The 267,383-nt window shown below is 39.1% G+C and overlaps 14 protein-coding genes across 38 annotated transcripts in view; 7 read left to right on the top strand and 7 right to left on the bottom strand.

Annotated features, from left to right (window-relative positions):
- LOC103473750 (NACHT, LRR and PYD domains-containing protein 12-like) overlaps positions 1 to 8,245 on the bottom strand; it is a 9,166-nt gene extending 921 nt beyond the window's left edge. The window contains exons 1-10 of the mRNA XM_081613876.1: positions 6,811 to 8,245; positions 5,287 to 5,409; positions 5,107 to 5,154; positions 2,797 to 4,561; positions 2,544 to 2,717; positions 1,620 to 1,787; positions 1,236 to 1,409; positions 678 to 845; positions 396 to 569; positions 4 to 123 (exon numbers count right to left, since the gene is read on the bottom strand). Of these exons, the coding sequence (XP_081470002.1) occupies positions 4 to 123; positions 396 to 569; positions 678 to 845; positions 1,236 to 1,409; positions 1,620 to 1,787; positions 2,544 to 2,717; positions 2,797 to 4,561; positions 5,107 to 5,154; positions 5,287 to 5,409; positions 6,811 to 6,865 (2,969 nt within the window). The 5' untranslated portion in view covers positions 6,866 to 8,245. The remainder of the gene's footprint in view (positions 1 to 3; positions 124 to 395; positions 570 to 677; positions 846 to 1,235; positions 1,410 to 1,619; positions 1,788 to 2,543; positions 2,718 to 2,796; positions 4,562 to 5,106; positions 5,155 to 5,286; positions 5,410 to 6,810) is intronic.
- A 39,692-nt stretch (positions 8,246 to 47,937) lies between these two features.
- cabp7b (calcium binding protein 7b) lies at positions 47,938 to 68,121 on the top strand. Its single transcript, XM_008424209.3, has 5 exons — positions 47,938 to 49,059; positions 64,179 to 64,322; positions 64,403 to 64,515; positions 64,903 to 65,050; positions 65,163 to 68,121. The coding sequence occupies exons 1-5, from the start codon at positions 48,951 to 48,953 to the stop codon at positions 65,288 to 65,290; spliced, it is 642 nt and encodes a 213-aa protein (XP_008422431.1). The 5' UTR covers positions 47,938 to 48,950; the 3' UTR covers positions 65,291 to 68,121.
- A 44-nt stretch (positions 68,122 to 68,165) lies between these two features.
- zmat5 (zinc finger, matrin-type 5) lies at positions 68,166 to 72,066 on the bottom strand. The gene is made up of 6 exons (XM_008424211.3): positions 71,884 to 72,066; positions 71,053 to 71,197; positions 70,541 to 70,603; positions 70,310 to 70,390; positions 69,883 to 69,991; positions 68,166 to 69,775 (listed from the first exon to the last, which is right to left on the bottom strand). Exons 2-6 carry the CDS (start codon positions 71,177 to 71,179, stop codon positions 69,628 to 69,630), a joined length of 528 nt encoding a protein of 175 aa, XP_008422433.1. The 5' UTR covers positions 71,180 to 71,197; positions 71,884 to 72,066; the 3' UTR covers positions 68,166 to 69,627.
- Positions 72,067 to 72,089: 23 nt separating this feature from the next.
- On the top strand, positions 72,090 to 72,759 carry uqcr10 (ubiquinol-cytochrome c reductase, complex III subunit X). The gene is made up of 2 exons (XM_008424212.2): positions 72,090 to 72,266; positions 72,428 to 72,759. The coding sequence occupies exons 1-2, from the start codon at positions 72,126 to 72,128 to the stop codon at positions 72,470 to 72,472; spliced, it is 186 nt and encodes a 61-aa protein (XP_008422434.1). The 5' UTR covers positions 72,090 to 72,125; the 3' UTR covers positions 72,473 to 72,759.
- A 1,773-nt stretch (positions 72,760 to 74,532) lies between these two features.
- Positions 74,533 to 84,660, bottom strand: gal3st1b (galactose-3-O-sulfotransferase 1b). 5 transcript variants are annotated; one of them, XM_081613424.1, is made up of 4 exons: positions 84,383 to 84,660; positions 79,308 to 79,415; positions 78,408 to 78,547; positions 74,533 to 76,229 (listed from the first exon to the last, which is right to left on the bottom strand). In XM_081613424.1, the coding sequence occupies exons 3-4, from the start codon at positions 78,524 to 78,526 to the stop codon at positions 75,089 to 75,091; spliced, it is 1,260 nt and encodes a 419-aa protein (XP_081469550.1). In that variant the 5' UTR covers positions 78,527 to 78,547; positions 79,308 to 79,415; positions 84,383 to 84,660; the 3' UTR covers positions 74,533 to 75,088. The 5 variants fall into 5 exon arrangements, with proteins under 5 accessions (XP_081469550.1, XP_081469549.1, XP_017163197.1 ...); XM_081613423.1 differs by having other exon boundaries at positions 79,266 to 79,415; positions 84,383 to 84,659; XM_017307708.2 differs by having other exon boundaries at positions 78,408 to 79,415; positions 84,383 to 84,659.
- A 143-nt stretch (positions 84,661 to 84,803) lies between these two features.
- prodha (proline dehydrogenase (oxidase) 1a) lies at positions 84,804 to 94,557 on the bottom strand. Of its 2 annotated transcripts, XM_081614084.1 has the most exons (15): positions 94,105 to 94,557; positions 93,802 to 94,010; positions 91,556 to 91,590; positions 90,687 to 90,836; positions 90,106 to 90,170; positions 89,790 to 89,906; positions 89,555 to 89,634; positions 89,393 to 89,474; positions 88,814 to 88,906; positions 88,494 to 88,640; positions 87,854 to 88,029; positions 87,668 to 87,766; positions 87,404 to 87,492; positions 86,331 to 86,544; positions 84,804 to 86,212 (listed from the first exon to the last, which is right to left on the bottom strand). In XM_081614084.1, the coding sequence occupies exons 1-14, from the start codon at positions 94,447 to 94,449 to the stop codon at positions 86,354 to 86,356; spliced, it is 1,878 nt and encodes a 625-aa protein (XP_081470210.1). In that variant the 5' UTR covers positions 94,450 to 94,557; the 3' UTR covers positions 84,804 to 86,212; positions 86,331 to 86,353. The 2 variants fall into 2 exon arrangements, with proteins under 2 accessions (XP_081470210.1, XP_008422440.2); XM_008424218.3 differs by having other exon boundaries at positions 84,804 to 86,544.
- An 828-nt stretch (positions 94,558 to 95,385) lies between these two features.
- On the top strand, positions 95,386 to 102,034 carry srsf9 (serine and arginine rich splicing factor 9). Of its 8 annotated transcripts, XM_008424220.3 has the most exons (6): positions 95,395 to 95,543; positions 97,660 to 97,839; positions 98,021 to 98,214; positions 101,009 to 101,181; positions 101,268 to 101,518; positions 101,592 to 102,034. In XM_008424220.3, the coding sequence occupies exons 2-5, from the start codon at positions 97,682 to 97,684 to the stop codon at positions 101,508 to 101,510; spliced, it is 768 nt and encodes a 255-aa protein (XP_008422442.2). In that variant the 5' UTR covers positions 95,395 to 95,543; positions 97,660 to 97,681; the 3' UTR covers positions 101,511 to 101,518; positions 101,592 to 102,034. The 8 variants fall into 8 exon arrangements, with proteins under 8 accessions (XP_081470212.1, XP_017163357.1, XP_008422443.2 ...); XM_017307868.2 differs by having other exon boundaries at positions 95,391 to 95,494; positions 97,663 to 97,839; positions 101,268 to 102,034; XM_008424221.3 differs by having other exon boundaries at positions 95,394 to 95,543; positions 97,663 to 97,839; positions 101,268 to 102,034.
- Positions 102,035 to 102,682: 648 nt separating this feature from the next.
- On the bottom strand, positions 102,683 to 118,031 carry sgsm1b (small G protein signaling modulator 1b). Of its 2 annotated transcripts, XM_008424225.3 has the most exons (25): positions 117,774 to 118,030; positions 117,614 to 117,657; positions 114,888 to 114,963; positions 114,070 to 114,232; positions 113,116 to 113,268; positions 112,759 to 112,826; positions 112,534 to 112,676; positions 112,314 to 112,445; positions 112,108 to 112,232; positions 111,957 to 112,024; positions 111,716 to 111,879; positions 110,335 to 110,464; positions 109,767 to 109,893; positions 109,619 to 109,683; positions 109,402 to 109,547; positions 109,189 to 109,317; positions 108,926 to 109,099; positions 108,730 to 108,798; positions 107,324 to 108,451; positions 107,117 to 107,241; positions 105,937 to 106,019; positions 105,739 to 105,848; positions 105,458 to 105,554; positions 105,194 to 105,361; positions 102,683 to 104,687 (listed from the first exon to the last, which is right to left on the bottom strand). In XM_008424225.3, the coding sequence occupies exons 1-25, from the start codon at positions 117,778 to 117,780 to the stop codon at positions 104,599 to 104,601; spliced, it is 3,783 nt and encodes a 1,260-aa protein (XP_008422447.1). In that variant the 5' UTR covers positions 117,781 to 118,030; the 3' UTR covers positions 102,683 to 104,598. The 2 variants fall into 2 exon arrangements, with proteins under 2 accessions (XP_008422447.1, XP_008422446.1); XM_008424224.3 differs by having other exon boundaries at positions 117,614 to 118,031.
- Positions 118,032 to 119,856: 1,825 nt separating this feature from the next.
- Positions 119,857 to 133,726, top strand: git2b (G protein-coupled receptor kinase interacting ArfGAP 2b). 3 transcript variants are annotated; one of them, XM_081614082.1, is made up of 20 exons: positions 119,857 to 120,086; positions 120,562 to 120,695; positions 121,506 to 121,618; positions 122,462 to 122,567; positions 123,012 to 123,098; positions 123,195 to 123,325; positions 124,278 to 124,372; positions 124,525 to 124,570; positions 124,852 to 124,900; positions 124,976 to 125,048; positions 125,170 to 125,267; positions 125,361 to 125,472; positions 125,825 to 125,976; positions 126,096 to 126,248; positions 128,592 to 128,801; positions 128,949 to 129,038; positions 130,278 to 130,360; positions 130,971 to 131,126; positions 132,034 to 132,097; positions 132,204 to 133,726. In XM_081614082.1, the coding sequence occupies exons 1-20, from the start codon at positions 120,035 to 120,037 to the stop codon at positions 132,411 to 132,413; spliced, it is 2,214 nt and encodes a 737-aa protein (XP_081470208.1). In that variant the 5' UTR covers positions 119,857 to 120,034; the 3' UTR covers positions 132,414 to 133,726. The 3 variants fall into 3 exon arrangements, with proteins under 3 accessions (XP_081470208.1, XP_081470207.1, XP_081470209.1); XM_081614081.1 differs by having other exon boundaries at positions 124,849 to 124,900; XM_081614083.1 differs by lacking the exon at positions 128,949 to 129,038 and having other exon boundaries at positions 119,859 to 120,086; positions 124,849 to 124,900.
- A 1,898-nt stretch (positions 133,727 to 135,624) lies between these two features.
- LOC103473762 (glycolipid transfer protein-like) lies at positions 135,625 to 140,349 on the top strand. The gene is made up of 5 exons (XM_008424232.3): positions 135,625 to 135,804; positions 136,240 to 136,298; positions 136,435 to 136,568; positions 137,822 to 137,972; positions 139,478 to 140,349. Exons 1-5 carry the CDS (start codon positions 135,702 to 135,704, stop codon positions 139,658 to 139,660), a joined length of 630 nt encoding a protein of 209 aa, XP_008422454.1. The 5' UTR covers positions 135,625 to 135,701; the 3' UTR covers positions 139,661 to 140,349.
- A 1,098-nt stretch (positions 140,350 to 141,447) lies between these two features.
- LOC103473763 (protein FAM222A-like) lies at positions 141,448 to 167,709 on the bottom strand. Of its 3 annotated transcripts, none has more exons than XM_008424234.3 (3): positions 167,344 to 167,708; positions 157,153 to 157,318; positions 141,448 to 143,848 (listed from the first exon to the last, which is right to left on the bottom strand). In XM_008424234.3, the coding sequence occupies exons 2-3, from the start codon at positions 157,280 to 157,282 to the stop codon at positions 142,497 to 142,499; spliced, it is 1,482 nt and encodes a 493-aa protein (XP_008422456.1). In that variant the 5' UTR covers positions 157,283 to 157,318; positions 167,344 to 167,708; the 3' UTR covers positions 141,448 to 142,496. The 3 variants fall into 3 exon arrangements, with proteins under 3 accessions (XP_008422456.1, XP_008422455.1, XP_008422459.1); XM_008424233.3 differs by having other exon boundaries at positions 157,153 to 157,321; positions 167,344 to 167,707; XM_008424237.3 differs by lacking the exon at positions 157,153 to 157,318 and having other exon boundaries at positions 167,344 to 167,709.
- A 3,828-nt stretch (positions 167,710 to 171,537) lies between these two features.
- On the top strand, positions 171,538 to 192,797 carry cplane1 (ciliogenesis and planar polarity effector 1). 5 transcript variants are annotated; one of them, XM_081613347.1, is made up of 50 exons: positions 171,540 to 171,707; positions 171,920 to 172,031; positions 172,127 to 172,262; positions 172,340 to 172,459; positions 172,932 to 173,164; positions 173,280 to 173,383; positions 173,470 to 173,626; positions 173,729 to 173,832; positions 173,969 to 174,151; positions 174,503 to 174,752; positions 174,850 to 175,050; positions 175,158 to 175,912; positions 176,028 to 176,218; positions 176,292 to 176,372; positions 176,461 to 176,625; positions 177,379 to 177,543; positions 177,615 to 177,846; positions 177,943 to 178,079; positions 178,175 to 178,392; positions 178,707 to 178,871; positions 179,110 to 179,251; positions 179,327 to 179,436; positions 179,518 to 179,667; positions 179,763 to 179,874; positions 180,125 to 180,428; positions 180,508 to 181,566; positions 182,178 to 182,311; positions 182,398 to 182,483; positions 182,573 to 182,622; positions 183,061 to 183,289; positions 183,379 to 183,693; positions 183,791 to 184,441; positions 184,535 to 184,698; positions 184,765 to 184,843; positions 184,930 to 184,999; positions 185,530 to 185,664; positions 185,841 to 185,909; positions 185,999 to 186,069; positions 186,146 to 186,371; positions 187,055 to 187,320; positions 187,451 to 187,550; positions 187,674 to 187,844; positions 188,085 to 188,127; positions 188,209 to 188,340; positions 188,415 to 188,456; positions 188,517 to 189,672; positions 191,078 to 191,133; positions 191,209 to 191,376; positions 191,848 to 191,981; positions 192,325 to 192,797. In XM_081613347.1, the coding sequence occupies exons 2-50, from the start codon at positions 171,951 to 171,953 to the stop codon at positions 192,495 to 192,497; spliced, it is 10,275 nt and encodes a 3,424-aa protein (XP_081469473.1). In that variant the 5' UTR covers positions 171,540 to 171,707; positions 171,920 to 171,950; the 3' UTR covers positions 192,498 to 192,797. The 5 variants fall into 5 exon arrangements, 4 of the variants coding, with proteins under 4 accessions (XP_008422460.2, XP_081469473.1, XP_081469471.1 ...); XM_081613345.1 differs by having other exon boundaries at positions 188,415 to 189,672; XM_081613346.1 differs by having other exon boundaries at positions 171,541 to 171,707; positions 187,058 to 187,320; positions 188,415 to 189,672.
- Positions 192,798 to 192,898: 101 nt separating this feature from the next.
- On the top strand, positions 192,899 to 233,499 carry wdr70 (WD repeat domain 70). Of its 3 annotated transcripts, none has more exons than XM_008424241.3 (18): positions 192,899 to 193,406; positions 193,828 to 193,881; positions 193,992 to 194,075; positions 194,322 to 194,418; positions 194,517 to 194,733; positions 195,338 to 195,397; positions 196,017 to 196,150; positions 197,107 to 197,260; positions 200,723 to 200,799; positions 209,771 to 209,945; positions 218,069 to 218,168; positions 218,578 to 218,662; positions 218,764 to 218,902; positions 227,702 to 227,802; positions 228,229 to 228,308; positions 229,535 to 229,651; positions 232,136 to 232,298; positions 232,795 to 233,499. In XM_008424241.3, the coding sequence occupies exons 1-18, from the start codon at positions 193,397 to 193,399 to the stop codon at positions 232,880 to 232,882; spliced, it is 1,935 nt and encodes a 644-aa protein (XP_008422463.1). In that variant the 5' UTR covers positions 192,899 to 193,396; the 3' UTR covers positions 232,883 to 233,499. The 3 variants fall into 3 exon arrangements, with proteins under 3 accessions (XP_008422463.1, XP_008422462.1, XP_008422461.1); XM_008424240.3 differs by having other exon boundaries at positions 194,517 to 194,736; XM_008424239.3 differs by having other exon boundaries at positions 194,517 to 194,739.
- A 4,683-nt stretch (positions 233,500 to 238,182) lies between these two features.
- On the bottom strand, positions 238,183 to 250,037 carry gdnfa (glial cell derived neurotrophic factor a). 2 transcript variants are annotated; one of them, XM_008424242.3, is made up of 3 exons: positions 248,556 to 248,940; positions 246,872 to 247,102; positions 238,183 to 241,779 (listed from the first exon to the last, which is right to left on the bottom strand). In XM_008424242.3, exons 1-3 carry the CDS (start codon positions 248,596 to 248,598, stop codon positions 241,220 to 241,222), a joined length of 834 nt encoding a protein of 277 aa, XP_008422464.2. In that variant the 5' UTR covers positions 248,599 to 248,940; the 3' UTR covers positions 238,183 to 241,219. The 2 variants fall into 2 exon arrangements, with proteins under 2 accessions (XP_008422464.2, XP_008422465.1); XM_008424243.3 differs by lacking the exon at positions 248,556 to 248,940 and adding an exon at positions 248,947 to 250,037 and having other exon boundaries at positions 238,184 to 241,779.
- Between the last annotated feature and the right edge of the window lie 17,346 nt (positions 250,038 to 267,383).

The raw sequence follows: 267,383 nt of genomic DNA, 5'->3' as shown, positions 1-267,383 counted from the left end.
AGCTTCAGGCTCTCGTCTGTGAACAGGTTGTACTTGAGGTTGAGCTCTCGGAGGGAAAAGCAACGACTGACAGCTAAAATCAGAGGCTTGCATCCAGCTGTGTTTGCAATGCAGCATGTCAGGCTGCAAGAAAAGATTGAAATCCCAACCATTTAAAAAACAACATTAATTCAGGTAACTTGATGATCTATCTAAAACGCATATGGTTGCAATAACATGAGTCGTCTTTGGTGAAATAGGTTGAGAATTACATTGTTGGCACCTTGGTGAACATATAGATCAGTATATAGCTATATTTACAATTTATAAATTACTGTTTGGGTGGAATTCTGCATTGATCTTTATCTCTGTTGTAGAGAAAAAAGTGTGAGAGGTGTGGTGCACATGATACGCACTTCAGTATCTCCAGTCGACAGCCTTGGTCTTCCAAGAACACAGAAAGTTTTTCAATTGCGTGTTCTTTCATGATGTTTCTTCCCAGATCTAGATCTCTTAAATGAGCCGGGTTTGTCTTCAGAGATGAAGCCAACACGGCACAGCCTTCATCTGTTAAGCGACAACCTTGAAGTCTGTGGGCAATAAAAGTGAATTGAGCAGATTTTAATGTCTTCAACATTTTCTAAATATTCTTCATCTAAATTTGTGTCTATATTTGTGCAGCATAAAGTCTTCCTTACCTCAGGGCTTCAAGTTTGCTGTTTGGACTCTTCAGCAGTTCAGAAAGTTTCTGCACCCCAGCATCACCTATTGTGTTGGCTCCTAGGTCCAATTCCTTCAGGTGGTCGGGTTTGAGAGCTGAGGTCAGAGCAGCTGCACCATCCGCTTGTAGGTTTGTTTTGAAAAGCCTTGGAACAAAAGTAGATGTTTGCTCACTTTTTTCAAAAACCAAAAGAGTTTACCCAGTGGAAAGATTTAACTTTACGAATTTAAGTTTCATTGATTTCCATGCACACAGTCAGTGCATCTGGTTGGCCTAAAGGCCACAAAATAAACAATCAGTCAATAAATATTGATTGTGCTTTTGAAAGGCTCAAAAATATAAATAATACAATGAGTACATTCATTTTTCTACTCTGCACCTTGTGGGCTGAAGATGAAAACTGGGAAACAATAATTGTCTTTCAATTGCATCCCTACTAAAACAGTCTTTAGATAATCATGCATTTAATTCTTTTTGGTTAAAATGTTTTTCTTTTTAGGTGTTTAAATTTAGTAGAAGTGGAGGGCTTTCTTACCACAGCCGTTGCAGCTTACTGTCAGGGTGCTGCAAGAAGTTAGAAAGCTGATTGACTGATGTTCTACTGAAGCTGTTCCTGCTCAGATCCAAGTTTTGCAGATAAGACGGATTGGAGCACAGAGCTGATGCCAGACGTGTGCATCCTTTCTCTTCAAGACCACACCCAGAGAGTCTGGAGAGAAACGATTTTATTTCACCATGATCACGTGGAAATATATACCTAATCACAAAAGTCTTATTAATTGATTTACACAAAATCTTGCAAATCATGAACTCTCATATTTCAATGATCTTGAGGATAGTTTGCACTATCCGCAAGACAAATTGTACATTTATGACCTGATCTAAGAGTAGTACTTATAAAATCTGGAAAATGTTTTACCTTAAAGTTTCCAAATGGCAATTCTTTACAACGCCATAAAGCAGCATCATTCCCTTGTCATTAAGTTTATTTTTGCTGAGGTCCAGCTCTCTCAGATGAGAAGGATTAGACATTATTCCTATGGCCAAAGACTGGCATCCTGTTGTTGTAATGCCGCACTGTTTTAATCTGCATCACAGAACAAAAGTGACATAAAAACATTAATCAAGAAAAGATCAGACTCGGGTCTGTGTTGTGTCCTGAGTTTCACAAGAGACAAATGTTTTATGTTTCAACTAGTATTAGTTTGGAAGCATTTTTGCCTCTTATTTCATTAAAGTTATGTCTTATATATGAGTAGTGGCAGCTCATTCCAAGAATAGAGCATTGGGTAAACTAGTCCTTCTGCGCACTTCAGTGATAAAGCCTGTTTTGCAAGCAAACTGTAACTAAAAAATGCAACTAAATATAAAAACGTAGCCCTGATTCCTTAGGAAAATAAGCAACCCTTTAAATCTAATGCCTTGGAGATATTTTCAGCTTTATTATCTAGATGGAGTGTTCAACAAAATGTTTATACAGTGTTTACACTGTGCACAGTCTGTTCCCTACAGATCTGACATGCAAAACACGCATCAGGAAATTTGTTTGGTAAAACTGACTGACTGACTGACTGACTGACTGCTTTTTTCCCTTTTGAGTTCCTGTTCTGGTTAGTGGGCATGAATAGCTTAATGTGGCTCTGGTGAGTGCTTGTTATGACTAGGAAAGCTCAGTTTAAATTAATTTTACTTGCCATTTCTAACTCCTTTGGTGTTGAACTCTAAAAAGACACAATAATGTCTCATGTCTATCCAAGAAACCTTGCTTGCAAAACATTGCAAATCAACAAATTCATACTCTCAATCTGTGAGTTAAAAAGGGAAGGATTTATATATATTTTACCGGAGTTTTGAAAGTTTGCAGTTGGCATCCTGCAGGCTGTCAGTGAGCAGCTGCACTCCGGAGTCGTTCAGATTATTTCCACTTAGGTCCAGCTCTTCCAGTCCTCCAGACTTCATGGTAAGGACTGATGAAACATAACTGCAGCACCTGTCAGTGAGATTACTCTCACTTAACCTGAGTTGAGCAAGAAAATTATGGTAAGCAATCTTGTGCACCAAGTAGAAAAAGGTCAACATGAGGTAGGTTTACTTACAAAGCTGTCTTTGCTACTTTAAGCACCGGTAGCAGCCGCTCTAGGACTGCTTCAGATCCGTAGTACTTTCTCAGATCGAAGACAGACAAGTCTTCATTGGAAACAAGCAGCACGAAAGCCAGAGCCGACCAATGGGCCGGTAAAATTTTGCTGACATCCCCTGAATTGTAATACTTTTGGACTTGCTCCACAAGAGATTGGTCTCCTAACTCATTTAAGCAATGGAATAGATTGATACCCTTGTTGGAATACGAGGTCTTTTGGATTTTACGGTGAATGTAATTGATTGTCTCCTCTCGGCTCTGTGGAAGTTTGTCCTTTTCTCCAAAGATTTTCTGAAGAAGCCCCTGATTTTTGTCTTGAGACAGACCCACCAGGAACCGTAAGAACAAGTCCCATCGTCCCTGATCACTGCTCAAAGCCATGTCCACAGCACTTTTGTGTAGAAAGATAATTGGACTTTCTCCTCCCTCGGACACCGGTCTCACAGTGTTTGGGCTGAGAAGATTTTTTCGCCGATCCACGAAGGTCTTGTGTACATACAGAGCTGCAAGGAACTCCTGAACGCTTAAATGTATGAAAGAGTAAACTTCCTTTTTGTGAAGACCCGATTCTTTTCTTATGATCTGTGTGCAAACGCCCGAGTAAACAGCAGCTTGTTTCAAATCGATGTCGCATTCCTTCAAATCTTCTTCACTAAAGATTATGTTGCCATTTTGTAGCTGCTCAAATGCCAGTTTTCCCAATTTCATGATCATGTCTCTGTCAGTATCGCCTCCTTGGTAATCTTTTTGATTTTTCAGCTCTGTCTGCTTGATCAGGAAATGCATATACATTTCTGTTAGAGTTTTTGGGAGCTCAGCTTGATCCTCTTTCATGAGGAGGCTTTGAAGTGCTGTGGCTGAAATCCAGCAAAACATGGGGATATGGCACATTATGTAGAGACTTCTCAAAGGTTTTGACAAAAGATGCCCCAAGACCTTCTGAGCAATAGCCTTGTCACTGATTTTCTTTTTAAAGTATTCCTCTTTTTGCTCGTTGTTAAAACCTCGCACCTCTGTCACCCTGTTGATGTGCTTTGGAGGAATCTTATTGGCTGCGGCTGGTCGAGTTGTGATCCACACCGAAGCTTTGGGCAGCAGTTGGCCTTTGAATAAGTTTGTGAGTAATATGTCTACTGTTGTTTTCTTTGCAGCATTGCGACACATCTCATTTCTGTCAAAGTTCAGGGGAAATTTGCTCTCATCCAGGCCATCAAAGATGAACAAAAGTTTAGAGCTTTTGTAATCCGAAACATCCAAACACTCGACCTCTTCGAAATAGTTACGTATTAAACCAATGAGAGAGAACTTTTCCTCAATTATTAAGTTTAGATCTCTAAATGTGAAGGGAAACACGAACGTGAAGTCCTGGTTGGCTTCTCCGTCTGCCCAGTCCCGAGTGAATTTCTGCACAGCCACTGTTTTACCAATACCTGCAATTCCCTTTGTCAAAACTCTCCGTGGTGGATCTTCTTCATTTGGTAAAGCACTGAAAATGTCATTGAGATCGATTTTTCTTTCTTCATTTGTGGGCCTTGTACACTCCAATTCAATAACCTCGTGTTCCCTGTTGACTTCACCACTGCCTCCCTCTGTGATGTAAAGCTCTGTATAGATTTTATTTAAAGAAGTTGACAGTGTTTCTTCTTCTGTTCCTTCAGACAGAGTCATTGTCCTCGACTGAAGGTAGGATTTTAGTTCATCCTGGCAATCTTGGATGTTCTCTGAAAGATTAAAGCCAAAAATCAAAGTTTAGATTCCAGATTTAAACTTCAAACATCATAAACGTACAGCTCCGGAAAAGAAAAAAAGAGACCACTGCACTGAACCCCGTCGAAAACCTCCTGGTTATTCCACCAAATATTGATTTCTGAACTCTCCCTGAGTTAAAACATTAGTGTTGTTGTTTTCTTTGCATTATCTTAGGTCTTAAGCACTGCATCTTTTTCAGTATTTTGACCATTTCCCATTTTCTGCAGATAAATGATAAGTTTTTGCTGGGAACTTTGGAGACATGTTGTCAGTAGTTCATAGAATAAAAGAACAATGCTCATTTTACTCAAACATACACCTATAAAAACTAAAATCAGAGAAGCAGATCATTTTAAGTGGCCTCTTAATTTTGTCCAACTTTATATATTGGGCTTCATTGCATTGTGAAAGGGGTCATTTTTATTGTGCTATTTCTTTTTCATCTTCTGTTTGTATCATATTTTAGTATTATACAAATAGTGCAAGCCGCAGAAATGAACAGCTCTATACATCTTACCTTTGAGTTTTGGAGCGACACCCCTGACTTGGTCTGTTGCGGCTGGAGCTGAAACAGAAATGAGCTGAAAACTTTAATTTATTTTTAATCTGGTTTGAAGAAAATTCACAATTCTACATTAGACAAATTGTAACTAAATCATAAATCAGACATGTTTTAAAATTAATTTCAAATTATTACCATGTGTGCAGTTTGTGTTGACAATAATATTGCCGTTGCTTATGTTCACATTACTAAAACTGGGTGAGGTGATGACGCTTCCATTCTGGGCGGTGAAGACGCTGTTTACCGGTGCAGCTTGATCTAAAACAGAACAGACAACTTAGTTACATTTGTCCCATGTTTTTTACGTATTTTTTAAAATGTAAATATTTTTACTTAACCTCAGAGGTGAGAAAATCTGCAACCTAATTTTAAAAATTAAAACTTAGAAGCCATAAATGAAAAAGTCTTCCTTATAGACAAAACATTACTTCACTTATTAAAAAGACATCCTGGGCCTATGTCAGCTAAATTATCTGCAAAACGGAGGACTAAATTTATACTAACTTGAAATTTATGACATAATGACATGTTGTTATGCCATAAAGCTGCTGTCTCATTGTTTTCTTTTTCTAGTGTTTTAAAAAGCACATTATGTGGCTGTAAACAGAAATAAATCAACTGGATCATGTGGAATATAACTGAATATAACTACAGCTGAAACTGAAAACTAGTTTAGCTATTATTTTTCTTATACTCAGTGGTGCCTTGACTTGGTAATTCTGATCTAAATGACTAATTTTGTTAATAATTGCCTTAGGCCACATGCGTCAAACTAAAATGTTTATGTAGTTTTTAATGTAGCCTTCTAGACTCCAAATTGCATCAATAACTCCCTCCAGTTTTTCACAAATCTACAAAATTTGCTCAAAAAAATTCACACAAAATCAGCAGTTACCCAAGTTTTTCTGATTTTACTGACATTTTTTCTCAAAAGTGACTGTTGCCTCAGCCTCTCTCTATGTCAAGTTGCAATCTGTGACTGATACAGTGAATAGTAAACACACATATTAGGGTGAATATCGTAAGAATTCCTTCCAAGTATTTCTAAATGATCACAAAATCTATGATTTTGATTGCAAAAATAACACAAAAACAATCACAAACTCCTGGATGCACTGATCCAGCGTGAAAAGATGTTCAATATTATTTAATTTTAAGAAACACCTACTGAATGCTGAAAGAGCTATTTATTGATGTTTTAGCAATTTAATGGGTTTTGATATGGCCTAAAATAAAAAGGAGTTTGACACCCCTGGCTTAGGCACTTAAAATAGTTGTTCATAGATAAATTAAATAAACTGTCATAAACTTTTGTTTTACTACCACCTTACACCCTCCCACACACACATCCACACACACAAACAAGTTCTCACTTGATTTGACTGTCTAGGGATTGGATGTGGGCTGCGGTCGAATAACAATGTTCTCATTTCTGTCTTTGCCAACTTTTATTATAATGTATCTGAAAGGCATTCTGGACTAATCTCATCCAGTCACCAGTTTTTGTTTTGATGATTTGACAGATGATTGTCTTTTTGCTCTACATATATCTGAATTTGTTCAGAACCGGAGAAAAGAATCATTTACTATGCTTGCTCTTCCTTCTCAAAGTCAAACCAAGCCTTGTAAATACAAAAGTGATTCACGCTTTGATCTTACCATGTTGTGATGTCGCCATGTCGACAGCCTGACCGGTTGCAAACTGGTTTTCCATAGTCACTATTTTAAACTCCAACAGGTAAACTAAGTGACTGGGAAACTAAGTTTATCCTCTTCCTGTACGTCCATCCCGGCATGTCTGTCTGTTGATGTTAGATAATAAAAAAGCTCTCCTCGAACCAACACTACTTCCTGTTGACTGACATAAAAATGAAACCTAAGAGTTTGCAGCTGCCAGTTACAATATGACTCACATCCCTGTGTGCTTATATCATTAACCTGCAAGTACACAGACACACAATAAATGGACTTAAAGTAATAGCAGTGAATGACTTAAAAAATGGTGCTTCAAATTCCATTTAGGTATAGTTTTCATTAACTATATAATAAAATACTACAATTGTAGAAGAGAAACGTGTGGGAGTGGTTTTGATACAATTTACAAAGAAGTGCAAGGATTAAAATAGAAGCAAAAATCCTCTCTCAGGTATATGTGTAAGTAGTTTGTGTAACTTGTGACTCTAAATGTATGTTTGAGGTATCCTTGAGGACTGACTAAAATGCTTGGATGTGATAAAAATTTGACTAACTGCGAATTTTTGTTTATGTTTCTTTTTCTGTCAGTTTCCTGTAAGAGTGAATGAGTGAATGTGTGCTTCCTGTTTTAATGTTTTTAAGACCAAATGTTAGAAACCGATCAATTAGAATCCCTTAATTTTGTAAAAGAATGTGATGTTTGACATTACTTTTAAGAGTTTGTTTTGTGTTAGGGAGAGCAATTTTATTTAGACTTTTCATGAAAAGAGAGATTTGTTACTTTGAAAGGTATAAGAGTAGTTTATTGGATGGCTTATCAGATTATTGTTATTATTATGTGTCAAACAATTCTTCTGTGTTATTCTATTGTCTTATTTCCAAGCTTAATACAAATTTAAAACTATTGTATACTATACATAGCCATCTATTCAATTAACAAGGAAACCTCTGCAGTTCTCTGGTTAACCACAAGAAGGCAGCATCAATAAGCCAATGAACATTTTTCTAACAGCTAATCATAAGAAGGGGGTATGTTTACATCGTTTATAAATGAAGAATAAATAAGTCTTGTAACCTTTACTTGTGTTGATGCAAAAGCAGACATGACAGCACTTACTCTCAGGTCTCTGTTGCCCTTCAGTGTGTCTCGGCTGCCTTATTAATCATCGCACAGAAAAATTTATCATTAAGTTCACTACAAAATGTCTTTTGTTGCTTGATTCATTTAAAGAAAAAGTCACATTCTCTAGTGACAGGAAAAGCTGTAATTGCTAATGTAAAATCTAAGGACTGTAACTACCTAAACACTCCCATGTTCTATTCCAACTATTTTATCTTGAAAGCCATTATTGGGTATTAAACTTTTATCAATGATTTGATAATCGACTGCTCACCCCCTGGTTTCTGCTGCGCTATGGCTAGTTCCTCACAACAGTTTTGACAAATATGTAGAAATATATTTTCGTAAAGTTACATACTGCAGCTTTAAGAATTATTCCTGTAAATTTTGTACATGTTTTGGCTGGAAAACAATGTGTGGTGCAGATGTCCAATGTCTGGTGCTCAAATGTCTTACTGCTGCAAATGACGCGCAGTAACTTTATTAGACTGATGAGTTTTACTTGTTGGTGTGATGCAAACCAAGGACAAAAAAATTAGAAACCTCTTGTCAAAACTGTTCCTGCATCATGACATTATAATATGAGACAGATAATCTGGAAACCCAGAGGAAAGCTCACTTTTGAAATTAAACTGACCTGTCTTTTCCTTGTGAAGGTTTTGCCACCAGTTTTAGAGTTAACTAACCAAATATGCAGCTTTTCACTTTATTTAACATTGAAATCGTGGTTTTACCCTTTTACACAAGTAACTTCATCAACTTTCAGTACTCTGGAAGGGTCGTGTTTCACCACATATCAGATTACGTAACAGATATAGCACATCAGTTACAGTCTCTTTGTCAATACAAAGTTTTTCAACTACAAAAATAAATCAGCTGAATTCTCTATATATCACTGACCTTTGGGGTTTAACAGGACGCCAGCAGCCGACGACTAAATGAAAACATTTTTATTTATGCTCTCCTTGCGGGGAGAGAACTGATGCATCAAGCGGAGTGCAATCAATCGTCAAAGACAAAAACAATACACTTTTTTTTTCATAATCAGTCTCTGCCCTTGAAATGTTCCTTCCTAAAAAATTGCCACACTTCCTGCCCTGTGTGTTTGCGTTTGTGTGCTTTGTAAGTATTACCAAGCGCACTCCATTTGACAGCCTGAAATTGATTTGAATAAAAAGGCCAGAGAAAATAAGGAGGTGTCTGTTCTATAAGGTGACAAAAAAATAAATAAAAAAAATAGGGGGGCCAGAAAAACACGGGCAAGGAGAGAGGGCAGTCTGTGCCTGCTTTGCATGCAGGGAGGGCTTCTTCGGGAGAAGGAGTTGACAGGGCGCCGCAGTGCTGCCTCCAGCTCTCAGACAACAGCTGCTCAGAATGAGGAGACGTCCTGAGGGTGCTGCGACATGTCTCCCTCTCTTTCCATCTCTCTTTTCACCTGTCTGCTTCTTCTTATTCTCAGCAAACAGATTCATGCTAGACACATGCGCTATATGTTGCCTCTGCTACTTTTTGACAAACAACTCCTTTTTTCAGGGAGGCACACGCAAAGAAATTGGCAGGCTGCTGGTGCTCGAATAAACAAACAAAAATGAGCCGGGTCCGTCTGAATTTTTATGGGATCTGTGATTTGCTCTGCTCTACTTGAAAAGGTGTTTATGAGGATTAATTATCAGCCCCTTAATTAAAATGAAAAACTCCTCTTTGGCTGAGATATTCAGCTTGACAAGCTTTTTTATGAGCAGCAAAAAGAACTCATTATCTTATTTATATTTGTCTCATTTGATTATGCACAAGCTTTTTTAAAATTTGTTGACCATTTTCCTTTTGCAAACATCTACATTTCTGTTTTCTACTCCCTCTGCAGCTGTTTATTCCCCAACCAACACAGATGTATATCTCAGAATAACAAGATTGTGGTATCTTGGCGTGGGCTATAAATCATGTCCCCTTTCAAGGCCTTTGTGAATAATTTTACATCATAGAAAAAAATAGACAAAAACAGAAACATGAAAATGTGTTGTAATAAAACACAGTATGACTTACCAAGTTGTGCACATATTCAGCCATAAAGTCCTGCACCTCTACAGGGAAGGTATGGATTTTTTTAATGCCTTCATAGAATAACTGTTCTAAAAATATAATTAAAAATCAATCGGCTGGTTGAATTGCTGTACCTCCTGAGAACACACAAAACAATTTCACATCCAAATAAAAAAATGAATAGATATTTTGCAACAATTAGGATTTTAATACCTAAAAATAAGCATTTTTGCCATTATCAACTCCCAGCCTTTGCTTGAGATAATAAAATCTACGCCATGTAAGAAAACAGCACACTGTTGTTAACTGTATAACAATTAGCAACTTTGCAGAATTAGATGGTTTCTCAGCTTGAACAACTTGCTAAAGTCTTATTTTTAAAAGACCTTATATAAACTTCTTAAAAACCAGACTTTGACTAGACCAGTCCATGTATTCTCTTACTGTTGATGAATGAATATTGGCTTTTTAACTTAAACCTTTTGTTCCACATGTCCAAGTACGTCAAAATGCTAATTTACAACACATACTCCTTCATATTCAAATCATATAAAATATTGGTTTTGATAGATAAACTGTATTTAAATTCAATACTTGATTGAAATACAGGTGGGTACTGGTTTGCTCGGGGGAAAAAAAGTGTACGCTTTTTTAATTGCAAATGCACACAAGTAGCATCTTCAGTTGTTCTCTAAATGTTTTTTTCTTTTGCACTCAGGCCCTTGAAAGAGTAGAAAGATGGATCTTTTCTATAGTTTTGCCCTTGCTTTGTCAATAAAGGGCATTCTCTGATCTCCAGACAGAAAGAAATCAATTTCAGAGAAGACAGACATGTGAAGCAAAGTTACAGTGAGTCCATGTTACACAGATAGTCTGTCTGTTGGAGAAATGGAAACATTAATGATGAGCTAAGATTATTTTTTTCATCACAGATGGAGCAGTAGCTTAACAAACTGAATTAACGAACTTAGAAGTTCAATTTCCCATTTAAAAAAAAAAGTTGTTTTTTCCTTAATGTGGAAAAACCTTCTATTCTCCTAGAATGTGTTGGGGATGCAGGGCTTTCAGTGTCTGTGTTTCCAGTTGGTCACACCTGAGGGAGCCTTTAAACACAATCTGGCATTACATTAGTTACCCAAGTCTGACTTTGGCACCTCACAATTTAAAGGAGCTTCGGTTCACTGCTAGAGGTTTTGCAGCATCACCGCAATCTTTTAACATGTAAAAAGGTGCAGCCATCCAGTAGTGAAAACTCAATGTGAGTCTTTTAAATGTTTCATATAAAGATCATTAAAAGTTGATAAGGTGAAGATTTGAAAGAAGAAAGATTAACAAATTGTTTTACATTTACAAATACAATTTAAACTTCTCCAGGTCACACAGAGATGAAACTCATTGTCTAAAATATAGTCAAGAATTTTAGTTAATTATAAAGGTGTATTATATCAGAACATAATCTGTTTCGAATGCAACTCCATAAAAAGCTAAGCACTTGCTGTTCTACTTCACTTGACTATTAATATGCAGAGTATTCACACTACCAATTTATTATATTGCTGATGTAAATGAATGTGAATTACATCAGTTTGTGCAGCTCTCCATAGATGTCAATGCCTGTTTTTAAACGGATGATGAAATATAAAAACAGCATATGCCAATGCATGTACATATATCAGATCATGAAACGTAAAGCATTGCTCATCGTCCAACAACTCTGCTGAAAAGCTTCCACCCAGGTATCCACTTATACATTATTTTGATGCCTGCCACCCTCCAAACATTACTTCAATAATACTCTCAATAGATCCCACTCTTATACTATTACATCTCTTGAACTGAGAAAAGAAAATACCTTGGGAATGGTTCGGTGAAGATGAGAGAGCATCAGGTGTGCCACATTCCAATCTTATGGGATCTGTGGGAGGTAAACCTAATCCACAGAGACTCCGGCTCACAATCCACAGTCCCTCTGGGCTTTATTACCAACATGCAGGTTCCAGACATGTCAAAACACCTCTCAGATGTGATTCATCCATGCCCTTTTCCACAAAGAAAATGTAGAAGCCATTCAACGTAGGTGCCAAGATATATTTTCACCCTGCATGCATGGATTTGTCACATGTGCCAATAATATTTAATGTAACCGTTATTCAGTATGCACAAGTATCCTGGAAAATATTTAAAACTGACAAAGATTTAATCAAATTATGCTCTTAGGAGGCTGCAGGTGTGAAATAGTTGAAAACTATAATCTGGTACAACACCTCAAATGGTAGCATTTATGTTTAAGATATACATTGTGCTTTTTTTAAATAGTCTTTACAGGACTGCCTACTGTATCCCCAGTGGAGATTAAACCTCAAAAGTTTAATAGGATCCCTTATTGCTCATTCTAAATTAGATTTCATATATTTACACTTATAATCTGGGCTCAAGGAAGGTAATTTTAAAATAGCCTGACATTCGTTCGCTTTTCTTCCCCCGTTCCTGGGAGCCTTTAGTGTGTTTTAGGTCGTTGTCCTTAAAAGTTCAAAGACCAGAGGCAGAGCTGTCCGACTCTGTGCAAAATATTTTACTCCAGGATGTCTTGGCCGTCTTGAGACTTTGTTGTGCCCTTCACAGATTCAAGGTTCCTCATTCAGAATAGGAACGTTCTTTTCTTTCTAAACGTCATTGTCGCATTGTTTGATGAGTTCAGGTCCCAAATGCAGCCAGGCTTAAAGAGCAAATCACGAAGTAGGTAAACAATTTGTAAGGAACTCAAAGGAGCACCAGATAGCAAATATTGCAACAAAGAACTAACGTGGCAACAGACGGCGCCGATTAAGAACAAAGTAAACCGAAAGAGATGCTGGGGTGTCTGTTAGCGAACAAAAAGCAGGTGGTTGATTGTTAACAGGCTGCAGCTCAGGGGAAAGATAAGGAGCTGAAGTCTACAAAACATGAGTTTCACGTTCTGAAATGAGTGAACATGTTCATGATATTGTGATTATTTTGAGCTGTATTACAATCTTCTTTCTCTGGTTTGTGTTCATTGTGCTTTAGACAACAACACCAAACCATAGAGTAGTATGTTCCTCAACTTTTAATAGACTGGTTGAAAGGCTGAAGATCAGAGGTGTGTATTAGGGTTTGGTTTGTTGATTTATTTTGACTTTTACATGTGACACGGGTTCCAATTTAAGTCAATTTACCTTTTGTAGTGAATAAAACCTGCTTCCATGGGAGTAGTTTCACTTGTTTCACAGTCATTTTTTTTGGGTAATTTCATCACTAAAGAATAATTTAATAACAATTTCTTACCAATACACAGTTGGGATAGGACAGGATTTCTGTTCACCTTTGGCACCGTGCTATTGGTCTATTCTGCAGATGAATCACCTTGATAGGTGTCATACTCTTCCTAAATGTTTCTCTGTTGAAGGGCATGTTGCCACTTATTGTTAAGCAGGGAGCTTAACTCCAGTGTGCTAAAGTAATTCTCAGAGCTTTAACCTTTGTACAGTCCTATTTGCCTGTATAATTACGTTCCACGTGCAGAGAATAAATACTTATTACCTTGTAAAGTTCACTAAGTGGCACAAAATAAGGAGCGCTTCCAGCGCAACATTGGAAAGAATAGTTTTACAAAAAGGTCATACTAGATTTCCCTTTGACCTCACATGTTATTCACCTTTATGCCATAAATGTTTATGATCTTTAAGGTGTGCATCTCCTGGTTTATTTAGAAGTAAATTCTGTGCTATTCAAACTGAAAAATCCTAAATGCAGACTGTGTGGTCTTATCAGAACAATCCAATCAAATTTCAAAAGCGCAACAAAAACATCCCGACTTCTGAGAGTTCGCTATTCCTCTCTCTGCGTGTGTACAGTACGTGATATGCATATGTTTTGATATCAAAAGCAAGGACATCTGCTGAAATCTGAAAAGAGAGAATACTGAGTACATGTGGGGCGTCACAGAGGTGGTGGATGGTATACTGCTGATGAATATGTGATGATTGGATCGAGCAGGAACCTGTGATTATAAATTAGAGCCGTCCCATCTGGACTCTGTTCCGCCCCTTCTGTCATCAGTTCAGCACTAATTCTGAGCAGACAATGTTATTTGGAGGTGCAACAAATATTTTTCCGGAGTAAAATCTTTCTGCCTTAATTAGGAGCCTCTAGATTTAACGGGACGTGTCTCATCGTCAGTGTCAACACGGCTCACCTTGCTGGTCTTTCTCTTAATTTCGTTGCATTTCAGGAGGTTTGAAAACTCATTTTAAATCAGAGAAAGGATGAGAAGCACACATGTGGATTTGTTTCTAATCTGGTCAGAAGTTTTGTTCAAGAAAGACTTGAACAGTTAAGACTGAAATGTTTCATGGGGAGAATCAAAAGTAAAATTTATTTGATTGAAAAATGATGTTTTTGATGGAAAATGAACAACGTGCGCAAAGTACACCTTCCTGAAATGACAGGTAAGAAAGGTTTCATTTGAGGTGTAATTCACTTAATTTAGTAAGTGAATTACTTACTAAATTAAATGTTAGCAATTTAGTAAGTAATTCACTATAAAAATCAGGATATTATTTGTTTAAAATCCTATAAAATATTTGAATTTTGAGCTCTTTCTGTTTAGGAGTTAACTTCAGCCAGCAGTAAGTTTGGATTCTCAAAACCAAAATCCTTCTGTCCAGTTAAGCTGAGATACTCACTTTAAAAAACAAAAAACACTTTAAACAATTCAAGATTATTGCAAACCTTTATCAGAATTTCTAAATCCTGTTTCTCCTTAAGCTTTAAACAAAACGCCTCGATTCAGCCATCTTAAAGACATTTCTTTTCACTGAGACTGACTACAGATTTGTGTTTTCCCTTCCATATTCCAGCATTTTTCCTCCCTCCTCTCCTCCTTCCCTCCCTCATTCTGTGGGTGTGACGGATCTGCTGCGGCGCCTACTCCTCACCTTCATCTGCTCATCAAGCTGTCAGCACAGGAGGATCTGTCAGATCCTTCCTCTGGTTGCTGTAAAACTTACTATGCAATTTTGCCATCTTGCTGTCTGTGATTTACTGCGGAAATCAGTTATTTACATGCACAGAATAAAAAGACATGCACTTTTTTCCCCCTCATGTCTGAAGTCAAGTCAGGTCAAACGTCTCTTGCTTTCAGTTAGTCAGAATTATCAAAATTATTATCTATTTGCCAGAAAACTCATTTTTAGAGATTTTTCTTGGTCAGCATCAGTGATAATCAAACCCAAAAGGTTTAAAGTTATACAGTTTAAAAGACAAGAAATATCCTTGATATTGACCAAATGTACAGTATGTAAATTTCTAAATTCAAAGAAAATTACAAAAAAAAAACCCTCTGAAATGTTCTTGCATCCTGGAATTTGGCAAATAGAGAAGATCATCTGTTTTAACTTTAAACAGTGAGAAAAAATAGTACTTGTATATTCGTTTTCCATTATGGATTTGTGCTTTTAAGTCCAACCTTTGGTCTCCTCCACGCACCATCAGTATCCTTTCACGAAACCCCACACAAACACACACAGGGCTCACCTGGACTCCTGGTTCCCTTCCCCAGAAGTCTGACCTCTGACCTCGCCTTAGGTCAGCCTGCAGTCCTCGTCTTCGCCTGCCTGACCTCCAACACAATTCCTGGACGATGAAATTAAACCCCAGAGAAGTACAGCTTTACTTTTCTCTAATCTGCATCTCCTGCATTTTGCTCCTACTATTAGAAACTTCAAACAACAAAAACCAACTTCCTCAAGACCTTGAAAGAAGAAATTGTAATTGTTGTGTTTGAAAACTTCATTTAGATTTTGATTTAAATAACTTCTCATTGACTGTCTGCCTTTGGGTCCAGAAAAGACCAAAAGCAGAATGGGGCTGAAGCGCCTCTGTTTCCATCACTGCAGCATACTTTAATCGCCAAAACGAAAGTTTTAGGTAATTGCTGCAGTTTTATGTGGGTTTTTTAGAGTAGAAATGGCCAATATTGATGATTTCTTTTCACTAAGTGGACCCTCTTAGAGAGCCTCAGTGATCCGATTGATTACCACTCACTAATTGCATCGATCGTAGCTTCCAGTCACCTGCAAAGTCTAGTTTTAAGAGCCTTGTTTCTTTTAGGCAATGTAGAAGAGGATTTTCTACATTGATCACGATCGCAGCTCTTTAAAACCCAAAAAGATGGGTCTTCTGTCATAACAATGATTTCCTTCGTTGTGAAGTTTCAGTTTTTACAATCTTATTTGAAGAAATATCTGAACACTGTTGAAATTTTATCTTGGCAGAATTGTGAAATGAAAAATTGAACTTAATGGATGAAAAATAAAAGCTGTGACAATAATGTTGCAAAAATATTAAGACAGAACCAAGCTAATCATAAATCATCCCTGCTATTTTTATTATATATATAATTTATTTTCTGGTGAAATAAATGTGACTCAGTGTACTGTTTGTCTTCTCCCTGCACCATTCCAGCTTGTGACACCTCCTCAAGGCAGTTTCTGGGAGCTTCAAAAGCGCTTGGCCATCAGGGGAGTTTCAGTTTGTTTCATCCTTCCTTGTCTTCCTGTTGCGCCGCTTTCCAGTCGCGCAGGGGACAGGAATTATTTCGCAGAGAGGGCGGCTTTGCAGTTTAGAGGGACGAGGGTTGATCTGGGGACGTAGTGCAAAGGAAACAAAGTGGATTTCGAATCCAGTTATGTATTTGTAAAATGTGGAGGATTTCTGACAGGCGCGTGGTCCAAGTGGTTTTCCCTCTCTGACTGTAATTCAGACTGTATGTGAGAGGCTCTGGTTAAATCCCAACCCTCTCTAATGAAACTGTACAGAACAGATGCTGCACACCTTAATGAAATTCTCAGACTAGCTTCAGTGCGGGAATTGGTTCGCCTGAAAGACACTGGCTCCTAATTGAAAGCTGAGAAGGATCCTCCATCCCTCCTGCACGGTGCTGCGGCCTCTCTGCACCACTGCGTTTTTTTTGTCCGTCTGTGACCTGCGTCTCCTCATTTTTCTTTCTATCCACTTTTCTGCGCAGCGTGAAAGGCTTGACATTCGGTACTTCGACAGGAAGGATGAGCTTCTCAGTAGCTGTGTATATTATGTTATCTGAGGCCCAGTCTCTCCCCAGGTCCCCGCTTAGCACTCAGAAAGGGTCTGTTGTGTTGAGATACTGGCCCCGACTCACGCTGCGGTCGGGGACCCAGGTGATCCGATGTAATGCTTCCCTGCTGCTCGGCAATCAAGGTCAGTGGATTGGAACAGCTGCATCACTCAATGCAAAACTATCCGGAGCAACCTCCGCAAAGCAAAGAGACGTGTGTTTGTGGAAACACACATCTGCTGCGGTTTAAACTCAGCTGCTTTTTAAACTGCAGACTGAGCTGCTGTGGGATTTTGTGTTGGTCTAAGTGATTTCCTTCCAGCGTGACCATCAGTCAGGCTCGACACGGAGTGTGTGTCACTAAAGTGATGATCGTCTCCCACGAGTTTCTTCTTGGCAAGTGTGGCGGCCATTGTTATTCTTTCTCCTATGAGCCAGGTGAGACGCATGAAGGCTGCACGGCATAATTAAAACTTAAATATGTTAAACTACTAAGAGAAAGTTAATCGTATACATTAGTTTATAGTGCTTCGCCGTTATTAGCAGGCCTAATGCAACCTTCACCCTTGCTGCCCACGTTGTGTTGCGCACTTGCTGCAAACAGAGATTTTAATTGTTTATCAGGGTCATTACTATTCAGGTGCAGGCAGTGGTAGATCCATAATGAATAAGATGGCAGAGGGGTAATCAATCACAATGTGTCGGGCAGCAACACTTGACACGTGGCATGTAAAATCTGAAAGTGAGAGAGCTACAAAGGATCCTGCTGCTTCGAAGGGTTTCGGCGTTATTAAGGAAGAAGCTCCACCAGCGCTCAGCTCTCATTTATATGGCAATACATCACAGTAACAACTTTCTGAGTTGTCTTACTTTAATAATCTTTAGAAATCCTCATCAGAGCTTTCTTGCCACTGTTTGCAATCATTTTTTGTTTTGCTCTGCAACACTGAAGATGACCACCGCGTGCCTGTCTGGTGGTTAAAGGGCAAAACGCTGCTTACACACTGGCCAAGTAGAGTGTGACAGGGCTAACAGGCCAGTCTCTGACGGCCTTTTAAAAACTCTATTTAGTGTGATGTGCATTTTGGACTAGACTGAAAAAAGGGGAAAAGCATGAAATGGAGAAAATCCCTCGATTTGAAGGTAGAAACTTTTTGCAGTGGTTGAAGAGCTTCAAAAGAGTTTTTCCTGAAAATATATGTTTTTTACTCAAAAACAAGGACATATTAAATGAACAAAAGTAAAATATTTTGACAAAATTGATGAAACAATGATAATTATCAACACATAACTGCATTATTGGTTCTGATTGGTTGACATATTTCTATTAACCTTAAAAAATAAACATATAAACTTAGGGTCATTATTTAGAGAAAAATACTAATAAACCTTTCCTAAACCTGCAATGAGCTTAGTGTTTCATCTCTCTTTGAGTAAGACAACCCTTTGACCTTCAGGTCTTCAAATTATTTACTCTTTTGAGGGATGAAAAATTAGATAAAAAGTAAAGAAATAATTTATGACACCACAATTAAAATGATCAACGGCGTTTTTTCAGGTCTTTTTGTCTGAGATCAGGCAGTGAGATGCATCAGGGAAAAAGAAAGTAAGTTTCATCTGTTTGGGTATTCTGCTACTCTGAGCACCGTAAGCCTTAACATTTTGATCCACCAATCATATTTTTAGTTTCACTCAGTAGAAATATCTTGGCTGGTCTGAGGCCTTCTAGCTGGCTCTAATGACGATCATCGGAGGAGACAGGTCAGAGTTGTCAATCATCATTGATGTTTGGTGACACTGAAACTGCCATCAGGAGGATCCAGTCACAGCGAGCTTATTATTTTACCCATTAAAAAAAACAACAACAAATAATCAAAAGATTTTAAAATGTAAAAAATAGTATGAGTCCTGGATTTTTTTTTAACCTTTTTTAGGGTTAGCGTCTGGAAACGGTGAAAGCTCATGGACAGCTAAACACTAAAAACAGAGATATATCCTCAGGTGCGTAAAGCATATACACACTGAGAAGCTCATAAAACATACAATACTCTCAAAACCCCATTGTGTTGTTTCAATGTTGTTGTCGTCATCTTCAAACTTATTATAAGAATGAATAAGCCACTAAAATGAATTCACCAAGGCATGTGCGCTCAAACATGTATCCATCATCCAAAGGGAAAATTAGACGGCAATCCCATCAGAATGACTCCAGTTCTGTTATCAGTGGTCAACAGCTTCAAAGTCAGATTATTACATTGTTATGCTTACAGCTCTGACAGCGGACAGAGAAGGACTTTTTTTGAGTCATCAGGCGTTTTCCTCCCCACTGTCATTTGGTTTATTCTTTTATTTTGTGAGCATAGCTGAGAAGATGGCCCTGTATGTGTGCAGAAGGTGAATCCATGCAGTGTGTCCAGGTTGAGTCGCAGCAGGTTGATTTATACATGGGATCGTAATCTGGCTCGGTGCTCGCTGCTGAACAAAGGAGATAGTTCTGCTGTAGCAAATTTTATGTGAATTTAGGATATCTTGTCATTTTTCCTCAAGTGAAGAATTGCTTTTCAGATACGAAGAAGCTCTCTGAAAGAAACATAATGAATTTCTTTCTTTTTTTTAATTTTTTTTTATTATCGAACATTGTTAGTGCTGGGTTGGCCAAACTAATTTTGTTTGTGCTGGATGGGGTTAGAGTCTACTGTAAGTAAAATTGTTGCAGCTATAGTGTTGGATCTTCTTGTTTTATTTGTGATCTTTACTTAGAAAATTGTAGAAAAAGACAGTTACAGCAGAAAGTAGTCAAGTATGCAGTCAAATCTTCCTGGAAAGTGGTTATGAAACTACAAACTTTTGTATTAATGCATGAAACAAAGACTAACCCCCCAAAAAGTAGCTACAGCAAATCTGAATGTGATTCCTTAATGCAATGATTATAGATAAAATAACTATTGGAAACCTAATAGAACAGCACCCTACCTGGTGTTTAAAATGTTTTCTCTTGAAAGGGAACTTTGACTTTAATTTGCAGAAATGGAAAATTAGTTTTCATGTCAAAAACTGTGAAAACTGCGGCGTATGGAAGCATCTGAAAATTTCAGATTTCTCTAGATTATTGTCTGTTTTACTCATATGGTTAAATAGCACCGCAATAATATAGAAACAACTTGAACATAAAATCCAGATGTGGTGATAGCGTTTCTGTTTTAGAGAGGCATGTCTTGAAAATATTTTGTTGCATTTGAAAACTATGTTTTGAAATAACTGATTTCCTGCAAAGCCTGTGCAGATATTTTTTGGCTCCAGAATATAAAACATGTAGTTCTTTGAGAGCTACATTTCTACATGTGCAAAACAGTTTAAAGAACCCTATTTGATGTGTATGAATTGAGTGTTACTAGACATCAGAATCCTGCCTTTTGTAACTTTCTAATCCCTCAAATACACGGTGGACCAAAATTGAAGACTTTATCAAATTGTAACCCAAATCTGATATATTCTATGCACACAAAATAAACAGGTCTGTCTTTTATCTTTGTGAACAAATGGCTTGTTTCCTACCTGTGTGGAAAGATAATTTTACCATCTTTTGTTTGGCCATTTTTAGAAAAGGTAGTCTGAGGTGACAGAGGTCGCTAATGAATGTCAGCAGAAGAAAGGAACTCGTCTGACCTGATTGACACACCAACACACCAGCAAGGTATTCTGGGATTCTGCACACACGTTTGACACACACATGATGGTTATTCAGAGCGGGACCAGTTCCGGATGATTACAAATCTAGTCTCAAAATAATCACAACCGTTCATGTAAAAGCTGTTTTGTAAGAAAATTTAGCTCAGTCAGTTTGAGATCTGTTGACAATAATCATGTGGAATGCTAGACAGAAAGTAATGTTTAAAAAAAAGTTGAATCTCTATAAAATATTTGAGAATTTGTTTATAAAAGTAATCTGCCAGAGCTGCTCTCATTCCAACTTGTTGCATATCCTTACTTCAAGTATTTCCACAAAATGCATTCACAAGTTCAAATCCTGAAAAGTGATTTGTTAAGAAATGTGGAAATCTGTTAGGAAATGTGAGAATAAAACTGTCGGCGAGTGTAATGAAGAGAGCTTCATTACTGGGTCTACTTTTACTTAAATCACTGTATAGCACTTTAAATGCACTTTTTGCACTTTATGAACAAGCACTTTATTTAGCACTGCACTTTAAGCAGAGATTTGCACATAAATAGCAATTTGCACACGAGAAGTTTTAATGGTATTTATTGAGTATTTTTAGTAATTAGCATGTAGCCTTTTGTTCTGGGCTCTGCACAGCTGCTCCTCATTGGAAAGTGAGCTGGTTGCCTGTGGAGGGAGGATAATTGTTACTCAGAGCAATGAGCTACTGGTGGGTAAAACTGAACAAATGTGTGTGCATAATCTGTGAAGTGTGGAGTGCTGATATTGAGTGACTCACCTGTCTTTTCTGTGTCCTCTCCAGGGTGTTTGGGCAAGTACTACCCCGGGGGTCCAGACACCATTTATAGGTTCTGGGAGAGGCCATTGAAAAGTGTGGGGAGATGATCATTTATGGGTTTTTGTGGTGTTTCATTTGGTGTAGGATAAAATATGAAATATTTATAAAAAGTAAATTTAAATGTTTATATTTATTAAAGTGTATTTTATTTAAATAGGTGGAGATTTGTTAAGGGAGATCCCACTGTGAAGTGGAAGTGGTTGAGTCCAACACAGCTGAGACTATTTAAGCCTTCAGTTTTCACCTGTGAAGAAAAATAATTATTGTCTGTGTATTGATGCTGTGAGGAGAATAACCCCACTGCTGTTACCACCTGACTCTGCCTCCTGAAATCTTCATCATCGTAAAATCCAACCGCAAAACGGCCGCCTTGTTACAGCGAGTCACACAAATCCATAATTTGCATAGTAGCTGCAGACTAATTGTAAACCAGTCAGCTTCTAGTTTTCTTGTCAAGGCTGAGGTGGCGGCTGATCAATCGAACTTGTTCACACGAGTGACGGACTGAAAGACGAGCCAGTGACCCCTTCGCCATTTCTTATTTATAGGGAGGTCACACTGTCAACGGAGGAAAATAGAAAATTTGATTGCCAGTTTTTTATTAAATTAACATCCGGCACCAAGCTGCAAATTGAACTGAGAGAAGAGAGCGGCAGCTATGGTAAAAATGTTCCAGGGCTTCATTTAGAATTAGATAAATTCTTTAGAGGAAATGTTTGATCGATGAAAACAGGTAGCATTACACTGATTAGATTAACAAGAAAAAAAAAAAACATTCCTATCTATCTTTGGATAAAAATGCACAGAATTAATCTTACTCTACATATCCACATGATTACCATGCAGGATCTGCAGCTCTATTAGTGGAGTCGTTCTTGGAAACCAAATCTCCCTCTGTGTTGCTTCCTGTCTGCTGTGGAGACAGCAGATTAAAATGGCAGCAGAACTGAAGGACAGGGCTGTTCATGAGAAGTGTTTTAATAGCACTGATATGTCTAAATCAGACAGCTGCTGTCTGCATATACATCTTCCCCCTCCAGGAGCTCGTCTTAATTGTCAGCATGGCATGAGAAGAATATTGCAATCATCTGCGGGCTGAACATTGAGATCCACAGAGAGTGGATCTCAATGGAAGTGGGTTTTACAATAAACATGGGGCCGTGGTGTACAGCGTGAGATGAGAAGACGTCAAAAGGAAGAGGCAAAAACGAGAAAATTAAGACAGAAAGGAAGATGAAACGACTTTTCTGAAAGTTAGGGTTTCACAAATGTTATTCATGGAATTGCATGCCCGGATTAGAAAAGGTTTTGCAGCCACATAACATTCTCATAGCCTGAAATTGCCACTTAATTCAATGACAATCCAATAAGATTGGGGCTGATTAGAGGGGGGAATGGAGCAGAACAAGACAGACTGAGGTGTATGAAGAAATGTAAGAAATTACACAAACAGGACTGAGATTTGCTTGCATGACAAATTTTTGAATCAAGCCTATTTTAAGTGTTATGTTAGATTATGTTAAAGTGACTTTCGCTCACTCCTTTGTTCTAGTCATTGTGTATTTCTTTAAATCTTTAAACCAGAGTTGTTGTTTTTTTTATATCTACCCCTTTGTTTGCCTCTCTCTAAAAATTGTAAGTGAAAATAGACTAGATTTACTGAGAACAAAGAAGACGGCGTGAAAGAAACCCACTTTGCTTCATGCTTTGTGCTCCAAGCCACTGGGCCTCTCGGGCACATAATCTCTTTCCTGAAGCAGTTTCCCCCTCAAAATAAATGAGTTATTTCCACCTACTGGACCAGACAAAGCCCCAAACTCTCTGATGTGAAGTCTGGCTTTTCGGATCTGGGTGGCTTAAACATGCAGTACTTAACCAAAGTACTTATAGACCTTAAACTTCTTCACAATGTGAAATGAAAACCACATATCGCAATGATGTGATGTACTGTTGGTTGTTGTAAGATGATCAAACACACAACCATTTAGGAGCTATATGTACTTTTGTAAGGCATTGTAAAGTTTTTGGCTAAAATCTGAAAACTAAACTTGAAGTTAAATTTATGTTTTCAGCTAATAAATGTGCAGGTGAATATATCAAAAAGCACCAGACGTTTATATATACTTGGGAGGAATTGTTGGAATATTTTCCAAACATCCAGCTTCCAATTATCCGACAAAATTGACTTTCCTTCTTAAGAGCGAACAGATCAATATCAGAGTCAGTAGGGTTACACTTGGTGTGCAAAACTCAAACATAATCAGATAATCTTTGGCTGACCACAAGTCGTGGCATTGCATCTGATCCCGGCCCTCTGCAGGGACTCGTGGCTCGTGTCCGATCGGAAACAACCCTGGTTCGGCGGCATGTTCCAGAGATAACAAATCCTCAGGAGAGGAGGGCCAACAAGCAGATGAAAGAGTTAGGAGAGACTGAACAAACACCGAGTTGTTTAAAATAAACTCTACCTCACAGTGGACCTCATTACTCATGTAGGAGAAACTACGGCTGTACGAGACGTGGATCAGATCAATCATTCATCACTTTTAGAGTGGATGTGTCTCTACGGGATCGTCACAGTGACATTCTGACAACACCAAAGGATGCGTGACACTGACCGGTGCTGTCGGCACGCATTCTTCTGCAAAGCTGCTTTAATCTCATCTCCCAAATGATTGGGATATAATAATAATAATTTAAAAAACTGAAAATATTTTAGATATAAAATAAATGGAAAATAAAAAGGTACAACAGCTATGTTTGAATCCAAATTGCGCTGCAGAGTTTCAAATACATTTATATAATAACAGGAGAAAGCGTAATGCATAAATACATAAAGGCATTAATGAAATGCCTTATCTTGCGACAGATTAAACAAAAACTGGCAATGCAATCTGCCTTTGGGACTCTTCTCGCACAAACCTGGTACATTAGGACCCTGCTTATAAAAAAAATCTGCAACATTATGCTGCCACTGTTGCTTCGGCTTCACCTGAGCGTCTGCTGGCTGGCTGGACTCACGCTGCTGGGATTTCCTTCCTTGTTTCGCTGCAGTAATTGAATGCACAGGTGTGATGCTCAGAGTGCAGGGAGTTCATTAGTAAAGTGAGAAATTATACTTGACCCATTTTTCCAGAACACCCTGAACGGTGCTGACAACTTTTTGACATTCTGACTTCTGTTTTGACATAAAAAGGAAGGGTGTTTAATTTATAGCCGGGGCGTGAGGATCCCTGGAGGACGTCTCGCATAAAATCCAGACCTTGAATATAAAATCTGTTCAAGTCGGAGGTCAGGAGAACCCAAGGCTAAATTTTAAATGCTGTCCTCTACATTGGGATTTTGTTTTATGACTAAAATCTGACGAATTAGAATCAATAATTAATTTGCAGTTTGTATGTTTACAGAATCACCTCAAGGATACATGCAGACAATATACTTGTGCAGTCAGTCACACACACTGTGAGTGACAGAGGTAAACCTTGCGAAAATAAAATATGACCACTGATGGATTCAAGCAGACAATCGCACTGAATCGTCTGGGTGGGGAATCACTTCACTGTGAGTCGGCTGTCTACTCACTGCAAGCAAACATTGAAACATGACAAGAATATGAAGAATCACACACACAAATGGCAGATTCTATTTTTATTTTTATTTTATTTTTGTGAAACACAAACATCCTATACTATTTTCATGGAATTTTCACAGGAAATCATTTCATGATATATATTTTTTTGCAGATTTTTTTAGGGAGCTTTTTTTTTTGCAGTGATAGATTGTTTACACCTTGTAAATACGGAGAAAAACTCTGCATATTAACAATATTAACAAAAACATGGCATCTGTAAGAGCAGCCAGATCACAAAATGTGTTCAGCTTTTGTGTTTGTATTTTTTTGTTTGTTTGATCCAGAACAAATAAATATTGTTTCCTTTTGACTGCACAGTGAAAAGCATAACTCAATAATGGGAGAGAAACAAATACAGAAAAGCAAAAAAACAAAACAAAACAAAAAAACAAAGGCAAAAGCACTGCAAAGATAATTAGAGTAAAAGAAGAAATGAACAAAAAAAAAACCTAATTTTTATGGGTAAGTAAATTCTGTCAAAAATTAAACGGCCGATAACTTACAATGTTGACACCAAAGCAAATAATTTCAGCTAGAAACTGAAGTTGAAACTTTTTGCAACATTCTAGATTATATCTGGAATTGTTTGGTTTTAGTTTTTCCTGGATTGTTTTGTCTGTAATTTTAATCCGAGTCATCTAAGACTGGACTTTTGCAGAACATTGGGATGTTCAGTCTTAATTTCATAGAAGCTATAAAAACAAAACAAACTTTTCTATGACATTGTTTTTGTTCTGAGCTGGTGAAATAAATAATTTTCCTGTAACATCACAGAATACGAAGTTAAACTAAAACCATTGGATGAAGAGCTACATTCATCAGTGCAGTATGTACACTCACATCCATTAAATTGACAAACTCATTTCAAAAGGTACACTTAATAGGGACAAACAATCCTAATCAGACGGATATTCTGATTTATCCATCTTGACTACGTACGGTCAAAACAGTAATTGTGATGCCGCCTCCTCTCCATTAAACAGTCTGGGAGTTCTCGCTGATCCTTAATGAATCTGGAGTCGGCAGCCAGCACAGCAGCTCTGGTCCTGAGAAGCTTATTTAGCTACGAATCAACGAGGGAGGCCGATTTTGATTCGTCCTAAATCTACATACCCGATTTACATTTCAAAAGGAAGTGATCCTTTTAATTTCCGTGAAATTGGGTGTCTATTAGAGGCTGAGTCAGACACACGCAGAACAGAAATCCAAAAACATCACACTTGGGAAATAGGCGCGCAGATTTTTGATGTGTCAACCCACTGTCGTAATTACTTTCTAAACCATCTTAAGCAGTATATTATCAATAAAAGATGTGTGGTCCTTTAAGCTACGAGAAGGAAAATTCTCATATTTTATGCTTTCAGGTCCAAAAAAAACAAACAAACTCATTACTGTCCTTATCAGCGTTTTCTTTATTCCTAATATTTGTGTTAATTAGATTTAGTTGTCGTCTTATCTGTGCCAGAATTATGTAACTCCTCATGGTGCTCCGATAGATCCTCCGATGCTTTCTGAGCAAGACAGAAGGATTTTGTGACCTAATTCTCAAAATGTGGGTCAGCTTTGCTGCTTTTTGGGTCAGTCCTGCTGTGGGCCTGGATTTTAGGAATACAGGAAATATTGCATAAATTAAAATTCAGAATGAGATTTCTTTTTCCCCCTCCGAAAAACTGCTATAAAGTTGTCAAATGTAGGTCTTTGCTTCACAATGAGTTCTCAAACATTTTATTTTCATTTTTAATGCTTAAAACTGATTGTTGTCAGCAAAGCTGCTTAAAATTCTGCACAGTTGTCTTTTGGATAATGTCCAGTAAGGACATTTAATTAAATTTTTATCCCCAGAAGACACATTGTCTGAAATATGTTTTTGCTCTCTCTCACTGAAAGACATGAACAGAACATTACTGTTCTGTCTGTGTGCCCACAATAAATTACAAAAGAGCCATGACCATTTACTTTCTTTCTTCTTAGACCCAAATCAAGCAGCCAGTTGGGATAATCGCGGCCCTACGGCTCCACAGCGGATTGACATGTTTAGCACGGATCTGCTCTCCAAATTATGACTTAGCATCTGTCCTGCAGTCATCCATTGTCACCTCTTTGCTCGAATGACTTCTGACAATGAAAAGACATGTGACAACGTTAAATGTTTTACTGTAAGCTCCAAGAATAATGGAGCTCAGCAAACTATTTTTTTTTATTTATTAGTCTTCCTTCCTCAGTTTCCCTCCTCTCCACCTGCCACAGCTGTACCACATTTCCTATGATTAATTCATTGTCATTTTCCACCTCTGCCTCCTGGATTTTCATTGTTTTCCACATTCTTCTGTAAAAATCTCTCTTCACTGCCTGCATTGGTCTTCCTGCTTTCATGTGCCACTTTTTTCCTAGCACAGATTTCTGAATTTTCATTAACATTCTCCAATTTGGATGACAGTTTTCTCTTAATTTAGGTCTTTTCTAACCACAAATCATAACAGGGGTTTGCTGGAGGTCAACACAGAGTTATGAAACTGTGTCCTCTGCCAGATTTCTCTCCTTCCAGCCACAAAGCACATATAAACCCCACCAAAACAACCCTGTCTCATTACCAGCACATCAAGAAAACGTAGAGTTGCCAACTGTAAACTTTTCCCCTCTCTGACCAGCTACATGCATTGGATTGACTTAAATAGTTATTTTCTTCCCTGCTGTAAGTAAAAGTTACCACAAATCAGCCACTGACTGGAAATATGCAAACAAAATCTGTTTAATGATCAGGAAGCTGACAAAATATGCATCAGATGCGGTGTCCAAAGTGCTCAAAAATATTTTCATACCGTTTCTGACATTTAAATTTTTTTTTTTCTTGATTGTGTTGAGTGACACCTCCCTCTTTGAATTTCTGTCGCTGTATGATGACAGTCAGTGCCATCCCACTCTTATGCAGGGTCCCTTTTTTATTTACTATTTTTCAGTGTTATTTAAGTGATGCGAGAACAAAAATAATTGTTTATAAAAAAATATGCATTTTTGCAGTGTCACATTATTAGAGGGTTACAACAAATCCCCCCCGTTTGTAATATATCTTCAAACCAGAAAAGCATACTTTTTATAATGCTCTTGTGATTTTATTTGAGGTTTTCTTTGTGACTAAACTCTACCTAAAAAAAAACATTTCCAGTGTGGTTTTACCCATTTAATAAACTTCAAGGGCAAATCCTGATCACCGAAGATGTAACGAAACAAGACTACGTGAAGCTTGATGATGCAAATTGTAGCAAACAAGCACAGGGATTCGAAGCGCTCTAATTGCCTGCCTGAGTTGTCATGACTGCTGCTTCTATTGTAGTTCAGGGTTTGCTTTCAACTCTGCAGGGGAGCTTCTCGGTTTTCTGTGATAAGCTGACCATCCTCTAAGCCCAGGCTCCTGCTTAGCCTGTAAACACACGAGTGGTAGCATACATGTTCAAGTAGCACTCAGCGACAAAAATGGTACTAGAATCTCAGGAATCGAGGCGGCGTTTTGGTCAGTTTGGATTTAAAATTTGAGAAAGGCTAATAAAGAAAGAGATGATGCTTAAGTTAGATAAGTTAAGTTAGAATATTGTGAAGATTAGGAACAGTGATCGGGATTGAGTAGGGGTGTAGTGATATGATAATTTCACGATACGATACGATATACGATATTCTGGTCACAATACGATATGTATGGACTATGGGGAAAAAGGCTTTTCTACCTTGGCTCCCGGAGTTACCCGTGGCTGTAAGCTGTTTACTACTAGCTGCTAAAGTAGTGGCTCCGCCTCACCCCGTAGTGATCGACTCCCTGCAGCTACGCAGTGCCGCTATTCCCCTGCTTGCATCTCTGAGTAGCTGCCTCTCAGACTGCCAGGATCTCATAGTTCTCTCAGTCTCTGATACTCTTTGTCTGTTGCTAATTAGAATGATTGATCAGCCATTGTTATCATGGAAATCCTCACTGTGCCGCGGATTCCGGCTGCGGGGTTTTCCTCTTCGCCTTCCTGCTCAAAACACAGCGCCGCTGCGCGCCCACTTGAGATGTTATCAACCCATGTAATATTCTTCAGTTAATCCTTTATATACAGAACAGACACCGCTAAGCTAAAAACTAATTACGAAGTGAATGCTACCAGTCGAAATTTGCATTAATTTCGCGATCTCACTGCTTTTGCAGCTGCTCCGTTCGCGCCGCTACTCCTTTCTGCTTCTCCGTTCCGTTTGTCTTTCACGGTTACTTGCGCAGCTTCGTTTCACAGCAACAAAATACAGCCCATCGTTATTTATTGAAGATTTTACATTTCCAAAAACACAGGAATCTAATGTTTCGTTTTGTACGTTTGGAAGCTCATTCCCTCTCACATAATCGGAAAAGCCGGGGAATGGCGGCGCTTTTGACATTTCTCTGACAATGAGAAAAATATGGTTTACTAATTTTAGCATAACTCCGGTTATACTTGGCCTATTAACACAATTTAAAAACTGGTGTGTAGTTTATAATGTGCAATTTAAGCTCATTTTGAAAGTAAGACTGAGGGAGGCGGAGTGTTGCGCGGTAACAAACTAGATGTTAAAAAGAGCTATAAGACTATGGACCCCTACTCGCGGATGAAAAATCTATACTTTCCGAGGGCGGAAAATATCGATATATATCGTCGAATCGATTTATTTATACAACCCTAGGATTGAGTCATATTTAAACAAAGAAAGTGGGGGTTAATGAAATACTAACACAATAATGTCTTTGTAGGGAAACCCAACAATCCTCCGCTTAATTTTCCAATTAACTCTCTGACAGGGATGTAGGATGTTGAAAGAGCAACCGAGACTGCACGAGAAGATAAAAGACGGTCAAACTCTACAATTTTGCTTTGAACTTAAGAATACGAACAGAAAGCCTTCATTCGAAAGGTCACGTGAAACTAAACATTAAACAAACCTTTATCAATCTTCCTGTGAGGTTTTGGCTCAGACGTGTTTTGGGGAACATGGCTGCCTGAGGACAGGACAGAGTCACAGGTGTTTTTGTTGATATCAATTTGAGACAAAAAAAAGAAAAAGAAAAACAGGACGGAGAGAGAAAACAAGTGAAGCAGCTGAAACCTCGCATTCAGAAAAACGCAATCGTTTAAACAAGTAAGCCAATTAACCAGGACACGGGCAAAAGAGTGTTTTTATTGGCACTAAGAATATAGCTGCTATTAGAGCTTTCCCACAAATATATAATTTTTTACAACCACATGAAAGAACATTTGTTTTACTTTTGTCTTTCAGGCGATCAGCATCTGGAGGAGATGATTGTTAAATGGGAATAAAGATCAAATAAAATATGATGAATGTTTTTGTCTGGCAAGGGGACAGAACGCCGCTGGGATAACAGCCTGAAGGATCTACGAACTGTGAAACGTAATTTAACGTTTCTATCTCATGAGGATCTCTTAAAGGGGTCATTTAAAAGCAATAAGTAAAAGTGACTCTTTTAGAGCCATTTCTGAAACAAATCTGCAGCTTTAGCTCTGGTCTTCAACCTGCAGTAGAGTGCTGCTTGTTGGTAGAAGAAATAGCTCCTTTTGCTTACAGGCTGCAAAGTTTAAGACCGTCCATTGGTTGGTTTGTTGCCATGGAAGTCAGAGGAAACATGACAACCCGAATCTGCAGGTGTATTTAGAATTATAGGCATAACTGTCTCTATTTCTTGAAATAATTTTCAAAAGAACATGAAATTGTTCCCATGCAGGGCGAAACAAACAGATTCAGAGAAAAGTTCACTCGGGCAGCGTGACTGTTGCTTTTGTGATCTCCTTTTCTCAGTGAAAATATAAATGAATAAATAAAAAACAAAGCTATATTTCAAAACATAACCCTAAGTATTCTTTTAATTTGCTAAATAGATTTTTTTCTTTACTTCGCTCTAAAATGTGCTGCCTTATGGTAAAAGGTTGAGACGACATTAAAAGAAAATAAAACTTCCTTAACATTTTGAAATTTAAACATAGAGCTATACGAACAAAATCTCTGACAATTATGCTTTATAATCTTCTAATCTAACCAGGTTAGATAAAACATTTACTGCTATACAAAAAACTGCTCTCTGGGTTTATATCCTCTTTGCTTCAATTGGCTTAATAATTATTATATTGCTTAACACATTTTCACAATCTACCAATCAGATATCTAATTTAAACTATTTAAATTCACTATTTTATTTTATTGGCATTGAATGCCAGTAAAGGTAGTTTTTTTGTGTGTAGAAAATCTTTCTTTCTCTACGTAAGGTTAAGGTTCAGAAACATTTTATGACAGCAAGTGTATCTTTTAACCATGAATTCGGGGGCTTTGCTTCAGCTCGGTTCCAGGTCAACACGCTGTGCACATAAATGAGCTCATCCATCGTATGTCTACTGGACTTTCTTCACTCCCCCTCCCACTCTCCCAAGAGAGACGGTGTTAGGAGTCAAGTTTTTGAAACCAAAGTGCAGTCAACCAAATATTTTCACTCTCTCCTGGCAGCCGGACGTGGAGGTGGACAGCGAAGGTGGGCTGCCGTGATTCTTCTCAGACAAGAGATGTGTGTAAAGGATGAGAAGCGCCTCACTCTAATTAAACGGATCCTCTTAAAAGTTTTATAAACCGAGAAACTCCCTAAAGTTTGACACAGTTATTTCGACAAAAATTACTCCGTAGGTCATTGATGAGAGACGTGTTTATGCATGCGGTTGTGTTTCTTAAAAAATATTTGAAAAGGAAAACACGCCTCACCATAAATTAAGTTTCCTTTCTTGAGACGTCCATTAGATAACTTGCTTTAAGGAAATAAGTTACAAAACTGCTTGTGTTAGAAACATTACATCATGTGATTTTAAGACGGATGATCCAATACTACTGCAAAACCAAAAAGAGATAATTTGCTTTGCTTTAAATTTTGAATTTACATAACTGTGACATTAACACGAACACTGTGTGATTACGTACGAGCTATGTAAACAGAACTGCTTTCAGTTTGACATATAAGAGGCACAGGGATGTTTAATGTCCTTGCAAATGAAAATCACATAACATGCTAAAAGTGTCTGGTTTTGCAGCGGAATCATTGCACGAACATTATTCTTAGGGATTTACTTTTACCCCTCGTTGGCATGGAAATTATTAATCAAACGTCATATTTGACAGCTGTTTAACCCAAATGGCAGCAGGACAGAGGCAGGAGCGTGAAATGATAGATTTGATAGGGTAAAAATCTCCCAAAAAAAGTAATTTAACTGTAATTTATCAGGTTCCTGAGTCCAAGAACAGCATACCACAGAAACTAAAGACACTACTTACTTACTTTGAAAGTATGATTGCTATTTGAAAACTAAATCCACAGAATGAATGGCAGCTTGAGAGGGAAGCAACAACAACGAGTTGGGTTGACTAGACTGATGACAGGACAGAAACGTAGAACAATTTCAAGTAAAATCAAACTCTTAACTAAACAGAACTAAATATGTAAAAAAAATACAGAAATAACCCAGCGTACAGAACTACAAATAAATCAATCAGTCTGTGGGATCGTGACATTCTGGACTTTTACTGATAATCCCTGAAGCATTTACCAGAACTCTGTTGAAAACTAGTTTCCTGTCATTACAGACAGATGGTGTCTCTGCCAGTAAACCTGTAATTTAAAGGAACATAACCTGCCGTGATAAGAAGAGGGCTCAAATTTCCAGCCAGAATTTCACCAGAAGCTTGTTAATGGCCTTAAGAAGTGAGGCTAACCTGAAACTTGCTATGTGCTTTTTACTCACATATTACTGGGAGTGTATTTATATATATTTAAGGCATATGTGTATTTAAAAGCCACAATTTAAACTGATATTTATACAAACGTCTTGCAGGCACTGCATATGTCCCAGGGTATCCAGCAATGTTTTGAAGATTTATGAGCAACATAGCATAACAAAACATAAGACATTAAGTTCTCTTTTCCAAGGTTATTAAAGCATCTCAGTAAACTCTGATTACTAAACGAAATCCAGGAAGACGGCAGTAATCGCAGATCCCTGGCTCTACTTAGGAAGAGAGCATCTGCTGTGTCATTAAACTCTCCTGCCAGAGGATGAAACAGACTGTCTTTCCTTCAGGTCCAACAAACATATTTATTCTATTTACAAACTTGGAGAACAGAAATGCATTTATTTATTTTTTCTGCAAAGCACAAACGTCTATGTACAAACAAACTGCTCGGTAGATTTGTTGACATCCAAAATGTGTAAATTAATATGTTCATTGCAGTAAAATCCAATAATCCAACCTTCAATTTAGATGTATTTCTTCCGTTTTAATGGCATCCCTGCTACTTTTTACTACTCTCTTTTTGCTAATCGCAGAGCGCTCAGTCTTCTATAAAATTTGACTGTGTTATCTCTTATGACTTCTTCTCTTCAGCTCTTTAGGGTTTTTCTAAAGAATAAGGTAAGGAAACTCATAGAATATTATTTAGTGTCTGGTTGAACCACTTCTGTGTTGGTTTGGTCATCACTAGCCTCATGAAAGACCAGGTTATGCCACAATCTCTGATTCTACTTAAACTCTTCTGGTAACCCAAAGAGTCTCTAACAATGTACCAAAGATGTTTAACCAAAAAACAGGCCCACAGCATCACAGATCCTCCACCATATACTTGACTGTGCAGAAATTGTACTTTTCCATACATTCTCAATTTGTTCTTAATCTCGAGCCATTGTTTCTGAAAATCCCAGCCTGAACAGCCCGTTAAAGTCCCAGCAGGTTTTAACAAACTTTACATGTTTACGCTTTGGATATTGGACAGAACAGGCGTTTTCCCAAACAGATGATTTAGGTAGCACCTAATGGTCGTTATGAAGACTTGTTGATTTCAAGATGCTGCTATTCGCTGCAGATTTTTGTTGTTGTTGCCAAGATAAATATTAGTCCTCATTTAGGTCAGTTACTAAAATAAATGGGTCCCTCTTTGGTGTAATTTTAACTCCCTTTGTACACTGACAGAAAAGAGGCTCATGGATTACAAATTATACAAGTTCCTTGAAAGTCTGATTAACCTAAAAAAAAAAAAAGTATAAATTGAAAACTGCTCCAGTTGCATTTATTTTTAAAGATATTGATAGGTGACAATAATTACTTCTTAATTTAGGTTTTCTCCTGGATGAATATTAGTACTCAAAATAAATGTTTAATTTCACTTTTTATTTTCTCAGTGGGTTATTATGCTAATGCTATAAATGGCTAATTTATTTTAAGGCTTTTGGTATGCTGGGGATGGCAACAAATTTAGGACATTATTCCAAAAAACAAGGACAGCATTAACAGGTTGGGAAACCATGGCAAATTTGAGTTTTGAAGTAATCTTTTAATTTTACGACTTGAATTTGACAGAGAATCTGTTCAAGGAGATAAAGATTAGGGTGATAGTGATGAGACCTTCCAGCTTCAAAAAGATGGAGATAATTGCCAAAAATAAAATCTCCAAAATATCTGAAAAATGCAAAACCCTGGTCAATAATTGTCAGAAGAGTTCAATTGATTTTTCCACTAAATATTGAGGAAGGTGTTTTACACAATTAAGTAAACTTCATGAATGAGAATAAATGTAAATGTAAAGATGCCAAAAGTATGAATGATTTTGGGCTTAAATACAGACTTTGAGATATTACAACATCTTATCTATTTAAAGCATGAACTCTGACATTTCATGATGATGACCGGCTGTCATTTAACTGTCTGTGCAAAAAAAACCTCTGACATGAGACCAAAGTGCAAATCCAGCTGACCTTTCACAAATTAACCATCTGTTCATTTTCTCTGAGAGTTGGTTAGTTTGGCACCACAGGTGACAATCAGCTATTTAAACTAAATAATAATAAATAAAAAAAATAATATCCAGGTTTACCATTTAGCTTGAGTTTTGGTCAAAGTGATCGGCTGTGGAGCAGGAAATAAAACATGATGCCATAATATTGCCAGCCGTCACTGTGCAGCCAAGACTGAGGGATGAGTGAAGAAAACAGCTTTATTACTCCAGAGGCAACAGAGCCACAGAACTGTAAAATTGGTCACAGAAATGGTATTGATCTGGCTTTTCAAAGGGCTGTTGTGACCAGACTCATAATGTTCCCATGTAAAGGCTCTCGCTTTCTTCTCCGTCTTTATCCCATCCTACCAGCCACAAGTGATGCTATTATGCAACGCAGAGACAGGCTGCGGCTGAGTGGCCGAGATTACACGGTGAAATGAGAAAAAGTCTGTGTGTGTTTAAAAAAAACTAACATCAAACGCGTCACTTTTTGGGGAATCTATTGGAATAGCAAGACCTACCCACTCAATGGAGATTTCTCGGCTAACATGAAAACTTTGGATAATTCATCCTGAGTCATGCAGATTTACATATACAGAAAGCTGCGTTTTCTGAGTAAAGCAGTGACCTTCCTGGAAAATTCCCTTTTCCTTACACATATCCCCACCTGGGCTGCAACGTAATGGAATGGGAGATGAGGAGGATGAGCCAGTGCGGCCAGCTTGTGCAGACAGTGACAGATTGTCTGGGGATTGCTACCTAACGGTATGCATTACTAAAACATAATTGACTTTAGTGCAAAACAACATCCCGAGGGGTTATGGTGAGGCCTCAAGGTCAGAATCTTGGGTAGAGACTGATAGGAACACTGCAACGAGATGAAAGAATAACAACAAGATCCATTAACCTTGACCCTGCATTGAGGAGCTTCTATTAAAAATTGCGTTGTTTTTTTTTTCCATCTCAGAAGAGCTACGAGTGTTGTTAAATAACAATTCAGACCAGTGCAGCACAGTTGTGGAGCTTCTTTGTCCCATTTTAATATTTTCCTGTCAAGGCTTTGACTAATGGTGGAAAAAAACAAGAAAGAAGATTAGAAAGCATAAACCTTCCTTCTTTAGCAAATGTGGTCACTGAAGCTGCTTCTGATACTCAGCTGGGCCCACCGACCGACTCAGGCACCAGTCTCAGACAAAATGACAGCATATTTAGTGTCATCACCCATCAAGCATCCGTCACTCGGCGCTGCCTCTCTGTCTGATTGATGGACACCCCCTGGTGTGCAGAGAACAACGAGACATCCAGCTATCGTGGCAGTGACTGCGGCTAATGACCCGCTGGAAGGCGTCTGAGAGTGAACAAAGAGCAAAAGTTAGCTGCATGTCCGCACCAACAACCACAATCAATGATTTTAAACACACACACACCCACGCGCACGCACACACACACACGCGGCAGCAGACTTACACACAAAAGAAGGGAGAAAATCACCCAGGTAAAATGCGCAAAGAAACAAGTAAGCATTTTAATAGGATTAATTTGCACAGAGCACAGTACTGCACGGATTTGTCTTCATGGGCATAGATTGTATTATTGATAGAATCTGTAAAAACAAAGCATTGTTCAAGCATTAAAATATTACTCACTCTGACTGTTTGCTACAAAAAGGTGCATCCAAGCATTTTATTCAAGGATTAGGCTCACACCTTCGTTCCAGGAGAAGGATTTGTGTATTTATTTTCTTTAATCCACAAAGTGGCTTGAAAAAATATTCACATAGTTTGAACTTTCTCCCATTTTGTCAACATACAACCATTAACATTGATTTTTTTAAATAAAACTTTATATGTTTGAACAAGTACACAAACATTTGTTAAAAAAGGAGAGTGCATACTTATGGTATCACTGGAGGAGTTGCAGAAATTAACTGCTCAGGTGCCACAAAGACTCTGTCTGACATTTTTCTAAATAAAGGGGGGGGGTTACTTCAAATTGGACGGTGATGCAGATGCTGAGGATGAAACTGCCAGGCAAGAGACCTAGAGGAAGACCCAAAGACGAGATTTACAGATGGAGTGAAAGACGTCATGAAGGTAGCTGGTGTGAGAGAAGAAACTGCAGTCGACTTGCTGTGGCTGCTCCTGAAAGGAAAAAGCCAATCAGTACACACGATCAGGGGAGGATTCTGAAAGTCAAATTTTAAAAAGAATCTCCAAGGAAACTATGAAACTATTTGCCCAACATGCAAATCACTAAATTACCACACCAGCCTTGCCCTGAAACGTGGTGGTGGTGCTGTGGGACTAGTTAGATCAGTGGCGCCCAAAGTGGGTCTTCGAGGGCCGGCATCCTGCATGTTTGAGTTCTCTCCCTGGTTTAGCACACCTGGATCAAATGATGTCTCGTTAGAGCAAAAAGAGGAACATTGACATGCTGATAAGGTTGTTACTACCACCAGGAAGAGAACTAAAACACGCAGGCTGCTGGCCCTCGAGGGCCGACTTTGGGCACCGCTGAGTTAGAAGAAAGAAACTAAATTCAAGACTATACTGAAGAAGAAAAAACTTTTAGAGGTCACAAAAACAACACCTTCCAGCAAGACGAGAACAGAAAACACAAAGCCTGAGCTTTCACACTCCAGATCAAAGCATAATGTGCTGTAATGTGTGTCAACACATCCTGACCAAAAACACGACTGAAAATCTGTGACTTGAAAATTGACATTCAGCTTGAGCTATTTTGCAAAGAAGAAAACCGAGAGAGTGCTGCTGCACGAAAACGTTCCCCACGCTTTCCATAAAAAGTGTGAAAGGTCAGGGGACGTGGATACTTTTACATGGCTCTGTTTCAAGTGGGTGAGATGAATGTGCTGCTCAGTGTCAGTAAAGGTTACAATCTGCTGTTGACATTTCATTGTTAGCTGCAGCGAGCTATGAAGAAAGACTTCAAATGCAACCGTTCAAGTCAAATAACTTTTCCTTCGGGCAAAATTGTTTATGGATTGAATAATCTACTGTGGATGTGCGAGACAAATACATTTTGCAGGGTTCATTCGGCGCAAATATTTTAGGTTGATTTTTACTTTGCCGCAAGCTCAGTGGATGCTGAAGGTCTTTCACCGGAGCAGAGGAAAACCTCTGATTTAACGAGTAAAAATCTTTTAACCTGTAGCTGTCTGGATAATACACTCGGGAGACTTTATTGAAATTGAGCCATGCAGCATCGGAGGTCTTTCCCAGTTCAATTCCATCACATAACATTTTAAATGAATCGCTTTTTGTTGTGGTTCCCTCTGTGAGCTGGCGTAAAAGTGAGCGAACTATCCAATCAGGGTTTTAAATCGTTCCTATCAAAATCCTGAAACTTCAATAAAGGGAGCATGATAAAAGATCAAGAGAGAGCTTTTAAATTTACCACATTTTGCCTTCAGGTACTTCAAGAGGGCTCGTTTTCCTCCAGAATTTTACCACTGAGCATTCAGGCTTCCCCCCCAGAGCTGTTTTGCACCTGTCAACCGGATTTTATGTCTGGTGGGGCGACACTGGCCATGTTTTACTGATTGGAGGATTAGAAGAGGAGTGGGGTTGAGATAGCATCGACTCTCTGTCCTCCAGACAACATGACGATAGCAGTGTTGTTTGATGTGCGAGTTGAGGCCGAGTTTAACCGATAACTAATATCTGCATGTCCCATCAAATCGCGACCTCGCAAAACGGGGATGCTTTAATTAGGAAACACCCAGAGGCAAGTACATATGCATTTTTTTTTTTTGCAATAAAATTTAATCTGCCACTGGAAAGTCAAATAGGTGCAGAAAAGCAGCTAAAAAATACACTTTTGATCTGAGATGATTGTTGAATTATTTCCCCGTTAATATTCAAAGGAATGTATTATTGCTGCATGGGATTTGCTGACCTCTTACCGACTCTTAGATTTTCAGAGTCACAACTCTGTTGAATGAATTTATTACTTTATCTTAAACAATCCCATCAAGAAGAGGGATATAATCCAAGACTAGATAGGTTCTCACTGAGCCACAGTATGCAGGATAAGTAGAGAGAATTATAGGTCTATTGAAGGGGTTTAAAGTTAAGTTTCACTTTGAGTTTTCATTTATTTTGGTTTAGAAGTTGATCAGCTTATAATAACTCCATACCTTTAAAAGGGGAGTTTGGATGTTTGTGTGTTGTGTATTCTGAGTACTCGAGTTTCCTCCTTCCTCATAAGTTCTCAGTTGATTTGAAGCAACTGAGAACTTGTGAACTGTCTCCTTATCGTTTGAGCTCTCGCTGAATTTACTTCTATAATGATGACACTCTATTAACCAGAGAATCCAGGATGTCAATGTGATTCATTCCTAGATTAGAGTGAAATGAAATTAAATCAATTTTCCATGCTTTGTGTGTATTAAGCTTTTTTAGCATCAGCTGTTAACAGCTGAATAAGCAGCTTGATGCTGAGTAATAATAAAGCAAGGCCATAATTTAATTATCATGTTCCTGTACTTTATTGATCTTGTGGCCACACTTCGCTGGCCCTCGACTGTGACAAACGCCTTTTCCCGAAAAATATATCACAAGAGAAGCTCCATAATCTGTGTCTATTGGCTGTTTTTATATCCGAAGATTCGTCGGCTTCCAGTTTTCTCGGCATCAGTTTGGAAGACGGCCAGTCACGACCTGGGACGGATGGGCTGCACCAGAGCCGACCGTCGGGTTTCTGGACACGCTTGGCACCGGTTCAGAAATCTCCAGGCTGCCTGAGGTATTCAAAAGGTTGCACCAGTTGATATCCTCATTATGTTTCAGCACACTATTTGAATAGTTGATGATGTAACAATTCACTAAGCGCTCGTCGGCACTCCGCTTCTCATTTGGCCCTCTGAAGGTGCTGGAAGAAACAAATTATATCGCTATTGGTCACGAAGTTTCTTGATGAATAATTCATCAGGATGCAGGGGGATTCTCACAATCGCTGTTAATGACAAAGCGTGCCATCTGCCACAGCAACAGGTAATTTAAAGACTCCATCATAGTGTCAAAAGCGTGAGTGTAGACATGATACAAATGACATCGCCAAGAGGCAACAGACAATGTCCAGATGTTCTCAAAGAAAAAAACAAACAACTTCTGTTATTTTCCTGCTCATCTGAGTGAAAAAAAATATAAACAAATGTATTCAAGCATTGCTTGTTTTCCTCCCAATTTAATATGTCATGCAGGAAGATGACATAATAACCTCCTGGAGGAGGATGACGCATTAAACCCACTGTTTGCATTGTCTCCTACCCGAAATGGAGCGAGGAACAGACTGACCATGCCAAGGACAAATTAGTGTCAGGGAACTTGATCGAACAAGAGCGGGTGCTGACTGTGAAACGTTGGGATAATGCATTTCGCCATCAAATATTCATGAGTCCATGCACATTACGCACCGCGCCGTACGTCGTCCGCTCGCCAATTATACCTGCAGCCCCAACGAGAAAGACACACCTAGAGGGTAGTGGGAACAACATGTAGAGTCGTAAAGCTGTCCAAAAAGGGTAGATCTGCATAAGAAAAAGTCATCTCCGTGAATGTGTCCTGAAAGCTGGGCGCTGCTAGACCATAATTAGGAGGAATTCATTGTCCTTAAAATTTACCAGAAATGAAGATGAGGAGATGTCTGCTGCTGCTGCATGGGGACATCCTGCCCTTCTAATGTTAAAGACATAAAGAAGCACGCGTCCATTTCTGCCAGCAGACTTTTATGTGAGCATTATTCTTCACTTCGCCGTATGAATAAACCTCATAATTAAATTGTCAAACACAATCAAACTGGGAAAAGTAGACTGCATAAAAGGGGTGATTAAATTAAATAGCTGCTTATGTGTATTTTGAAATGAAAAGCTGTCATAAATTCTTATTCTGAATTAAAACATGATTTGCAGTTGCACATAGCTGTTTATTCTGGGTTTTTTTCAGTTTGTAACACCATTTTCTCCTTTTTTCTTCTTTATGTGACTTCATTGGATTTGCCCGTTAAAAAAAAACAAACTTCCTCTTGACGTTTTCTCTGCTTCTTCTATGCACAGAACTTATGCGCATACAGAGCTGGTGAGTGGTTTATGTACGTCATTCACGGGAATAAACACAGATCCAAAACTGAACGCACAGGCTCAGATATATATACATACACCCACAGCATCTTCACAGTGTCACCTTGACTCCTCCAAACAGGTTTTTCATCCACTCCAGATGTCATCTGGGTACAAAAAGAGCAATACACCATGCTCTTACTCGTCTTGCAGATGTCTTACTCTGAATTTCTGTTACAGTCACCAACGCTCATCAAAGTTTTTTCACCTGTACATGATGTTTTGGAGGAGTTAACGTTGGCAGAGATATCTGACAACTCATGTAGAAAACTGCCAGTCCAGCCTCCCTCAGCATCACTCCTTGGTAAATTACTGCCTCGCAGATTTAATCTTCTTCAACCTCAAGTGTCCCTCCACTCGACTCTTCTTCATGTTCCTGTTTTTAAAACTCCATCTATTTCTATTGAAAACAAGTGATTTTATCTGCTGCCATTTTTTTTGGGGGGCGCTTCAGCCGACTGGTGTCTTTTTTAATTAAGCTCTTACTACAGATGTTTGGACATCAAACAACTTGTGTTGTCATTCGAAAACTGCGTTATTTAAAAAGACAGAATAGAAATAAGAAATAAAGCCATGCTTTTTCTGTCCAAAGCAGATAAATGTGCTTAGTGTGGATTTTTTTTTTTTAAAGTTTGTTGCTGATTTTGTGGTCTTACTTCTTGCACTCTGGGATGGTGTTCCGCTGAGTTTGAGTTTTCACAAATTTTTGAAAACTTTTAACTTAACCATGTAAGCAAATCTAAAAAAAAACAGTTAAAGCTAAGTCCCTTGGAAACCAATCTGTTTGAATAAACTCTCCTATAACCGCTGACAGAAACAGTGAAATTTCCAATTAATGCCTGTGCATGCAGATAAAATTTTACTCGGTGCTCTGCATATTTAAGCCTGTAAATATAATTGTGTATGGATTACAGAAAATCCAAAATAAATTCAAATATATCCATCCTGTTCTTACATTTAACAATCACATTTGCATGTTTTGTAATCATCATCCTGAAAGAAGAAAAGTTTTAATTTATCTTCAAGATTTCAAGAGTAATATGGCATTTATACCCGTGAGTGAGCGTAAACTTTAGGCTCAATATCAGTGACTTAATTCTCCTCTAAATCACCAGTAAGATATAAAGAGTCAAAATCGTTTTTCTTTGTCTATGCTGGGAGATCATTTTTATTACATCAAGCTGTCTTTATGATCTGATAGTTTCTGAATACAAAGGGGCATTCACCCAATTATAGCAGTTGTCAATAATCCAAACTAAATGCTCGGCTGCTTTATTTTGATGCAGGTGTTTGTAATAAGACCTTCAAAACTTCTTTCTGCATCGCTGCTTTTATAGATTGCATTTGCTGGCGTACAATGAATATTGTTTCAGCTTATTCATACCATTTAAAAAATGGTATGAATATCATTATGATGTGGGACAAACAAGATCTACTCAACACTCTGTCACAAGATGATAGAAATTCACTATGCCCTTTGAATCTTAAGCAGTTCCCTCTTCCCCCACCGCTTTCTGTTTGTGTGGTTTGGGCTCCCATTATTTGTTTGTTTGGTTTATTTTTTTATTTTTATTTTTTGCTGGATGTGGATTTGGAGCCAGCAAGCAGCCAGCCAATCCTCATCCTGAATCCCGTTCTGACACCAGCCTGTGGCTACTAGCTTTGCCCAAATCCACAGCCTCTGTGCTGCCCAGAAGCCAGCATGGCAGGATTTCCACCACAATTATTCCTTCTTCCAGCTCCTCTTGCTCTTGTCCGAAACACAAGGCTGCTCCATGCTCTTTTTTATTTATTATTATTTTAAATCAGCTCTCATTTCACCAAAGCAAAGCATTCATCGCCACACATGACTCATTTCAAACCTCTTGCTTTAGTGTATGGTCTAAAAATAAATCCAGCATCGTCAACCAGCAATATGGCTTTTGTTTTCATTCACAACTACAGCAAAAAAAAAAAAAACATAACCCTAACCCTGACAGCGAAAATCCTTCGTTGGAGTTCTCCTCCATCCTCTACTGAAAGTTTTCATCTTGACTTCCTGGAGGTCAGCCAGCTGCGGTTATCGCATCTCTCTCCTCTCGCTCTCAGATCTGAATCCTCCGTGGGCAACATAAGGCTCATCCAGGACACTTAATTTGATGAAAATAAGCTGTCAGCTGAGGTCTTCCCCACTGGTGGCAGCCCGAGGTTGAGTTGATCTTCCCCTGCATGATTCCTAGCGGATGACAAGCACAATTCCCTCTTCAACCCCGGAGGCACACATTAGGCTCCTACTTGCAACACCATGCACGTCCAGTGCAATACATATAAAATTATAACGGTAGTCTGGGAGGGGCTTTTCCTGAGATCGCACTGTTAAAAAAAAAAAAATCTTTTATATGTTTTAGAGGCCTTGATGTGCAAAAATGAATGAAAATCAAATTTAGTTGAGCTATGATGCTTTTAATCAAAGAGCTCAGCATCTTAGAAATAGGAATCTGTGAATTGTATCAACCCTCGCTTTCCTGAGCGCACAGCGCGAGGTCTGCTCAGGTGTAAAAGACAGAGACGATCCCTCCCCATTCAGCAGGGAATAGACCTGTCACTCATGGAAAAAAAAAAACCCTTGAAGAACCAACCAGCGGAACCACATGCAGCTCTCCCTGAACACAGGCGGCACGCTGCACACTTATCTGGTGTGAACCAGGGTGGAAAGATACTAATGCAGGGCCACCGTCATGCAGGATGCAGTCATTCTCTGCAGATTGTGCTCGTTGGTGTTTACACTGGATTTTCTTTTGTTTTTTTTTTACTTGGGCGAGATCTTTTGACTTATGCGAGATTTTTTGGAAGCTCAGGATATTTTGGTGACTCACAGCCTGTTCCAAAACAACACATGCAATTGTTTGCTGCTTTTGTTGCAGGGTTAAACAAACTGACTTGCTGTTAGCTTCTTTGTTTTGTTTTATTTTGGCTCAGGTATAAAAATTCCCTGTGAGGATCATTAAAGTTAAAATTCAAACTCCTTCTAGAAACCCACCAAAAATATCAGAGCTGCAAACTAATTCAAGTGTTAAATATGTATTTGAATGTTTCTTTCTCTCACTAACAGTTTTTAAGGTAAACACAGTTACTTAACTTGCTTCTTTTAGTTACCTGTTCTGAGAATATCTGAGGGACCTCAAATGACTTCAATGTGTTTCTAATAAATCAAGTCAATCTAAAAAGCACGCACATTTTTTTTACAATGCAAGTTTTTGAGCCTGGTAAATCACTTTAAGGTTTTCTCTGTAAAATTTCAGATATGTTCTGTGCAACTCAACTAAGAAACAATTCAGAAAAGAAAAAAATATAAAACAATTTTAAAAAAAAGCAGTTTTAACCTTTGCATTCAGAGATTTAAACAGGACGAAAATGATTCCTTTTTGTAAAGGAACCGGTCAGGAGAAAAGCAAAACAAAAGCCAATGCAATACACATTGCCAATACATTGTCACTACCTGGATTTAATTAAGCATTTAGGTACAAGCCTCCTATTACTACATTGGCTGCTATGTTCCAGCTAGCAACACATTTATACCCCAACTGCTGAAATGAGCTTCTTATTTCTAAACAACCACATCAGCGGTCAAGCAAAAGACGTTAAGAAGGGTCAAATCACTGCCATGCATCAAGCAGAGAAAAAAAAAACATAAGGAGGCTGCGGAAGCCATTAGTATTGACCCGAGAACACATGACTAAAAATTGGAAGAAATGTGGGGAGTAAATGATTGTGTCTGACAATTACTTTAATGTTTGGTGAAATTACACCAAAGAAAAACAACAGTAGAACTGAGAGATGTGTTCAATGGCAAAGGTAAGAACATTTCCACACTCACAATGTGAAGGGAAGTCAAGAGATTGGGTCTAAACATCTGTGTGGTCAGAAGAAAATGTCTAATGTCTGAAGTTAACGGGGGGGAGGCTGCAATTTGCAAGGAATCATAAAGATTGAATTCTGTAGTCTGAGGGGTCAGAATTACCCTCTTCCAGAGCGAAGAGGGCAACAAGGTAAATAGAGCAGCAGATGAAGCGATGGACCCATCACATCTAATGCCAACTGCAAAAGCCTGTGGAGGTAGGATGAAGATCTGGGGTTGTTGTGATCAGGTCTATCAGTAACATTAGGAGTTTAAGCTGACTGTCTAAATGAACTGAAAGACCAGGTTATTCCATCAATGGATTTTTACTTCTTCCTTGATGGGATATATTCTGAAATGACAATCTATCATCGGACGCAGCGGAGCACACATATGCGCGCGTTGTTGAAAGCCACAGTACAACAATAAGACCTGATTTGATTTAGACTTTTTCATTTGCAGTGGGGGCTGCACAGTGGCACAGTTGGTAGAGCTGTTGCCTTGCAGCAAGAAGGTTCTGGGTTCGATTCCCAGCCCCAGTCTTTCTGCATGGAGTTTGCATGTTCTCCCTGTGCATGCGTGAGTTTTCTCCGGGTACTTCGGTTTCCTCTCACAGTCCAAAAACATGACTGTCAGGTTAATTGGCCTCTCCAAATTGCCCCTAGGTGTGAGTGTGAGTGTGTGTGTGTGTGTCCTGTGTGTCTCTGTGTTGCCCTGTGACAGACTGGCGACCTGTCCAGGGTGACCCTGCCTCTCGCCCGAAACATTAGCTGGAGATAGGCACCAGCAACCCTCCTGACCGCACTGAGGGACAAGGGTGTAAGAAAATGGATGGATGGATGAATGGATTTGCAGTGGTGATAGGACTGCTTCTATATCACATGTAGCACCTCTGTTGTGTTAAATGATAGGACTGAAACTGGTTTCATACCTTGACATTTACAGCAGCTGAACATTTTTGCCGCGAGGCTAGAAGGAGACAGGAGGGGAAAAAAAACACACAGGCTTTTACAGTCTAAATCTTTGCCACACTTAATTGTTTAGTTTACATCATGTAGATTACGGTCCATAAGGGGTCAATAATAGAAAGTTTTGTTGCCTGGTGCATCTCCCCTAAAGTCTTGAGTCTCAGAGCAACAAAATACAACTCAAAAAGAACAAACTGCATAGCTGACAGAGGATGCTAAGCTGAGTCTGTTTAAGCAAGCCTAAACAGACTTAGGCTTGCTTTATTCTTCTAAGTTTTTATGCTGGTGTTTGATAGCTTTGCTTCAAACTGTTCAAACAGCCCGAATCAATGACCGAAGGCTGTTTCATTCTAAAAACAGTGAAGGCTTTGAACTGGACCCATCACAAATGATATTTTAAAATAAAATTAAAAAGAAAAAAAAAAACCCAGAGGCTATAAAATAATAGGCAAAGCTCTTAGAATGTGTGCTTCTTCACGAGATGCAGCCTGCATGAATCAAGGAGATGCTTTCAGTATGCAGGACAGAGAAAAGGCTGGGTGGTTGGTCGGTGGTGATTATGGAGGAAAAAGATGGTACAAGACAAGCAAAGCATTTCAAGCCAGCATGGGGCGGTCTGGAGATTTTCATTTAAACCCCCCCACCAAGCAAGTGACGCAAGTGGGTCGGCGAAGGAGGACAAGACTAACGAAAAGTGGGCAACAAAAGGCAGGACTGACAGCTCAATACGACTTCAACAAACAAACCACAGAATAATGGTGTGGCGACAGAAAAAGGACAAAGCGTCTGAGCAGACGTTTGTTTAGCATTAAAGACATAAACACTTACATCAAAATTTTCAGAAAATGGATTTTGAGATATGTCTGAGAGATATTTCAGCACAGCCAGGACAGAAAGCAGAAAGAGTGTATTATTTGAAAGTGGTCAAGAAGCTGTTTCAGTAAAATCTTAGTAAAAAGCAGTAAAGACAATACCTAGGAAGCATCAATGTCCTTTGTTTAAACCATGAATGTGGATTTGTGACATGGGTAAGATAAAAATGGTGTCAATGAATCACTGTTGTTAAACAACCTGCCAAACACATCATGCTTCCCCACTGCTGACGAGCTTTATGGGGACTCTGATTTCACTTTGCAGCAGGACTTGGCACCTGCTCACACCACAACACCATTAAGGATTTATTGGGTATTATCAAGAGGAAGATTAGAGACACAAGACCCAACAATGCAGAAAAGGCAGCTATAAAAGGAAACGGGGCTTCCTTAATAATTCATCAACTAAATTGAATAAAGTGTTTTTTTTAATGGAATTAAAATAAAATAACTTTCTATTGTTTTTTTTTTTCCTGAGGACTTGAATTTTGAGTTTCCATTAACTGTTAGCATGATTAACAAATCTGACAAAAATGTAGGCCTATATTCATCCCTCTGCATATGATGAAAAGTATATTCTTCATTTGATTTAGTGGAGAAACCTTTGAATGGCGTTACAGTTTGTTGAGATGCTCCTTTACCTGAAGTTCAAGCATTTTGAGTTCATGATGGGAGAGTTTTGGATAGCAAGACTAAAGGATGATCATTTAGAGCACCGAGTTTCCAATGAGCTCCCATTAACATTTTCCATTCTTGCGTGTCTGCATGCATGTTTATTTGCAACTATGCTTAATTTATGTTGTCCCTATTCAACTGGAGTTTGTGGAAACATATTAAATGAGGATTCGTGTATCTTCTCCTTTTATGACCAGTTTACTCGCTTGCAAACCGAGTAAGTTCGAGCTTCACCTGTTGCAAAACATCTGCCCGCTTGCGGTGCGCTACGCATATATTGTACCGTTTTAACCTCCGCAAATTGGAGGAGTGTGCGGAGAAAAAGCAGATAATGCCATTCTACGTGGTGACTTGAGAGGAGGAGCGGCAGTGTGAAAGAGAGCACGCTTCATTAGGACTACAAGTGGCTCGAGCAGACGGCTAGAGAGAGAGAGAGAGAGAGAGAGAGAGAGAGAGAGAGCGGAGCGCCGCCACATACAGCGTGTCTGGATCAGATGAGCGGGGGTCACACAGGATTCCCTTGAAACTGCTCTCCGCGGGGAAACAAACAGGATTAGATGACAAAGATTTCATTCCAGCCTCGTTTACTGGGGTAAAAATCAACGCTATCGCTTCCTCTGCTGCTGCTGCTGCTGCTGCTGCTCCATCTGCTTTTACAGAAGCGCACACTCTGCTGTCATCGATTCTTATTTTATTATTTTTATTTTTTTGTGCTTTTTCATTTCTCGTTTTTTGCCAAGATGCCGAAATAGGGGGGAGAAAAGTGAACTGGATTCTGCCAGGAACAGACCGAAAGAACAAGATGCGAAATAGGAACCAGTAAGACCCACGGCTGGATTCATTTTGTAGCGATTTTCATTTTCCAGTTGTATTATTGTTTGCTTAAACTCCAAGGAAAGAGAGAGAGAGAGAAAAGAACATTTAATGCATTCCGTTCTATTTTGTTGTGTTGGATTTTTAGATTACCATCTGGTGGGTCGACACAAGAACACAGACAGAGCTGAGCTCAACAGGCTGCGTGCTAAAAGTTTTACGTGCCATTTCTGTCAAACGGTCTTTGTTTCCCTGTTGGCTTTCGGAAAGCTGATGCCAGGCTATGCATTGAACCCAAAGGCCAATTCACAGTCTGCCTTTCGGATACACGCCCCGATCTTCGCCGTTATCATCCAACACAAAAACGTGCCGTGAAGGTGAACTTTACGCAGCGCGATTTTCCCCAATCGCCACCCGCTTGATATTTTCCCGAAAATATCAGGGACTGTAGCCGACGGTCTGTCAAAACTCCGGAGAGCGAGGCTCTATGAAGATCGCGACACGGTTGTTGCTTTCCCCTCGCAGAAATGCCAGTGCGCGCCGTGACCACCAGGTTCATGTACAAGGGGCTTTGCACTATCCCAGATGTCCTCTCCTACCGGACCCCTGTTCACCTGCCCGAGGACGAGGTGGAAGGTGAGCTTTGGCGCATTTTGCTTAATTGCTTAATTGATTGTTGAAGTGTTTGGTGGTTGCAACCTGTTGTTGTGAGATTCGAGAGTTGGGGGGTGCCTGAATTCATGCAGCTTTTTCAGAGCTTCTCTCGCTGTGCGCTTCTTCCTTTTAACGAAAATAAATAAATAAATAAATATATAAATAATCTCATTGTGCACAGAGTGTGGAGGATTAAAGACAGAAGAAACAGAAGGTGGCTTAAAAGAATTGTGCACATTTTCAAGGCAGGACTGAGAAATTGCATGCCTTGAGGTCAGAATCAGTTTCCCCAAGTAGCTTAGATGCACAATTAGCTCTTTAACTATCACGAAACTGGATAAATCAATAGAAGAACATTTATTCATCTTACAAGAATTGATTTGTCTGGGGGCAACATCTTAATTCCATCCTGCATGGTTGTAAGTGATCTGAGTTTAATCCAAGTGACAAACCTGGGGGACCAGAAAGAGGTCTGGTTCGTTATGCCTTTGAATAATATTAATCAGTAAATAATATAAAACAGTACAACACACCTTTTAGGGGGGGAAATGTGGGGGACTTTTGAAGTGCAACTCTGAATTCTTTGATTTTGAGTAAATAAACATAAAAAAAGACCAGCAAAGGCACACATTTCTTAAACAATCCAATAAAGTAGAAGCTGCAATTATAACCCAGGTGCATCTCTATTAGGAACGGTGGTTTTGTTTTACCAAGTGGCTCTCGGAAGGAGAAAGCAGAGAATAGGAACAAAGCCAGGCAGACTGCAATAGAGAGATTCACACGATAAGATTAGATATCACATAGTCTCTTTCCCCCCCCCCCCCATTCCTCCCCTTCCTCATCTTCTTCTTCTTCTTTTGTCTGTAGGTTGCCCACACATAACAGCATGCCCTTGCTTTGAACCTGTTTTGACATTGAAAATCCACAGTCTGCGGTGAGGACATCAATTTAATTAAATGATTGGATTTATGGACAAGTAGGAATTTAGATCAACTGTGACATGCCTTTTGTAAGGACAAGCCTTTTTCTTTTTCTTTTTGGTAATTTAGAGTCATTAAATATGCAGAACAATCAGGCAGGCCAATTAAACCTAAATTTATTTACCCAGAAAATATTCACTGAGCATGTAACGCTCAGGTAGATTAGCTTTGCGTCGCAAACAGCAATTTTCTGCTTATTACAGGGAACCTCACTTGGTGTAGCTGAGTGAAACCAGCAGGTTTCAGTTTTTTCTCCGCTGACTAACAGGTCCAGGACCCGTCTGTGGGCATGAATCTGCAAGCACCCACCTGCCCTTTATTGCCTCTCCTGCACCACCTTCACACACACACACTGCAGCAGGAGTGTCCAAATGAATGTTGTCAGCGCTGCGGTCCTGTGTTTTCCTAAGAAAAACTCCAACTTTCTTCGAGAAAGATCTAAAATAATCAGCACGTAAATACCACTTTATCCACAAAATCTGTAATTAATGCAACATAGAAGCTCGCTGATTGCTCATCTTACGTAATTACGGTCCTCTAATCATATTTAGGGTAGCTGCTCTATCTGTGGAAGGTTTTGGTCGATGTTCCCAGTCAGATTTAGCATATTTAGATTCAGCCAGTTAGTTCCACATCCCCAAACCTGATTACAGCACACTGATAGATGGCAAATAAAAACTCTCGTTAATTTAACTCTTTCAATTATGCTGCTCTGGTAATTTTTCCGTGTTAAAAATCATTGCAGTGCTTCATCTTGCTTCATCTTACACACACACATATATATATATATATATATATATATATATATATATATATATATATATATATATATATATATATATATATATATATATATACTTTTTTTTTACTTTAAATGAATAATTTATACACAGACAGTGATATGTGATTAAATCAGCAGGAATTTCTCTCGGTGACATTGTGGCAGGGACACGTGGAAAATAAAGCCCACACTGACAAACACAACACAAGGACAGAGGGACCTTGCATCCTGTGCAAAGAGAAATGTTGCACAATGGTCAGCGTATAAAACCAAGTGCCTCAGATAAACAACTTCCAAGAGATTCATTTTAGAAAAATGGAAATTATTATCGCGACAGTAGTGAGCCAGCAATAAGTCATGTACTCTGTATGCCGAGACGTGTAAAAACATTATTTTCAAACAGCAAATCCCACAAATTAATGCTGTCAGGCTGAAGCAGAAGGACACCTGAAATAAATGAGAAAAATATTCATGGGCCAGGTCTGCTGCATTTGAACAAATAAACATTAAGCTAAATTAGTACAGAAGGTTAGAGGGTAAGTTTAAGTCAAATTCACTTTATTCAAAGCACAAATTCCACTTAATGAATTGATGGAAATTAACATCATTTGACACGGTTCTTAAATATTATTATTTATCTGGTTGCTAGCATTGCTACCTTGCAGCATAAACCTCCTGACCTGCAAGAACTTTGCGTGCTCTCCTCATGTCTGTGTGGATCCAGGAACTGTGGCTGGATAGTTGATAAGCAGAACAAATACCTCTGGATTTTGTTGATAATATTATTGTTCCTTTACATTCTGTGTTCTTGTTTGTTTTCTGTTCCTTCGTTTAGTCCTCCATACGTACACTTCTTCGAATCAAATTCAAATTGATCATTTCTTTCTGTTTTTCTTTCCTCCTGCTTTGCTCCCCAGCAGTTCATTGTGGCAATTCCTCTGTTTGGTTCGTGACTGTTTAATCGGTCAGGACACCTGTTGACTTAAAATTTACTGCCCCGAATCCTTTTTGGGGGGTTTTCTATCGAGCTGTTAATTAAAGGTGTTTGGTTTCCCTCTAGGCTGCCTCCTGTGAGTCCTGTATTTGGTACACGTGTTACTCCACCTTCTGACAGCAGTGCAGGCTGGTTCACAACTTGAAAATACCACAGCTGTCACTTTTTGTGCAGCTGAATAAATGTTTGCTAACTAAAGAAGAGTCATCGGTGTCTCCCTTTTGACGCGTGGCATTTTTACTAAGCTAGAAAATAATCTTTCTAATTATATAACATTCGACTATGAGGATTTTTATGACGAGAATTACAGGGCAGCACTTGGTTGGTGTAGAGGAGCAGACAACCAGACAAGATGGAGGCTGTTCGTCCTCTCTTCTCCTTCTTTACATTTTCTTTCTAAATACAGCAAATAAAAGCCATCTGTAGGTCTTTGTCATAATCTTGGCTGGACATTTAACCTGTATTCTTATCATACTGACTCAGTTTTCAAGCAGAATAGAATAGGTTTTCAATTAGATTAAGGTTTTCAATTAGATTAATACGGTGGCCCTGAGGTGCAAACCACTTCAACAAATTCAAAAGCACAACAACATTAAGTAGTTTTGGGTGATTAAACTACAAACAACCAAAACTTTTTTTTTTAAAGTTTGATTAATTTGTGATTTTATCCAATCCACTCAAAGTTATACACTCACACTCAAACAAATGCATATACTGTGACAAGTTTATTCAAAATCTTCCTATTCTCATTGTAGATATACCAACAAGCATCATTGTAGCTGAATATTTGAGCTCAAAGATTAGCATTCACTTGAACTGCTGCTTTCCTGGCACAGAACCAGCTTTTAAGCATAGTTCATTAATTTCCTTTAGACCTGATGTCAGGGCTTTAAATTTAGCATCCTTCATCTCTGGATATCAAACCAGTTCTGGTGGTTTGGATACCGGACTGTAACCATCACACCCAAACTGCCCCTCAGTGAAAGGAAATTGGTTAAGGTGCTTCATAACAATGGAAACAGTCATATTCAATAAATTATAATACATAGGCAGATTTTAATCAGATTAAAAATATCTTGTGAAAATTGATCGCTTCTAAGACGCGTTTTGCTTAGGGATCAAGTTCCTGAAATAAATGGACTTTTCAGTAATTTATTGACTGCGTCGTAAACCCAAGAAGATGCTGGAAGAACAACGAGGCATGTTTTAAGTGTAAGCGTACTGATACCAAAAAAAACAACATTTTCCACCTTCAGGGTCGACTAATGTTTCCATCTGCCCACATGGAGAAGCAGAGACATGAGGCAAATGTTGAATTATTTAAATATAATAAGGAGAATGTTTGAAGGGTTCAAAGTGAAGTTTTTCACTCTAACATCTGTCAAACATGGAGGTGGCAGCATCATCCTGAGGGACAGTTTAACTCCCACTGATACTGGTGGAGAGTGCACAAAGCTGACAGAATATTGAAAAAGGAGAAGGATGTAGAAATTTATCTACCCTTCCTCAAATCAGAACAAAAAAGTCGAATGGCATAAAAATAACTGGAAGAAATTACTTATTAAAAAAAAGGGCCACAGCACAGAATTATTTATTATTAAAATGTTGAAATTAATAAAACATGGACGTTTTACTCTATTTAAACCACCTCCACAAAGATTGTCTCATTATTTCTGGCATCTCGAGCCCTTTGCTCTATTCAACCTGGCATTTTATATGAATACCAATCCCAGGTGTAATAAATTGACTATCACCTTGAGTGCTGCTTCCACATTTTCCAGCAGAACCGTAACAAACACGTCAGTGACAGCAGTGAGGATTAGACTAATGTAATGACCTGATGGGAGAGGATATTGTCTTCACTTGGAGAGATTTAAGGAGGCAGATGAAGTGCTTATGGCGCCTAATGGGTCTGCTGTTTCCAGGGGACACTGTCTGAGCAGATGGTTACCTGAGTGGGTCGGGTCAGCGCCGCGGCTTCAGGCCCTTTTCTCTCACCTTCTGCACTTTGTGCCCCTATCAGAAACCCTGATGGGTTTTTTTTTTTATCGTTAAGACACATGACTCTATAAACTTGATTATATTTGTATCACGTGAAAAAAATATGTTGAAAAGTTTGAAAGTCAACACCTCACAGGCAAGAATTGAGTCACAAGTTGTGTTTAAAAGCACCCAAGAACGACGTCAATGCAATACAAAATGACAACTGAGGAATGAATTAGTGATGGCAACATCTCAAACATGAACACATAAAGTGAAGAATCATTCACCTAAAAATATTTAGAAATGAGACACGCGCTGCCAGACTTAATAGACCTTACCAAGGCATTTAAAAGTGCTCTTCAGAGCCAGGTCTGCCTGTAATTCACTTCAGTGTCATGTAATAAATAACGTAATCTAAAAAAAAAACTTTTTCTAAATTACAATAAGCCAGCTGTCAACTAGTGTGGTAGTTTATTATGCCTGAGGATGCAGGAAGGGTCGTAAACTCAAGTTCTGTTGTAACTCAAATGAAATAAGCTCACAGAAACAAGGATCGCGAATCTGAGAAGAGGATCTGACAAGGAATTAATGAAAATCTGTTTCCTGTATACTGTGGTAGTAATTACTTGATGTAAATCGAACACGATCAATGAACCACAGGCTGCAGCCATAAGGAAAACAGGATGTTAGAGAGAACAGAAGATGAAATAATACATTTGACAGCTTGACCACACACAAGGGTGGATAAGAAATCAAGAACAAAAGTAACAAAAAGGATCTTGGTTATCAGAAGACACAGGAAGTAATTAAAACACAGCAGAGAAGAAAACTATCATAATAAAACAAATAGAAAAGTCAAAAATCCAAAGTGCAAAAAATGCCCTTCAAGGATCATGACAGACATTGTAGCTTTATTTCTGATGAGCACTTTTGTTCTGATGCTCTGATCTACTGTCACCCAAAAAGTCAACTTTATGTCACGCTAAACATTAGTGAATGTTGAAAGTCCCACTTCGCTACACAGAATCAGTTTGTGTTTCACTTGTTAGGATTTAATTATAGGACATCATTGCAACTGTTTGTTATTTTAAAAATATTGTAAGTCCACCTGTTTTCTTACAAAACAGGTCAACGCTGATTTAGAATTTGTCGTTCTTTTGGATCAAACGCTGCCATTTATTGGACGGGAGAAGCATGAAAACTGATTGGGATTCATGTCTAACATTTTCCAGATGCTTAGGTTTTTTTTTTTAACTCTAAGCTATGCTGTTTGACCTATGAAGTGTTTTGGATGAGCACTCTCTGTATATGAAAAGACCTTTAATTAAACTTCTTGAAACATTCAGGATTTTTATGGGAACTAAATGATGTTCATTTTGTTATTATGTCACATTTATTTGGGATAATTTCCTCTTGATGGAGTGTGCTTAAAGTGGACATCGTTCTTTGCCAAGTGTCTCCCCGTTTAACGAGGACTATATTAAAAGCTGGATCTAAAGCCATTATAAACGACTATTTGGGGAAACTAAATATAGACGTGATATTTCAGTTAATGTGTGGCGATAAAAGAGAAATAAACCCTCACATTTGTATGTTACGTTACTGTATGATGATATTTTTTAAAATGTTTTAACGTTTGAGCCATAAAACACGCTTCGCAAATCCTGCCGTGATTAACTCTTCAGGAATATTCTGCAATTTATTCAATTTCGACACAGTCCCACAGAAATTTGTCACGGCAATTTGACGAAAAAGAGCAAGCCAAAATTATGACGTGACAGTTAAGATAAAGAATCCCCACTGGATCCCAGGCACTGAAATCAATAACCTGCATTGAACAGGCAGACATGTTAATTACCGCACGTGTTGACACAGATAAGCCTGTCGTTTTATGGCTGAGCGGTTGTGACTTCCCGGCATTTACTGCCCAGGAGGTGTCTGCGAGCTTGTAGCGCTCCTTGGTGCATTGATGACAGAGGATGTGAGCAATATTTATAGTTCGCAGCCAGCAGGAGAATCCCCCAGACGTGCAGCATTGTAGTGGAGCGCAGTCTTCCACTTTGTATGCTAAGCTGTCCTCTTTTGTGCTGACAAATTCAGCTTTTTTGCAGTAAAATTGGAAGCAGATGAATGTACCGCATTTTGTGTATTAATGTATGTTGATGGAAATTTGAACCATTGGTGGGATTCCCTGTCCAGCTCTCGTTTGGCTTTAGGAGTCAGCCCTGATTTATTTCACTGAGTGCACAACAACGAGCTTTTAAAACTGCGATGTATTAAAATTGAATGCTGTGGCATTTTATTTTGATGTAAAATTTCTGTTGTACTGTCAGACGCATTTGTTCCAACTCTCCAATTATTTTCCTTTTCTTCGTCAGGTTCTCATTTATGAGACAGAACTTAACTCATAAAAACATATCTGGCTGCTGGACAAGTAAATAAAATCTGTTTGTGATCTTTCTGCACTGAACAACAGCTGCAGTTCAGGCAACCCATAAATACCAACTTATGACTGTAGGAGAGGCACATAAAACAGGTCATATACTGACCCGACATCAAACAGGCTTTTTATCAGCATCCTTTCAGCAGGACAAAATGTTTTTTTTTTACTGTTTTCTCATTGTTGACAATGAAAACCTTCTTCCTGTAAACATTAATCACTGCACAAGAAACTAAATATATTTTAAAAAGCATATTCAAAACACCAACAGCTTCACAAAAATGAAATAATTACTTAGCTAAAGGAACATGTGAAATATGTGACTTGTAATCATAATTTGAGTCTAGCAAGAGCACCAGGTGGTGGATTCAAATACTTTTTGACAGCAGGAGTTTCTTCAGCTGCAGGCTTTCCATAGCACAACCACTTGCTGTCAAGTAACTCTGCATGAGTTGGTTATTGTTGCAGGGAATTACTGTCAGTTTGTGGGGAAAAAAAGCAGAAGTTATCAAATTAAATATTTCTACTGCCATTATTTGTTTAGGCCACTGAAAGATAACTTTACATAAAGATGGAGACAAATTGGTTGTTTTCCCACCTTTAATTTGAGTGCATTTACTGTATCTATTGATGGTGAGGGGATACCCATGTTAAGGATTATTTGTAACAAAATAACAGATGCAACACTTATTGTCACCCCTAACAGCAGCTTTAACATCTAAAATGTTCTTTTTACTTTCTGCTTCCCTGGGATATAAATATGACATGACAAAGATTTCCTCTCTCACTGTTAAGTACAGAAGAGGAGCTGTGATGCTGCGGGCCTGTTTCTCATCCAAAGAGCCTGGCAACATTTTTAGAGTGAATGGCATCATGGATCATTTGAAACACCAGGAAATGTTGACGAAAAATTAGGCGACGCCTGGGAAACAGCTGCAGATAACATGTCATCAGGCCGAAATACCGAGCCAGATCAACTCAGAAATTATTTACCAGAAACAAATTGGCCTTTCTCTCAGTGCTGACACCTAAATCCCTAAAGACAACCTGTGGGAAGAGCTTGTAAGAGTTCAGGACTCTGGATGGTCTGGATAAATTATGCAACAAGAAATGGTTAAAGATACATCTCACTGTAGCAACAGTTTCATGAAATATTATAAAAATCTATGTTCCTGTTGGCACAACGGGAAAATATTGTTGGCGTGCATTACAGAAATTGTACTAATTTTGGATTTGTTCAGGGGTTTTTTGCCATTGAATTCATTTGCTGAAATTTAAGGATGGATCACACAATTGAAAAAATAAAAAACAACAGATTTATTTAAAGTCCTGTACAGATCTTCACCCAGATGCAAACGAATTTTACTTGAAAATGATCTTGATATTTTTGATTAGCAACTTTGTGGGGGGGGAAAGCCATCAGCAATGTCATAAAATAAGCTCTTTATTAATGTATTGGACAATTTGGCAAAGTCTGAAGAGACTCCACCTCCCTCCTCAAAAATACATTTGATTTGTTATCTACTACTTGAGCTGTTTCAGCTAATACATGTATTTTTATTTAATACATTTTCTTGTTATTTTGTTGATTTAGGTATTGAAAGAATTAGCCTAAACATTAAAGAGGTTTTTGCAATGCGTAAACATTTTTGTAACATTCCCCAGAGTTGCACTTACATGGATATGGTGTCATTGTTTCTGCTGTCGCTGCTTTTTATTTATGACTCATGTTTTCATCTCAGTTCTAATCAGAAAATATCGTGTCAGGACAAGACGTTGACTCATCTACAACAGAATATATTTATTATTTTTCTTTTAGAGGGGAAAAAAATCTTCTTCTTAAGTGACTTAAATCACCCCTGGATGTGAAAGGATGCCTTTTTGATTTAGGAAAAAAAAGTTTTAATTTACATCTCTTTCATCTCTTTAAAGAATGTCTTTCTTCTTCCTAAGACTGACTCAAATGTTCCTGTTTGATATTAACTGAGAGAAATTATTCTTTTTTTTCTAATCTGCTGTTCAGTTTAGAAAAACAAACAGATAATGTCATTACTAATCTAGTTCAGAGTCAAGTAAAGTTGACACGAATTTGACGTAAAATATTCTGAAAAGTTTTTTTGCTGGGTATTTGTACAGAGAGAGTAACTTTGAATGCTGAGGTGCTGCCTGTTGTTGTTCTCTTCAGTCTGGGTTCCCGTGGAGCAGAGACTTCATCTACCTCCTGCTGAATCGAGTCTATTACGGTATCGCTCAGTGTCATGATCGTTAGTGAAGGTGAGGAGGGTTTTATGTGGCAAACTGGACAGTCCCAGTGGGGTGTTCCCGATGCTTGGTGGATGTCTTCCCTCAAGGATAATGTTTGCTGCTTGTTTAGAAGTCGCCGACTGTCACAGGGATTTCCACGGTTTGCACTGCAGAGGAAAGCCAGTAATTCAAATCACAAAAATCAACAATGTTTATAATATAGAGTAGTTTCTTTCTGTTCATTTTAATCACTGTGTGATACAGCTTGCAGAAAACTGACGATTTAGTTTCTCAGAAGATTTGAGTACTTCTTTGGACAAATAAAAGGGATGGATGATACAAAAAAACATATCCAGTGTCCTACACGATCGTGGGAAAACTGCTGACTTGGCAGCTGTCCAGTAGACCGTCACTGACATCCCGAGGTTGAGTTAGAAAAAGTCGTTGTTTAAAAGCTGCGTGCTATCTGAGCACATTAGCAGAAAGTCAAGTGGAAGGATAAAGTGGGCTGGAAAAGCTCCACAAGCAGCAGGGATATCGCCAAACTTCAGAGCCTTGTTAACCAAAATCAAGGTGCGCACTGCTAGTGGAGCCAGAACCACCACAAGAACCACCAGACATTGATATACTCATGACAAGGATAGAACTGTACAGCCAATTGCAAAATTACTCCTAATGCAGAAACAATACAATGTCACCATGTTGTATGTCACAGGACAGTGGAGTAGACTTTTGACTTGAGAGTTGTCCCGTAAGCAGCCATTGACACCCTTAACAAGGAAGACACAAGACAAAAAACGTCATTTTTAAATACGTCAGCCGATTACGGACAGTAGTATCTGAGCACATTGATGGAAAGTTAAGAGGAAAAAAAATTTCTGAAAATTTTAATTTTAGGAAATAATTAGGTGTAAGCCTTCAATTACCCAATGAGTGAACTTTTTTTGTTGTTCTTTTTGGGGTTGTTTTGTGTTAGGAACTAAAAAGCTATCTTCATTTTGACTTAGACAGGAACAAGCTAAAATTGCAAGCAAACATCAATATTACAACAATATACAGTCCAATTTGATCCCAATTTTAGTGCAGTACAATCCAGTCCAGCAAAGCTGTCTGGACCGAGTGCCTGGCAATCCCTAGTCCTGACCAAGCATGTGGTGACAGTGGAAAGGAACTACTCCCTGTTGGCAGGAAGAATCCTCCAGCAGTACCAGGCTCATGTGAGCAGCCATCTGCTGCAAGCAGCGTGTGTTTGAGAGAACAGAAATTAAGTCAAAGAATACAGACATACTGCTCTAATAGCTACGTTGATGTTTTTGTTTAAGATAGAAGATAAGATGGCTGCTTCTAGATATGGAGGCAACAATCCTCAATGCAGCTCGATTCCCAGTCGCAGGACATTTACATACCTTCCCCTTCTCTTTCTTGGCTCCTGGCCCTTATTCCTGTCAACAACAACAGAGTTTCAAGTGTAGTCTCCTCTTTTTCATCTGGCTTGAAAATCTGGGATTTCCCCAATAATCAATATGCTGGGGCTTCAGTCACTTTTCTTCTGCCTCGGGCCAGAAGGACTTACACTCTGCCAGTCTGCAGCAGCTGCTAGTCTGCAGCAGTTGGCATCTTGGCATCAACTTTTAATGTGAGCCAGCTTGTGATTGATGTTTTCAGTTTCAACATCGTGCAACATTAATCGGACTGTGGGACGGTGAGAAAGGTCAGCGCGATCTGTTGATCTTCATGTTCGGTTTAAGTTCAAATGAAAGGTCAGCAGACCTTTAAACCCAGATTTATTTTTTTTATAGTGTTTGAAACAAAGTGATTGAAATATACTCGAGGGATATAAAGCATAAAGTGTCCTTGCTTCTCTGATCTTTCTCGAGTTACAGATCCAGTCAATTAAAAATAACTAAAACGTGTTTTCAAGATAAACACAGACAAGATGAAACAATCCAGGAAACAATCAGCAATAGGACATTTTAGAAAGGTTAGTGCTGCTGTGTTATATATCTTAGTTGGAGAGATTAAAGCTCTTGCAGAATATTCTTAAATAAATGTAGTCATTTGATACCAATTTTTAGCATCTCTGAATGCTTTAATTGCCACTAAAAGTAAAGAAGCTCAACTATGACACCACAGCTATAGAAACTTTGTCATTCAAGCGAATCCTTTTTTAAACATCACCCAGTTTTCTGAACACACAGGAGCAGACTGTAAATTTATTATTATTTTTTTTTTTACCACGGAGGGGGAAATAAATGAGACCTTCCCTTTCCGAAACTCACTAATTGACTTTATTGAATGAGGAGTTTAGTTTCAGGCATAAGGTTAAGGGCACTCATTTTATACCAATCGTTACGCCCTGTCAACCCTCTGCTGATATGTCACAGTTTAAAATATAACTTCTACAGTTTATTAAACTGGTAGAGTAAACCGAGTTCCTCTGACACAAACACACCACTAGCCACTTTTATATAAAAAACTGATGTTTTTGTTATTTTTCTAACATATAAAACCTGTAGAATTAGATTGTGAATGTTAGCAAAACATTGTCAAGGCTTCAACATTTTGCTCTCAATTCATTTTTTTACCGTACTGGTTTAAAGTGAGTAGAGCACTGCTGTTTTTAAGTACTTCAAATACAGCAGAACAACTTAACGGTGTGTTTTTTGTTTTCTTATTGTCCCACACTATTTTGCTAGTATTTCTGAACCGTTCGTCACTGGATAGAACAGTAATTGTTCTCCCATTTAGACCTTGAGTAAAGTTTTAGGGCAAATGCTGATGCAGTTTTTTTGTAATTCAGTGATTCCATACAGAAGAAGTGAGCTGGCCTTGGCTTTAGATCACTGAGCTGCTGAAAGCTTGTAGCACTACAAGGTTATGCGGATTGTCAGATGAAGGACACAATCAAAGCTGAGTGTGTTGAATGCATTCAGATAAAACCTCCCTTTTTAATATCTAGCATTTTTTGTTCTTTGCTATTTACATCTCTCTTTGCGCTTTACTTGCATCAGACTTTTCTGCTAAAGGAATTATAATGACGCATTGAAAATGCTTCATACTGTTTACTTTTTGCTGTGATTTTGAATTTTAATTTGCTTGGGTAGTATTTGTGTTCAAGTAAAACATCAGAAACTCATTTAGACATTTATATTTTGTAATCCCTTAATTTATATTAATGCAACAGAAACATTTGCATCTGAAGCTTATCAGTTATTTAAATGCAAATGCTTTCTTGAAGCACATAAACACATGTATATGCTCCTTCTAAAAGCTGCTATCTGTTTGTCTTTCTGCAAAATGCTTCTTCACAAGTAAATCCATCAATAGTGTGGCTGCTGTCCAGCTGGCTGGGTGAATTCATTATTTGACGCTGGCACCAGAGGTCGCGACACTGAATCTCAGGTGGAGCTTCGGGAAGATAAGGAAACTCAAGCAGCGCTCTTGGCTGTAATTTAGACAAATATGTTACGCCTGATATGTCAAGGTACTGTAAAGAGCGTGTCGCTTGACCAGAAGCACCTCAATTTACTCGCTTTTTGTGAGTAAATTGTTTTTTTTTTTCCAGTGTATAAATTCAAACCAGTACAGTACACCTCAATCTGTCTGCCAAGTTCCAGTGATTTATGTACACACAAGATAAATTGTTCCTGTTTCTTCGCTTGCATGCAAATTATGTTAGCAAAGTTACATATGCGCATGCAAATGAGCTCAATTTATTGTAAAAGCACTCAACTTGAGCACGGTTTAATGAATGTCTATTTTGGAACCAATACTTAAGAAAAAAAAAAAAGTCCAAACATTTAGGTAATTGTCATCTTGAAACTTGATGGCAGAGAATGACTAAGCCCACATTACTCATGCATTAGACTGGGGTAAATTTGACGCATCAATTCAGTTTTATTGTCTGTTCTTCCTATCAGATTTCCTTAGCTGTTTCAGCCCATCACCTGTTTATTGACTGTCTTAATATAAAGATATGGAAAAGATATGATTTCCTTGATTTCCAGTACAATCAAAGACAAAGCACCACCTATAATCAGAGTGACTTGAAATAGTCTTTTTATATGTGATTTTATAAATGTCTCACATTGCTGCAGAGTAATCTTATATCATTCTTCTTTACAACATTGCTTTTGTTCATCGGAACACAAATTTAATCAGGTGGAGGCTTGGAGTCTGACTAGGCCGCTGTACCACCTTTTATCTCTTTCAAGAAAAGATTGTTGCAGATTAATTGTTCTGGCCTCAGGTTTGACTTTTGAATACTGCAGAGTTTATTACTCCAGATTCTGCCAAAGGAACCTAAATCTTCACCCTTCCGCTGCTGTGCTAGACAAAGCATTGATTTGGTTTGTTTTCACCAAGCACGTTACTATGCGTTAGAGCGAGCCTGGCATCTTTGCAAAGATTGATAACTGTTTTAAATGCGTTCACTTTTCAAATAGGTTAAATATTTCCCTATAATCCCTTCCAGATTCATGGGCAGCAACAATTGCTTCATTGACGTTTTCTTTCCTTCTTGACATCATGTCGACACATTCTCCTGGATATATATGCACACTTTCTGGTAATCAATACATTTGATCAGCAGTATCTGCCTTCTCTCTCTTATGGAGCAAGAATGGGTGTATGTTGGCTTTTTTAATCATGAGTGAGATCATTTATTTTTTTGGAATCCAATTTCTGTTTTTTTTTTTTTTTCATGACTATTTGAATCGGGCCCGTTTGTTTGAGATGCTGCATCAATACGAACCACTAAGGTCGATGCCTTTGATGTACAGCTCTGCTCTTTCTCACCACTTCAAACAGAATACTTTGATGCAGAGCAAGAGGAGCCAAATGTAAATTCTGCTGGCTTATTTAGAAGGTTTACAGCTAATTAGAAACAAATAAACCTTCTCAATGCTTCCTGTTATAGCCAGTATTAGTTTGGTCATGGTGACAAGTGGTGCAGAAGGTGCGGCTTATAAATGTGGACAAAACAATCTTTAATAGCTGTAATTAGCAAGAAGGCTGCCACAAACAAGCAGCTTATAAATTATTATTTTTGCTAGAATACTAAAAGACTAGTTTTAAATGAGAATAGCAACAAGAAAAGCTCCAACATAAATAAAAAAATTAAACATGTAGCAAGTGACAAAAACACGTTTTGGTCAGCACTTCATTCTGTTTTATCTCTACATGCTTCTTGAGCACAATATTTGGATGATATTTATCACTATAGCAATTATGTTTTGTGGAGACTAGGACCTTTAGAGGACAGAAGTCAAAAATAATACTGCTAAAACCCAAGAGCTTTTTGTTGCCTCATTTTAAGTGCAGTTTGCTCTGCTGTAGAGCTAGCTGCTAAAGGAACTTAGAAAAGTGACAGAGTTAAACTTGTATGAGCTCTTATCATTGAAATGAGGCAAATATGCTTTTGACCTGGACTGGAGATCAAAGTAAAGTCTCAAAATACTTTCAGTTTAACTACACAGCATGTTGGCTCAGTGAGGGAGATTGTGACCAAAATTAACTGCCTGAAATTCTCTGCAAAGCTGCTATAAACTTCTAATTTAAACAGTTTATATCTGTGTATATTGCCCATCATGTGTGACTGAAACGGCTTTAAAAAACTGGGAAAAAAAACAACTATCCAATATGAACCAATAACACCGTGTGAATATGCTTGTTCCACAGAGATTCGGGAGGCTTTCAAGGTATTTGACAGAGATGGGAACGGCTTTATCTCAAAGCAGGAGCTGGGAATGGCCATGCGCTCGCTGGGCTACATGCCGAACGAGGTGGAGCTGGAGGTTATCATCCAAAGACTTGACATGGATGGTCCGTCTCTCACTGTTTTTCTGCTGTGTACGGTCTGACACATGAGCTCTGCCGTGACAAGTTTCTGTCTGTTTCATCAGGTGACGGCCAGGTTGGCTTTGAGGAATTTGTCACATTGCTTGGTCCTAAGCTCTCTGCTGCTGGGATGCCTGATAAGTTCCACGGCGCAGACTTTGACTCCGTGTTTTGGAAGGTAGACTCAGTCATCTCACCAGTAATTTGAGGGATAATAACTCAATCAATTAGAGTATAGGCTGCTGTTCTCACGTTGCAAAATTCAAATTATTACAACAAATTCTGCCAGTCATTCTGATACTGGAATTTGCTTATTGTAGTTTTAGCTTCAAAAATCCCCTTTTAATCGTAAAGCACATTTGATCCAGAAACAAAATTTCATCAGCTGTCTCTGGAAGATGTGAAAAAATGTTAATTTGAAAGAATCTGAGACAGAGCTAAGACAGAACTGAGTTCCTTTGTCTTTTGAACAATGTCTCAGGCTTGTCTTTTCTGATCAAAGCTGGCGATCAGGGATGGGAGAGTGGAGGGGAAATTTCTCCTCCTAATTATTTTCTGTTTCCAGTGCGACATGCAAAAACTGACAGTAGATGAGCTGAAAAGACTCCTGTACGACACTTTCCGTGACCATCTCACCATGAAAGACATTGAGAACATCATCATGACCGAGGAAAACCACCTGAACAGTCCAGAGTCTCACGTAGATATTGACAGTATGTTTAATCAATTTCTTCTTTTTATATATATCTTCTTTGACATATTCAAGCTGTGTTAAGACTGAGTGATGCACTAATGTTGTTTTTCTTTTCCTAAATCTCTTCACAGCAAGCCCAACGCAGCAGGAAAAACACACATGTGTGCGTAAAAGCCTGATTTGTGCCTTCGCGATTGCATTCATCATCAGCGTCATGCTCATTGCAGCAAATCAAATGCTCCGCAGAGGAATGAAGTGAATTAATGTTGCCAGCCGGACAAAAAGGGATCCTAGGTTGGGGGAAAAAGAAAACCATTAACCAAAATAAAACAAAAAATGCTCTCGTTTTCTGTTTTACGTCATAGTTGAAATGATGCTTTCACAGCCTTTCTCTACAGCGTTAAGGATCATATGATGTCACACAGTGGCTGTAAGAGACCGCTTCTCACAGCTTACCAAGAAGAAAACGAGAAGTGAACTACAAGGGCTGATTAGTGTCACCAACATGTTTGGAAAAGAAATTAGAGCAGAAGTCAGAATGTAACTTTATAACACTCTAGAGCTCAAGAGCACAACATGTGCTGCAAGAGTAGCTGTGGTGCATAAAATCCTTCAGTTCTCTAGTGAAGCATCTGTCCATCCGGAATGCACCAAATAACCAAGTACCAATGATAGTAATAAAGCAATAATAATGTGAACAACATATTGTTTCATTTTAGGTTACAGTAAACCCAGATTCCACTGCACATTCATTGGCACCCCTGGTTTTATATTTTTATATATTTTTGTCTTACAAATCTAAATATCTAGGTAGATTTCATTTCCATCACTCTAAATATGACTTCATACACAGGCATAAAGCTTACCAAGATACACGTAATCCTTAGTATTGGAAAAATTAGAAAACATACCATTTAAATTGGAACGATGTGTGTTTTACATAATGGCTTCTTAGTCTTCAATACCAAATCACAAAGTTATAGGATGTTTGTGATATTTGTGTAATCTCTCCAGACCTTCCGGATGTTGTGGTTTCTTCATGTGCTCAATTCAGTTCAGCTGAGCCGACAGGTTTTCTAGGCTTTGCAGTAAGTCTGGACACTGAGATCGTGATTGGTTTAGTGTCTGGTGAACCACTTTCACATCTATTTAGGGATGTTTTTTTTCACTACTATCTTCCTGAAATCCAGATTTTTTTTTAAAACAGTCCAGTATTTCAAACAGGTTGCCATGCCAGGAACCTTATTTGTCAAAATTCCAGTTGTCTTAAGAATTTTGGTGGCTATTTTTTTTTCTTCTTCCAACTATTTTCTTACAAACACGTCTGCTTGAATGGCATGTCTTCTTCCACTTCCTATGTTGACAAATGAGTTTGTTATATTTATACTCCAAAGAATATAACGTTCTCAGATATTCTGATCAATTGACTAAGTATAAATTAATAAATGATCTCATCAGATCTATTCGTGGGAACTGTCAGAGGTGTGGCAAGGGGTGCAGCAAGTACCTGGAAATTTGATATATTATTCCAATCAAGGGAATAAATAATAAAAAGCTACATTATTATAAGATTTTCAGTGTTAGGTTATGACACTGCAATAAAAAAAATTACTTTAAGGCCTTTCACACCTCTTGAACTGAGATGCCAGTAGGTTTGGAGGGTTCTGCTAAAACTTCACATCCCAGAAAAGTGTTGATCTCTTTATCCATCGCACAAATCAAGAGGAGATTTTATGCTCACAACCTGCCTTCAATTCATTCAAGTCCCAGTTTGCACATTTCAAATCTGTGCATCTATGCCACACTTTCAAAATGAGCATCAGCAAAGACAATTTAGCCGCAGAGTGACCCATTTAGAACACATAGAACCGTGTTTAGGACATGTATTACCTGTAATATTTATAGCAAATGAATATGATGTATTCTATGCGGCACACTTGCATGTCAAGAAATAAATGTGTGTTGTATGTGGGTGGTATAGATTTTTGAGGTAAATGTTCAAATAATTATGCAATTTGTTAAGTGATAATTGCAAAAAAAATGTGACATTTTCTTGTAAATGTCATTTTTGTCAATGTGCAAACAATATCAAAATACTAAATTCTTTGCAGTATGCTGTGAACAATAATTTTACATATCATGGGGGGAACGTTGTTTTCTGGCTTTTACATAGAGTACTTAGACAATATATTATTTAATTATATGACATCATTATATTTTCTTATACTTGGATGAGGTATACATTAAATCGATGTTATTTTGTTATCAATATATGCATAAAGTTTTATAAAAACATACAAAAAATGCACAAAAAAATGATGTGTCTGAACATTCAGATGCAAGTTCTGTATATTGAGGCCATGCACTTACATTAACTTTAAAAATTTGTTAACTTTTAAGGTTTTCTTCAGATTTTACTAAACTATTCTTATTTATTTCTTAAGTCAGTTCAGCTTCTCAAAGCTCTACCACGAAGTGAACAGCATGGGTAGGTGAGAATCACTCTGGCAATAAGATATATATTTTATCCAATGTAGCAGTTTGGTGTAAAAAAAAGAACAAAACAGATTTATATGACATTGCTTTACCTCTTCATGTGAACATATCATGTAAAAATGAGTGTTGTGTGGATATAAAAATAGTCACTGTGCCAAATATTGTCCTATGATGCACTGTACTAACAAATATTGTCCTGTTTTATGTGTTGGTGTATTAATGAGTGGATTACTTTGTTAACAGGTTGTCCTATTTGTTGTGATTGTAACTGGATTTTGTCATTCTAGAAACAAACCCATGTTCCACTTAAGCAATGCCAGTCCAAAAAACTCCTACAAAGATATTAAGTCTACTTGGTCAAAAATGATTCAGACTTTGCAAGGATTTCTGAACAGCTAACTACAATAATTATTTTAGGTCTAAGCATTGTGCCATCCAACTGTGATACATTAACTATGATTTTACTTTGTAAAATAAAAAATCTGCTGTTTTATTTTCTTTTGCCTCTGTAAAGATCACTGCATCAATTTATACACTATTGTAAGTGTTGTCAAGATGCATGTAGTCCAATAAAAACAAGTGCAATAATAAAAATCTTGTAGCGCTGTCTCTACTAAAAAAAATAAAAGTGAGAAAGCTGCAGAGATGCAGGGTTTATCGAGGACATTTGCATGCCGTCAAATCAGAAAGACAAATGATTCAATTATGAAGGGAAAATATGGTAAAAATTGGGAAAATGGATGAGACCTGGGGTTAGAAAACAGTGTAATCCTGCATATATTGTATATTCAACCATTTTTGGCCAATAATCCATCACTGATGCATAAAATAACAAGTACAACCATCAGAAAAGCCTTAAAATACATAAAACTGCAGTTATTAGCTTCGCTCATAGAAAGAATTGTAGATTGAAAAATAACTGGCAATGTTTTTTGGAGGTTGTTTTTTTTTAAACAACTGCATATTTCAAGATCATCCGTTCAAACAATAAATCATAGGTAAACACGAGGCATCACCAGAAGGAGAACCAAATTGCCAATCTTAGAAGAAAAAATTGGTTGAGATGTGCTTGGAAAAACTGAGGAACCATAAAGGACCAAACCTATTCTGAAGTTTTTATAACCAATGTCATTGCTCACATTGAAACAATTTTGACACTCTCGTTAATTAAAAGGCACAAAAAGAAAACAAAACGCCATTGGCTTCAAAATAAACGGCTGAAATTTCCAGCTGCCCAAAAGAAGAAACCAATTGCAAACGGCTGAATTATTTGTCTGCAATAACAGCAATTTCCAAGTATGGTGGTGGAAGCATCATGCCATGATAATGATGCTTTCAACACATGGAACAATGAAAGAAAAAACAAAACACTTCAACAGCTAGATGACCAAACTTGGACGTAGCCAGATGTTCCAACAAGGCAATCCCAAAAGCTCATCCAAGCATGAGTTTCTAATAGATCAAGTTGGTTAATATTAAGCTCCTGGACTAATCGACCCAAAGCCCTGAGTCTCTGGTTCAGGTTTTAAGTTGGAGCTGTGCCAGGAAACCAGCCTATTTAAATTAACTACAAATTCAGCTGACAAAAGGTTAGAAATTTGCAAGAAGTTTAGAAAGTTTGTCTCAACACCCACTGAGAAGTTAAAGTAGATGAGCGACAGACTGTTTGTCAAACCTTTCTACTTTCTGTACCAACATGTTAAACCATCTTTTCTGAGGTCACCTGTTAACCTAACATGACTGTTTCTCAACTGTGGAAGGAAGTCAGTTCCTTTCAGTAGCAACACATATTTTGTAATGTTTTTCTTCTTTTATTAGTCTTCACAATAACTCAAAATTCCTAATATTTTTTGCTTTTGCTTACAGCAATGTAAATATCAGCAAACAGATGTATTTCAGTGGATTCCAAATATGTCTGCTGGATTCTTGCTCAAACCTTTTCCTTTAATCTGAAGTTAGATATTTAGGATTCTTATAGCAGCTGAAAACATGAGCATATGCTCAAACAAAAAAATGTGAAACAATCTCTTTGAAATAAATGTCCTTCTAAAGACATCACGTATCCAGTTTTTGGGATTTGAGCCCTGGGACGAATGTCCTTCAACCCCACTCGCTGCTTGCGCTGACTCTCCATCCACCTGGAGGAGGAGGCAACAGTGAGGGTGGGAGGTTAGGGATGGAGAAGAGTTGTTGAGGAATATCGCTTTCTGCTTCGTCCTCCTCATTGTCCTCCTTGGTTTTTGAGTCTCTGCAGTGATAAATAATTAATCGGTTGAATTCAAAATGAACAGGACCAGTAATTAGGCATGCAAACCATGTAGTCCAACGTGTTAAAGTGAAAAGGAATGCGCATACCCTTTGCTACCCAGAGCTGCTCGCTTCTTTTCCCTTTTCAAGAGCCATTCCTCTATACTTCGCCCAGAGAGAATTCTGTCCTCAGAGTCCTCTTTGTGTTGTCTTTCCTCTTAAAATAAAGAAATATTGCATTCATTAAGATGCAGCAGTTAAATGGTTTTCTACACGCAACCTTCATGTAACCTAGAACACACTGTACATTTGTGTTTCATTAATATCTTTGAATATGTTGAGTATTTCTTTAGTTTTTGTGTTAATCCTTCATTTAAAAAAAATTTAAACCACATTGTCTGTCATGTCTAAGATCTTTTTTCTTTTAAATAAGAGCAAAACTGGTGTTATTGTAAAAGAAACCGTCACTTCTGAGATTCGTACCTACACCTAAAAATCACATGGTACACAGCACCACCTTGTGGCCACTACTTACCTTCCATGTGTCTTTTTAAGTTGAACAGATCCTCTTCAGACATGTGAGAAAATCTGCAGTTTGGGCCAAAATCACATATTCCTAAAGAAAAAAAAAGTGCAAAAAAATAAATAAATAAAATGTGATCATTTTATTATCAAATAGGATTTGATAGTAAAATTTGATAAAAAAAAATTGGAGAATTTTATAGTTGTTTTTTTTGGGGGGTTGGGGGGGTGTTTTTTTTCTCACCTTTTTGGAGAAACTTCCTGCAGGGTTTCTTTATTTGCTCATCATGGAGAACAGCAGCAGAATCTGTAAGTGTTAGAAAACAGTTCTGTGTCCATTACAACTGCTCATCAAGCTTTGCGCTGTAAATGTCAATATTAGGGATGCCAAATAAAAGCTTGTGTATATACATCGGTCTTGCTTATTATCTATGACAATGAAGAATTCATGTTCTCCCAATTCTGGATGTCTTTCAATAATATGTTCAAACTAACATAGTTAAACTTTGATTTAACTCATCAATTCCATGTAATGAGCACCGACTGTAAAAATGAAAATGTGCTGCAGACTCCTTGATAGAGGCAGCAGTTTAGACGGTAACAGAAAGACAGCAGATTTGTGGGTGTGTGTCCTGGTGGAATCTGTTTTCAGCTAATTGTCCGCTGATCAAATGTTTGTCATTTAGGGGTTAACTAAAGACATAAATGGAAGAAAAAGCACATAAAACAAATGTCAGGAATTCCTCCTCATCTCACCTCTGAATTGGTCAAACCAGGCCTTCTTCGCTCTGTGATGCTGAACGCCATTTAGATGTTTCTTCCTGTTGTGCATGTTGTCCTGAAAGGACCGGTCACAGTAGTCACAGTAATACCTCTTCCCCATGGTGCTCCGCTAGGAGAGCTGTCAATAGGTGAGAGAGTAGGCAGATAAAAAAATGACTGGAACTGGAACAGAAATAACATTTCTGCTAGATTATGGAGAATGAAGACAGGATTTTGACTAAGTAACTTTTCAGGAAACAACAATAAATTCAAAAAAATATTGCAAAATTATGTGTGTTCAATTGCATCCATTCTGTGATTCAGTAATAAATCATTATCATTAAGTGTTAAAGGCTTTAATTAAGAAATAAATCAAATGTATAACAAAAATGGCGTCAACCTTTTTCCCCAAAAAAATTGCCCTCATTTGTCTTGGCATATCAGCTTCTAGATATTTAAGGTGTTAAATAAATATTTCCATAAGTCTCTGTCAAGGATTTAGACAAACCAGCCATAGAGACACTGAACTGTTTCAAAGAGGATTATTAATTTATTACAAAAGAGTCAAAAGATGGTTTCAAAGATGATGAATTGGGCCCAGACTTGAATTCAAGCACAAACGTACCTAAAAACAAGACATTAGACGAACTTAAATAGTGGTTAATCAGACACAAAACAAACACATACAAATCTTAATTATCAAACAAATACTGGTCAAAACAACATTAAGCCATTAAAAAGAAAAACACTTCTGGAACAGAAGTAGCTGCTTTTGGAAACCATCTTACACATCTAAATAGTTTACTAATATGCTGACTGACATACCGTTAAATGTTAATTGTCCTTATACGGCACTGGCAAATACGGGCAAAACTCCACTGTGGCTCTTAAGCGGTTGCTATAACATGCACCAACATTTCAAAAACAAAAAACAGCTTTTCTACGGTCATTAAAACATGTTCGTAGATTTTAGCTAGTAGCTAAACTGGGAAAACATAAACCTGTGTAGAGGAAGTTGTCATGTGTATCCACTTCCGCTATTGCGCAGTGCACATTACACCGACGACATGGCGCTGGCTAAGACCGTCTACAATCTTCTCTTCAGGAGGACGTCCACCTTCGCTGTGACCATCATGGTTGGAGCTGTCTTATTTGAGCGGGTGTTTGACCAAGGCGGTGACGCGATTTTTGAGCAGATGAACCGCGGGGTAAGTCCGTCCCTGGTTGTTTTTATCGGTGCTGACCTTGTGAGGAGAGGACGAAGCTAGTGTTAGCGTAGCTTGGCTAACCGAGTCTGTTAATGACCGTTGGATAAGTTTCGCCTGTTTTTATGAAGTGTCTAATATTACCTCATTGTGACTCGTTACAGAAACTATGGAAACACATCAAGCACAACTATGAGAACGAAGAATAAGACGCCACCCTGGGTTTTTATAAGGCTGCAGTGCTAATGTGTTGTCTAGTTTCTGTCACCATATATTCCTGGATTCAGCACCTGAATGAAGCAGCTGTCATCTTGGACAATGTGCACTAAGTCATGCCCAGGCTGGAGGAGGCTCTGAGAGGACCTGCATAGGCTGAAAGGCTGTCCCGACCACCAGGGAGATGGATCAAAGCTCGTCCTTTACCTTGCAGATGTTTCTATTGATTTCATTGTCTTCAGATTGTAAATTGTTGTATTAAACGTGTTTCAATATCGTGCAGGGTTTTGATTTTTTTTTCTTGTGTTCTTGATAGCGGCTGCACAGTGGCGCAGTTGGTAGAGCTGTTGGCTTGCAGCAAGAAGGTTCTAGGTTCGATTCCCGGTCCCAATCTTTCTGCATGGAGTTTGCATGTTCTCCGGGTACTCCGGTTTCCTCCCACAGTCCAAAAACATGACTGTCAGGTTAATTGGCCTTTCCAAATTGCCCCTAGGTGTGAGTGTGTGTGTGCATGGTTGTGTGTCCGGTGTGTCTCTGTGTTGCCCTGCGACAGACTGGCGACCAGTCCAGGGTGTACCCTGCCTCTCGCCCGAAACGTTGGCTGGAGATGGGCACCAGCACCCCTCCCGACCCCACTGAGGGAAAAAGGGTGCAAGAAAATGGATGGATGTGTTCTTGATAACTTAAATGGCTATGTAAAATCGTCAAAAGTGTCTCGATTGCATTTGATAAAGTAACTGCTTTACTCTTACAAGAAAACCTGTTGTACTGTTACTAAGGTTCCCATGCAGTCTGGAAAACTATGGGATTTGATCCCAGTCTTTCCCTAGTGTGAATAAGTAGTAGGAGGAAATAAGAATAGTAAATTATTTACATCTATCCCTTTGTCTAATTGCTACATCTTTGTCTTTATAGTTAAAAATTCCTGTCATATACACAGACACTTAGCTTGAATTTCTGCAATTATAAACAAGAAAAACATAAAATGTATATCAGAGAAAGCTAATTATCCAAAACAATACAGGTCAGTATAAATCAGCCTTCACGTTTTTGTTTTAGCCAATGTTCTGTCTGGGAATCAAAAACTCTTTAAGATCAGTTTCCATTTTTGTTCCTGAAGGAGGGGGTCTATGTGCAGGTGAGGTTTTCTGAATCAGATTCGGCTAGCTCGGGGAAGTGGAGGCCTGAAAGGAGTGAAGGGATTATTTAAATCCACAAGGGGGCGTCCTGAACTGTTAGACTAATGACTGAACATGAAATGGTATTAAACCCAACCATACTAATATTGTTTTAGTATAATGTAGAGAATATAACAATATAAACTCAATACATGCTTTGAATAACACTAACCATAATATTTTTTTGCAAAACAACACAGAGGTGCAATAATTTAATTTATTGCCCAAGTAAAAATCACATTAATGCGAGGTAACTGGTAATAATAGTAGGCTATGTGAGATTGGCCACACCATCTGGAGGCTTTGCATGCAGGTGAGTATTAGTCCTCCAGGTGTCTCACTAACACCATGCGTAATAAAAACCCATAACAGTTCTAGCCATGGTTTTTTTAATCACTTATTGTTTAGTCTACCCATCTACACAAAGTAGCACCAGGGTCCGGATGAGCACTTGCACTGGAAAAGGCATTTAGTTTTGGCCAGAACTCTGAATGCTGACAAAGAAAAAAACACAACAGACTGATAAATTATCAATGAAAGACTGACTTTGATTCAGTGCTTGTTCCTGCATGGACACCTTGCTGAGAGACTCCCTTTTTCCTGCACCTAAAATATATTTGGTTTGCAAAGAGATGCTAACCATGCTATTGAGAATGCAAATGTTCTCCTTTTTTTTCCCTTCAATAGATAACAGGAAGTTGTCTATGAAAGGCTTCATAGCTCAAATTGTGTTTTAAGACATCTCTTTTCTGTGCAGAACAATTCATACATACTACAGTACTCGCTAGATATGAAAATAAACCTCTCCATATTTCTTGAACAAAATCAGTATAGCCCATGGCAAAAATAAATAATGAATCGGATTTTGGCTGTAATTACGTTTTATGCCAAACTTTTATTAAAATTCTTAATAGACACAGACTGAAATCAATCCTTATGGATAGAAAACACATATCTTGCCCAACTAACACAATACCGCAGTGGGAAGAAATACTCTCTGCCCAATCAGAGGTTTAGCATTTAAACCTCTGGCTGTTTAGATGCTAAAGAAGGGAGTAAATTTACACTTTAAACTGAAATTCATTAATGAAACAGTCAGAAACTACAATTTTTAATCATTCAAGATGTCTGAAATGACTCACTTATTTAGCTCTTAATAGTTTTTAGTTTTAATGCATTATACATTTAACAAACAGACATAACAAATATGTTTATTTTAATCTTCTTGTAAAAGCTTGCAATGTAAAAAAAAATGTAAGTGCAGCAAACCCAACTTTTTTTTGTAGAGAAATTAACTAATTCAGGCGACAAGAACTGACATTTTAAATTATAAACATACGGTTTGTGAAATGGACATCCAACTTAAGTTGTTTAATTCCATCTTAAAACATTTTCAAAATTAAGTCAAAATATACAAATAAGACAAGGCACTTATAAAATATAATCTTTCAACCAACCCCATAGTTTAGTCACCCAGAGGTTTACTCCCAAGTCTGATAAGTACTGGATCTCAGGCGTAAGCATTTTTGCACATATTTTCCTGCTTTCAGGATTAATGTCATTTCTCAAGTTGTATCCCATAATGGATTTCTCTCCAATGGGCTGCCAAGGCTTGAAACGTGTGTCTTTAATCTTATGAGCTTCAACTGCATCGCCACCCTCAATGCAGGTGGCCCTCATCTCTGCATTTCTTCTCCTCAGCTCATTTACATCTCGTTCCATTCTTGTTCTTCCATATGCCTCGACTCTCTCCCAGAAAGTAGCATTGAAGTGTTGATAGAGTTTCCAGTCAGCCCAGTTCCACTGTAAGGCTTTGGCTCTCGTCTCAGGATCCAGACGAGACACGGATGAGGTCCTTCGAACATTGAGCTTGAAGTACAGGATGTCCTCCATGGACCAGCAAAGTAAATCCTTAAGAAGAATCAGAGATTCCTCAAAGTATTCTGCTATAAGAACCAGATGAAAAAGTTTGGATAAATACAGAATCTCCTTCATGACACGAGGGTCATTGGCTTTAAGGTTGTTATCGAAACCAAAGTCAAAAAACAGCAAATTTTTAAGGTAGAATGAGTTAATAGCTTCCAGACTGTAGAAGGCCTCTGGATTGTTCAGAAACTCAGTCAGTTTGTTATTTCCACTAATGCGCCAAGTAAGAGGAATTATTTTCTGGAAGTAATGGAAAGCTGACTCAAAGAGATGCACCGGGTCACGTAGGATGGTGACATACAATGTGTTTGGAGGCAAGAGTTTGGACACTTCTTGATAGTTGAACCGCATGTGGTTGCAAAGGATGTTAAAGCACTCCCCTGGCCTGTAGTCCTTCACCTGGGAGCACAGGAATGGCTGCGGGTAGCAGAAATCATTGCGTCTGTTAGGTAGGGCAAACTTGAGCTTGTGCTTTTCCCCAAACCTGTAGAGGATGTTGAGGATGGTGCTGCTCGCCGTTTTATGAGTCTTCATGAACATGATGTTCACTTTGGGAGAGCAGTCCTGCTTAGAGTCAGGGCTTCCAGTGATTTTGCCCGGACTTGTCTTTGCCATGCTGAGGGGACACGTCTTTTCCTGTGTGGGACTTTGAGTGAAACAAAAAGTAGGATTACTGCTTCTGTAGTCAGAAATTTACATACACTTTAGGCCATTAAGCTCAGATTCATTTAGGACTTTCAATAATTTATTTGAAATGATAGTACACGTCTTTATTAATTTCTAACCTGGAATTTGAAAATTGTGGATTTTCTTCTATCCACACACAGAGTCAAAATTATACTTTTTGTTGACTATACATACTTTGTGAGATATAAAACCCTCTTTGAATGTTGTTCTTTGCCTTTGCACTTTTTGTCGCCATCAACATGGTTCTGTCATAATTCTGTCTGGATTTTTGACGATCTTCTTGGCAGGATCGGTAGAAATGAAAATGAGCTGGTTGCTGACACAGACCCAGTTTTTGAGTGTATATGTTCAGTGTAAGCCTTTGTTGCACAGGGGAAAATATGATTGTTTTTCTTTTCTTTTAATTTTTTTGTTGTGCTTTGCATGTTTTGTTTTTTTTGTTTTCCCCTTTAACAACACAAACGCGCTGGGCTGAAGGCGGCCGTTTAAGGAGGCGGAGCGCACTGATTGCGTTCCGTAATCAGTGCGCTCAGGGGTCGACAGAGGCTGATTGAAGCCAGAATAAAAGGAGCCTAGATGGAAGGAGAAGGGTGAAGACTGATCCTGTGATTGCAAGAGACGGATGCGCCGCCGAGCGAAGGACGGATGGAATCTGCACGCCAGGCGCGGAGCGCCGACGGCTCAGTGCAGAGTATCGGGGCAGAAGGGAACCTGTCCGCGCCTCTGGGTCAGTCTGAAAAGGGGCGTGGCACGCCGAAGAGCGGAACAATGCCGGAGCGTCGCAGAGTCCGCTGAGGATCCGCAAGTGAGCGCCTTATGGGCAGATTGCCGTCACCTGGAGCAGCGGGATGAGTGGAGCCCAACTGGTGACCTCCGATTATTGACTTCCTTTAAGGATAATTACTGAACTTTGGATTTTATTAAGACGAAAAGGACTGTTTTATTGTGTCACTACTAAAAGTGACCTTTTTGTAATAAAATACTCTAAATTTGATCATTCTGCCGTTTGGGTTTTTGAGTTGTTTGCTCCCACTTGTATCAAGACCGAAGTGTGGGGCCATATTGGTCACACCTTACCATTACTCCGCTTTTCCCTTTTCTAAATACACTTTTAATCAGGGTTCTGGAATTATTGTTCTGATTCTGTCCACATTTTTTACTCCTAGCATTAATTTTAGATAAAGTTGAAGAGTTTTATCAATACACCCACTTTGAACAATAAACCACTTGTAGCAAAACAGCCACACAGTATGCTGCCACCACCACCACGTACAGTTTTTACGGTGCTTTATGATTTTAAAGCCTCTGCCTGACTCATCCAAGCACAGTTCTTGTCACTGGTGTCAAGTGGCTTCATGTTTATTTCTTCTTACCATAAACCTTGTCTCTAGCGGATATTTTCTTGACCATGTGGGCAACTGGAATTTCTTCAAATCTTGAAAGGATTCTTTCTCAACCTGTTAATTTATAACACTGGGAAACGTGTTTCTCTGGAGATGACGTCCCTCGTCTTTTCAGCAGAATTATGACTCAGAGTGTTTATGAAAGTTGTTACAAATGTAATTTTGTACAAGGGTGACAATTTGAGGCAGTTGGTTGGAAACTGAATACAGCAGCTATATTTTCTAATAGGACAAAGTTCCCAAACAAATCCAAACTGCTTTTGGGATGGATAAAGTCAGATAGCTTTGAGCTTTTGGAAAGCCATGAGCCAAACTAATCTGTGGAAAATGTTTAACAGATGGATCAGTGCCAACAAATCAAACAATTTAAATCAACTCTCCACCACTTCTGCCAAAAAGAGTGATCAAAATCCAACTAGTACTGTATTATGGCAGATAATTGCTGACAATTGCAATAAGTGCATATTGAAAAAAACAGCTCACTAAGATTTATTTAGGTTTACATTAATTAGGCTGTCTATTTGAACCTTTATGTAACATTTTGATCCGGTGTGGATTAAACAATGAAACAAAATAAATCTAAACTTTTGAAACAATCTCATAGTATGATTAGTCCACCCTGGAAAACAAAAATTCTAATCAAATAATTCTACAACCAATTAATATGATTTATACCCATGATGAGTGCATTTGTGTATTGACTGACATCATTGAAATGCATTTATTTAATTTACCTTATATTCACTTGGCGTGTCATTGTCAAACAGTAGAGGACCAACATTACCTTGGTCAACACAACCCATGGCATCAGCCGCCGCACCACCGCTGTGCATTTAAATCCTTTGTTAAACATTATTAAATGCAAAATGCAAACCTGAAAATGAAATTGGAGAGAACATGTAATCCTCATTTTACCCAATACAAAGCTGCACTGCAGCCAAAATATGCCAGCAAAACATTTTCAAATTATAATATTATCCTTCTTTAACTATGTGTTATAACATTTACATTTGCTAAAAAGAAAAAGTCTTCATGGGAAAAGGAGAGACAAAGACTAAAGATAAGAAAGAGAAATTCAAAGTCTTTGTTTTTTGTCGAATAGAGCACACAGCCCTCATGTTGATACTGGAAACATGTACACTGTCCTTAAATTTCAAGTTTTAACAAGAACAACAAAAGAAGGGACAATCATTCTTATTCCAAAACGAACCCAAACAATCAAATACTACAGACACGTTCGATGAGTAACAAGATAAAAACTAAACTGATTTTCACTGCACACAGTGAACTGATGCCTGATAAAATAGGCATTTCAAGCTGGCAGTCTCATCTGAGTAGGTGTGTCTGTTGGACTTAATACTCTAACTTGTTTTCTAATTACATAATAATCCACTGTCAATATTTAATACAATATTTCTTTTAAAAGTCATAAAACTTAGCATGCGTTTTATGTTAATTTACTCTGCTCTTTTGGATTAAAGCCTACGCACAAAGTCTTGAAAGCTTTCCTCAAAAAGCAATAAAAACAGCCTTGTAAACTACGAGACGCATTCAGTACAAGCAAACAACTGAGCAAAAACCTTTGAACTTACCCAGAGGAGGTAACATTAGAGGAGCGACTCTGATTACTGTACCTACTCCAAATTGAAAGCAACCTCTCTCTTCACGCTGTTAACTTTTCTCGTAGGTTACATCTCATTGGTTGTGAGCAGTCGAAGAAATCAGATCTCCTCCCACAAAGCCTGAATGTGACAGACAGGTTTTAGCTGCAGGATACTTCTTCAGATCTTTGACACGGAGGAATTTACGACGTTATCTGTGATCTTTAAAAGTAAGTCACAAGGCATCCTTTAAAAAAAATATAAAAATATGTTGACACGATTAATATCACACTAGGAAGAAAAAACTTTGGAAAGTAAAATGTGTTTTAAGTACATCAATAATTAAGATGGCATTGTTAAATACTCTGATATTCCTCATTCTGCTACACTACTTTGCCATAAGCATTTGATTATCTGCCTTAATGCATGAAGTGAAGTTACATCATATTCTTAATCCAGATGCTGTGTGATGTAGTCCTCCTTTTTATGTATAAGACCTACAATAATTCTCGGAAGTCTTTTTGATATTTCCTTGAACGGTGTTATAAGAAGTTTTGGTTGTTTTTTCAGAAGCCTCTTCGTGAGGTCAGGCAGTTTCCACTGTATTTCATCCAAAAAGTGTTTTATAACCTTGAAGTCAAGCCTCTGTGTAAATCAGTGCAGATTCGTCTACACCAGGGGTCCTCAAACCTTTTTCCTGTGAGGGCCATATAACTTTTTCCTTCTCTGCTGGGGGCAGGAGTCAGTTTGTATCAGAAAAAGTGTGACGATTGCAGGATTGCCTAAATGTAAAAATATATTGTTTTCCAGAAAACACAATCAAATAACCCTCTCTGGGTTCTTCACAGAACAAGTCAGGAAATAAATAATAACACTATTCATGAAATAAATAATAACCAAATAACCCTCTCTGGGTTCTTCACAGAAAAAAAATCCAGGAAGGATTATAGCCTGTCTTTTCCGAACTATTAGCCGCACCGGACTATGAGCCACAACCCCAAAGTTTTTTTTTTTCTTAAACCAGTAAACATACATAAGCCGCAGATATCTCTGCCGCTCCAGGTTTTCCACAACATGCAGCAGCAGCAGAGGGGGGCGGACAGCCTACGTCTGAGTCATAACAGGTCAATTGAATATCACATTTATTACGGTTGAAAAAGAAAAAGTTGCCAAGATTAGATTTAACAGAACTAATTACGGTAGTTTCTGAACGGAAACTGTAACAGTCAAAGTGCTGATCCTTTGTGTTGCTACTAAAGCAGTGCTTTAGCATGTGCTAAAGCAGTGGTCCCAACCTGTTTATTACCGCGGACCGGTGGGGAGAGGGGGCGGGGAGATGAACCGTCAGATAAGGCTTCTGCGTGTTGGTATTCCCACTAAATACTGAACATTCCCTATTTGGGTTGTCTTGGCCCTTTTATCGCAGCCTGTGGGGTTTTCCCTGACTGGGAACGAGAATACAAACTGCTGAATGTGACAGGTAGCCAATCAAAAAGCGCGGTGACGTCAGAACAGAGGGGAATCCCAAACAGCTGACATATCGCGCAACTGAGAGTCCGGTGGATATGTGGAAATGTTTATTATTAAATCTAAAGGTCATTATTATGTTTAATCAGTTAAAAATGTTAACTATGAAAAAACAGTCACCTCCAAATCATAGTGCAGCAAATAGAGCGGCTGCTTACCGTCGTCTTTTCTCCACCGCGTTTTCTTTTTGTTACATCTTTTATCTCTTAAAATTACTCAAAAAACTATCACTAATGTTTCTACATCGCCATCCGTGTTTGGTTAGTTTAAATTCCCGCTATGTTGGGGGTTTTACTAAATTATCCGCTGGAATCGGGATGTTCGTTACTGGAATCGGTTCATGCCGTGTGGCTGAACACAAACCGATCGAGCCTGTTGGACTTTTATCAGCTCTGTGGTCACAGAGGTTTAGAGAATCGGCCGACAAAAACCAGACTTAAGACTCACAAGCTCTACTCGTCTCCTCTTGTCCACTGCCCAAACGCTCTCTGGTCGCTATGGTAACGTTTACATATCCCTTCAAAATAAGATACAGAAGCGCCACAAAAACGAACATTTTACTTTTGTGAAAATTTTAACTCACGATAATGACTAACGGAGCCCTGAGCTTGTTTCTCTGCAAATCAAGTGATGAGAGACAATAACACCTGAAGTGTTGCTTATATCCACAGCCTGCTTGGTCTCTATGTGGCGAAGCAGTTTGAAGCTTCATTGCCTCATTAGCAGCTGGTCGCCGCATGTTACGCAGAGCTGCTTGTAATGTGGGACTCACCTACCGGTCCGGGATAAATCCATTCTCCTGTCTCTTCTCTGGGCCTTTTCCCCTTTGAAAAATAAACTTTCCAAAGATATCTGATCTGTTTCCTACTCATTTTGCTGCTTTTGGCTCAATATTGGCGTGCAAGTAACCAGACTTCCAATGATTCATTTCCTGCTAAAGAGCCCCCTGGTGGTTGAAGAAAAATCCACATATAAACGGCCTATATTCCAGAAAATGCGGTAAATAAAAAAAAATCTAAATGCTCTCTGGTTTTGTTCAGTGGGCCGGATCAAAAGTGGTGGCGGGCCGTATCCGGCCCGCGAGCCGTAGTTTGGGGACCACTGGTCTACACCAAGAACACTCGTCCATATCTTTGTGAACCTTATTTTTTGCACTTATGTTTTACGCCACAGCATCCATGCTTAGCGTCACACTTGGCAGTGTGGGGCATGGATGCAGCTGTTTGGCCATAAAAATCCATTCTATTGAGCTCTCCACAGACTGTGCTGTGTTGTTGACTCTACAGAAATTTCAACATGTGCCTCACCATCCACTGAACCCCTTCTGTGATTTTGTACGACCTACTGATTTCTGGTGAGTTCCTATCAAGCCCAATCGCTTCCAATTTGGTTTATTATTGCTAATAGTTATCCAAGGGTGTGTTATGACTGAACTTATTGAGCAGGTGACATCCTGTTCACTGACTTCCTGAGTGTAACCCAATCATTTATAAATATTTTAAAAGCAGTCAGCAAGTCTGCAGACTGCTTTATTTATTTGGCTATGAAAGTAATTAGAAGAACTTAATTCAATTAGTAGGACGGATGAGCAAATACATTTGCCGATTTATTTTACGTTAGACCAATGGGTCTTCAACTCTATACAGCCAGAGACTAAGAATTTCTGCTAAGCTCCAATCAAGACTATCCATGATGACTTTATTGAAGTATTTTACTGTATGATATTGTTTATTGAGGCTGCACAGTGGCGCAGTTGGTAGAGCTGTTGCCTTGCAGCAAGAAGGTTCTGGGTTTGATTCCCGGCCTGGGGTCTTTCTTCATGGAGTTTGCATGTTCTCCCTGTGCATGCGTGGGTTTTCTCCGGGTACTCCGGTTTCCTCCCTCAGTCTAAAAACATGACTGTCAGGTTAATTGGGCTCTCTAAATTGTCCCTAGGTGTGAGAGTGTGTGTGCATGGTTGTGTGTCCTGTGTGTCTCTGTGTTGCCCTGCGACAGACTGGCGAACTGTCCAGGGTGACCCCGCCTCTCGCCCGGAACGTTAGCTGGAGATGGGCACCAGCAACCCTCTCGACCCCACTGAGGGACAAGGGTGAAAGAAAATGAATGGATGGATGGATATTGTTTATTGAGGTTAACATGTCAATGTAGCCCTTGTAATGGAAAAAATCTTATCCAAGCACTGTTAAAGTGAAAATATCAGGTAAATTAATACCATGTGCATGATATAAGAGCTTACAAAATCCTACACTCACAAACAGATCACAGTAAATGATTAGAGTAAAGCTCCGTCAGACTACTGAGTCAATGCATTGTTTATAGCAAAGAAAAAGAATCATATATACTGGAGAGACAGTGTGGCTCCCTTGCAGATGCCAAAAGCAACATCTTAGAGACAGCTAACCTTTTGTGTGGATATCAGATTGGCTCATGAGCATGAAAATAAAAGCATGACATGGCCTGATTATCAGATTATTTACCCTGTAAAAAATTTTTTTTACCACCCCTTTAAAATATTTTATCTTTTTGTTACCACCTTACAAAGGTATGTGTATCTCCTGAACGTTTTCAAATTTTTTGTGTCATAGCTACACATTTCTTGACACTTACAAAGCAGTGCTAATTGTGAATGATACAGGGATGCATGACCATTTTATGCTATTAGAGCTACAAGTACATTGGGGACATTAAACAGGGCTACCAGCTGTTAATGTTGGTGCAAGAAGATTGTGGGTTTGAAACCCAACCTGAGGTTTTTCTGCATAGAGTTAGCATGTTCTCCCAATGAATGCGTGGGTAATCCATCTTCTTCCCTCAGTCCAAACACATGATTGTTAGGTTGATTGATCTATTTAGATTGTCCTTAAGTATGACTGCGTGCATTACTTGCAGTATATTCCAAGTCTTGCTCATATATTTTAACACCAATTGGTTCATTATGTTTGTTGCAAAACAAAAGGCTTGGATTGGTTTTGAATAACAACAAGCGCCAAAGGCAACTGTTACAAAGTTTGTGTTTCAGAAAAAATTTACCAAGTTGGGACAAAACGTACTTATTGGGAAATAATAGCCAAACTGCCCAGGGCCACTGGCCTAGTCAAAGTAGTAAATCCAACTGAGAAGCTGCAACAAAACTTTTTAACAAACAAAGCCGATAGATTCATCCATCCATTGGTTATACATGCTTATCCTTACAGGGTCTCACACACACACACACACACACACACACACACACACACACACACACACACACACACACACACACACACACACACACACATGAATGCACACATTCTCCAGATATTGAACACAAGGCATACTTGTTTTGCTATCAGGTATCAGATTACAGGTACAGCCTCAGTTGGTGATGTCTCTGGCTGATTCATGTTTGTTTCAGTAGTTTGACAGTAGGAACCCAACGACTGTTTAATGCAAGATTGTCATGATCCGTGTTTCTGTGTGTTTATTTTTGAGTTTTCCAGTGTGATCCTGTTCCCTGTGAGTCCTGTCTCTGCGTCTTCCCCGTTGATTGTCTCCCAGGTGTGTCTCGTTCCCTTGATTACCCCATGTGTATTTAGTCTCACCTGTTGTCTGTGTTCGTCGGATCTTTGTCTGTTGCTGTCTAACGCTGTTCGTTGTAGATACGTCGAATGTAAGTTGTTACTCTCCAGTAGAACCGATAAGTCCTGGTTAGCTTTGCTCTTGTTTTCAGTCTCTAGTTATCAGTTGCTACCGGTATTAGCTGTGTGCTACTCTCTGCCGTGCTGCCTGTTCCTGGACTGTTTGAGCTTTATTATTCATTAAAACTATCATATTCCTCATCTTATCTGGGTCTCAGCGTCTCTCCTCACCGTCACCTACCACCCCATCCTGACAAAGATGAGCAAAATGTACATATATACGCATGAGTGGTGCTGAAACAAAATACTGCATAACCCCACAGCAGAAATATATGTGGGGAATTTGATCCGGGTACCATTTAAGTCAAATATAACGTAAAAATAATCCAGGTATTTTAATGCAATTTTATTTTCTTAAGTTCATAATTCACAACAACAAAGCACATAAAAATATAAACTTCAATTTAAAAAGGTGTTAAAGGCACACAAAAAAACACAAACATCAGATTAATAAGCATATTGTGAAAGTGGTCCATTGCCAATAATGAAAGGGGTTGAAAATATTGCTAGTTTACATGTTTACAGTTGTGACAACTGTTGCTGAAACTTAAACATTTATTTATGTCCAAGCTTTTTGTCACATCGACAGTTTCTGAATGGAATAGAATTTGGATTAAACACATTTCCTGCTTCTCAATTGTAACCTTTACATCAAAACTTCTGAGTCAGTTTTGGAAAGCAATAAAACTGATCATCCGATACAACCGGTTTTTCTAAGAACAGCAATGTCACCCATAGTTCAGTTCATTTAACCGGGCCACTGTTCCACGAAAACATTTCCAGAAAAAACATTTTATTCAGTGTTCTCAAAAGGCTTAGTTATACTGAAACATGATAGTTAATGTTTTGTTCTTCCTTTAGATGAATGCTATCACTGTTTGATAACAAGAACATCTCAAGCATTTCGCTGAAAATGTAATTAACAACTTCTAATACCTGTCACCAGTGAGGAATGCATCCCTGATAGGAGTCACTCTTTCAAAGACTTGTTCACTAAAAAACACAGTGATACTCTGATTCAACTTACAAAACCAACCATTAAACCAAACATGGAAATAAACAATATTTAATATTTAAACCATTTTTATTTTATCAGTACTATAATAGTCCAGAAAAAAACTTTCTTGAATTGCTTCAAGAAAAAGTCAGCAATATTAAACATACAAATCAACAAATTAAAAGATTCTGGGAGTGTTGTACTGCAACAAAACTTACAAGTTGTAAAGAAATGACATAATTCATAGTTTTGTAAAAATTACAAGGCACTTTTAGGTGACTGCTACAAAGAAGAGGTGTAAAAAACAAGCATTTTCACTTTTAAAGCACAGCAGTTTCTATACAGCCAGGCCACCTTTGGCATTCAAACTAAACACTTTAATTTTCATTCATGCTTTCTTCGCCCTCTGAAAGGATCGACATTTCCTCTTCCTTAGAAGACAATCTTTGTGCGTTCTTCAGAACTGATTTAGGTTTCTTCGTGGTTAATCACTTAAAACTCAGCTGTCTGACATTGTCTCTTGCATATGCTTCTCATTAAACATCTCACACCTGATACAACCTTTAGTAAAACTGTTAGGTTAATTGGTCTGTCTAAATTGTCCCTAGGTGTGAGTGTGTGTGTATGGTTGTTTGTCTCTGTGTTGCCCTACGACAGACTGGCGACCTGTCCAGGGTGAACCCCGCCTCTCGCCTGGAACGTTAGCTGGAGATAGGCACCAGCCCCCCTCCGGACCCCTACACAAGGGTGTATGAAAATGGATGGATATATTTTTCTTCTGTCCAGTGCAACTAAAGATTAGCCTTCCAAGACAAAGCTCACAGAGAAAACTGTGTTTGCTAGTGGAATGCTTACAGATATTTCAGTCTTTATGCTTTTCAGTAGACAGGCTTGTAGAAAATCTGACCACCCAGAAACCTGCGCGTCAGCTCGTTCCACAGCAGGCTGCGCTCCCTCTGGGATCCTTTCATGAAGCCCCGGTTCTCTTGAGCACGACGGGACAGATAAGGGATCACCTCATTGACAGGGCCGTATGGGACGTACTTGTACACTGGGAAACCTGCTTGACCTGTTTTCAACACGGAAACAAAAGACAAAGATGTAAAGCTCACTGTCGCCACCGTGTGAGCATACAGTGTCATGACTGCAACATGGTTTTCAAATCTTGTCTACACGATCAAAGAACACAAAAGACAATTCAGGGATAAAGAATAAAGCTGTTTTAGAAATAAGGGGTTCTGGTCAGATCAGAGAAGAGTGAACTTCTTAAAGCCTTAAATTGTGTGGTGCACATTGCCACACACACAATCTTCACAGGGAGCATGTATGGCATCGTGAGCATGATTTTCTTCAGCAGGGACAGGTTAACCTGTCAGGGTTCATATGAAGAGATATGGTGGTAAATACAGGTTAATCCTGAAGGAACAGCTCTTGGAATAGCAAAAGAGTTTAAATGGAATGGAGCTAAATAAAGTGGTTTAAATCAAAACTTACTTGATTTAAACCAAAGACATACCTCCAAAGACTTGCAGATGCAATTGCAAACAAAATGCGGCTTTATAAAATATTGATTCAAGTCTTGCATTTAGTATGTAATTAAAAAGAGAAACAACATAATTTAATTCTGAGTTCCCACATCATGTGCATAGAGTTACTATAGGCCAAACTGGGTAATATTGGGTTGACCAAAAGGTTGTGATGTAATGTTTGGCAGCTTTCACTAAAGGACACCAGGAACTTGTTTTCTCTCAACACATTCACTGCAGGTCTTTTTCAAAGGTCGTCGACTCGCATGACTGTGACTAGGCTGACGTCTGTGGGGATCGTGTTTTAGCTGAGCCTTTGCAGTCACCTGAGGCTATGACGTAAGCCTTTGTGATTTCATAACCCAGTGTTTGCTTTTAGTATCTGAGCTGAGTGCAACGTACCTAGCGGGAAGCTGATCTGGTCACACATGCCGAGCAGCTGTCCAAAGTAAACTTTATTCTCCGTGGGTGACAGACCCATTTCATTCATCCTGAAAAAATAGGAAAAACACACATTAGGTTATCTGAAAACTTGTGATACATTATATTGTCATAAATCAGAGCTATTAGAACTGTCCGATGCTTCAACACAATCTGGAATCTAATGAAGGAGCAATATTCAACCTTCATTTTGATTTTTTATACAGAACAGAGGCAAAAACATACTTTTCAAGAGTGAACTTCACGGTGTCCTCATTGTGAGTAGCAACCATGACATTTGCTTTTCTGTTGTGTTCAATCTCCTCCAGGACATACTCCAAACACCTGGACAAACAAAAAGCCAAATGGTAGGGATACAAAAACTACCTGACTGAAGTACAGAAAGGTTCTGGGAACCAAGTCAAGACTTACTTGTGGTACATCCTGTTTGTGGCTTCGTAGTCGGGGTTTATTGGGTCTTCGTAGCCAATCTCCTGGGCTCTGGCTCTCTCTTGGTACATATAAGCTCCACGAACAAGTTTGGCGCCAAAGTACCAACCCTCTCGTCGGGACAGCTCTACATCCAGAGTCACATTGTCGTAGGCTTCCTAGAAAACCATTGACAATAGGAAAAATATGATGAGTATTAGTACTACTCAGTCTTTTTTAGGCTTTAGGAAATATTGGGGTTTTTTCACAATGAAAACATTTGATAACATATGTGTTGTAACTGTGAGAAAGTTATTTATTTTTTAATTGAATTTAATTTAAACCGAAACAAATTGTAATAAGATTGTAGAAAAAGGTAATATTCTGAATGACTATACATTTTTATTAAGAAAAACGTTCAGGTTATCAAAAGGTGAAAATATTTATAACAACCTTAAATTGCGACCATAACTTCATCAAAATTATGTTAATAAAAAGTTGTAAGGAATAAAATGAAGTATAATAAAATAAAGTGATCTTTCAGAATTTTCCAGTTTTGAAAATAGTAAAGTAACCTTATCTATAACTACACTGTAAAATCAATATCAACCTTCCAAAATCCCTAATAAATAATAACATTCACCTTAAGATAACACTGGTATGTGTTGAAAATCACTGGCTTTTCTCTGTTGAACTTCCTCTGCATCTCCAGGGTGAGTCGACTGATAGCTGGTTGGAAGTACGTCTGCTCTGCATCCACCATGAGCCTCACTCCATTCTCCAAAGCATGCTGAAGCACAGAGTAGTAGTTCTCATAAAGGTTCATTACAGCAGTAACTGAAGATGTGCGTGCACAAGGCAAACGGGGCCTGTAAGCACCTCTATGGTAAGTTATAACCAATTCGTGTTTATGTCTTATTTAATGTACTGGTGATAACTTCAGTCATCTTTTTGAGTTCTCACCTTTGCTAGAATGTCGACTCTCTGCAGCATTCTCTTCATCTGGCTCTCCTCCTCTGCTGTAAACTTGTTTGATAAAGATTCCAGCTGGCCTGTCTGCACAGCCAAAACACAGAGTGATTAGCACTCTTATTGAAGAATATGAACTCCTTACAATGGCGTGTGTCATACAGAGAAAGCTGTATAATGATTAGTACAAGTTTTTCCAATATTTGGGGTCTGTTTTTTTCTCTAAACTGGGATTCCAATATTTTTTAGTTGGAGGGAGGGAGAGGAAGATGTTTTTTCCACATCAGTGAATTTAGATCTGATTATTTTCCACCAAATGAACAGGAAATCAAGCATAAAGTGGAAGAGATGTTCTTTCCAGCATCTACATTTCTGTTCCCGAGTAACAGATGCCATATCTCCATCTGTTACTGATGCTTTGCTTTAAAAATAGAGTATTAATCACATAGGTTTATCTGACAAGCATTTTTGTTGTTAATTGAAATGTTTTGTAGGTATGCAGCATACATTGCAACAACTGCCAATTTATCACCAGTTCACCTCTGAAACACCATAAAAGTTACAATGACTTACCTCAAGATTTGGCACCATGAGCAGATTGGACATTTTTGTCGTATCATTTATCAGACTGTTCCAGTCCAGCAAGTCGATTGTTCTGGGGATATCAAATGCAAAAAATAAATTCAGATAAAAAGGTACCGGCATTGCTTCTCAGTAAATGGAAGGTTATCTTACCCTGACAAACCCAGCTTCTCCCCAGTGAACCAGTTCTCAATGTCATCTCTGGCTGCTACACCCATTTGAGTCAAACTTTCCTACAAGAACAAAATATAACAATACAAATAAAAAATAAAATTGGTTTAAATAGTAAACATCCCACAAATATATGAAAAGAAGTGTTCCAAAAGAAGATTCAAAGACACCCGTCACCAGGTGAGCATGTAGGGACATGAAAAAAGGCCTGAAATACCTTCAGCTGCTCCAGTTCCAGTCTTTTCTCCAAAGCAGTCATGTCAGATTTTCCTTGCTGTGCAGCGAGGAAGTTAAAGAACTTCCTCCATTTGACAAGGACCTCTGAAAACTGGAGCTGTTTAAACAAAAGATAAGATTTTAACCATAAACATGTAATAAAAGTCAACTGCAGTTCTGACTGACACAGGTAACAACTCGGATGTAACTTTATTTAATTTTGATAATAGGGTAGGTAATCCAAAAGATGAAAAAAGTGGCTAATTTAGTGAAATGATGCTCATTATTTATACAAAAAGATGTAAAGTTCTTCTTACAAGGAACTGTGGTCGTCCCAGTGCAGTCATTTTAATAGCAGAGAATCCATCATTTGAAGCTCCACCTAAAATAAAGAAGCAGTGTGGTTTAAAGATGGCTGCTCATTTATTGGTAAAATTAATGTTTATTTTTTTAATGGTCATCACATGAGTACATAGGCAACCGACAGTGGTCAGACAGTGTAAAAAACATGTTGCAATAAACGAGAGACGGCAAACATGTTGAGTAACAGACGTGCAAAAATCCACAGCATACTGTTTGCATAATCAGCAATGATGTTTGTGAAGTTTGATCTGCTTTAGATGGCAAAATATTTGCTTTTCTGGTGGCCTTGCTCTGGTCAGCGAATGTCTTGACTCCATCACAAACTCAGAGAAATAACACAGTGACCTTGTTCTACTGCACAGACGATATTGCTTACATACCAGCTCTTCACACAACTAGTAAAAATATATAGTCTTCAGATCAACTCTGCACTCTTCACTCTTTTTTATGCATTAATTAATTTATTTTTTTACTTTATTTATTAAAAAAAAAAAAACAAATACTTCTTTCCCTAACTGCTTCAGATGTTACTTACCCGATGCTTTAATACAGTTTATGAATGTCTCCATTTGATTGTCACATTTGGCTTCATCGGCATAAAAGTAGGTGCGAGCGCTGATGACACCTCCACGTCTGTCCCCAAATTGACGGTGGGCCTTGTACTTCTTCTCACGATGACCTGCACCTAAAGAGGAAAAATGATCTTAACCAACTTATGTGAAGAAACAGTGCACTTCAACTGTGATTGTAACATACCTAAGGTTACAATTGGAGTAATTTACTGTTTATAAACTAGAACTGAATTATGTTGTAACTCAGTTCTAGTTACTGAGTTGCTAGAACTCAGTAACTAGAGTTTTGATGCAAACTTTTGTATCAAAATGATAAAAGTCATCATTAGTATAATTGTATTTCATCTTAAAGAGCGGAGCTATTTCACGTAAAATATTAAATGCATAAAAAGACTGAAAAAGTCTTTATTTTTTTAATAAATCATGAAACATATACAAATAACAATATAGCTAGACTGAGTAACCGCAAGAACATACATGGAGAAACATTTCTTTCAGAGAAAGCCTTGTAGCTGTGTTGTAAGCGTTAAACTCTTCACGTGAAGCAAACATCATCCTGCTGCAACAGCTGGTATGACATCTCATACCTAACGGAGAACCAGCTCCAACCAGTACAGTCCAGTCAAAAGCACATGTTGGCGTGAGAGTCCAGCATGTCACTCTGCACTAGAACAGCTTTTACTTGCAGTGTCATCGTTCCAAGAAAGGCAAACCCTCTTTTCACCATGTCAGCCTACTCCCCTGCCGCTCCTTACTACTTGGAGCATATAAACTGATGTGTTGCATAACTTCAAATAAATAAGTCATTCCTAAAGAGAACCAATATACACACCTGGGCTTTCCTTCTCTGCCTCGGAAACACAGGAACTGGGGAAAATAAAGATTTGCATTAGAAGACTCAGCTATTCTTTATAGAATGCATGAATAAACATTTTCTACTGATAAATTGGATTTTCACAGTGAAGCTTATGTGCTGAGAAACAACGTGATTCTGACTTATGCTGACTTGCTGAGATATTCTGCCCTTTTCTCTTTATATTGAGGCAAACAGTCTTGATATATTATCAAAGAAGGTACTGAAAAACAGAAAATGTTGTTCTTTTGTAGTAAAAGCATTTGGACAAATATAAACTGTGCTCATTGCCACCAGAGAGCAGTTCACAATCCTTCTTTGCAAGTGTATGAGGGTATAATATCCAGTTACAACACATTAGCCTTAAGCGCTGGCAGCCTTTTAATAATGTCCACTCTTCCAGCTGGATATCAGATCCAACCAATCAGAAGAGGGAGGTATGTCCCGATTGGCCAATAGGGGACAAGAACTGCTTGTGTTGTTGAAAACAAGTATAAAACACTTTAAGATTTGATTACAGACCTTTAAAGAGGTGAAAAACATGCTGTAGATTACACAGATCAGGAGGCATAACGGAAGCAATACATGAAGAGATAAGATAAGAGCAGAAAGTACAGTACAGTTAAATATTATAGAGCTTATGGAAGGAAAAATATGCTTAGTTTAAAATATGAAATCACATTTTTATTCTGAATGCAATGCAATATGTGGAAAACTTTTGGTTTCTTTGCCTAACTTTACATGTTAAGATAACTAATTCTGAAAATATTCCAAATTGGAAAAATTCCCATGCAAATTACAGAAAGTTACTAACAGTTGGGGTCGCTTAAACAAACTCTATCATATTTAAACATCAATCAATTTTATTTTGGCATGTAATAATTGCAAGATAAAACATTAGTACAATATGTACAGATACTTGCCTAGTAGCATAATCAACCCTTCCATTACTTTGAGCTCTGAGCTCAAACATGCAGGCTTAAAAGCCTGCGGTCTACATTGTTATATGATGGAAGGCTCAGCATGTAAGGGCACTGCCTCACTATCCCTGCAGTTTGCAGGTTGTCATGTGCATTTAATTGAGCAATGGGTTAAACATTCCTAAGGTTACTTACATGAGATCTGGTTGTAAATTATATTCCCCCCCAAACGATCTAATAATTCTTTTAATTATAATGTTCCAAATGAAAATAATTCCCTGGATTTTTGCAACCCCTAGTATTTAAAAATAGGGAAGTTGGTAATGAATAGCGAAGTTGCTCTTTCATTTCTACCACATTTCATGCAAGTACGATGGTGGTTTAACCTGTTTCTGTGGTTGGGCTGCAGTCAACATGAAATGTTGTCGACTCTCCAAGCACAGACCAAAGACCTAAGAAAACACTTTCTGAAGCAATTACTGAGCAATTTAAGTATGGTAGATCTGCTGAAATATCTCAATACTTAAATGCTATTATTGGACATAATTTCTCATCATAGTCATACTCCTGTAAAGAAGGAGTCTCAGGAAATTTGTTGTGTCAGTGGTAATTAATGTTATTCCTGCAGGTGCTATCTGAATCACACTACTCGTGTTACAAATATGCAGAGGGATGGTTTTCACTCTGACTTTAAATAAACTTCTGAATTCCCAGTTTTAGTGCGTTTGTGTTATTGTTGAATGACAATAAAGGCTTTGACAGAAAGACTGTTTTAGGTGCAGACACACCCATTAAGGCACAAATAAGGACAATGTACTTGTCTGAACTGATTTGCATCTATTAAGAATGTTATATAACTACAGAAGAAAGGGCCTGCCTTCCTTTTACATGTGAGGCTTACTAAACCGTGGTACAACTACTTAAATACAAACCTGAATTCACATTGTAGACAACTCAACCTTTACACTCAGTCAATACAGTCATATTCAATAAATTAGAATATGTGTTCAGATGACGTCCATTGCTCAGATTACAAGTACCTTTTTCAAAATAACATCCTATAAGCAGGTACTAAGCATACATTTCTATAAGTACACATTTTTGGTTTTAATACTATTTTTTGTCATTGGTCTGGTGTAGATATTATACATTTAATTGTCATATTTTTATTACATGTAAGAGGAAAATTATTTACATAAATAAAAGTTTTCAAACATTCACTTGTGCGTATTTGACCCATATAATGCGTTTAAGTTTCTGAAATAAATGGGTTTTTCAGTAGTATTTCAATGGAGTGATACTTACTCCATTTCTTTCTTCTCTGCCTCCTCTTGTGTCAGATCTTCTTCCACACTGTAGTCCAGCACTGCCCCCACGCCAAAAGCCTGGTTCTTGTGGATTAAAGGTTTGATAGCGTTATGGTCTTCCCCTGCCACAAACTGACCGTAGAAGGTCATCTTCATCAGCTTCTCAAACAACCGCTGACCCAGCAGCTTCTTACTGAGTTCCACCAGCTGAAAGAGCATGGAAGAGAGGTTATAACGCTGGTTTATTTTAACACACAGGCAATTTGCAAGCTGAATTACAACTTTTTTCAGATAAACTCACCTCCTTATTCTTCTCAACAAGGATGTCAATTCTACACAGGTTGAAGACCAGCAGACTTCGCAGCAGCTCGATGTTATTCTTACTTTTGTATGCCTCTTCGGTGTTGTCGAAGTCGATGTGAATTCTGTTCAGACGCACGTCTTTGGCGTTTTTGGTCTGGTTGATGAGTTCTATTGGGGCAGCATCCACCACAGCGCAGCCCTCTAACTGCCGCTGCGGCTCTTTCTCTTCCTGACTCTTCGGGGATGCCACAGTTGACCGACATCTTGAAGGTGAAATGCGGATTTTGTTTATGTTTCCCGACTTCGCTCGAGCAAGAGACGCAACAAACTTTGTGTAGGACATATTTCCCCCTTCTTAAATGAGTTTTTTTTTTTTTTTTAAACGCAAAGATCAGTTCCGTGCTGCTGGGCTGCTGCTTCAATGGGTGACGGTTGTGTAATGAGCGCGCGAGTCGGTGCGGCTGCAACTCATCACTCTTGTCTCGAGGGGGCGGTTCCTCACATGTCGAAACACGCGCCATTCTTATTAAAATAAAATACAATAAAAGAAAAGAAAAGAAAATAAAAAAAAGATAAATTATCATAAACGGAATCAAACAGATTATGCTTTAGTTATTACATCCATCCATCCATTATCTAACATTCGCTTAGTAGGTAAGAGCCTACTAGGGGTGCTGGTGCCTGCCTCAAGCGAACATTAATGCTTAAAAAATTATATCATCAGACAGACAAAAGAAGTTATGAGTAGATTAGATTCTAAAGACTAAAATAGAAAAAATAAATGACATAATTAAAAAAAACTAATTCAGGGAAAAGAAAGACTTTTACAAAAAATTTTTCTACGTAAAACCCCGTTATATAGGTAATTTAAGTATAGAGTAAAATGTACTTTAAATGACAATACATAGTGGTTACTGTATGCTTGATCTCCAAAAGGCACTAGGCTCAGCAGATAGAAAATAATGTTATAACAACAAAGCTTGTACACACCTAAAAGTCTCAGTTTATCTTGAAATTTATGAGTGTTTACATACATTAGTGGTTAAAACGTGTTGATTCTTCATTCATTAACTCGTCGGGGGGTAAAATCTCCCCCCCAAAAAAATTCAAGTGAGATTAATGATGGTCATAAAAATATTACTCAAGTATCGGTACAATGCACTAAAACTACTCCTAAAAGCACCCCCCGCATTTACTCCAACAGATGTCAAATTCAGTCATTCCCTTTCTGCAGGAAGCAAAGAAATATGTAGAGGCACTTTTGCCTCTGGGGGCGGTAATGCACAACGAAGTATCCACACTGCTGCAAACTCAAGAAGAAGAAGAAGAAGAAGAAGAAGAAGAAGAAGAAGCAGCAGCAGCAGCTAACGTTGCTAACACGGAAGAAGGTGTGTGTTTTGCGTTCAAACTAAAACACTTGGGTGTTATATTTGAAAGGTAATTTTACTGTTTTAAACGTAAGTAGTTTTTTTGTTTTTTTTTTACAGCATACACGATGTTCTAAGTAATACTGCTGTTATAGATTGGTAGAACTATTGGTGCATTTTAGCCGCAGTGAGATTTTTAGCCAGGTTAGCTGGTCAACAAAGAAATGTTGCTTGCGTATCCAACGAGCATATTCAAGTTCAAGTCGATACAAAACAGAAATCCTGCAAAACGAATGAGGTTACACGGTCAATAAACCAAATATGTAGACTACAGAAAAAAGAAACATTTTAATGCCTGCTATATCTTGTAGCAGCAACGCGTCCCTGTCCTGTTTATTAGCTTTAGCCTCCACATTTATTTGGTGTAGTTTTATCGGTGTCGATTTATTTATAAATAAATCTGATATTCTAGGCCGTGGATGTAAAGCTTTCAGTTAGCGCTACGTGTTAATCTTCATTTAGCTGGTTAAGGTAGAAAAACAGGTCTGGTCGGTTCATCATAAATGATTTCTCAACAAGGCCTTGGAAACGTCCTCGTTCTGAATAGTATAAAAGAAAAACAGCCTTTTAGAAAAGCACTGGAACTTGAATAGGTGTACTAGTTAAAAATAAAAATCTTGAGTTATTTATCGTATCAGCTATTTTTATTTTTGATGTATTCTAAGTATTTCACGGTGCATTTTTGTGTGTTTTCTATTGAACTATAACAAAGGTATTTATGTTTTTAAATTTCAATTTGTTTGATGATTTATTTCCCTCAATTTAAATCAAAATCTGTAAAATAGTGGTGTCTAAAGATTACACAAAAATTGCTTAGTTGAATGTAAAATATTTCTTTAGGAATTGACTTGAGATGTTGAGCAAACGCTGACAATTATTCTGCTGTAATAGTGATTACCACAAAAACAATTGAACTTTCAATAAATCTTTTATTCAGCTAAAAGTTTGGTTAATTTGCTCTAGATATTTATTTTCGCAATTAATAACACCAGCAGATAGTAGTCTGTGCCAAATAAAATAAAAAAAAAACAGTTGGTGTGCTTTTTTTATTGCAACATATTTGCTAACTACTCTAATTGACATATATATAACATTTACATATATATATATATATATGTTTTTGATGGAAACATCAAAACATTTATACGTTTTGATTGATGCACAGGCTTATTATGCGGGTGTGTGCTTATGCAAACTCATGATTTTTGAAATATAAGCATTCAAAAAAATTAAGGTCAGCTTATTCATTTAACAAAACCAGCTAATCATCTTGAGTGAAGTTCATCAGTTTTGTTTTCAGACAATATTTTGCTATAAATCATTATTATTATTCTTATCATCCCTGCTCTGAACATCTTGCCCATGATAAACTACTAATAACTGCATTTTGCTACAGTAAATTTTCTTCCTATAATAGAACATGCTGTCAATTACTGGTTGTCAAAGCAGGTACAAAACATTCCTGTGGTTGTTAACATGGAAGCTCCAGTAAGAGTCAGTCTCCCTTTCCTACCAAAAGAGAGTCTGATACAAAATGACCAAAATTGTAAAACCTTTTGGTGAATGGGGAAAATGGAAAAAAAAAAAAACCTATTTGACTGTTTAAAAACCAATGTCTAATTCATTTATTTGTTTTACAGTACATAGAATTAGCAAAAAAATATCCCAGGAACAACATTTAGAAGTATATAGGCACTTGGAAATAATGTAGCATTACGATAGTTACTCTGCTGCTTTCTCCACTTCTCTGAAGCACTTTAGAGTTTTTAGCACTTTCTACTCTCAACATTTAAGGATTTTGTTCATTTTTTTTATGAATGCTAACATTGCAATAATTTCACCTGCATAAAAATGCTATTTCTTATTAAATATTTTCTACCCTCTTTTAAAGTTTCAGGCTTGGATCCAGAGTTCTGAGACTTTTTTTCCCCCTTGACCTCGTAATTTACTACTGTTGTGACTTCGTCTCCAGTTTAAAGATTACAGATATACAGATCTTTGTCTAAATTAAGGAATTGGTCTCCAATGGACTAAGTGTATGGATTTGGAAAAGGACAGTTTCCACAGCTGTTTCTGAAAGCAAAGAGGTGCACTCACAGTCTGCAGTTGCCCCTATTCTGTGTCAGCAGTGCGATCCAGTCATTCAACATGTCTGACGGCCGGATCTATGTTGGAAATCTCCCCATGGATGTCCAGGAGAGAGACATAGAGGATCTCTTCTTCAAATATGGAAAAATCCGAGAAATAGAATTGAAGAATAACAGAGGAACTGTTCCTTTTGCCTTCATCCGGTTCGAGGATCCACGGTGAGTTTTCGGGACGGTCTCTGGCAAGTCGAAACAGAATCCCCTAGTTGGACAACTTTGATTTTGTGGTACAACGCTACTCCAATAATCAATCGCCAGCAGGAAATGGATGGAGGCACCAAATCCAACTTTTGCCCACTGGGTGTATTTTGGTAAGGAGTTATTTGCTCTCTTCTCTTAGGGATGCTGAGGATGCTGTCTTTGGAAGGAATGGATATGCATATGGGAACTCCAAGCTACGTGTAGAGTATCCTCGATCCTCTGCTGCCAAAACTGGTCCAATGGGAGGTTTTGGAGGAGGAGGAGGAGGCGGACAACAGAGAGGAAGGTTTGGACCCCCAACTCGAAGATCCGAATTTCGGGTCATAGTGACTGGTAGGTGGATACCGTGAGTCGTGGCCCAATGATATTAATCTCTGTTATGCTGCGACGACAAATTGAAAGGACTGTTAGGAATATAGGAGTCATAGTCAGATATCATTTCTTCTCTCTCATGGCGGACAGGTGGACAAGGGCCCAGTAAATGGACCCCAAAAGATGTATACAGATATTTCTCTCTCATGGTGGACAGCAGGACAAGGGCCTGGTAGATGGATCCCAGAAATTGTAGACAAAAATTTCACACTCAAGACGGACTGGTGAACAAGGGCCTCATAAATGGATCCCAAAATTTGTAGACAAATATTTCTCTTTTTTATGGCGGACTGGAGGACAAGGGTCTAATAGATGGATCCACGGATTGTAGACAAATATTTCTCTCTATCATGGCGGACAGGAAAACAAGGACCTAGTAGATGGATCCAAGGATTGTAGACAAATATTTCTCTCTATCATGGCGGACAGGAAAGCAAGGACCTAGTAGATGGATCCAAGGATTGTAGAGAAATATTTCTCTCTATCATGGCGGACAGGAAAACAAGGGCCTAGTAGATGGATCCAAGGATTGTAGACAAATATTTCTCTCTATCATGGCGGACAGGAAAGCAAGGACCTAGTAGATGGATCCAAGGATTGTAGACAAATATTTCTCTCTATCATGGCGGACAGGAAAGCAAGGACCTAGTAGATGGATCCAAGGATTGTAGACAAATATTTCTCTCTATCATGGCGGACAGGAAAGCAAGGACCTAGTAGATGGATCCAAGGATTGTAGACAAATATTTCTCTCTATCAAGGCGGACAGGAAAACAAGGACCTAGTAGATGGATCCAAGGATTATAGACAAATATTTCTCTCTATCATGGCGGACAGGAAAACAAGGGCCTAGTAGATGGATCCAAGAATTGTAGACAAATATTTCTCTCTATCAAGGCGGACAGGAAAACAAGGACCTAGTAGATGGATCCAAGGATTATAGACAAATATTTCTCTCTATCATGGCGGACAGGAAAACAAGGGCCTAGTAGATGGATCCAACGATTATAGACAAATATTTCTCTCTATCAAGGCGGACAGGAAAACAAGGGCCTAGTAGATGGATCCAAGGATTGTAGACATATTTCTCTCTATCAAGGCGGACAGGAAAACAAGGACCTAGTAGATGGATCCAAGGATTGTAGACATATTTCTCTCTATCATGGCGGACAGGAAAACAAGGGCCTAGTAGATGGATCCAAGGATTGTAGACATATTTCTCTCTATCATGGCGGACAGGAAGACCAGGGCCTTGTAGATGGACCCCAACCATTGTAGGCAAATAATTCTTTCTTTGTGGAGAGGAGGACCAGGGTTCTGTAGATGGATGCCAAAGATTTGACAAATGTTTCACTCTCTTTCTCTCACCGTGGACTGGAGGACAAGGGCATAGTAGATGGATCCCAAGTGTTATAGACATTTTTCTCGCTCATGGCAAACTAGAGGGAAAAGGATGCCAAAAAGTGTAGACGCATGATGAAATCTCTCACTCATGGAGGACTAGAGGAAAATGGATCTCAAAAGTTGTTGAAAAATAATACAATCTCTCTCTTATGGCGGACTGGAGGACAAGGGAAATAGTAAAGGATGTCTTGAGTCATAGGCAGATATGTTTTCTCTTGGTGGACTGGAAGTCAAGGGGACTGAGTGGATGAGATGAAGTCTGCTTCTCAGATCATGAAAACTGAAACTAAACAAAAACTGATCATGTTTCCTGAATTATCCTAAACTCCCGCTGTAGTGACTGGTAGGTGTAATTTTATCATTGTGTATCTTTTATCTGTTGTTTTCCACATTCACAAAATGTTAACATAACACACAGTGCCTTGCAATATTGCATATTTGGTCATGTTACAACCACAGACTTCCATGTATTTTACTAGAATTTTGTGATACTAACGCACAATTGTGACTGGGGAAAATGCATGCTTCTTTTAAACATCTTTCAAGTACAAATCTGAAAGCTTTTATATTTCTATTTTTCACATAGTACAAGTGTTATTTAAACTTTTTGGGATGCTAATCAACTGCTCCCAGTGGTAAAAATAACTAGTTGCCATGGCGAAGCATCAACTATCCAATAGTAAAAGACCAACACTATTTGTGCCGGTCAATATTACAAAATCTCTGTAAGATACATTGATTGTGGTTTTTGTATGAGAAGATGTGAGCAAGTTTGCTTTTGCAGTGCACTGTTTGTAACTAGGCTGCCTATGGTATTTATTACTGCTCCAGAAAGACAGAGATTTCATATGATTTGTACTTCCTTAGTATTTTTAATATGACAACAATTTAAATATAGGCATGCTAAGGTAGTCGTACATTTTATAGCTGCCGAAACGTTTAGCTCCAAGTATTTTTAATTATGTTAAGACAAAATTTTACATCTGGTCTGAAAGAGACTCGATAGAAAAGTAGGTAGTTACATTTTAAAACGTTCTTGCCACATTTGAAGTCGGTCTGCGTTTTAAGCAACTGCAGCTCAGGAGTTGGCATTACACTTATCAATAAGTAACTTCTCCAAGGTGAAACTGTAAATGATTAAAGAAGCTCCAGTTCATCTCCTGAATCAGTACATAAGCTAAAATTTCAAGTGAGTTAATCAAAGTTTGCATTTTTGTTTCATAAAGAACTTCATGAACGTAATTTTTTTAAATGTCATTCAAACGACACTTTTGGTCAACCAAACCAAATTTATTGCTGTTGCATTCATTTCTTAAATGTTTTTCATCATATTTGCCCTCCCCTCCAAAAGGATTACCGTCTACTGGAAGCTGGCAGGATCTGAAGGATCACATGCGAGAAGCAGGAGATGTTTGTTTCGCAGATGTACAGAGAGACGGCGAGGGCGTAGTGGAGTTTCTCCGTAGGGAGGATATGGAATACGCGCTACGCCGACTTGACCGGACAGAGTTTCGTTCGCATCAGGTATGTGGCATCAGTGATGGTGAAAACAGACACTCTTGTTCACATTTGTAATTTATTGAACTTTTTTTTTTTTGTTTTTTTTGCAGGGTGAGACCTCGTATATCCGAGTTTATGAGGAGAGAGGCGGTGGTGGTGGCGGTGGCGCTGCCAACTGGGGTCGTTCACGTTCTCGTTCCAGATCCCGAGGCCGCTATTCTCCTCCGTATTTTAACAGAGGATCTCCCCCTCGTTACCCGTCACCTCCACGCCATCCCATGTTGAGGCACAGTCCGCCTCCGAGGAGGCACCCCCCACCTCACCATAGCCCACCTCCACGTCATTACAGATAGAGGCCTCGGTATTTACGCAACATCTGGAGGAAATATTTCAAATCTTTGCATTTTAACCATTTCATGTCTGTTTTATTTCAGACATCCTCATCCCTATTTTGGTATAAATGCATTCCATGGCCAGAAAACCCACCACAGCCTACTCTCTCTGCAGCCTTTTAAGAATTTTTTTTTTCTGTTTTTAGTTTTAGCCATTTCAAAACAGGGTTGGCAATTCTTAAGATGACATTCTGATTTCTACTTTGATACTTAATTTCTTGGCTGTTCACTAAAACCTCATCAGAAACTTCAGGTGTGATTTTGTGTTGTTAAATTGATCAAATTCATTTTCCCACTTTAAATTTTTATTTTTAGGGATTTTTATTTTTTTTTTCCCTCTCAACGATGTTAATCATTTGTGAGCCTTTTAGCTGTTGTCTGGAAGCCTGTTTTTTTTTCTTTTTCTTTTGATGTGTGAACAATTGATTAAAGTGACCTGTAGGTTGAGTATAATTTGTTCTTTACCAATAAAATATAAACTCTTATTGGGACAGTTTCATCCTTGAAAAGGCAAATCAATTCCACAAAACATGGAATTGGAATAAAATAATTTTCCAGGATAGGATTTGTAATTTTATTTGGTTTCTATCTACAGTTTTTTGGTCTGTTGCATTTAGGAGTACAAATTGATTAAAACAAATCCAGAACAGTGACTCTCAAAAGTCTTCACAAATTGTCTTCTTGCCAGTTTTTGAAACAAAAAGGTGAGACCATGGTAAATAAATTAAAAAATTTTTGCACATATGTCATATTTGTCCTCTACAGTTAAAAAAAAACTAATTTAGGTTGCACACTTTTTTCTGCCATGATATGCATAAATTGCTGTAAAAAAACTTTTATATTCCAGAGACAGTTACGCAGTGGGATCCTTTGGAGCCACTGTCATTTCTCTGGGAAGAAAAAATGCTTTTAACTGAAATTATGCAAATGGGTAAATCTCGGATATTTAAACCTTGCTTTGCTTTAATTGATGTTTGTGTTTATGAACTCTTGACTGATATTTTATTTCAACTAAGCTGGTTATGTCTCACGCTAAAGGCGGAGACATAACCTTCACATATATTATTTTTCATTTAATTGGCAGGTCCCCCCCCTACCCCCCCTCCCATAAAATGCACACAAGGAACATCAGATGCAAAATAGAATATTTTTAATACACAATAAATTAATTATACTTGGGACCATTTCAGAAGACGGAAAAAAATAAATATATTTCCATGAATATGCTTTATGTTTTCATCATTATTTAGACTTAACTGATATACAGACATCATACTGCATTTATTAAATATGTACCAACTAAGTATTTGTACAATTAATCTGCTTCAACACATTTTATATCTTCTGATCACAAATGGCAACACACAAGAAGCGATATTCAGGCAGTTTTTAGTTCGTATGGGGACACGTTAGCGGTGATACCAAAACACTGGAACTGAAGCCACATCAATGAACCAACACAAGTGTGTATTGGATATTTTTGCAATTGTGATGTAGCACAAACGGCATTTTTATCTGACAAAACCAATCTTTTTCAAGATGTTATGTTTATCTTTAGATATTTTCAAGTTATTAAGGTTATCCTCCCCCTCAAAAAAAAGGTGTCCATATGTTGGGATCAAAATCTCCAGGAATAATGCACTCAAGGACATGCACTTCTATTAAATATTACGGTTTTTCATCTCTGAAAGCTGACATATGAGAAGAAATGTTAAAGAAAACTTTTTTATTGTGCTTTTTCTACTACATGTATGAGCATTTATCAATCAGTAGCAACTCAAAATATCATTGAATGTTTTCACTAAGATTAAACCAAGTTTTAGAATAAACAACTTGAGTCATGGTGAAATGCATACTTTGGGTATAAAGTCTTAAAAATCAGGATTACTCTTCATACATAAAGCCTCAGTGGTGAGCATGTAAACTTGTGTTTCAGAAAACAAGAACGCAATATTGTTATGGTATAGATGAAGAGAAGAGATCCTGACGGCTAATTTGACCATGATGGTAGGATAAAAATAAATCTGTCGAGGTACAAGCAAAAGACGGGAGTTTAACGTGTCGCAGAGGCACGGTCGTGTTTTTCACCTCTGAGTTATCCTCACGTCACTCGCCTGATTGTGCACTGAAGCAGAATCTGTTGGTGCCGCACTTGTTGGATTTAATGAGCGTCGTCAGCTGATGTTTTCATCCCCGACAGCAGCATAAACGGAGCGCTGCTTCTTATGTAAGTTTATAGAAAGAGCGAATGCAATAAATGTCTGTAGGTGAACAGGTGGATTTCTGAGAAGCACTGGCCTGCACAGAAATAAAAACTGACATCTGAGTCAAAGTACAAACTCAAGCGAGCTGAATCATCTCTAAATCGATGCTCAGGGGATGTCGGAGAAGGAGGGAGGAAGAATAAAGGCTGAAGCTACCAGCGGAAATGTTTGAACCGTGTCTATAACCAAAATATGTGCATTCATGCTGGGCTGCACCGAGTTGGGGTCTGCATGTTTTCAAGGCTTGAGCACATCAGAGGCACAAGACAGAAGGTTAAGTGTTCAATGTCCGAAAGCAGAGCAAGGATGTCTACATGCAATTTGGACCCAATCATTTGCTCATGTGACACAATATCAAATAAACAATAATGTTTTCCACAAGATGACTAACAATGGCAGCTACAATTCAATTCTGAGAAAACGCTCGTGGTGTCAGGTGGAATAACATATTTTAAAGAGAGTGATGAATTTGGTTGCTGTATCCCTGAAAACAAACTTCAAAGTTTAAGGCTAAATAACATCCTGAAGCAACATCTACAGGGGCACATTCACTGGGTGAACAATAACACTTCAAAAATAAATTTACTGGCAATGCTTGTGTCTCCTGAATATAAAGAGGAGCAACTGGTGAGAGGTTGTTTTACAACCACAGTTTGAATAATGAGCAGCTTTAATGACCTCCAACCCAATGCTTTACGTCGTCATGTGCCAGGATCTTTGAAACAATGTTGTACACCAATCATGGGGTCATGGGATGCAGCATCATTTAGTGTTACTTGTTAGTGTTACTTGTTTTCTATGAGAGTCTGCACTTGGTGGACAAGTTCTCTGGCTTTCATCAAGACCTTCGGGACGTCATGCCGCTCCGCCATTTCTGAGAATAGAGGGCAGAAGTTAGACTGGCTGGCAAAATACAACATGTCAATTATTTTAGTCTTCATTTTTGTCAGCATAGTTATATCAAATTTTTTTTTTAAAAAAACCTTTCAAACAGAGACCATGCAATTTATTTGTTACTTTACGCATCAGTTTTAAGATTTGCTTGAAGCAGCTATCTAAATACACTGCAAAAGTAACACAATTTCTCACTATGTCTAGAAAATGGGCTATATTAGTCTGGCAGTATATTGCTGTCGGCCTGTTTTTATGCCTGTAGATCCATCTACTTTTCACAATGCAAAAGGTAGATTGAGTAATACGGAGAATACTTTAAAATCTTTAAGTTTCAAATCAACAGCAAGATGATTGAAACGTGGACATAACATGGTGCTCCAACATGAAAATGATCAGAAAATGCGAAAACGTTGCGAAATTCGGAGTTCCTGATTGGAAATGAGCCAAAACATGGAGGGCTTCAGTATTCATCCTTCATCATCTTACCGTTGAAAAACTTGATGATGTCTGTGAAGTCCATGTTATTTTCCAGAATGATGTCTCTGTACATCTCCACTAGGGCAAGAGCGATGAAAAGCACAAAGTGCTCAGAAGATGTGTGCTTGGCTGCCCAGATCGTTTCCCACACAGCAAACACATCATCATACACCATTTCTGTTTGGAAAAACAATAACACAGTCCCTGATAATCATACTTTCTTGATAAGGTTGGATGATCCAGCATGGACAATTCTAATATTTTCCTTCCCACCTCTTTTAAAGTCAAGAAGGAACCAACGGTAACAGAAGTAGAAGTGAGTGTAGTCTCCATTCTGCTGCATCAGCTCAAACAGTTCAGAGTCCAGTATCTGTCCATGGAGAACCAGAGAATCAATCAGTGTGTGTCAGACCTTATATATTGTTATTTTCCAGCTCTGGAGAAGCGTGTACACTGGGATTCTTCTACTTAACTGAAAGTTTCAGTGAATTTAATCAGTATCTAATTCATTTCACACACAAAAATTACTTACTTGAAAAAGAAAGGAAACAAACCTGTATGAGTGATCGCATATTGGCAAAGTGAGTATCCATGGCACCTCCATGTGGAAAATTCTGGTTCATCCTCTTCATCAGTTCGGTGAAGCAGCTGAACGCCATTACCTCTGTGAACATTCCCCAACACAGACATGGACACACTCAACCGACGTGTTTCCTCCATGCGCACTAATTTGCACTTTACATTTTACTGACCATCATCCAGAATAACCAGAAGGGGAGCCAGTAAATCACACATGCCCTGCACATATCCCGTCTCCAGATGCTGCCACACGTAACTGCAATGGTAACCACATTTTTAATGTTTCATTAGCTTCGCCCTTGGGAGTTAAGCACAACTTGATAGGTATATTTAGAACAAATAGTAAGTCAAATTGCATTTGGTTTATTATTTCTTTGTTGTAGCAATCTTCTTAGCAATAAATCTTAAACCTTTGGACAGCCTGTTTCCTTTTCTTTAGTGCCACAATTTTTAGGGTCATGCATACGAGGGTTGAACAGCGGAGGATGAACATGAGAGTTTTGAATAACTTGACTTATCCTCTTTGCTAATAGGAAAAGTTTCTTTGTAGAGGTTTCAATGAATAAGACATAATGGCAGTCAAACAATTTATTCATCTAACAAATAGGGGCCCAAGTTGTGCATGGAAGTACCGTACAAAACCAGTACAGTCTGACACCTCGTACTTATGCTGGTGAGTAGCGTGGTCACACACTGCTGTGGGATGGCATTCTCTTCTTAAACCAGCACTGGTTGCAAGTTTGCCAGTGTGGTTGCACTGAAGCCACACTGGGAAGCATAAGGTTTTCTTTGGCTTAACCTACAAACTCAAGTCTGGTGCCCAATCCACAAATTTCTTTATAATTCAATAGAAAAATTCCATCCATCCATCCATTTTCTTGCACCCTTGTCCCTTGGTGGGGTCAGGAGGGTTGCTGGTGCCTATCTCCAGCTATCGTTTCAGGCAAGAGGCAGGGTACACCCTGGACAGGCTGCCAGTCTGTCACAGGGCAACACAGAGACACACAGGACACACAACCATGCACACACACACTTAGGGGCAATTTGGTGAGGCCAATTAACCTAACAGTCATGTTTTTGGACTGTGGGAGGAAACCGGAGTACCCGGAGAAAACCCACACATGCACAGGGAGAACATGCAAACTCCATGCAGAAAGACCCCAGGCCGGGAATCGAACCCAGAACCTTCTTGCTGCAAGGCAACAGCTCTACCAACTGCGCCACTGTGCAGCCCCACTCAATAGAAAAATTGAAGTATAAAATAAAGTAACTATTTTACTGATATTTATTTACGAAGAAGCATTGTTACAATAAAGAAAACAAGTTGTTTATTTAGCAGTGCAACAAGTTTACCTGCACATGATGTTACGCAACCTCTCCAGATTCTCAGCAGTAAAGTACCAGTATGTTCTGTCGCAACGTCTGACATCTTTGTCAATGCGATGCAAGTTGATCAAGTACATGTCGAGTGTTTCTTGCTAAACAAAATAATGACATCAAAGTTGTTAGTATATGTTTGAAACAAAGGTAAAGAATGTCTTTACACTGTGCAATGCTTACAGAATAGGTCTGTTCCTCTGAGGATTCTTCATATTTGGTCACACCTCCAGTCTCTGCAGATTCTGGTTCAGTAAGCACATTGTCCATCTCAGCCTCTTCCTCAGAAAGACCCAGGTCAGTACACTCAGGACTGGTGTTGCATGCCGTGTCCAGATGATGATCTTGGGCAAGCCTCTCTGAGGCCATTTTGTCCCTTTGGGCCAGGGAGATGGGAGGAGCAGCAAGCCCTATCAAAGGCCTGGGCTTAACGTCTTCTGAAGTCACACATGTTATCCCTGCAGGAATATCCTCCATTTCCAAGGCAGAAGGAGAATCGTCTGAATCCACTGCGTCTGGGGACTGCCGAGAGTGAGACGATAATGAAAAGCTGCCTCTTGAGGCGGTCTGCAGGGCATTTAGTACTTGTCTGACTGGAGAGTTTGAACCAGGTTTCTCAAGTTGCATCTCTGTGGCTTTTTTGGTTTCAGCAAAGTCGCAAACGGTTGCTTCTGTATTTTCAGGTTTTTTAGAATCCTGTTGGTTTTTGTCACTTTGGGAATCATCTTTTTCTCTTAATGTTTCTGGACAAGAGCTTTCCCCTTCCAGATTTTTGCTCTTGTTTGCTTGAAGAGTCAAAGTTTCTCCGAGTGGAGGTGCTTGGAAATATTCGTTGTGCACTTCGGTTTCCAGCTTCAGGACATTTGTGTTTTCTGGAGCTGACTTCACGTTCGTATTCATGTCTACTTCTTTTACAACTTCATGAGTCGCGGGCTCTTTACTCTCAGCTGCAGATGTCTCTTTGGAATTATTTATTCCTGTCTCTGCAGCATCTTCACTTTTTACCTCATTCTTCTGGATCACAGCTTCTTCCTCAAGATCTGGGAGTCTGACATCTTGTCCAGCAGATTCACTGATTGCTGGGTCTGATACTGCGACAGTTTCTTCACTGACAGTTTCAGATGCTTTGGCTGCAGGTTCTCCTGTTAACTCAGGTACAGTAGCACTATCAGGAACTGGTTGTTCATTTGGAACAGCAAGGATGGCGGATTCACTGGTGGAAGGCTGTGAACCTTCTGCGGTCTTCACAAGGCTAATTGGCGGCACTTCTTCTCCTTCAGCCATGGGTTCGGCCTCAACTGATTCAAACACCTTGAAGCCAAAAATGAAAGTAGCAGAAAAGAAAATCATTCTAGATCCAAAAGTGAGATGGTCTGATGTCAATTACTCCTGACACTGAACAATTTAAGTAAAATGCTATGTGTTTTATTTAAATATCTCACTTCAGCTACTTTTAGGAAGTAGTTGACAGAAGATATATTTTGATTTAAGTTTAACTACAACATTTTAGAGACTTAAAAAAAATATTGTGCCAAATTTGTTTATTAATTGATGGTTAGCAATTGAGTTGAAACCAACAGAAAATGTACCTGAGCGCTGCTGCTTGAATCACTGTGTGAGTGGGCGTTTTGTTGGTCTGAGCTGCTACTCAGAGATGACTAGAGTGGAAGAATTACATACAAGAAAAAAATAATTATTTCTGCATTGTGGTGTAAATAATCTTTCAAGTTTGTTTTTTTTTTCCCTATTGTGGCATTTTATTAAATGTGCATAGGTCAAACTTACATCTGTGCTGATGGTGGAGTCCCGCTGTATGGGCCCCCGTTCTACGCTGGCTCCTGAGGAACATCGCGCGAGGGCCTCGGCGTGCTTCTCCCTCTCTCTCTGACGGACTATGACCTCACAGCCCTGCCACTCCTTCATTGTCTGTTCATACAAGGCTCGCATTCGATCATCAATCTGAGCCGCAGATAGTCAGTGAAAGCAGATAATAAAACAACCCCAATATGTACATGTGTCCTTTCATATCCGAAGGATAAATGAAATACCTCCAGTCTGGCTTTCTCAGTCATAGTGAACTGATAATGTCCCAGCAGAAAGGGCCAAACCTCCTTGCGAAGTGATGATGCCACGCCACCAAAATACACAAGCCTGTGTATCTCCTTTTCCTCAAAAGCCTAACAAAAGACATTGTTTTTTCATGAATTGCCTTGCAGTACAAATAATAAACATTATTGCAGTTGAGCGTATGGGAACCTTACAGAGCTGTCCTTTAGAAAACGTTCCCAAACCTCCACAGAGAGACCACCTCTAGCATGACACGGTATACCTGGATCAACTATAGTGATGTTCACCAAAGCAGAAAGGTGCGTCCGGACTGTGGATAAATGGCGACAGTATGCGAGCCCTAGAGACAAAAAAAATTATTATAAATTATTGCTCTCCCTTAAATCTGCAGGACTGGTTTTTAATACTCACATCCATAGAAAGCTCGAGAGATTATTTGGTATTTCATTGTGTCGCAAAGGAGCTTTATAGGAGCCCTGGCAGGGTTGTAAAAATTGAAAGTGTAGTCAAGTGAAACGATTTGAATATTAATTGTAGGCAGTCTTTTGAGCGTATTCACCTTTCATGATTGCAGCCGTTAGGTAAAGAGCCGTCAGACGAGCCGTTCTGTGAGCAGGAGGAGCAGGAGGATTTTCTAGGCGTTGGCTGCCACATAGTAACGCCCTGATCCATCATCTCAGGAGGCACTGCACAGTACAGGAGCATTTATCATTTCCTCTCGGTGTTAATCAGCATCAAAAACAAGCTCGCAGAAGGGGAAACACAAACAGAATTTGGATATAAAGTTAATGTCTTCAAACTGCTAGGAGAAGATTTGAAAAAAGAAGAGGGACACAAATCAGAGCAGAGCATAACAATGGAGATGAGGCAGATAAATAACTTTTTGGCTGTGCAAAGGTACCATGCTGTAAAGAGGACTATAATGGGGAATTAATACAGACAATAAACAGACAACTGCAGCACTTTCAAATTAGAATGAACTTAATTAGAAATATGTGTGCCTGGGGAAAATCATTTAACTAAACTGAGATCAAATTAAAAGAGCCAAGTAATCTCAGCCGTAATCTCTAATGATGTGTTATTGGGTCATCACTAGGAGGCAGATTAAGAAGATTAAAGACACTTACTGAACTCCATCTGATTGCCTGGGAAGAGGATCCGAAACACATAATCAGTGGCTTCATCCTCTTCCTTATCTGATACGGAATCACAAGAGCTGTGGGGACTTCTCCTACGCAGTTTGGGGAAAACCTTTCCCTGTAGAAAAGACAGAGTAAAAACCTAACTCATTTGAAAATATACGTGGAACATGTATAGTTCCCTGATGTCTGTATAATTGATTTAGTTGAACCCGACCTTCGCCTCAACATTTGTCCAGGTTTTGTAAAAGTCATTTGAAATTTTTCTGTGAATGTTGACTGCTCTTTTCTTCTGACTGTCAGTCCAGTAAATCAACCTTTTCAAATGTCTGCTCAGGAATCACTCAGACACAAAAAGGCTCTTAAACTCAAGGAATTAACACCTTAACAAGAAATCAATTCTTAATTACATCTTCAAGCACTTCTGGATGCTATGCAATTATTTTTATGCTGTTTTTGTTGCTATTTCTATTAGAAAATACCAAAGAACAAATAATTTTGTAGACTCAATGTTTTGTTTCTTAAAATAAAGATATTTCACTCATTAGCTGTAGGTATTAGAAGTCTGGAAACTTCTATCTAAACCACACACTATGTTGTCATGGACAGACACAAAAATTATTCAAGGATAAAAAAAAGTCAGACTCCAAAAATGTCGGATCTTCAAAATCTACTGGTGTATTTGGATATGCCGCTTTCCTCACCAAAAGCAGAGCTATTTTTATAGGTTCTAATAACTCTGTGTACTCTCTCGTCTTACTGTCCTAAAGAAAGTACTGCTAGATGAGTGTTCCTGTGATTAGCTGTTTGTTTCTTGTCTAAATGTTTTATAGAGCCACTGAAACAGTGAACCTTTACTGCTGTTTGGTTTTCGGTTTCACCGGAAGTACCTCAGACTCAGACGTTGACAGGACTTAGTGGTGTTCATTTTGTATAATCTTGAGTGTAGTTTCTCTGTTTCCTCTCTCACAGAAAGTCAGCTTGTCTCAGTCCTGCTGACATTTATTGTGCTTCTTTTGTTGGTGAAGGTATTGATTGAGTTGTTGCTACTGTTAACTATGCCCATTATTCTCTTTTATCCTGTTAAAACGGATACGTTTGTTTCTGCTGTCACCGCATGCACACATAACTGCCAAGTTAAAAACTTGATGCTATTTGCCTGACCCGTATGACCAATATGGTTGGATTGTACTGGAACAGCTTAAATCAATCTAATTGAATGTCGATCTGAACTGAACATCACTTGATAGTCACATTTTATATGAACTGTTGCTAAGTAAATAAACTAATCTGAACTAAGTTTTCTAAGAATATCTGGGTTCTTCAGAGAAAAATACATTAAAAGTTGGTTAGGTTACATTGTGCTAACCTTTCCTCTCTGATTCCAGAGTGGAGGGTCCAGCTGTCCGTGAGGTAGCAGGCCGGTCTCTAGACAGGTGAGAAACTGGAGCAGATGACCCCCTTTGGGAAAATGTAGTGGAGGTCGTTGGATTCCATCTTGACTCACCAAAACTACAGTACCACCACTGTTTACTGAGGAAATCACCAACATATAGATAAATAGCTGAAATTTGGAGGGGAGGACAAAAACTAAAGGGGAATTAGCATACTTTGTTGGTGACAGTGAAGATACACGATCTCCTCCAAACGAATTGTCATCGCATAATCCCAGAAAACACTGAAATACAAAGGCGAAACCAGTCAACGGTATTATTTAAAAAAAAACGTTTCTGTAATACCATACTGTCATACTGTTCTGACCTCTTTTCAGAATCAAGCTCCCCAACATTGCCATTCATCAACTGATTGGGAGTCCACTTCAGAGTCATGAGATCTGCAGTTTGATGAAGAGAAAGGTATCCTGGAATGGCCTCCATGCCGTCTCTCTGCAAGCATAAGCAACATTTCTCATCAGAGTGTGATTGCCCAGCTATGTAGGTGCTGTTGCACTGATTTAAGACACTCACCGGCTGCACCAGAACGTTGTTCTTCCCAAACAGAAGAGTGGCTCGCGAGTTTTGGTGGAGGGACTCCACATACTCTCTCACCCATGTGAGAGGTCGATCATCCATGCTACCACTGGACTGTCTCTTCTGGATCTGGAAGTTCAAGGAGAAATCATAAAGTGTGAACCTACTGAAATAGTGGTGACGTTAATGGGAAGAATAAGCTTTCTGAACTTCATACCAAGGCGGGCCTTCTGGAGGGAGAATCCTGCCGACAGTGGCTGCTGTGGATTCGATGCCGCTGTACAAGCTCATCAGCAGATGGATCTGTCCAGAAATGGTCCGCCGTCTTAACTTTGGTGTACTCCAGTGCACAGGGCCCAACTAGAAAAATTAAGTTAGTTGTTTTAAATATTTCTTAATATTTATTTGCTAAGCTAAAAACTGGCACAATGAGGGAAAGTACCCAGTAGAGATGCAAGGATTGGTCCATCCACAGGATCCATCAGCATGGCTTCTTTATCATAAAATGCACTAAGGCAAAATGTGAAAACAAATTTGCACATGCAGAATGTTTTACAGTTTTGGTAAAAAAAAAATTTAAAAAGCTTTTACAATACATAATATAGGCACATAATTTTTTTTAAAAAACATATGCTGAGGTACACTATATTGAAAATCAAGTGAAATTTTGAATAAAACGTCAAATAGAAAGTTTGGATACATATAAAATAGAAACAAAACACTAAAAGAAACCTAAGCAAATATTGGTATACAAAGAGCAATACTCTCAACTACAAATGCAATATTTAACATGTAATACCTGCTGTTTTCCACCAAGTACAGAACAATCTTGTCCAGGAGCTTCTCCATCAAAGCTGTTCGAATCCACAGGTGTTTCAGAGCCTGAGGAGGGAGGTTGGGCAACTTTGACTGCCGACTGCGGTCGTTACTAAGAGACGAAATGTTTTGCTTGCTAAAGAGCAGAAAAAGAAACACAATGATAAAATCTATGTACAGGGGGGAAGGGACAATGTAACCTCAAAAATAGTTATCTTTAGAAGTATATGTATATAGACATGAATATCTTCCCCAAAAATGTTTTTCTTGCATTTGTATTTTTATTCCTTGAACTTTTTCAAATGTTATTATGTTATTACCTCATATTTTAATGTGTTTTACTTGAATTGTAAGTGATTGGCCAACACAGAGTAATGTGTTGTAGGGAAGTGTAAAGAAACGACTCTGTAAGACTCTTACGAATAAAAATCTGAAAAGTGTGGTGTGAAATTTTCAAGTTTTCAAAGCCCAGATTTGTGAAGTGTGTGGCTAATTGTTGAAGCTCCACACCATTCTCAATTCTTCTGCAGCCTCAGCTTTTCTTAAAGCATTTTTCATATATTTTATATATTTAGCTCTATCCACCCGTTCCCACTGAAGAAATCCATTCTCACAACATGATGCTGCTACCACCATGTTTAATCTGGGAAATACTGTGTTCACAATGATTTGCAGTTAGTTTTCCCCCCACTTTATCAAGGACCTCAGTTCCAATGATTTAAACAACTCCGTCTTATTTTTTTAATTCACCAACTCCCAGTGTCTGCATGATGAAACATACGCCAAATTGTTGTATAAATAAGATAAATGCTCAAAATCAAACAATGAAAAAAAGCATATTGACGTCACTTTTCAGTTCATGGTAAGGTTGTATCAAATCTATCTAAAAGAGTACCAACAAGTAAATAGAAATAAAGGCAGGCTGAAGTCGTTTCACCTGTTTTCAATAATCTGCTCCAGCTCCTGGACCTTGCGACAGAGCTCCTCAGCAGGAGAAAAGCTCTTTCCCACCTTCATAAAGAGTGCAGCGACCTTATTACTGCACAGCAGGCCTGCAATTCGACGCTTCAGTCCATGCAGCACGCAGGCCTCTACAACAGCTATAAAAACACAATCACACGCACAGCTTTGATCAGTACGAATATTCCAGTTTATTTAATTACGCACATTTGTTTTTTCATGAACAATAAGGTTTATGTTTCTGAAAGTCTGAAGTATTTTCATTCCCATTGCGTTTTTTTTTGTTTGTTTTTTTTTTTCATTAAAAAGCACATGGGAAGGAAAAGTGCAGCTTGGACGAGGAAAAATACACTGAAATCTGGGTTGTCTATGGTTGCTAGGATATGAGAAAGGTGAATCACATATGTCTCACTCCTGGTTAGCATCAACATCTTTGATGGGTGTCAGTCTGCTTTAATATACACTGCAGCTGTCTATCCACCCACCCATCCTAGTAAATATGGATGGACATAATGATAGAAAACAAACTATACAGACTTGTGTTGCCTAAACAAATTGCGCGTGACCTTTAGGAGGTTGTGGGCAACCTCCTAAAGATTGCCTAACACATCTGTAGTGTTGTAGAAAATACTGTCATTTAAAGTCCATGGTTTTAAAATGCAGGTCAAAAGTTGCCTACTTATTTTTCCAAGCCATATATTTTTATTCTATTTATCTTGAGTGTTGCCATACAAAAGGAGTAGCTGTCACTGCAGGTTGCAAGGTAATAAAAATAAGCAGCAGAGAGATGTTTACCACAGAAGGAGATAATGTGGCTGCTGTCTGCATGCACAAATTTCCTCGTTACTGCTTCCTCCATTATTTGCTTCACCTAAAGAAGAGAAAAGCACAGCTTTTGTTACACCTAAAAGTGTTAACAAAGATACCTTTAGTAAATATAATATGATTTTACATCCCAGGTAGGATGCTTTGTGCACTTTTCTTTGCAGAATTTCTTTAATTCAGTCATACATGAGTGTTTTTAAGTATGAGTGAGTTTTTTAGGTCTCACTAAAGTATTCTGATCTGATTTATATCCACACTTTGACTAGGTCACTCCAGCACCCTAAAAAACCTTCAGATTTTATGTTGTTGTGCTAATCAGAGGCAGACTTGTTTTTGTACCTCAGAGTACTACCTTTTGTATTTTGCTTGCATTATTTTTGTTTTGCATTTAGATTTATTTGATGATCTGAAAAATGTAAGAGTGATGGTTAAAACAGGAACAAATTTGAAAGGATAGAAGCAGTTCTTCATAGCACTGTAAATTGTGCCAAAGATTCTGGAATGAATACGAGAGACAGCTATATCAGCAAACACAACAGGAGGTGATGGTAAAATGGAAACAGTATCCTTATCTTCTGAGAATATCTCTGATTGCCAGTTTTAAATCTCTTATATCAACATTTGGTGTTTTCCTTCAAAAGGATAAGTCAAGCAATTCAGCTTTTCTGCAGCTCTGCAAGATATATTTTCTGGTGGTCTGCCCACCACATGTGAGATGCATGTCTCCCGCATTATCTAATAACACCACAAACATTTCAATCTGTTACAACGGAAAGAAAACCCCCCACAAAATTCTGTTCTTCCTGTCCATTTTCCCATAAAATGGACTGGAATTTTATGGGAAAATAAAATTCCTGGAAAATAAAATTCCAATTCTTAGCTTGTGCAAGCTAAGAATTATCATCAGAGTACAAAAAAATATTTTCTGAGGTTTTCCTAAATGGAATTTCCATGAAAACTGGATTTTATAAGACTCCTTGGTTCATTTCCCATCTGTCAAAATGTGCAGGCTTCCCAGGGCAAAGTGCAAAAGATATGTTTTGCTTTATCCAGACTGAAATAACTGCACTATGTCAGCGAAATCCTCTGTCATTTTAAGGCATTTGAGGTTGCTTGTGACATCAAGTGTGTTTTTGTGTGCATGATAGTTTCAATGCATAAAATCTCTCCATGCTCAATTCAGCTATAGACTTAAGGCAAGCATGTTTTATTATAAACAAGTGGACCCTGCTGTAATTCTTTCATTTATTTACTTTATTTACTTCTACTTCTTACGGATTGCTTCTGGTGGAAAGACTTGGAAAGCTATGTATCCTTTTCCTTTTGATTAACAATCATACATTTCTTTGTTTTGGTTTATTGCATGCATTTTCCAATAAAGCACTAAAGTAGAGGGACAAAATGTGGAGAAAGGAGGTAAATGATATGAGAACTTTTGCAAGGTCAATTTTTGCCCTTTTTTTTGGTATTTAAAACTTTTAATTACTGGATTAAGACAGTTTTTACTTAGAAAATAGAAGAATATGTCAAAGTCTGAATCTGCATTTCAACCATTAAACGTTATACCACCCAATGGAAGCTAATTGCTGCATTTCCAAGTCAGAGTAAGTTGTGATTGTCCCTATAGCATGAAAAATAAAAAGTATATATGGCTTGAATGTAAATTATAATGTATTACATGTTTATGTGTCATGATTGGACCTCTAATTGCAAAACTACATGCCATTATATATTCAGCAGCAAATACCATGTTGCAAGAAAGGGATCCAACAAAACTGTGGTTCAGTTCATTAATGCACATAATAAGTACAGCTTAGGGTTTGTTTGCCTCTAATTTAGGCATAATAAACAAAAATAAATAAATAAGACTGCTGCTTCTGTGTCTTAATTAACCTGTACAAATATATGTATTGAAGCTCAGCCCCTCCCAGCTGCAGAATCATATACAAGAGTCATGGATTGTTTTTTTGTGTGTTTTTTTTAAGAAGCGGTGAGTCACAGGTGAGGGCGAGCATGAACGCAAAGAAACAAGTCTGCAGGTACCAGATTCTGTAAGGCATGGACAAAACCCACATTTGTATTTTTGTATTTTCTTAGGGAGGCAAAGAGTCACCGATCAGTCTGAATGCAGTGTGGGCTCCCTTGTTCCACGGCTTTTTGTCCAAAAACAAACAAGCTGCCTGAATAGTGCAGCTGTTTGGAACATCTAAAATTAAGCAGATGGCAAGGTCACGGCTGTAAGCTTGGAGCATTGACATGGTTCTTGTGTTCTTATGGACTATTATCTTCTTGTTTAAATGCAGATCTTGCAATAAAAGAGACAAATCGGTGCATGGTTTCTTTTAAGTGCACGATTTACAATCATCACTTGTATTATCGTCATCATTACCATCACCACCATCGTCATCATCAACATCTTACGCCAATCCAGCCTTCACCAGGAAACGGGCAGGGGCGATTTTATTTGGGATCATAACATCCACATCTATTTACAAAGGGGGGGAAAAAAACCTACCAGGTTTATCATAAACAGGCCTGTGGGGTTGCCAGACCCGCTGAGCGACGTACACACACACACACATACACACTCATTGCTTAAAGCTCCGGTAAACACGAACACAGACGAGCAAGAAAGAAGTACCCTAATAATACCGTAAATTTTTTTTTTTTTTTTTTTTTTTTGCTATGTCACAAACCTCCTTCTTCACATTGCGAAGCAGTTTCTGTCGCGTCTCGGCCTCTGTCACAAGAGAAAACATGGTGATTATGCTGATCAGATCCTGTCTGCGTGAAAAAAGGAATGGTGATGATGATGAAGAAGAAGAAGATGATGATGATGCGCGGCGGGGGCCGAACCTCCCATCACTCCGGACTCGGTGAGAGCAGCTTTCTGGGAAACGTCTGGAAAGCTGTTAAAGGCGACACGAGTGGAAGAGGAGAGAGGCTCTGCTCTGGGCTCAGATATGTTCCCAGCGACTAAATTAAACCTATGTGCTATCTCTCTACGAACCACCACCCCTTTAAAGCCACAGAGGCACCGTAAATCCACGCTCTCACACACCCATACACTGGCATAATTGGCCGATGTTTTAAACAAAAAAAGAAATATATGCTTCATTAATCCCCTTTTCCCTGTTATTGGGATTTAATTTAACAATGTTTCTGCACGACAGAACTAAATAAACATGCATTCACCAAAGTGAAAAACAAAATAAGAACAACAAAAAAAAAAACATAAAGTAATGTTTAAAACATAAGAAAAATAATGCTGGACAATAATCCAAAATACCATATTCAGATTAAAAGAAATGCTCAACTGAGTAGGATAATTTAAAGAAAGAAATGTACAAGGTATGCATGCATATTGAATTTATGCAAAATAACTTAGAAGTAAAAAAAAAAAAGAAAACAGTGTAGAAATAATTGTTTTATTGAATTCATTGAATTGTATAAAACTATGTAAATAACCCTGGGGAGTAGTGATAGTTATAAAGTCTTAGATTGAGAGCTGGTTTTACTCTTTGACTAGAAATGCAAATAACCAGTAAAAATTGAGGGAATCTAGTAAGTTATATTTTTTTGAGTGCTTGTGTTTACTCCCTTAGTCCATGCCGGGTTATGGTCCAAACCAGCTATATGGTGTATAACGTCCGGGGATGTTCCATAAATGTTGCCAGAAGGTTACAGATTTTCTCACATTCAAAGAATACAGGTTCAACTTTGACAGCAATATGATATACTCCTATGTTGTGCTTTGAAATAGTCTATTTTGGTGTTTCCAGAGCTAAAATCTTATTGGTACAAAGTTGTTCAGTTGCTGCAGAGATGTGTAATAAATTTGAGTTAGAAATGGACTCTGTAAGGGGAACCTTGTCTAAAAGTCGCAGCAAACTTATTTTAAACATCCTTTAAAATAAGGATCATATCTCAATCCCACAGACTGGACTGGAGCAAGAAAAATCTTACCTCCTTTGCTGTAGTCTCTCTGAGAGACTATTTTAGGATAATCAAGTCTATTTTACCAATGATTATGTCATATAGGTGTCACACTGTTGATTTGGAGCCATGACCAGCCCAGATCTAATGGATGCAAAGGCTTGCAAAAACTGAGACGTCAACTGAAACTGCAAAAGTAATGCTATCACAAGTCGCATGGTGAGTTGTGATGAATCTGTAATAAGAGATAAGTACAAATGAAACCAGATTTCTATTTTGAATGTTCAAATATAGAACATAACCATTTTTCTCACTGTTTGATATTAAATCACGTAATCTTATCTGTTTTAAGTCATTTACACTTGACTTAATTATGTATTTTTTCTAAACTCAACAATATAAAGCAAATTAAGTTTTTAAAATTTTTTTCATATTTCTGTCCTCTTTCTCAACATTCATCCCCAAACATGACACATTGCCCATTTGGAAGATCTGTTCTGACCACACTTTTTCTTGTATTTTTCATAAATTGTCCTGAATGCTCCATATTTTTGAGGTCGGGTAGAAGGTAGGCCCTTCTCTCATGGCGCCCTGGGTACTTATCCACACTGCCACCAGACACACAAAAACTCTTTGGGTACTTATCCACACTGCCACCAGACACACAAAAACTCTTTTGAGTTCTTGTGAAATTTATGACTATGTCCTGTGTGGTTGGCTTGATGTAGTGTCAATATTGACAGCAGGGGAGCAAAATAATTTTCCTTTATGATATTTTTTCTCTTCTCTGAAAGAATGCACTTCAATTGATTTTTTTCTTTCATATTTCCAGATTCATATAATTTCACTGCAATAAAACATGCATTTCTTTGAAGGCTTTTCACGCATCTTTACCATAAGTACAAACAATATGCCTAGCCCTGAAAATTTCAACCATTAACTCCGATATAAAACAGAAAAAAAGACGACGAAGGAAACGAGGAAGGAAGCAGACAAGGAAGCACAGGGTACTTATTGGAACGAGACGCCGCTTTGTTCAACAGTAGGAGGGAGGAGGACAGACACACAGCTGCTTGTTTTGCCTTGCACAAATACAGTCTACCGACCTGGACTGTTAGCGTTGTAATATACATTAGGAAAATCTTTTCTCTTCCCGGACTGAGAGGAATTCTGCGTAAGGGATGTCAAAGCGAGTGCGAAGCAGGGAGGTCTGCGCTGATTGCAGCGCTCCTGGTACGGTGCCAAACTAGCTAGCATTTACGTTAGCTGCCTAGCTAACCCGCTAACCAACCGCTACGTCCGGTTGGCTAAACTAATTAATATTTCGGAACTGTGACAAGTCATTGACAGACAGTAGTAGTGCTAAATGTATTTGTTGTAAATGCGCTACTCGTAAGTAAGTTTCTCTGTAATGAAGTAGTCGCCGTGTAGAAATGGTAACTTATGTAATTGTGAAACTATGTTTAAAATAATTAACAGTACTAACATGGAGTTAGCTTTACACTTGGTAACATCCATCGGGGGAAAAAATAAAAAAAAAGGTGATCTTACTTGAGAGACTGGTTGAAAAATAATGTCGGATATATCTTCCGTGATTTTTCTATCAGAATATTTCAAAGAGGCAGCTTGAGACTAAATGTGTGAATAACGGTCAGTGTTCATACATAATGGAGCTAGCTCATTAACAAACATCGCATGTGTTTTGCAGAGCCCCGTTGGGCCTCTGTAAACAGGGGTGTGTTGATCTGCGACGAGTGCTGCAGCATCCACCGGGGTCTCGGGCGACACAGCTCTCAAGTCAGGCATCTGACTCAGTCTTCTTGGCCTCCGTCTCAGCTGCAGGTGAGTAATACAGGAGCACAACCCCCTCAAAACAAACATCAAATGCAAATCTTTTCAGTCATCAGACATTCCTTCCACACAGATCAATGAACAAGGACACACAGTCAGCACATTGCTTTGTCAAAGTTTGCTTAACTCTTTAAGTTATTTCTCATTTAGCATGTTAAAAAATTCAAATATTAGGGTACTTATTTAGTATTTTATGTGACAAATCGACTTGGGAGTGAAATTATGCATTGCCTTCAAATATACATAAAAAAAAATTCAGAAGCTTGTGATGTGCAACAGTATTCAGACCGCTAATACTTTGTTGAACTATTTTTTGGTGCCAATTACAATTGCAAGTATATTGGGGATACCTTTGTGAAAAGGTTTTACCTCTGCAGAATATATCCATATTAGTAAGATCTCGTGTGAAGTATGGTTGTATATATTCCTCAAAGGAAGGGCCCTCTTCTTGCCACTTCTGCATAAAGGGCAGACTAATAATTTTTCCATCAACAAGCTCCCTCACTTGAGCTGTGGATCTCTGCAGATCCGCTTGAGTTGCCACTGACTTCTTGGCTGTTTCTCCTATTAATTCTTTCATTTCTTTATTTAAGGGTGTCAGAGTTAGGTTTGCTGGGTACAGATACTGACCACACTTGAGATTTTTATTGTCAAAGGATTTGGAAATAATACAAGATGTCAATAAAAAAAATAAAAAAAATGATTTGAAGTCTGTGGTTGTGGCATGACAAAATGAGAAAAAGTTGAAGGAGTTTAATACTTTTGTGTTCTTTAACTCCAGCTAGTTGTGTCTTGCTCTAGATGGTCCAGACATTATATGGCAATGGTGCAAATTCCATATGGGAACACAGCCTTCTAGATCCTTCCTCATCAACGAGTGGGAAACGCAAAGCCAACCCTCAGGACAGGGTTCAGTAAGTGGGTTTTTAAGGATTTATACATATATGTCACTGCAGATTTTGGTATGCTTGCTTGCACTTTGTATAACGGTTTGCAGCAAACATGGATTTTCATACTTGGGGTCAGTGAATATGCACAATTGGCCCTCTGTGCTATGACCATGACTCATTGCGACACAGTCTGAGCCAATTTGAAGAACTTCCTCAATCTTCCCATAAAATAAGTTTAGTTTGAAGAAGTATGAACAATTCCTAGTAGGCTGTATGTTATCAGTGTGATAGGAAAAATAGTAAACTTTTATTTAAAAAGCTCATAGTCACAAAGTATGGAGTACGAAAACAATCTGCAGGATACTGGGATGAATACAACATTAGTTTCTGGGTGTAAATATTTTATTAGTCGACTCTCAGACTGGTGGACTAAACACAAACATTCAGAGACATGTAAACACAGCTGTGATAGGTTCAGTTCACACAGTGTGAGAGAACGCATGCTATCAGCAATCAACAGACATGCAGAAATTCTCTCAGAGAATTGTTAGATTTTTTTTTTTTTTTAATGACCATAATTTAATTTAATAGTTTGCCTGAAATTTGTTTCTGAGTTCTAGTTGTTGGGAATGTGTCCAAGGTTTGAAAGTTTGTCCGTTAAACACATCCTCTTTTAGTCAAGTGTCAATTATATATTCAAAGTAAAAGTTTTTGGGTTTACAGTCTTTGGGGAATCTGGAAAGCTGCTGTGTCTGATTTAATATAGCTAGTCAGAAGAATAATCACAGAAAGGAAATAGCATGACATGGCAGTCAGTGAAAGTAGAAATATTCCTTCAATTTCACCCGTGGGCTTTTTTATTTGCAGTCCCAACAAGACGGAGTTCATCAAGGCAAAATATCAGATGTTGGCCTATGTCCATCGGATGCCTTGTCGTGATGATGACAGTGTAACTGCAAAGGATCTCAGTAAGGTAAAAAAAAAAAAAAAAAAAAAAAGTAGTATAAGAATAAAGATTTAGCATTTTTGTGTCAGCAACAGTGGAACCCAAATGACAGATGATAGTGGAATTAAAATGTTTCTGTGCTTTTGCAGAGTAAAGGAAATTTATTTATTTTTCTGTCATCCCCGTTGAGTTCATGTAAATTAGTTTAGTTTGTGTAAAAAAAAACAACAACATCCTGATACGTTCTTTTTATAGAGCAATAAACTGCTCTCAGTTCTGCTTTGAAACCTTACATTTTTACATTTTGGACAAGCTTACAATCTGATTATTAAAATGCAAAACTCTTAGATTCAGTTGATACTATATGCCATAAAGCATAAAAAAAGCATTTATTTCAATAAATGTTTCAAACAATGTATGAATGAACCTCACATTTAAATTTCAACAAACCTCTCTTTGATTTTCGTGCAGCAACTCCACTCCAGTGTTCGGACCGGGAACCTGGAGACCTGCCTCAGACTTCTATCTCTAGGAGCGCAAGCCAACTTCTTCCACCCAGTAAGTCATGAAAAATGTGCTCAAAGTAAAAGCATTGCCCAAATTGTGCTTTTACGTCAATTCCAAAGTGCAAAATTTGCTTTATTGTGACTTTAGGAGAAAGGTAACACCCCACTACATATAGCAGCAAAGGCAGGTCAGATTCTACAAGCTGAGCTCTTGGCAGTTTATGGAGCCGATCCCGGAGCTCTGGACTCCAGTGGGAAGACGCCGATTGACAACGCAAGGTAAACTTAAGTCTGATAAAGCTTGTTTTGGAACTACATTGTGGTACGGAGCAATTTGATGTTAGTTGTGTGGACCCGTATAGTTTTAAACATGCCACATGTAGGAACATTCTGTTTTTAAACAAAGAAGTGTGATTTATGTCACACCTGAAAAGCACAAAAGCGATTTCTGTACCCAGAGCTTTGTGGTGAGGGTTTGGTTTACAAAAAAAGAAAGCTGCTAACAGTTATAGCTGTTCTAGAAGTTACCTAACTCTTTGTGCATTTGCAAGCATCACTTTGTCAATGTGTTGCAGGAAATGTTGCACACCGTATGAGGTTCCCACTTTTGCTACAAAACATTTCAAGCTGGCACATAAATCAATAAGTTGCAACAGAAAATTTTATTTGGTGCAAATCTGCCTTTCCAGATCTCTTTAAGTGATGCCGTTAAAAATTTGCATTCATTCCCACTCTTAATATGTTGCAGTTATGGATCAGTGTTTTATTTTGTGCAGAAGTTGGTGAGAAATACTTGTGGTGGAAAAAGGGTTGAAGTAGTGAAGCAAGAAATTTGAGAAATGTCACCTATAATTGACATGACTCATGCTTTTTCTACAATGAACAATAAAGACAGACTCCAACGGTCTAAGCTGTTGACTGAATGCAATGCTCTGTTAATCCAGTTTAACAATGATATGAAGACCAAGAAAGTAACGATATCTATAAGAAATATTTAGTACATATCACATACTATTGTATTATTTCAGGAAACATTTTTTTTAATATAAAAATGGAAACATCAATATTATGTAGACAAGATGTCAATCATTTAAAGAATTAAGGCACCAAAGTTTTTATGTTGTGATAAAATTAAAGTAATATTTTTAATGTCCAACACTATTCACGTTAGATTTGTCATTTTTATCAGCAGATGGTGATAAAACTTTCTTTTCATGTGTCATATCTGCAGACAAGCTGGGCACAAGGAGCTGGCAGAGAGGCTGGTCGAGATACAATATGAACTCACTGACCGGTTAACATTTTACCTGTGTGGCAGAAGACCTGGTGAGTCTATTCAAAGTCAACTCTGGCTTCCTGTTAAAATTTAACAGGAAGCCAGAGAAGCAAAGCTTTTGTTCAACCTAAAATACAGTTCAGACTCTGTTGTTGTATAAATTCCTTGTAAATCACTTTTTTTTTTGACTGATTTGTTCTAGATCATAGAAACGGGCAGCACTTCATCATTCCACAAATGGCTGACAGGTAATATTTTTTTCTAATCTGAGATTATTGAAAGGAAGAAATTAAAGACTTAAAATCTTTATAACATCCGTCTTAGTTTATAATATTTGGTTATTGAATTGAGCTTTTATTCTGAACCTGAAGAAATATTTAGTCGGTATTTACCATGTATTTTACTCTGTGCTGCATTGGATGGAATAGAAGCAAGTAAGTGTTTTTTATGTTTATGTACTGGAATATTTTTTGATTTTTTTTTTTCCACCTGGTAAAGTAATTTTTTTAAATTCTTTTCTCCAAAGCAGTCTCGATTTGTCAGATTTTGCAAAGGCAGCAAAGAAGAAGCTCCAGTCGGTAAGATGTCTTCAGTTATGGTAAATGTCTGTACAAATGGCTAAAAATAAGTGACTAATTCAGCTTTTGTTTTAGTTAAGTAACCATCAATTTGAGGAACTCGCCATGGATGTTTATGACGAAGTGGATAGAAGAGAAACTGATGCAGGTTGGATTTCTGAACTTCTTAAAATAAAGCTATGTTCTATATGCAAACTTGTTTTTTCTCTTTGTACTTCTGTATTTACATTCCTATCTAATGTTACATGCTAAACACCCTCATGTTTCAGTCTGGCTGGCCACTCAGAATCACAGCACTCTTGTCACAGACACTACAGTTGTTCCGTTTTTGCCCGTCAACCCTGAATATTCATCCACCAGAAATCAGGCAAGTTTTCTTCATGTTGAAACCTAACGCTCTTGTGCAAGTAGCTGACGTCTGAAGGTTTTTCTTTCTGCTTTCACGCTTTTGTGTTTGTAGGGTCGTCAGAAATTGGCGAGGTTTAGCGCTCATGAATTTGCCACCTTGGTTATTGATATTCTAGCAGATGCTAAACGACGACAGTGGGGTAATTCCTGCGATAGTCCAAAAGGTACATGAAGGAGATTTTTGTTTTTACAGATCCGTACTCTCATTGCTCATACATTTCTGAGCTTTTTTTTCCCAGGTAGTTTGTGGGGGTTGTGTGTTTAAGTTTCCAATAAAGCACCAGTTCTATAGTTTGAACCAAGTAGGAGTAGTGTGGTATGAGTCACACATAAAAGGTGTTAAACTGATGCTTAATCAAGAAATGCCAAACCTCCCCCAGGACTATGTTTTTTTTTTTTACTTTGTCATTTTCAGTTGCACTTTTAGAAGAGGATTTTAAATATGCTCTGTTTGGTATCTTGATCTCTTTGTAGCTTCTCTCCTGCTTCATCACTGACTTTTCTTTCTGCCATCAGATAACGTTGAGCTGATCCTTCAGGGACTAAACAGTCGCCACAACAGTGAGAGCCAAGACAACGATCAACCAGATTATGACAGTGTGGCATCTGATGAAGATCCAGTACAAGAGGCCACATGTGGGGATAGCTGTAACCATGGAAGGACAAAGGTTCATTTATTTATTTATTTTTTTTTAAGAAACCAGTCTCTCACACTGAACATCAGTACTTTTCTTGACATTTAAAATTGATAGCATCTTTTCTATATTTTGTTTTTCTTTTGTATTAGAGCTCAGAGTCTTCTGATCTGTCTGATGGACCAATCACAGTGCAGGAGTTCATGGAGGTGAAGAGTGCCCTGACTGCATCAGAGGCCAAAATACAGCAGCTTCTCAAAGTCAACTGTCATCTTAGTAAAGAACTGCAGATGATGCAGAGCAAGGTTAGTTAAATTATGGATTATGTCGCATGCTCTTAATTATTTTGTGAGAGTATGAATAAAATGAACAGTACTGCAGTATTAATCTCTTTGCGAACGTTAATTAAATGGTGGTATATTAATATTTCAGTGCAAGTGTAGTTGTGGATTATTGCACCTAACAAATTGCATTTCTATCCTCTTTGAGGCCTATTGATTTGGTTGATTGCTGCCCTGAGCTGCTTTAGTTTTAACATGTTGCCAACCTAATGTGCTGTAAATTCATGTGCAAACAGGCAGATGAAATTTATGTAACAGTGTGGTGAGGAGTCGGAGTCTCAGCTACTCATGGTTGGGTGGATTTTATGAGCTGATGCTGCTAAAGTCTTCCTAAATTCTTAGTATTTCATTATCTTCCATCAGACTACTATATTCCCTTTGATCAATTAAAGATATGGTTTACATTGGTGTTTTTTTTTTATGTTTCTAAACTACATTCGAGACATTTTTGGGGTTTTAGGGTATTATGCCTGTCCTTGGTTAATTTACAGAGCTCAATAAACCTCTTCCAAATGTAAGCAGCTCTCACTGGAATGGTTACCAATTAAAACAGGTGATAAAAAGAGACAATATCCCAGCAGCACAGCAAGCATACCTCTAAAAATCACCATTCTAGCTGAACATGTTCAGTGGAAGATTTCAGAAAGGAACAGAAAATATAGCTTGGACTACTGCAACGGGTTGGCACTACTAAGTAGAATTATGAACTGAGATTAGATCGCTTACACCTCCAGAAAGCATCTGCCAAATGCCACCCACAACCACTTTATTTCTTACTACAGTTACACATTTGTCTCTTCTTGCATAATTTTTTTTTTTTTTTTTACATGTCAGACATACTTGTAGACATTGTTACTGATGTTTCAGAAAATCCTCTTCCGTTAACATTTCTGGTCACACTTGAGGGCAGCAGATTCAGATCAATAGCATGGTCTCTTTTTAGAAACATGATCCGGGGTATTCAGAAGGAAACAAAGATCCTTTTGTCTACTAAACACACAACTCGCATCCTTTCATTTCTCATATTGGAAGAAACTTCCTCATCAGACTAAGGCTGTTAAAACACAGCATACTCTAAAGACTAAAACAGCCATAATGCTTGATAGGAAAAAAAAAATCACCATAATTTCCTCACATTTAGTGCAGTCTTGGCAAGATGGGGAAACGGTGTGACAGCAGTTTACAGTTGATTCTGTATTTGTTAGCATGCTGGTGTACTGTTTCAATGCATAGATAGGATGGATAGAAATACATTGTGATTCGCTCTTACCACTTGTTTTACTGCTTCATGTGAGTTTGCTAAACCCACTGGTTTTCTGACTTAAAACTCAAATTTTAGGACATCATTCCAAGTCTCTTCTTCTGGAATGCATCCTGTGTAAGAAACATAGCTTAGTTGACCTTTTATACCAGTTTTAAGGCAAATTCTTTAAGAATTGAGCTAGATTTTCTTCTTGCTGTCCCCATAGCATGATAGAGTAACTCTAAATGTACCTTTTATTTACATTACATCGACTCTCTTTTACCTAAGTCAAATATGGACGGTTATCAGAAACGCAGAGCTCATTTAATAGATGCCCTTATTTTGCTTTACTTTCCTGGAACGTAAACACTTTGACTAAATGTGGACAGTTAGAAATTATTCCAGGTTGTATGTGGAAAGCATATTGCTGCTGGGTTGTTTACTTTACAACCGTTTCTCTCCTGACAAAGTTTTTTGTTTTTTTCTTATCTCCAGGCACTGGACAGTGCTGCTAACTTTTATATTCAGATTTGGCATATTTCACAGTCAAAATGTTTACTAAACTAAAGCCCCAGACTTGAAAACACAGCCTTTTTGTCTGCTGTTGTGTTGAACTCTACATGACTGGGATGCTTCTAATGCAATCATCAGTTAATTTGTTTAAAACGTTTTTTTTTTTTTTTTACTTACTTACTTTTGAATGCTGCAAACTGTCTTCTTCGGTTAACCAAATAATGCCCTCTCTGGTGGTCTTTATTTGCACTCTGTTGAAAAGTTGCATGTTGAGGATTTTTGCTCAGTACGCTGTAAAAGCCACGTTTCTCACCGTCATTGTTTTCCCTCATAAATAAGGGAAGCCGCTTCTGGCGGGTATTCTCACGAGAGTTTTTATCAACGTGCTTTATCAGCATTTTATTTGTCAAGGAGAGCTCTCCTTTTGTGCGATAGAGCATTGCAACAAAGAATTTCCTTTAACCTTGAGGCTTATCTGTTGATTACAGACCTATTGTGGGGAAAGCGACCTCCAGCCAAGATTAAATTACACGTCTCTTTGTTGCCCCCAGCTGAGCTCCCTGCAAACTGAAAACACAACGCTGAGATGGCAAACCCCCAGCGGACAACAACATCCCCAGGGGCCCTTCGGTCGACATCCACCCCGCGGAGGTCGCGCCATGTCGATGTATGAGACGGGCTCCGCTCCGAAACATTTCTCCCACCGAGCGGACACGGCTCGCCATGATGACGGAGTCGTTTTGCAGCCATTTCCCACCAACGTAAGCACGCGAGCAGCGGCGCTCCTGCTCCTGATTGTTTAAAGTGACGGTGCTTGGCTTGGGGCTGGTGTTGGATTTTCATTTATTCATTCAGTCATTTACTGCATCTCAATGGTGTTGCTCAACTTGGTTTGACCCCTTCTCTAGATTGGGAGGGGCCCTTTGGGGACAGCTGCCTCCTCCCTCCCTACCTTCCCCTCTCCCCTGTCCTGGTCGTGGGATGAGAGATCTCGCAGGGTTGAGTACCAAAAGTCCCTTTGGCTCAGTTGGAGCCTCCAGGGACGCTGAAAACTGTCCTCTTGCTTGACCCCACAGTCTTTTCTCTCCAGACCTTGTCTTTGAACTGCTTTTTCTGAGTATTGGCTGCATGCATGTACCTTAGTACCTCTGCTACGGTCCAGTCACTTCAACAAACCCGGCAGGTTTGAAAGTAAACATTAAATTCATGAAATGTTGCACAGATGCTGTCTGAATGATCACACTGCTGCAGTGATCAAGATTAGAGATGCACTGATACGAGTTTTCAAGTAAATTTTTCGATCTTAGGTTTTGTATAGCTTTGACCTACTGAGACCAATTTTGAGTTAATGTTTATTTAAGCTTTTCTTTTGTTTGGGCTTCCTGATGTTTGCATTTTGCTGCCTGTGAGTAGCCAATCTTAAACAGACTTGCATTGAAATTCAATGCATGTTAAACTGTCTTTATATGTTATATTTGCCATTAGTGCCATTAGCATTGCTAGCACTACGAAGAAGCCACTCTATGTGTACTCTTAGAAAATATAGATGCTTAATGCTGAGATTTCCAAAAGGCTGCCAACATTTTCAAATCCAGTCCATTCTTTTTATAGATGGAGGTCCTTTCTGATATCTGCGTAAAAGGTCCTTCTCTTCCTCACTGTCTTACGTTATGAAGGAACGGCAGAAATCCGGATTAATTCAGTTTCCTTTAAAATGATTTCTTCGGTCCGTCTATGTTTCAGACAACTCACTGATACAGAAAATAGCTAAAGTTAAATGTTGTTCACTCCGTAACAGAGTCCACAGTGAAGATTGTGGTTGTCGGCATGACCTGGTGGCACGGTGCATTCAGTGACCTGAAAAAGAGACGATTTTTGAGTTTTTGACCGGTCGATCAAGCCTAAAGTCTGTCTGTTCCATCTCCAGTTGATTCCTTGGTGCATCTCTATGAAAACATGAGATAACTTTACACAAAGTACTTTTTGGCATTGTACACTGATTACAGAACATTTAGCTACCATCCGTATTTTATTACATCTACTAATTGCATCAGCTGTGCTGTGAATGTCTAAAAACACAATCACTTGATATTTTTTTCTCCTCCTTTTCTACATTTGCTTTAGAATGAAACATTGATTTTTGAAATGCATGAAGTAAATTTTCCTAATAATACCGAGTGTTGTAATCATCAGTCACTCTGTGTTTGACTGATAGTAACACATCGGTGTCATTATAGGGCTGTAGTCTTGGAGGACACGGTACGATGTTGGAGAGCGACTATGACACTACTCCAAACCACTCTGAACTCGAGGAGACTGGGTAAGTAGCAACGTTGTATGTTCACTGGGGTCTTGCAAAGTGCTGCTGACTGTGAAGTGAAACATTTTTTTTAATGTAGATTTAGAGCAGTCCCTCTCAAACTTTGAACTCTGGATCAGTCAACCTGGCCTTTTTTATTAACTTTAAATATTCAGACCTTAACCTTGACTATTTGTGAACTATACAAATATACTATATATCTTAGGTGAGCAGCTATGTGGGAAAATATTACTAATCATTGTTATCAATGTTATTCAAAACAAAAGGCGTAGAATATGAAGCAGAAAAAAAACATGTATGTTTTTTCCAAACCTGCTGACTTAATTTGACTAAAAATTAGATCTGGGTCCTTGAGATTGGAACATTTAGAGATACTTTAAAGACAAATACTACTAAAAAAATGTTCGGTGACAAGTAGTGAGTTGTTTTTCAATGACAGAGGGCTCCCTTTTAGGACATAATAATTAAAATGTTCAGACCATGTACTAAATTCAACCACAAGAGAAATCATTAAATTTACCTTGCACCAGGTCAATATAAACATAAAATCTTCTTCACTTTAAACTCTACCGTTGGGAGGAATTCAGTGTTTGTGTTTTTGTGTTTGCAGCAGTCCGGTAGCAGCTCCTGACTCAGTGGAACCGGGGGTGGAAGGTGAAGAAGACGCCACCCTGCCGTGCACCGAGGACGTCATCTGCAAGACGGAGCAGATCACCAAGAACATCCAGGAACTCCTGAGAGCTGCGCAGGAGACCAAGCATGAAAGGTACAGCAAATCATGTGATGCCGTGATTTAAAATGAATTAAACCTGTTGAATGATACATTTCTACCTGACTTTAAGGAGTGGGCTGTGTTTTAGATTTGCTCAAGCTGAAGGTTTCTCAGCTTCCTGGTCAGTGCCTTTTAGAAGCCGTGCTATGGGATTTGTATGTTTCACAACTAGCCTGTTAACTGATATATGCCGAGTTGTAAGCTAAACACAGTCACATGTTGAAGAAAACCAGACGCATGCTAACGACCTGGAATTACTGGTTTGGAGTCTGGTAGCCAGTTGGATGTGCCTTAACTGGCTCTGGCTGTTCTTGCAGCTGATGGAAAGCAATCACTGATTTTCTTATTTTTTCTTGCCTGTTGTCTGCAGACTCGATGTCTGCTCTTGTTTTCAGTCTAAACCTTTTCCTTTATCTTAGCTGTTTGCTCAGATTCGTCATGTAGCCTTCTGTAAATACGTGGGAACTGTTTGATTCCAATAACTCTATTACAATAATTATAGATACACAAGTGGACCACTTTGTTTAGAGATCTTCATTACTATATTTCATCCATGGGAACGTGATTTTTAGATGGTGTGTGTGTTTGTAAAAGATTTGAGGCAGACATTTCAATAGAGGTCAACCCTAACCCTTTTATGATGTATTTGTTCCGTTGGCTTCCATCTAACTTCTCTTAATGCCGTATGAGTAGAGTCTCTTTAGTGAGATGCAACAGCTCATTGAAATTACTAGCATTGCAGTAAAGAAAGAAACATGGTTTTTAAAATCACATTAACAAACATGAGGAGGAAAAATGGCTTTACTTTGAGAACCATGCTAAAAAAGCTACATTTATTTAAATGTCTCTGTACTCAGAATAGCATTTAGAACCTGTTGATTCAGCATTTTGCCTCTTCCAGCTTTCTGCCGTGTTCTGAGAAGATCCGTTTGGCTGTGACCGAGATGGCCGCCCTATTTCCCAAGGTATTCACTTCTTCAACAATCGGCAGATTTGTTGATGGGTCTTAAATATCCCCCTTTTTGCTTCAGGAGCATTTTTATTCATCTTCTCTCTTTGTCCTCTCGACAGAGGCCGTCCTCGGAGACGGTGCGAAATTCTCTGTATCTGCTGACTTCGAGCGCGAGCCGACTTCACGGAGAGTGCCAGAAGGCGGCAGAGCACAATCCCTGCCCATCGGACATCCAGCTGGTCACACAGCAGGTCATCCAGTGTGCCTATGACATTGCCAAAGCTGCCAAGCAACTCGTTACTGTCACAACCAAAGAAAACAACAACTAATCTAATCCCAAAGACACTCCTCAAGCACTCGATGCGCAATCCATCTGTTGCAGTGCTAGGCTTTCTTTTTAATCAGTGTTATATTTCTGTTTCCTCAACGGTAATAAGTCTAAGCATTCACACACATTCCTTGGGGTGGGAACGTCTTACCAAAGGATTCAGAATCATAAAGTCATCAAAAAATAACTTTTGTCTTTGTGCAATGCATTTATGAAAAGACACATCCTTACCTCGCAGAGTTAAATCCCTCTGGTTTCCGAAAGTGCAACGTTGTGCGCTTATGGAACCTAACCAGAACAACAAGCAGTTCTAAAGAGTTTCTTTGTGTTTTTTCTCTTTCTCCTCAGTACTGTATTTGACATCTGTTGTGGTTCTTGACGTCTGCTTTCTGGCATGGTCCAAAAGATTCAGACCAGCAAGGATCACGACCGATAAACCCTCCCCAGTTTACTCCAGTGACGATGGTTTATTTTTCTAATAACTGTTGTTTTAGGAAACTGTGGCTGTATCGTAATCTAAAAGCTTTGTGATGTTGCTTGCTTAAAAGTGTACACTTGTTTAGAAAGCCGACTGTGACGAAGACACAAAACGCCTTCGGTGTATTAGACAATGTTTCAGACCAGCACACTCTCATTCCATCCAGTAGGAGATTTATGTTGTTTTTTTTTTCTCTCTTTCTCTCTCTCTCTCTTTCTCTCTCTTACTCACTCACTCAGCTGGTTGAAGATCTCTTCTTTAGGTAAAGTATCAGTAGTTATCGGAGTTATAATGTTACAGCCATACTTATGATGCTGTGTGTGAGGGGGCGAAGTTGCTCTCAAATGCGCCCTCCACAACGGGATGTGCGAAAACCACTTTGAATCAATTCTAATAGCATTATGCAAATATGTAAGATGTATGTATCCATGCAATTCTTTATCAGATTAATCCAAATGCTATTCTATTTAAAAAGGAAAAAAAAATGTATGCCATACCTCTAAACAAATATCAGTGTTTATTTTCATAAGCTTTCTGTTTAACACAGCTAACATTCGTCCTGCTGTTTGGGGCATCCCAGCTGGCAGTTAGTCAAAGATAACTTGTGATTTCTGTGTATTTGCTGTGGTGCTGTAATCGGGTGTTTTACACGCTTCCTGTGGTCAAATGCGTACTGCTACATGGCTTACAGCCCACGATAAAATAACCGTAACCTCTGTGTACCTGTTGTAAATCATAGCGAGCCAGACGAGTTTGACCCAGTTGTGGGAATGAACTGTAGTTCTTTTTCATGTTACTCAGGTTGAATTGGACTTCATAAACATAAAACGTGTTCACTGTGTTTCCAGGAGACTTTCTGTTCCAAGTCAACGATTGCATTATGAGAAATAATCTTCTAGTTCACTTTTAAAGCTACGGCTTGACGTGTGTTTGACAGAAAATGTATTTTATTCGGTAGAAGACGTTGCAGTCTGTATCACGCATTAAGAAAAGTGCTAGGATGTTTTCACTTTATGTAAATGAGACCACAATGACTTTAAATTTGCTTTATTTAAAATGAACCATTTACTAGGTTTGAATAACTTTTGGGTTTTGTGAATGTTAGACTGCAAACAGGTGTCAGAATATTTTGAAGTGTGATTATTTTAAATGCATATTGGGTAATCATGTGGGACTGAGAAAACCTCTGCCACAATCCCCTCAGTGTATCAATAATGTAACCAACGTTGCATTTATTAAGCTAATTTATTTTAGCCCAGCTGTTTTTGTTTTTTTTTTGTTTTTTATGAAGACTTGATGTGTAACGAAGCAAGAGTTAGAGAGGATCACTTTAGGTTTGTTTCTAATATACTCCCCTGAACATTTATCCTCCAACTCAAAGACCCTAAACCTCCAGTCTGCCCAGGTTAGTTTTGTTTTGTGCATTTACACTGCAACAGCTGTACTTTTAAATTACAAATGATGGTTTTTCCAGCTATCTGCAGAGAAAAAAATGAAAAAAAAAAAACCATTTAATTTTGGCAACTGAATAAATAAACATAAGAAAATTTATAAAATATTTGAAGCTTTTTAGGGAACTCTGGTTGTTTTGTATCTTATTTTGTGTCAGATTTTCAATCTGTTATAGTTTAAGAAAAAAAAAAAACAAGTTTTAACTGGCGACTGACATATGATGCCAAGAGTGAAAATATTCAGCCAATCAGAAACGTGGTACTACTTTCCTCCACCGAGGTTGACCCCACAGGTTCAGGCTAATATTAAAAATACTGGGTTGTTTTTTCCAAGTTGGCTATTTTTACTCTGGTAGATGTGATTCAAAAATAGTTAAAGGAAGATTATTGAAACTGAAACTCAACTTTTAGATGTGTAGGGAACCATAAATAAATGAAAATTGTTTCACATTTTCATGCAAAAATATTTAAGCAACTTGAGACCTAGTCATGTAATCCATATAAATTGGGAACTTTAAAAACAATCTTCTAAATATATATATATTTTTCTAAGTGGACATTATCAGAAAAAAAAAATCTTATCTTTAAAATCACAGAGTATTTTTGTGTGAAATTACATTAAATTTGTTTAAGTGTGTTTAGGAATACTAATGCTCTGAATGAAGCTGTACAATGGGATGAAGGAAAAGAGTCTCATAAAATGTTTTACTGATTCCATACCGAACCTTTTTTTTTTCCAACCTAATATCGATTGACAAGGGGAAGTTAAAATGATTATTTTAAGACGAGGGCGGTTACACTGAAGTCACATTTCAAAGAAAGCGTGTTGGTTTTGATAAATTATAGTTAAATAAAATCTGTTATCTTAGAATCAACTATAAAAAAAAACGAAAGAGGAATTGTGTTATTTTGCACCATAAAATGTTTTTTAATTTTCTTTTTTTTAATATATATATATATATATATATATATATATATATATATATATTGAATTTCGAGCCTATTTAGTCGTTCCACTCTGGCGTCAAACCTGGTATTTAATTCCCTGTAGGTTTGAGCCTCCCGCCTCTGTCCGTCTAGCGTGTAATAAACTATAACTAACCTCAAATTGCTCGTTGTCTTTATTTTTTGCGTGCGTCGCGTTTATCTCGCTCCCCTGCGTTATTTGCCACCTGTTGGAGAAGAAGAAAAGCAGCGGCGATGATGATGATGATGATGATGATGATGATGTGGGCTGGAAGCTCTTCCACACCCATCTGACAAGAATACAGTTCCGGGTTTTTCCGCTCTCGTTTTTTTTTTTTTTTTTTTCCAGAAGAGAGCTGCTGTTGCTCTACCGCCGCTGTCACAACACGGTACGATGTCTCTTTTATTGGACAATCAATTTGCAGAACTTCCTGCAGACAAGTCTGTTGACACCAAGACGTTCTTGGACAATGTGTCGACCCTGCCTCCGTTTTTCGGTGAGTAAAGTTCCACCTGATCAACTAAACGAACTCAGCAGGTGACTTTTATTCGAACGCCGGGCTGATCAGTTTCCCATAAGTTATTTCAATGACTTAACATTTGACTTTTATCTCGGTGCGATCGCTTTTTACGAGGAGATATTTCAATTTTACGCAACAGAAACGGCAGTAATGTCATGGGGAGGAAGTTGGATCTGTAGCGGTGGGTTTATGTAAAGAGAAACTGTTTTACACGCTGAACAGAGCGAACATTGACCCCATTGTGACTTTACTGAAACTATCCATTCAAGGTTTTTTTTTTTTTTTTTTTTTTTTTCCACCTCTCCCCCTGAGCTCCCATTCGCGTTCACTCTGCCCTCTCAGCTGGGCACATGCGCCGTGAAGTCATTCATATTTCATTGCTGCGCTCTCAAATGTCCGTTTCTCTTGCAGACTGCTTGGGATCAAAAGTGTTTTCAATCATCAAATCTGACATTAATGGGAATATAACGGTGAGATACAGGCACACTCTCAGCTCTTCTATGTATTTTCATACTACTGCTATACATTTAAAGCGCCAGATGGGGCTTAATGGAGCACTTACTTTTATGCAAACTTGAACCAAATGTGCTTTCCTCTTCTCCTTAGAAAATTAGAGCAGTTTATGATCAGGATCCTGCAAAGTATGTCACCTTGCAGGATATTGTGGAAGCAGAGAGAGAAACCCACAAAGGACAATGGCCTAAAGTCGGAGCGACTTTAGCTCTGATGTGGCTCAAGAGGTGAGCTACTTTCTCTTCTGCCATGAAGTAAAAGTTTTTATTCCCCTTGAAATTTTCCAAACTTTGATGGACTTTATTTGGATTTCATAGGAGCCGTTTTTTTTTTTTGCTTAGAAAAATCTCAAAAGTGTGGCAGGCAGACGTTTGTATGCAAGGCCCTTCAATCAGATACTCCAAAGTAAAATACTGCGAAACAGATTGCTGTTTTACTGGGAAAACTTAGTCGTCCACTCTACAAATCCGGCGAAAGCCGTAAGAAGTTCAATTTGCATTTTCTCCAGATCACATGGGAGATAAAGCAAATTTTATACAATGTTATTTCTGGTCAGAATCTGAACTTTTGCACCTGCATGTGAAAGAGTACATGTATCATAAAACTAATACTGCAGATAAGCATGAAGGTACCATGCCTGCCATAAAAAGCTATCAAGATGTATCATGGTGTGGGGATGCTTCACTTTAGCAGGATAAGAGTGCTCAGAATGTGTCACCCGGTTAAAGGATCAGGGTATAGGAAATTATGTACATAATTATGTTTGCACATAATTTCCAATTGTTGCATCTGCCTGGCCACACAGATGTTCTGATGCATTGCCTAAAGAGTGGGATGTTTACTTCAACTATGAGATTGAAATTAAGATTTCTTTTGGATCCAAAGATAAATGTATTGCCTTCAATAATGAATATAGTTGGTAAATTAACAACGGATGAGGAAAGATTCTTGGTTGTGTGTGAGACCCCCTTTGTTGGTTACTTTACTAGTACAAATTTACTTTGGTTGCATAACAAACTCAGAGTTACTTCCTCAGTGCGACCTGTTGTCAGTTGTTCCTGGATGACCCTCAAACGAGCGTAAAGGAATTCACTAAGATAACAGAAACATGTAGTGAAGTCGATAAAGTAAAAGCCGAATGAAAAATGGCTACAGGCTGCAAAAGTCTTCAGATTTGGGTAAAAGGCAAAAGTTCACCATCCAGCAGAACACCGATCCTAAGTGGCAGTAAGGGCTGACTCAGGTGATGAAGATAAATGCACGTCACACTTTTCAGATTTTTGTTTGTAAAACAAATTAAACATTTATAACACTTGAGTACTACATAGTGTTGATTTAAGACAAACATTCAACATAACACACTGACGTTTATGGCTATAACATGACTAAGGAGACATGAATACATACTATATACATTGTACTTTAAGCTCCCTTATATTATGTAGCAATAGATGGCTGTGCTTTCTGCTCCCTCCTGCAGGGGTCTCCGTTTCATACAGGTTTTGTTGCAGAGTTTGGCAGATGGAGACAGAGATGAGAACAACCCTAACCTCATTCAGGTCAATATCACCAAAGCCTATGAGCACGCTCTGAAGAAATACCACGGCTGGATTGTTCAAAAAGTTTTTAGCGTAAGTAGAAGGTCAACGTGGAAGAAACACTTCATTTGAAACCTGAAATGTTTTGTTGGTATTATGTCACTCTTGCACAATAATCTCTTGCATCCAGAATATCACCTTCAGTTTGTTGGTTTTAATCTATATGTTCATCAAATCCTAATTACTTTGATAATTAGGATAAAATGCTTGTTTCTTTGTGTGTTTAGTAAAGGCTTTATTTCTGTCATATCTTTCAAAAGAGCAAAGGAACAATATTTCACAGGTCATCTCAATGAGACCAGGACAAGCAAAAACATTTTTCTACACCTTTTGGTGTGAGCGAGCGGTCATTAAATATTGAGGACAAAACAGAGGTAATGACACACCATGTGTGTACCAGAGTAGCGGTTCTTGTGGACAGTCTTCAGCAGCTTCGATTGGTGACGCAATTCTCCAAACAGATGACTCAACTGAGTACCAGTCTCTAGAGGCGCGATGATAACGACAAGATGATTCGAAACATTGTTTCACTTGATTTAAAAAAAAAATAAAAAATCAGGTTGGCTTCCCAAAAGAAGCTTCATTCAATCATATTGGCAAAGTGTTTGACCATGTATGAACTCAGAGTGGGGTTGTTTAACCAGCAGTGCCTAGAAACAGGGTACAATCTAAACCCCGTTGGAGTTTCCGGAGCCCTTAACTATTCCGCCCAGGTGCAATGCTGAAGTTTGACCACAAGTTGGCGTCATATTTACCTGAAACATTTCAACACAATTGTCTCTCACTGATTCAGTGGTTCAGAAAGCTTTGGTTTTGCCATCCTTGAAACAGCTGTGTGTGAGTGTGTGTGGGTGTGTGTCTGTGTGGGGGGGTGCGTGTGTGTGTGTGCGTATTCCAAAGAAAAATTGGATGTTTTTCCAAACGCTGAGGTTTCCAAATGACTGCCAACATCTCCATATTGAAGGCCCAAAAGGACAAAACCTTTCCTCCATTTAGCCTTCCTAGTATCTGCTGAAAGTCTCACTCTTTCTCGCTCTCAGGCAGCCTGACTGAAGCGCAGGAATGTCTCTACATGTCAGTAGTTCCTGCCTTTTGTTTGTGTTCACATCTGTTTTGTCTGATTTAACTTTAAGCTCCAACTATCCATCCATCCATTTTCTGTACACCCTTGTCCCTTAGTGGGGTCGGGAAAGCTCCAACTAATGCTAAGAAAGTATTTAACTCCTCCTTCCCTCAGCAGTAGCTTCCACACCAAAACCTGCTGGTGCTTTTGTATGAATCATTCGCCCATCACAAAATGATACGATTTTTGAGATTCCGAGCTGCAGAGAAAGCTGAAAACTGGACATGTTGTGTGCAAAGGACTCTTTTATTATTTTATTTTATACTGTGAAGTTGCGTTAGGTTAGAAAAATTCTTTTCTCTTTTTGCTTCCTTGCGATATTACGCAGACTATCATGTGACTTTTGAGTTGACACAGCATTACAGTAACCAGTGGTTTCACTTTTCCTCTCGGTTTCTCTGTGTGTGTCCTTCAGGCAGCACTAATTGCAGCTCCCTACAGATCAAACTTCCTCAAGGCCCTGTCAAAGGGACAAGAAGTAAAAGACGAGGACTGTCTGGCAAACGTGCGTCTCTTCCTGGTAAATTACACGCCCACCGTAGATGCCATCTATGAGATGTACTCAAACCTAAACGCAGAGCTGGACTACACAGTTTGATGTCTGAGGATGAAGCTGGGCTTGAGGTTCAGGAGTGACCCACGACTCCTTCAGGGCGTAACTTGAGTCCAGTTTTCAAAGGTTCTTAAAAAGGGGTGTTTTGCATCTTTTTTTTTTTTGTCCTATTTATTACTCTGATTATACCTTGCTTAATGTATTTTATGTATAATTGGTGTTACGGATATGCCCATTCCTTAAATTGGAAGAAAAAGTTAGAAATGCTTTTTTGAAGGATTACTAAAGTTAACTTTATGTTATCCTATAGTCAGGACTTTGTAACAGTTGGTTTTTGCTGCTTTATTTATGAGATCACTGTGTGCCTTTCATCTCTTTTAACATCACCAAAGAAACTCACTCATCAAAGAAATATTCCTTTCATCTTTGCAGGTGTAAACCTTTATTTTCTGAGCCCTTCCACTGATCAACGCTTTGTTTTGGCTGAGTAAGGGTTGAATATTTTTCATTTAGCATTTTTTTTAACCAGTGAAGCATCCTTCCAGTGAAGATGATGTGAATCTTTTTTTGCAGTGTCCCTTTGTGTTGCCTTCATTGTCTTGTGTGACCCGTTTCTAATTATCATGCGTGGCAGAGTGTCTGAATGAAATCATCATGTCATATGTGCAAGTATTAATAGATAATTTCTGATTGAATACGCTGAAAATAAATAAAAAAATTTCTGATAAATCATCTGTGTCGGAAACAAAATGTTTTTGAAAGAGATTGTAGTTTAACCGTCGTGCACTAGATGGCAGTATCCACCTATTTAGTCCTCAAATTTGTTCTCCTATTTCTGTACGCCATATTTAAAATTATTCCTCTGATCCGTTTCTGGAAATGTTTTTCTTTTTTCCTCTTTGTTTTTAAGAAGATATCCGTATTTTGATGATGCATGCAAAAAATAAATTCAATACACTGAATTTTATTAAAGGACAATCTGTATTCCACATGTAGCCTAATCCTCTTAACAAGCCATGCTTTTCCTCGGCCCACTCTTATTTATCTGAAGTGTGTTCCAGAGGTCGGGGAGGCTCTGGTTCCTCTCCCACAGGAGCCTGAGCTAATCGTCTCTGAGCAAGAGGAACATGTCCGGTTTATCAGCAGCCTTGCACAGCAGAATGGAAAAAGCGAAGCTGTGATACAACAAAATAGGCACTGCAGTTCATTGAATAATGCTCCAGCGACAGTTGCCGACTTTAAACTAAAGATATTTCTCTAAAATGAGGTTGAAGTTTTTGCTGCTAATGCCCCCATTTATACACACTATAATTAGCTTTTTAGCAGGTTACTTAAAGTGTCTTCACGTTTCGTTTCCATGATGATCTGAACTGCATCAGTGTTGCAGAGTGCTATTTAGGAAGACGGATGAAGTAAAAGGGTGTACATCCAGTCACATTTAATACTGGTAATTCAAAAGAGACGTTAAAGGTCTTTTTTCATTATTATTGTAAACAGTATTTTTAAAGTCAAATTATTATTCATGTTTCATGTGGAATGATGGAATAAATTGTTGGGGAAAAAAAGCTTATCAAACCATTACTAGAAGGTCAGTCCTGCAGGAAAATTACTTAATGTTCATGAATGAACAGAAATTTAACACGACTTTACAAATAGCTTTTATAAAAGTGTAGCTCCTTTAAATGTTAAGAACTTGCATCACTAAAAAGTATTTACAAAATAAGAAATGCTGTACACTAAACTTGGGAGTAAAGCTCTAAATCCTTCTGTAAGAAACTAAACCTAAACTATCATTTAATGTAGGGTATTGCATAAATGTCACAAAATAAAACTTGTTGGGTTTTAAAAAATTTATTTACTTGACAATCCTTATTAAGAAGAGACAAAAAATGTGTTTGATTAGGGTCATACATTTCAAAAAGTTATTTCATCAACATAATTTATGGAGATAACTCATGTGTCCATATATAATAATTGCACTTTATAATTATAAAGACAGTTTGCCACGTAACTCACCAAGTTGACAGAAATAAATAGTCTCAGAGAACCATTGCAGACATATCAAGAGCTGCTCACTCATACATTTCAAACCATTAGAGATAATATAGCCCTGCAAGGAACAAGACGGTAAATGAGTCAGGCAGCCTACTCTCAAAAACAGCTATTCATTATGAGAAACAGTCACACAATCTTCAAGAGTTAGAGGGGGGGGGAGGAAAAAGTTCACTCGACAGATTTACCTTTCAGAATGCTCTAAAAAATATCCCCAAAGGGTGCATCTCGCTTGGCCTGAATGCAACAGTGTTCATCTGACAGTCGAGATCAACTGAGCTGAGAAGTGAAACAAATCATTTTAAACGTTAAATAACTAAATTCTGTGTTCATGAGCAATATCTTCTCATATAAGCTTTAGGAGTTGCTTCATGTTGATAGAGAATGCTTTGTTATGACTAGACTTGGCTTAAAGTCAGGACAGACAAAAAGTTTACCGGTGGTCCAACTCTAATGAGAGAGGCAAAAATACACAACTGCGTTACTAAACTCTTTAAGAGATCCTGCAATTACATCCTTTTTGATTGATACCCCTGATTATTTTTGATCCACTTCCGTTTTGTAAAAGGTCGACGACTGCAAATACAAAATGTACGATTAACGGACGAAATCCGAATGCGATCAAGTGCTCAGCTTCAGTGTTTTAAATCAACAACAGCAGTCAAAAATAAAAGGATCTGTAGCGTAAACCTGCATCGTGACTCCTGATTATTATTTACTCCCGTTTTCCAAAGTGTTTAATGCACAGCCTTCTACAAATACATGCACAAACTAAAAAGGCATGTGTATTTCACGAACGTTCGAAACTCGCGCGTCCCAGAGCGTCGCCTCATCTGTAGACGGGGAGCTGCATGTGCTGCTGCTGGTGTTCCAGCAGCGGAAGCATCCCCCCCATGGCTTCGTACCCGCGGCCCAGCATGCACTCTTTGATGCAGGGAGGCTGAATCTCACTGATGAGGCACTCCAGAGACTGCAGGCTGCTGCTGAGTACGGCGGCGTGGCACAGGCCGAAGCTGGGCAGCCCGCAGGAGAGGTTCTGCTCCGTGCTGTAGGCCTGGGTTTGGTGGTGATGAAGATGAGGGTGGTGCTGATTAGGATGATGTGGATGAAGCTGGGCTTGGTTTGGCTGATGGCAGCTTGCTTGGAGATGAGGATGGGCGATCCCTACATGTCTGGGCCTGGATGCGCACGTATTTGTTCCCAACACCTGAGAGGAATACCCGTCGCTGCCCGGGTTGTCCCAGAGAGGAGCGAAGTACTGTCCCGCTGTCCGCTCTTTCTGCACGGCGGCTCCCACGCTCCCGAGGCACTGCCCGTAAGGCAGCTGGGAGGAGCAGTGCAGAGGGTGGCAGATTTCGGGAGAGCCCACCCCGGCCTCCGCTGCACTGCAGCTCTGAGTGCCGTTACTCACGCCGTACATCCTCACCGCCTCCTGCTGATAGGGCTGCATTGGGGCTTTGTGCTGCCACACGGCGTAGTCGCCCCTCTCTAGGTATCCGGTTTTGGCTGTGTCTGAACTCTGCGTAGGCAGCACTGCTCCTGCGAAGGCTCGACTACTCTGGGGCGGTACTCCAAAGACAAAGTCTGATTCCGGATGTGCCACTGCCGCCACGGCCTGCAGCGAGGGGCTGGCCCGAGCCTCTCCCCCCAGCTGCTGGGCCTGGCTGTGGGGAACTCTGCTCATCCGCCTCATCAGGCTTTGAACCTCTGCCAGCTCCGACTGGGAGGCCAGGCTCTGATCTCTGGAGGCCATTCCTGCAGCAGAACAAAGTGCTTCAATGGGTACATCAGGGGGCTTATATGAACCTGCGTTATAGGCTTCATGCCTGTGTCTGACTGTGCAGCTATCATTCAGAGGGTTATTATACGGTGCCACAGAAGTCTGAGAGTTCATGTGTTTAGTCCTCTTGCCCTCAGAGCCTTTCAGAACGCCCTTCACCACGGAGGCTTTGACAATTGCCAGCAAGCCCTGGTAGCCTCCTGAGTGTGGGTGGTGGTAGGGGCTGTAGCGCTGACCGGTGGTGTCCAAGCCATTCACAGTTTTGTTGAGCTGCTTGTGCTGTGGCACCCGTACGTCGGACGGAAAGATTTTGATGGAGAGCGGGTTGTTGGCGGTCTTCTGGGCAAAAGCGTCCAACTCTGCAGGAGATGGGTACCGAGAAATCATGGACCCGGTCTCTGCTGCAAAACAGGCAGACAGAAAAAGGTGATTAGAAGCCAGGCAGCCCAGAGGAGACTTATTCTTTCACTTTTTCATTATTCCGCAGTCTCAAATCTGCCATAGGGGATAATTGCATATGTAAAGAGCAGCTACTAACTGAAGTGCCTTTGGCATGCTTTAAACTGAACTTAATGATATTAATTTAGACTTGGTATACCCTCAATAATTAGTTTGCCAAAAGATGTAAAAAAAAAAAAAAAAGGTAAGAAAACAGGAGGATAATAGATTTTTTAATCCACATTTTTTAAAAATAACTCTCTAAGAGACTAAGAGAAAGCACTGCTATGGTTAAAGTGCTCAATGTTCTTGTAAAAGTGAAGGATTTAACCCATTATTCTCAATCTGTGGTACAAGTACAGCTGGCAGTACTTGTGCTGCTTTCAGATGAAACCTTAGTATCCACTAATAAAAAGGTAAATATGAAGCAAATAAACTGTAATGTTGAGCCAGTAAGCACAAACAGCCAACAGGATCATTTTAGACCCAGCAATTTACGCACACTGATCTCTGCTTCAAACAGACACTCCTCAGATGGGAGGTGCGATGGAGAATAGCACAAAACCACATCCAATAAATGAACAAGCACTGGCAGCTAGTGCATTTCATTTACCTCTGAAGTTGGAAGTTGAATCTGGGAACAAACATCTAACCTGGCTTAACCATATTAGAGTTGCAGTTAAAAGAACAGAAGGGTTAAAAAACCTGAGGCTTATTGCTGCTACTAATACCAGCTAATTGCAAAGCCTCTGCAATTTAGGAATTGAAATACAAAAAGGAACACATTCCCCAACAGAGGTTCCATGTATTAATGCGTGGGAAGGATTTAATAAGATTCAAACTACCAGAAGTGCAAAAAAAACAAAAAAAAACTTGTTTATTACTGCAGCTGTTGCTCTGTGGCAGTTGTCTCCAAAAACTGGGTCTCCAAATGTACATTACTTCCTGTTTATTGTAGGGTTATGTTAGAGAAATGCTTAAAATGGAGCAAATAGAAATTATTATCATTGTTCAAACTAAGATATTTTAGAAAAGTCCTCATTTTTTTAATCATCAATTTAACTTTCTTTGTGGTGAAAACAGTTACCAGAGGTTGAAATGTGTACTCACAGATGAATGAGGTCATTCTAAGATGTAAAAACGGCAGTAACCTTTATAAAAATATGTTTTTAACAGACAATTTATGAAAACAAATTGTGTTCCTCTGCTTCCTCCCTGTGGTTCTATTTGTGGTCTCACGCTGTTAATTATACTTGTGTACATGCTGCTCATACCCTCCGCTTTGCTCTCAGCTAGATTACAGCTAGTTCTTCAAAACAGGATGCTAAGGTTGGTAGCATGGCCATTAATCACGTCAAACAGTTTTTCTGTAAAGGTAAGTTGATTCTCTGCCATTTGCACACTGAATAGCACATACACAGGCTTGATTGACAGCACTGACACAATCCTCTGCGTTTCTGCAAATGTCAATAGGAGCACTGGGAGGAGGTGGAGAACTTGATTTTTTTCACAGATTATCTGTCTTTATACTGTCAAAAAAGAGTGACAGATACAACAAATATATGAAAAAAATGTTAATGTTACATACTGCATGCTTAAGTTAAAGAAAAAAAGAATTTTGTGTTTCAGCTTGTTCAGACCAAACATGTTCTGTAAAGAAAAATAACTCATTTAATGGAGGAGTTAAATTCTGAAACCTTATTATATCAAAGATATTTAAAGAAAAAACAATATAGCCTACTAAAAAAGAAATGATAATGGAAATCCCTGATAGGGATAAAGTGACTTGAATTTATGTCTTGAATTTATTCAAAAATATTTGCACATTTCATAATCATAATCAGGAGCTGGCACAGAAATTACTGTAAAAGATTTAAGTTCAAATAGTTGATAGGCTGCTGCAAACTAAAAGAAAAAAGCAATTGTCAAGAACGTCGCTGATCAAAACCAATTTTACTTTGTCCTGCCCTCTTTTTTCTGCACATTTCAAACACTATTATTTGAGCTTATTATGCGGCGCTGCTTAACTTGTGTTGACAAAGAAAAGGTGGCAAAAGTGCTTTATTTTAAAAACAATAAATCACCGCGAGGAAATTACTGCCGCCTTTCAGATTGACGCTTTTATGGAATTTCTGACAGGGTACAGAAAAGTCTCTGAAATTAACCTAGATCACACAGTGAGCCAGTGGAAATCATAGCATGCAAAGAGAACAAAGCTGTAATCTGCAATAAAGAGAGAGAGAGAGGCAAAAAAAAAAGAAACCAAACACTTCATTTCATTTTCAATAACAAAACCAATTCCAGCTATGCAGGGGTGGTGCTTGCTCACTGTTCCCATTTGAAATTGATTTGGGAGTTCATTTCATCTCAGGCCCACAGTGAGCCTCCCGACTGTGAAAATGACTCAATCTACAAGATCCACCTCATGAAAGGAATAAATTGGGTGTTTAAAATGCAGGGGGAAAAAAAAAAAAAAGAAGAAAAAAAAGAGAGGTAAGGCAGAGTGTTCAATCCACCCGACGGTCTCCCGGCGGAGCAGAAGGAGCGAGCACCATGGTGCCAGGAGTGTGAGTGAATTCTGCAGAGAAATACAACAAAGCAAAAACAGGCCTTATTATGTTTCAGCGTAGTGCTGCTATAGAAAACAATGACATCTGGGATGTTGAAGGGGTGTTTGTACTGTACACAACATCAAGATGTGAGCTCGCTCCTCTCCGGTTTCCCATAATCCTGCATGTGAAGGACGAGGTAACGCAAAATGCCAGCTGTAATAATAACTTATAGCTTTTGGCTAAAAATGTTTTATTCATGACCGTAAAAAGATAAGAGGAAGAGGATCATAACCACCTAAAAGCAGCTTAGATTACTAAGAGAAATGGCACATTTAAAAGCGTAATAACTCCTTGCATCACCACACACCAGGATTAATATCCTTCCTCCTCGATGGGTAGTACGCAGCTACCCAGCAATTGATAATTTAGCAGAACAAATCAAAACCTGGCATTTTTGTTTTGTTTCTCGTTGTGTAAAATGTTAAGTGCCGAGCCCTGCGTGGTACGACCGCACTTCAAACGCTCCGAATGCTAACACGTCTTCACAGGATGTCTGATATTGTTAGTCCCACAGATTACAGCCCTGTCAGAGCTGAGGAGACACAACACAGCTGCACTTCCCACTGCGGCTGCCTTAATGTGGCACGGTGGAAACCTCATTAGCAAACAGGCACTCCGAATTCACATTCATCATCTGAGCAACACCGCTGTGTGACATATGCATGGGAAAAGGGATCCGTTTAGGGGTTTTTCACTGACAGAAACCCAACCTCTGCTTAGTGTGAGGTTTCATATGAGATCAGCATGATCCGTATTAAATTACTCTAAACTACAGCCGGAGGTTAAAGGTTTCAATCTAGAGGAGATTCATTGCAATTGCTGGTGTTAAATAGCAGCGAACAGCAGCAACACGGTGAGGTAAAAAGAGGATGTTAATATGGTCTCGGTGTAATAAAATCATGTCTTGAAGTCTTTATTTCTCCTCATTTGCCCATTTCAGAGGTTTTTCTTCCGCCAAGTTCAATGCTCAATGATGACAATCTGGCACTGTGATAACTCGTGTTTCGCCCTGAAGCAGGCAACTAGACAAAAGCCGCCTGCCAAGAGGCTGCTGTCTCAACCAAATGCTCAACATGATGCCTCATAGAGATCGGTGAAACTGGACCGACAAGTGGACAATGAATAACCTCCACGGACGGTTCCCTGAAAAGGTTCGAAGAGGCAATGTGAGGAATCCACACTCAGGCTGTGAAGTATGCACCACACTCCGCAGACAGAGTTTGTGTTTGTGGCATTTGGGAATTAGTTTAGGAAGACCATGTGGAAAAACAAGTTAGGAGAAATATGTCTAAAGCCATTAGTTTTATTGACTGATGCAAATTATTGCACTTTGCAGGTGTTAAAGTATTCAAAGTAGTTCAAAACTACAAGACAAAATAGCAGATCTGAACAACAAAACCTTACTTTGTGACCTTAGCACAAAAAGCCACACAAATACAACAAAAATACAAAAAGTATGCAAGTTTACTGGAACCCAACTTCAAAAGAAAGAGGTAGCAGACACAATTTAGCTACGGGTTCTTCACACTGTGAGGACATCAATTGTGAAAAGTCTCCTCTTTCCATCTTGACCACATCAGAGCCACGCTCCCAGGGCTTTAACTTCACTATGATGTAGATCAGATCTGGTCATAAAGCTCGGTGTCTTTGTATGGAACAAGTCACATCCAAGTGCACAAATATAAATTGACAAGTAAACTTTTAATAGATTGCACATGGAGTACACCTACACTTTATGAGGTACACCTATTCAGCTATTTCATACCACAGACTAGTAATAATAAGCCAGTAACATGACAGGAAGTCAGTGAATTTAGGCATTGAGTGCAGATTTGCTGGAGTTCAAACCAGCCATCAGAACTTGGGAATAAAAAAGGCGATTTATGTAATTTTGAATGTGACACAGTTGTTGGTTCCTGACAGACTGGCAGAGTATTACAGAACCTGTTGATGGAGCACAGTCCAAAAAAATAGAAAATATCAAGTGAACGGCAGATGTGTCGACGTAAAATCCTTGTTGATGTCTGAGGAAAATGGACAGACTGGCTGGAGATTACAGGAAGGCAAGGGAAGTAGATTATATTTATATTTTCAATCTTCGAAGAGGAAGACAACAAGTGTCACTGCTGTCAGCCACACACAGGAAACCAAGGCTATACATCAAACAGGCCGATGAGTTTCAAATTCAGCAGGATTGAGATGTTAAGACAAAAGTCAAAGTGAACGTCATGAAAGCATGGATGTCTCTTGTCTTGAATCAGTGGCTCAGGCTGTTAGTTGCGTTGTCGTGGTGTGGAGGACAATTTCCTGGCAAATCCTGACGCCTTTAATGCACTGACTGATATTGTGGAGCTTTTTTTATTCTCATAAAAAGATAGGAAAGATGTATCAAACAGATATAACTGTAAAATGTGCAACCTTTCAACTGCGGAGATGTTTTATTTCTGCACCTGATGGTATTAGCCAAGTGATTTATTCCACGTAGCAAGTGTTTTATTGTCTTTACAGACAATAAAATGTCAGCAGACTCAGCATATACACTGATCACCTGCCGTTGGACCACAAGAGTGTTTTGGTGACCAAAGGCTCATTAACAGATAAGGGTCAAAACAAGCAGTTTGCAGCCTAGCTTTGGAAAAAACCTATCTTTAGTTTCATTCTCAAAAGTTCTCCAGTCCACTGATTACCAAACACTTACCTTGTCTGACTCACAATACAGTGGCAACCAAACTAAAAAGCCAGTTAGCAGAAGAAATAATACAAGCAGTAACTGCATTGTTTAACCATTTATGGCTCAATTATCACAACATTGGTTCAAGTGGTAAGCCAGAGTCCAACACCTGCTTATTTAGCACCAGTTATTTCAGTTGCCACAAGATTTACTGTGGTGAACTGATTCTATTTTGGCAATAGGGCTTTCTGGGCCAAGAGCAAGAGCTTGCCTCAACAGACACAAAAGGAGGGTTTATTGAAAATTGTAGATCAAATTGTGAAAATCAGGCATAAGCCAGAACCAGAAAGAGACAGAAAGCCCTGAAGTAAGTCTGCCTAGTTGAGGAGAAAACGAATTAGCATTAACATTTTCGAAAAATCAAGTAAGAAATTGATAAATGCAAACGTTGATGCACTATAACTTTATTTAGTTGAAATAAAGCATGTAGCGTCATTTATTACAGCTAGAAATTAATGATCAGGCCCAAAATCTATGTGAAGTGATGAACCCAGACGTGAACCTAGATAGACACATAAACTCAATTACTAAGTCAGCCTTCTGTCACCTGAAGAGCATTTCTAGGATTAAATGACTAAAGTCCCTGGAAGACCTAGAGAAACTAATCTATGAGTTTATCTTCAGCCTTTAGTCAAATATATCTGATCCATATTTGATGATGATTGTTCTTGATGATTTTATTGATGGCTTTTGACAAAATGTAATAGCTTGTTGCTTGTTCAATAGTTGGTTACTATATCATGTTTTATCATGTAAAGCACTTTGAACTGCCTTGTTGCTAAAATAAGCCATACGTACAGACGTGAACCGAGTCTATGCGTCTAGTGGTTTGTATGGATGAACTTTGTCCATAAGCTGTGAGCCAGTAAAGAAATTTAAAATACATTAAAAAAATACATCAAAAGGCATGCCCAAGTGACGTAATCACTTGGCACCAAGCTGCTTCAGGTTCTTAACTGTGTTTTTATTAAACCAGTTAAAACTGGACACAGCAGCAGCCCTTGTTAAGCACTGGAACTGCTTCGGTGGAAAAACACTAACAGTGGAAGGTCACACTGTACGGAAAAACAAATGTTGCTGAGCGACACTAAAATCTGTATTTTTTTTTAGGGTTTTTAACTAAAGAAATTATAGCACAATGTAAGATTTTTTTTTTTTCCTGTGTAACACTGAGAAAACCCTGATAGATGTTAGAGATAGTCAAGCTAAATTTGAGATGCCACTGTTGGTAGGAATCTTACTATCACGCAGTTAAAATCACTGGCAATAAAGTCTCTGACATCACAACGGAGACATATTGACCCCCTTCTTTTCAGAACTGCATCAATTTAGCCACATTGGATGGCTTGTGAGCAAGAACAGCTTGTTCAATATTATGCCCTAAATCATCACCGCAGGTAGTCACAAAGCATTACCCACTCTGAACTGTAACTGGTGTACAACAGGACAGTGAAACGTGTGTGATGAAGTGATACAATACAAAGCAAAGACAGCAGCAGCTGCTGCGCCGTCCGTGGGTTGCAGAGAGAGCAGAGAAAACAGATGATCCACCAGTTTCCATCTAATCTAAGAAACATGATCAGCAGAATCTCCTGCAGACATCATGTTGATGATGCACAACAACGTTCTCACATGTAAGGCACCGCATGCATTTTAGACGGCCTGCATGAGGGTCGCAACACACAGCTCAACACACCTCAGGCGAATGGTGCAAGTGTGTAAGCCCCGTCTCAGTTAACTGCTCTGAAAGATACACACAGCCCATCATCTAGCTAGATTTTGAATGTGACAGATTGAAAAGATCCTCGCTTGGGAGGCGTCGGTTGTGTGTTTATAGCAGAAATATGATCTGAAAGAGGCTACTGCTAACAAACAATGACCTAAACTGATGCGACTGGAGCCTTTCGGCGCTTTAGATTTTTCTCTGCGTTCTTCTGTTACCAACTGAATGAGTCGTTGATGTATTCCTGGGAGTAATTTTGATAGGTCAGGCCCTTCCTGGGAAAGATCACCACTCCTCCATGATTTTTCCGCTTTTGGGTATAATGACTGTCAGTGTCGTTTGCTGGAGTCTCAGAGGTTGCTTAACCTTTTCTGGACAAGTAGATGCCAGTGACTTTGTTTCTTACCCAACCATGGTTTAGTTGGTGTAGATCAGGAGATGATGCGTTTCAGACTGTTTAGCCTACTTCAGGGTATCACCAAACAGCAATCAGGCACTTTTTTTTGCTTTGGCTATTGGTATTTACTAATGACACTAATATTTTTCAAACAGCATCCTAAACTTTCTCACATAATTATAGCAAAATGTCAGCTCTAAGCTCCTTTAAGACAGGTTTTAAACAGGCTTTGAGACGGGCTGCATTTATACAACAAAATTTAGAGCTGTGAAATAAAGATAAGAAGTGAAAACAAATATAAGGCCGTTCACATGACGACGGGGGAAATGGCAGCTGTGTGTTGTGAGGTGAGGAATGGCAGGAAGATAATTAGCAGCCTGACCTTAAGCACTTAATCACCCTGAACCTGCAGCCTGCACGCTGTATCTCCGCTCAGCACTGACAGAGAGCGGAGCAAGCCCAGAAAATAACAGCAGCCTCTTTTTGAGAGCAGCCTCAGCCAAAGCCATCATGCAACGCTTTAACATTTTTTGACCTTTTAGCATTTCCCTCAGGGCTGATTGAAATCAGCCACATGGGGCTGAAAACCTTGGTTGTATTTTTTTTTTTATTGTCCTTAAAAACGAGCGCAGCGGCACTGATGTGATATGCAGCATGAATTCTGATAAATTTAATGGACCTGGACTTAAATTGCTAGTTTAATTGCAGCACACACATTAAGCTGTTAAAGCAGAAATTGATCCACCTCATTCTTATTTCCCTTTTCTATTTAAGCAAGGGAAGGACAAAAACAAGGTTTAGAGTGGCGGTGATTTTGCGGTCTTCATTAGGAGATTCAAAAAACATTGCAACATTTTGATTTGTGCAGCAGCACATGCCTCCTTCATTCAGTTCCTCTTTAAACTGGATAATCTTTTTCCCGTGGTCACACTCGAAGCTTTACCCCCCTACAAACCTCCCCCCTATCCTGCAAGATTAGAGCAGAGACCTCATTGTTTTGGAGCAGTTTGAGTTAATCACTAATTTATGGGCAAAACAACCCAGGGACTGAAACAGGAGTTGGACAAGCTCATTGGGTTTCCAAACCCACAGCTTCCAGCCGTCTCATGCCAAGGGAACATGAGGAAACAATTACAGCGACTCCTAGATATGATTCCCACATGAGATAAAACTAGAATATAACCATACCCGACGGCAGAACTGCCAGGATTAGAAGGTCTTTTATCTTCGACTAAGGACTTATCTTGAACACTTGGGTGAGATCACTTGTTTACTGGTGTCAGAACCTCAGCAGGAACGCAGCTCTGAAAACAGGCAGTTAATTACAGAACAGCACTTCTCAGCAGGCGTAAATACTTGTTTACTACACCAATAATACCGATAATAAAAATACTCTCGCCTATATTAATAACGGGGGACTGAGCGCAGAGCATGTACAATGCCTTTCAAACCTATTTCTCTGTTGCTATGACAACTCCTTCTATGCATCCAGTTGGCCCAATAAGCCCAGTAATTAAAACCCATGTAATTAATTGGTCCTGCCTTCATCTGTTTGAAACCAGCCTCTGCGATAGACTTTCTGCCACTTAGCCAGAGTAAACAGCTAAACTGAGCAGCTGCCAATATCCTTCTTTAAAAAATAAGACATGGACACCAAGGGGAAAAAAAAATTCTGCTCTTTATTTTATTTAGATAATTATATTGTTAATACTTTCTGCTCTGTCATTCCAAGCAAAAAAAAACAAAAAAGTTGCTAGCAATGACCTTTTGGATGCAGCTGGGAAGGGCTTTAACTCAATTTCTAAATAACCTGAAGTAATTCATTCTAAAAAGATTTAGATGCGTTCAGTTAGAAGTCTGAATTTGTTATCTGTACATCCTTGGTTTTATTTTGTGTTTTGAAGTTGAGAAAAAAAGGTTGTAATACAAAGAGCTCCAATGCAATTAGGTTTTCTAGCAGGTTTGTGGACTTGATGTTTATACACTCGACTTACGTGTGTCATCATTTCCCAAAGAATCACCTTTTGAGATAAATCAAATGAAACATTAATCGTATGCTATTATCATAAATTCACTTTCAGGAAAAGTTTAGCCTGATTTGAGACAGAGAGGACAATTTCAGAGAAGAAAAAAAAATAGCTGTTATGTTCCTCTTTGTACGCTGTACGTCAATAACCAGATTAGTTGCACTGTAACTCTGGCTCATCACAGCAGTAGCTGCAGAGACTTGAGTCGGTTTCAACTGTTCGCCCTGCCAAACTGCGCATCAGATCTGACTGCTAATTATCTGCATTTCCCTCTGCAGGGCAAGACACAGACATGTGGACCCCAACATGAGCTCCCCTCACACTAGCCTCTCTATTTATGACCTTCCGTGGCAAACAAACCAGAGCAAAAACACAGACACTCATTCACCCCATTTTCACATGGCTCCCTGTTTCCGTGTCAGTAGCCTCGACACGAACGGTGCTCTCAGAACGGAGTGATCTCAGGGTTCAACGCTCAGATACGTGCGCTCGAGGAGGTTCTGGCGAGGACTTCTTTGCTCCAGTGTCATTCCTCATTTGTTTCCGCGCCACTTTGGCCCCAGCTTGGGCAAACTTTCCCCTCTCTAAGCCAGCATCGAGCCCAGGCCAGCAGCGTGGGAAAAAAAAAAAAAAAAAAAAAAAAGCCCTCGCAGCCCCTGCGTTCACACAGAGATACCGGAGAAGAGTGGAGCTCTCATTTGCTCTCATCTTTGTAACACTTTCTTGGAAATTGCTCACATGGGGTCTCGCGTAGCTGTGAGAGCTCTAGTGTTCCTTCAATTTATTGATAGCTAAAAGTGGAAATGGCTTTGAAAAGCGAAGCAGTGGCTAGAGGCTGTCCCTTTTTAACTCGCTCCAGCAACGACTCGCTTAATGAAAAAGCGTGGACCACACAGACTGAGCTCCCATCAGGAGCCTATTCCCCATGGCTGTGCTTGAAATGTCAGGCTTGAGCTGGAGGGTGCAGTGCAGAGAACTAAGGATGGGTTGGGAGACGAGGGGGAGAGGAGGCCCTGCAGGTAAACAGGATGAGAAATGCATCCTCGGATCCGCCCGAGGCAAACCAGGCCCTTCTGTTACAACAATTAGCAGACAAGTGCTCCACTGACTCCAAATTAATAGTTAATAACAAAGAGGTATTTTGCCTAAGGAAATGAGAGATGAGTAGATGGAGCATTCAAATTTGCACATAGCTGGATACACACGGTTAAGCAACAACTACATAGGGGAGCATTAATTAACTATGCAGTCTGTCAAGCCACCAGAGTGGTACTTGAATCGTTTTTAGCTGTTTAAAGCTCAGGATGATCATTTCCCTGCCGCTCCTGACTCTCGTGTTAGTCTTGTTGCTCCTGTTGTATGCCACATAACGGAAGCTTTTGACGGCAAAATACAAAAGGTTTCGCGACCTCAGCGACTTCCCATGGCATGGTGCCAGTCCAAGTGAAACTAACAGGATGTCCAATAATCCAGTGTAAGTGAAAACACATGCGAGAAGGTGCAGGTGTTGGATGTAGCGGTCTAATTACAGAACCATTAAATCTGAAAAAGAAAAAAACAAAGGACGTGCCTCCTTTAGCTCTAATTCAGTTCAGTTTGTTTTTCAGTGCCAGATGACAGCAAGTTACTTGAAAGAGCAGAAATCGTAAAGAAGCCTTATCTGATTTCATTTCTTTCATTCTTGTTGCAAATGTATTGTTAGTAAAGCAGGACATATTCAGAGAGACATAATCGAACTAGGCATCCTCTAAATGCCATTTGGTCATTTCTTATGGACATAATAACCGAAAGTATTTGCTCATCTGCCTGCGCACACATGTGACATCCCATTCTTGATCCAGATGGTTGATACCATCCCACCCTTCGGAGATATAACCTCTTAAACTCTGCGGAGAATCAGAAGCACATTTGTGAGGTCAGACACAGATGTAGGACGCATCGATATGGATATAGAAAATAATAAGAAATACTGTTAATATGAATAGCAATTTACTGGATGAAGAGGGGTGGGTGTAAAAATAAGTTCATATCTCTACCCACTCCTTTGAACATGCAAATATACTTTACTACCGTTCTTCTTTTGTCTTGTTTGCTTTAGTCTTACATTTATTTGATTTGTTTATTCTTTTATTAGACTATGTTCAATAACATCGAACCAAGGCAGTCTCTGCTCTTATTTATCCAAAAGGTGTTTTTTGGGGGTCAGAACAGTCAACTTCTCCCACATCAAATTTGCTCAACCATGTCTCAATGGATCTTGCTTTGTGCATTGATGCGACGTCATGCTGGAACGGAAAGTAGTTATCCTCAAACTGTTCCCATTAAAATACTAAGAATTCTTAATCTTATTAATATCTCTTATTGAGCAGCTGACCAAATTTATGCAATATAGTGAACTCCCCTCTAGTTACAGTCAGTATTTGCGGATTCACCCAATCACAGATTTTTCTTTAAAACGTCACTGCAGCGTAGCCACAGAAAATCTCCCTATTCATGGATGTTTTTGTCTCACATATCTAATATATTTGGGGAAAAAACGCAGCTGATTAGCTCTACCATCAAGAACAGAAGTAGGCAAGACTGTAAATATTAGCTTTTGTGGTAGTGCACTATTGAGGTATATTAGGTGTAAACTATTAAAATAGGCAGTCAGATGCGTTTTTAGAGGAAATCTCAAGTATTGGCAAATGTTAAATATTTGTGGGCAGATGAAGTCCCTGAGCCTCACGAATACTGGGGGTCAGCTGAAAATCGAAATCAACATTGCAATATTTATATGTGCAATATTTGATAAAGAATATTCAACTTCAAGAGCCATAGATGCCAAAACCAATTTGGGCTGATTTTCACAGTACCTACAGCTGGCTTCTTTTTAGTGTCTGAGATGTTAGCTTACTGGGATATTTGTGATGAAGGAAAAGAAAGAAAACACTCATCAAATGTAGGTTAATCACAGTTAATACCACCTTCTCAATATGCAACAAAGGTAAAAAAAATAAAATGAATTCAAACAGAGCATATTTGCCCACACAAACCTTCTGTTCTTTTAAGCAAAAGAATCACAATAAAATATTCAAAGATTCCTTTCACTGACAAATCTGGGCCTCTATAGGTCCTTGTTTTCCCCAAACGTATACAACAAAACTCAAAAAATATTTTTTTATAATATGCTCCTTTGACTTACACTTTTCTTCTAAGAAAAATTTAAATGAAACATTTATTCTCAGTGGTCTCAGTATGTGAATCTACTGTGTGCAGTGATATAAAGATCATGAGATTTATCAATGCGTTTTCAGAAAAAAGGGATATGTTAGACAATCTGAGTGTAATTATTTAGCTGAAGGAAATCGACTCATAAATTCAAGGCCAAAAGACACCGACCCAACCTTTCAACAAAAGCAGAATAATTAGTCAGGATGAAGGTCAAACAACACCGACGAGAAGCACGAAATGTGAGCATCATTAGTGATCCTGTGTGGGCGAGCTGATTAACGCTGTAATTTCAGAGTCCACTTTGACCTGCCTGTTTTGCGCGGCGGGAGCACATTGATTACTGACCCAATTAACAGGCATTATTATTGAGAAGCTTGTTAGTTTAATTCAAGAAGATTCACAGCAGCTGAGCTCTCAGCTAACCTGTGTGCATCTTTGATAAGAATTTACAAAAGACAAGAACAACACAACTTTTTACTCTTTTACTTAGCTGATTTTGCAAAACCAAATCCCCTAGTGCTCGTACTGTCACATAAAATCTCTCCAGCTGTGTAACAGACCAACCTTTCCGGGTGCATGTCTGCAGCGGTGCCACTGGGAGCAATAAGGACGAGGGCGAAACATCAAAGCTTTTGGGTGTGCACGCCAAATGGTGCGATGAGAAGTTCTGCTGTCTCTGGATACAGGCTAGCATGATAGTTCACTGGGCCTGCAAGCAGCCTGGGTTTTCCTGCTAAAAGAAGAAAAAAGTGGGTTTATGCAGTGTTCATAACACTTCTGTACTATAGTTAACTGACCAGAATGCCCGTCATGTTTATCTGTAGCTGGTATTTTTAACAGAGCCACCCATAAACAAATAGTACATTATAATACATTTTATGCCTTTTAAAAGGCATAAAAGATAATAGTACATTTTTTTTGTTTTATGCCTTTTAAAAGGCATAAAAGATAAAACCAAATGAGAAAACAGCTTAAAAGATAAGTTAGCAAAGACAGCTAATAAGGTAGTAGTCATTAGTTTTAATGCTTAACAAGCAATAGTGGCTATTTATTGATGACAAGGTATTAAACACATTAAAAGAATCATTAAAGCAAAAAAAATAAAAAATGAATCATCGAGATACGATTACATAAATGGAATAATTGGTAGATCACAAATTGGATGTTTTCATTTTTAAAATCAGGATTTATCCTTTTGGGGCCATTAAGCATTAAAAATGATACACTGTCCCGAGTTTTGGCTATTTGTTTTTGTTGAAAGGGAACATAAGCAATTGTGACTGTTGTCGAGAGCCGGATCATTTGCCCAGCAATATTTAATTAAGTTTAATTACATTACAAATTATAGCATTTTTTTAATTCATTTTTTTAATGAATACCAAGATAAATAAATTGATATACATTGTCTTCCATTGCTGGAAAACAATAACACTTTTTTTTTTGACAGATTTGTATTTTATTATCAGATATGTATAAATATTCCTCTATTGAATCAAGTTTACATTAATCACAGTTCTGATTCCCGTCTGGGCCCCATGACTCTCAGTAAAAACAAAATGAGAGGTTATAACCCAGGATAATGCATACTATGTACTGGAATCGTAATATTTGCGATGCCTTCGAAGGTACAAAACATCCTCAAAGCTGCTGAAAGAAACAACCGCTTTAAAGCACATCAGCTACGAAATTAAAGTTTAGTAGGTCTAAAATTATTGCTTCCTTCCAAAAGGCAATATTTCCATGTTATACAGGAAGCAGACATAAAACTAAACAGAACTGAGTTGTGTTATTCAAATCCAGCTACTCTTTGAATTACAGGGACATAACAGTTAGAAAAGTGGAATCGCTTGGTAATGATTCAATCTGCTCCATCTGCTAAGTTGCTTTGAAGGCTCTTTCCTGTTATCAGTCTTGCTCTTTCAGCTGTAATCATACAGATTATTGCTAACCCTCCTGTAGCCTCAGGCCTGGTCGGGCTACGTGGAAAGAATAACCAGCACAGAGACCTTGTTCCTTGTTGTAAATGTATGACCGTATTGATCAGCGGAGAAAGACGAAAGCATATCTCTCAGAAGCTTGCTTGCGCTGTTTGATTTAAGCACTGTCAGAGGAAATGAAAGCCTCTGTCTCAACAAGACTTTTCCTCTCCACAGCTGGGTGGCTTCGGTAGGAAAAAAAAAAAAAAAAAAAGCCTGTAATTGAGTTAATATTTCAGTAGTAATCATGTGTGACGTTCTCTTTGATTATCTTAAAGAGTCAGCAAAAATCTGAATGCCAGCAATGCAAAATATTTAACGCCCTCGGGCCACAGTGAAACGCATTAATGCATGCAAATCAGGTATCTGCAAATACAGATGCAAAATGTCAGACATCCAGCAGTGTGTGGTATTAAAAGTTAATCCATCCACTGGCTACAAAGGGAAACAACTGTTTCTTTCTTTACCACACAGCAGTCCAACAAGGCTAATATCAGCCAGCAGCGTTCAGCTGTCAGATTGCCTTTCTTACTCTGTTTCTGTTTTTTTTGTTTTTATTCCACCCCGAGGACCCGGAGGAGAGCTAAAGCGAGTGAAGCACAGAACAGAACATTCAGTGATGGGCTGCAGAAACATGATTACCTTTGCTTCAAAAAGAAGAAAAGACTGATTTGCTTTTTCCAGGTGCAGTCGTCCTCTCACTTTTCCCTCTTTCTTTTTCTGCTCAACATCCATTCATCTGGGACAAACAGACTTCAAACCGCTCTCCTTTTAGCACACAGGCATCAGGAGAGCTAAAAAGCCTCAGAATGATCAGAACCCATTTAGAAAATAATACCAATTTCAGAACAATCCCACCATTACCTTACATCTATCACAGGGGAGACACTGAAAAGACAGCAGGGGGAAAACGGAGGAGAGAGAGGACATCTCCAGGGGAATCCCTTCACAAGCAGAAAATGAGACATGCACAAGAATATCTTCCATCATTCCGATCATTTGCAGATGAAAGGAAATACACTAAGGAGGGAGTAGTAACTCAAGATGAGGGTCTGTGGTGACTTACCTGAAAAAGTTCGAATTAAAGCAAGAAAAGATGTCAGAAACAATCGAGAGTGCAGGTAATGATGGTTTCTAATACGCTGTAATTTTCTTCAAAAATTTCAACCTCTCCTACAATTTCTCTTGCTGACATGGAAAATGTCAGCAAGCGATGACATCAAAGTTACTCCAAATATTTTTTTTTTCACCTATTGCAGAGGTGGTAGGTAAATATTATTTCTATAACATATGAAGATCATAAGGCGCCTCAAAGCAACATAATACACAGTTAAGAACACTATATTTAGTTAAAATGAAATACAAGAAAGAATAAAGCTAAAATACAACCAAGTTAACTTAAGTAACATACAATACAAGCCAAATACTAATCAGCTACTAGTCTTCAGCTAAGCAGCTTCTTGATTAAGTCTGTTCAGCCATTCAGAACAAAGAGTTCATAGAGGCACAGAGGCAAAAGCAGCAAAGACTCTGTCAGCTTTAGTTTTCAGCCATGACAGGTCCTGATCAGGGTCCTGGTGGTGACACATCGCCAGACAAGATCAGATCTTGTATGAAGGTGCATAACCAAGCAGAGTCTTAGCTTCCTGACAGTGTAGGAGACGACGATAATCCAGAACACAAAGAAGAATGTCTGACTTGTGTTTGATCAACTGGGGAACAACATCAGTATTTTAAAGGTCTAAAAATAATATTTTGTCTTTTTAATTTCTGGGTTTTGTTACACACCATTTAAAAGTAGTAAAGAACTGGATATCACTACATTACAGAGAGAGGAGATATCACTGAACAGTCTCGAAAGATAACATAAAAGGAGCGAATGAAGCACAGAGAAAATACGGCCAAGAACAAAACATTGCGGAACTCCAAGTTTCAGAAAATTCAAATGTGGGGAGCGGCAACGGCGCAGGGGTAAAGCGCACAACCCATGTACAGAGGCCTCTGCCCTCAACGCGGCCGTCGCAGGCTGGAGTCCTGGCCCTCTGACCTTTGCATCCAGTATCGAACAGGATCCAAATCAATCGATCAGCAAAACGTCAGCTGCTTTTAAGAAAACCTGAAGATGATAAGTTTCACAAAGGACTCTAATGTGTGCATGAGGCAAATACCGGCTTTCAACCGTGCTAGCTAGTGAACAAATTACTTTTGTCCTTGTTCAGCTTAAGAAAATTATTCAACAAACTCTGACTTGATGCATTTGAAAATGTTCTCAAGGAGTGAAACAATAAAGTAGTAGCAGACAGCTGAATGTCATCAGCATACCAGTGACAGCATCAATTATTGTATAATCTTTAAGGAAAGAAAACATCAAGAAAGGAACCCTGTGGAACCCCACAATCAAAGACAACTTAACGTTGAACTTTGCAACAGAAATGCTTTGAAATGATAAATTAAGAAGCAAACCAATACTGAGCAGTGATAGATCTATACTAGATATTCCGAACATTTTATTGTTTGGGATAAATCCAGAGTCGCCAAGACTGTGGGTGGATTTTTCCACTATCTCTGCCCAACGAATAAAGTATTCCTAGAAAAATTATTCAACCAGTACATCAGCTTCAAAGAAAAGCAGATTGAAACTTAATGTAATAACTGATGCATTTTTATCAGCAGTATCTCAACTTGCATCTACAAGTGTAGTTCAAGTCACATCGCACAAATTAGGTCAAACAAGGGCAAATGTTTCTTCTCTGGTAACCTTAAAGCGTCTGACCAGTTGAAGCCTTCAGGGATCTTTGTAGAGACAATAACAACAGCATAAAGTTTAAGCAGAAACAGTGTTTAAATCTTCCCTCTCGTAGTCTGTATCCATGCAGCTGATAAGCAGCAGGATGCAGTCCAGGGAGGGCCTGCCAGAGAGATAAAGTCCTTGTGCTTCATCGTCCATCTATCTGTCCCCCACGGTGTTGTGATAACAATGTTTAGGCAGGCAAAGTTATTTTACAAGCTCTCCTCTCATCTTAGATAGAATGTGGCATCTGCTGCAGGCATTTCGGGCCGTTTCTTATGACGAGACAAGAGCCAGAGGGAAGATTTGGGAGGGACCTTTTCTGAAATTTGCCACAGATGAGCAGAAAAGCAGCTTTGAAGTGAATATATAAGCATGTGTTCGACAAAATCTCCTCACTTCTTGCAGTCGTGGAGCTGGCACTATTTATGTCCGGGCAGCGTGTTTCATTTCTTAGTATAGCAGAGGCGGTGCGTGCATGATTAACCGCACCACCAAACGCTGGGTTAGATCTGAAACGGATTATGTGTTGCTTCACCTGTTTGGCTGTAAAAAGCAACAGGAAAAGAACATCTTTCCAAGCAACAAAGAGAACCTTAAATTATACAGGCACCAGCATCTGTCTGCCCTCCTGTCAGACTTTTATGACTTTGTGCAGCATCAAAGGTCAGAGTAAAGATAGAAGCCAACTGCACAAAGAGCCTCCCTTTCAGCAAACATGAAATTCACAGATAAAAGAGGGCAGACTCACACACACCTTCCCTGACTTCTTCCATCTTGTCTCCTGTTCGCAGTTCTCAGAATCCTCACTGAATAATTAGAGGACAATGAAAAGGTTTCAGACGAGCATCTTTTTCATTCTACCACATGAGTGCTATGCAAATGTTTGTCCCTCCATTCCACTCAAAAGCCAGAGACGAGGGAAAGGAAAAAATGATTTAGGAATAAATAAATGCCTAATAAGGAGAAATTAGAACGGTAGAGTGAGACGGTCTCTCTTTGGATATGGATAATATAAAAGACAGAGTCCGTCACTACTAAGTCACAGCTTGTGATCAACTCTAAATGCTTTTGGCAAAGGTAAGTGCAGCAAAAAGCTGTCAGTAATGGGGACCAGACAAAGAGTCTTAAATAAAGGCAGAATTAGACAGCAGCTGCTGGATCCGTCTCAATACAACCCTCGGCATATGCACAGATCATCCCCAATCCCCTCATACATTTTTAATAGAATCTATTACTTCTGGATTCACTGATAAGAGCTGGCCTGGTTAAATTCTCTAATAGTTTATATAATTGGAATCAGAGCAGTACATGAGAGAGACCCAGATTTTCCCCCTCGCCCTCTTTGTTGAGAAAGCAAAAACAGAACACTTGGGTCGACATGCAGGATAACCAAACAACCTCCGCGCTACAAGAATGCTCCGGGCCCGCAGCTCTCTCAACAATGAGCCTCATTAGCATCGAGATTAGCTCCTGTGGAAGGTATAACAGCATTATGAAGGCTTCCCTTTACATTTTTAATGCAGGAGCAGAATGTATGTCGCTTATCTCTGGGCGATATACTGACAGATGTCCTGAAATTCAATTAGATGTAAATCACGCAGCATTAATGGCTGAGTGACTGCGAGACGGACACATTTACATTACAGACTCTCTCATGCAAAGACGCAGCTGTGATGAAACGAAGCAAATGATTCACCCTTAATCACAGCACAAATACTCTACTGACAACCTTTAATAGGCTCTCAACTATCCAGCTAATGCAAAAACATTCGTTTAATGGCGAAAGCAATAATATAGCAACAGCAACGCCCTAGCATTACCTCTGCACAACAAGGCAAAGCCTGATTAAAACTTCAGAAAACCTGCCAAAAGTAGAATATAACCTGCTGTAGTTTTGCTTTAAAAGTACAAGGCTGCCCCATGTCCTTGATCTATCCCCCTCCTAAATGAGTAAACGAATCAGCTTAGCTGGTCTTAATTTACTTTGTGGTGTACTATTAGGCTACTTTTAAATTGTTTCTAAATGGCATTGTATGAAAGTCACCGAATTATTACATGTCCTCTGGAGCTGCAGCATTTTTTTCCTCAATATATACTAACAAATTATCTGTTATCTTATTGTGTGCTAATAAAAATTCACATTTATTGGCACTCCTTGTAAAAATGGGTAAAAAGCCTACTTTTTATGTAGTAGAAAAAAATCACAAAAAGTCTGCTGCGGGTTCTCTAACGGTGACCGTAATTATCCTCACATATCTGTCTCCATCACATGAGTGACGTGCTCAGTTGTTTTCCCACATTTTGAAGATACAGTTATGATCTCCCCCCCAAAAACAAGAATCAGTGAATTGCTAATTTATAGTTTCTGGACGCTCAATCTAGAAACGTATACATTAAAAATGGTTTGATAAATGTAGCTACTTTATAGGAATTTTGATTGTGGTGACTCGCAATTCTGAAAAAACGAAACAAAATAATAAAATGGGGATAAAACCATTGAAGCATAATTGATATTCAAATAGAGAGCAATTTCTGTGGCATTAACTTGGTTGTATAAACTGTATCTCAGTGTGAAAGTTTTCTCTAAGCAAATCGCACTACCATCGTTACAGAATAAGAAAACAAAGTTGTCAATATTCGAGCACAAATGAGGCTGAGAACAAGAGAGGCTTTGAATTCAAAGCCGCAAAATCGAGCTTTATCTTGGATAGCGGCCCTTGGGTGGGGAGTGGAAAGCCTTGGACTGACTTAAATCTGCCCTCACTCATCGCCGGTGCCAAGGTAGAAGAAACACACTGCGTGAGGTAAAGTCTGGCCAATACCAAGGTAGCATTACAGGGTAAACATGGCCTTATCTTATCCTTCGCCCAATATACACACTAAGACACACCGTTAAAGAGCAAAGAGATATGCAGCCAAACCTTTTGAAGGCCTTGCCTCAAACTGATAGTATATCTGAATGAATGGACTGGACCACAGGCTGAAAAAAATGATCTACTGCTATCATAAAGAAGAAGAAAAATATTTCAGAGTAGGGCGAAGAAAATCTCTGCTCATGCCCCTACGTTTTTCTACAGTTTTATTTACTAGATCAACATAAAGCTGTGCATAGCTGAAGTAAAAGCAAAGTTGTTAGTAAATAAATAAAAAAAAGTACAAATTTGAAAATATGTTAGTATTCACCCCTTCTGGGAAATTAGAACCATATTTCATTGTTTTCTTTGCACATCTAGAAGCTGAACTTTTTGCCAATTCTTCTTTGAAAATTAGCTCAGGCTCACTCAAACTCAGTCAGATTGGATGGAGAAGCTCTGTGGACACCATTTCTCAAGTCCTGTCACAGATATTTTTATTGGATTTGAGTCTGGTATCTGACTGGGCCATTCTAACAAATGAATATGTTGTATGCTTAGGTCATCCATTTTCCTATCAACTAGCCAGATCAGAGCATCTTCTTCCATATAATTGTTTCCTATGTGGCAATTGGGCTTTTTATGGCTTTCTTTATGTCAGAGTCCCAAATAGGCATGACAATAAGTTGTCTGGTCAACAGATTCTCCCAGCTGAGGTGTGAATGTCCGCATCACCTCAAGAGTTACCCAGCTGTGCAGACGTGCCATACTCTTTCAGTTTTTAGGTGATGGATTGAGCAGCGCTCCACGAGATACTGAAATCTCAGGATATTGTTTTATGAAATAAATCTACTTTAAGCTTCTCCACAACTTTCTCCTTGACCTGTCTGCTGTGTTCCACGGTCCTCACGATGCAGTTTGTTCACTAATGTTCTCAAACAAACCTCTGAAACCTTCAGGGAACAGCTGTATTTATACCAAGATTAAATTACACCCTCCTAATTTACTAATTAGGAGACTTCTTAAGGGATGCGGCTGCACCGGATTTTATTTAGTAGAAGTTAAGGGGCTGACTAAAGCTGGACAAAAATTTTGAAAACGATGAATTATTTTCCTTTTTCCTCACATTTTTACAGTACTTTGTCTTGATCCGTCACCAAAAAATCCAAATAAAATACAATTAGGTTTGTGGTTGTAAACCAACAAAAGTGGAAAGCTATGGGTACTTTTTGGAAGTCAATGGACTTGTTCAAAGCTGCAGCTTTAATGTGGTAGAGAACCTAAAGATAAGCTTTCAAGCGAACAGTAGGCACATCAAGAAGAAAAGTGGCTTTGATCTCCGAACCAAATTACGATGTCGTCATGGCCCTGCTTTTCCTTTCAGAACAAATGATGATGCATCCAGTGCAATTTGGCAGCAGGATAATCATTAATTTAAAGCAATTACAGGGATAGAAGCTTGAAGGCAAAATAATATTAATGACCGTAGATGTTCCGTCCCCTCCCCAGTGAGCAGGGAGACCCAGTCTTTAACCCCTGCACCCGTAAGCCCCCCGTCTCACAGCCCGCCATCCTGTTATTAAAGAAAGGACCAATTAGACAGATTTCAGAAGATGGCAGGCCGCTGGTAATTACACATGACAACCCCTAGCAGATAAAAAGGTGATTACGAGAAACTGCTCAGCACGCTCAGACTTTGACATTATCCCACAAGATGGAAGCAAACACGTTTCTTCCTCTTATCAGTCATTTTTCACCATTGCAAACTGTTAAGAGTAGCTACAAGGAGCTATAACGTACACTTAACAGACCGCTGAAAATGAGGTAATAGATGATTGAGCAAAAACATGGAAGACCCTAATCAGCTCACCCCACACACCCCCACTCCCTGCACTGGCCTGGATGATAATCTTCCAAGGAAAAGGTCACTCTCACAGTGTGCACTTCCCTCCATTGAGTGATTCAGGATACTTGGTGAAACTTCACAATGAATCAAAGCTTAGCTTCACTCCAGAGGAAGCAAACGAAAGCAGGCAGCCAAATGACAAATCCCCCCTCTTTTTACTTCTTCACAGACTTGGAATTACTGCCTGGGTGTGATGTGGGATCAGAGGAATACCCCTGTGGGGGATACCTGACTGCACACTGACTGCTGAAATCCACTGAAAATTTAAGAACAAGTTCAAGCTCCGGCAGTAAAGAAAAATGTTAATGTAAGGATGCTGAATTGTAGATAAAATAAGAGTTGCGTTTGAACAGAGCCGATACAAATGAAACAAAGTACAACATTTTTCATCATGACACTCAGGAAAAAAAAAAAAAAAAAAAAGATGAAGGGGAGATAATAAAACACCAAAATTGCAGGATTTTTCTTCCCTGCCTCTGGTGGTGCGCTCTGACACTCCATCTCTCTGAGTAATAAAGGATCAGGCAAAGGAGGCAGGGTAAAACACACACACGCACGCACACACACACACACACACACACACACACACACACACACACTCATACGCACACAAGCTTGAATTTCACACCTGGCCAATAATCTGCAGGAACCTCTGCTGAGGCTAACCTTCAACCCTGACTGCCACGGGTGCATTGAGGTGCGATGATCCCACCTCAGGCTCGTAGACAATGGAAATGGAAACCCTCTGAGGCAGCCCTGAGTGACTGATAATATACTTCAAAGCATTGCCACTGAGATGCTGGCAAATAAAACGCCTTTCTGTGCATTTTATTTGCACAGAAAGCTACCAGACAGTGCACAAGAGAAAACAATCAAAAGCACAAACCTATTAATGTCATGACATATTTGGATTTGAAACCTGCACATATGGAAGAACTGGATGCAATAATTATTTTTATTAAGTGGAAGCAATACATAAAAAATACTTTATAAGTAGAAATTTCAATTTCATTCAGAAAAGGAACTATTAAAATACTACAAGACGATTGGGACACTTAATTCTTTTATATTTCCTCAAAAAGAATCCTTACAGCTTTCCTTATTTTCCCCACCTTTACTGTTATTGTTAGCCTGAAAATAAAAAGAGATGTCTTCTTCTACAACAAATAATCCCAAACTAAACTAAACGCTCTCACAGTGTAAAAGAAATAAAAACTGATAATGTCTTACAGAGTTTTGCTTTATCATAAGGCTTGTTTATCTTTGGTTCGCCACGGCTGATTGGCTCCCGTCCTCCTCTGAAGACGTTCTTCCTCCGCCTCTGATTTCACGGTGAGCGCTGGAAACCTCGGGAGAAATATCCATTGAAGAAGCCGGCTCCATCAACTGTACTTCCTCGACATGCTTCGACGCCCGTGTTACAAATAATAATAAAAAAAATATTATGAAAAAAATCTGAAGTGCTCGGTTTTTTCTCGAAGCCACTTGTGTATCATTGCAGCGAGGCGGACGGACGGAAAGCTGCGAGCGACTGACTGAGGGAGCGATGTCGGGAAAGCGAAGCCGGACCAGTCCTGTGCGCAGCTGGAACCGGCTCCGGGCGAATCAATCAGGACAGCATTTGAATATTCCCACGCCTCGACCAATCGTATGAAAGAGAAGGCGGGGCTTAAACTGACGTTGAAAGAAAACGCTGTCCTCTATTAAAAATTTGGGTTTTTCTTGTTATATATTGGCTGGCTTTCTCTTGTTATTAATATGCAGAGGTTATTTGAGCTGAACATCTACATACTTCTTAATCAGCTAAAAACTAGATGAGGTGTGCAGGACCAGAAAGCATGCGTCTGCATCCATATATTTCACAGTTACAAGGTCTGTGGTGTGTAAATAATAATAATAATAATAATAATAATAATAATAATAATAATAATAATAATAATAATAATAAAATACCTCTGTTCATAAAATACATTTTTAAAATATGATACAAAACGCTAATAAAACGTCAATAGACGATTTACAATGAGTTTGACTCTACTTTAAGTAATGCAAAGGTTTATTGTGCTTTTATAAGCCTTTTGCTATTTTTTTGTTTACATATTTCTAGCTAAATAATATTTCTCTTAGGGACAAGAAAAGTATGAACAATGGCTAAAGTATGCTAAAAAATTTTTTTTTACAGATGCCAAATAAAAATATATGTCCTCACAAAACAAATCAGTTAGTAGGCTAGACGGCAATGATGCTTCCTGGAGGGAAGGGTTGGTTTTTAGTGTTGACACTTTATGTTACTATATGTGAACAGTGTTGGTTAATTGTTTGTCCTTTCTTTGACTGTGCACAGACTTGGTGCCCTTGGAAAGATTCATTACATTTTCCCAAATCAATTTAGATCCTTTAATGTATAGTTTGCTGACTATAAAGAACACTAGATTTAACAATTTTTTCCCCTTTGATAGACCTCTGCTCTTTACCAAAAAATGTTGAATATTCAGTCATTATTTCATGACCTTAAGCTCAAGCAGACTTGGGTGTTTCACCAGGACAGTGATCCTAAGCATACCAGGAAGGCCACTTCTGATTGGCTAAAAAAAATCCATTATAGCTAATCTGAAAGAAGGAGTGGACCACTTATGTCAGTTGTTGCTGTCAAATGTATCACAGTCATATATAGGGTAGGGGTAGTTTGGATAACTTTTTACCTTGATAAATTAAACCATCACTTCACAACTGTTATTTTTATTTCCTCAAATTATCAGATTAACACTTTATTACCATGTCAAAAACACAGTGATATACATCAAAACACAGAAAAGAGTTTTTTTTCTTACATGGAGCCCAACACCTGGAGGGCACTTATTGGAGTGGGAACAGGTGAGACTGATTAAATGATGAGAAAAAGCTGTAAAGCAGCAAAAACTGAGGAAATTCAGTGGAGAACTGGAAAACATACATGGGCCAAAAGAGCATCAGATGAAAAACTAAACTGGACATGACTAAACCAAATTAACATGAAAAAAATGATTAAATGGAGACAAAGGAATTCAGGAACATGAGTTACAGGCAAAAAACATGTAAAAGAAATACAATGAACTACAGCAACCAGATAAACAAAGCAAAACTGCTGGCCTGGAGGTCATATCAGTCAGTTATCTCTGTTTTGCTTTGGGTTGGCTCTGGTTCTTGAGTGGTTACACTCAAAATCAATCCATTTATCAATTTAACAGCCTGATTTATTGTTTCTCTTAAGGACAACGGGACAATAATGCAGTCAAAGATGAATAGCAGACAATGGCTGACTACTCACTAAGCTTAAATCTTGTGAGATTCCCGTAGCATGCTGTAAATGTAATGACACCACAGCATGATATATCTGCATTGCAGAGAGGTTATTATACCCATGTCTTAATCTGTGGGTCTCTAAACTCATAATGGGCTTTTCATGTGGAGAAATATGTATTACTGCATAAAACCTATATGAGTGAAATAATGGCTGCGTTCCAGTTACATGCTTTAGCTTTAGGGACCTGATGTCATTTATGGCTGGTACATGCCGACTCAATGTTACGGTCTCCTGTCTCACTGCAACACATGATTAGAATGGAGTCATTATTAACGTCATTAGCAACAACTGAGCCATTATGATAAGTCTAAACATCTTAACTGTTTCTCCCTAAGCCAACTGCAGTGCACGCTCCTCTTAAGAAAAACAGCCAAACATTTCACTGTTAGATGTTTTCAATTATTTTGCTTGAAAGAGAGATTAGTGCACTGGGGACTTGTGTTGATACTCTCATATATGTTATTTTAGCAGAAGGGAAAAAATATTTAAATGAGCATTGTAAAAGCTGATTATTGTCTCCATCCACCAAAGAAAGTAAGTTATAATGTGCCAGAAACCTTTCTTAATGTCTCAAACAAATTTTTCTTGATTTTGCAGACTCGTTAATTTTCACAGTGCTGAAATAGTTGTATGACACTGTTGGAATTTTTTTTTCCAACAAGAAAAAGTTAGTTTAAACTCTGATATACCTGGTAAATTTATCTTCTGTAACTTTTCAACATTCTTTAACCAGAAAAGTGAAGAACACTAGAAAAAAAGGGTTTGTCTTTGCCACAAAGTCTTTTCCTCTGCATTTGACAGTTTGAAGAATTTTCCCCCCAAAAAACTACGATATAAATGCAACCATACTGGGTACAAATCAAACCCTTCAAAAACACCAGTTTGTTATCTTCAAAGACAAGACGCCTGCACACACTCCAAAGATCTGAGATTTACTGCAGACAGACTCTGACCCGCTGTTGCCGAGGAATACTGAACTGTCTCTTGACAGCTCCCCAAGTGTCATTTTTCAGTATGAATGAGGTCTGCAGATGGCAAATGGGGTTACCATGCCAACTGATGTTCTCACACTGACGTATTGAATAGGGAGGATGAAGACGAGGGATTGCTCTCAAATTAATTACAAGTTGTTAAATTGCAAGTAAGAGGAGTCTACTTTTAGTGTGCTAAAGAAACACTAGGCAATCATAACGCTGATGTTTCTCTACTTAAACAGATAATTTATGAGATATATGTAACCTATCCAATATTTGAGGAATCCCCTATTTGCTAAACAGTCTGGATTAAAGACACATTTCCAAATACACTGGTTAAAATTAGTGACAAACATCTCTATTGTGAGTTGCTAGCTTTTGTTACGGCGGTGTCATCATGCCCTCACATGGTATCAAACTCTCCCTCTTTAGATCTTCTTCATCGGAGCAGAATAAACCTGCAAGTGACATAAATTAAGAGCTCCATCTGCAGATGACAAGATGAGGCAAATGAACCAATTAAGTTTGGGCAAAGTCCCCACTTCCACCTACTGCCAGTGGCAGCCATCATCTCCATCATGATGAAACTGAGGCACTGCAGGGGCTATTAAATACCAGCAGTGGGTCTGAAGGCAGACCTAATAACTCTCTTTAACAAGCCAACAATAGACCTTATTGCTGTAGGATACACACAACTTGAAGCTTATTAATTAAAATATTTCCGTTTAGTGCTTTCTCAAATTCAGATTGCTGACAGGACTGAGAGTTCCTTGTGAAAAAAAATCTCCTTGATCAAACAAATCTGCAGTAGCTAAAAGATAAAATACACAAAGGTTGTGATGCTGGTATCTGCATTTAAAAGTCTTCTATTTTCGCCAGGATTTGAAAATAATTGCTGTGGTAGTATGCCGCCATCTGCTGGCAAAAAAGGAATGCAATGCTTTAGGAAAATTGGTGTGAAATCAAAGGAAGAAAACACAATAAAACACAAAGAAAACATAGAAGTGGTACTTCTAATAAAAAGTTTAAAATCAATACTTTAAACAGTCTTTTTTAGCTGGTCCTGCCTCCTCCTGTTGTTTCCCCCTGGGCACCAGCTACATCCGGTTGCGTTTCTACGGTAACGGGCCGTAGCTTCCTTCCCACAGGATCATGGGAAACCATTCTAGTTTACGGTGTGGAGGGATTTTCGAAAGATTTCAGCTTTATCTACGTTATTTCTTGAGATGCCATTGGAACATAGGATGCTCACAAGCCGTTTCATATGGGTTTAGTCGGTGAGTATACCTGCTTTGGTTAAAAATAATAACGCTCTAATTTACTGCCTCCGCTGACCATCAACACATTTGGCTAGGTAGCTAACATGAACGGTTAAGTCTGGTTTGTTCGGCTCTTTGTTTAAACTAACAACGCAAACAATAACTCCTCGACGTACTTAAATGCATATTGATTTTATTAATCAATGACTTATTGGTTTACTCTTTCTCAGTCTTTTCTGAAAGAGTCATTAGGAAAAAGAGATGGAGCTGAAGTTGGAGGTTGTTTTGTCGTCTAGCATCAAACGGAAGAAACCATGGCCGCGATTCTGCTGGCTTGGACAGGTGATGCGTGTTTTCCGTTGAGAATAAATAAAAGATTTTCCAAAAAATTAAAAAGAATTTAGCAAATAACATGACCTTGGGACTTTTCTCCTCAGGAAAAGGAGTCTGTTTTCCTGTTAGATGACAAACGGATCAGTGAAATCAACATGATGTCTGGTCGTACCAAGAAAAAGATGCCCAAACTACATCCTTTGCTCAGCAGTGTGGTGAAAATGACTTCGTCTCACAATGGTAAGTTTAGTCTGATCATGCAGAGAAACTCCAATACTACTGATTCTAATCATTCGTTGCTGTTATCCTTTTATCAGGGATGTGGCTGTGTGGACTTTTGGTGTCAGGAGAATTGTTTTTGTGGAACAGAGATAAAGATTTACTGAAGACTGCAACAGCAGTGCCAGAAGTAGTTCAGATAATCAACTCTGCTCAAGGTTGGTGCTGCCTAAGACCCTCATATTTAGCCAGAGAGGTGAAATTAAACCAGAAAAGACTATTGGATGTCAAAAAATTAAATTAGTTGTTACTGGAATTGATCATTCTTGTAATAACGACCTGCAATATATAGTAAGATATATAGCGCCTTGGAAAATAAATCACACTCCTAGAGCTTTTCCAAGTGTTTTCACTTAACTATTGCAATTTGCTGTACGGGGTCTAATTTGAGGGCATTACAATTAACAGGGGAGAATATAAATTAACCATTCCTTTCATAGTTTTATTTCTAAATCAGTTTCTGAAACATGTAGTGTTTTCCGTCTACTTGCGGAAAAGATCATCGGGTAAATGCTTTTGCGAGGTCCATCATTTTTTAGGTCGGCATCTCATTTACTTAATTTTACAATATTTTTTGTACTTAATAAACTTAATAATTAATTCATGGTGAACTTGTTTTTGTTTTCACAGGAAACTCTCCAAAGTTGTGTCTTCAGGTGTCATGCGATGGGACGAGGGTTCTTCTGGCTGTCATTACTGGGCAGGTGTTCCTGTGGGAGTGCACAGAGGGGAGGGATTTTCCGGGCCTGCGAGATGGCGCCGTCAAAGGGCGGTGGGCTCATTTACTGCCGCTTGAAGAAACCATTTTGCCATCTTCAAATGATAAAGAAGCATCCCAGCACATCATCTTTGTAAAGACAGAGGTCCACACTGAGAATTAAATACATCTATGTCTTATTTTGCACCATGATTCAATTTTGATGCCCCACTCTTATCTTGTATTGCCCTTACACTTTGTGTGGTATTCATTTGTTCTAGATTATGGATGATATTTGCTTATCGGCATTTGTTTTCACCTCTGGGAAGCAGCTTGTTGTCACTATTCTAAAAATTCAGTGGAGCCAAGGTCGTATGAGGGTGGGGTGAGTAAACAGTGATATCATTAAAGTGATATACCAGATTTTCATTTATGATTTAATGAAAGAAAGGAGCACGTTTCTCTTTGCAGTTCGGTTGGTTACAGCATACGGTGGGCTAGTAAGACATACCCCATGTCTCATCTGTGCCCACCCTGCCAGCCAGTGAAGTCCAGAGGGGCCTTGGTGCCAGCGTTCTCTCCAGATGGACGCCTGTTGGCCATCGTACTGAACCAGAGGAAGCCAAAGGTTGAAACCAGGCCTTTCTAATACATTTCTGACTTAAGAGCTCTTCTACCTACTAATGAGAGCAACTCCAAAAAAATATGTATGTTGTGTTTTTGAATCCAGGACACACAGGTTCTTTTTGTGAGCACACAGAATTTTGTTTCAATCTCAACTGACCTGGGAGGATGTGGAAGTAAGAAGCTGGATATCCCATCAAAATACGTCAGGTCAGCATGTGGAATTTTGCAATAGAATAACTTATGCAAAATTTAACTATCTGCCATCCATCATACCTAGACTGTTATTTTTTTAAGTTTGTGTCACAAGTTTACAACGTGTTTGTGTTTTGCATGAACCTGTCAGATCCTACTGGGTCAGCAGTGTCAGCTGGTCAGCAGAAGGCCTTTTCTTTGCCTGCGTCTTGAAAAGGGGCTCCCTGCTGGTGTTGGCTCGCCTAGGCGGGCTTCTCACCCTGACGAGTTCTGGTTGCAATGTGGATTTTGGTCCTGCGCACTTCCTGCCCCTGCATCCGCTGGTCACTTACCGGTAGATTTAAATTTGAAGCTATTAAGTTTTTTTTTTTTTACTTGTTATTAAACAACAAACTAAAATGCATTTATTTGAGCCCCACATAATTACTGTACAACTGTTCAGTCACAGTTAAATGATACCTTGCTTTTAATCTGAAAAGTGTTATATACCTTATGTATTTATGGATATACATATTATTGGCTGACATTCATGCAACACATTTCAGATTTTTACTTGTAAAATGAAAAAGAAAAAATATCTTTAATTTTCCTTTAGTATTTTCTATCTCTTATCAGCTACAGTATTTTGATGTACAGTGAGGAATGAATGTGTAAAGTTTACCATGACTGTGCTTCTTCCTTACAGACCACCGCTGTCTGCAGAGAACAGAGAAGCTTCTCTTTCCAGCTCCAGCTTGTCTGTGCGTGATCTCCTGAGGCAGCGGTTTTCCGTCACCTGGCATCCGCGGCTTCCATATCTCATTGTGTCCGACGGCTACATGGCCACAGTTATGAAGGTGCAGGACAAACATTCGCCTGGCCTGTTCCTGAAGGCACTTCTAAAAGAAACCTACGCAGATCTTGAGAAAACCAGCTGCAAATTAGAAAAATCCCAGGTAGTTATGGGTGAAGATTTCCTATAGCTAAGGTGTCTTTTTTTTTTTTTTTAATATGTCCTTGACTTACTTTCACCATTTGTATCTCTGTTTGCAGGGTCATGTGAAGGTTTGGCTAGAGTCTGTGTCTTGGTTTAATTCAGACTGCAGCTTTGAGGAGGTCAGTGCTGCTGCTACATGTCAGCCCAAAGCGTCAGACTCCACTAATTCAGCAGCAACGGATCCAACCAGGCTGCCGCTTTTCCTGCAGGACCAGCAGATGCTGGGTGGCACCAAGGAGCTTCTTGAGAACATGCAGGTATTATGATTTAAATTTTGCAGACAACATAGGATATTTGATTCTATGGAAGAAGGTTGATTTTGTTAAGGTAGATGTTTTAAAGGACCTGTTTTGTCGTTTTCTAGGCTCTCTTTGAAGAAGACTCTGATTTAGAAGGACTTCCTGCTGGTTCTCATAGGCAGGAGGGAGGCCGTTTGGAGTACGCCTCCATGTTTGACACCCTCCATGCTGTGGACACTCACAGTGAATTTGGAGTCCATTCAAATCACAAGAGACAACCAGAGAAGAAGACTCGTCTGCACTCTGAGCTGGGGAAAATTCAAAGGAAGCTTCTCACTGCTTGGGCTTTTGCCATGTCAATAGGAGATGCAGTTGAACACAGAGTTGCTCTTCTGAAGCATACGCTTTGCTGCGTGGTTTGGTTTGCCGCACTGCTCCACTTGGTGCCCCCAAGAGAAAAAAATAGCCCTGCTTTTGGACGGTTGCTCCACCTCGTAAAAGCTCTCCTGTCGTTCCTTTATTGGGACGGCTCTTCCTCGGGTGGACAGCACTGCTTGGGGCTGATGGTGGAGTTCAGTGAACGGATAGTGCGTCTTCTGCTGACCCCTCAGCCCGACGTCCGTCTGACTGGCCACTCCCTTGTATCGTCTCAAAGTTTGTCCAGAATGATGCAGATCTTACGCCTGATCTCAGATTCTCTTGACCACACTTACAGCTTAGAGCAGAAAGCTTACTGGTCTTCTGAGGAGGAGTTTGTATCGTCTCAGCCGCATCTGTGGTGTTCAGATGTCCACCATGTTTCTCTGCTGCAGGATGTGAATGCAGACCCATCTGCCTTTGAACATCAGGCGTTACCAGTTCCTCAGCGGCCTTCGAGCAGGTACGCACGGCTTATGCTGTTGAGTTGGCTCTCAAATATCGGATAAAAGATTATTTGAGTTCATGACTGTCTCAAAAAGCTGACAGCCACTGTTATTTAAAATGTTTCTGGACAGATTGCTGGGAGTATGGCAGCTTGTGTATGATGTAGCTCAGCAGTATGCAGAGGAGCTGAAGAGGTTTAAAGACTGTGATGGCTTGGAAGAAGAGGAGCAAAAGCTGTCTGTCATCACATCCCAGATCCAGACCGCTCTGCAGGCAACTGGAGAAAATCTGGAAGAGGGTCGATCACTGCTGAGTTACCAAGGTAACTTGCGTGGAAGGTTAACATTTTGTAAATGTTGACGTTAATATTTAAATGTACTTTATTATTCTTTTAGGTGAGCACCTTTTCCTCTGCGGCTTGTACTCTCAAAGTATCCAGATGTTACGGTTACAGATCTGTCAAGAGGCCAGCAAAGGTAAGGACTATAGCTTCGTTTTTAGGATTAACCATTTATTCGACAAAGCCATTTTAAGTTCAAATGATTTCATGATTCTTTCTCTTAGGCGGCAACCGTAGTGTCTTCCAGGAGACGCGCCTTTGTCTGGCGCTCCTGTATAGTCTGTTATCTCAGTACCAGCTCAGGGAAGCCCAGGAGTTCGGGGACCACATGGCTCAAATGATTTTGCTCAGAGATGGAAGCCGGACTGACAACATCAGTTGCATTTCAGGTCAGATCTAAATAAAAGTAGCTTCATAGTCTTAGGCCTCGCACACATGCAGCCGGGTCTTTTTTAAAAACAAAAATCTCCGCCATGTTGTTCAAAAAAATAATACCGTAAATCCAGGATTTGTTTCAGAAAAGTTTTCATCCTCATGAACATGCACAAATACGTCACTGAATGTTGTTTTAAATATGACAAACACATAGGGTGCAGTGTAGCACATAGATAAAACCTATATCAGCCAATCAGATTGCTTCAAAACAACCACAACTTTTTGTGGTAGTTTCGTGGTGCCAGGAGGTTCCTTTGTGTGGACATGTATATATATATACATATATAAAGAAGAATATAAAGTTAATAAAAACAAGGCAAGGGCGATTGAGAATCATGTCAAATGTGGATATACCGGCGCACTATTTGTTGCAGAATGTGTGTGTGGGACGCTAACTCTCCATTTTCCCATGTACACATGGAGACTCATGTAAACACAGAGTCTCCACTTTGGTAGGAGTTTTTACAAATAATTGCTTTTAGTGACATTAAACAACGTTTTCGTGCGCATGAAAGGCTAAAAAACAAAAATTTATTTGTTTTTCCAGACATCTGGCTGTGTAGATTATGCCTAAATGTGTATTCTGTCCACACTGAAGACACCATAAAATTGTTTTTTTCTAGTTATACTGTGATACTGTGTGAAAGAAGTCTAAGTTAGAGGAAAATAAACTTTATTTTTCTTTCCTTGGCTTTGCGCTGCAACAGATCCTCTTCCTTGCCCCTGGTTGCCGATTGATCTTCCCAATGATGCTGCGTGTGCAGTAATTCAGGCCCTCGGACGATTCATGGCCGCTTACTTCACCAACCAGCCGCTCTTCATTCTGCCTGCTCATAATGTGGCAGTCCTCCCTCCTCTACACCTACCCCTCGGTGTGTTTCTGAAAGTTTCAGTAGATTCTTTATGAATGCTGCGACATGGTGACACCTTGATTCTTCTTCAGCCTCGAGTATCGGCCGTTTGGTGTCCCTTTGCCAAGAAGAAGTGGCTAAAGCAGTTCGACAGCAACACCTGTCGGAGGTTTGGACGGTGAACTATGCTCAGGACTTGCTTTTGCTGGGGGGTCTCCTGCCTGAGGCTGTGTGGCTGGCGTCTCATCTGGGCGACTGGAAAACTGCAGTGACTCTAAGCCTGGCCTACACCAATTACTGCGCAAAACATTTTGACTTTACTTTGTAAGTTTAAAAGCACCAAATGCGCAAATAATGAACCGTGTGGATGAAATGATCATATTTCTGTTAGAAAACATTCAGTTTTTGACTTTGTGACAGGATCAGAAGGAGAGATTTTCTCCTGCCAGCAGAGTTGCAGCCAGAAAGCATTTTTCAAGCTGAGCTGCGGGGTCTTCTTGGCAGCAAAACCGATTTGCGAGAGAGGACTGATAAAGATGGGAATGACAGCTTTACAGGTTGGAAAAAAAACAATTATTAGATAAAAGAGCTCTGTAAGCTGTAAGGCTGAACGTTTATAGCTTACATTGGTATTTTTTCCACATTTTCTAAGATCCGATGGAAGGAGAAGACTGGGAGGTTTTACAAGCTTCTGCGCATGAGATTCTGAAAGCTTCAGCCATGGCTGGAGTGAATGTCATGTCATTTCCTTTGTCGACCTTGCTGGACAAGGTTAAAGACATGTGCTTGTTAATGCCTTCATTGGTACCTGATGAAGTGTACCTACCTTCGCCACCTCTGTATTGCCCGCAGCCTTCTCCAAACACACAGGTACAGTACTGAAAATATCTAGTTTTATTTTTAGTTGGTTGACAGTGTTCAAAATTCAAACTCAAATATTCATACGCTGTGAGCTTTTCTCATGTCACACCCACGTTTTATTGTATGACAGCAATGTAAGAAAATGCTCAATTGTGAAGTGAAAGTAAAATGATAAATCTTCTGGTCTTCTGTTGATCTATCACTTTGTGTCCTTAAAAAAAGTTCCAACTTGTGGTTGTAATGGGAGAAGTTGTGAAAAAGCACAAGGAGTTTAGAGGGTCTAATCATGTAACAAGGTTAGACATTGGATGTTTTATTTTCAGGACCAAATGGGTGCAATGGGGCCATTTGCTGAACTTGTTTGCCGCCACAAAGTCTCCGGAGTTCTCCAAAGATTACTGTTGCTTCTGAGATCTGCCCATTGTTGCCGTCCTGCTGCACGATGGTACATCAATCGCCTGCGGCGTGCTAGACACATCCTGCACAAGGTGAGTCTCTAAAAGCTTTAGTTTATTGTTATGTGGTTAAAAAAAGGCTTTAAGTAGTTCTCAATTTCATTTTTTCCCTTTATTTTCTCTTGAGATAAATAAGGAGGTTGATTAGTTGCTTATTCTTCACAGTCTTTTAACTCGTTAAGATAAAAAAAAAAATCCTAAATATTGACAGAAGCCAATTTTTAATGTTTTTGATGTATTCAATTGCTAAAATATCTGGCATTGTCTGCAGATCAAAAAGAAGTATTCCTACCCATCAGCTGCTCAGGAGGAGAAAACTTTACCTGAGGGACTAATGAAGTTGATTAGCCGTCCTGGATTCTTCAGTCGGGATTCTAATAAAAAACTGGACCCTGATACTATCCAAACCATCAGTAATACAGCTACATTGAAGCGAATAGAATGAGAATAGCGTAATATCATCTTAATCATTATTTATTTTCCACAAGTTTGTTTCAGAGAACTATGCGCTTTATGCTGGATGCTTCATGTCAGAGATCAGCTCTCCCTTCACTGCAGGAAGTATCAGGCTACCAGACAACGTGACGGAGGGGAAGCGGTATTACAACAATGTCACCTATAGAACGTACTTGTTAGATTTGTCCTTACTGCTGAAGGAATGTGTACGCTTGTCTTTTAGATCTCAGACGATTCACTAGGAAATTCAGCCAATGTTGCCGCTCTTCACTGGGCTTGTCGTCTTCTGCCTTTCACTCACTTCCTCAGTGAAGAGGAGGTCCTTCAGGACGTAATGCTCAGTCTTCTGTCTGAGCTACCTCCTGTCTCCTTGGTAATGTGTTCTCATTCTGTTATACTTTTAAGAGCAAAAAAAGGACTTATTTTGAGTTAGAATTTTTTTTTATCCTTGGTTCTTCTTGTCTGTAGGTGGCAGACATGCTGGTTCAAGCCTTTCCACAGGAGGAAGAGTCGGTCAGGGTGTCTTTAAGAGAGAAGTATAAGTTACTGCTGAAGAGACTTGGCCACTGCAAACTTCTTGGTAAAAATGCTTCCTTAAAAGGCTGTGGGCAGGTTTTAAATGATGAATAAATCTAACTAGCTGTTGCTCTCAGACATAAACCTTGCTTATCTGACGAAAGCATTTATTTTGTAATTCAAAGTCGGGAATTTAAAAGCATATTGGGGCAACGTGAAAGGTTAACTATAACTAAATGATGTTTGTGTTGCAGCCACGCATGAAATTGGGGCCATATGATCCCCCCTTTTTTATGTTTCCTTTTATTTTCCAGGAGAAGACGGGGAAGAGTCGATGATGAGTTTTATTCAAGACAGAAAAAGACACAGAAGGAAACATTTGGCGCGATTGCAGAGGCACTTGGCCCGGCCTGTTCTCCATCTGTGGGAGAAAGTAGAGGAACAGAAGGACAGAGGGGGACGAAATGACACGGCCACGTCAGGGCAGCTGTCCCTGGGGACAACTGTGGGCACCAGGACCGCGACCGAGCTTAATCAGCCAGTGCTCAGCGGTGCAGACACAGCAGAGGATACATCTGAGACCATCTCAACCCAACAGCACCGTGCAGCCGTGAGCAGGTAGGAGAAGTGAAGAAGACAGAATCGCTGCTGTTATCTGTTTTTTGTTGGTTTTCTTATTTTTACTTTGACTTTGTAGGAGCAAGAAAGATGGACAGAAGATGACATCTAAGACAGACAGTGTCCTTAAAGAAAACACCAATACAAGTGGAGAGAGAGAAAAGGAGCAGCTTATTTTGCCGGCGGTCGGCTCCTGGGAGTTTGAGCTGGAAGACGAGGAGTATCTAAATTTCCTGGAGCTTTTCCTTGGCTACGTCCTAGAGAAGGAAGCTGCTGATGGGATGGATTGTGGCGATGAGATCCCTTTGCTCAAAGGCTTCTGCTCTCAGCTACGGGAGAAGGAGTTGCACTCTCTGACATTCGATGTAGTCTCAAGTATACATCGTCGTCAAAGAGGCGGGCACCATCTGGAGAGGAAGCACTTGGGGAAGCCCCTGTCGGTGTTCAGAGCAGGCTGTTGCTACAAACCTGTGAAACAAGACGTGATGCCTGACCCACAGACTTCTTCCGTTTGGAGTGAAGCTCCCGTTTTCAGGAGCAGCCTTTCTGTCAGGCGGAGAACCGAGAAGCAGAGAGGTTTGTTCGGCCACCGGCAACAAAACGTCTCTTCAGCAAGACTGAAGGAAGCCAGTGTCAGCTCTGATACCAGCTTTGTCCAGAATGCCTTCACCACGGATAACCCCTCCCCCGGCTTCTCGTCGTCTGTTGAGGCTGTGACTGACTTACAGCAGGGCCTGGATCCGGAGTTAGAGGCCCGGTTTCCAGAGCTGGGCAGGCTGCTGGAGTGGATGGTGCGCTGGGCCGATAGAAGGATACTGTTGGGGCATCATGGCAACAAGAAGAAAGACATGGCAGACGAACAAAATGAAGGAGTTGTGATTCGTGTAAAAACCGCAGCACCTGCTATCCTTACCTCGTTAAGTTTGTTGGAGCACAGGCATGCTGCTCAACCCCAAACTGACCACTACACCTCCTACAGCCAAGTTCCTGAAATGCAATGGGCTGTTCCCCCTGTGCCGCATTCGGGCGTTGAACGGAAGACGGAGAGAGAGAGCAGCGTTGATACTGGTTACCGTGGATCCACCAACACTCCCATCACCGGTCCGGATCATAATCTGCAGCGAGGAGAGGCTACCCCGTGAGTACGACATGTTAGCAAACCAGTCCTGACGTGGCACTGGGCTATTTAGATGCAGAATATTGGTTCCTTGATCAAATCTGGCTACAAAATTGGCTATGTGTGTCTTGTGCAGCTGTTTTTTTATTATTATTATTTCTAGATTTAAAACATTTGGGAAATAAAATATATACCAGCACTGAATATGATTTTAATCAGGTTTCATCCTTTTGGCTGACAACCTTTTTCCGCAACAAGATTAATCGACTGCATTGCATTTATTTGTATCTGTATCCCAGTTGTGCCACATTTTACTTTGTGAAAAAACTGTAAAGCATTATAAAATATAAAACTTTTATGACACAAAGCATTATCTATGAAAGCCACATTTTGTGGTTTTAACAATTCCATAGAGCAAAGTTTTTCATTGCTCCAAAACACAAGAGAACAATAAAATCAAGTACTTACTACTACCTATAGTAATATTTACCACTTTTATTTCAGTATCAACACATAATTTAGCAACTAGTACATCTCTAATAAAAATGTATGCTGTTTGTTTTTTGTATTTAGCAAAACGGCATCTCCTGATTTTTGCAGGATCTATCCTCTGTTGTTTCTTTTTTCACCAGCTCTGTCTCAGACGAAAGAGAGGAGCCGATGTTTCCGGCTGATGAGGTTCAGTTGAGCTTTGATTCTCGGCAGAGAGAGCCACATTCCCCACAGCAGGCCTTTGATGACTTGGATGTTGCACCTGAAAGAGAAGGTTTGTCAAAACACGAGACAATAAAATAGCCGTGTAGTTTTTATCATCCACTGGAAATATTTATTAGAGTGCCCGTAAATTTGCAGACAGAAGCGGAAACGGCAAGAGCGTCGAAGTGTTACTTTCTGATTCCGTTCAGGATACCTCTAAAGACGTCTGCTCACCTGAAATGGTGATTATTACTTGTTAATATTGGTCATATTTATTTTTCACTTTGTTAATACAACAGAGATCATTGTGGTATTTTTTTTCTCTTTTCAGAGTTTAAAGCTTGAAGACCTCGACTACTCAGTGTCTGGTTCATCGCCCCAGTAAGTTTCAAATGCAATTTTACTTGGTGCATTCAAGTCTGGAAAAGGACTGAATTTAACTCAAACATTTTTGAGTATGGGTTTTAAAAAAAGGAGAAGAAATGGAGCATGATCATTTTTCTATTCCAGGCTCTATTCATTTTCTTTTGGTGTATTTGATCTTGTTTAAATGTATTCTTCCTTCCTTGCTGATTGTTGATTTGAATTTGTAATGTGGCAAAGTCTCAGCAACTTGCATATTGTCAAATATTACTTTAGTCTACAAATTAGTTTATACCCACATTTTCTACAGTGGCAATTGCAAAGAGGACAATAAAACACAAACTTTGATGACGCTTTTCCAATTTATAGATAAAAGAAATGGACAGACATTGTAAACCTGCTGGAACTGAGTCATCATTTTTGTTGTTGTGCTTTTTTTTTTTTTTTTCCCCACAGATGTCCTCCCATTAACTCAGAACCTGCTCCTTCAGCCATCCACCCTAAACCACCTCCTCCTGCAGAATCTTCTGATTTGGGTGGCGTTCTGCTCCCCAACCCTGCTGCTGATCAGCCACAAATCTCCCCAGCTGGAGCGCCCCCTGCTGATGCCGCAACATCTACTCTGCCTTTGATATCTTCCACAATGAGACAGCGTCTGGGTGAAGACTTATTCAGATTAGTTCAGGTAACGAAAGGTTGAACTGAAGATAAGACGTGGGACTAAATAAATGAAGTAAAATCTCTATACTGAAGGCGCCCGTTCTGTTTTTGCAGCACATCAACTACATGAGTCTGAACGAGGTTCTAGGAGCTACGTTTTCCAGTCTCCAGATGGCCCAGCAGAACTCCTTACAGCTTAATATGAATTTATCTTCTGCTGCCAGAATAAACCCTGAGCCAAATGCTTTTCCAGTTCAAACTTCTTCCACCGCTGCGCCTCAGACACAGACCTGTGTGCTAAAACCAGAATCTAATGAACCACAGCTGAATCAGATCGGGTCATATCATTTTGCAGCCCAGCCTGTCCCGAAGGGAACAGGACTCGGACTGCATCACATCAACCAAAGCCAACTCACCAGAACCGATAGTGTAGGTGTAGCTTTTTAGGTATTCTGGAGATTGTACATTCTGGGTTTTTGTCTCTGACTCCAAGCTGCACTCACACACTCGTTGTTTTGGTTTTCAGGAGATTCAGCCCCTCTCTGTTCAGGCAGAGTCGCCACAAACTCAGCAAAGAGGGAAGAGGAGACTGATCCCATCTTCAGACGGTCTCCTGGCCACTTCTGATAGGAGTCAACCTGTTCAACACCAGCCGTATGACAGCAGTGTACACACTGGCTCTGCTGCACAGATGTCGGGTCTGAAGTTACTTAAACTCCATCACATTGCCATGGCAGGGTACAGTGCCCGACACTATGCCGCTCAACATGCACGGGCTCCTCACACGGCAAACCTTAAGTCCAATCAGCCCAAAGCCACACACTATGATCAATCCACTTGGAAAAAGAAAGGTGGAGAGCTAAGAAATGGGTTCTCTGTTCAAACTAAGCATCTCCTGTTTAATCCTGCGCACGCTCCAGCTCCGAGGAGCTCTCACCCGCTGACGGGGCCGACAGGACAGTTCTTCGCTCAAGCGTTCCCGCTACATCCTGCTGCTTTTCCGACTCAAAAACCTGCACCGATGCAGGGCCTTCGTCTGCTGCAGTTACGGGATGCTCCGCCTAGCAGGTTTAGCTTCCCTAAACTAATTACAGCAGCAATTCCTGCTGTTATTTCAACTCCAGTGACTGAAGTTTCGATAATTAAGCTTTTACACATTGAGTCTGGACCCAAAATGGTGAGCAGTTCCAATGTTCTTCAAAGCTTTAAGATTGATCAGAACCAAACTTTGTATACCCAAGTGTTTTATGCATATCTATCATGGCTACAGATGGCACCCCAGAATATTCCTTCAAAACAAAAGGCTCGTCTTACCATGGAGTTGACAACAACGAAAAAACTGAGACAGGATCAGATGCAGATACCAAGACCGGATCACTCTGATGAAGGCATTAGAAATCTAACCAGCACCCCCTGCTTGAGTTCAACTAAAAGGTAATCAAATATAAGCTTTTATAGCTGTTTGCTTTCTTTTACTCTTTTTGCATTTTTACTCTACAGGCAGAAGAGAAGAGAGGAAAAGCGAATTAACATAGAAGTCTCATTCCGTCCAAATGACTCCATCATCCCAACAAAAGAGGTAGAAGGATAACAATAACTTGAGCAGAATGTAGAAATACAAATGGCAGCTATGCATACACTATCTTTGTCTCAATATAACTTTAGGCAACACAAATCAATGAAAGTGAAGATGCTACAGTAGCTGAAGAGATCAGACCTGCACAGGATGTGACAGGTGATCACACAACAAAGAACACTTTTCTGCTTAAACTAATACCTTGGTGCCCATTTCCAGTGCCGTTAAACCACCTGTCTGGATATTTGTTCATCTATTTTCCTTTAATCTTGATGTTCTTCCTTCTAGCCTGTTAGTCCTCCTTCCATTTGTCCATCTGTTTGTCCATCCATCCTTCCAACCAGTCTCTGATTTTTGCATGTTCCATATTTACAACCTGACCACTATAAAAAAAATATCTGCCTTAGATTCTTGAGAAACGTTTCTATTTATACTGAAAAAAAACACACAAAAAAACAAACTAAAGACTCTAGAAATTGAAATCTGGAGCAGTATAGATTTTATGTGTAGAGACTCTACATCTGCATATTTAGTTAAGAAAAAGAAAAAGGTTTACCATACATTTTTACAAACTGAACTTAAATACACGTGAACCGAATTTTCTTGTTTCTTGTGTCAAAGTTCTCAGTCATCTGAGAACTTTGTTTTCTGTTTTAAATCTTATTTATTTTCTGGTCCTGTAATCCCAGGCTCCGCAGACCATTTGCTGACCGGTCAGAGATTATTAGACAAGGTTTTCTCCACTTCTGCCGAGCTCCATGCCTTTGCTTCCACAAGTAAACGCCCTCCGGAGTGTCACGATGCTTTCACCAACACAGAGCCAGGTGATTTGCAGATATGACATGGACATTTATTGTAATCAAGTTCCTACTGATTCAGAAATACCAAAAGTTAAGCTAAGTTAAGTTAGATTTAGTATATTTTGCTAGAAACAATTCAAAATGCAAAATTGTTTAGACTACAATTTATCAATATAACGGATGTAAACTTGTTCTTTCAGCTGTTGCTCCCACACTTGAGAACAAATCTATTTCTGTCCAGACGTCTACAATGACTGGCAGCCCAAAGAGTAAGCTAATGTGGGATGTTGCACAACTTTAATGTTTTTTAGTGGATAGAATTAAAAATTCGGCTTACGTGAGTGTTTTTTCAAACTAGTGCAAAGTCCATGCAATTTCCCAGAAGCTCCTGTTCAAGTGGAGAACCAGCAGAAATCAGAGACGTTTCTGGTAAGAGTCCTCTCAAACAATGCATGTATACAAAAGGCTGTAAATTTCACACTTTTTTGTTGTTGTTATTTGTCAGGGTCTTGGTAGACGCCAGTTCATAAGTGTCTTGGATCTGGAAGATGTGAGGCAGTCTGAAGATTTGCCGCCATGTCCTGGCTCAGAAGCAGCAGATGTTTCTTCTTCACCAACTTCTGCTCAGCTCCATGTTCTTGCCACCACTGTCATCAACTCAGCTGCTGAAGCTGAGGCACGATCCTCAGTTCCAGTCGCAAACAATCTTCAGGAACCCAGATCTACCAGAGGTTTCTTGCAAACAACACTCATATCCCTGAACATTTTGTCACATTGCAACCACAAACGTCTTTGTAATTTACTGGGATTTTCAGCAGTAGAACAACACAAAATAGCGTGTAATCCTGAAGCTATGTGCTTTTCAAAATTCTTTTTTGAGAAAAATGTGGTGTACTTTGCCCCCTTTACTCTAAATAGATTTTCTTTAGCATGAAAAGGACAGCTGATCTGGCTTAAAGGGGATTATGAAAGGTGCTAAGCAATATTCCATAGAAAGTACTTCAAGTAAAACTTTTCAAGAGTGCAGAGGACTTGAGATTGGGCGGAGGTTCACTTTCCAGCCTAGCATTTGTCCTAAACATACAGTCAGCGGCACATTTGAAAGGTTTGTATCAAAGCCTTTTTATGCGTTCGAATGATCCAAAGTTCAGAGTTAAATCCAATTAAGTCTGTACATTAGCAAAGATTTAAATTTTCTAATACGTTTTTCCCTTCTGCTCCACAATTATAGGCTACTTTGTGTTGTTAATCTATCAGATAAAATGCCAATAAAGTGCTCTAAAATTTGTGGTTGTAAAATTACAGGATCTGCTCAATGGACACAAACACTTTTTGTTTATCTATCCAATGTGTCTTAAAACCGAGTTTCTTTCTCTTTTATCTGCTTTTTTCTCACAAAAATCCGATACCGGAGAAGTCCTTGAGGTGTCTCTTTCATTCAGTCCCTCCGAGCCCGCTAGAGCTGCAGAGAGAATCACCTTACAAGATGAAGCGTTGGAGGATTCATCCGCATCTGAAATCTGTCGAGCCATAAAGGCGCAGAGCCTCGTCCCTGACGGAGCTCCTGCAGCGCCTGCCACAGCCTGGTTCTCCTCCCGCCTGTCAGAGATGGACTCTCAGTTGGCCGCTTTACAGAACATTGCAGATAATCTTGAGATGGACTTTACCAATTCAAGAATGGTACATAAGAATGTTTTGTAGAAGCTGCCTAGATTTTTTTTCTTAAACATGTATAAATTGGCTTGCATAGGCTGCTTTCGTTTTGTGAAACTGTCCGCTTAATTGTTCCATCTCTTTTTCCTGTGTGCAGCTGGTAAAAGCAATTGAAAAGCTCTCCTCAGGCCAGGAGTCTGATCCAAAAGCCACCGCGGGAGTAAAAAAAAGCGTCAGACTCTCTGTTCCACTCAAAGGTTGGATCAGAATCTGTTTACTTGTAATATAAGTTACTGCTCCGTCCCTTATTCAGTTTACATTATTGCGATTTTAAAATAAATTTTGCAAATCTATAAAGCTTTTATTATTATTCCCAACAGCTCCGGATCTAGATCCTTTACGAGCATCGAAGGAATGTGATGAGGCCAAAGAACAGGAGGCGGAACATGTGCTTCATGACAACTCTGGGAGTTCTGCAATAAAACCGTCGCGTCACTATTCAGCCTCTCCTTTCAGTCAGAGTAGTGGTCCACCCTCTCTTCAAGCTCCAGGTTGAAATGCAGCTTATTTAAATGTCTTTGTTGTCTTCGCTGATGCACTTGTGTTACTCCATTAGTCTCATCAGATGGATTTGGGGAAAACTGATGGTTGTTTTTAACCTTGATCTGTCAAGATGACAAGTTGTGGTGTTGGGTCTTTTTAGTAACATGAGACTTTATGGTTTTAATGCAATTATGTGTTGTTAGAGGGATCTGTTTAAAAAAAGTAACTCTGTAATCTTTCATCCACAGGAAAAAAAGAGCACTTCTATGAAACCTACGACTTATCTAATGAGTAAGTTTATCTAGACCTGGAGTCTTAAACCACATAAAACATCCTTTTTTTAAATGGTGTTTTGTATTTCTCAATATGTAGAGAGGCAGATGGAAATCTGAGTCAGACTGGGTTATCCGACACTATGGAAATCTTAGACGGCTTGGTCAAGGAAGGCTACTTATCGCCCTCTGACTGGGATTTGGAGCGCTCTCAGACTTCACATAAGAACAGGTACAAATATTTACATGTTTTGTACTATTTTAAATGGGGATACTCACCCATCTGACAAATAATATGGCCCTCAGGAGGCAAGACCAGAGGGAAGATAGCTGGACATTAGAGAAAAGGTTGCTTCCTGAGGAGGAGATGAAGGACCAGAGGGAAGATAGTTGGACATTAGAGAAAAGGATGCTTCCTGAGGAGGAGAGGAAGGAGCTGGAAGGAGCCGTTGGGAGGCAGGACCTGAGGGAACATACCTGGATCTTAGAGAAAAGGATGCTTCCTGAGGAGGACAGGAAGGACCAGAGTGAACATACCTGGACATTACAGAAAAGGTCACTTCCTACAGATGACAGGAAGGAACTGGAAGGTGCTGTCAGTAGGCAGGCCCAGAGGGAACATAGGAGGGCATTGCAGAAACGGTCGCTTCCTACAGAGGACAGGAAGAAACTGGAAGGTGACATCAGAAGGCAGCACCAGAGGGAACATAGGAGGGCTTTACAGAAAAGGTCGCTTCCTACAGAAGAGAGGAAGGAACTGCAAGGAGCCATCGGTAGGCAGGACCAGAGGGAACATAGCTTGGCATTACAGAAAAGGTCGCTTCCTACAGAGAAGAGGAAGGAACTAGGAGGAGCCGTCAGGAGGCAGGACCAGAGGGAACATAGCTGGGCATTACAGAAAAGGTCGCTTCCTACAGAGGAGAGGAAGGAACTGCAAGGAGCCGTCATGAGGCAGGACCAGAGGAAACATAGCTGGGCATTACAGAAAAAGATGCTTCCTACGCAGGAAAGGAAGGAGCTGGAAGGAGCTGTCAGGAGGCAGGACCAGCGGGAACATAGCTGGACATTACAGAAAAAGACGCATCCTGCAGAGGAGAGGAAGGAACTGGGAGGAGCCGTCAGGAGGCAGGACAAGAGGGAACATAGCTGGGGATTGCAGAAAAGGTCGCTTCCTCCAGAGGAGAGGAAGGAACTGCAAGGAGCTGTCATGAGGCAGGACCAGCGGGAACATAGCTGGACATTACAGAAAAAGACGCATCCTGCAGAGGAGAGGAAGGAACTAGGAGGAGCCGTCAGGAGGCAGGACAAGAGGGAATATAGCTGGGCATTACAGAAAAATACGCTACCTGCGGAGGAGAGGAAGGAACTGGGAGGAGCCGTCAGTAGGCAGGACCAGAGGGAACATAGCTGGGCATTACAGAAAAAGATGCTTCCTACGGAGGAGAGGAAGGAGCTAAGGATTTGGATGAGACGGAAACAAAGGGAAAGACTGACTGCTTATAAAAAGCACAGACAGAGCCTGAGGGACAGGGAGCGTAAACCATTCTGTGGCTCTTCAGCAGAGGTGGGAGATGTTTGCCTTTGTTTCTGGATGTGATATTAGGCCTGTCACAATAGAAAATTTTGCTGAGCCATTAATTGTCTAAAAAATTATTGCGATAAACGATAATATTGTTTCAAGACCTTTTGACATTGATTTTATGGAAATGACTAATAATGCATGCTATTTCCTGCCATAGATGGATACACTTTATTCTCAAACGAACACATAACACTGGAACTGATAAACTAAATAAACAAAACAACCAAAAATAAAATGGATTCGGAGTCTCCATTAACAAAAAACGTACTTGAATAAAAACTAAACAACATAAAGCCAAAGTGGAAATAAATACTGCATTCAACCAAGAGTGCAGAGTCTGTATACTATATTGCCCTTCAGTAATCACTAGATTTAGATAGAGAAGATGGGCACATTAGACTACCTAATGCAATAGTTCACATTACACAACTTTTTGCCCCTATTTTCCCCTTTTGACAATCGTAGAACGTTATCCGATCCAAGATTGTCGCTGGTGATTTCGTAACCGATCATCCTGCAGTGTATGGTGTGTTAAGGTAGATCGTCGTGGCAGCTCCGATCTAAATCAGGGGTTTTCCCCGACTGGGAGCTTAACGCAGCCTGTTGAATGTGACAGGTAGCCAATCAGAAAGCGCGAATTCTCCTCGATGCTTTCTGAGGGGAAATTACGGAGGGGAAGCCCAAACAGCTGAAACGGCGCAACCCGAAGTCCAGCGGACATTGGAGATGATATGTAGAAACAACATTAATATTTATTCAACATTTCGTGCAAAGAATATAGAAATGACAAGGAGAGAAGTTGGAGCCAAATTGCTACCGTAGTTGATAAACCCGTTAAGTTTTCAGCTGTTCTTCGTTAACGTGACATAAATAAGTTATAATGATTTTCATTCAGTCAGGACTTTGCGCTGACTTTACCCACATGTATCACAGGTAGATTGTAGTAAAACATTGATTAATGCCTGGTTTTAAAATTTGTTAACTGGACTTGTAGCCTTTATTTTGTGCCCATGTGGCTGGACACAAACCCCATCGAACCGTTATACCTAGGATTTCTGGGCTAATGGGTGGTCTCTCAGGTTTTGGAAATGGGCCGACAATCGGTCCGACAACTCGTGTAGTGTGCGCTGGACATTAGACTAAGGAAATGAGGACGGGAGGGTCAGTGGAGAGCACCGGAGCTGAGCCTTTTTTCATTCAATGTCATCAACAGAAAGAAATAAAGACGATAAAACCGATAATTAAAATGAGGTCGATAGGTTTAATTTATCGTGCGATTAATTGATTTATCGTTTATCGCGACAGGCCTATGTGATATTACAGTTTGCTTTGAGCAATACCGTTGTTGGCAATAACATCTGCATTACTACTCCCCAACTTTCCATAGCATTTTCCAAACAGAAATACAGCAAGCATTTGGGGTAGCAGAGAGGAAAAAGAAAAGTAGGTACCCATATACTTTGAGCCACATGAGAACATGCTTGCCTTTATAAATTGTACTGTCTAATTTCTTATTAGGTTAATGCTTCTTAATCAGTACTTTCGAAGAACAGAAGAGGCCTGCCATTTGGCCAATGACTTTCTCACTTCTCGTGTTGCCGGGTCAAGTTCCTCCCAGCCTTGTGAAGGTCCATTTCTCTACAGCCCCTGGTTGAGTTCGGATCCACCTATTGACCACCCTTTTAGGTATCCTGGGCTAAGAAATAAATCTAGCATATGAAATCTCAAAACAGTAATTAAGGTAGATTAATAACAAACCAGCTAAGAACAAAGATCCCAACCTTCCCGGAAGTGAACTAGATTTAGTAAAAAATTTTGAAAATTATCAAGAGAAAGTTTGTTAAACAAAAATTATACCATGAAAAGTGATATTTACCTGTTGAGTTCAAAGTTCATCAATCAATAAACATAATTGATGATTCCATGTTCCTGTAGTCTGCTTGCTTTTTAAGTGATGACTCTGGGGATGTGGCTGAGTAAATGAGTTAATAACTTTCTGCGCAGTTGGGAACAATAAATTGTTTTTATAGCATTGAACTTCCAGCCTGAGATAATGAGCTTTCAGGCACACCAACATATAAGATAAGAGTATCTTATTTTGTAGACAAGCTTGTTATGTAGTATGGTAATAAGTGTAGTATTTTCTTTTTCTTGCAGGCCTTTCAACATATCAGCCACTGATAAAAAAAGTTTCAAGTCTCAGACAGGAAGTTCCCCTTCTCAGTTATGTTATTCTGAAGACAGTGAATATTCGCATGATCTCTGCAGAAGACTGAGTCTTCATCGACCAGGTATCATTATCACCTGTTGTAATATGATACATACAGTGCTGTGATGGGATTTTGTTTCAAGGATGAAGGTGAGAACTAAAGACTCAAACTGTACATGGACCCAAGTGCACTGCTAGCTGTTATAGTGCATTATAGGATATGTGATATTGCACAGTATTAAACTTAGTGGTGGGCCGTTAACAATAAAAAAAAATGAAGTTAATCTGTAAGCTGGTTGGGGTCCACCATCCTTGACATAGCTGCTCTAAGGTGTCACACACATTTTCACAACATTGTCCATGTTTATTTTTCACTTACTTGCATAAAAATGACTGTACCTACATCATATGTTTTCTTGTTGCAGTACTTTCTTTGCCAGAGGACCAACTATCTCAGGTAACGAGGGGTGGTATGCTCAGCAACACCAGTCAGTCAGAGATGAACTGGCTGGATGATATCTCTGACAGCGCAGGAAGCAGCCTAAGCATAATAGACTGGGCTCTCATTAAAAGGATGGTGGATGAAGAACATGGTTAATGTTAAAAATAAGAATTATTATTATTATTTAAAAAAATAACTGTACAGTAAAATAGGTTGTAAGGTACCAGAAGTGCCTAATGGATACATTGTATAATCTGAAATATAAAATGGTAGATTTTTTCTTAAAACTTTTTTTAGTCTGACATTCGTTCCCGTTTATATTTGTAATGTCTTCAGGTGGTGTTTTATATTTCTATATTAATAGCCTTGTATTTTGTAGCCTCCTTGACTGCTTTAAACAGCTCCTTGTATTTTTCATTTTAAATCTGTGATTTAAATAAAGTACTTTAATAATAAGCCTTTTTAACAGAGTCCCATACTTTCATTTTTTATGTACAATTTAGTATCACATCAGTACATTATTACACAACAATGCAGCATTGAAAAAGATTAATCTAAATTAAAATACATTCATTCTGTTCATGGATTTAAACTGGACTTTTTACAACAACAACAAAAAAATCTAATATGGATCATATTACATCAATCCCTAAATCAGTGCACTTGCACTCTCATTGTCAAAAGATAGTATTTGATTCTTGATGATTTGTACACTGAAGCACATGAGTTGTATTGAGCCTAAACACATTACAAGGTTGCTGGTCAAATTAATTAACCGTTTAACTTACCTGAGACTTGTTAATTTTACTCAGAACTGAAAAAGTGGAGACACCATATTTTCTATGCTCCTTAATTCTGGAACCAACTGCTTGAAATACTGAGATATTCAGAAACTATTGGCTCCAGTAAACTTTGACTGAAAACGTTTATTTCTGTAAACCAAGCGCTGCCTTTGAAAAATAAGTCCTCCAAGACGGCTGTGGCGCTGTGTGCACACGGATCAGCGAAGAAGAAGGACTTCCTTAGGTCAGAGGTAAACAGTCGCGTTTAAAAACATGGAGGAAGGTAAATACTTTGCTGATTTTTACGTCTTGTTTTTTCTGTATTGCATTAATTTAAACTACTTGAGTTATTATGTTTTGTAGCCACGAAGAACTCCATGTGTGTTTTTTTCGGAATTACTTTAAATACATAACATATAAATGGTGAAGTTTGCTGCTTTATTGTTAGCTTAACAATTTAGCTTGCAATCTTTTGAGTATGTAAATTACATTTAATATTGAACATTGTCCCCCGAAGCGATTTTAAGTGCTGTTTAATTAGTTATTTAAAACCGTTTTTTCTGCTGACTTGATTGCACATCTGTTTTGAGGCTTTTACATGGTTTTATACCTGGTGCATTAACAGAAGTGTAAATTTCAGGTCTCATGGTCAAACGAATGAGCTGTGTTATTAAGTCTACTCTAAAATATTCTCTTTTGAGCAGAAAAACTACCGAGTGATGGAGACATCGGATCTGTCATGGGATTCTCTGGGTTTGGTATGTGGCAGCTACAAATTATATGACGGTTTATATTTAATATAGCATAGAGCGTATTGTTTCAGATTTGATTGAATCAATTAAGGTTAATTTTTTTTGTAAACGTTTAGGTAAGAAGGCGCGGACATTTGATCTTGAAGCCATTTTTGAGCAAACCCGGAGAACGGCTATTGAGAGGAGTCAGCGTGTCCTGGGTGAGTATTTTGTGACTTGTACTGCTGTTTTACATGTGGACTGGATTCTTGACATAATTCCCTCCTTGTTTTGAAGAAGTGTTGAGATTTGTTGTTGACCCACTATTAGTCACAAAACACTGTGTGACTAATAGTGTTTTGAAGCATTTAACGTAAAAAAGTTAAATGCTTCAGTCAGTTTTCCATACAATATGTTGAATTTTAAGTTTAAAATAAATAACTTCAGTGTGTCCGACATGCCCTCAGAGGATCGACAGAAAGGCGCTCCGATGGAAGAGGAAGGGGAAAGCTCCAAGTCAGTTAAACCATCATTTCCCAGTCAGAGAGACAAAACTGCAGCTCGGTAAGACAACTTTCTCTTGTTTGAGTGAGTATTTCTGAAACCTTTCTTAACTAGGCCTGAACGTATTTTTGCTTTACTTGTTTTTAAAAAATCCTCAGGAACCAGCAAAGCGGCAGCAGCAGTAGTGACAGCAGTGATTCAGACTCAGAGGTCGTTGGGCCACCAGTGCCCCCTCAACATGGAGCCCAGGAGGATGAGCTTGTAGGACCACCCCTTCCACCAGGTTATAGGGACAACACAGCAAATAGTGACGATGATGATGACGACAACGAAGCAGACACAAAAGATGATGACGACGATGATGATGATGATGATGATGATGTATGTATGAAAGCCATTTTAGTTTTTTGTATTTTGAGTTTGCAGTGTGGATCATCAAATTGTTCCTCTTTGTCAGTAGATGTTGGGAGTGATAACATTGACTGTAATTCAGTTCTGCTGTGTTTCTCATACAGTCGAAATTAAAAATGAAATCAGTAAACTATAAAATTCATCTTTAGTGTCGTTACATACGTCAGCAACTCTTTTCCAATCATGATATTTCTACCTGTAATACAAGAGCTCGAAAAGCACTAGAGTATTACAAACATGAACACTAGGTGGCAGCACCACAACAGCCAGACGCTGTGTAATGCTGCCTCATGTTTGATTATTATATTTGTTTGTTTTAGGAGAATTCAAGTGATCCTGGAAAATATTAACGCATATTATGATTGAATCTTCATTTTATGATGTCGTGATGTGAACAGCTCAGGTCAGAACAAAGCATTTTAGATCCTGACCACAGGCTTTTGTCATCATACACATGCAACTCTTTAGTTACAAAAAGTTAATTACTGACAAATCTGTTTGAGAATAAAAAGGAAACTAGACAATAACAACATAACTTACATTTTTTTTGTTGCACGTTTTTCTTCAGAACCCAGTGAAGAAGATTCCAGACACTCATGAAATCATTCTACAACACGGCACCAAAACGGTAATGATTTTGTCAACAGCACTCAAAATATTCTACGTTTATTAACTTTTTAAAGTTTTTAAAAATTTATTTTTTGTTTTACTGTTGCCAGAATATTTTAAATGACTTGAAACTTTTTCTCCAAGTCATCATAGATAGATACTTTATTTCAGACTCAAGGTCCAACTAATAAAAAAGAACAAAATGACAAACAACCAAACAGAAATACATATCTACAATCACCTAAAAGTAAAATGTAATGACATTTGATACAAAAACTACATAACATTTAATAAACAGTTTTTTGAAATGTAAAAATTATTCATTTAGTTTTATAAAGTTTGCAACAGTGGCTGGATTTAACCTTTCCTGTTATTGTGTAACAGATCTGACCCTGTTTCTTGTTGTATTGCACTTTCAAATGAAGATATTTAACTCTGAGTCTGCTATCCAGAGGCAGAATTAATGCAGCCAACACTTTCTTTCTGAATAATGAAGTGCTTTCACTGCACTGACCTTCAAGTATTTTATTTTTTTATTTATTTTTTTCTATAAGTCAGTTTAGAAGCAGCCAACCCATGTTGCAGTGTGGCGATCTTAGGTTTAAGATTAAGTTTGAATTGACTAATTGCCTCCTCAGGTATCAGCTCTTGCCTTAGACCCCTCTGGAGCCCGCCTGGTGACAGGCGGATACGATTATGATGTCCGTTTCTGGGATTTTGCTGGAATGGACCAGGCTCTGCAGGCTTTCCGAACCCTGCAGCCCTGTGAGTGGTATGTGGAACGTCAACACAGTTGCCCAACATGTGTTTAAATTGGTTTCATGCAAACATCAGGCACACGGACTTCATTTAAGTGTGCTTCAGCGCGTACAAACATACACACGAAGGCTTGTTAAGCTTCATCGGCTCTAATGTTTGCTTTGTGGAATCCCCTCTTTTCATCCAAAATGACGCTTTTAGAAGCAGATGGTGAAGTTATGTGTGTGTTTGTGTTTATTCTGTGTTCCAGTGTTCCTGGCATTAAAGATTGCTTTCTGTTTTTGCTTTTGGGAACCAGTGGACTGAGCTGGATAAGGCTTCCCCTTGTTAAGGGAAATTCATGCTACATTTATTATGATTACATTGAGATCCAGTAGACTTTATGGGTTACTGGAAAGTTAAAATTAAGTCACAAAGCCGAGCAGGTGAAATGGTAACGTCCACTCTTTGTCCTTTTGTGATAAAAAACAGAAACTTGTCAACTTATTTCACTTGACCAATTTTTACAGTCTTTGGAGCTTCTTAATTATTGTGTTTATGTAGGATTAAAAATGTTCTTTTCATTCATTATGCTATCTCACTCTCACTTACCATCATTATTTTAGTTTGTTGTCATGTATCAGATAAAGAAACTAGGGGTACCACTGAAGCAGAAAAGAAAAACATTTGTTGCATTAAGCTACAGAGACACCTCTGTAACTTGTTTGAGTGAGTATTTCTGAAACCTTTCTTAACTAGGCCTGAACGTATTTTTGCTTTACTTGTTTTTAAAAAATCCTCAGGAACCAGCAAAGCGGCAGCAGCAGTAGTGACAGCAGTGAGCTAAAGAGACACCTCTGTAGCTTAATGCAACAAATGTTTTTTTTGTTTTTTTTTTTGACTAAAAATATTTTGTGCAGAACCTTTTCTAGTTGATTGCACCATAGAAATAAAGCTAAAACATCTGGTTTATGCTCTTCTGTGTGTCAGCCACCAGATCAAGTCCTTGCAGTACAGCATCACAGGTGATGTCCTCCTGGTGGTCTCTGGAAATGCACAGGCCAAAGTGTTGGACCGTGACGGCTTCAACGTCATGGAGTGCATCAAAGGAGACCAGTACATTGTGGACATGGCCAACACCAAGGTATGCAAAAATAGCTTTCTTAATTGATTTTGCTTGAAAAAATGTTTTAAAACTCTCTCAGTGCATGATTTTATTCACTATTATGTTGAAGGAACCATTGCTTGAAGGTAATGTTCTTTTAGACCTAAAGTCCGACAACAAGATTAATGTTAACATTAGGTGATCATTGTCGTTGAAAAGAAGTCGGGGATTGTCCGAAAGAAAAGTTGTTTCCCCAAATCTCAGAGATTCTCGCTCATATTGGAGGAAAACTGCAAACATATAAACAAGAATGTTTTGTATATTTCCCACTAGTGTAGACATTACTACCGATCAAATTAATTCTGTCTTTCAAATGACACCAAACTGTAGAAAGGCTTAGACAGAATGAATAGGATACATATTTTGACTGCTGGGATGCATAGTTGACATCCAATATTTATGCTTTCGTAAGAAAAATGACAGACTTCCCTAAACACAAACATTTGACACGACATTATGCCTAGAATTATCTGACTAAATGTTCTGATTTGCAGCTTTAAGTATGACATGATGTGCAAAGTTGGAAAAATATGAAATGTAAGTATTTTTCAGATCTGAGCGCTTAAAATATAAAGATAGAAAGTATGGAATAAAAAAAAAATCTGACTGTATTTATCTATAAAACAAGATAAAAAAAACACTGTAAATGTTAATGCGATAATGGATATTTCTTTTCACTTCTGTTGCAATTCAGCTCAACTCCGTTGAGCAGCTTGTAGTTATAAACAAGAACTCCTGTGTTCCTTAGGTAAACCCTACAAAACTATTTAATGGTAGCAGGGCATACCCTCTGTGTTTTGATTACAAGCTAAATGGTCGGAGCCTAATCTTTGAGAAAGAATGACTCCAAATGTTTTTATCCTTAAACCTGTACCTACAAAGTAGAACCCTAATTAGGTGTCTATATTTGGGTTTTGGAGTGGTGGTCAGCAACCATGTGTGCCTGCTGCAGCACATTTAGACATGGTTTATAAATGTGCTTGGAAGTGAAGGTCCATTGATTACAAGAAGTGGTTTTCAGGACGTCCGTCATTCTTATCCTGCTCTATCTGTCCCATCTGGAGCAGATTGGTTCAGTCCAATGCATCTTGGCGTGCTAACAGTCTCAGTCGATTAGCTGTCTCTCGTGTGATTAACTCATTCCCTCCACTCTGCCTAGGTTGACGTGTAATTACTTCCCTTCTGATTCATCCTATCTCTTCTATCTGCTGAGTGGTTTGGGACTCACAAGCTGATGTATGCATGCAGCAGAACAACAGATTTATTTATTTTTTTGCTACTAACATTCGTTTCTACAGATTTTGGAAAAGTTATACATGTTGTTTGATCCAGGTTTTTTTTAATCCACTGCAGGTTTTAGTCATTAGCAATTTATCTTCCAAAACTATTGAGGAAGAAGAGGAATTTTGCAACTCCTCTTCAAGAAAATTGCAACTCGTTCAGTTAATTATGATGATTTATGTGTTGAATAATTGCTGTATATAATTTCATCGTCAGAGCAGTAGTTGAGCCTGTTTACTCCAAAGTTGATTTTATATTATTACAATTTTCCCATTAAATTTAACTGCTGAGCAATTCATAATTAATTTTAGACATAAAACAGCTGTTAAAGTGGTGCTGTTGAGTGTATAACAGTAAGCAGACAGGCATTCTCCCTGATCCACGCATACCAATGTTGTTTGGTCTCATCTTCTGCTGAGGCATGGCTCTGTTTTCTCTTGTGTCCTGTCAAATATCTGCGTGTCATGTGTGCAGACTCCTTGCTGTCTGACCTGGTGGCTAGAGGTCCCCCGTTGAGCTATTCTTCTTTAAAGATATTTTTTATGAGTTCAGTGCCTTTCTCAAATATCCCTACCTTTTTTTTTCTCTCCATATTTTGTTTCACTATATCCAAAATCTTATTTTTATTTTGTTAAAATCTTTTGTGATCACAGAGTAGTGCATAAATATAAAGAGTAATGAAAAATATATATTTTTGTAAATAATCTGACAAGATTTCTTTTTCTTTTTTTTTTCCCCCTCAGTTGCTTTGGCGCACTTCTCAAAATAAATTTGAAATTCTCACAACCACTTGTTCATTTTGTCCCTAGTGTGCATCAAAAAATAATTTTCTTATTTCTTTCAACGTGTTGCAAATGTTCTTTGCTTATGTCAAGTAGATCAAAGTATATTCTGTGGGCCTCTGTTGAATTGTTTCAACCTGCACAACATTTAGGCATAATTTCATTGTATAAGTCTTAACATGCAAAATGTTTGAACAGGTTGTCATTAAGCATATTTCTATACACTTCCATTAAGACTTCTTTTTAAATCTCTTCTGAACTAATAAGTTGCTCCCTGGTGAATCCTAAGTTTCTCCAATGTGCATATCTTATTGTGTTCCTATTGCCACTGTAGTTTTCTTTTTCTTTGTTCTGCTTTCTGCATCACAATCACATGGTCTGTCAGCAAATTTCACTAAAACCTTACTCTACTTTGAACTTCTCCACAATGACCACTCTGACCCATCTGCTGTGTTCGTTGGTCTTCATGATGCTTTTTGTTCTCTACTGAATCTCTGAAGGCTTTCTCGGATTCATACTGAGATTAAGTTACACACAGGTGGACTCTGTCCACTAATTAGCCGACTTCTGGAGGCAGACGGTTGCCAGGTAATGGTGGTTGAATTCAAATAAAATAAAAGTACAAATTCTTTTTTTTCCATCTCACAATTGTGTTTCAGTTGCATTAAATCCCAAAAGTATTTATTGAAATTTGTTCTTATAACATGAATAAAAATGGAGAAGTTTACATGTATGAATCCTTTTTTGCAAGGTAATGCACTTCTCCGCAGGACTCCTCCAACTGAGGGGACGGCCAAAGCTTATTATTAAAGGAACTTTGTGTCTAAGATGCAGCGCTGCCTCCTGCCCGGTCTCAAAATTAATTTGCTCATTTGCTAAGCAAGGTCTATGCTGTTGGAGGCCAGAAATTAGTTTAAGAGCTTGTTCAAATTAAGGGTCATTTTCTTAATGGAGATTCCTCTGCAATGCAGACATATGGGGGGGGGGGATTAAATAAATGTTCCTTTTTATTTAGGCGTTAATTTTCGCTTGCAGTTTACAACACTCAGCACTGAAAATCCATCGTCACACAGAAATTGCAATCGGTGATGAACAACTGCTGTCTTATCATATAATTGGTTTAGAATTAAACTGCACATTGTGTTGGTTGATCTTGGCAACATTCGGCCTTTTAAATCTCCTTGTTAATTCTGACTGCAACCTCTTTGGCTCGTTTCTAAATGTTAAATGGGTTTGAAAACACTTATGTGGCAGCTTCAATTTTTGAACCTTAATCTACATTAGACAACAAAATCCCCATTATCATCCATCTGTGTGCAGCCTGTCAAAGCTGAGCTCAGTTTTAAGTAGTTTAATTATCTGCTTGTCTTTGTTCCAGGGACACACAGCCATGCTGAACTGTGGCTGCTGGCATCCTAAGATTAAAGAGGAGTTCATGACCTGCTCAAATGATGGGTGAGTTTTTAAATTTTAATGCTTTAAAACGTTAAACGTTTCGTTTGAAGGCGAAACGTTTAACGCCTTCATTGTTTTTTTGTTTCCATTGCATTCCAATAAAACAAAATTGCCTAACTTTAGTCGTTAAAATAAATGGTTTTCAAGATGCTGTTTCTGCACTGCTTTCAGATATTTTCTTGTTTAAACATCCATCCTTTCTGATCTCAAGATTAATACTCAGTGTGAAAAGCAGTGTTCACTAAAGAAGCCTTTCAATTGTTCCCTTTTTTCTGGTTACCACCAGGGAGTACGATAGTCCCAATAAATGTTTTTTTTTTTCTTTTTATTTGTTTGTTTTATGTTTTGGTAATTTGCATTGGATTAACAGGAATACATAAGAATTGGCATGCAAGCATATTTATCACATTTTCTTCAAAAAGCAAAGATTGGTTAATTCAGAATGAATACAGCGAAAAGCAATGTAGCAAATTAACTTTTTTTTTTCTCAGCATATCTATTACTGGTTCACTGGAGTGTAAACAGGTCATCCTTGAGGTCCATTTCTTTTAGCCACTGGTGGCTAAAAGAAATGTTCTCCCCTCGTGCACAGCAAGCTCACTGTTGGAGAACCACAGTAAAGTATCTTGGAGTTGCCAAATCTCCCTAACTTGAATTAAACCCCACAACTGGTTATTTGGCAGTGTAGCACAACACTGCCAACATCACAAATGTGAACTAGGGATTTGACTAAGCACTACTGGGGCTGTAAATGCAACCATTTGCTTTGGACAATTGAAATTTATGATACAGCTTCTTAACAGATTGAGCTTTTTATCAATAAACACTCCAGGTGGGATTTGTGTAAAACAAATAAGGAATGCATGGCGGATGATCTGGGATGCTGTGGTCTTGTTTGTCTTCTTTAGGTGCTGAAATCCTTGTTAGTGTGGAGTTATGAGCTCTTTTGAATTCCTACAGATTTACAAATAGAAATCTGAAAAAGTGTCAGAAAACTGGAGATAAAGTAGATCATCATCTTGATTTTTCTCAAGGTTGATGATCTAAACACAAGAATGCCTCACCACATATTGGAAATATTTTTTTTTTTACATTTTTGTTGCTATTGCTGTCTCCGCACTTAATTTCTGTTTAAAAACTTGTTAGGTTTGCCGAAGAGAAAAGAAGGAAGTATTGATCTCACTGGGAAATTTCACATTTAACAGCAGGAGACTGTAGGATAATGTCAAAATAAAGTACATGAACATTTGTAGGAGTGAAAGGAAAAATCTAAAGTCTCTTTCTGTATTCTCCAACTTTGTGTTGCATAACAGAAGAATAAGTGCTGTTCAAAAGGGCTTTGAGCAAGGCATTGAAAGGAAGGGTGCTACCAATTGGGTCCATCATTTTAAAACAACAAACCCAGTTATTCCTAAGATTTTTTTGAGTCTTTTTGTTGTTGTTGATATTTTCTAAATTCTTCAGTGAAGTTATGCTCATTATACAGCTAGCAGTGCCAAAAAAAAAAAAAAACGACTATCACTTTATATTAGACCAATATGTTTGGAGCATCTCAGGTGTGCAGTGATATTTGAGCATCAACATGTGCAAGAGAAACGGCAACGCGATGAGAGAAAGTGAGAGTGACAGGCAGCAGTACGGAAACACGGAGGTTATCATCACTAAGTGGAAACGAGGTTCCCAGCTCTGCGGTGTTTACTGGTGTAACTGCTCTCCCAGATGTGGCTGTTGGTTTATTTAGCTCTTATTGAGCCTGTGGAAATCCTCTGGTGGCACGTTAGTGCTGGGTGTTGCTCCTGGCCTACTCGCAGCAGATCAGCAGCGAGGAGCGCACAGGGAGCCATTCATAGACGGAGAGCAGCTGCATGTGTGAACGGTTCACTGCAGCGGAGCAGGACAGCAGCGCAGGCTGAGCGTGTCGATGGGAAGAGTGGAATGGACTACACGGTGTCCGGCGTGGGGCGTTCGTTCCTTTACCTCTCATAATTTATTGTCACGCTATATCCATTTCATGATTTACTATGTTGCACTGCACAGGCGAACCTGGATGATAAAACGTTGGAGTTTCTTTGTTGCTATTGGTTTGTGCTATTCTGTATATTTGCTAGAACTCTAATATTAAATGTTTTTTTTATTGCTATTTTTCAAATACATTCAAAAGCTTTAAGCTTTAAGCCTAAAATAGTTTGCGCCTTAATTTCAAATTCACAAATCTTTCTGTTTACAGAAATAATTACATTTTATTTTTACTTTAACATCAGAAAATATTCATGGGCATTTTTCCTCCCAAACCTGCTAAACGTATCAGAAAATAAAGCCCAGAACTTGACTTGAACAAAAGTGACAAATCAGCTGGGGTTAAAGTGTCTCCAGAAAGGTCAATTAATGGCCAGGCCATCAGACTAATTGGAAGCAGGCCGGGCTGTTGCCTAAGTCATCCATGAAGTGGAGCATGGATGTGATCGATCCACTTTGCACCAGTAAACAAAGCACTTTACTTTCCAAAGACTCAGAACTGCCCACTTTTTATAAGCACTCAGCTGAGAAAATGTTGCGAGGTAGATACAATAAGTGGAATTACAAAATATTAGAAAAACAATATCAAAGTGCAAAGAGAATCTGACCTCTTCATCTAGAAAACTCGATCAGCTCTAGCTTTATGGTTCCCGTTCAAATCATTTTCACAGACAAACATTGGAAATGTTGAGGAGAATGAGCGTATCATTTGGTCTGGACTTTGTCCTAAGTTGCTGCCCACACTTGTAAAATTTCTGACTAAAGATGTGTTCACACAGCTGGAGGAAGGGGGTTGTAGGGAATCGTATTCCTTGATTATCCGGAGGGCGGATCATGCATAATTCTGAATTTCAGTCAGAGTTTACCTTTATTTATTTATTTATTTATTTATTTATTTATTTTACAACATACTGAAAAGGAGTTATGGATTGTTAATTTGTAGGGTTTTAATTATAAATATTTATTTCTATAAGTGGAACTTAACAGCTGTGCTGAAAACAATATAAATTGAAAACCTTATTGTCCAGAAAAAGTCTTTCAACATTTGTTTTTGCATTAGAGGAGCATTTCTACTGTTTTTCCTCTCATCCCAAAAATGACCTGCATTTTCCTTATGTTGTCCCCCAACCTAGATTAAAAAAGGAAAGACGAAAGAAAAACAGACTTTATTAATCCCTTTAGGATTTTATGAGAGTCACCCTCTTAATTCAAACCATGAACCGCCCCTACAGTACATATATTTCAAATCAACCATGCCTAATTAATGAACTCATTGACATCATGAGGGTTGTGACACTTGTCAACATTAGAAACAGGCGGATATATTTATGCCCTGCAGGGAGCATAAAAGGGCCTTAAAACATTCAAGACACATGTCCTGACAGCAGGACTGCAGACTACTGGCCTTGATGGATGAAGCGATAAACTCTTAAAGTCGTGACACTCGTCATCTTATTTCTTTTCTTTCAACTCATCCTTATTCACACAGCCCCCAACACTCAGAATGTCACCAAATTGTAAAAGCAAATGAAATTCTGAACTGTTCGCTCAATGCTTCATGCTTTACCGTCTGCATATGAAAAGATCTCAAATACTCATAACTGTAAAATAAAAAGCCTTAAGCACAAAGCCTACCTGTTAACTGATGATAATCTAAACCGCTACAATGTTGTCATTATAGTCTGGAAACAACACAGTGAAACCTTGTGGTCTGTCATCCTTTCAGTCCGACACATTGGACTGTCAAAGAATCCTTTCTTCATTTTGCCACCCATGAGATACAAATGTGCTCTATCCATTCAGTTTGTAAACACTAATGATAAGCCACCGGGTCTCCAGCCTGTTGTTGGGTTTGTCTCACCATAAAACTAACACCTATGCTGCCTATTTAGGAGGTCTCCGCGATGATAATTTGAATCGGTAATAATGTACGATCCACAGACCTCCCAGCTTCTTAATTGACAGAGCCCCTGTCGTTGGACAGAATCTCATTCACAAGGTCTACATCCAAGCTTCTTAAATTATGCCCTTAATGGAGGAAGTGGATAAGAGGAAAGCAGCGATAATGCAGCAGCAGGGAGGCTGGGATTGTCCTTCCAAAACCATGGGTTGAATAGGGAAGTCCGTACAGCTGGAAAAGTATTTCTTCTCACACCGGTGTGAACATGTCGACGTCTCAGATTTGAAAGTGTTTAACGGCACAATGTTTTCCAGCAAGTATACGGTTTATCCAAGGGGAGGCTATGTGCTGGCCCAGATCTAACCGTCTATTTGCTGAAAGACCGAAGAACTTTGTCACAAACACTTTCCCTCATTAGAAAGTGTCGGGAACACGTGGCGTGTCTTGTAAAAAGGCAGGACTAAACCAAATGCAGCTACAAAATATTTAACTAACTTGGGTTTGAGATGATTTCTGTTCAAATGAAAATCTTATTGTATTGATAAGCTTTTAATACTTGCCAAACGGGTATTTTCCACCCTAAGTAGATCTTATGTTTTTACAGACACTGTTGGAGAACATTTGTTTTGATGAATGCTGCTTTACAGATCCCAGGAGCATTGTAGGAATGGTGTTTTTGCTTTCTTCTTTTGCGACTGAATTTTCAGCCAGTTGAACCGAGAATAGGACAAATGGCGACTTTCTAATTGGGCCCACATGTTTTTTTTTTTTCCCCCTTTGTGTCATGAGGCACACTTGAGTACGGGTACACACAAAAACACACAAATTGAGGAATGTTTGCAGGATGTTTGAATGCCAGGGATTCCCTCCGTTCTGGCCTTCTTCCAGGGCTGCAGCTGGACCTGGAATTGTTGCCACAAAACCACAGAGCCCAGGGTGGCGGTTTTCGTCTAAGAGATTTACAAATGCATTCTTTTTAAAATGTTTTTTATGCCATATTAAGAAACTTGGGCCGCTTTAATGTTTACTTTACAATTTTATATTTTGTTTGAGGAGTGCATTAGGTTGTTGAGGACGAACGCTGAGCTTGTGAACATGTCGAGGCGATTCACCCCGTTGGACACTTTGGGTTCATCCACAGTCCAGTTCATATCCAAATGTTCCTTCCTTGCAGTGCAAGCGTTCCATAGCCTGCGCAAGAATGCACATACTAAATGAATGCACTTGTCCTTTTTTGTCCATTCTGCAGCCATGACTGAATATTTGACTGTCAGTAACTTTTGTCTTTTTTTTGTGTGAGCTGGGAATACAATATTTGTTTCTTTTTCTTGTTCCTCTGAAAGGATCTGATGGCGCAGTAGCTTGATTAAATCTCAGTGATGTTGTGAGTCAATCTCACAGAAAGTAGGGCAGATATTCAGCTGCTTACAACCAGACAGTGTTGTTAAATTAGAGGAACTTGCCCCTTGCTGTTCCCACAGTCCATCTGCGCTTGGTTCACATTGTTTTCCATTTAGCCTCTTTGCTTGAGTGGAACTCCGCGTATCCCTCCTCCTAAACCTCTTTGTCATTTTCCAACTTTATCTTCTTCAGCTGTGAAGGAGCATGGAGCATCTTCCCTTCTTAATCCTCCTTTCTCATAACAGAGTCCCAGTTAATCAGCCAACCAGCTATCACCGGGATTCTACCAGTAAAACACCCTCATACAAGATGTGTGCCTCGCTTTTCCTTATCTCGTCATCTGTGAAAGAAATCCCAGCAGCCATCACCTCTGTGGTGTCTGTAACCTGATGGACAGATAAAACCTGGGGCCAAGGAGAGCCGTCTCTCCTCGGTCGACGTGTGAATGAAGGTGTTGCCTCGTAAAGTGTACACGCATGACTGGGGTTGTATGGGTTTCATTCTGTTACATTCACCCCCTTAGTCTGGGGAGTGTTTGTACAGGAAAAGGAGGGGGGGGGGATGATTGAAGCGAAAACACAAGTTGCAGAATGGAAGCAGCAAAATTTTAATAAAAAAAACATACTACTACATAGGCATGTCGCGATAAACGATAAATCAATTAATCGCACGATAAATTAAACCTATCGACCTCATTTTAATTATCCGCTTGTCGTCTCTTCTTGCCTTTTTTTCTTTCTGTTGATGGCATTGAATGAAAAAGGCTCAACTCCGGTGCTCTGCACTGACCCTCCCTTCCTCATTTCCTTAGTCTAATGTCCAGCTCACACTACACGAGTTGTCGGCCCATTTTCAAAACCTGAGAGACACATTAGCCGACAGAAATCCTAGGTATAACGGTTCGATCGGGTTCGATCTTGCCGTGTGGTGTCCAGCCACATGGGCACAAAATAATGTCCAGTTAACTAATTTTAAAACGAGGCATTAATCAATGCTTTACTACAATCTACCTGTGACGCATGTGGTCAGCGTAAAGTCCTGACTGAATGAAAATCATTATAACTTATTTATGTCACGTTAACGAAGAACAGCTGAAAACTTAACGGGTTCATCAACAGCGGTAGCAATTTGGCTCCAACTCCTCTCCTTGTCATTTCTATATTCTTTGCACGAAATGTTGAATAAATATTAATGTTGTTTCCACATATCATCTTCAATGTCTGCTGGATTTTGGGTTGCGCAGTGTCAGCTGTTTGGGATTCCCCTCCGTAATTTCCCCTCAGAAAGCACGGAGGGGAATCCGCGCTTTCTGATTGGCTACCTGTCACATTCAGCTTTAAGCTCCGAGTTGGGGAAAACCCCTGATTTAGATCGGAGCGGCCACGACGATCTAAATCACACTGCAGGATGATCGGTTACGAAATCACCAGCGATGATCTTAGATCGGCAAAACGATCTATGATGTCATAAGGGGAAAATCGGGGCAAAAAATCGTGTGGTGTGAACTATTGCATTAGGTAGTCGGATGTGCCCGTCTTCTCTATTTAAATCTAGTGATTACTGAAGGGCAATATAGTATACTCTGCACTCTTTTGGTTGAATGCAGTATTTATTTCCACTTTGGCTTTATGTTGTTTAGTTTTTATTCAAGTACGTTTTTTTGTTAATGGAGTTTGAGAATCCATTTTATTTTTATTTTTGGTTGTTTTATTTAGTTCCAGTTCCAGTGTTATGTGTTCTTTTGAAAATAAAGTGTATTTATCTATGGCAGGAAATAGCATGCATTATTACATCATTTCCATTAAATGAGTGTCAAAAGGTCTTGAAACAATATTATCATTTATCGCAATAATTTTTTAGACAATCGCTAAGCAAAATTTGTTATCGTGACAGGCCTACTACTACAGAGTAAAACTGTAATTTAATTTTTAGACTTCACTGTTGCTGTGGTATTAGAGGTGATCAGTTTAGAGTTAAAGCAAGAGTTTTTAAAATACTGAAAAGTGCATGAATGATCAGCACTTATTTATACACACATACTACATATTGTGATCCTTTAACCACGTGGAATCTTACAGTGGCCTGGCATACTTTGACTCAAACCATCTTCAGTTTTTGAAATGCCATCCAACTTCTCCAACTTTTGAGTTCAAAATGTAATCGTATGTTATTATTTTTGTTACTAATTCAATCAGAAAGACATTTTAAATTACCCATTTCGCCAAGCCCACACATCGGAGCCAACACTTTCCATTTCCCTTTCCTCACTAAGTCTCTTATTGGTGACAAGTGAGGGTGCGCAGTCTTCCCCCAGTGGAAAAGCGCCATTAAGATAAATAGCATTCCGGGTTCTGCGTGCGGCTCTAAAGGTTATATTGGCTTTATTGGCCTGACAGGATGCCTGCGATCCTCAGTAAACAAAACAGAGATGTGTGTGAGTGCAGCAAGTGGACTTATTTGTCACCCACTCCATGGCTATAACTTTGATTTTCCAACGTACCCACCTGCTTAGAGGCTCTTTTTAAAGTGTCCAGGTTGTACTGAGAAAGTAATTACATTACAATCATTTTCAGCAGATTATCTTAACTTTAAGCACTGGATTATAACAGTTTTAGTCATCAGAATGAGTTATATTTTTAAACTCTTCGCAGTTTTTAAACCGTATGTCTTCAGCTGGCAGTTGTATCGAGTTGTTAGACTTAACTAAACACACTTGAGTGTATGTGTGTGTCTCTGTGGCCTGTCATGGAGGAATCCTTGCCTGGCTTTTCGTAGTCGCTCTGGGTGTGTGTTTATACTCCGCTGCTGATCCCATGACCCAGAGGGGGTAAGATGTTCACTAAGGTGAGCAGCGGGTCGCAGACACATTTAGATGTACTCCGGCCTGCTGTGAGAGTTTGTGTGACAGCATGAGAGGTTGAGCAAATATGTATGTGCTGTACACGTGTTTTTTACTTTAAAAATGCAAAGGGTTACATTTCTGTAAATTTCCGGACTCCCTTTTATAAGCAGCTAATTTCTTGCAGAGTTATTGAGATTGCCTAACTTGAATTACAGGTTCTGTTGTCTTTCCTATTTTGAAGAATGGCTAATGGTACTTCTGTGTCATACCGTATTCAATCTTTTGTTTGTTGTGAGATTATGCAACTACAAAAGCAAAGAAAATTATTTGTAAGGTTTTTACAAGCCTTTACCAAGTAATTCTGGCATGTGCCGTCTCTATACAGTCACAAAATATCTGTTTAGATTTATACATAGATTGGCTTGTAAACGTGATGTGGAAATTTGAAATGTTCTCCTTTGAGAAGTTTTGGAACAACTCTATTTCAGCTTTTGCTCTAAAACAATTTATTCTTGACCATAAAATGAGTATTTAGATAGTAGTTTTCTAGTGTTGCGTAAATGCCAAACATGTATACTGTTGTCTGTTCAACTTGTTTAACTATAATTAATTTGGAAAAGTTTGTATATTGTCATTTATAGAATCAAGTCACACATTTGTGCAATAATAAAAAGCTTACATTTTTTTCCTCTTCTCAAATGGCTCACATTGCTCATTCGAGCAAGATGAGCCATCATATATCAACCAAAATCCTGGTGTGTCATCGATGAACAAATATGTTTTAAAGTATAACATCCATCTCCCGTTCTCAGCACTGTGCGCACTTGGGATGTGAAGTCGGAGAAGCAGCACAAGTCAGTGTTCAAACCTCGCTCCCAGCAGGGGAAGAAGGTCGTCCCCACCTGTTGCACCTACAGCCGTGACGGGAAGCTCATCGCAGCAGGTTGCCAAGACGGCACCATCCAGATCTGGGACAGAAATATGAGCGTGAGTGTTGAAGCACATTCCAGCCGCCGCAACGTGTCGTAGATCCCAGGAGTGGGTTAGTGGCTTCGGTATAGCTGTGGGTACAGAGTCGTGAAACTCAGGGTCACCCAGTCATAGGCCAAAGAGAGCACAGGTTAACCAAACACTAGCTATAAATAATTTGGAATAGATACCTTTAACACTACAACTGCCAAGGACTGGATGTAATTCTCGTAAGTTGAACTCAAATGCCTTTTACCTCATGACTTGACCTAAAATGACTCTCCTTAGCATCATATTGTGGGATAGTTGTAAGATTAAATATGAGGAAGAAATACTTTAGACCGACCACCATCAACAGAAGTCTTTTTGACCCAGTAAACATAAAAAGCTGTCCAGACAGCCGCCACGTGATCGTTTAAGCACTACTATTGAAACCTGGTTGTAGTGCATATGACTGGCAGGGACCAAATAAACAACAGACATCTTTAATATGTTGGTATGAATCAAGTCAGTGATTTAAACAAATAAAACCAAAATAACCTTGGAAATATGAGAGATAAATATTCTAGTGGGCTTGTCATCAGAACAGGACTGCTTGCAGTATTAGATTTTGCAAATGGTTCCAAAATCTTCTCCGTACTTCTTATCATCTGAGAGAATAAATTTTTCCTACATAAAACTATCCCAGAATGCAATAGGAAAATAGCTAAGTGAAGAACTTTCTTTTCATCTACTTATATGTTTTATTCTAAAAAAAAATACAAGGAGCTTTACTTTTCCCAACTCTGTAATTGACGATTTTGGGTATCTGCTAAGTCAAATGAAAACTGACACAGAAGATAAAGCTATGACATCATCAGCGTTCTGATAAAATATTTTATGAACGTTGTAAATTGCTCATCTGTATTTATTTATTTTTTTGCTTAGCGCTCTAAGTTATGAGAGTAAAAGTAGATATTTTAAAGTTAAATTATTTTCCTAGACCTCCCCCCATCTGCTTAGAATGTATAAAACACTGTTTTGTTTTTTTGTTTGTTTTTTCTTGCTGAAAGCCTCGTTCAGAACAAATTTCAAATCTGATCAAATGATGGTAATGGCAGAAACATTCAGGGAAATGAATTACAGTTTATCCTTTGAGGGGAAAATCAGCTACCTTTTTATGTAACCCAACTATTTAATAGCATTTTCTTTCTTTGACCAAGTTTATGCACTTCCTAGGAGCCCAGTGCGGCCACACTAATGACCGCATTTGAGCTCAAAATAGCCCAAGTTGCGTAAAAGCTGGTGGGAGGTCTGATTACAATTTCCCACCAGCACATTTTCCACAATTAGCTAATTAGACAATTATCTGATCAAAGGCTGCCTTACATTCTTAAAGATTCACATTGTCTAGGTAGGAGTTGATTTTGGCTTGTAGGAAGCTTTGCGCTCACTTGTTTGGCTGTTTCTCCTTCAGCTGTTGCAGATCTTCACTGTGGATGAAAATGAACTGGAGAATGCAGCATCTCCATTTTTCATAAGGATGGCTGTTCCATATTAGTCTGCGGTTAGTGTTTGGGCAATACTTAAAGCTGCTGTTTGTCGTTGGTCAGTGAGAGTTTTTGCTTTCTTTTTTTAATCATTAAATTTAACTTAATCAAACAAAGTAAACTGCAGACTCCCTTGAACAGATTATTAAGTTGATATGTGTATAATGCCTGTAAATGATTAATGTTTTAGGTTCAGTTTAGGATTGTGTTCATTTTTAGCAGAAAAAATACATTGAAGAAGCAATATTGTATAAAGATAAGAACAGTAGGCACATGGCAAACTAAGTATAGTGGCAGTAAAATTATCAGATGACATTAGACTAGTTCTATTTTCTCATTTGTCGAACCCCATACAGTATGTGAACAAAGCTGAAAGCTTCTGTTATATCCTGCGAGGATTGAGACGGTAACAATCAAGCTGTGGTTAGTGAGTTGGAACAGCTTGATTGGAAAGAAGGGCTTATCCAGATTAAGTCAAATGGGAAGTAGGCTACATGATAATTGCTCCAACACCCAACTTCATAATCAGAAGACACACAGAGCGTAGCTTCATGTTTTTCTTTCTTTTTGTGTGCTTCCCAGTGTTGCAAAGACTCCCACCTCTTCCCCAGCCACCCATCGTCCCACCACTGTGCTGCAGAAAGCAGCGTGCCTCAAATGATTGGGTTAAAGCTCTCAGAATTTATTACCCCTCCTTCCCCAGGCTAAATATTTACCCTGTGTCCCATAGCAGCTTACAATAGTCGTGTCTCTCTCCTGACCACTGGAGCCTGCCCCGTTTGAATGGCTCGAGAATTTTGCGCGTTGCCCTCTGCCCTAATCAGCAACCTGTGCTGCTGACTCAAATTCGGCCGAAACCCTAAAAAGGAGTTGACCTTCCATTGCTTTTATTGCTGCTCCCTCCTCCGCTCAAATGAGGCCTATCTCCTGTTATATTGCTACTATTACTCATGCACAGAACATGCAGGCAGGTCAGTCACGATCAATTACATACGTGACCTTGATCTGCGGCTCAGCCTGAGGAGAAGCTATTGGGGATGACACATTGTGTTCTCGAACCGTGGCATGAGCTGATTGATCCAGCGATGGGAGTCAAATAGGTCGCTTCCAGTGGACTGCCACAGAGAGGGATTGCATGTTCATCCCCCTGACCACAATTACGAGGCCACATTCAGGTTGCCACTGAGCGCTACGAGAGACTTGTCCTCTGTCCAAAACATTACCGCAGAGAGTTAAGGAATGCTATGATGTCAGCGATGTGCTTTCATGTTTCCAGACATCAAAGTGGGACCACAAACGAGACGGCTGAAATAAATCGATCAGCGCAAGTGTTTTCTTCATGTGTCACGGCTGACTTTTCCTTGAAATCTGCAAAAGGGGAGTGCGTGCTTCCCGATGCTAACCTGCGTAGCGTTCAAGTTTAGCTAGTGACTGAAAAATGTCAAATGTTAAAAGATCATTTTTAACTGCAATATTTAGTTGGAAAATGCGTGTATAATTCTTACATTTTTACATCTTTGTGGTCCTCAACAGAAATGCTTTTATTTTTGAATGAGTTTCCAGTTAAGTGAGGCAAATTTAGACATGCAGTTATCTTATTTTTCAATCAAGGCCTTTATGTCTGATTGGAAAGGTACACAGACGTTTTAATTAATGCTATTATTACACAGTGCATCAATCAAACCGTTTATTTTTCTTGCTGACCAGATTTTTGTAGTTTATCGCTGATATTTTTACAATTTTTCTTTGGTGAAGAGGTCCGAATTTTTGAGTTTGGATGCCATCAGCCTAATCTTCAACTCCCTCTATAGATTATCTATCAGATTCAAGTTTGGACTCTGGTTGAACCACTCAGAAACTTTAGTGTTACTTCCACTGAGGAGAAACGTTCAAATTAAAGATCACTTTGATCCTGAGATTTAAATTTAAATCAATGAGGGTTTTTTTCCTAATTTTTTAAGAAAAGGGAATAAATTAATATTTTCTTTAATTTCACACCTGATTTCAGTTGAAGACTAGTTAACAGGGTTTTGATAAACTACAATCACCTGAATCAGGTATTCAAAAACAGAATAAAAGGTGCTTTAGCATGACTTAAACCTTAAAACTTGTAGATAACCTCTGAACTGAGTTGTTTTGAATTGTTCCATTTTTGATAGTTTATGAAAACCAAGTCCTTCTATAAAAATAAAAACACTCAAGACGGTTCTGTTTACTCGTAGGCTGGTCACAAAACCCAACATTAAAAAATTCAAATATTTTGCCTTAAAAGAAACTTTGATTAAAGGGAACATTGCTTAAAGAAGTCATTTGACATTGCTTGTACAATTTTTGTAATCATTCCTCTATTTAACTTTTATAACATGTTTAGTAATTCAATATTATTAGAGGAGAACATTTTAACTGCTTGAAATCTTTTCAGACTTTACAAACAGTTCTTTTCCTTTACTACGTTACTGAGATATGGTGGAAAGTTTTTAGACTATCTGGCCTCTTGTTCCAGTGTGTGTGTGATTCCCAAACACGCACACAGCCTCGCTGTCACATCTCGCTGATTTCCTTGAAAGATCAGAACAGCTGTTGAGGACTGTGGTTCAGCGGCTTGATCCCCATACAGTAACAAAGTTAAGAGTGAGACGTAAGCTGACCGCACTCAGGGAATCAACGTCTTTTAGGGGTTCGGTTGTAAATATGTGGAAAAAGCAGAGATTTAGAGCTGTATAATTCTAGTCAGACACTGTGATTTGGAAGAGTTGGTGCAGTGGGAGATTCTTATCACAGCATGCAGAGGAAGAAACCAAATGCCATCAGATATCGCCTTGATTAAAGTTTGGCGCAAATATGAACATGTAGAATATCAGGTAGAAATGTTCACACTCTGACCTTTTTCATAAAAGTCAGTCTATTTTGTTGGGATTTTATTTGATTAACCATCACAAGGTAGTGGGAGGGGACAGAAAATGACTCTTAAAAACTTTCAAGAAAGAGGATTCTGAAAAGTGCAGTGTGCATTTGTGTCCAGCCTCCAGATGCATTTTAGAACCACCTCAGTCACAGCCACAAGACTTTTGAGGCGCGACTCTACCTGCTTTTCGCAATCGGCCACCAAAAGCTTATGCCAGTCAGGTTGGAAGTAGCACACCTGTGAACAACAGATTTCAAGTCTTGCCACATATTAATTGGATAAACGTCTCACTGCAAGAGGAACCTTCTCCTCATGCACAACTCTTTTGCAGCCTAATTTCTCCCAGGATTACCCTGAATTTAGCTTAATCCAGCTTCCTATGAACTCTAAATATCTTCCTACAACCTGTTGAGGAAAGGGACAACACAGCGTGACGCTGCCAACATCTCTTTCTTTGGGGTCATTGTAAAGAACTTTTTTTTGTTTTTCAACCTTATGAAACGTCCAAGGGGTGTGAATACTTTTTCGAGGCAGTTGTGTGAATGTGAGCTGGAAATTATGTTCTGCGTAACATGCAAACCGACACAATTTCCGGCAGCGTTTAACGTTATTTCCCAAACGATAGACCAGAAATAAGGAAAACAGTATGGGGTGATTAATCTGAAGTCAAGCAAGAGTCCCAAACATTCTCTTTTAGCTTACATGGGAAAACTGTGGTTCTAGTAAAGAGTTCAGTTTGAGCAGGTTCATTTAGAGAGAAATGATGAAAAACAAACATCTGGACAGTTGTTTTTGGTGTTCTGTGTAAAGCACATCTCATCTCTCTTCCCCTCGCAGAGTATGCTTTTGGTATCATTCCAGGCTTTCTCTGGTTTTACTACAAGCCAAAGAAGGCAACCTGAATCTGCTTCATTGACCCATTTCCACGGTGAGACAAGTGCAACAACATTTCTAATCGGCACATCTGCGGCTTACAGAGACGTGGTCCTTGTTCCTGTTGTGAATTTGCCCAGAATGGCTAAAATACAGTCAGGATTAAGATTGGACGGAGGCCATCACAGCCACATGTATTAACATTTCACCTTAGCCTCTACTTATAAAGTCTAAAATTGTCCCCTGATGGATTACAAATGGCGGTCTCGGACTCGAGTTGCTCTTCTGACTTTTATTTTAGAACTAAGTTAATTTTAGTCCAGCAAAAAAAAGAGACTTGATAGGGAGATATTTAAAGACAATAAAGGAGAAGAAAAGCATCGAGTCAGAAGTAATCTTGACGATGGGGGAGCAGAAAATTATTCCCAGGGGAGACCAAGCATAAGAAAGTGTAATCCAAGTTATCTACACTCCAAGGTAACGCTGTTATCTGTCTCAAGCAAGTTAATAACTTCCCTTCACTTGCTTCGGAGGTGAAGTATGGCCCCCTTTCTCTGTGTTATCATCAGGGCACATCACTCATTCAGCCCATGCGCTCTGCTCTCTCCTGCAAGTTTTTCTCTGTATTTCGCTGCCTTATCTGTCCTCCACACTGTGTGCTCACTTCAAATTCCTTATCCGCTGCTTTTTTGGTCAAAGACCTTGCAGTGCTGCAATTCGCTTTTCACCGATTTATTTGCGTTCCTCTTAGAATTAATGACAATGTGGCTGTATAAACCAAGGTTATGTTTGTTTGAGCGTTTGAAAGACCTACTTCCCGGGCTTATTGCTTCACCGTCATCTACTAATGATCGATTCTCTGGAATTTGGCTCGAGTTCGGGCCAGGTGAAGCCAGGACAGTGGGCCGTGAGTGTTGGGGGGATTGCAGTAGTGCTTTCCACAGAGCTGCGGGTCTCAAACCTGGTCTTCAAGATACAATTAACTGGATTTTTATTTTTACCTGGATGGTTTTATTTTTATTTGGCAGTATAGTTAGAATAATAATCTTAATACACTTTAAACCAAAAAGTTAGTAGATATACCTGGAGAGGGACGATCATTTTGAATATTTAGTAAGATGCAACTTTTTGTCTCAACCCTATCTTCCTTTACAATTTATCATTGTAACCTTTCTTACGCTTATGCACTTCTGTATTATTGTTATTTCCCTTTCTGCATGCCGATCTTCATAGGCAAATGTAGTAAAGCTTCATCCACAAACTGTATGAATCCATGTTATAACATTGGCTACATGACGAATTGTAATATAGTACGCTCTAAAATTAACCATCAAGTGGGACTCCTTGTGTCCTCTGCTTAAACTGCTATTTTTTAGTGAGGGCTACAGATGCACATTTATTGGCTAGTAGAGGCATTTGATCAGGATGCCTCTTGAACCTGCGCTTTTTGAAGATTTTCTGGTAAGGACCAACTAGGACAAAACCCCAGCAGACCCAAATTATGCTGCAGAGAATATGTGTGTCATCCTGCCTGGCCGACTAGAATGAGCTTCACCAGAGAGAGAGAGAGAGAGAGAGAGAGAGAGATGTCTGCAATTCCCTCCTGAACCACCTACTTCCTCAGATAAACGGAAGTACGAATAAATGAGTGGAAAATGCATCATCTCATGAATGTGAGAGAGTAAGACTGTGCACCGGTATGTCAATTTGTACTCGCCAGAGGCATGTTTAGAACAATTTTCTGTAATTTAGTAGGTGTATCTTAAATGGCTTTGTTATTATAGCCTAATAAGTCATATTTACCTGCAAGAGATTGCTTAGTTACCTTGATTTGACGAAATGTCATAGTTTATTAGTCGACGTTACGTCTGCGTTATACAGAAGGTTTAATTATTTTTATGACTGTCTATAATTTGTAGAAATAGTTAACTACCAGGAGAATTGAACAATTTATATAAATGGGTACGAAACGGCTTGTTTACAGTTGTTTTCGGTGCTTTTCCCCCCCTTTTATTTACACTTTGAGTCCTAATTTGTCACCACGGTTTATTTTTAAACACAGTTGCACATAACAGATGTGTGAATGTCTGTTTTTAACAATGAATGGAAAAAAACAAAAAAACAACTAATGGCTATTGTTTGCTGAAAACATAATAAAAAATTTTTCCCTCTTAATCTCAGGTAAATTACAGCTACAAAAGATCCAGATGCTCTTTATTTGACAAATGGTATGCTTGGTTGCTTATAGTTAGGACGTTGGTCGACACTTACGACAAAACATTGGTTACACAGAAACTTGTTTAAGAAATGCTTGTTACAACAAAACCCCAAAAAGAATTATGCCGGTCAGGCCTGCGGTTACAGTCAAAATGTGTCTGCTCTGAGTTATTGCTCAGTAAATTGCTCTCTGTAAAACATCATAATTTAATTTTGTGTAAAAAAAAAAAAAAAATTCTAATACCATCTGTTAGGCTGCAGCCATGCAGTTTGCCAAGGTAAATGTAACCTGTGATGTTAACCTGCTTGTGTTTCATAGGTTGTGGTGGGCTAGTTTAGTGTTCGTGACTGCGATGAGAACCATATGTTGTTTTGAAGACGCTGAGAACGAACAGGTCGTTTTGTTACTGTAGTGACAGACTTAAACATCCACTATTAAATCAGTGGCCAGGCTGGTTCCTATAATGAGAGATTATAAAACACATTTTTACACACAGCTACAGAGGAGCTGGGTCTGAAACACTATTACTGACCTATTTAAAAAAAAAAAAAAAAAAAAAAGCACACCTGAATGAGCAATAATCAATGTGACTACTTTTTTCCCCACTTTTTCTTAGGTTCATACAAAGTTCCACTGCCGGCAAGCCCACACTCCTGGATCAGACACCTCCTGCCTCTGCTTTTCATACGATGGCGTCACTCTCGCTTCCCGTGGAGGTATGGAAAACACCACGGCTGTCACAGCCCCCGGCCAGCTGCAGCCATTGGCATCATAATATTCAACCTTTAGTTAATAAAAACAATGGATTTTAGGCAAATTAAGTGCTTTTCCCTCCCTTAGTAGGCAAATAAACAAAGACCCATCACTAACAAAACACGGAAATCTTACACGAGATGGATAAACACTAAAAGACTTTGCTTTATTGGTATGTAATCTCGTTAAGAGGTTGCTAACACAGACATAAACAAAAATAACTGAGGAAGGAAGAGTCCTTTCAACATGATTATGTAACGTAAATGAGAGATAACTATTTATTCAGGAAAATAAGTGCCACTTCCATAATGACATATAGAACTTAAAGTAAAGTTAGCCTTTTTAAAGTTTCGTTAATGTATTCATTTACAGGGGATGACACGCTGAAGATCTGGGACATACGCAACTTCAGGAAGCCCGTAAACGAAGCTAACAGACTGACCAATTACTTCTCCATGTGAGTCATCTCCGCTTTTATAGACTGCTTGTTTTCAGTTCTTGGTATGAGTGCATCGTGTGCAGATTACAAATATTTGTATGTGTGACTTTCCCTTCCAGGACTGACTGCTGTTTTAGTCCCGATGACAGGCTTGTTGTGACAGGGACCTCCGTGAAGAAGGAGGAGGGAAATGGGAAGCTGGTTTTCTTCGACAGAGCTTCTTTTCAGAAGGTCTATGAGATAGAGGTCACCAACGCTGTAAGTTCTGCCGCAGCACACACTGGAGGCTTTCACCACAGCAATTATGTAAAGACTTTTATGAATGAGAATGAGTGAAACACTTGTTTTAATTATTAACTTTGACTATACTTTTATTAGCTACAAATGTGGCTGATTTCATTTAGATACCAACAAGTTTCCTTCACAGTGTGGAGTTTAATTTTCAGTATTTTCCAGGTCTAGATAAGGACCGTATTTTCCGCACTATAAGGTGCACCGGATTATAAGGCGCACCTTCAATGAATGGCCTATTTTAAAACTTTTTTCATATAAGGCACATAGAATAGACGCTACTGTAGAGGCTGAAGTTATGTTATGCATCCACTAGATGGAGCTGCACTAAAGGGAATGTCAACAAAACAGTCCAACTTTGGTCGGCGAGGAGAGCCTTCCGCGACTGGGCCGGGGCATGGCCGGACAATGGTCACCCTTCTCCATTTGTGTGCAGCATGTTTGTGGAGAACGTGGTGCTAAATAACCTGCAGACGACCTGATTCTAGACGGTCGGTAGGTAGATAGGTCAGTCAAACTTTATTAACAAACCAGCCTTCTGACAACTATCCCAGCATGCACTGTGCGCTTCTTCTTCTACGGGTGAAAATGAAGTTGGCGACTGCTTACCGTAGTTGCTAGACCTGTTGTGGCTCAATATTGGTCCATATATAAGGCGCACCGGATTATAAGGCGCACTGTCGGCTTTTGAGGAAATTGAAAGTTTTAAAGTGCACCTTATAGTGCAGAAAATACGGTACAGATAATGAAAGTATGAGTAAGGAAGTATATCTTCATTTTTGTTGCCCTTTCTTTTGGTCGTCCTTCTTCATATACTTTCTTTGATTCTGCCGTTCTATTATGTCCTTTCTTTTTTCCTTCATTACTTTATTCCTTTTGTCCTTTTTTTCTTTCTCACGCTCTTTCTCTTTTCTTTCTACCTTCCTTGTGTTATTAGTATAGACCTATTTGTGTCTTTGTTTCCTTGTACCCTACCACTATTTCCTCTTCTCTTCCTCTCATTTGTCCTTCTTTTCTTATTACCTTCACTTTCTGTATTTTTTTCCTTCCTTTATGCCTTTTGTAGATCCTAAGTTTCCTTCATTTTTCTCCTATTTCCTACTTCTCTTTGCTGCCCTGCTTCTTTCCTACCTTTTTTGTGGGCTTTTTAGGTTTCTGTTGTAGTTTTCCTTAATTTTCTTTGTCTTCTTTTTGTTCCTATCTCTTCTTTGTGTCTTTTCTCCCTTTCTTTCTTTGTTTGTCCTTCCTTCTGTGTGTTCTTTCTTTCCAGTTTCTGGTCGTTGCTGAAACTTTATGTAAACCATGTCCACTGTACACATATCCCACATAAATTCATAGTGAATGTTTGTTTTAAAGTGAACAGAGGACTAAAAACTCTGGATATGTATGAAATGTTTGCAGAAAAATGGGACAGAGAGTATTTATACTACTTCAAATATAAATATTTAGATGGTAATTTAAGTTCTTATTTAGTTTTTACACTTTCTGTAGAGCCGCCTTATTTGTACAGGATTTCGGAGGACAAACTGTGACATTGTTCCACCTCCAAGCTCTTTTCTAAGGGGAATGCACCTTTGAAACATGTTGTTGTGTAAAAGTTGCATCTGTCATATTTATTGTGTCATATTGATATACTGCAAAACTTTATTACCTTCAAAAGCACATTTTATAACATTTGGACAACTACCTTGCAGCAGACGAGCTACTTCTGCACAAAGGTGGATACAGGAGCTAAAAATGCAATTCAAGTAAGAGCAACTTTACGCCAGTGTATTTTTACACAAGTAAAAATACATTCAAAGAATTACTAAACTATGTGCAAAAAAAACACTACTCAAGTATTGAATGATCTGATTTAATTTGTGCAAAATGTAATTAGACAAAAATATAATGTTATAGTTACAAATATGTTTAACTTTACTGACTCGGTTGTAATCTGTAAAAATGAAACAAACAAAAAAACTAGCAAGTAAAATACATAAAAAATGTCACATTTCTCAACATAAATCTTTGGTAGATCATTTCAATGTTTGAACAGTACAAAGTATTTTCAGTGATATATTTATACTTAAAACATATTTGTTCTTCTCTTACTGATGTAAATAGAGATGGGTAGAATAACCTGAAATTGTACTGCAACAGCTTCAGTTCTTCAAAATATTACTCAGTCAAAAGTAAACAGATTTTTTTTTTTATTTTGCCAAAAAGTAACTGAAACTGTGCAGGAAGCAGAAGGACAGACAGCAGAAGACTGGAGTTCCTCTGAGGAATCCTCCATCTTATTATTTGCCACATCTGGAGATTCACTCGTGTCAAAAACAGCAAAAATGCGTTCTCCTGATTCACTTCTCTGTTTTCCCAGCAGAGAAGTTTCCTCAGACACTTCATGTGTGGGCCTGCTTCACATTTAAGGGAGTTGGCTTACTCAAATTTTTTACCCCAGAACACTCTTATGAATAGAAATTTAAGTGGAGTTAATATTTCGTTTAGTTTAAGGTTTGTATGTATTGAGGAGATATCACTAGATTTCTGAAAACTTCTCCGAAATGTACCACTTGATCCATAGAGTACTTTGGGCATTTCTTGCCAAGCACGTCTGATTTTATAATCTTCCAAAACTTCTGAGATTTTCCTGATAATTTTAAGAGTCGTCTTCCAAATTTTAGGGGATATCCCACTTTTATGATTGGAAATTTATGCTTTTGATCATGAAAAATTAGTTGTCCTGTTCTGACTTTTCATTATTGGAGAATGTCCAAGTTTTTCTTGTCAATGTGTGGAATTAATGTAGAAAGTTCAGGATTTTTTGGCAAAATATTTGATTTTCTTTAGCTCTGGATAATATTGTCATTTAAGCCTAAAATATATTTTGAATGAGTCATTCTGCTCAAATGGAAAAGCAGTTTTTCCCCCTTTCAGTCTTAACATTATGTGGTAGTAACTAAGCATCTCTCTTTATAAAATTATGTGTCTCAATCTGGTTGTATTTTGGTAACAAATTTAATTTTGCTCCATTTTCACATAAAAAGCAAGTCTTGCAGCATTTGGGGAAAACGTTGGGCTAAGGAGGAACATCTTAAAATGGCCAGAGGCGAACTCTGTGGGAATAAAATAAAGAGAGAAAGGATCTCATTCCACCGTTTTGCTCAAAACTGTTGGCAGGAAAGACGTGAAGCTCTTAAATGTGCTGAGTGTGTTAGAAATGCAATTATCTGCGGTAACAATCATCACGTTCCACACACACAGTAGCAAATGGCGTGCTTCAAGCTAATCCCGCTTTCTGAGAATTGCGTTTCATGGAGTCAGCCAGCCATAGGTGTCAAACTGCAGTCCAGAGCTGCTGCTGCTGCTGCTGCTGCATACTATAGAAACATGTGTCCCGTCGCATCCTGCTTCTGATCTCTCTGTAGCCATAACACCACGGTTTGACAGAGGTTAATGTCTTCAGCAGTAACTGTCTCCTCCGCGGCCAGAGCAAAAAATACACACTCAGACGGATTAAATAAACACGTTGCAGGTGTCATTTGGGATGCTACCAACCTCTGCATGTTGTCCATGCAAAGCCAAACTTCTGATGCAGCACCTTAGCACTCAGATGTCAAAACAAGTAAAAATGATCAAAGTTTAAACGTAAGCTTCCAGGTCTGCTTAAACTTAACAGTGAGAGTAGCAGGATTCTCTCAGTGCAGCTATCTGAAAATATTGTATTGTTATTTCTTCTGATGGCCAAAACAAATACTAAAAATAGCAGCTTTAAACTTCAACACAGACGGTGGAGAGGAAGTGCCTTTGGCGAGGCAGTAATCTGTCTTGCAATGACTCGTTCCGGGATTGTTTGTGTGACCGTTTCTCAAAATGAAGCGCAGATTTTCAGTTCTTGTGTCGATGATCTCGGCTCTGTAATTGCCTCCTTCAAAAAAGTTCAGAGCTCAAGATGCAACTTTTTTTTGTTGTTGTTGTTGCTTGGTCATAATTTTGACTTTGTAAAAGAAAATAAAACCAAAACGTTTTTTCATTTACAAACCACATATCCTTTATACGCATGAAAATCCGGAGACCAAGCAGTTCCTGTTGCTGATTTACGTTCTTGACAGAGTCTGTTTGCACCCAGATTCAGTCTGGGAAGCACCAGACAAAGGACACACTTTGGGTCAAAGAGTGTATTTAGCTCGCCACAACTCTGCTCCCTTGCATCACTCTGTGGACGTTTGTCTTCCCTTTCACTCTACCGAGGGGAGGGTAAACATTTGGAAGTGATTTTTTTCCATTGTCCCTTTCACTTGTTCTACTGCCTGGCTGTATGAAACAGTCTCTAAGCTGCAGCTTGGTTTCTTTTGAAAGTTGATGAAAAACGTCTTTCCTTCTGCTTAACGTGCGTGTTGTTATGAACACCTGCAGACTCTCACTGAACAGACAGCGCATGATATGCAGGATTTCTGCAGGCCGGGTCTTAAAAAGTCCTTAGAAAGTCTTAAATGACTGTTTTATCATAAAATAAAGAATTTGTCACTGTGTAGATGAGTTTAGTTTTACTAAATAAAAAAAAAACAAACATCTAATGCATAGTTTTAGTTTTTCTATTGCTTAATCAACTTTCACTGTACACAGTCTTAAAAGGCATTTAGTCACATTTTAAATTAGGATGTTTCATCATTAACTTCACTTTCTATTGACTTCTGCCCCCCACAATTTTATTTATTTGTTCACTGGCAAAACAGGACACAGTGCAGCAAACCGCTGTGTAGCAATTAATAGGAATTAAGATCCATACATCCAGCAAACCCGCCAAAAAATGTGGCTCCTAAAAGCAATTTACTGCATGTTTATGTTTAACCAACTAAAATAAAAAAACAATTTTTATTTTAGTTCATCATATTTTCCTTCATAATGCCAAAGTGTATCTTTAACATGGTTTGGCTTGAAAACAAGGATTTCAATGGAGCACTTTGAAGGTTTTGCCACTTTGGTGTAAATCACTACAGTGAAAAAACTGTAGTGATTCAACACTACAGTTGAAATGTTGACAAAATGTTGACAGTTATATTTTTCACTTGCTTAAGTGATACAACATACTAATACAACAACTGCTTAAGGTATTGTATGCCACCTGTAAGCCAAGTGACCAGCAATAGCTTGGGTTATTCACCAAAATTCACGAAGCCCTTGAATTTAAATTATGGTAATTTTACAATGATAAGTCAGCATGTTTAATGTGAGATTCTATTAAAAGGTTACAAGCAGTCTAATATTTACTAATTAACAAATTCTTGTCTTCATCTAGGACCAATCTTGTTTTACTGGTTGTGGAGCCCGGAGCATCGTAAAACAACTCCCTTCCCTAAAAATGTCCTCTGGTTTATGTGAGCATTATTTTAAGAATCTTTTAAACAACTTTCTATTGGTTACACTGATTATTATTCACATGAGAAATAAAGAGGCATTGTGGGACTGAAGAGCCAGTGTGCCACAGAACACCAGAAACATTTGTGGTTAGTTGTGCGATAAAACATTTAAACAATTTAAAAAGAAAAAAAAAAAAAAACGCATTAAGTATTTATACTAAATGAAGTTTCTGAGTGAGTTATCTAAAACAGCTAAGATATTAACTTTACTAGAACCTCATTTAAAAAAACATTGAACTATGGCTTTTATCTTTATGAAACTCACCAACATCCAGCTGACTTGTTATTTATTAACGACAAAAGTATTTTAAACTTCACTTAAGTTGATGCAAATATATTTTTTCAAGACGTTGTTGTTGTACTCCATTGGTTTTATTTATCTTTGAACTATTAAGACCTTTTTTTTTATATCTCCTAACATGTTTTGTACAGTTAAAGACAAAGTACTGATGTGTTTAATATTTATTTTTTGGGAAATTTGAGAGTAAGAGTAAATTCCTGCTCACTAGAAGCAACGTTTAAATTGAGATTTCAAAAATCTGCTCATCTTATACAAACCTTAAAGTCAGCGAAATGTTAAGTCGATTTAAATAAGCAACAGTGTTGTAGATCCGCCCTGCTTAACTGTAGCTTTTACTTCTTCCTTACATGCTCTGTACGCCATTGTTTCTATAGAAATAAAGGGAGGCTTTCATCTGAGTGAGCTTATATTTCCTCCAAGAGCATAAAAAGGGTGTGAGGCAGACAGAAAGACGTTGCCAGTTGTTCAAGTAGCATTGTTTCTGCCTTCTTGGACAGTAGCTCTCACAGCGTGGGGCTTAAATGGTAAACATTTGGTTTTCCTTTCTCCTGCAGGTTTAAATTGGCCTCCCGACCAGTGCTGAACAAGGATTGTAGCATGCTGCCGGGTCTCATTACTGCTGCCTGGTTTTATTTCATAATTGGCATATATGTTGTGAAAGTGGGTGGCAGATCATTTGTCTATGTTCAGTCCTCTGGCATTTTAATTTAGAAGTCTGAATCTTGCTGCTGGAGAGCACACTGATTAAACGTGTCTTCTTCCATGATGCAGCTCTGCAAACACAAAGTGTAAACACGGACTCCTGGAGTATAAACACGCTTCTCTGAATTTCTGGAAAGAAGTCCAACAATTAAGCCGGGCCGAGCAGGGCTTGGCTGCGCGTGTGCGTGCGTGTGTGTGTGTGCGTGTGTGTGTGCGCTAGTTTTTGTGCATACAGTTGCGGTGCGGGCTGCACTCAGCTGGGTCTGTTGCAGTTCTGCTTCTATGAAACTCGTTGACAGAGTGATTTGTTTGGGTCTGTGGAGACCGTTCAGTGAACTCAGATATACTGACTTTATGGTACCTGGCTGGATATTTGGGATTTACGATTACTGCAGGCTGATCTGCCTGCGCTGCTAACCTGGATGCTTCTATGGCACCTCTGGAGTGTGACCAGACCTCAGACTTTGTTCCTCACTGTTGCTCCAATGAGTCGACTGTCACTGTTAGCGTAGCTTTCTTGACAGGCCAATTTATAACCCATTACACATTGTCACCGGAGCACACCCAGAATGTCTGGATTTCAGCTCATATCGCCGACTTACATGCCGACACATGTATCATGTCTTCCACAGCATCATTTCAACAAACTTTTATTGAGAATCATATTGAACTTTTTCCATATCGTTATTGTTTTACAGCGTCAAACTTCGATGGAAGAAAATTTCAATTTTTTTTTTACTTTTTGTTTTTGTTTTCCTTTTTATTTGAAAAGTATTCACACCCTTTAATTAAATCTTGTTCAACAACTCTTCTTCAGAAATCACAGAATTGGCAAAGTCCACCTGTGTAGCTGCAGACCTTCTGGCAAAATGTCTGACTGCTGGAAACTTTGGTCGCTATTTCAAATCTTTTGCTACCTGTAATAGGCTTCCAGTATTGCTGAATTTAGATTTCATCTAAGCAGAGTACATCCTTCTGTGCGTCATTCTTGTCTGCTACCTTTTGTTTTAAATCTAACTTTATATGGGACTTCCTTTTGCTTCTTGTATTGTTTTTATTTGACATTCCCTTTTCCACTCTTCCATAAAAGTCTATGAGTGGTATGGATTAAAACAAATCCATACCACACTTTTAGATTTAATGTTGAACCATGTGTCTTGTATTTCCAAGCCGCATGAAGATGCACTACTTTGAGTTTGATCTTCGAAATCCCAGTGAAATAGAATCAAATTTGTTTTCGCATGACAAAATGTGAAAAGACTACGGTGGTACGCATTTATCTTGAGGTCATTTTAAGCTACTGGTATTTTATTGACAGCATGAGGCTCATTTCATTTAAAAGCCTTTTCTGGATCGTTCTCTCAGTTGCAGTCAGCTGATCTGGTCGAGCAGATTAACCTTCATCTGGTTGCAGACTTAAACGACACTGTGACCTCCTGACATGATGGCGTTGATGTAAAGTGATCAACCATAACATTACAACAACTTCTCTTTAAATCAGAGTATTCCTGTGAAATAAAAGATTTAACCAGCGTATGTAGATTGCCGGTTCCACCAAATAAGAAACGATCACCTGTAATACACAGTACGAGTTCTCCAAATGCTAAATTAAGGGAAAGAAGTGAACCAGAAATGTAGTTTTTCCTGTACAAATGTCTGTGCTGCTTTGATTGTGCGTGCATGTTTTATTTTGCATCTACGATCGCTCCTCTGGTGTCCTGATGGGAAGCTGAACAGCTGGACGTTAAGCAGCTTTCACGGTACGCATGGTCTTACCCAGCCCCCCCCGGCCCACAAAACTCCTTTAAATGCGCCCCCCCAGGTCAGATCACAGGGACATTTTAAGTGAGTGGGGGGAAAAAATGAGGCGCCTCTAGAGTTTTTTCCAGATGCCCTGCAGCTCACACATCAGGATGAGCTGAAGATCTCCGTTGCTGTCAAGCAGCTGTTCTTATATCGCTCCCTCTCTACGCTGCTTTCTCAAACAAACACACAGAGAGAGAGTTACACGCACCCCCGTCTCTGGATGAATGTGGTCACATTCGCCTATTGGCACCAGGCCATCTGCCGCACGCAGACAGCGAGATCCAGCCCTCATCCCACCAACCAAATATAGTCAACTAGAGCAGCAGAGCACACTGGGACTTCTCCTCACTGTACCTGGGCTGCACACTTTCACTACTGTGGGGAATAAAATACGATTGTTACCTTCTATTGTCTAAGTAGGGGAAACACGAGCCTTTCTGAAACCAAAAGAATGACGTGGTCTTCCATTTTACACCCTTCTCAAATACTTTTAAGAAATACCACAGAATAAAAGTTGAACTGATGTAAAAAATGTTATGTGTGTGTTTGATGCAGAGTGTTGTTCGCTGCCTGTGGCATCCCAAACTGAACCAGATCATGGTGGGTACTGGGAACGGACTGGCCAAGGTGTACTACGATCCAGTTAAAAGTCACAGGTATGATCAGGCGAACCTCCATTAGCAACAAACATACTTCAAAAGTTTAAAAAAAATTTTTTTTTTATTACTATTAAAATAATGGTAATAAAAAGAAAACGGTATGCAGGTATTCCTAAGTATTAATCTGCAGAAACCAATGAAAAGAGTTGATTGGGTAATTAAAAAAAGCTTTCTATCCAGAGACACCGAATCATGAATGATTGTGTCCAATATTTAAAAAAAAAAAACAAAAAGACTTTTAATTGTACTCTGGATTTCTGACAGTGTAAGAACACGACATTTGACCCCAGTCTTTGAATATTTTTAGTGTTTTAATCGATCTCCATGTTTACATGGCACAATAAGAGATTCGGTTTAGAAAAATGCATCTGCTGTTCAATATGCTGTAAATCGCCATTGTGCTCACAATCTTTTTTCCTCCAGAGGGGCCAAGCTGTGTGTGGTAAAGAGCAAGCGGAAAGAGAAACACGCCGAGACGCTAACGCAGGATTACATCATCACGCGTAAGTTCTTCCGTGTTTTTACGGGATGACATTAGGAAACACGGTGGTTTGTTTTCACACATGCCTCTCAGCAACACCAACGTTCCATGCTTCTCTCCATCCGTCTTGCACGGTGGTCAGATTAAAGTTCATCTTTTAAAGCCCTGTTGCGACTGAGCGCTGTGTTCTGCCTACGATTTGGCTACTGTAAATATAAATAATCTGAGAAACCTTTTTCGAAGATTTGACAAGCAGAGCCTGTTTCTCGTCAGGCCAGCTCTAACGCTGCCTCCCGCACTCGGATATTCAGACGAACTCCATCTGCCGCCCGCGGGGGCTTTTCGGATGGAGCGACAGCTTGCTCTGGACGTTCACCCCTCTCCATTAGCTGATGGATTTGGGTGTGGATTATTGAATCGATAGCCACGCGACCGCCGTGTACTTTCCTCTCACGCAGGAATCATGAGAGGAATGACCTCCTCTCTCGCCCCTGCCGGCGTGATCGTCTGCCGGTTTCACCGCACGCACTCCAAACCTGGCCCCCCTCTCGCAGTCGTAACACCGGCACATGAGGCTGTCATCTCTTTTGTGCGTGCCTCCCATATCCTCCGACCCCGGACAACATTTACCTTTTGGTCTGCTTCAGCCTTTTCAGACGCGTCATGTGAGCGCATCGTCGTGCCAACAAGGGTGCCGAGCATTTCGCTGCTCCGAGTGGCGAGTGACGCACTTGATGCCTTGGCACTGGAAAATTAGACGGGACAGGAAGCAAGTGACGGCCCATTGAGAAAAGCGAGGGAATCTGTTAGCAGTAACCTTTTTGCTTAATGTAGCATGGAGAAGTATTAACAGTGAGCGGCGACAGAAGCTCCTGAATGGAAAATCACTTTATCCTAGCTCTTCACTAAAGTGTCCCCTTGTAACCCCCGAGGATGAGAGCAGAGCATACACCCTTTCTGAAACACGCGCTCAGATAGCGTCGCCGAACCTACTCGGAGTGCACTCACTCACACCTAATCGCGCACACGGTCACCCACGCGCTCCTGGATGGGAAGCCTTTGTTTTGGCGGCGTTCAGAAACCCCTAAGGTCAAACGGAGTGGCTTGCCTCCTGAAAATGTTGGCGTAAATTACACCAGGAGGCGGCTGAAGATTTAAGAGTTACGATTGGTTCTTGTGTTTTTGTCCGCTGGGGCCATGTGACTGCTAGCCACCCCGGACTCACATTTGTTTGTTTACTCTCTCCAGCTCACGCTCTGCCCATGTTCCGAGAGGCCCGACAGCGGAGCACACGGAAACAGCTGGAGAAGGACAGACTGGACCCGAAGAAATCCCACAAACCCGAGCCGCCTGTATCTGGACCAGGTAACATTTTTTATATATATATATGTATATATACATATACATATATATATATATTTTTTTTTTTAAATAAGAAAAAAAAATCATCTCAGCTGAAAAAAGTGAGGTGCAGCTTCGTTTTGCAGCTGCTCTCAAGCATTTGAAATATCAAGTTTGTAACTGGACAGATGATCCGTTTGTCTTAGGCAGATGTGTGAGGCTGCAGTTGGTGTAACACAGTCCAGCCCATGTGGAGCAACTGGCCTCTCAAACATCCTGGCCACTTGCCCGATATGGTTAACTCTTGCAATGAAAATAATGCAGAAAAACCATAATTGTTGTATTGAAATGTAAAAATGCTAATTTTTAAAAACTCCCAACAAACCACGGATGACATTTCTCTCGTCTCCAGACTCACTGCTGCCGAGTTATGTTGTGCAGTTTCTCTGTTTTGACTGCAGCGTTGGGAGCTTGTGAGCTGTAAATGCTTACATGTCAGGAGCAAATAAAAATAGTCCAACAATAAATTAAGATGAGCTAATTTATGCATAACTAATCCAGTGGGTTCTAAGTTGGAGTCGCCTACCTATTGGACATGACCAGAAAACGTCCAGATTAATTTAGAAAGTATTTTAGAAATTTTACTTAAAACAAAAAAAAAATATATAAATTAAAAAGTTTGTGTTTCTCTGTTGCTGGGGTTAAACTTTGGAATAGTTTGCCAAAACATAAATACATAAATAATATAACAGTTTTAAAGGGACTTAAAACAAAGTGATAAATAGCAATGAAGGAACTTGGATATTTAAAATCTGATTGAAAGTTTAATGATGCGATTTACTTACTTTTTAATCTTTCTGTTTTTTGGGGCGGGGGGTTTGTCGTCTCTAGTTTTTCGGGTTTTTATTTCTTTTTTTTTGACTTTTCTTGTCTGGATTTAATTGTTGATCCTGTGTATTCAGTAAATATTTGTTACACTAAAGCTGCGACGAGTGGAAATGACTTATTTGTAACGAACGTTGTTTTGAATTTCTCTGATCCTACTTGTAGTGTTGATTGACTAACAACCTTTATTATTACGAGTGTGTCTGTGTTTTATATCGAATAAACTATAAACTAAACTTAGCGAAGGTGAGTCCAGTTTGGCTCTGAACAAACTGGACTCAACCGCAAAATGCAAAAAAAGATTCATCCTTTTTGGGGTCCTAAGGGTTGACAATGGCTTATTTCAGCTTTGTTTTTACACATTGAAAAATAACAAAAGAAAAGGGGGGAATTCAGCAGATGTTGCAATAACCTAGTGAAAATTCAAGTGTATTTGTTTCCCACAAACCACACTAAGCATAAGCAGTCTTGTAAAAAAGGAAAAACAGTCTTGTTAACCATATTTTATGAAACCGATGCCACAAGAAGGATTAGTTGTTGTTCTTTATTTATCATTCCAGGTTTTATGATTAAATAAGTTTCATTTTTTTTTGTTGTCGTTACGGCTGTGTATTAACCTTCCCGCTGTCTTAGCGCGACGCTCAGGAGGAGCGTGACAGATGTCGTGGGGAAGCGGTGGGGTGGGGGGTTGTCTCGTCAAATCGTCGGTTTCCGAAACCACGCAAAAGAAAAAATACAACTCGTATAAAAGCACACGCTGGGTCAGCGCGACCTGTCCGGACCGCACACAGGCTAAAGAACTCATGGGGTCTAGATGACCCCATCCATCTCTTATGGCCGCGGGAGGTTTTTATGTTTTATTTTAAGTAAAGCCATACCCGGCTGCATGGTTTACACATTTTTAGCCTCCGAAGTTGGTACAGGGAATATCACTGCACACGTTTTCTGTATAAGTAAAAACACATGAGTCACTACGGTTTAGAGAAGGAGCAAAAATTCAAAAATAGGTCCGTTCTATGAAAAGGAGAGTGACTTCTTGATGGGTGACTTGTGGCTCTCAGATTATAGACTTTCCTTATAATGTTTATCTTGTGCGTGAACTGACTTCGCATAAGTGCAAGGTAATGTTTGGTGGTTGGCTCCAAGCTTACAAGCAATGGATGGATGTGCTTCTCGATCCCCAAACAACACAGCTTGGGCCGCGGCAGCAGGAACTCCCTGCATGCTGTATGTTAGTCCAGATTTAAACTCTATCTGACCTGGAAAGAAGGAGGTGAAGTCAAATTCATCAAACAGATTACATTTTACAAGCATTTGATATGTGAGAAGAATATAAACTGTTGTTCAAAATGACTTTTATATCTGATGTTCTAACACTGTGACCAACACATCTGCCATATGCAGATCTGTGATGCGGGATAATATCAGTGTCTGTTCAGTGTCGCAGATTATAGCCGATAACATCATCCGGAACCAGACCTCAAAGTAAGGTCAACGTCTCCTCGCTGATCACGCCGGAGCTTAACCCACAGTCGGGATTTGTTGATTTTCTTTCCCCCCCTGCTTTCTAAGAACGAGCAACACCAAGGACGTCTCTAATCCACTAATCCGTGTCCCTCACAGGTCGAGGTGGCAGAGTGGCAGCGCACGGGGGCACGCTGTCTTCGTTCATCGTGAAGAACATCGCTTTGGATAAAACGGACGACAGTAACCCGCGAGAGGCCATCCTGCGCCACGCCAAGGAGGCGTCTGAGAACCCGTACTGGATCGCCCCGGCTTACGAACAGTAAATTTACGATTCTTCAGCATTTTACCTCTCAGTCAGTCATTAGTGTAACAATGGGACAGGATCGTCCGGTCTTCTCTCCATTAATGTATACACATATATACTACACATATATACTTTGCATCCATACATCCATCTGTCCATCTACTTGTCATATAGCTATCCATTTTTTTGTCCATTCACCCATCCTCCTGGTACTGTCTGTTTATCCATCCATCTATCCATCCATCTGGGAACGTTTGGAGAAAAGCCTGGAGAAATGTGTTTCTGTGCAGCATTCTTCTTATTATAACTTCTTAGCCCGAAGCTCATTAAGCCATATTTGGTGTGTCATTGGTTTGACACTCTGACACTCCAGTATCTGACTTAATTCATTGTTTCACAGCTGGATGGCTTCTTTGTTCTGCACTTCATTGTGTTTGCTCCGAAGCCGTATGAATAGAAATGAAATAAAAGTGACAGTTAAATCATCGCTCGTCTTTGTGAATCCCTGCAGGACCCAGCCGGAGCCCGTGTTCGCAGAAGAGTCAGAGGAGGATGAGGAGGCTGACAAAGAACCGGAGTGGAAGAAACGTAAAATCTGAGTGACTTTTTTATATATATATATATATAGATTAGCTGATAAAGACCTTGATCAGGCCACAAACGCAAAGAACTGGCCCAAGCACTCAAGAACATCAATTAAATTCCTGCAGCATAATGCCTCTGCCCTCTAATGAATCTCAATCCCTCCCTTTCCTTCCCTCCTGCTTCGGTGAAAAAAAAGGAAGCTCATAAATCTGATCACGCCATGGTACAGTTTTATGTTCCTCTCACTGCTACACATGAACCACTTCACTTTTTATGTCTGTTTTGATTGTGTGGACGGTATTTTTGTAATTTCTTTTGTCCTCACGCCCCACGCCCCCAGAGTTTACTAATGCCTCGTAAATCAGCTCCAGATTCTTGTGGCGTGGTGCCGATCACCCCGAAGAAGAGTTTGCACAGAGCAAATCACGGAGACGTAGTAAAATTTCAGCCAGTTCTCTGTGGGAATATTATGTTTTGACATTTTTAAAGCTGTGCTTTTTTTTGTGTGTTGTTTTGTGTTTGGGTTTTTTTTTAGTTGTTAACTGCAAAACCTTCTATTATCTCCTGTTTTCTCCACACCATGTAAACCGACTCAAAATTTCAATAAAGGAATTTATATCCTCTTGTCAAAGAGTTGTATTTCATCCAAACTGAAGCTGAGTCTGATCCGTCTTCTTACCTGCTGATCAAAGGAATGCCTTTCCTGTGAGGCACAAGCTCAAACCTGAAGATACGTAGCGCAGCCAGTCCTGCTGTTTTTACTTACTGCATCGAAGGGCTTTTACACGCTATGCATTGCTTCAATTAAATGATTCTGGACAAAGGAGGGGCGGGTATAAAACTGGCAAATCAGGGGTGCTTAATTTTTATTTAAAAGTTGAGCCATTAAGATGTGGTTGTTCAGTGGGTGGAGTGCTGTGGGTGTTACCTCTCGGAAGTTATGCTCTTGATCCCAACCTTGGCTCTGATATTTTTTCCGGACGATTTTAATTCACAAAGTAAACACTTTTTTGTTTTGTTTTTTTATTTGAGGTTAAACGTTTTAACTTTACAACAAACTAAGTTCAGCCAAGAATTGTGAATATCTCTTTGAGGTCCAGCACAGAATTTGTTGTCGCCTCAAAGGATGTTTTCCCTCCGTCGTACCTACAGCTTTTTCTCATCTCCGACTTTTGAACGTGTAAATGTTTCTTTTGGATGATGTTAAATGAAATATGCCTGTGATGCATAGTGACGGAGAAACCCACAAAAAACAGAAATAATGAAAACCACTTTTGTGTTCTGCATATTATACATCTCCTTGGAATGCAGCCTCTGCTAACCACGTGTCGGTCTGACTTTTTATTTGCAGCACGTTGGGCCTCGCAGACCTTTGTCACATTTTGTCGTATTAGAATCACCAGTTTCCTTCTGTCTTTACATAATAATCGAGCTCTTAACGGTGCGCAGTTGTAAATTTCCATGGTTTAATGGATTTTTTTCCCACAAATTATTAGTTGGAAATTGTGGCATCTATTTGTATTCTGTGTAACTGCAGCTGTTTTGCGAGGGACTCAGAGTTATTTCAGGGAACAAATCGCATCGTGAAGACCAAGGAACACAGCAGACGGGTCGGGGAGAAAATGGTGGAGGAGTTTAAAGCAGGAACTTCTCATGCTCCGAACATTTTGTGCAACAGTGTTCAGTCTGTTATCTGCAACTGGTGGACCAAATAGTTGTACAACTCTAACCCTCGCTAGACACGACTGTGTAGCAAAACTGATTTAAAAAAAAAAAAAAAGAGAGAAGCAGCGTGGTAAAGAAATTCAAAGAGAACAGTAATAAAGTTAAAAACTTGCCACAAACCATACAGGGACGACACAAGCAAGAAAGAATTTCCTCTCAAATATGTAAGAATAGAATTGAACCTGTTGGTCTTCGTGCAAAAACCACCGCGTGGCCCATCTCTCTGAACATCCCCACCGTGAAACCTGATGGTGGCAGCATCATGCTGCAGGAAAACTTAACTTCTGCTGAGAAAGGAAAGCTTTTTAGATTTGATAAAGAGTGGAGTCTTGGGAGGAAATCAGTTTGAGCAGATGACAGGCTCACCTTCCAGCAGGGCAGCAACACCAAACGTACAGCCAGGGCTGCAAAGAAATGGTTTATGTAGATCAAAAAATGTTACTGGATTAGAATGGCTTAGTCAAAGTCCACGACTGAATCTAAAATTGATGTTCTTAGATGCTCTGTGCCTGAGATTCAGTTGTTCTGACTAGTGGAATGTAGGCAAAACTCTCAGTCTCTAGATGTACAAAGCTGGTAGAGTCAAACCCAAAATGTCTGCAGCTGTAATTGTGAAGAGAGGCAGTTTTGAAATATAGTGACTCAGAGGGTCTTTAATGCAAATGTATGTTCCGCATTTCAGATTGAGGCGAAACCCATTAAAGTTTCTTGTTGGAAAGTGAAAACATCCAGGAAAGCTCACAGGCTCTTGATTCTTCTGTACCAAATTACTCTCTATGTTCAAACGAGACTCGATTAAGAAACGTGAGCAACAGGATTAGAGTTATGATTTTCTTTCAAAGAGGATTGCATGCAGGTTTCGTATATCATTCTCCTTTTTCGAAGCTGCTAAAGTCTTGCATGTCGATCCTTCATCTTACTGATGTTTCTAATTGGCGACTTACGAGCCCAGAAACCAAAAACCGATACTTTCTTGCCAGTGGAAATAACGAGAACCGTTCAAATATCTTTGTCCCTGCAAACATCGTAAAATTAATCGGAGGCAAAGATTTGACCAGAAGAAATATGAAAGCACTAAAGCATTCAAGTGCGTCATTTTCTGAAAAGAAGGCTGCGGAGTTGGTTCACGGTTCCAGGCTTCTGTCACGTTAAGAAAGCAGCAGGAGTAAGTGAAGGGAGATGGCTGGCTACACTGAAATCATGTGATACAACAGCGGTGCCTGTGAAATTGAGAAGCTAAGTGTGGAGTGGAAACACTTGCCTGAAGGTAGAGATTTAAACACATCTATTAAAGGCTCAATTCACTCAAATTACAAAGAATGTTTCAGGGAAGGGGGGGGGGGGTTGCAGAAATGTTATGCTAGTGTTATCTGCAGGCTTCCTGAAGAACTACAAAAAGTAGATCTGAGTAGTCCTTTTGTTGGCTGTTTAGAAATGTTCATAAGCCTTGTTGTTGCAGCCAAAACACTATTTTTTTAAAAAGTTTTCTGGAAAGTTTCAAAAAATGAATCTGATCAGAATCAGACCGTCTAGTGGATTCCAGTCGAGGACATTTGCAGCTGCTAGAGGACGCTATCACTCATCCAGGGCATGACTTGCAGGCCTGGATGGGCCACACAGCATTGAAGAGAACACCTTTGATAAACTCTTACGCTGAAAAAAAACCCAACATCTCGGTGTCCCATTACAGGACAGGACCAGCAGTACACTGCATGAAATGTCTGCAGATGAAATCTCAGACTGATCTGATTTCAGCCTGGAAACCAGAACAGAACCTTTTGGCCCAAACTCCAAGAGTCATATGTGCTTATCACATGCCCACTACCATCCTCGCATGGTGGTGGCGGCATCATGTCGTGTGTCATTGCTTTTTAAGCTGCTTCGTAATTTGTTTTAAGCTTGTTTATGCGGTTTAATTTGTATGACGAGGTTGTTGTGTGTTGCAGATGAGATCTGGGTCCGAATGTGGTTTTACCCGGTTAACTAGAGGAAAGAAGAACACAAAAGTAAAGGAGCGGCGATCTATGGAAGCCTCTTAGTGGATCACCTGCACTCCGAATGTAATTCCAAATCAGCATCTCGGGAAGGACATAAGACTGGCCCTCCATCAACGCTGCCCACCCAGTCTGACTTAGTGGGAGGGTAAGAGGAGGTTGAATGAGCAGGTATGGAGAGAACTACCCAAGAACACTCGAGTCTTTAAAGGCTGTCAAAGGAGCTAATTCATATATTCAGGAAAAAAATATAATGAATACAGTTTTAATCCATTTTTAATACAACTGTAACACAAATTGTTTGTGAGTAATTATTACCTTCAAATTCCTCCCATCTCACTACTGGTTTGGTGATCTGAAAGCAACCGACGGGAAAGGAGCAAGACGACGACATTTGAACATCAAATATGTAAGCTTATTCGAGCAGCCTGCCGAAATTAAATCGGAAAACTTTGAAATCGCCCCAATTATGGGCCTCTGACACAATTGTGTTTTTATATTCCACTTTTCACAAAAACAGCTCCTGCGTTTCATTAGTTGGGTTACCTCGCTGTTTTATGGCCGTCTTGCGTGTGTGTCGGCCCTTTCTGCCATCGGCTTTTTCACATATTTCCGCCGCCGTGGAAAGATTCTCCTGTGTGCTGATTTACAACTCAGTGGCTCTTTACCACACGCTTTTGTTTATCGCAGGACCCCGGGCTCTCGTTCAAGAATCCAGAGGAGAAAAGTCAGTGCCCCGTTGTGAAGGCCACCTTTCAAACGGTCGCCTAAATGTACGGCTAAACCAATATTTTTTACTCAGTTTTATGTCATGTTTGTGTTGACAATGACAGCAGCTAAGTCTATTTAGCTTCCATAAGCTTGCATACACTAATTATGGGCGTAAATATTTATTTTTGCAATGTGGAATAACTAAAATCGATTATAATCCATACATTTAAAATACAGTTATATCAGGACGATTACAGATGCTTAACGTCGGTGTGCACTATCCTTTCAACAGTGTCCAAGGTTAAAAATGTTGCTCTTGACTGGAGATGGAGTTTAAGAATTTAAAGGCATGGTCTTCCTTTGATATTTCATCAACTGCCACCTTCTGGCTTGACAGTTGATGAAATGTGTTTTGGCTTTTGTCTTAACTATCTCCATGCAAACAATTTGTCAGAATAGCTGAGTTTTTATCTCATTTTGGCCATAAAACTTAACTTCAAAGGCATTGGATGTGGACTGCAGCAAATTTTGTGATTCCTAAGGCTGATGTCTGTTTTAGTACATGCTGACCAATCATGTCTGAGGAAGACATGATGGTTGAAATCTCAATACATTTGGGTCTTCCAGCAGGATAGTTACCCAAAGCCCCCATCAAAGCTGGTTTTAGGATGTAGAATGCTAGCTACTATTAACATTTCACCATCAAATATTGTGCATAAAATTCAAATCTGTTTCTGAAACCCAACCAGATTAAATCCTGCCAGAATTTCTCAGAATCGTGTTGAGATTTAATCCCGCAAAAAGAAACTTCTCCAGCCAAAAATATTAGAGATATTCAGTCACAAAGTGAGTGGATGTAGGATTACCACCATCGTTGGGTCATTGCAATACCAGGAGGCCTTTTTTTATTTATTTAATAGAAACAAGTTTATTTCTGTAAAAAGTTATAAAATGATTATTGTACAAAAATAAAGTTTGCAGAGAGAGCTTTGGTTCTGTAACACAAAACAAGTGAGACAAGGCAGGATTCCCCCCGCCCCCCCCAACACATATACATAGATGCTAACAGAGTGAAAACATAAAACTTCTGATGCTAACATTGCAGATTTCTTCGCATTTAACAAAGAAGACGTTTGCCAGCGGACAGTCAGGTGAACTGTACAGAAGATGAGAGGCAGGAAGTGTTATCTGAAGGACGATTCAACTGTGTGAGGTGATAAAAGTCAGGATTTTCTTTTTTTTCTTATTATTATTTGTGTTTAGTGCTTGGCCTAAATTCAGCCTGATGCAGTGGATTTGTTCTGTGCAAGGGGGATTACACAGTAAAGCTGGCCTGCTTGCTGCTGGGTGGGCACAGATACCTTGGTCCCTAATCCGTGCTAACATCAAGACCTACACGAGGGCTCTCTTTGTTCCACTTATAATGACCGCCCTCCCCTTAAAGGGGGGAGCAGCTCCTTTCCTTCATATACGTCGTGGTTTTAGTTGGAGAAATTATTTCTTTACAAGTTGCTACGTGCAGAGAGCATGCAGAGCAGACCCATTGTCCTCACTCCAGATTTTTCCAAAACACACTCTTTTGTCCGAACGTCTAGTCTTCTGACACTTACAGCAACTGCTTGACAACAGCCGCTACAGTAGCTAGGTCTTCCTTAAATTGTCTTTGCTGGAGGGGATACGCAGTTAAGACTCACATCAGAGGATCACTTTCAAGTTCCCTTTGAGGGAATAAGAGCTGCCAGTTAGGGCGCGGACAGAAACGCAGGCACACTAACGAAGGCTGAAGCTCACCGGGACATCAACCACCGCTTAGGCCCAACGCAGGGCCAGCCTGAGGTTTTGGATAACCCTTGCTGATCGGCAAATAGTCATGGATGTTTTAAAGCTCCTCGTGGAAACGGCTCCCCGGTTTCCATAATGTCATTTTATTTGATCCAAAAGGTGTTGTGGTTTTTAGTTAATCCACATACAACGTGTCCTGGATTGTTTTTTGTTTTTTTTCCAAGTTAAGAGATGCACTAATACTATGGATGGAATTTAATTGATGGTTGTATTTCTTATGGAATTTAAATGACAGAAAAAAAAGGGAAAAGGCACAATCCTTATATAGCAGGTTGCATCTTTCAATTTATTTATCTTATTGTCTTGTCTTATATTATTATATTTAAGAGCTTATCTGCTTCGGCGTCAAAGTGTGTACTTCTCTTGATTTGTGTTCATGTACTGCACAAAGTCATGTACTGCAAATGTCCCCAGGGCCATAACTTGAACACCTCTCATCTAGATAGATCGGAACATTCTAATAGCACAATTTAACTTGTTTAGGTTTGTTGTTTTGTTATATAAACCTAGAAAAGAAAACGCTTCTCGTCCATTGGTGCCGCTTAGCAGGTTGAACTGTAGAATGCTGCTTTAATTATTTGTTTCCTGGGTTCCAGAAGGTTGCGAAAGTAACTGAAAAGTGCCTGGAAGCTGGGATTTAATGTGGGGGAAATTCAAAGTTTTCAACAGCTTATAAAACCTAATGACAATCATTTAATTTGCACCTTTGATGATTTTCATCCAATTAAATCAGTCACACAAACATACCATAAAAACTCCTTCAGTAAACATGTTGCTACAGCATGCAAATGTGACTCAGTGACGTTCCAGATCTGAAAACAATCTTGTAGTAGGACTCGATTTCAATTGCAAAAGTTGTGAAATAACAAAGTCGTGAACTGACCGCAGCTCGCTGAGGTTTAGCCATCTACTCTCGCAGCCCACGAGTTAATATTGTTTCCTTTCGAGTTTTTTTTTTTTTGCTTCAGTCAACTCACTGATACTAAAAAATAGCAAACTTTGAGCCTTGTTCCTGCAGTAACAACATTCACACCAAAGAGTGTTGTTTATGATGCGTCTCTATAGAAACAGAGTATAAAGAATGGATGATTTTAATGTAGAAGTCGAGACGTGTGAGGAGAGAGATAACGTTTCCCATGTCAAAGAGCGGTCACATTAAGTGAAAAATGATGGAAACTACACCGCTGTCTCGAAATGCTTTAAATCAACCAATCGTTCATCTATTGGTCCCCTCCTCTGTCTCTGTATGTTGCCGTTATGTTGAATAACCATCATTTGGATGGTTAAATATAGCTGGAATTTAAATGACAAGGCAAAAAAACAAACAAAAAAAGCATTTCCAAGATGTCTGGGAAAGCTTAGCAGTTTTGAGAAAATCCTGAAATATTTTGCATGGGAAAACTCTCTACTTTGGCACTGTCCAGAACAAATGAAACAATTTAATAAATAGAAGAAGAAAAAAAACAGCTTTTTCTTTCATAAAATGGATTGAAATAAATAACAATAAGTTAATTCCATCTCAATAAATATACCTCTTACACAAACCTCTTATATATGATTGCTGTATGCTGATTGCTTTTCTTATGCGGATGCATTCCACCAGTCTTTTCTGCACCTTGGTGTGTTTTCCTTGGCTCTGAATGTCAACATCAAGACTCTACAGAGGAGGTGATTTAGACTACGACTGAGAGAGGTTCCTCAACTCTCTGCACTCATCTGGAGACAGCCAGCTAAGGAAAAACTGAATTCCTGGGAAATTAAATCCTCCTTGCAAGATCAGTTTTTCTTCACCTTCTTTTTTGACAGCATTCTGTAAGTGTAACAGTATTTAATCTGCTTTAAACTGGTATCGCTACGCACAACCTGGAGGATTATATGTGAGTTTGTTTCTTTAGCGGCTGTTCCATTGTCTCTCACGAGCTCTCGCCGTAATCCACCATGACCCGTCTTGATATCAGCTGACAAAAATAAGAGACTACACACGCTGCCCTCCAGAGCCCACGTCTGACTGCAATCCCTCCGTGCGCAGCATCTGCTGAGATGATCCAAAGTCCGCTGCGGCATTTCGTCGTGACTTCCTCAGACGCAGGCACACTTCCGGGCCGAGTGCTTTTTCAGCGTGTGATACACCACGTCGTCGTCCAAAAAAGACAGATCGTCGTCGAAGGCGATCGGTCGACAGCAGGTGCGTGAGGGCGTGTCCTTGTCCAGCTTTTTGTTGTGTGTGAGGTTGTTCAGGATCTTGTCGTAGTTGGTCTCCGCCTCAATGCAGGGCCCGCTACAGTACCGGAAGATCAGCTCCTCCTTGGTCTGGTACCCCAGCCCCAAATCCGTCACATTGAGATGGACCTCCTTTAGTAAGCAACCACGACTCTGTACAGATATCCTGTCCTTTTCTCTCTGCGCTCCGCCTCCCTTGCCTCCTCGGCCTCCTCCTCGGCCTCGACCCCTCTTCTTCCCCCCATGCCCTCTCCTCTCTTCTCTCGTGCCTCTTGTGTTTGCTGCTCCTCTCTGTCTCTGCTCCCGTCGTCCTGCGGCGTTCCCGCTAGTTTCCGATGACCTCCGGAGTCTGCCGATGGTAGCCTCGATAAAATCCATCACATCCTCAAACTGGTCTGGATAGGGAGCCTCTATGTCATCTGTGAGGTACAGAAGAAGGAGATTAGTTTATAAATCGCAATTATGCATCTTCTGTTTTTAAAGTGAATGCACTATATATCCAAAAGTATTGGGGCACTTGCTTTTACACACATGAGAACTTTAATGATATACTATTCTTATTGCAAAATCGTTAATATGATGCAACTATATTTTCTCAGAGCATTCCTTCAGAAGCTCGTTTGTAGCCAAGTAGGCCGCGGCTCATTTTGCTCCTTCTGAACTGAGCACTTTAGCATTTTAGCTTTAGTTTTTGTCTATTCGTCCGTCTGATCTGGTCACAGAAGTGACAGTTTCAGAAGGGAAACCTGCACATCCATTTCCTCAGCGACATTCTGACTCATTGTGTGTAAACCAAAATAATCCCCATTTGGTTCTGGTTCATCCTAATCGCATACTCCAACCACCTCAACTGATTCTTTTCAATGTGGCTCTACTACAAGTCCCCCCATTAACAGAGCATCACACCCCGTCCAGTCACCACAGAAACAATTGGTCAGCCACTTGTATCCAGAATGTCGCTGTTTCAGTCATGATTCATACCTCATGATCATAGAAAATCGATGGAACGTAGACTTTTGACTTAGTTCTTTCTTCACCATGAAAAACTAGAGCAAGGGCCAAATTACTGCAGACAAGGCCTCCAACCAAGACATCAACATAATAATAATAATAATAATAATAATAATAATAATAATAATAATAATAATAATAATAATAATAATAATAAAATCAACTCATCTACTTGATGTAGACTCTGACCTTAAACCTAGGGATGCCAAGTCTTTTAGATCATTTTTATTTGCAACTTTTTCAGGTACCAGATGGACTTACCAATGATGCAACAATTCATACCTGATTTGCATTAGTTTAATGTAAAAGATACAGAAAATAATCTACGACTATGTTAGTCTTGTGTAAAAGTTACACATTTTTATATAATTGTATTACTTTATATTTTTATTTTATATTAGTCATCTTAAAATTTGTTAAATAAACAATAGAATGGAAAACTATCTTTAAAAAAATTAGAGACAATATATTGTACAGTAACAACAAGATTACAACATAAAAATATGGTGCAGGTTTTAGAAACTCAAATTACCTTGAAAAATTAACATATATAATAGTTACAGTTTCTTTACTGACATCAGTAGGAAGCAGGGTCGGGGCTAAAATAACAATTTATAGGTAAGAAATGTGAATATGAACTGGGTAATGGGTGAAATGATTTGTTAAAAGCATGCCTGGTGATGGCAGCTCCTATTAACATTTCTGTTATTATGAAATAATAGTTTAACTGCACCACACTGAAACATGTTATACAAATACTGCGCTTTGTACTTTCATTCACACAGCAATGAGCACATCAGGAGCAATAGTAGTTTCAGTCTCTAGCCTCAGGGGACTAAGAGTCATGCCACATTAACACTGAGCCCTGATCATCCTAGAGCCAGATTTAAATTTATAGCTTATAATTTTACAAATAAGATTACAAATTATTTTCATGTCAAAAGAAATTGTAAATGGACACTCTTTACCACTTTCAGTGTCGAGTTTTCTACTTAGTAAGGTTCAGTTCTTCCTTTAAGGCTTTATTCTGTTTTCTGTTTAATATTTTTGGTCATTCCCAACTCGCTCTTTGAGAAAGCTCGAGCTTTAAATCGCTAATTAAAATGTCAGCGCTACAAGAGTTTTTGTTGGCTTCAATTGTTTACTCTGTTCCTGCTGTTTAATTATTCTTTCTGGTGTTTATGAAGCTACAAAAAGCAATGAGTCATTGCACCAAAGTTCAGCACTTTAACCACCAATTGGCAAAACCTGCATTTTGACTTCCCACCTATGTAAACATTTTGCTGACAACACCCCCATCCCTCAAGGAAACAGGAGTGCTCGATAAAGACGTGCAGGAAAGCCATGGATTTTGCTTAAAATGACCGGGATTTACTCAAAGAATGCCTGAAGGAGTCCAGGATGTTTAATCAGCTTCCAAACCTCACATATGAGGTCTCCTGGCATCTGTGGGAGGCAAGTGCAACCCCATGATCAAAAGGTCCCAGAGGATCTATAACTAAAGTTCAGGTACCAAATGTTCCAGCACACCATCTGATGTTTGTTGACTATGTTAACCGAATAGGCTCCCTATTTGTTGTAGACGTGTTCTAAAAGGTTTTCAGATTTTTGTGAAATACAATGTGAAATCCACAGGGCGTTTCGAAACATTACAGCCACAAGCTTTCATTGAGATTTTATGTGATAGACCAACACAAAGTAGTGCGTAATTGAGACATGGCTCTCTCCGTTTTGTTTTTTTGCTTAATTTGTTTTTTTGTTGTTTTTTTTTTTTTTACTAATGACAAGTGTCTTGCGTGTCTTTGCTGAAATTATAGATTCAAGCTGTTTGGAAACTTTTTTGTGTTTTTCTCACGTTTTGGGGGGAAAATATCTCAAGCTCAGTCAGAATTAATGGAGAACATCAGCGATTGTCAGTTTTAAGCTTTTGTCGCAGATTTTCCACTGGATTTCGTAACTCGTCGTTGCAAAACATGAACATGCGTTGATGTAAGCCATTACATGCTCACGCTGTTTGTTTAGTGTTGTTACCCTGATGGAAAGTATCCAGATTTCTCATCATCTTTTATCACGGGACAGCATTGTGAGGCCACAAGTAAGATTTTAAATTCAAAATATGTCAATGATGTTGCATTTTAGCCATTTAGAGGTTATTAGTGTAATTGAAAATCCCACTAACACTGGTGAAAATTTTACTTATCTAAAAAAAGTTTATTCTGTTCTGCATTCCTATCGTTGTTTGTTTCTTTTTCATTTCATCTTGGGAGGTTTTAAAGAGAAATCAGTGTTTACCAACTTTGTTTGCTGGCACTTCCTTCCTAGAGCTAAAAACGCATCCAGGTCTTCTCGTAACTCCCCGCAGAGTTTGACCTTTCAGCCAGAATTTGTGAGCTTTCTCACAGGAACTGCCAGGTTCGATGCAGTCGAGCACAAACAAGTCACAAATGTGTTTTAATGTCTGATGGATGTCATTATAATACGAGCAGACTTGAAAGGCCATAAGAAAGGGAAGTCATATGCTTTGAGTTATTCGGATGAAACTATTGAAAATATGCTGCTGTACAACGCTGCAGCATCTGCTCTGAGCAAAAAAAAAAAACAAAAAAAAACGAAGACTGAGTGAAAAATTTGGATCCTCCTGGATCCCATGTTGATCCCGTTAAAAAGTTACGTGAACTGGCACAGGTATGGGAACGGTGAACTTGGTTGTAAAATAGTCAAATGCTAATTATCCTACCTGAGCATGTCTGCGTAACGGGGCCAACGCCTCTGCGCTCAGATGTGTGTTAACCTGTTGTACGTGCATCAAGGAGTCACAGCCGGCGGGGTGAGATATCTGGCAGGTGGTGTTGTGGTTAACGTAGCGTCTACTCTGCAGTGTCCTCTATCTCTTCTTCTTTACCTTGGCTATCTGATCTGCCCGAGCGCCACAGCTGATTGGGCTGCCCTTCGTGTATCAGGTGAACTATGGGGCCAATCTGTTTAGACACACCTACCCTTTGATTTAGACACCTTGTATTGTGTGTCAGCTGAAAGACGTGGTGGCTACAGAGTGCACCTGCTGACAGATTGTACTGCGACACCTAATGAGCTGAATCAAACTCTGCTATTACGTTGCTCGATCAATCATGGGCACTCATGCTGCTGTGTGTAAAATAAACATAAACGAGGCAAAAATGTAAAATAAGGCTTTTGTCATTTAGATTACTAATTTTAAAACTCCAGTGCACGCTTCTAGAAATATCAGTCCTTTTCTCTCAAATAAAAAAAAGGTTCACCATGAATTAATGTCAGATAAAGAGGTCAGACTTTATGGATCCTGCAGGGTGGATGGATAGATGGAATAGTAGGGAATAAAGTCTGTATACATAACTAATATTGCATTTTCAAATTTTCTTTTTCATACTACGTGGAAAACATAGTCAAATAAAAAAAAAAAAAAACTTTTCCAGACTGCGTAGGAGCCCCGTTTTGGCACGAATCTCCTTAAAAGCGGAAGCCTGCACATTCCAGTCACAAAATTTAACAGCAAACCATGTTTTTATTTGACATTAAGCATAAACCGAGCGACCCATCCCCTCTCCCCGCATGGCCGCTCTGTTTACACTGTTCCTGAAGACTTCATCGTCTAGGGATACACTGCAGATCAGTGATGTCACCGCGCTCCAAACACAATATGAAGTGGCAAAGACAAACACATGCCCCAAATGTTCCATGCCTTATCTAGTTGTTAGCTGTGATTACTCCAAAGTGAGGATGATACAGTGTCACACTGATCCAAACAGAATAAATTCCTGCCCACCGTCTCTGTCGGAACGAATATAAACACAGGGCGCTTATTCAGTGCCTCAGACGAGCCTTTGCACCTTGAGAAAACCTCCTGTGACCTGGTTCACAGCGCCTCCTCTGAAACCTGCCAGGATTTCTGAGTTTTGGCAGATGGGTAAATGTCACGGGTGTCTGAGGCACAGAGAGGCATTGGGGTGAATGTAAACACGTGGAGACAGGGGGATGTGAAAAGTGAAGTCTGCTGAGGATTGGAGCTGTTCAAAGTCTTTTGCGTGCTGCCGGTTTGTTTAGACAACATGATGATGTAACACAAAAGCAGCAATAAAACACAAATTAAGACCTCCGTCTGATAACCTTGGAGTTGGATTATTCACGCAGCGGTGATCGCTTTTTCAAGAGCAACAGGCTAAGACGCACCACATTATTTACCATTTAAAAAGTAACTTAGCAATATTTATGTGCATTTAGACAGTCGATGTTATTTATCTTACTTATTGCACATGTCCCTTTTCCTGACCGCTTAAGCAAACAGGATGGTGTGTCTGCTTTCTTTATAATGTCAGTTCCACAGACGAGGAAAAATAAGTTATTCCCCCTTGTGCTTAATTAACTTGTCCAAGGCTGGGAAGTGAACGTGCATGACGGATCCTGCTCAAAGAGAACTGTTGTTACGACACATCTTACACTGATATATCTGATCAGATGTCTTACACTGATCTTCCATGGAGATCTCCTGAAGCTTGTGCTCTTCACGCTGGAACAGTGGCTCTTCGTCTTCCACAGACAGAGACCCAGAATCACTGTAGCTGCTGGGGAAGCGAGTCCTCTTGGCTTGCTGAGTGTTTTGGTAGAGAGGCCGTGTAGCGACAGAGGTCAGGAGCAAGAAACACGTGGCCAGAACATCCCATAACTTCATCTTAGACTCAGTTCCTATGATGAAAGCTGCAAAATAAACTCGGGTCAGTCTCGCTGTTTAAAAGATGCTCATGAATAAAGTTGACAGATTTCAGAACTTTGGTACGCGCTATCGTATTTATATTTCGAGGCCAAGCAAATTAGAAAAAACATCTACTTTCTCCCAGAAAGCCAACCGACTCTTTCCGAATCATGCACATGAAACAATACAGTGACTACGTACCACAACTCATACTATACTGATAACAGTGCCAACACGTCAACAAGGTTTTACGCCGATTTGTTTTGTGTACGCTCTGAACATAAAAGTCTATCGATGAAATTGTACAACAGCAGATGGAGACCTATCTACACTACAAAAAAGAGTTTTGGAAGGTATTAAATTTTAGTCATTTGTCACTGAATTCTAATCAAGGATACTCATTTGTAAATGTGAAGTCAGATGTTTAGATTCCAATGCCATCTACTTTTCTTGGGGGAGGGGGGGGGGGGTAGAATTACTATTGCAACAACACATTATGAGTAGAGTAAAGCAAACCTGTTTCACAACAGTCTAAACCCAGCTCACATTCCCTACTGGTGGGGAGGGAGAGGAGTAACAATTCTCCCTTTACATTTTAATTACACTTTACATGAAAATATTGTTTCAGTCAACTTTATTCTGATTTGCAGAGTTCAGCAGAGGACTAAAGCTAAATCAGACAATTGCAATTTTTGGCCCATTTTCAAACAATTTTCCATTTTTGTGAAAATTGTCCGTTTTGTGACAATTTTGACAATCAGGATTGTTTTAACATAGGTTGTTTTATAAATTAATATATTTAGCAGGGAAGAGTGGACATGTTTTTGTGTCTGATTTTAGCAGTGCTTAGTTTCAGCTACCTGATTGTCTCAAACAACTTTTTGACAACATTTAGACATCTACAGATGTTTTAACAGGGACGCCTTTTCACCTTTCGCTTTTCAACCACGTTTTAACGTGGTTGCTGTCACTTTCAGGAAAAATGTGGCTCATTGGGATCCTTTTGCTTCAGAAAATTTGCTCTTCTGGTTTATGTTTAGCTCTAGCTCTAAAGCCAAAGTAATATTTTCTTAGCTAACAGACCATCTTTACTCTAGGGCTACAGTTGCCAATGAGTAGCATTATTAGCAGTGGTTTGTGGTTATGCCATAGCTGCTTCACTTGGAGACTTGTTTGTAATTAATGAATGACCTTAAAGTTTAATTTTATACCTTCACAATTTTAATTTTTGTTTATTTTTGACATGCAAGGACAAACCACATGAGCAAAATTTCTTTATTAATTATATGCCTATAATGGTTTTTATTATTACCATTTTTAGTTTTACAAGAGAGTAGCCTGATTCACATCTACCTCCATAAAATACATGCAAATTACTCAGGTAGTTTCATTGTTTTAATCCTAACAGTTTGTTTATATCAGTGTGATATTCTGTCAAAAATACCCCAGATTACTTACGCGCAAACATTTGGCGTTTTGGATGAAATACGTTTTCTCTCATCTGATGTCAGATGATGCGCAAAGGGTGCGCCTCACAAGCAAGAAAACAAACACACACAAATACGACTGGTTAAAGCACGCACCTAAGCGTTTTGGCAATGATAGCCTAAATAATGGTGTGAGCCAGATGGCGATCCGCGGAGCTTACGTGACTCTGTCTAATGGCATGTTGAGTCTGCTGTAAACCTAAACAGCTACGTATGGATAAAAACTAAACCTAAACGAAGTGTCTAAATGCGTAATTCCATATTTAATTTGCCATTTTAAGAAAAAACACACCAAAATTAACCTTATTTTTTGCTTGATTTTGACTCCCTGTAACTAAGAGCGATTACAGAGATTCACTTACCTTACATATGGCCCATGCAGACCTAATATTTTCTTGGTAGTTTATAGTAAAATCCAGACAGAACGCGCAACTCCTGGAGTGTCCCCAGCTGACTTAGCTGCGTAAATCATGTCAGAATCTCCAAAAGGAGAATTCCCTTAAACCAATATTAGTCCAGGTACAGAAGGAAAAGGCCGCTCTGTTGTGCCAGATTTGTTCTCCGTACTCCGACCCAGTGCACTGAATAAACCATGCGTCTCTGAAGACGGCGGACCAAAGTGCCTCTGCGCCTCACGGAGTTCAGTTGCAGTCGCTGATTAATTGGATGCTACGTTTCCACTCTGGAAATCCGAGAGAGCTCCACCATCTCCGATCGAAAGGAGTCCAATGAAGACATCAGAGTGTCCAACAAACTATAAAAGCCCCAGAGGTGCGTTGTTACCGCTCATCTGCCTCTTGGTAAAACAGCTCAATTGTACTTTGTCCAGAATCTCCGGTATTTCTCACCAATCTCGCCATAGTAAACAACAGATATTCAGATAAATGTTTTCTACTTCCTCCAAGTCACTCTGTGTTTACGCAGAGGTCTCCACACGCGTCGTCCTCATATTGGACGAAAGCAGGGCAGATGTCTGCGCACAGCACCGCGCCAGGCGCAGAGGGGCTGTTTGGAAAGATTTATAGTTCAATGCGCTCTGACGTTTGGGGGGCAGTTGGTGTCCGCCCCCTCTTTTATAGACCCATGCGAGCGCAAACAGTGAGTAACAGAGGTCCGCATTTCTCTCCAAACCACCCCTGGAGCCTTGTTTGGAGGAGCGAAGTTTTCAGATGTCTTGAGGATTATGTCACACATCCTGATGTCCTCGGATTAGATTTCAGTATGCGGAATGCGATTTGGAGATGTTCTGTTTCTAACCTGATCTCCGCGCTCCGTGCGCCTGCAGTGTCAAGTTCCGTCTCATGGCTGCACACATCTCAAATGCAGGAATGACACTTCACCTGCTATTTACTCGGAGCATGCTCGTGCAGACGCGAAGGGAGCTTTTAAGGAACTATTTTTCTGGGTTCCTTTAAAATTTACAGTTTATTTAACTGCAAACTCGATGCTGAGAGAGAGAGAGGGAGAAGTTCATTGGCGCATGTTGGTGTGGGAGTAATTGGGTTCTGGTCAAAGTGAACTCCCGACGCGCATAAGAGAAACCTGCAGAATTAGCCTTCATAGTTTAGAAGCTGCCTGCTTTCCAGGGGCGCTTATAGAAATTTTGAATCTAATGGTCAGATGTGAGCAGCTTAAAATCTTGGGGTGGCACAGCAGATAAAAAAAAAAACTATTGCATTATTTCAGTAGTTTTTATTTCATTTTATTTTAGTAGCCATGATACTACGGTAAAAATTTTGATTCCATTGAAAACATCTTGATTCTCTTTATGATTTTTTTTCGTAAAAGACAACAATGACTCGTATTTTTTTATTTATTTATTTTTGTAATTAAGTTTATAACAAAATGAGCTGTTATGATTTCAGAATCTGAAGTTTGCTCATTCCAAAAAATTAGATAAATAAAACAGTGATAATAATAATAATAATAATAATAATAATAATAATAATAATAATAATAATAATAATAATAATAAAATGCAATGTTCAAATTTATTGTAGCTGGGGGAGCCACGGGATAGAAAATTTAAAAAAAGGTTTTCTTCAGTTTCACCTGAACAAATTGGCTAAGGCTTATCCGCATGTTGGTAACGCTAACGTTTGTATCTGATTTGTAGGTTGTGCATCAACAAATTAAAAGGCTTTTTGAAATGTATGTTTTTATACAGCATTAACTCTTTTTGACCACCTGTTATTGAACATTTATCCCAATTAAAGTAGAATCAAAAAGTATTTTGTAGTTTGCAGTGTTTCTAATGTTACATCATTTACAAAATGAGTTTTATGTTATGTGCTTGTGTGTTTACATGTGCAAGGCAGTAAAAGTAATATGGTGCTCACCCAGAAAGACATCATGCAAGAACGGCCGCTACTAATTTCTAATAAATATATTTCTATATGACAGCGTTGCTGGAGTTGGAGGTTGCCCAGTAAACTTGTAGGAGTGCTCCCTGCCCTCTTTGGTCCCCCCTTGGTGGCGCCACTGCCGCTTATTTATCTCCTGCAGATCTGAATTCCACAAGTTACTCAGGCCTCTGAGAATTAAACTCTGTGTTCCCGAGCCGGGACACCAGGTCCAACCACAGTTAAACACTTGCGTGTCCAAGAAGCGCTCTGGTTCAAAATTTTACTTGCAACGCTCGTACAAAAAAACGAGAGAAAAAAGGCGAGCTGTTCAATAAAAGGCTGGAAATCCTCACTCTGACACCCTAAATCCGCACTGACTTACCTGTTACTCAGCAGCATTAAAGCCCAGATTTGTTTGCTCACAATCCCAAAACGTCTTGTTTATACATGTTTTTCTTTCAGGCGATTTAGCTGGGCCCTGCCCATCCCTGCTGCGTCTACATTGCACTCTGCCAAGTCCTCATCGTATGGATTCCTCCCTGTCAAGTTCTCACATGGTTTTATTGTGTTACAAGGCAGCTGCTGGTTCATTTTCAGTGACAATACCCCGTTAATTTTAACTCAGCTCATACTTATTTTGTAATTCTTAATCCTTTTCATATCGTCTCGTGTTTTGAAGGAATGCGAGTCTGTATTGACTCTTCAAAGTGGCTCCTATTACCTTTTGACTACCAAAACCTAATTCTTCCTCATTGACGGCGTTTGTGATTCTATTTACTGATTCAATGTTTTTGTCTTCTTGAGTATCACTTCTTAAGCCTCCTTTACAAAAGGACAACATGGTCATAAACGGCCGTAACAAAGGATCATGGAAAAACAGGAAGTGTAGCTACACTTCCTTTTTAAGTTTTCAGCTCTTAGATGGAAACGCCTAATGCTTCAAATTCTTACTTTTTACAATCACTCAACACTACAATTGAATTGAAAATGAATAGAAAATCAGTTTGTCTTTCTGTTCGACTAGAATATAAGATTTTTGTTCCCCTGCCAGTGCATGCTGGATCGCCTTAAGGCTCTGCACAACCCTAAACAAGAATATGCAGGTGAAAAAAGCTCAAAGATAGAAAGTCATCTTTTAACACTGTTTAAACAAACTCACACTGGTGAATATAATATGAACAGACATTCAGATAAATCAGATTACAGCCTGATTGCAGAGTTTTTTCTAGTGTGGGTTTTCAAGATGACTCAGAGTTTGACAGCAGTCAAATTCAGTCACATTTGCAGCCTTTTAGCGTGTCATAAAACTATGAAAGACAACATTGCTTTAAGTGGAAATTTCAGGCATAAAATATCTAATTTGGCATCTACATCACCCCACTACCCGACAGAAGACATCACTGTCAACTGCATCAACCTGCAGGCTTAAGCATTTATGAATCAATCCAAATATTTTGTTCTTTGCCCTCTGTGCAGATTTAGTAAATCAGGTTTACTTATAAAGTACGTATAAAATAATATAATTGGGCTGTACAATAAGCACCTAAAAATATAACACTAAACCAGTAAGAAGTACCCAAAATGTTAAGGGAAAATAGTTAAAAGAAAATATGAGTTTAGGTTAACGTTGTTTTAGCTCACCAACTGCAAGCTGCTGTTCCTTTTACTAACTCTTAGTAAGTTGTTTGAAAATCGTAATAAATAATACATATGTGTTTGGAGGCTAGTAGGCTTTCATGCAAATTTTAACACATAAAAGAATTGGTTTGGCTGCTCAAAAAACAGGAAGTTAATCTGTATGCTGTTTCAACCTGTAACTGTTCATCTTAGCCAGAATGTAAGTAATTCCTTTTGTCGACAGTCTGTTTTTTGTTCTGTGTATTGTTTGTGATTGATAAAAAACAAAACAATCAATAAACATAAAGTAAAAAAAAAAAAAAAGAATTGGTTTGCTGCAACTCTGAGCAACGCCAGTAATAACTGTAACTGAAAAAGTGCAAAATACAAATATTGATCCCGCTGTCGAATGTAGTACCAGAAAGTGACATGACCACCGTTTGCCATGATTGTTTAAACTTAAGAAAGCGTAGAAAAAATGTAGAGACATGCTGTACAAAAACATCAAAACACCCATATTTAAAACAAGCCCAACAAACTGATGTGCACCAGCAGATAGGCAGAAAGGAGTTGTTGTCAATGACTTAACAGAAAACATCCTGTAACGGCAGACTTTGAAAAAACAAGCAGAAAAAAAGCTTCCATTATTCTCACAGTGGGAATGGAAGACAGACAATTAAATAGCTGGAAACAACCATTCTCCTTTTTTCTGACTTGGCCTTTATTTGTACAGGTTGTCTCATTGAGATCCGAGATCTCATTTACAACAGAGACCTCTTTTGATTTATATACACATCATCATATTTACAGAAAAAAACCTACCACAAAGACAAGTGAAAAAAAAAAAACATTAACGTTCCAGTAGACACCAGAAAATCCCAGAAAAAGCCAGTTAATCCTATAATTTATCTTCAGCATTTAACAGAAAAACATTTCAAACAAACTGTCAAAAAACAGCATTATTCTGGGAGCGTGGATGCCACAAAAGGCTTATGGTTGTTTTTTTTCTCCAATTTACAGAAACGTCTGTAAAACTCAATATACATGTCCGTATGTTTATACAGATAATTTTACTGTTTAGCAGATAAATATTGTTAATTAGAAATAAAGACTCATCTTAATAAAGACTCCAACTCATTACGCATTACAGCGTTTGGGTCTTCATGCTTGACAGACGTTCCTCAGAGACATGTGCACAGGGGCTGTATTGTTGATAGGATCTGCAGACGAGTCTCCAGAAATCGTCCGCTGCCCTCCTCCGCCTCATCCAGACAGAGCGGTGAAGATAAGAGCGACCAAGAATAGGCTCATCTTCGCTTCATGTGGGAGCGCTGCAGACTCTGCGTGTGTCATACGTTCCTTGAGCTGAAAGACTTTAGTGACTACGGCATTAATATGCAAGGAGGAGAAACATGAGTAAGACAGAGGAATCACCACCACATAGGGTGTGATGAAGAGGCACGTCACTCTATCTGAAAAGCTCTCTTTTATGTTTTGTGGCGCTGATGGGACAACCACCCTGATTTCTGAATTCATTCCTCCACTGAGCGCTGACAGCCCCTCAGATGGAAGCTTCAAGGAGTTCCCACAAAGTCTACAAAGGCATTTAACAATACCCGCAGTAACAACCGGATCATCTGGTTCTGTTTACCATCAGGCTGTTAAAAGCTAATCTGAAGCAAATGCTTGACACTGCTAATTGATTTTATTTTCCAACAACTTTATCCCATCTTTGAGCATGCACTATATCAATTTGTAGTGATAGTATTTTGTTGAAAAAGCTGTCTTTAGGGATTTAAGACAAAACAAAACGCAGCTGACATCTTCTGCCTCTTACGTTAATGGCACACTTCTTCACATGTGATGGAAGTGGGGCATTCTGTATTTATGGTTCGTTTTGGTTTTATGTGTTTTAGAGGAATAAACTGTTGCAACACAAGATTCATGACTGTGCAGTAAATTTAACTGGTTGAAATTATTTAATCTAAAGAAAACCCGAAGAAGAAACACTGAAACCCATTCATGTGATTTAAGTTATTGTACTCCAGCTGCTTTCGGTCTCCGAGTACTCAGTATCATAAAACGCTCCTACGTTTTGGTTTATACTGCTGTCATGCAGTTTAATTGGGAAAAAGAAGTTAGTTGCAATTTGTACCAGAGTGTCTACGCAAGTAGTTAATGTTGCTTTTGGTGGTAAAGGTCAAATCAATTTAAATGTGTTCTCTAACATTTAAAGGGCTCTAATAATTTCCAGTCTAACAACTCTACAACATTGTTTTGTTGGGTTTTTTTTTCAATGTTGGAAGAAAATATGAACAATCCAGCTGGCACAGTATTTTTCTTAACTAAATTTCTGTTTTATTTGAAAAAACTGTATTAATACATGTGAATAAAAAGTAACAATCGACAATCTCAACAATCTATCAAGAATGTTCTATACTCAATATTATTTCTCATCACTAAATAAATAATGTTAATGAAGTTCATACTTTTTTTTCTTTGATCACACAATTTTTTTTTAATGATCTTACCAACTTAAAATAAACACAAAACAATCTGAAACAAAAAAACACTAACACTATTTCTACACCATCTGCAGAGAGAACGTTTTCCTGAGCCAATCAAAGGTTTAGCAGCGTATCTCAGAGGTTTAACAGCTTCATTTGAAATTCTATTGCCCATCATTAGTTTTAGGGGGAAAAGTCTAAGAGACAAAAAAGGAGCAATTTAAAGTTTGCAAATCACAGCGAAATAGCTGTTTCTCACGTCAGAATGCGAGGAGTAAAAGTAAAATGGAGAATGTTTTCTTTGTCAGCCAGAATCAAGCTTGTTGCTCACGCTTGGAACTGACTTGGATTTTGGTTCATGCGACTCCAAATTTAATTGGACGCTTAAGAACAATATTGTGCTTAGATTCTAGTCATAATTTTCTTTAAATAAAAAGTGTTCTCGGTAATATTTAATATTCGTAATAGCCAAGCTCCATCATGTCAAAAAGAGCACATAGTTTCGGTGTTTTCTGAAAAATAAACTTTGAGACTGCAGGGTTATTCGACGTGTTCTAAGTAAAGTAGGAAGCAGAGTTATGGTCCTCACTTGATGAACCAGATTTCTGCTTGGGTTTGGGAGGCAGACAGTTTTCATTCGCTGTTAAAACTTGGCTTAAAACTTTCCTTTTTGAAAGAATTTATAGTTACACCTCGTTTTAGTGACCCTTCCTGTTATAGCGCCCTACATGTTTGTTTGCAGCTCTGGCAAACACCTGTAATTAGTGTAAATTAGTCTTTTATTGCTATAGTAAAATATTACACTGCTAAATGTGAGAAAAACTAACCTTTAGGCTGAGTACACTTTTTCAGAGATCGATGAACCCATTGCTTAAAACTGCAGCTTTGCATTTTAAAGTTGATTAAAACTCCTGAACTTTTTATTACATTTACACCCATTTCTTTCAGATGATTTTCAAAATCTGTCTTACTTTAACTGAGAGCACTCAGTTAAAGTAAGACAGATCTGTGTTACTCTCCGGAAGTCAGGAAATGAATACGAGAAAAAAAAGTTACTTGCCTAAACTTACAATTACAGTAAGGAGAGGTTAAAAGCAATGTTAATAAACAGCTGCAAAGAGTGGCATCCTGAACTCACAAAGTCTCCATAACAACCATTAGCAGCAATCATTAATCCATTTTATCAAATGACTTGTACCAGGCCAGTCACGCCTCCAATTATCAACATTTGGACTTTTTAAAATGCTATAGGAGCTTTAATTGTGATTTGATTATATACGAGTAACTTTTCAACTTGGTCAGGTGTGAAACAAAGGATGAGTATGTGGAACTACACCTTATGGCCACTGCTAAGCCATGATAGAGGATCTGTGATAATGTGGGCTTGTTTTTCTTCCAAAGCCCCTAAAACTGCAATAGAGTGAGAAAAAGAAATGTCAGGATGTTTAAAATAAAAATCTGAGGGAGATAAAACTGAAAGCAAGTCACCATTGAATCTTTTAAAAGGAATTCAGTATGATCAAAAACACTTAGAAAATCAACTTCTAGGATTCTGAGTCAGACTGTGCCATTGTAAAAAAAAAAAAAAAAACATTCCATATTTTTACCCATGCTTTCTATGAGTGTTGAGGGTTCTCTGGAGAAGGTCCTGACTGATTTTAATGGCATTTCCATATGATGAGTTAAATTTAGCCTCAAAATGTCGCCTTAAGTTCTCTTTAGATTGTGCCAACTCTGGCACAATACCTTTGGCCTACGTGATACCAGAATAGGGACTTTTTTATCCTGTATTATACATGCGGTGTGCAGAAGTGCCAGTTGTCTGCCTGAGAAAGCTCAGCTGTCACTCGGATCACTGTTGTTGCAGAGACAGAGAGCAGGTAGTCGGGACAGATACTCAGGGATTCACATAGCTTTCAGCTGATCCATTAGGACATTCTACAATAGCGACATGGCCCAACGCCAAACATCCGGCTATCGCAGAATTCAGACCAGCGTGACGGTTTGCTCGCTGCGAACCGTAATATTTGTTGCACAAAAGTGTCTTTTGCGCATAGATTGTTTGCATGCAAGCAAAACATGCAATCACGAGGTAGCGTGTGTGACTGTATGTAAGCAAGAGCGTATGAAAATGTGTAAATGAGATCGCTTGGTACTATCAAAGTGCAGCAGGACTATGACACTGTTATAAATAGAAGGGAGGAAGTAAGGAAGGTTAAATCTCTGACACTAAATGAGTGGAGCGAAACCATCTGAACCACTTCATGTCCGATTCGACCTACTTCACAGAATGCAATTCTGCTCTGCACTCCAACTATACATTGGCACCGTAAAAAGCAAAGCAGTTTTTTTTTGTAGTTGTATAGTTCTCCCCTCTATTACAGAGGTTTAATTTGAAGTCACGATTGCTGCCATGCATGGCGTGGAAAGAGCTTATTAACAGTTATGGTTAAATTATCTCTCCATGAGCCGATGAGAAGCCAATCAAGTGTTTTTTTGTTTTTTTTTCTCCCCACAGGAATAGTGCTTTACTAAGCAGTGGAAGTTGTCTCATGTACTGAATCCAGCACTTTTTTTTCCCCACAGTGCTTCAGTAAATGCTAAACTTGCAAAAGTCGAACTCTCAAAAATCCCCTTCATGTTTGTGATCCAAACATTGAAACCCTGCGGCGGAGCTGTCCCGAGCTGTCCAAGCACAACCTAGCTGCTCAATCATTCGCTGTCTGCACTCTGACCACTGATCAACCTGGCATGACTTTGAACCCTGACTTTCGCCAGCTGCCAGTGGCGCCCATCTTCGAAGAAGGGACACGCGGGACACCGGGACTCATTGCCAGTGTGGTACGGTGTCAACTCAGTGCTGGCTTTACAGTTTTCAGCATTCAAAGGAAATCTGCCAGGGCCCCCTCCGTCTTTATTACTAAACAAACAGGACAGGCTAAGGGCTGATCACATCCAGTCATCCAAGATGAAAAGCCCTCCTGGGAAGCGGTCACCATTACGCTGCTTGTTGTCCGGCCGTTTACTGTTTCCATATCAGCTTACAGGTTTGATCTGAGCTATTTTGTTTATTGCCGCCAGCCGCCTGCTTGCTTGAGGACTCAGCTAAAAGTGCAGGGAATAAAGCTGGGTCTTGACTTTCACAGGACCCAGAGATGCTGCTCCAGCACAACAAGGTCACATTAATTGGAGAAGGAAGTGCTGAAGATGTCTTCGGGAAGGAGCGCCGGGGTTTGAGAGTGACAGCAAAGTGAGGCAGATCCTGTTTCTGCTCTGGTCCCCCTGTTCTAATCCAGCCTGGTATGTGTTGAGATCACAGCAGGTCCCTTTCACTACAGCCATCCGGTGACTCTGAAGTGGGACCCGTTAAGTCTGTGCTTCCTCCGCTGCTGCACTTTCAGAGGAAAGCACCAGAAGGGCAGACAGTGAAAGGGCCACTCAGAGAGGAAAGTTTGATAAAAGAAACTTTAAGTGAAGTGAACCAACAGGAACATTCCCAGTGGTCCTTTCAGATGTTGACCCCCAGCAAAAACACAGTGCAGGACAGCTGTGTGTTTCCCTTGATGTATTTATGTCAGCCGCTTTCATAAATGCGCTGTGGCACACAGACATGTTCACACTCATGCAGAAGGTCCGGAGCGTATGCCCATAGTGACACTCGCCACAAGCATATGGACACACACACACACACACACACACACACACACACACACACACACACACACACACACACACACACACACACACACACACACACACACACACACACACACACGGAGAGAGAGAGAGAGAGATCGTGCTTCTAGTCAGTAATACCCCACGGATATTATGTCTCTCTCAGTAGACTGGACAGTTGATCACAGGAACTTGAGCACACAGTGACTTTGATATAAACCAGATAGTGCAGTCACCTTGAAAATTGTTTAAATTGTACAAACATAAAACTGAATATATATATATATATATATATAATTGCTGGGTCTGTAATTAAATTTAAATTTCAAGTTAATTGCTGGGTCTGTAATTAATTAATTGATAATATTTCCAGTTTGAAAACCATGTTTACTGTTAGACTGATGAATAAATAGAGATGTAAGATTAACAAAAATACAATTTCTGGGTCGTTGCATGAGGTTGACGCAAAGTACTATCATACCCATTCAGCTTTTAAGAGCTTCAAGTGTTGCTCCTGATCATTCATGTAACTTCTTTGAAAAAATATTGCCCTAAAAATGTGGATTGTGGCTGGTTGATCCAACGTGTTTTGCATTGAGATGGTATTCTTGGCTTGAATAGCTTCGCTAAAAGCTAACTCCTTTTCTCTGGAGTTCTAGAGTCGACAGTGTAAAACTGCAGGTAAAAAAAACGTAAGACAAATGAATGTCTGAGTGTAACAAGGCTTTTACATGGCAAAGGTTAAAAGTTCACATTTTAAGTGGGACCACCTATGTTAAAATGTGTAAACTCCTGTGGCTGACAGGTCGACTTAATCCCCAACAGATTGATGAGAGTTAAACAGTTTCAGGCCTGAGAAAATGTAAATTAAGAAGAGGATTTCACATTAACCTGCATTTTTATTTAACCTCTGTTGAGTTTCGTCCCTCTTTGTTCAATCCAACGTGCAGACTGAACAAAAACACGTAGGTTACTCTTCAAATGAAAACATAGATGGGTCAAATAAACCACGAGTCTTGAACTTTGCCTCACTAATAACAGTTTACAGGTAGCTTATAATAGCTAACAAAACACATCTCCAAAGAGACAATTAGATAAAAATCCCAGCTAATCTAATCTATTCATTTGATAAAAAAAAGTCATAGAAAGTGGACCTGTAGTGTGATTTACCTCAAGGTTAAACTGATTAGTGAAAGCTACTGCTTCCATGATGCAGTAGCTTTCAGTAGCAATGAATACCAACCAAAGTGATGTTGGATCTCACCAGAAATAGCAAATTTGTGATTTGCCTTTCAGATAAACAGAACAAGACATCGACAGAGGTTCTGAGAACAATTTCAGGTCAGTTTTTCATGGAATAAAGATGAACGGCAGATAAAAAGTAAATAATATCAAACGCGTAGGTGAGATTGAGCTGGTGATTGTTTTTGGTCCAAAGCCAAGTCGCCCCACACAAGGGCGGTGAGTCATGTTGGGTTCAAAGAAAATTTAAAGCTCTTCCCACTGCTTGCTCTGAGTTTACCTGATAGCAGGAGGAGCTGCAGACATGTGCTTGAGTTCGTAGTTCAAAGTTCAGCCATGTCATGTTTGAATGACTCTGGCCCACTTATTGTCCAACCTTGTACAGTATATGGAGCCAACGTTTACAAAAGTTAAGTCAGTGAAACCACCTGAAGCTCTAAATTTAAAGGCATTTGTGATCAGTTCAGGCTAAAAAAAAAAAGCTTAATCACCAGCGCTTCGATCCAAGGTTTGCATTCTTTGAAGTGTGTGTGGCAACGCGACACCATTAACTTTATAAGGACTCTAAAAAGATAATCTGTTCTCGTATCACAAATTACAGAGATTAGGAGAACCTTTATCAGTTTAAGGGAGAGTCCGAGAACCGTACAGCTGTCTTTTTGACCTGTGACGGGCAATCTCACCGCAGGTTAGGATGCTCACTAGGTTCATGTTACTTACTTTTGACATGTGCGACATTGCTGACACACAGAAGCAGCTGAAAACACTATGGACAAACCACATGAATGAGCGGGACAGAAACGTATAGCTGCACAGCTAGACAAAGACTTTACGTTGGGTTCAAAATACCTCACTGACCAGATCATTCCCCGTTTTTGTTGGAATCTTATGTATATCTACATGGCAAATAATTTACTAGAAGGTGTGGTAGGCTAAAAGAAAACCAGATGTCATGTTGCTTGTATTGCTGAATGATTATTTGCAAGGAGCATGTTCAAAAATAATGTTTAACTGATTGAATTTCAGAATCGTAATCAGCTTTATTTGCCACGCCTGCGAACACAAACAAGACATTTCTCTTCGGTTTCACTTTGATGTCATTAAAGATGTTTAAAATGTAAACATGTATAAAAGTTAAAATAAAAACTAAAATAAGAACAGTGTTCTTACAAAAGAGGAAGACAAGGCTAAAATAGTGCTACATGGATGGCACTGATCTGGACATTTTGTGTGCTCATCAGAGACAGTCTGGGAGAAGAAACTGTGTCTGTTATTTTTGCAATTAACTCTGTAGTGCCATGCTGAACATAAAAGTCTTAATGTTCAGCATGGCACTAGAGTTGTATAAATCCTGGGTGGGGAGAAGGTCACCTCCGACGGTTCGCTCTGTAGACCTAATTGCTTGTTGCAGTCTGGTCCTGTCATGTTTTGGGCAAACACAATTGCCAAACACAATTGCTAGAACAATTGAATCGAATTGCCACAGGAAGTACATACTCTGCCAAGAAAAGTTGCTTCCTGGGAACCTAATGTGATCCACAGGAGGCACAGTAAGGAAATGAGTGGAGGGTGTTCTTCAGTCATTCGCCTTCATTTCCACAGTGTCTAACATGTTAAGGTCCGGATGGTTCTGACAGCAGCAGTAGACCAACCCATCCACTTCCTGTCTATATGCAGACTCATTTCTGTCTTTGAGCAGACAAATAACAGCTGTGTTGTCTGCAAACGTCTTAGGTTTCACAGACGAGTCTGCTGAGCTTTAGTTCTTTGTGCAAAAAAGAAGTGGAGTGGAGAAAGGACACACTCTTGGGAGGGGTTCTTGTGCTGATGGTTCATGTGCAGGAGAAGATGGACCCCAACATCACTTGTTGCTACCAGTCACTGAAGATTTTACAAAATTTCACAGAGTCGGTTATCCAGCTCCTACTGGCAACTACAGCTGCCAATATTTTACCATAAATTAGAAATGCTTTTTATTTTTTTTTGTACAGTGTGGCTGAATGTAATATCAAGGTTTGTCCTTGGTACCACTTAGTGGCGACATGGAGAATTGATGGGCAAGCTTGGTGGTGGCGATGTGCAACGCCACCACCAAGGTTGCTAGACAGCTCTCTGCCTCTCAGGTGCAAGAACCGTTTGATTTAATTAACCTCGTGTTGAGCAACATATCAAGACCGTCCTGCAGAAATTGAACAGACGTAGCTGGTTGCTATAAATAATTCCTTTAATTGCAGAGGAGATAAGAGACGAGGAACTGCAACAGCCAACACAGTCCCAGAATAAAATATCTGCAGATTTTAAGAAAATTGGATACTTCAGCATCCTGAACATCACTGGTGAATGAGTTAAGTGGGTCATAATCACTATATGATAAACCGCTCTGACTTTCAAGCATATCCATGAAATCTATTCCATTAACTTGAATACAGTTATGAGATTGTGGCTAGTTATCACCAAATGCCTAATTTTTTTTTACAAGACTCACATTGTTCAGAGTTTTTTCTTGGAGAAAACGTCACTGAATGCAAAAATTACTGAAAAAGTTAAAGATTGTGGCTTTTGTGTGTTGATTTCTCACTGGGCCACAGAGTCCGCAAGTTATTCAACTCCTACTGACATTTAAGTCACATTCTTTCAGAGTTGTTTTTCCGCTTTGAAAAATACTGTTTTCAAGAGTACAAGGGTGCAAAAGGGTAGAGTTTTGGAAAGAGATAACGATCGCATTTCCAATATGTTTCTCCAGAGAACAGAAGAACTTTGGTACCTGTTGCATGTGCAAGACAGAGAGGTGTCAAAACTGAAACATGACCAGCCCATCTGACAAAGGGGGGAGCCACTGCAAGGGATCGGTTAGAAGAAAGAAAGTCCCGAGTCCCCCCACAGCAGATGGGAGCTTTATCGTCATCGCCGCGGGGAGAAAGGGGGCCAAAAGAAGAGACCAGAGACCACAAAAAAGGTTCAAGACATGGCTGGACTGTGACACATGTCCTACAGTGGAGGGGTATTTTGCTCACCTAAGCCTTTGGTGTGTCATCATGTTACCCTGCCCTGTCAGGCGCCTCCACCCTGTCCGCCTGCACCGTATTGTTCTGGACAACAGAATAAAGGAGAAAAGATAATGAAAAAAGACAGCCGGCTAGGCAGTGGGAGTGAGACACATTTTAGTCTATTGTTACTCCTGTATTTTTTTTTTAACACTACTAAAGTGAGGGATAAATCTGATCAAAGCGTAGTATTTGATTGCTTTGTTGTATTCTGAGTTATGAATTATGGCTGTACTAGGATGACATGTAGGAGTTAAAAAGCTTCTAAAGATGTAGAGGCTTAATAACAGTAACCTCATATGGCAGAGCTCTTGAAAAGACACACCTGAGGATCATTCAGTGAACATCGCAGCTGTGTTATATTTTTATTATCATCTGACGTGCAGACAGTGACAAATTTATTGGCACCCCTGTTGAAAATGAGTAACCCCTCAGTGTCTGAATGCATGCACGATTACATAAAAAGTAGAGATTATTAACTGGAATACAAGAGAAACATCAATATGATAGCAGGTATTTAGTATGGTAATTTGCAAAATTAGGCACAATGGGGCATAACTCTTCTCAAGAAGTGCAAAGTTCATCTAGGCTGCTTTCAGAGGTGAAGCCTTTGCAAGAAGACAAAGCAGTTTCAGAGAAAGGCAAGATTTAATTTGAGTTGAACTAATGAGTGTGGAAAAAAGTCCAATTTAAAAAATAAAATAAAATTGTTTTGATCAAAATCCATACGGCTGGTCCATACTTATTGTCCACCATATTTTTAGCACCACACCACAGCACTTAATCTTTTAGCATTTCATGAAGTTGGATCCCCATTAGAGAGGGCTATTCTATCATTCCTCTGTGCACAATGTCTCTGCAAGTCTAGTGAAATTGATTTAGTGTCTGGAGAATTGATTCTCTGTTGATTATGCCACATGTTTTTAATCATTATCAATGTTCAGCTTTCTGGTAATCCACCAGATTGTTATTATAATGTCTGGTATGTCAGAAAATTGGCCACGATTTTTATGGCCACTGGTGAAGAAAAAAATCCATTGCATAACTCATCTGCCACTGTACTTTACACTAGAGATTAGGTGAAAAACCTGCGTTTATTTCGACAAACATTCTAAGCATACCTGCATTTCTGCCTCTGCTAACTATTTTCAGTTACGGTTATTTTCCTTTCTAATTAAATAAATGTAGATTTGTCTTTAATTTCTCGTAGAAATTAAAGACAAATTACAGCTTTTTAAAGACATTCCAACAAACTCATCTACACTGTATGTCACCACATGGCTCATTCAAATACCCACAAACTCCTTGAGATTAGTTTTAACCCCAAAATAAACAACAGCTAATTCCTGTTTCAACATGTTCATTTCTCTTTGCACTGATGTAATTCAAAGCCTTACTGGCACTGCTGAGTTTCCATCTGCAGAATTAAGAGCAGATCAAACAGCAGAGGCAAAACATGAAGGCAGTCGATCATACAGGATGCTATATAAATACAGCTAATCATAAGCATGATGGATGTAATCTTCAAAGTGAGGCATGTGCTTCGTCTTTGAGTCTTGTGGTGTTTTGACTGAGCTATCTGTGACATAAACAAACTGTGTAATAAACACAGATATTAAACCAGGTCTTGCAAACACAAAACTCTGGGAGCTCTGAAATGAGTAACGCAGCCACCGAGACCTCCATGTAAATACAATTGTCACAGACACGACATGTCAATACATACACATACATGCCGTGTTTATACATTTGAGTGTCCCGGTACCTCGAGGTCTTTTACAGGAAGCATGAAGAGAAGAGGTTTATGCAATCCTCCTGGAGGTGCTGCGGGATCAAGAACAGTCTACCTGCAGGTGGTAAAGCTAAGCTTTCAGGGGTGAGAGGTTGCAGACACTGGTGCGGTCACACACGTGTCAGAACACTATTTCACTATTTACAGCTGGAGAGGCCCACCTCAGACCACCTACAAGACCTAATTCACTGCCGTGCCGTATACACACAGCTCTTTGCCTCAGGATCCACTAGGCGGGAGTGAAAATCCAAAAACAGCCTCTGTTCATCCTGACATTGTCTTGATCGTGTCAAACGCGTGCTGCGACTGTCACCGTGTGTCCGTGGGTGCTCTGAACTCTGATTGTTTATGATGCACAAAGAATTCAGAAATCGGAGCCAATGGTTGTGGCGCTTCAGAAGCGGAGGTGGTCTCTTCGTCTAGCTCCAGTGAAACATGCGGCTGAGCCTTTAGGCTCCTCAGTTTCAGCTGAATGTTGAAAGTTGAGTTCAGCAGGGTGGCTAACATTATTGGCATGCATATCGGCTTCGACCAATAAGAACTACATGCTAAATCTATTAGTCAAATATCTAAAATAGATCTGTATATGCAACACGAGAGCATCACCCCCTCATTGCATTGCTATGAATATCTTTTCATCCTTGATCTGGAAGCAGTGATCATACATGAATATGCTCCTCCAAATCCTGCTACCTCCCAGTCTGGAGAATATACATACTCTGAATTAGCCAGAGGCTGCAGCTGAATGCATGAGGGATGACATACAAACTATTGTTATGCCAATAAAATCAAAGGATGGCCAAATTTGGAATTGTTCACTTCGAGTACTAGCATTTACTGTATATCAGTACAATATACTTAATTTTACTGCATGCATAGTGCAAAGTCCAGAATATATTACAGAAATAAATTCTTGAATCATATCTTTAACACTAGCATTCATATTAATGTTTTTCTTTTTCTTAGTCATTTTACTTTTAGTAGCATATAACCCTAAAAACTGGATGTTTAACATTTTCTTTCTAGCCCTTCTACAATTCATGCCAAGCATTTCAGTTTTTGTTGTTTTCCCCATTTCCATCCATCCATCCATCTATCCATCCGTCTTCTTTACATCCTTGACCCTTAGTGGGGTCGGGAGGGTTGCTGATGCCCATCTCCACCTAACGTTCTGGGCGAGAGGCGGGGTCACCCTGGACAGGTCGCCAGTCTGTCGCAGTGTTTTCCCCATTTATTTTTGTTTATTCATTCGTTTGAAATCATTTACTTTGGTTGTAATTACATACCTGGGCCTGCCCACGGACGGCCCGTTCAAACCGGACCACTACCGCTACTGAGCTCGCCGAAGGAGCGGCAGACTTCCTGTAAACGCTCCCTTCTTCCTCCGGGCTGCCTGGAGAAAATTCCTCGTCATTCCTGTCTGGGAGAGTCTGCACTTATCTAATCATCAAAATTGTGCGTGCATTTTTAAAAAGCTGAAAAAAACAAAAAGGTCATCAATTTACAATAGGCACCAAAGAACTACACGAAAGAAAACAGAAATAAAATAAAATGTCTCCCTCTGGTGGTTACATGCTAGTAGCAAAGGAAACTTGTTTAACCTTTCACAAAACAAAATGTAAAGATTTAGTAGAGCTGATAAAGTGCACCCTAGGTCTATGTCAGTAAATATTTAATGTAATGGAGCATAAATGCTATGATTGATTTTGCTTTCAACAACAAAAAAGAAAAATTTCAGCCCAATATTGTAAAATAATTATTAATATTTGCTGAGAAAACACAAAATATATTTATTTATTTGAGGCGTATTTATATGTTTGCACTAAATCCTACAAAACTAAGTGTAGAGAGAAAGCTTTGAAGCTAAACTAGTGTCAACACAGGATACGCTCCAACCATTTGTGCATTAATATTTTTAAGGTTCTGTCTTTAACAGTACATCTATCTCCTTTCCAGTCAGTATTTAGGTTTAAGGTCAGTCCATTTCTTATTAGTGTCAAAAACAATAATCCAATACATTTTTCAGCAGTTTCAACAAAACAAATTGTTCAGAATGAAAGTTACTTTTCAGCTGTACTGCTTATTTCACCACAGGTTTTAATGTATATTTTTTGAATTATTTAATTTCAAATTAATGTTATTTTATGGATAATAACTAAACATTTTGCTTGACAACACACTGATAACATAGCAATCTGTATTAATGAACAGATGTAGCATCTGTTACTGTGCTGCCAGTTTTATCCTTCCTTATGTCTGAACATCTGTTCAACATTTTTCCTCTAACAAGATTCTTCTCATTTTGGTCTGTTTTTGTTCCCTTCCTTATCTCTACTTTGCAGGTTAAAGAAAACAACTCTGAATTAAAACTGTATGATCCAATCCACCTTTTACAACTCCTCTCAAACTCCCATATTGGCCATTTTTACTTTGCTTCTTGATCCCATTTGTATGAAAAGGTCCAAGAAAACCTGCAGGTGAGAAGATGAGGAAGGTAAATTTCTTCTTATTTGTATTTAAGTTCTTCTGGTATATTGTAGGTAAATTGCTGTAAACTCTTTGATCTCCAAAATTCCC

Source organism: Poecilia reticulata, chromosome 12, assembly GCF_904066995.2.
Source record: "Poecilia reticulata chromosome 12, P_reticulata-male-v2, whole genome shotgun sequence".
NCBI classification, from domain to species: domain Eukaryota; kingdom Metazoa; phylum Chordata; class Actinopteri; order Cyprinodontiformes; family Poeciliidae; genus Poecilia; species Poecilia reticulata.
This window is presented reverse-complemented; position numbering and strand designations above follow the sequence as displayed.

What these genes read in the sequence shown, in the direction of transcription:
- cabp7b (XM_008424209.3), top strand. Translation starts at nt 48,951, where the DNA reads ATGCCAGTGCGCGCCGTGACCACCAGGTTCATGTACAAGGGGCTTTGC. An exon ending in GCCCGAGGACGAGGTGGAAG is followed by an intron (nt 49,060 to 64,178) that starts GTGAGCTTTGGC and finishes CTTGTTCCACAG; the next exon opens with AGATTCGGGAGGCTTTCAAG. An exon ending in CCAAAGACTTGACATGGATG is followed by an intron (nt 64,323 to 64,402) that starts GTCCGTCTCTCA and finishes CTGTTTCATCAG; the next exon opens with GTGACGGCCAGGTTGGCTTT.
- zmat5 (XM_008424211.3), bottom strand. Translation starts at nt 71,179, where the DNA reads ATGGGGAAGAGGTATTACTGTGACTACTGTGACCGGTCCTTTCAGGAC. An exon ending in CTGGTTTGACCAATTCAGAG is followed by an intron (nt 70,604 to 71,052) that starts GTGAGATGAGGA and finishes TAACACTTACAG; the next exon opens with ATTCTGCTGCTGTTCTCCAT. An exon ending in CAGGAAGTTTCTCCAAAAAG is followed by an intron (nt 70,391 to 70,540) that starts GTGAGAAAAAAA and finishes TTTTTTCTTTAG; the next exon opens with GAATATGTGATTTTGGCCCA.
- uqcr10 (XM_008424212.2), top strand. Translation starts at nt 72,126, where the DNA reads ATGGCGCTGGCTAAGACCGTCTACAATCTTCTCTTCAGGAGGACGTCC. An exon ending in TTGAGCAGATGAACCGCGGG is followed by an intron (nt 72,267 to 72,427) that starts GTAAGTCCGTCC and finishes GACTCGTTACAG; the next exon opens with AAACTATGGAAACACATCAA.
- gal3st1b (XM_017307708.2), bottom strand. Translation starts at nt 78,583, where the DNA reads ATGAGGATTACATGTTCTCTCCAATTTCATTTTCAGGTTTGCATTTTG. An exon ending in ACACGCCAAGTGAATATAAG is followed by an intron (nt 76,230 to 78,407) that starts GTAAATTAAATA and finishes TTTCACTCAAAG; the next exon opens with TCCCACACAGGAAAAGACGT.
- prodha (XM_008424218.3), bottom strand. Translation starts at nt 94,449, where the DNA reads ATGTCCTACACAAAGTTTGTTGCGTCTCTTGCTCGAGCGAAGTCGGGA. An exon ending in TTGTTGAGAAGAATAAGGAG is followed by an intron (nt 94,011 to 94,104) that starts GTGAGTTTATCT and finishes ATGCTCTTTCAG; the next exon opens with CTGGTGGAACTCAGTAAGAA. An exon ending in ACAAACAGGATGTACCACAA is followed by an intron (nt 87,767 to 87,853) that starts GTAAGTCTTGAC and finishes TTGTTTGTCCAG; the next exon opens with GTGTTTGGAGTATGTCCTGG.
- srsf9 (XM_017307868.2), top strand. Translation starts at nt 97,682, where the DNA reads ATGTCTGACGGCCGGATCTATGTTGGAAATCTCCCCATGGATGTCCAG. An exon ending in ATCCGGTTCGAGGATCCACG is followed by an intron (nt 97,840 to 98,020) that starts GTGAGTTTTCGG and finishes CTCTTCTCTTAG; the next exon opens with GGATGCTGAGGATGCTGTCT. An exon ending in CAGAGTTTCGTTCGCATCAG is followed by an intron (nt 101,182 to 101,267) that starts GTATGTGGCATC and finishes TTTTTTTTGCAG; the next exon opens with GGTGAGACCTCGTATATCCG.
- sgsm1b (XM_008424224.3), bottom strand. Translation starts at nt 117,676, where the DNA reads ATGTTTTCTCTTGTGACAGAGGCCGAGACGCGACAGAAACTGCTTCGC. An exon ending in CTCTCGAGCTTTCTATGGAT is followed by an intron (nt 109,548 to 109,618) that starts GTGAGTATTAAA and finishes TTTTGTCTCTAG; the next exon opens with GGCTCGCATACTGTCGCCAT. An exon ending in GTTTTCTAAAGGACAGCTCT is followed by an intron (nt 109,318 to 109,401) that starts GTAAGGTTCCCA and finishes GTCTTTTGTTAG; the next exon opens with GCTTTTGAGGAAAAGGAGAT.
- git2b (XM_081614081.1), top strand. Translation starts at nt 120,035, where the DNA reads ATGTCAAAGCGAGTGCGAAGCAGGGAGGTCTGCGCTGATTGCAGCGCT. An exon ending in ATTCATCCACCAGAAATCAG is followed by an intron (nt 125,268 to 125,360) that starts GCAAGTTTTCTT and finishes TTGTGTTTGTAG; the next exon opens with GGTCGTCAGAAATTGGCGAG. An exon ending in GTAACCATGGAAGGACAAAG is followed by an intron (nt 125,977 to 126,095) that starts GTTCATTTATTT and finishes CTTTTGTATTAG; the next exon opens with AGCTCAGAGTCTTCTGATCT.
- LOC103473762 (XM_008424232.3), top strand. Translation starts at nt 135,702, where the DNA reads ATGTCTCTTTTATTGGACAATCAATTTGCAGAACTTCCTGCAGACAAG. An exon ending in GACCCTGCCTCCGTTTTTCG is followed by an intron (nt 135,805 to 136,239) that starts GTGAGTAAAGTT and finishes TTTCTCTTGCAG; the next exon opens with ACTGCTTGGGATCAAAAGTG. An exon ending in ACATTAATGGGAATATAACG is followed by an intron (nt 136,299 to 136,434) that starts GTGAGATACAGG and finishes TCTTCTCCTTAG; the next exon opens with AAAATTAGAGCAGTTTATGA.
- LOC103473763 (XM_008424234.3), bottom strand. Translation starts at nt 157,282, where the DNA reads ATGCTAGCCTGTATCCAGAGACAGCAGAACTTCTCATCGCACCATTTG. An exon ending in GCAGACATGCACCCGGAAAG is followed by an intron (nt 143,849 to 157,152) that starts GTTGGTCTGTTA and finishes CCTGTTTTGCAG; the next exon opens with CAGAGACCGGGTCCATGATT.
- cplane1 (XM_081613345.1), top strand. Translation starts at nt 171,951, where the DNA reads ATGGAGCTGAAGTTGGAGGTTGTTTTGTCGTCTAGCATCAAACGGAAG. An exon ending in GATTCTGCTGGCTTGGACAG is followed by an intron (nt 172,032 to 172,126) that starts GTGATGCGTGTT and finishes TTTTCTCCTCAG; the next exon opens with GAAAAGGAGTCTGTTTTCCT. An exon ending in ACTCTCTGTTCCACTCAAAG is followed by an intron (nt 187,551 to 187,673) that starts GTTGGATCAGAA and finishes TATTCCCAACAG; the next exon opens with CTCCGGATCTAGATCCTTTA.
- wdr70 (XM_008424239.3), top strand. An exon ending in ATGATGATGATGATGATGAT is followed by an intron (nt 194,740 to 195,337) that starts GTATGTATGAAA and finishes GTTTTTCTTCAG; the next exon opens with AACCCAGTGAAGAAGATTCC. An exon ending in TACAACACGGCACCAAAACG is followed by an intron (nt 195,398 to 196,016) that starts GTAATGATTTTG and finishes TTGCCTCCTCAG; the next exon opens with GTATCAGCTCTTGCCTTAGA.
- gdnfa (XM_008424242.3), bottom strand. Translation starts at nt 248,598, where the DNA reads ATGAGAGAAAACGTATTTCATCCAAAACGCCAAATGTTTGCGC. An exon ending in AAAACGCCAAATGTTTGCGC is followed by an intron (nt 247,103 to 248,555) that starts GTAAGTAATCTG and finishes TTTATTTTGCAG; the next exon opens with CTTTCATCATAGGAACTGAG. An exon ending in GATCTCCATGGAAGATCAGT is followed by an intron (nt 241,780 to 246,871) that starts GTAAGACATCTG and finishes TGTACCTCACAG; the next exon opens with ATGACATAGAGGCTCCCTAT.